The 288,358-nt window shown below is 30.2% G+C and overlaps 6 protein-coding genes across 9 annotated transcripts in view; 1 reads left to right on the top strand and 5 right to left on the bottom strand.

Moving 5' to 3' along the window:
• LOC122507401 overlaps positions 1–2,547 on the bottom strand; it is a 10,089-nt gene extending 7,542 nt beyond the window's left edge. The window contains exons 1-2 of the mRNA XM_043620085.1: positions 2,299–2,547; positions 1,611–1,724 (exon numbers count right to left, since the gene is read on the bottom strand). Coding sequence (XP_043476020.1) covers positions 1,611–1,724; positions 2,299–2,346 — 162 coding nt within the window. The 5' untranslated portion in view covers positions 2,347–2,547. The remainder of the gene's footprint in view (positions 1–1,610; positions 1,725–2,298) is intronic.
• A 98,678-nt stretch (positions 2,548–101,225) lies between these two features.
• On the bottom strand, positions 101,226–102,395 carry LOC122507512 (uncharacterized protein F54H12.2-like). The gene has a single exon (XM_043620261.1). It carries the CDS (start codon positions 102,393–102,395, stop codon positions 101,226–101,228), a length of 1,170 nt encoding a protein of 389 aa, XP_043476196.1.
• Positions 102,396–102,634: 239 nt separating this feature from the next.
• On the bottom strand, positions 102,635–108,076 carry LOC122507511 (glutamic acid-rich protein-like). Its single transcript, XM_043620260.1, has 3 exons — positions 108,025–108,076; positions 104,566–105,152; positions 102,635–102,778 (listed from the first exon to the last, which is right to left on the bottom strand). The coding sequence occupies exons 1-3, from the start codon at positions 108,074–108,076 to the stop codon at positions 102,635–102,637; spliced, it is 783 nt and encodes a 260-aa protein (XP_043476195.1).
• Positions 108,077–140,999: 32,923 nt separating this feature from the next.
• LOC122507525 (cytosolic carboxypeptidase 2) lies at positions 141,000–156,692 on the bottom strand. The gene is made up of 15 exons (XM_043620285.1): positions 156,572–156,692; positions 154,152–154,345; positions 153,924–154,076; positions 153,567–153,832; positions 153,255–153,401; positions 150,570–150,678; positions 150,216–150,461; positions 149,713–150,045; positions 145,554–145,781; positions 145,293–145,384; positions 145,028–145,229; positions 144,825–144,945; positions 144,519–144,708; positions 142,303–142,512; positions 141,000–141,657 (listed from the first exon to the last, which is right to left on the bottom strand). Exons 1-15 carry the CDS (start codon positions 156,639–156,641, stop codon positions 141,147–141,149), a joined length of 3,072 nt encoding a protein of 1,023 aa, XP_043476220.1. The 5' UTR covers positions 156,642–156,692; the 3' UTR covers positions 141,000–141,146.
• LOC122507523 (glutamine-dependent NAD(+) synthetase) lies at positions 144,840–267,828 on the top strand. Of its 4 annotated transcripts, none has more exons than XM_043620283.1 (13): positions 144,840–144,975; positions 157,830–158,035; positions 158,670–158,925; positions 158,996–159,188; positions 159,276–159,516; positions 159,587–159,826; positions 159,892–160,007; positions 160,083–160,387; positions 160,599–160,807; positions 160,901–161,126; positions 248,178–248,354; positions 248,462–248,564; positions 266,976–267,828. In XM_043620283.1, the coding sequence occupies exons 2-13, from the start codon at positions 157,890–157,892 to the stop codon at positions 267,014–267,016; spliced, it is 2,253 nt and encodes a 750-aa protein (XP_043476218.1). In that variant the 5' UTR covers positions 144,840–144,975; positions 157,830–157,889; the 3' UTR covers positions 267,017–267,828. The 4 variants fall into 4 exon arrangements, with proteins under 4 accessions (XP_043476218.1, XP_043476216.1, XP_043476219.1 ...); XM_043620281.1 differs by having other exon boundaries at positions 157,827–158,035; XM_043620284.1 differs by lacking the exon at positions 266,976–267,828 and adding an exon at positions 248,848–248,906 and having other exon boundaries at positions 157,827–158,035.
• A 16,794-nt stretch (positions 267,829–284,622) lies between these two features.
• Positions 284,623–285,477, bottom strand: LOC122507510. Its single transcript, XM_043620258.1, has one exon. It carries the CDS (start codon positions 285,475–285,477, stop codon positions 284,623–284,625), a length of 855 nt encoding a protein of 284 aa, XP_043476193.1.
• Between the last annotated feature and the right edge of the window lie 2,881 nt (positions 285,478–288,358).

Below are 288,358 nucleotides of genomic sequence, written 5' to 3'. Positions count from 1 at the left end.
TAAAAATAATTCAAATTCTGCAATGAGTTTCACTATTTATAGAAATAATTGAATATATTGTAAAGAAATTGTTAAAAATAAAATTATAATTGAGCCCGCGCGTGCAATATCAGCAAGTGCGCTCGGGTTGTCTTTCCCAATCGCTGTTTCTACTTTAAATTGCGAGGTGGGGGACTAAATCTGGCCAATAAGGAGACTAGATTTTTTCCTCTTTTACTCCTCTCAAAGTAGATATTGCGGGTGCGGAAAGTCAGACCGAGCGCACTTGCTGTTATTGCACGCGCGGGCTCAATTACGGTGATTAACTTCCAATGATTATTTTTGAAAAATTTTAATAAAATTCTTTTAAGGAATTTAATTATTTTAAATAGAATGTAAAGAAATTTTAATTATTTTAAAAGCTTTTGATTATTTGTTTATAAAAATTCAATTATCTTGAAACAATAAAATTAGAAAATTTCAAAAATCTCATTTTGCAGAATTTTCAAAAAAAACTTTGCGAAAATTCAACTTTATTAAAAAATTTTAAGTGTATCTTTTTTTCCAACAACTAATAAAAATTTGAATTATTAATCTTCGCACAAAGAAAAATGAATACATTAGAATGTTACTCTTTATAAAATTCAATTAGTTATCGATTATTAATTTTAAATACTTTGAAAATTCGATTTGTTAAAAAGTTTTTAATGAAATTCTTTAATAAATTTAATTATTTTCAGTTGAATTCCACAAAAATTGTATTAATTAGTTATTTTTAACAATTTATTTACATACTATATTTGAATTAGCGACTGATTGTTTACTATCAAATTAATTACTTTTAACTAATTCAAATTTGGAGAACAGTATAAATACCTATAAAAATTGAAGTACATTGAAAAAAAATTAATTGATTCAAATAATCGATTAATTGACTATTATCAATTAAATATTTACTTGAATCAAATAATATTTAATGAAGTCAATTAAATGATATTTAAACCAATAATTTCAGTATTTGAAGCAAATACCATTTAATTGACTCCAATAAATATTATGTGATTCAATTAAATATTTAATTAATAATAGTCGATTAATCGGTTATTTGAATCAAATAAATTTTTTTAGTGTAAAAAGCGATTTTTTAAAAACAAATAAAAATAATAAAACATTTTTTAATTCGGCGAAAAAATCCCCGGTTCGGCATAAAATTCCTGGCTTATTCCCGTTTTTCCCGTTCAATTTAAATTCCCGGATTTCCCAGTTAGTAGGCACATTTTTGTACCCTTGGAAAAATGGAATCATAATAATAAACGCTGTAAGTCGATATTACTTTTTTTATCAATTTTGGCCATTGCCAAAAAATTTTATAATATCGATTTTTTATAAAACTGTTAACATTATAAAATATTTTTAAATGTTTTATGAGTACAAAAATCTCTTCAATCACTTACATATATTTCCTTGTAAATAAAATTATACATTTCAAAAAAATATTTAATTGAGAAAATATGATCCACAGTTATAAAGAAATAATTATTTCGGATTAATTTGAGTCTAAATATTAATGGGCAGAAGAAAATTAAAGTATAAGTGACTCTTATATTATAATCATTATAATTATAACTTACCGAGTTTCGATGTATTTTTTTATACCGATACCACGTGGAGGATGGAATCTCATTTTTTGAACCGTCTTTCACATAATTCTTGTATGTACCACATCTATTCTCGTCAGTTGGTAACTGTAATAATGTCATTAATTTTCCTAATTAAATAATCAAATATTTATGAACCCATAAAAATAGTGATTTGTTAACGAAAATGCAAGTATTCTCCATATTAGTTTATTAAAAGAAATTTATTATTTATTACTATCTCAAGTCATATAATTTAGAACGCAATTTTTTTATAAACGAAAAAGTAATATACTATCGAAAATTGCAATAAAATAAAGAGTTAATATCTTCGGGTTTTAAAAGTCACCTTTTAAACTTAATTTCAATTTTTTAGACGTTTTCACTGTAGTAAAGTTAATTTTTCTTCAGTGAAATATTTTTAAAAATAGGATGTTAGATTTTTTATCTACTTGTATTAAAAAATGAGATTTTAAATAGTATGCTGCTAATAAATGTTATATTTAAAAAATAAATAAAAAATAATAAAAATATTAGTACAGACTAAAGAAGTTTATATTAAATCCTTCTGAATGAAAGAGGTATTCGCTTTTCTAATAAGATTTATACAATTTTTTATTGATATTCCTATTAAATAAACAATTTCGTGTATATATTAGAGGTTATGTCAAATTTAACTTACCACGTGGGCCGCATTATGGCTTTCTCGGCTGTTATTGTTATCGGCCATTGTCACTAATAACTTACAAATATTTTAACCAAGATTTTCACATATAAAAAGCACTCAAACAAATTTTTTTCCGTATATTGACGCTCTATGAGAGAAGGAGAAGAAGAAGCTCTTTTCGAAAAAGAGGCTCACCGACGTAGCGGCGTAGCGAGAGCAGAAACCAGACGTAAGAATGTGTGTGTGTGTGTGCTCATATATGGAACCGCGAGAGTGGGGGTCTCTTCTCTCGTGGAGCGTCACTTTTGATTTTTCTCTTCGACGCTACTCTTTTGAATTTTGACGATTACGCGCCACAGCACGCCGCACAATGCGCAGTCTCCTTTCTCTGAGAGTCACGTGATATTTTAAAATTCATCACAATATTCTACAAGAGGCATCCATTCCCATGTGAGAGAGGCCCACGAGGTGTGTAGTGTGTTAATAAGTGATTAATTTTTAAAAATTATTACAAAATATATTTATTCAAAATGTCAGGTGCTAAGAAAAATCTAACGCACGCTTTTATACTTTGCTATACGGAAAAAAGAGAAGAAGTAACTGCTATAGTTAAAATTGCTGATATTTATGATTTTAATCCGTCAAATGAAGAGGATTTTGAAAGAGGAAGAAAATATAAATACAACAATTCTATCGATGAGATTAACCAGGACGATATCGACATCTTCATTCTTCGTTTAGGGGGTATGTTTTAATTACTATTTTGCAATAAATGTAAATTGAATAAAGATATATGCAGCATATCATAAGATTAGAAATTTCCAATTTTAAAAATTATTTTATTTCGATTGCTTTTCTGTAATTACAAAATATTTTAGAGTTGAATATTTACAAATGTTTTATTATTTTGTAACTTTGAAATTCAGTAAATTGTTAAAAAAAATAAGATATTTGTGTAAAAAGCAAATGTTCTGATATTAGCCTTGAAAAGTTACAGATTTTATTAATTCGATAAATTAGAATATGTATGGCTCAGGATATCTCAAACGGATCTCCTAAAAAAGTATTTCTACGGTAAATAATTTTATATTTATACTTTCTTTACATGTAATAATTATTTATAACAAATAGGAGTTACCTATTATTATTAAAATATTTTATACATAAATAATTGTTGATAATTAACTAATTTGTTATTGAGTGGCTTATTTTTAATCTTGAAGTCCATCATCCGATTGTCGAGAAGATTTTTCATTTATAAGTGTTAAAGATAGAATTGTTAATAACTTTAACAAAAAAATTTTTTGGTTTAAAAAATATTGGAATTTTATTATTTTAGGAATTAAAATAATGATTTAACGTTGAAAAATAATTAAATCGTGAATTTCGAGAAGGGCTTAACTCGGTTTTTTAAACTTTTACAGGAGACACAAAAAACTGTTTACTTCAATCCGTGCTATTTAAGAGTCCAGATTTTTTTCGTAATAGTATCTAGATGCAATTTTATATAATAAAATAATTGTCCTTAATAAAAGTGAGTTTGAAAAAATTGATATTATAGTTGTCAGAATTAAGCCCTTTTCGAAATTCATGAAAAAAATATATTTTTCATCATAAAAATATATTAATTAAACGTTTTACTATCGAGAAACATTAGGTTAGAAAAAACCATTCTTGGGTTAAAAGTCAAATGAAAAAACACTTTAATACCTTTTTCTCGATGAAAGTACCTCAGATGAAGTTTTTCTCTTAAGAAAACGCCAATGAATAATGTAAAAAATGGAAAAACAGTGATATTTGAAAAATGCGAGTTAAGTTTAATTCACGCTTCAATTACTTTCTTAAACTTTTAGGTTGATCTGTTTGAGAAACTCTAACCTGAATAATAAAATGTTTGTATTTTAAAAAAAACATGTTATAAGTTGAAATTGAACTAAAAAAATTTTAATTTTAATTAAAGTAATTAATTATTTAACATTTTTAGTAAGTGCCAATGACATTGAAGAACAAAACAAAAAAAAAAGAATACAATTTCCTAACAGGCGGAATATTAGTTTTACCCAAGAATCAAGACAAGGAGTTAAGGAAAAAAATCCGGTAATTATTTTGTAATTATCACGAACAAAGAAAACACAAGTTAATTGATTTTTCTTTACAGAAAAGCAGAAGACGTCTCTTTCGTGATGATGAAGATCAGGAAGATAATGAAATTCAAAAGAAGGAAGAATTACCTACTCTTGCAAAATCGTCGAAAAATTATTGAAGAATCTGATGAAGATGAAACCACTGAAGAGGATATCAGATACGAGGACAGCCTTATTGATGAAGAAGTCGATGAAGAGGAAAATACTGGAGAAGAAAATAACTCAGAAGAAATGGGTAAAATGATTTTTTTAACAATAAGTGTGAAAAATTAAAAAATTTTCTAAATTACAGAAAAAACTTTATTTTACATTGCCAAATTAATGAAATTGTGAAATAGAACAGGGTTGCCACAGGTCAGGGAAATCAGGGAAAAGTCAGGGAAAGTAAAATTGGCCAGGGAAGTCAGGGATTTTTACTAAAAGCACTGGAAAAAATTGAATTTTTAAAATTCATGAGAAAACTCTGAATTTTTTTCCTTTTTGCCTCGTAAATTATGAAATTACCTCGAATTTTAATACAAAACCTTCAATTTTTTCAATTTCTGACAATAATTTCTTTTTAAATAACTTAATTTTTCAAAAACTATCATAAAATTATGACTTACAAATTATTTTATAAATAATTTTTACAATTTTCATAAATACTAGATTGATAGAAGTATTTCAGTTAAAAATACTAAAAAAAATTGGATTTTGGAAAAGTTACAAATGATTCCAGAAATTCAATTATTTTCTAAAGTTACAAAAATTCTTCGCAAAATTTCAATTATGTTCAAAAATTAAAAAAAATTCTCGTCAAAATTTCAATTATCTTTATAAGTAATAAAATTCTTCAACGAAATTCAATTATTTTTAAACATTTTAATGAAATTCTTGTCAAAATTCCACAGGAATTCAATTATTCATTATTCAATATTTAATAAATTCCTTTGAAATAATTCAATTATTTTCATAAGTAATAAAATTTTCACAGGAATTCAATTATTTAAAATTCAAAAATTTCATAAAATTTTTCGAAAAATATCAATTATATAAAAAGATTTTTATAAAATATTTTCATAAATTCAATTATTTTTATAAATAATAAAATTCTTCACCGAAATTCAATTACTTTTATAAACTTGAATAAAATTCGTTGTAAGAATTTAATTATTTATATAAACTTGAATAAAATTCGTTGGAAGAATTAAATTATTTTCAAAATAATAAAATTCTTCGCAGAAATTCAATTATGTTCAAAAATTAAAAAAGAAATGTTGTCAAAATTTCAATTATCTTTATAAATAATAAAATTCTTTTAAAAATTTCGTAGGAATTCAATTATTCAATTTTTAATAAATCAATTCAAAATAATTCCATTATTTTCATAAGTAATAAAATTTTGACAGGAATTCAATTAGTTGAAATACAAAATTTCATAAAATTTTTCGAAAATTATCAATTATTTAAAAATATTTTTATAAAATTCGTCGCAAGAATTTAATTATTTCAAAAAATTTAACATAGTTCTTTTTAATAATTCAATTATTTTTATAAATAATAAAATTCTTCACCAAAATTCAATTATTTTTACAAACTTGAATAACATTCGTTGTACGAATTCAATTATTTATATAAATACTAAAATTTCTCTCCGACATTCAATTATTTTATGAAAATTTTAATTATTTATTTAATTATTATTTTTATGAATTATTTTTTATACAATATTTTAATCAAATTCCTCGTTAAATGTAATTATTCTTAAAAATTTTATTAAAATTTGTTAAACGAATTCAATTATTTAAAATTTTATTGATAAAATTCTTTATGAGAATTCAATTTTAACAAACATTCAAGTATTCAATAAATTATTTATTTTTAATTTAAATAATTGAATTTTTTTAAAATTTTCCAATAAAAGTTGATTTAAAAATGAATAAACGAATAATCGATTTATTATTATTTATAAAAATAATTGAATTATTGCAACGAATTTTATTACATTTTTTTAAATAATTGAATTTTTTTGTGAAATTGTACTTCTTGTAAAAATAATTGAATTCTTGCGAAGGATTTTTTTAGGATTTTTGTAAATAATTAACTTATTTAAAAAAATTTTATGGCAATTTAAATTATTACAAAACATGAAGAAGACGATCACTCCAAGTCGGAGTGATCGTCTTCTTCATGTTTTGTAATAATATTCTTATAAGTTGTTGAATTTCAAAAAGGTTTAAATTTAAATATTTTGAAGAAATTTAATTCCTACGGAAAAATAATAATGATTAAATATTTATTTAAGAAAGAAGTTATTGATGTTTTTAAATAATTTTACAATTAAAGAAGTTTGTAAATAAATGTAATAGAACATTTTTTGAGTATCTAATAATTTTTAGAGTGAATCAGAATATTCTTTAGGGTCAGGGAAAAAGTGAAATTTTTTTCTGAATATCAGGGAAAAGTCAGGGAAAAATTAAATTTAAATATTTGTGGCAACCTTGTAGAAGCAAATTTATTCAATTATTTTCTTTTAAAATGTAGTTCAAGTTCTGTTTACATTTACCCCGAGTTTTCGAATTCTCGAGGTAAATGTAAACACTTAATTTTTTATTAACTAAATTGACGAAAAGAAAAAATTAAAGTCAATTTTTGTTAGAGCATTAATAAGGAAGAATCACATATTTTTGTTTGATTTTTAAATTTATTTTTATGAAAATGCGAGACAAAATACTGAAACAGTAAAATTTTTATTTTCAATCTTTTTTGCATTAAAAGATAACTTACACTATGGCATTGCCAATTGTCAAAATAAAATATTGGCAATACTCAGAACATCTTGTAGGTGAGCTGAGGTAAAAACATTGACGTCGTACTTATTTTTTAATTTGTAAATTTAGCTGAAACATCTACTGTTTACATTTACCCCAAATAACCCTAATTGTAATTTTTAGAAATTTCAATTATTTTTCGTTATTCAGGCTTCGCACTCTTCTACTAAAAGCATACTATTTGCTACTTTTTTGAGCCTAATGCTACTAAAAGCAGCTTTTCTGAACAAATAGTCAAATTTAGATTTTTAGATTTCACATTTCCATTTAACAACAGTGTTAAAATCTAAAATCGTTAATGAAAAACGACAGTCAATAAGATATTAGGGAATAATTTTACCGACATTTACTTTATCAATAGTGACTGATTATAAATTTTGTTTAGATTTTCATGCAAATGATAACCTTTAAATTTCCTGCTTTTCCCGGCTTTGTCCTAATTTTTCCCGGTTTTATTTTCTCATCAAATTTAAATTTATTTGATTTCGAATATAAATAAATCTACAAATGGTTTCAAAAATTTGTATTAGATTTTTTATGAATAAGTAGTTAAATTGTTTTGACGAGTTTCTTTAAATTTTTTTAAAATAATTTTTTTTTAATAATTGTAATTAAAAATTTGAAAAATAATTGAATTAAACAAAGAATTTTTTCAATTTTTCAAAAATAAATCTTGTCTGTTCATAATTATAATTGAAAATTTGATTAATTCAATTTCATTAAAATTTATGAAAATAATTGAATTCTTGTAAAGAATATTTTTAAAAAATAATATTAAAAAGAATTGTAAATTTGAAAACTTTTGCTATTTATGAAAAAAATTGAAATAATTGAATTCTTTCGACAAATTTTAATCAAGTTGTTAAAAATAATTGGATTTTTCGACGAATTTAATTAAAATTGTATTAAACATAATTCTAGTTCTGCAATGAGTTTTATTATTTATGAAAGGAATTGAATTATTGCGAGGATTTTATAAAAAAAAATTTCAAATTATTGATTTAAAAAAAATCTAGATAAACTCTATTTTTAATAATTCAATTCCAATAAAATTTACATTCTTTTAGAAAATAATTGAATATTTGTGTAGAATTTTGTCAAAATTGTTTTTAAGTAATTGAATTCTTGTGGTTAATATAAATAATGAATTCTTGTTATTTATAGAAATAATTGAACTTTAACAATTAATTTTATTAAAATTCCTGAAAGTAATTTAGTTTGGTCGAAGTTTTACTATTTATGGAAATAATTGAATGTATTGTGAATAAATTTTTAAAAATAACATACGGTGACTAACTTCCTTTGATTATTTTCGAAAAATTTAAATAAAATTCTTTAAAAGAAGTAAATTATTTGTAATAGAATGTAAAGAAATTTAAAATTAAACAAAACAATTTTGATTTTAAATTAAAACGTCTAAAATTATTGTAAATACTAATCAATTTATAAAGCAAAAATACAACTTCTTAAAATCTATTTATTATTAATAAATTAATTAATTAAATTATAAATTTATAATTATAAATTATTATAAATTAATTATATTATTATTAATGACTTCAGAACAAAACGAGAGTCTTAGCAAGATGGATACAACGTTAATACATAACGACACGTTTAATAATGAAGAGCCCAAAACAAGAAAAGTTCGTCTTTTTACGCTTGGCGTTAAAAATAACACACGGCCTTCTACTTCAACTGATCCTCAATTTAACACACGGCCTTCTACTTCAACTGATCCTCAATATAACTCACGGCCTTCTACTTCAACTGATCCTCAATATAACTCACGGCCTTCTACTTCAACTGATCATCAATATAACACACGGCCTTCTACTTCAACTGATCCTCAACATAACACACAGCCTTCTACTTCAACTGATCCTCAATATAACACACGGCCTTCTACTTCAACTGATCCTCAACATAACACACGGCCTTCTGCTTCAACTGTTCCTAATACTTCACGAAGATTGGAGAGAGCTGCTCCTTCACAAGAACAACAAAGAGCAGCACAAAATGACCAGGTACAAAAATTAAATATTTTATAATAATTGTAATTATATACCTAAATATAATAGTTTTTCAATTTTAAATAATTTCCAAACAATTAAAATTTGGTAAAATCTTTTAAAAATAATGGAATTTTTGAAAAATATAAATCAAAATGATCAAATATTTTAAGAATTTTAATTATAAACAGGACCATGATCTCTCAAAAATTTTAATAACTCCAAAAAGTAAATTTTCATAAATTTTTATTTACATCGTTAGAAGATAATTAAATCTTAAAAATTTCCCACAGACATTCAATTATTGACAAGTTTTTTAATAGAATTCTTTGTAAAATTTAATTATCTTTAAAAACTTTTCACAATTCACTGATTTTCAATATCTACTATTTTTATAAAATTACCGAACAGAATTCAATTATTCAAAAAAATTTATGATAAAATTCTATAAAAAAATTCAATTATTTTCATCAATTTTTAATAAAATTCGCCGCAAGAATTTAATCATTTACCTAATCAATAAAATTCTTTAAAAGAACTAAATTATTTTTATAAATAATAAAATTCTTCGAAAGTAATTGAATTATTTTTTCAACAATTATTAATAAAATTTCTCGAGAGAATTTAATTATTTTCATAAATTGCAAAATCCTTAGAAAAAATGTAATTCTTCAAAAAATTCAATTTTTCTCAAAATTTATAAAATTTTTCAGAAAAATTCAATTATTTTCCAAATTTTTTTAAAAATTCTTCTCAAGAATTCAATTATTTTCCAAATTTAAAAAAAAATTCTTCGCAAGAATTTAATCATTTACCTAATCAATAAAATTCTTTAAAAGCATTAAATTATTTTTATAAATAATAAAATTCTTCGAAAGTAATTAAATTATTTTTTCAACAATTATTAATAAAATTTCTCTAAAGAATTCAATTATTTTCATAAATTACAAAATCCTTAGAAAAAATGTAATTCTTCAAAAAATTCAATTTTTCTCAAAATTTATAAAATTTTTCAGAAAAATTCAATTATTTTCCAAATTTTTTTAAAAATTCTTCCCAAGAATTCAATTATTATCCAAATTTTAAAAAAAATTCTTCGCAAGAATTCAATTATTTATTTATTTATTTATTTGGTAGATAAACGGGTGAAAAATACCCTTTACATAATATAATATACATATAAGTAAAATCTAGAAACTAAAAATTAAACATCGGCCAGAACAGAAAATTGTAATTAAAAATTTTCATTTAAAACAATTGCTCGTAAAGCGGCGACAAATCTCTCCATTTTAATATCAAAAAAGTCAAGGCTACTAGGACAAAGATTCGCTTGCCTACAGAGTCTAGTAATAATAGAATTCTTCCCATAATTTGTTCTATGTTTTTTAATATAAAACAAATTATAGCCTCTTAAGACTCTAACCGGAGTATAAAAATTAACCTGAGAGAGAATTCTAGGACAGTACACGATGCCGTTTATAATTTTAAACAAAAAAAGCAAGTCATTATATCGAAACCTTGTGTGCACCTTAGGAATTTTTAACTGCGAACGTAAAGCATCATAGTTATGGGAAAAAAAATCGTAACCAATACCAAGTTGCCTAGCAACAAAGCGCAAAAAACGATTTTGAACTCTTTCAAGTCTAACAATGTGAATGAGGTAAAAAGGAGACCATATCACAGAAGCAAATTCAAGGATTGATAAAACAAAGGAATAATATAGAACTTTAAGGGAAACCAAACTTCTAAAATCCGATGCATTTCGTATAATGAAACCCAATAATCGAACAGCCTTGTTTACAACAACAGTAATATGGTTAGAGAAGGTCAAATCATCACTGAAGACAACTCCCAGATCTCTCACCTGGGTCACTCGAGTTAAAGAGAAATTATCAAGCTTGTAATCATGTTTAATAGTAACTTTTTTCTTAGAAAAAGAAATCACAGAACATTTATTAATATTAAAATGAAATTTACTACTAATACACCATTGATGTAGACGATCTAAGTCAGACTGAAAATTTATAAAATCATCATGAGAACCAATAGTCATATATAATTTCAGATCATCGGCAAAAAGTAAAAAAGAACAGAATTTAAACGCAGAATTTATGTCATTAATGAATAAAAGAAATAATAAGGGACCCAGGTGAGATCCTTGGGGGACACCAGAAGTTGCCGTAAACATCTCAGAGTAAACACCATCCACACGGACACATAGGCAATTGGCAATTAAGTAGCTTCGAAACCAAGAAACAATATTAGGACCAATGCCCAGTAATTTTAGCTTTTTAAGAAGAATTTCATGATCAATCTTATCGAATGCCTTAGCAAAGTCCGCGTAGACAGCGTCAACCTGATGACCACTCTCGACTGCAGAAACCAAACTTTCATAAAAAATACCAAGATTAGTAGAAGCTGATCTACCCCTAAGAAATCCGTGCTGCTCGTCAATAATCACTCCGGAAACAGATAGATAAAGTTCATCATAGATAATGCTCTCAAAAATCTTGGGGATTGTGCTGAGAATAGTAATTGGTCTATAATTTTTAACATCATTTTTTGATTTATCTTTAAATACAGGAACGACTATTCCTATTTTCCACTGTTTTGGAAAAATGCATTCCCGCACGGACCTAGTAAAAAGTATATATAAGGGTTCGACTAGAGAAGAGCAGCACGACTTAATCAAAGCAGGAGGGATACCATCAGGACCAGCACCAACATTCACATTGCAAGACAATATTTTCTCAGCTATGTCACTTTTGTTAATATGAAAAGAATTAAGACAAACGGAATCGTGCACTTGAAAAGGAGTAGTAACAACATTACTATCATAAGCTTCGTAAACCGATTCAAAATAGGTTGCGAAAAAAGTACTTATATTATCACGATCAGTCGCAACATCACCGTCAAGTGTCATACAGTTTGGAATGCAGCGGTCGCTCTGTTTAGATTTGATAAATTTCCAAAAGTTTTTAGGACAATTAACAATAGATTGTTCGCTTTTACGAATATAAGCATTATAATAAAATGTTGAGAGAGATTTGCATTGAGTTCGTAATGTAGAAAATAACTGGTAATTTGAAAAGCTATTATTTTTCTTATAATGTAAATGAGCAATTTTTTTATCTTGTGTTAATTTCTTTAATTCACTATTAAACCAAGGTGGATAATGTGAAGTATTTGTAGCTTTAACAGGAACAAAAAGTTCAATAGCAAAATAAACATGATTATAAAAAATGTCAACTGCATTCTCAATATCACAACCCAATAAGCAAATAGACCAATCAACACTTTTTAGATATTCATTAATAGCAAAAACATTAGCGTTTAAAAAGTCATATTTAAGAGATCTTTCACGAAATTCAGGAACATCTGTAAGTTGAGGGTTATAATCAAATAATAAAGGGGGGTGAAAGATGTCAACCGGAAGTAGACTATCACTATCATTATTTCTATAAAAATAGAAAAATATTCCAAAAAAATTTAACTATTTTCTTAAATTATGAAATTCTTCAAAAAAAGTAAATCTTTCCTAAAATTGACTTTCCAAATTGTTTTCAAAATTCTTCCCAAAAATTCAATTATTTTCCAAATTTTAAAAAAAATTCTTCGCAAGAATTCAATTAATTTTCAAAAAATAGAAAAATATTCAAAAAATTTAACAATTTTCATGAATTATGAAATTCTTCAAAAAAAGTCAATTTTTCTTAAAATTTATAAAATTCTTCAGAAAATTTCAATTATTTTCAAAATTTTTTAAAAAATTCTTCGCAAGAATTCAATTATTTTAATAAATAATAAAATATTTCAAGAAAATTCAATTATTTTCATAAATAACAAAATTTGCCTAAAGAAATCAATTATTTTTGTAAATAATAAAATTCTTCTGAAAAATTCAATTATTTTTATAAATAATAACATGTTTCATTGAAAATTCAATTATTTTCAAATATTTTTTAAAATTCTTCGCAAGAATTAAATTATTTTAAATTCTTTCATGAATAATAAAATTCGTAGCATAAATTCAATTTATTAGGAGGATAAGAAAAAAGTAAATATTTTTCATAAAAATTAGGAAAAAGTCAGGAAAATAAAAAATATGGAATGGGATTTTTGTCAATTTTGTGAAGTGAATAAAACGAGATTTTTTGGTTTCTTTTTGACATTAAAAAAATGACAATAACCCACAAAAATGAATTTTCAAGAAAAACAAATGAATACAGATAATTTGCTAACGGAAAGAAACTTACGATTATTACAATGTATTATAATGTATTTTGAACTTGATTGTATTCTCCAAAATTCGTTAAAAAGAATTCTAAAATGTTATTATTTTTGTATGTATACATGGTATTACCTTAACATTACCATATAATTTTTGCTTTATCTTGTAGTGCAATTTTTTAACTTTTCAAATTAATATTTGAAATAGGTTCACATTGGAGGCAATTATTACATTTACGAGGATGTTTGGCAATTAATGTTGTATAAAAGTGATTCACGTTTTGTGCGTGAAGTGGCATTTCGTATTTTTCTGTTACTTTTTAATTCAAATCTATTATTAAATATTTATATTTTAATACTATTTCTGTCAGCTGATGATAAAATCAAATTCCTTATTTAAATATACTATAACTTATTGCTGAAGCTAAATTAAAAATTAGCTCTAAAGGTCCTCAAACAATGCTATTCATATTTATTGCTCTTTTTAAAATTTTTGAGATATTGTTAAAATAATTAAAACATTTTATAATTATAAACATCCAAATGAGAACCTTAAGAATTTAAATCCCATCATGCGGCATTTGTTATCAAAAGTCACCTTTTATTTTAATATTTCTATTCCGATATTTAAGGTACCCAAAGTATACTTATTACTTTTTGTAGTTTTCTTTTCCTTTTGAATTCAAATCTATTATTAAATATTTATATTTTAATACTATTTCTGTCAGCTGATGATAAAATCAAATTCCTGATTTAAATGTACAAATTACTTATTGCTGAAGCTAAATTAAAAATTAGCTCTAAAGGTCCCCAAACAATGCTATTCATATTTATTGCTCTTTTAAAAATTTTCAGATATTTTTAGAATAATTTAAAACATTTTATAACTATAAATTTCCAAATGAGGACCATTAGAATTTCAATCCCATCATGCGGCATTTTTTTATCAAAAGTCACCTTTATTTTTAATATTTCTATACCGATATTTGAGGTACCCAAAGTACACTTATTACATTTTGTATTTTTCTTTTCCTTTTGAATTCAATGCTTTTATTCAATAATCATTTGTTAATACTATTTCTGTCAGCTGCTGATAAAATCAAATTCCTGATTTAAATATACTATAACTTATTGCTGAAGCTAAATTAAAAATTAGCTCTAAAGGTCCTCAAAACAATGCTATTCATATTTATTGCTCTTTTTAAAATTTTCAGATATTGTTAAAATAATTTTAAACACTTTATAATTATAAATATCTAAATAAGTACCCTTAGAATTTAAATCCCATCATGCAGCATTTTTTTATCAAAAGTCACTTTAAATTTTAATATTTCTATACCGATATTTAAGGTACCCAAAGTATACTTATTACTTTTTGTAGTTTTCTTTTCCTTTAGAATTCAAATCTATTATTAAATACTCATATTTTAATACTATTTCTGTCAGCTGATGATAAAATCAAATTCCTGGTTTAAATATACTAATTACTTATTGATGAAGCTAAATTAACAATTAGATCTAAAGGTCCTCAAACAATGCTATTCATATTTATTGCTCTTTTTAAAATTTTCAGATATTTTTAGAATAATTTAAAACATTTTATAACTATAAATTTCCAAATGAGGACCCTTAGAACTTCAATCCCATCATATGGCATTTTTTTATCAAAAGTAACCTTTATTTTTAATATTTCTTTCCCGATATTTGAGGTACCCAAAGTACACTTATTACATTTTGTATTTTTCTTTTCCTTTTGAATTCAAAGCTTTTATTCAATAATCATTTGGTAATACTATTTCTGTCAGCTGATAATAAAATCAAATTCATGATTTAAATATACTAATTACTTATTGCTGAAGCTAAATTAAAAATTAGCTCTAAAGGTCCTCAAACAATGCTTTTCATATTTATTGCTCTTCTTAAAATTTTCAGAAATATTTAATATAATTTAAAACATTTTATATTTATAAATATCCAAATGTGGACCCTTAGAATTTAAATCCCATCATGCGAAATTTGTTATCATGTCACCTTTATTTTTAATGTCTCTATACCGATATTTAAAAGTACACAAAGTATTCTTACTACATTTTGTATTTTTCTTTTCCTTTTGAATTCAAATCTATTATTAAATATTCATATTTTTATACAATTCCTGTCAGTTGATGGTAAAATCAAATTCCTGATTTAAATAAACTAATTACTTATTGCTGAAGCTAAATTAAAAATTAGCTCTAAAGGTCCTCAAACAATGCTATTCATATTTATTGCTCTTTTTAAAATTTTCAGATATTGTTAAAATAATTTTAAACATTTTATAATTATAAATATCTAAATGAGTACCCTTAGAATTTGAATCCCATCATGCAGCATTTTTTATCAAAAGTCACTTTCAATTTTAATATTTCTATACCGATATTTAAGGTACCCAAAGTATACTTATTACTTTTTGTAGTTTTCTTTTCCTTTAGAATTCAAATCTATTATTCAATACTCATATTTTAATACTATTTCTGTCAGCTGATGATAAAATCAAATTCCTGATTTAAATATACTAATTACTTATTGATGAAGCTAAATTAAAAATAAGCTCTAAAGGTCCTCAAACAATGCTATTCATATTTATTGCTCTTTTTAAAATTTTCAGATATTTTTAGAATAATTTAAAACATTTTATAACTATAAATTTCCAAATGAGGACCCTTAGAATTTCAATCCCATCATGCGGCATTTTTTTATCAAAAGTAACCTTTATTTTTAATATTTCTTTCCCGATATTTGAGGTACCCAAAGTACACTTATTACATTTTGTATTTTTCTTTTCCTTTTGAATTCAAAGCTTTTATTCAATAATCATTTTGTAATACTATTTCCGTCAGCTGATAATAAAATCAAATTCATGATTTAAATATACTAATTACTTATTGCTGAAGCTAAATTAAAAATTAGCTCTAAAGGTCCTCAAACAATGCTTTTCATATTTATTGCTCTTCTTAAAATTTTCAGAAATATTTAATATAATTTAAAACATTTTATATTTATAAATATCCAAATGTGGACCCTTAGAATTTAAATCCCATCATGCGAAATTTGTTATCATGTCACCTTTATTTTTAATGTCTCTATACCGATATTTAAAAGTACACAAAGTATTCTTACTACATTTTGTATTTTTCTTTTCCTTTTGAATTCAAATCTATTATTAAATATTCATATTTTTATACAATTCCTGTCAGTTGATGGTAAAATCAAATTCCTGATTTAAATAAACTTATTACTTATTGCTGAAGCTAAATTAAAAATTAGCTCTAAAGGTCCTCAAACAATGCTATTCATATTTATTGCTCTTTTTAAAAGTTTCAGATATTTTTAAAATAATTTAGAACATTTTATAATTATAAATATCTAAATGAGTACCCTTAGAATTTAAATCCCATCATGCGGCATTTGTCATCAAAAGTCGCCTTTAATTTTAATATTTCTATACCGATATTTAAGGTACCTAAAGTATACTTACTACATTTTGTAGTTTTCTTTTTCTTTTTAATTCAAATCTATTATTAAATATTTATATTTTAATACTATTTCTGTCAGCTGATGATAAAATCAAATTCCTGATTTAAATATACTAATTACTTGTTGCTAAAGCTAAATTAAAAATTAGCTCTAAAGGTCCTCAAACAATGCTATTCATATTTATTGCTCTATTTAAAATTTTTAGATATTTTTAGAATAATTTAAAACATTTTATAATTATAAATTTCCAAATGAGGACCCTTAGAATTTCAATCCCATCATGCGGCATTTTTTTATCAAAAGTCACCTTTATTTTTAATATTTCTATACCAATATTTGAGGTACACAAAGTATACTTATTACATTTTGTAGTTTTCTTTTCCTTTTTAATTCAAATCTATTATTAAATATTTATCTTTTAATACTATTTCTGTCAGCTGATAATAAAATCAAATTCCCGATTTAAATATACTAATTACTTATTGCTGAAGCTAAATTAAAAATTAGCTCTAAAGGTCCTCAAACAATGCTATTCATATTTATTGCTCTTTTTAAAATTTTCAGATATTTTTTAAATAATTTAAAACATTTTATAATTTTAAATATCTCAATGAGTACCCTTAGAATTTAAATCCCATCATGCGGCATTTGTTATCAAAAGTCACCTTTAATTTTAATATTTCTATACCGATATTTAAGGTACCCAAAGTACACTTATTACATTTTGTAGATTTCTTTTCCTTTTGAATTTAAATCTATTATTCAATACTCATATGTTAATACTATTTCTCTCAGCTGATGATAAAATTAAATTCCTGTTTTAATTGTACTAATTACTTATTGCTGAAGCTCAATTAAAAATTAGCTCTAAAGGTCCTCAAACAATGCTATTCATATTTATTGCTCTTTTTAAAATTTTCAGATATTTTTAGAATAATTTAAAACATTTTATAATTATAAATTTCCAAATGAGGACCCTTAGAATTTCAATCCTATCATGCGGCATTTTTTTATCAAAAGTCACCTTTATTTTTAATATTTCTATACCGATATTTGAGGTACCCAAAGTACACTTATTACATTTTGTATTTCTCTTTTTCTTTTGAATTCAAAGCTTTTATTCAATAATCATTTGTTAATACTATTTTTGTCAGCTGATAATTAATTCAAATTCTTGATTTAATTATACTAATTACTTATTTCTGAAGATAAATTAAAAATTAGCTTTAAAGGTCCTCAAACAATGCTATTCATATTTATTGCTCTTTTTAAAATTTTCAGATATTTTTTAAATAATTTAAAACATTTTATAATTTTAAATATCTCAATGAGTACCCTTAGAATTTAAATCCCATCATGCGGCATTTGTTATCAAAAGTCACCTTTAATTTTAATATTTCTATACCGATATTTAAGGTACCCAAAGTATACTTATTACATTTTGTATTTTTCTTTTCCTTTTGAATTCAAAGCTTTTATTCAATAATCATTTGGTAATACTATTTCTGTCAGCTGATGATAAAATCAAATTCCTGATTTTAATATACTAATTACTTACTGCTGAAGCTAAATTAAAAATTAGCTCTACAGGTCCTCAAACAATGCTATTCATATTTATTGCTCTTTTTAAAATTTTCAGATATTTTTAGAATAATTTAAAACATTTTATAACTATAAATTTCCAAATGAGGACCCTTAGAATTTCAATCCCATCATGCGGCATTTGTCATCAAAAGTCGTCTTTAATTTTAATATTTCTATACTGATATTTAAGGTACCCAAAGTATACTTATTACATTTTGTAGTTTTCTTTTCCTTTTGAATTCTAATCTATTATTCAATACTCATATGTTAATACTATTTCTCTCAGCTGATGATAAAATCAAATTCCTGATTTAATTGTACTAATTACTTATTGCTGAAGCTCAATTAAAAATTAGCTCTAAAGGTCCTCAAACAATGCTATTCATATTTATTGCTCTTTTTAAAATTTTCAGATATTTTTTAAATAATTTAAAACATTTTATAATTTTAAATATCTCAATGAGTACCCTTAGAATTTAAATCCCATCATGCGGCATTTGTTATCAAAAGTCACCTTTAATTTTAATATTTCTATACCGATATTTAAGGTACCCAAAGTACACTTATTACATTTTGTATTTCTCTTTTTCTTTTGAATTCAAAGCTTTTATTCAATAATCATTTCTTAATACTATTTTTGTCAGCTGATAATTAATTCAAATTCTTGATTTAATTATACTAATTACTTATTTCTGAAGATAAATTAAAAATTAGCTTTAAAGGTCCTCAAACAATGCTATTCATATTTATTGCTCTTTTTAAAATTTTCAGATATTTTTTAAATAATTTAAAACATTTTATAATTTTAAATATCTTAATGAGTACCCTTAGAATTTAAATCCCATCATGCGGCATTTGTTATCAAAAGTCACCTTTAATTTTAATATTTCTATACCGATATTTAAGGTACCCAAAGTATACTTATTACATTTTGTATTTTTCTTTTCCTTTTGAATTCAAAGCTTTTATTCAATAATCATTTGGTAATACTATTTCTGTCAGCTGATGATAAAATCAAATTCCTGATTTTAATATACTAATTACTTACTGCTGAAGCTAAATTAAAAATTAGCTCTACAGGTCCTCAAACAATGCTATTCATATTTATTGCTCTTTTTAAAATTTTCAGATATTTTTAGAATAATTTAAAACATTTTATAACTATAAATTTCCAAATGAGGACCCTTAGAATTTCAATCCCATCATGCGGCATTTGTCATCAAAAGTCGTCTTTAATTTTAATATTTCTATACTGATATTTAAGGTACCCAAAGTATACTTATTACATTTTGTAGTTTTCTTTTCCTTTTGAATTCTAATCTATTATTCAATACTCATATGTTAATACTATTTCTCTCAGCTGATGATAAAATCAAATTCCTGATTTAATTGTACTAATTACTTATTGCTGAAGCTCAATTAAAAATTAGCTCTAAAGGTCCTCAAACAATGCTATTCATATTTATTGCTCTTTTTAAAATTTTCAGATATTTTTAGAATAATTTAAAACATTTTATAATTATAAATTTCCAAATGAGGACCCTTAGAATTTCATTCCCATCATGCGGCATTTTTTTTATCAAAAGTCACCTTTATTTTTAATATTTCTATACCGATATTTGAGGTACCCAAAGTACACTTATTACATTTTGTATTTTTGTCTTCCTTTTGAATTCAAAGCATTTATTCAATAATCATTTGTTAATACTATTTCTGTCAGCTGATAATTAATTCAAATTCTTGATTTAATTATACTAATTACTTATTGCTGAAGATAAATTTAAAATTAGCTCTAAAGGTTCTCAAACAATGCTATTCATATTTATTGCTCTTTTTAAAATTTTCAGATATTTTTAGAATAATTTAAAACATTTTATAACTATAAATTTCCAAATGAGGTCCCTTAGAATTACAATCCCATCATGCGGCATTTTTTTATTAAAAGTCACCTTTATTTTTAATATTTCTATACCGATATTTGAGGTACCCAAAGTACACTTATTACATTTTGTAGTTTTCTTTTCCTTTTGAATTTAAATCTATTATTCAATACTCATATGTTAATACTATTTCTCTCAGCTGATGATAAAATCAAATTCCTGATTTAAATATACTAATAACTTATTGCTGAAGCTAAATTAAAAATTAGCTGTAAAGGTCCTCAAACAATGCTAATCATATTTATTGCTCTTTTTTAAATTTTCAGAAATTTTTAAAATAATTTAAAACATTTTATAATTATAAATATCTAAATGAGGACCCTTAGAATTTAAATCCCATCATGCGGCATTTGTTATCAAAAGTAACCTTTAATTTTAATATTTCTATACCGATATTTAAGGTACCCAAAGTATACTTATTACATTTCGTATTTTTCTTTTACTTTTTAATTCAAATCTATCATTAAATATTTATATTTTAATACTATTTCTGTCAGCTGATGATAAAATTAAATTCCTGATTTAATTGTACTAATTACTTATTGCTGAAGCTCAATTAAAAATTAGCTCTAAAGGTCCTCAAACAATGCTATTCATATTTATTGCTCTTATTAAAATTTTCAGATATTTTTAGAATAATTTAAAACATTTTATAATTATAAATTTCCAAATGAGGACCCTTAGAATTTCATTCCCATCATGCGGCATTTTTTTATCAAAAGTCACCTTTATTTTTAATATTTCTATACCGATATTTGAGGTACCCAAAGTATACTTATTACATTTTGTAGTTTTCATTTCCTTTTTAATTCAAATCTATTATTAAATATTTATCTTTTAATACTATTTCTGTCAGCTGATGATAAAATCAAATTCCTGATTTAAATATACTAATTACTTATTGCTGAAGCTAAATTAAAAATTAGTTCTAAAGGTCCTCAAACAATGCTATTCATGTTTATTGCTCTTTTTAAAATTTTCAGATATTTTTAATATAATTTAAAACATTTTATATTTATAAATATCCAAATGTGGACCCTTAAAATTTAAATCCAATCATGCGAAATTTGTTATCATGTCACCTTTATTTTTAATGTCTCTATACCGATATTTGAAGTACCTAAAGTATTCTTACTACATTTTGTAGTTTTCTTTTCCTTTTGAATTCAAATCTATTATTAAATATTAATATTTTTATACAATTCCTGTCAGTTGATGGTAAAATCAAATTCCTGATTTTAATAAACTAATTACTTATTGATGAAGCTAAATTAAAAATTAGCTCTAAAGGTTCTCAAACAATGCTATTCATATTTATTGCTCTTTTTAAAAGTTTCAGATATTTTTAAAATAATTTAAAACATTTTATAATTATAAATATCTAAATGAGTACCCTTAGAATTTAAATCCCATCATGCGGCATTTGTCATCAAAAGTCGCCTTTAATTTTAATATTTCTATACCGATATTTAAGGTACCCAAAGTATACTTACTACATTTTGTAGTTTTCTTTTTCTTTTTAATTCAAATCTATTATTAAATATTTATATTTTAATACTATTTCTGTCAGCTGATGATAAAATCAAATTCCTGATTTAAATATACTAATTACTTATTGCTAAAGCTAAATTAAAAATTAGCTCTAAAGGTCCTCATACAATGCTATTCATATTTATTGCTCTTTTTAAAATTTTCAGATATTTTTAGAATAATTTAAAACATTTTATAACTATAAATTTCCAAATGAGGTCCCTTAGAATTTCAATCCCATCATGCGGCATTTTTTTATTAAAAGTCACCTTTATTTTTAATATTTCTATACCGATATTTGAGGTACCCAAAGTACACTTATTACATTTTGTAGTTTTCTTTTCCTTTTGAATTTAAATCTATTATTCAATACTCATATGTTAATACTATTTCTCTCAGCTGATGATAAAATCAAATTCCTGATTTAAATATACTAATTACTTATTGCTGAAGCTAAATTAAAAATTAGCTGTAAAGGTCCTCAAACAATGCTAATCATATTTATTGCTCTTTTTTAAATTTTCAGAAATTTTTAAAATAATTTAAAACATTTTATAATTATAAATATCTAAATGAGGACCCTTAGAATTTAAATCCCATCATGCGGCATTTGTTATTAAAAGTAACCTTTAATTTTAATATTTCTATACCGATATTTAAGGTACCCAAAGTATACTTACTACATTTTGTAGTTTTCTTTTACTTTTTAATTCAAATCTATCATTAAATATTTATATTTTAATACTATTTCTGTCAGCTGATGATAAATTTAAATTCCTGATTTAATTGTACTAATTACTTATTGCTGAAGCTCAATTAAAAATTAGCTCTAAAGGTCCTCAAACAATGCTATTCATATTTATTGCTCTTTTTAAAATTTTCAGATATTTTTAGAATAATTTAAAACATTTTATAATTATAAATTTCCAAATGAGGACCCTTAGAATTTCATTCCCATCATGCGGCATTTTTTTAACAAAAGTCACCTTTATTTTTAATATTTCTATACCGATATTTGAGGTACCCAAAGTATACTTATTACATTTTGTAGTTTTCATTTCCTTTTTAATTCAAATCTACTATTAAATATTTATCTTTTAATACTATTTCTGTCAGCTGATGATAAAATCAAATTCCTGATTTAAATATACTAATTACTTATTGCTGAAGCTAAATTAAAAATTAGTTCTAAAGGTCCTCAAACAATGCTATTCATGTTTATTGCTCTTTTTAAAATTTTCAGATATTTTTAGAATAATTTAAAACATTTTATAACTATAAATTTCCAAGTGAGGTCCCTTAGAATTTCAATCCCATCATGCGGCATTTTTTTATTAAAAGTCACCTTTATTTTTAATATTTCTATACCGATATTTGAGGTACCCAAAGTACACTTATTACATTTTGTATTTTTCTTTTCCTTTTGAATTCAAAGCTTTTATTCAATAATCATTTGGTAATACTATTTCTGTCAGCTGATGATAAAATCAAATTCCTGATTTAAATATACTAATTACTTATTGCTGAAGCTAAATTAAAAATTAGCTGTAAAGGTCCTCAAACAATGCTATTCATATTTATTGCTCTTTTTTAAATTTTCAGAAATTTTTAAAATAATTTAAAACATTTTATAATTATAAATATCTAAATGAGGACCCTTAGAATTTAAATCCCATCATGCGGCATTTGTTATCAAAAGTAACCTTTAATTTTAATATTTCTATACCGATATTTAAGGTACCCAAAGTATACATATTACATTTCGTATTTTTCTTTTACTTTTTAATTCAAATGTATTATTAAATATTTATATTTTAATACTATTTCTGTCAGCTGATGATAAAATTAAATTCCTGATTTAATTGTACTAATTACTTATTGCTGAAGCTCAATTAAAAATTAGCTCTAAAGGTCCTCAAACAATGCTATTCATATTTATTGCTCTTTTTAAAATTTTCAGATATTTTTAAAATAATTTAAAACATTTTATAATTATAAATATCTAAATGTGGGCCCTTAGAATTTCAATCCCATCATGCGGCATTTTTTTATCAAAAGTCACCTTTATTTTTAATATTTCTATACCGATATTTGAGGTACCCAAAGTACACTTATTACATTTTGTATTTTTCTTTTTCTTTTGAATTCAAAGCTTTTATTTAATAATCATTTGTTAATACTATTTTTGTCAGCTGATAATTAATTCAAATTCTTGATTTAATTATACTAATTACTTATTGCTGAAGATAAATTAAAAATTAGCTTTAAAGGTCCTCAAACAATGCTATTCATATTTATTGCTCTTTTTAAAATTTTCAGATATTTTTTAAATAATTTAAAACATTTTATAATTTTAAATATCTCAATGAGTACCCTTAGAATTTAAATCCCATCATGCGGCATTTGTCATCAAAAGTCGCCTTTAATTTTAATATTTCTATACCGATATTTAAGGTACCTAAAGTATACTTACTACATTTTGTAGTTTTCTTTTCCTTTTTAATTCAAATCTATTATTAAATATTTATATTTTAATACTATTTCTGTCAGCTGATGATAAAATCAAATTCCTGATTTAAATATACTAATTACTTATTGCTAAAGCTTAATTAAAAATTAGCTCTAAAGGTCCTCAAACAATGCTATTCATATTTATTGCTCTTTTTAAAATTTTCAGATATTTTTTAAATAATTTAAAACATTTTATAATTTTAAATATCTCAATGAGTACCCTTAGAATTTAAATCCCATCATGCGGCATTTGTTATCAAAAGTCACCTTTATTTTTAATGTCTCTATACCGATATTTGAAGTACACCTAGTATTCTTACTACATTTTGTATTTTTCTTTTCCTTTTGAATTCAAATCTATTATTAAATATTCATATTTTTATACAATTCCTGTCAGTTGATGGTAAAATCAAATTCCTGATTTAAATAAACTAATTACTTATTGCTGAAGCTAAATTAAAAATTAGCTCTAAAGGTCCTCAAACAATGCTATACATATTCATTGCTCTTTTGAAAATTTTCAGATATTTTTAAAATAATTTAAAACATTCTATAATTATAAATATCTAAATGTGGACCCTTAGAATTTAAATCCTATCATGCGGCATTTGTCATCAAAAGTCACCTTTAATTTTAATATTTCTATACCGATATTTAAGGTACCCAAAGTATACTTATTACATTTCGTATTTTTCTTTTACTTTTTAATTCAAATCTATCATTAAATATTTATATTTTAATACTATTTCTGTCAGCTGATTATAAAATCAAATTTCTGATTTAAATATACTAACTACTTATTGCTAAAGCTAATTTAAAAATTAGCTCTAAAGGTCCTCAAACAATGCTATTCATATTTATTGCTCTTTTTAAAATTTTCAGATATTGTTAAAGTAATTTTAAACATTTTATAATTATAAATATCTTGTAACGATCCAAAATCGTTTTCTTACTTTTCTTTAAATATGCCATTCTCTGATTGTTTCCCCAATTCACAACTTATCGCGCTAGGTGTTAGCCTAATAGCTACTGCGACCACCGGTCGTTAAAAGAATTATAAATTCGGGTGTCATCGGACCAAAGACGAATGGTCTTATGGTTACGATGACGATTACGTGAAAATTCTCATCAGAGAGAAGCGTGCCTTCGTACACCGAAGAGATCTACGAGATCTCTTTTTGTAAACGTAGAATAACGCGTGTATGTGTGTGTGTGTGCATATTGTGCTTCGACGCACAGTTGTAACGCGCTTTACAGTTAATTAAATATCTTCTTTTTAATTATTTTGGTATTATTGTGTTTATCCCATCATTAGGAATATTGTTTATGGGACAACCTTTGCGCTGCATCATTTGGTAAGTTCGCTCAATCTTCTCTATCTCGTCTATTGGTCTCGTCTTCCATTAATGTTGCAATTGCTCATTTAATTAATACTATTGGTAAAGTCTACTTTTGATGTGTGAAGATTTCGTTCATTAACCCTTGTGTCGACTGTCGTGAGCCGAACCCTTATCCTCATTCATTTAATTTTCAAAAATACTCAAGTCTCGCGAAGTTTCGCCACATTTTTGGCGCCCGAACAGGGACAGGTTTTTTCGTTTTGAAATTATCTGTTCCTTTATTTAAATAATTGTAATTTTATCGTAATTTAACTATTTAAAGTAAACTCACTTCAATACTAAAAATTAAAGTAAAATTTATCAATGCTTTCTTATCGAAGTTTCCATTACAACCGCATAAAAATGGCGCGTTACATGGAATTTTCCATATAGAAAAGCAATTTATTGTGTTTCTGACGTAATAAAATATTGATATGATTGCGCATTAAATTTTCTTTTCAAGATTTTTGACGAAATTTAATCAATTTTTCTACGCCAATATAAACACAAATTTTTGAACGAGATTTGCACAAGTCATATGCGACAAATTTTCAAATATTAAATTATTTTGCGCAACACGCTCTCGCTTCTCTCTCACATTACCGATTTATAAAAAGCGTCAATAATTTTTCAAAAATTTATCATTGTATTCTGTGTAATGATTCTTAAAATTCTTAATATTTTATTTTGATTTGTTAATCACCATAAGGGATTTCTAGGCCTAAATTCTAAAAATTTTCCATTCGAAAATAATATTTCAAATATTGTATATTACTTTTAAAGTGTTCTGTTGAAGCATTATCTCTTATTCAATCGTTCGATGTAAACACAGAGAACCTTTCAAAAACGTAAACACGTACTTTGTTCAATATCAGCTCGCTTACTTTTACAAATATCCAAAATTAAAAACTTTAGAAATTAAAATTATTTCAAAGTTTCTTTTTCTTTAAAATGGAACAAGCACTTGCTCAAGTAATAAATAAATTTAATGAACAAAATGAATTCTTATGGGAATTGAAAAATTCCTTAGAATCAAAAATTTTTGAAATAAATAATTCCAATCGCGAATTAATAGCAGATTTAAAGGAAAATTTTACTCATGAATTTTCAACCTTGAAAGAAGAAATTGCGCAATTAAAAATGCGAAACTTGGGAAAGGATTCCTCGAGTTGCTCGGTGAACAGCGATAGTCTTAGCCATAACACCGACAAGTTCGTACCCCTCCCTCCCACCCTTTCTTCAGATTCGGTAGCGATAACCACCTCCAATATCCCACTAAGCATAGGGACTGCTACAAACATGCACAAATCGTTTACACAGTCAACCTTAATGGTAAAAACTAAATGCAAAACGGTGAAAAATGTTAAATCAAAGAATAATAAATTGCAAAAAAGCGAAACTGATAAACTTTCAATTTACAAGCGCCAGTGCGCTTCTTTGCAACAAAAAATTGAATTGTTAGAAATACAGAATAATGGCGCGAAATTATCTGAATCTACAACCTGCGCTGATTCAGATAGCATTTTTGAGTCTTTCACTCCCAGTTTGCATTGTCGATCTAGTCAAGATCTTTCTTGCTCTCTCAGTTCTACTTCATCGCAGAAGGGGGGAGAGAGACACTAATCGTCAACGCAAACAAATCGCGAAGATGTCAATAGACAGCACCAAGACTACCGTTCTAAGCGACGAACGCCAAGTAATGGGCGTCGTAATCGTCCACGGTATCCGAGCTGTAAAGAAAGTCGGTATAAAAATAAAAAATCTGTAAATCACGAAAATTACATTTGCCCACAAAATAACAATTTTCAGCGGAATACCTGCACCAGTAAATTAAATCAAACGAAATTTAACAACTGCGCAAATTCTTATCAACAATGGCAACCAAACTATCCTCAACAAAATTATTGTTATCAAAGTTATTCGCCATATGTTCCGTCAAATTATCCGCTAGAATGTCATTCTCCATTTGTACCACAATGTTCGTACACAAATGCGCGTAACGCATCCGGCAAATATAATAACGCTCAGTTATCGAGAAAGGAGCGTAACATAAGAAAATAGTAATTTCTTTTACTATTGACAAGTCCAAAAAGTATTTTGCGAATTTCATGAAGAAACAACGTGCAACGTTGATAAACAATCCGTTTCCACTAGTGTTTCGAAAATTGAAAAAAATATCGCATTACTTTTCTCTCGCATATTTATTAACAATAAATCTTATTCGTATAAGATTATGTTTAATAAATTATATATATTAGTGCTTTAATAAGCAACACAAAGAGATTTACTTCCTTTGTATGGAAACAACGTGTTTTCATCACAACTCATGATGAATACACTAGTGTTTCTTAACTCGAAGGAAACAAACAACGTGTTTTCATTACAAGTCATGATGAATACACTAGTGTTTCCTTAACTCGCGAGGACTTTGTCAAATATTAAAAAAAAAAATTAATTAAGAGAGTAAACAAATCTCAATGACAAAAAATATTAACAATCAAGAAAATAATCGACCCATCGATAAGATTCAACGCGCCTCCCAGCTGATTCATCGACACAGTCAGAATCCCTGTGAACAATGCTAGTGTATCGTTAAATATCGGTTGTCAATTATCAAAATAATAAAAAAAAAAAAATATTGTATAGTACATTCTTAAAAAAAAAGGAAATGTAAATACCGCGCCAAAATTAATAAACGTGCAATTCTTCATGGCAATCGTTCGGACTGAAGGTGTCTTTCTCAAAATACTGTAATTCCTAATCAAACGTTTAGTTAGTAGAGATTTCACGAGTAACTCCAAAATGCGAAATATTGCTTTTGTCGAATCTGAGACGCAACACTTAGACATTAGCAGAATCTCCCCACCATCACCCCTTTGCTTATGGTAAGATCGAGTATACTTTTGCCTAGTTCATTGCCTATAGCAAAGCCGACTGCTTGCTTATCAACAACAGCTGGCGAGTCTTTACGCAAAGTCAAAATCATAGCACGATTATTACACGCGAAAATTTAAAATAAAATGAAACAAAGAATATTATAATATAAAATGACAAATTCTTGTATATTGGTTCAATACTGCACCCGCGCTTATAGTAATGCATAAGCTATCCGCATTCAGTAATTTGATATTTAGACATTGTCAAAATATCAGACTAGTACAAATATTTTGCTATCATTTATTAAATAAATAAAAGGAAAATTTGATAATAATTAAATCACAATAAATACTACAAAGAAACTATAAATGATATATTATATTTCAACGCGAAATTATTAAAAGCTGATATAAAACAAAGATACTTAATTTACTTGATTTAAAAAAATTAATAATTATTATTTAAAATATAAGAGATAACGCTTTTCATTACAATAAGACGCTTAAGAGCGCAACGTGTGATTATGACGTGATTCGACATTTAATTCTCAGCTATAGAGCTAAATTATTATTATTATATTTTATAAAAAAAAAAAAAAAAAAAAAATTAAATAATAACTCTAAAATTTTTACGTTTGCGTTAATGAAATTGTAATTAAAAAAAAAAAGAAAAACGGAAGATTCATTCAAAGCAAAAAAAAAATTGTAGATTAGTTTGCAAGAGAAACAAAACGAGAAACAGCTTCTTCTCATCTGTACCAGCGCACGCGTCATGGTTAGCAACTGCTAGCAACCATCACCACCGCTTAGAGAATATTAGCTATCTCATTTATAATGGCTATAAAATGTTATTTTTGAGATTCCTCAAGGCAAGGACATTATCCATTGGACATGTTTTCTCCGAACTTAGCTTCTTTAGAAACCTTGGTCATGCGCGTTTTTTATCACCTGGATCCAAGAGCCTACAAAAAAAAATTTATCCTCTACTTTGCATCACGATATCGCAATTTGAAGAAGATGTCCGACCAGTTACAACACTCGGCCGAAATTCATTGCTATCAGCGAAAGGAAAATTAATTTCTTATATTGATGTTTTTTTTATGCAACCCTTGCACGTGCTATCATAGTAAGCACCAGTTTATTATGTGAGACAATCCACAGTTTCTCACACTAGAAAACGAAAATAATTTTCTCAAACACATTCGAGCAAATTATCATTTCAAAGTTGTTATGATGTGTCATCATCGGTGTCATCGCCAGTCACCTGTTTTTCTTGATGTTTACAACTTTGTTTTAACTACCAAGATGCCTACCCATTGTGTACCAGAAAGTCAAACCTTCGTACTGCTGGAGCATCAGTCCAACAATACGTGATCATCAGAGAGATGGAGCTAAAGCGCATGATCTGGTTGACAAAAAGCGATTTAAATCCACGGATAAAATTCATCTGTTAAAACGCAATGGACCGTCCCGGACAACAAACCCACAACGACTTCGAATTCTCGTTTTCTCTTGTTTCGACAAATTTTTACATATTATTTATAAATTGTAAGCCAACATCGATCTTTAATTTAGAAAATTTATATACAGCGAAATTGTTTTTCAACATTTTCAAAACAATTATTTTGCGCGTGATTCGAATATTATTGCGAATATTACTTAGAATTATCACTCCAAAATGAGCAATTGCAAATTATTATTGGTTAAAAATTTTTGGTTAATAATTTATAAATTATCAATTTTTATTCTATTTCATGACACAATTAAATAATCATTTATGTTTTCTTATGCATTTAATTTAGCACAACTCTATGATTTGAGACGAGTAATCAAAGATGAGATTATAATTCAAAAACGATTGATCGAGCTTGGACAAACAATCTGTAACAGCAATTTAGAAGGGGGGAATTGTAACGATCCAAAATCGTTTTCTTACTTTTCTTTAAATATGCCATTCTCTGATTGTTTCCCCAATTCACAACTTATCGCGCTAGGTGTTAGCCTAATAGCTACTGCGACCACCGGTCGTTAAAAGAATTATAAATTCGGGTGTCATCGGACCAAAGACGAATGGTCTTATGGTTACGATGACGATTACGTGAAAATTCTCATCAGAGAGAAGCGTGCCTTCGTACACCGAAGAGATCTACGAGATCTCTTTTTGTAAACGTAGAATAACGCGTGTATGTGTGTGTGTGTGCATATTGTGCTTCGACGCACAGTTGTTACGCGCTTTACAGTTAATTAAATATCTTCTTTTTAATTATTTTGGTATTATTGTGTTTATCCCATCATTAGGAATATTATTTATGGGACAACCTTTGCGCTGCATCATTTAGTAAGTTCGCTCAATCTTCTCTATCTCGTCTATTGGTCTCGTCTTCCATTAATGTTGCAATTGCTCATTTAATTAATACTATCGGTAAAGTCTACTTTTGATGTGTGAAGATTTCGTTCATTAACCCTTGTGTCGACTGTCGTGAGCCGAACCCTTATGCTCATTCATTTAATTTTCAAAAATACTCAAGTCTCGCGAAGTTTCGTCACAATCTAAATGAGTAACCTTAGAATTTAAATTCCATCATGCGGCATTTGTTATCAAAAGTAACCTTTAATTTTAATATTTCTATACCGATATTTAAGGTACCCAAAGTATACTTATTACATTTCGTATTTTTCTTTTACTTTTTAATTCAAATCTATTATTAAATATTTATATTTTAATACTATTTCTGTAAGCTGATGATAAAATTAAATTCCTGATTTAATTGTACTAAATACTTATTGCTAAAGCTAAATTAAAAATTAGCTTTAAAGGTCCTCAAACAATGCTATTCATATTTATTGCTCTTTTTAAAATTTTCAGATATTTTTTAAATAATTTAAAACATTTTATAATTTTAAATATATCAATGAGTACCCTTAGAATTTAAATCCCATCATGCGGCATTTGTTATCAAAAGTCACCTTTAATTTTAATATTTCTATACCGATATTTAAGGTACCCAAAGTATACTTATTACATTTCGTATTTTTCTTTTACTTTTTAATTCAAATCTATTATTAAATATTTATATTTTAATACTATTTCTGTCAGCTGATGATAAAATCAAATTCCTGATTTAAATAAACTAATTACTTATTGGTAAAGCTAAATTAAAAATTAGCTGTAAAGGTCCTCATACAATGCTATTCATATTTATTGCTTTTTTTAAAATTTTCAGATATTTTTAAAATAATTTAAAACATTTTATAATTATAAATATCTAAATGAGTACCCTTAGAATTTAAATCCCATCATGCGGCATTTGTCATCAAAAGTCGCCTTTAATTTTAATATTTCTATACCGATATTTAAGGTACCTAAAGTATACTTACTAAATTTTGTAGTTTTCTTTTCCTTTTTAATTCAAATCTATTATTAAATATTTATATTTCAAAACTATTTCTGTCAGGTGATGATAAAATCAAATTCCTGATTTAAATATACTAATTACTTATTGATGAAGCTAAATTAAAAATTAGCTCTACAGTCCTCAAACAATGCTATTCATATTTATTGCTCTTTTTAAAATTTTCAGATATTTTTAGAATAATTTAAAACATTTTATAACTATAAATTTCCAAATGAGGACCCTTAGAATTTTAATCCTATCATGCGGCATTTCTTTATCAAAAGTCACCTTTATTTTTAATATTTCTATACCGATATTTGAGGTACCCAAAGTACACTTATTACATTTTGTATTTTTGTCTTCCTTTTGAATTCAAATCTATTATTAAATATTCATATTTTTATACAATTCCTGTGAGTTGATAGTAAAATCAAATTCCTGATTTAAATAAACTAATTACTTATTGCTGAAGCTAAATTAAAAATTAGCTCTAAAGGTCCTTAAACAATGCTATACATATTCATTGCTCTTTTGAAAATTTTCAGATATTTTTAGAATAATTTAAAACATTTTATAACTATAAATTTCCAAATGAGGACCCTTAGAATTTTAATCCCATCATGCGGCATTTCTTTATCAAAAGTCACCTTTATTTTTAATATTTCTATACCGATATTTGAGGTACCCAAAGTACACTTATTACATTTTGTATTTTTGTCTTCCTTTTGAATTCAAAGCATTTATTCAATAATCATTTGTTAATACTATTTCTGTCAGCTGATAATTAATTCAAATTCTTGATTTAATTATACTAATTACTTATTAATAAAGATAAATTAAAAATTAGATCTAAAGGTCCTCAAACAATGCTATTCATATTTATTGCTCTTTTTAAAATTTTAAATATTTTTTAAATAATTTAAAACATTTTATAATTTTAAATATCTCTATTAGTACCCTTAGAATTTAAATCCCATCATGCGGCATTTGATATCAAAAGTCACCTTTAATTTTAATATTTCTATACCGATATTTAAGGTACCCAAAGTATACTTATTACATTTCGTATTTTTCTTTTACTTTTTAATTCAAATCTATTATTAAATATTTATATTTTAATACTATTTCTGTCAGCTGATGATAAAATCAAATTCCTGATTTAAATATACTATAACTTATTGCTGAAGCTAAATTAAAAATTAGCTCTAAAAGTTCCTCAAACAATGCTATTCATATTTATTGCTCTTTTTAAAATTTTTGAGATATTGTTAAAATAATTAAAACATTTTATAATTATAAACATCCAAATGAGAACCTTAAGAATTTAAATCCCATCATGCGGCATTTGTTATCAAAAGTCACCTTTTATTTTAATATTTCTATACCGATATTTAAGGTACCCAAAGTATACTTATTACTTTTTGTAGTTTTCTTTTCCTTTTGAATTCAAATCTATTATTAAATATTTATATTTTAATACTATTTCTGTCAGCAGATGATAAAATCAAATTCCTGATTTAAATAAACTAATTACTTATTGCTAAAGCTAAATTAAAAATTAGCTCTAAAGGTCCTCATACAATGCTATTCATATTTATTGCTTTTTTTAAAATTTTCAGATATTTTTAAATTAATTTCAAACATTTTATAATTATAAATATCTTAATGAGTACCCTTAGAATTTAAATCCCATCATGCGGCATTTGTCATCAAAAGTCGCCTTTAATTTTAATATTTTTATACCGATATTTAAGGTACCTAAAGTATACTTACTACATTTTGTAGTTTTCTTTTCCTTTTTAATTCAAATCTATTATTAAATATTTATATTTTAATACTATTTCTGTCAGCTGATGATAAAATCAAATTCCTGATTTAAATATACTAATTACTTCTGGCTAAAGCTTAATTAAAAATTAGCTCTAAAGGTCCTCAAACAATGCTATTCATATTTATTGTTCTTTTTAAAATTTTCAGATATTTTTAGAATAATTTAAAACATTTTATAACTATAAATTTTCAAATGAGGACCCTTAGAATTTCAATCCCATCATACGGCATTTCTTTATCAAAAGTCACCTTTATTTTTAATATTTGTATACCGATATTTGAGGTACCCAAAGTACACTTATTACATTTTGTATTTTTCTTTTCCTTTTGAATTCAAATCTATTATTAAATATTCATATTTTTATACAATTCCTGTGAGTTGATAGTAAAATCAAATTCCTGATTTAAATAAACTAATTACTTATTGCTGAAGCTAAATTAAAAATTAGCTCTAAAGGTCCTTAAACAATGCTATACATATTCATTGCTCTTTTGAAAATTTTCAGATATTTTTAAAATAATTTAAAACATTTTATAATTATAAATATCTTAATGTGGACCCTTAGAATTTAAATACTATCATGCGGCATTTGTCATCAAAAGTCACCTTTAATTTTAATATTTCTATACCGATATTTAAGGTACCCAAAGTATACTCATAACATTTCGTATTTTTCTTTTACTTTTTAATTCAAATCTATCATTAAATATTTATATTTTAATACTATTTCTGTCAGCTGATGATAAAATTAAATTCCTGATTTAATTGTATTAATTACTTATTGCTGAAGGTCAATTAAAAATTAGCTCTAAAGGTCCTCAAACAATGCTATTCATATTTATTGCTCTTTTTAAAATTTTCAGATATTTTTAGAATAATTTAAAACATTTTATAACTATAAATTTCCAAATGAGGACCCTTAGAATTTCAATCCCATCATGCGGCATTTTTTTATCAAAAGTCACCTTTATTTTTAATATTTCTATACCGATATTTGAGGTACCCAAAGTACACTTATTACATTTTGTAGTTTTCTTTTCCTTTTGAATTCAAATCTATTATTAAATATTTATATTTTAATACTATTTCTGTCAGCTGATGATAAAATCAAATTCCTGATTTAAATATACTAATGTTACGATCCTAATTATTATAATTTCCCTAATGTTTCCCGATTTTATTTTAAAATTAATTAAAATAGGGACGGGGTAGTAAATAACAAGAAATTACTTTAGTTGAACAAATGTATGTGTATTTTATGAAATAAGATAAAATTGATGAAAATAAGAGATGGACACAGGCTTTCTAATGTGAGTCTTAGAGTGGTTGATTGTTTACCTTGGGACATAGTGTGATGCTAGACGTTCAGGTATAATGGCACTGGTCCTTTAATGGTTGACTAATTGGATGCAGTATTGTGTCTCGAGAAACAGGAACACTCTTTTCAAATGGCAAATTTGACTTCCAGATCAACTTTCCAAAATGCACTTTTGAAATATACGTAGAGTAAAGGACAACTACTGAAACTGGGTTTAGAGCACTGGGTCGTGAAGAACCACTTGTTATAGATAAAATTTTAAGACTGACTTGTGCAGAGCACCACTTCTCAATTTGAGACTTATAATATTGATGACTACATTTTCTTGACTGCTTTTCTAGACTGATTTCTTAGACTGAAAACTGTTTGATGGTCTGGTCCTTCTTATACCCAAATTTGCCTGTGTATTTTAGAGTTTGTTCGACTTTTCATGTATTTTTCGGTTCGTTCGAGTTTCCATGCATTTTTAGAAACCCTTTGTTGCGGGAACACTTGTGGTGACTCACCATTAGATCGCACGTGTCCATTGCTTATTATTCATACGTTATTTTATAATTTTGTTATTTTCATTAATTGTTTATAATTTGTTGTTGTTACAATTCATTATTTATAATTTGTTACAATTTGTTAATTATAATTGTTTAAATTTGTTATTTATTATTACAATTTTGTTGTTGTTGATATTTATTATTACAATTCTATTATTTAATACTTATTATTACAGTTTATTATTGTTTATTATTATTTGTTAAAGTTTGTTGTTATATTTGTTATATTTAACTATTTATTACATTTTGTTATTATTTGCTAATATTTATTATTACAATTTATTATTGTTTATGTTTATTATTACAAGTTATTATTGTTTATGATTATTATTACAATTTATTATTGTTTATTATTATTTCTTAAAGTTTGTTGTTAAGATTGTTATATTTAACTTATTTATTACAATTTATTATTGTTTATGTTTATTACTACAATTTATTATTGTTTGTTATTATTTGTTAATATTATTACAATTTATTATTGATTATTATTAATATTTATAGTTATTATTTATAATAATATGTAAATAATAATTTTGTTATTAACTTTTATTATAATTATTACTATTATTATTAATTATTATTAATTAGTATTAATATTATTAATTAATCTGATTATTATTATTAATTATTAAGATTAATTATTACTCTACATATTATTATTGAAAATAGGTTACGGTGACGTAACACCTCCCCCTTCGAAAATTTGGAAATTGGAAAATGAAATTGATCAATTTCCAAATTCAAACTTGTTTTAAAAATTTATTAGAATCGGCGGGTTATGTTACTTATTACAATGTTTTGGATTAATTTTAGAAATTACAATTAGTGAATTTAATTATTATTTATAATTTAAAATTATTTAGACATTTGATATGAGTAAAATTTTGTTGATTAATTTTTCTGAATAGAATCGACGGGTTATGTTACTTGTTACAATGTTTTGGATTAATTTTAGAAATTACAATTAGTGAATTTAACTATTATACATAATTTGAAATTAGTTAGACATTGAGATCTTCTTTTTATTATTGAAATCATATTTTTGATTTAATCGTATTAACATTATTTTCGCTAATTTTTTCTTAGTTTCTATTTTGTTTTGTAATTTCTCAATGTTAATTTCAATGTAATTTTTTTTTTTTTTTTTTTTTGACTCGACTAAGTTACTTATACAAAAATATGTTTAATTGTTTGTATTGATAGCAAGATATTGAGTTCTATATTTTATATATGTAGATATACTAGAGTTTTTATTAAACTTATAAAATGAAGGAATTGAATGTAATTTGTATATATTACATTGATGTTTTGAGATAATAGGTATTGTAAATGAGAAATATAAATTGATTTTAAAAATAAATTCTGCAATTATTGAATTTTTAAGTAAATCTGATAATAAAAATTTGTTTTTAATGCAATTTTTAAAATTTTCATGTGGTATAGATTTCAGTAATGTAGGATGCCATTGGTTATTGTTAGAATGTGTTATGATATTTATTAGAGTTTGTGTATAATAAATATATTGATATATAGGTTTTCTTAATTCTTTTATCCATAATTTTACGAATGATTCATAATTTTCTTTTAAATTGACTTGGAAAATCATAAAACAAATTTGTATATTTTTTATTGTTCCACTAATGCGAGTTATGCTAATAATTTCATTAGAGAATTCTATCGGTAAAAATATCTATATCTTTTTGTATCCAAAATGACATTGGATTCAAATAGTTTTTTTTATAATTTCTTGAAAATTTTGTTTATTTTCATCGGTATTACTGATGTTATCACGAAGGTTTTTAATTTCTATTAGTTTTTTGCAATTTAAATTCTTTACTTTTAATTTGTTCTGTAATGTGATCATTTGAGCATTTATTTGTGCACTGTGTTTTTATTTCTTTAAACAAATTTATTAATAACCTTCCAAATTCTAATATATCATTTATATTTACATAGTTAATTAGATGTTTTTTGTTAGTTAGAAAGATGATGTCTAAAATTGATTCAAAAAGAATATTGGTATTATTAGGTAGAAGTATTTGTGTATATGATTGTGATGGTTTGAGAAGTAGTGTGTAAAATATAAATATAAAAATAATAAACCTTATCCATATCATGCTGGTTTCTTGGTTATCTATAAGAAGAGAAAAAAAGAAGACAGAAAAAAAATTAACTAATACTTCTTTCTTGTAGATTGGTATGCAAATGTAAGTGGTATGGTGTTAGATCGCTATAACAGAAAAATTTATATTAGTTTTGATTCTTTAAATTATCTTTTTTTTGAATATGGTTTAAAATGAAATAAAGCTAAATTATTTCATTCTTTTTTATGGTTTTGTTGTCTAGAATAGTTTTTGTTTGTTACACTGATTCGTCTGCCAAAAAGTAATGACTATTTCTTTTTAATTCAAAAAGAATTTAATTCTTGTTGTTTTTGGATTTTTTTTTAAGTCGATTGATATATACTACTTGGTTTCTTGTTTATTTATATGTTTTATTTTATTTTAATTTTTTTTGTAAATTTACTTTTGGAAAATTATTCTCTACTGGGGGGGTGGTTCTGGAGGCGGTCGATCTATATTGCCTAATGATTGGGCCTTTTTAATTAATTGCATATATTTTTCTTTAGTGGGATATTTTGTACATCTATTACATGTAACAAATTTAAAAAATGAATTTTTATTATCTAGAGGATCTTCGTTGACTGAAACAAAATAGGCTAAATTGTCTTTGCGTATTGGTAATTGGTCTCTACAGTTTATAATATATTTTTCTTGTTTCATATTTAAATTATCGCTATCTTCTTCTTCAGATGATTCTTCATAATTGGATGTTTCGTAGCCTAGATCAATTTCTTCGTGTTTTTTCAATTTTGATTTTTGTTGAATACACTTAGGATCTGAATCAATTTCGTCAATATAAACTTTATTGTAAAATTTCTCATGTGTTTTTCCTTGTTGAATTTCTTGATTCTTCTTTTCTTGCACTTTTTGAGTCTGCCTTTCCTGTAGTCCTTGAGTCTTCTTTTCTAATGTTTCATTTTTGTTTTGTTTCTTGTTTCCTTGTATTTTTTCTTGATTCCTTTGAATAATATTGCAAGTTTCACTACTTGCACTATAATCTCTTCGTATATAATGTATATATTCTTTTTCCTCAATTTTTTCTTGCACACATTTAATTATATTTTCTTGTGTTTCTTGAATTAAATTAACTTTTTCTTCTTTTACTCCTTGTACTTTTTCTTCCATAATGTTCTTAAAAGGATTTCTGGATAAAGCGTTGACTTTGGTTTCACTTGCTTTGTTAAAATTAGTTAATGGTTCATCTTTGTTAATTACTTCTTGCGATAAATTTTGTCCTGAAGCCTCTGTTTTTAGTATAATTGGTTGGGAGAAGTCTAGTATTTTTAAAGGTTGCTCCTCACGAAGTTTGTTTACGAATGTATTAAAAGCCGTTTGCTGTTCATCAGTCCAAAAAAAGGGTACATCCTTTTTTATAGGTTCATGTAAATGGTTTGCGATGTTTGAAAATGTGCGGTTATTGTTATTATCCCATATCTTATCTTTACAATTAGTGGAAATATGTCCTAATTTTTTGCAATAATTACAAGTTATTTGAGTTCTATCTGCGAAGCTTGTTGTAGTGTTAGTTCGTGGTTCTTTAGAAAAATGTTGTTGTTGGTTTTGGAAAAAATTTTGTTGTTGATTTTGCGAAAAATTTTGATGTTGATTTTGCCTTTGATCTTGAAACGGAGTGTAGAATTGATTTTGTGGTACCTTCCTAAATTTATTTTGTCTTCAATTTTGTTGTGGATTTCTATAATAATTTTGACGTTGAAATTGATTAAACATTGGATTTTGGTAGTTGAATCGATTTTGATTTGAAAAATTTTGTTGTGGGTCTGGATAGAAAAACTTTTCTTGTCTTGATCTTGATATTTTATTAAGTTGAAAACAGTTTGTTGCAAAATGACCCTTTTTTCCACAGACTAAACAATTTATTACATTATCTTGAACAATATTAATTTTTGTTGTTTTAGCAAAATCTTTATTAGTATTATGCTCACTTTTACGTAGTTCACGGTATGATGATAATCTTCTTTCAATTTCTATTGCTTTATTAAATATCGCTTGAAAAGTATCAGCTGTTCCAATTCGTATTTCAATTGCTGGTGTAAGTCCCCGCGAAAAACAATCGATAGTTGCTTTATCTAAACTTGTTTTAAATGCTTCGTCTACTCTATTTTCATTATTAATAATATGTGCGTCTAATATTCTTTCTGATGCTTCTGCAATTCTTGATCCGTAAGAAATTACATTTTCGTGTTCCCACATATACATTGCTCCTAACTCTCCTTGTAACTGACATACAGATTTTACTGGCGCGTAAATTTGTTTTAATCTTTCTGTTAATTGTTTTATTGTATTAAAATTATTTACTATTATAATTCTTCTTGCTTCACCCGAAATTCGACTTCTAATTAATTTAACTAAATTTGTTTCTACTTGTGCAACGTCAGGAAGCATAGATTTTGCTTCTAAACAATTTTCAATAAAAATTGACAATGGTAAATTTTTTCCATCAAACATAGGTATTGTATCTACAGCATCGCGTAATGAGACTTGTTGATTATTTGGTAGAGCCATGTTATTATTTTCAGTACTGTTAAGGGAATTATTGTCAGAATTGTCGTTTGTTTGAATTTCGTTAGTCAAAGAATTATTTAAGCTTTTATTTGGATTTTGTTCAGTTAATGTTTTTTCTGTAATGGTATCTTCACTATCGCTTTTGTCACTGTCAGAAGAGTTATTGTCACTGCTAAAAAGTTAAGATTGAAAGCCTGAGTCAAATTCTTTTTGTATTTCTTCGTGATCAGGGTTTTCTTTCGAATATCTGGGCGTACTTGTATGCTGTCTTGTTTTGAAATTAGGAATTCCCGAATTTAATTCTAAATCTGGATTATTTTTTATATGAGAACGAGTTAAATGTGAATAATCGCTATTATTTTTATTCGAAGAAGACATTAAAAAATGTCATAATATTAATTTGATAATCTTGTTTTGAAAGAGAAGTTTATATTGGAAATTTGAATATTTTCTGGGAAATGATTATTAGTAATGTATATAGGGTGTGGGAAATTTATTTCTATTTGCCTTGCGTAGCACGTGTGTTTATTATTTTTAATTGAATAGGAATTATTTTGATAAAAATATCTATATCACTTTCGTTTGACAATTGGAATATGGACAGTTATAAGAATGTTTAAATATGTAAATTTGAACTTATGCAGATATGCTCAGAGTAAATATTATAATGCAGTGAATATTATAAAATTAAGTGTGACAAATTTGTGTGAGTAATAAAATAACAATTTATAATTATATATATTTTTGCTGAAATTTTATTATATTTTTGTTAATAAACCATATAAATTATTATTTATTTGATTTTTATTATTATTTGTTATTATTTTTATTATTATTAATTTTATTTGTTATTTTTATTTATTAATAATTTACTTAATTTTTATTTATTATTTTATTTAATTTAAAATTATTAAAATGTAAAAAATTATAAAATTTTTGGATTATTATTGTTTTTAATAATTTATTATTACATGAATGAATTAATTCTGTTAAAAAAAAATTTTTCCAAAAAGGGTGAAAATTTATAAAAATGTTACAAAATGTTAATATTTATTAATTTTATTTTTATTTAATTTTAAATGATTATCAGAATTAAACAATTTTTAGACAAAAAATTTCAAAATTTATAAAATATTACAAATTATTATTATTTATTTTTATTTATTTATGATTGTTTATTAATTTATTTATTTTAAATTATTATCAGAATTATATAATTTTGGATTGAAAATTTAGAATTTTATAAAAATATTGCAAATTATTATTATTTATTTATTTTTATTTTTTATTATTTTTATTAATTTATTATTACTTTAATTTTAAATTAGTATGTGAATTATTTAATTCGGTTTAAAATTTTTTAGTCTAGAAATGAAAAATTTTGAAAATGTTAAAAATTGTTATTATTATTATTATTATTATTATTAAATAATTTATTATTATTTATTTATTTTAAATTTGAATTATTTAATTCTGTTTAAAAATAAAATTTTGTCAGAAATGAAAAATTTGAAAAAATGTTTAAAAATTTGTTATTATTATTATTATTGTTAATTAATTTTATTGTTATTTATTTATTTTAATTTTTAGATTAGTATATGAATTATTTTAGTTCTGTTTTAATTTTAAGTCAAAAAAAATGAAAATTGGAAAAATGTTATAAATTTTATTGTTATTATTGTTTATTAACTTATTATTATTTATTAATTTTGTTTAATTTTTAGATTGGTGTAAAAATTCTTTAATTTGTTTAATTTTTAAGTCACGAAATGAAAATTTGAAAAAAAGGTTATAAATTTTATTATTGTTATTGTTTATTAATTTATTATTATTTATTAACTTTAATTTTTGTTTAATTTTTCAAATTAGTACATAATTTATTTAATTGGTTTAATTTTTAAGTCAAAATAAAATTTTGAAAAAGTGTTATAAATTCTTATTATTATTATTGTTTATTAATTTTTTTATTATTTATAAATTTTTATTTTTTGTTTAATTTTTATAAATTATTCAATTCTATTTAATTTTTGTATAAAAAATGTAAAAATTTCAAAATTGTTATAATTTTTATTATTATTTATGTTTATTAATTTATTATTATTTTTTGTTTATTCTTTTAATTTTCAATAACAATTTAAATTATTTAATTCTGTTTAAATTTTTAGTTAAAAATGTGAAAATTGAAAAATGATATAATTTTTTATTATTATTAATGTTTATTAATTTATTATTATTTATTTATTTAGTTTGGTTTAATTTCAAGTTATTATAGGGTTTATATAATTCTGTATCAATTTTTTAATGAAAAGTAAAATTTGTTATAATTATTATTTATTTATTATTATTGTTTATAATATTTATTATTGTTATTATATGAAAAATAAAAAAAATGTCAAATTTGTAAAATTTGCAAAAATTTGATATTATTATTGGTTTATTAATTATTATTAATTTATTTATTTGATTTTATATGAATTTTTGTTTATAAATTGTTATTAATATTATTCTTGTTTATTCACGTAAAATTCTTTCTTGTATTTACTAATTTATGACAAAAAATTAGTTGGGTGATTATTTTTTTTTAAAAAAAACTTCTTCCGTATTCATTAATTTATGACGGCTAATTAATTAAAAGTGCTCTTTAATTTTTAATTCACGACGGTTAATGCATAAAAAAAAAATAAGATATTTACTTAAACTAAATGATTCTTGAATTTACCAATTTCACGACGGTTTATTTACCAAAAATAATTATTAAATATTTATTCAAACTAAACTACTCTTGCAATTACCAATTCACGACGGTTAATGAACCAAAAATAATTACTATATTTATTCAAACTAAACTATTTCTGCATTTACTAATTCACGACGGTTTATTTACCAAAAATAATTATTAAATATTTATTCAAACTAAATGATTCTTGTATTTACTTGTTCACGACGGTTAATGCACCAAAAATAATTATTAAATATTTATTCAAACTAAATGATTCTTGTATTTACTTGTTCACGACGGCCGATGCACCAAAAATAATTACGATATGTTACGATCCTAATTATTATAATTTCCCTAATGTTTCCCGATTTTATTTTAAAATTAATTAAAATAGGGACGGGGTAGTAAATAACAAGAAATTACTTTAGTTGAACAAATGTATATGTATTTTATGAAATAAGATAAAATTGATGAAAATAAGAGATGGACACAGGCTTTCTAATGTGAGTCTTAGAGTGGTTGATTGTTTACCTTGGGACAAAGGGGCTGTACACATAATACGTCACGCGATTTTTGACCATTTTTAACCCCTCCCTCCCCCTATGTCACACTTCGTCACAAATCTTGAACCCCCCTCCCCCCTACGTCACGTCACACACGTAAATTTCACTGTAAATTTTATACATTGGACAATATATATGTATATTATATCTTACACTCTAAATTATTGAATCAGTTAAGAATATCTGATTTAGAAGCAAAAAATCAGTCACTAATTCAAATAGTAATATTTTTTTCTGACAATTAGTTGAAAATAACTGATGTTTCAATACAATTGTTTTTGATTGATTCAATTAGTCACGTTTAACTACCTACATAGCACCGAAACTTTCCTAAAAATTTACTAAAGATTTACTCGCAAGCTTCGAAATATTTAAATGCAAAGTTAAGTTAAAATTGTGTAAAGATTTAAATATCCCACTTCAATAAATGTTTAGCGGGAAACTTTTCCGAAAATTTAAGTTAAATTTTCAGGAAGATTTTCACGAAAGTATAGTCGAAAATGCAATTCAAATGTTCAGGAAAGTTTCAAGCTATATTTTTAAGAAAATTTGACGATAGACATTGATTGGAGTGAGAAATTTAAATCTTTACACAATTTTAAAATAAACTTTGCAAGTAAATTTTTTGACTTATGCAAGCAAATCTTTAATATACAATATTTAGAAAAATTTCGGTGTGTTGTGGATAATTTTTGTTATTTTTAACTGATTCAGAAGCAAAAAGTCAGTCACTGCTGATTGACAGTTAAAACCATGATTTTTAACTGATTCAAATTAAGAGAATATCCCGTGTAGAAATTTCGCTATGGTCCGGATCAGGGACTGATCGGGCCTTCCATATTAGGGAATGAAACACACGGCCCGATATGGCCCTGATCAGGAAATCCACATTTGATCGTCGCCCCGATCTGGCCCAGGTCGGGCCGTGTGTTTCATTCCCTAATATGGCCATAATAGGGATATTTCTACACGGGATATTATTTATCATATTATAAATAATATGCCAATAGATGTTAAACAGATACATAATAGATATTAAATAGTTCAAACCATTCTTAACTTGTTTTATTTAGAAAAAGTGACATTGTCACATATAATTTCTTATTATCTTTGAATTTAAAAGATCGTGACGTAACACATGAGTTCACCCCCCCCTCCCCATGTCACACTTAGTCACAATTCTCAGACCCCCTCCCTCCCCCTAGCCGCGTGACGTATTATGTGTACGGCCCCAAAGGGTGATGCTAGACGTTCAGGTATAATGGCACTGGTCCTTTAATGGTTGACTAATTGGATGCAGTATTGTGTCTCGAGAAACAGGAACACTCTTTTCAAATGGCAAATTTGACTTCCAGATCGACTTTCCAAAATACACTTTTGAAATATACGTAGAGTAAAGGACAACTACTGAAACTGGGTTTAGAGCACTGGGTCGTGAAGAACCACTTGTTATAGATAAAATTTTAAGACTGACTTGTGCAGAGCACCACTTCTCAATTTGAGACTTATAATATTGATGACTACATTTTCTTGACTGCTTTTCTAGACTGATTTCTTAGACTGATTTCTTAGACTGAAAACTGTTTGATGGTCTGGTCCTTCTTATACCCAAATTTGCCTGTGTATTTTAAAGTTTGTTCGACTTTTCATGTATTTTTCGGTTCGTTCGAGTTTCCATGCATTTTTAGAAACCCTTTGTTGCGGGAACACTTGTGGTGACTCACCATTAGATCGCACGTGTCCATTGCTTATTATTCATACGTTATTTTATAATTTTGTTATTTCCATTAATTGTTTATAATTTGTTGTTGTTACAATTCATTATTTATAATTTGTTACAATTTGTTAATTATAATTGTTTAAATTTGTTATTTATTATTACAATTTTGTTGTTGTTGATATTTATTATTACAATTCTATTATTTAATATTTATTATTACAGTTTATTATTGTTTATTATTATTTGTTAAAGTTTGTTGTTATATTTGTTATATTTAACTATTTATTACATTTTGTTATTATTTGCTAATATTTATTATTACAATTTATTATTGTTTACGTTTATTATTACAAGTTATTATTGTTTATGTTTATTATTACAATTTATTATTGTTTATTATTATTTCTTAAAGTTTGTTGTTAAGATTGTTATATTTAACTTATTTATTACAATTTATTATTGTTTATGTTTATTACTACAATTTATTATTGTTTGTTATTATTTGTTAATATTATTACAATTTATTATTAATTATTATTAATATTTATAGTTATTATTTATAATAATATGTAAATAATAATTTTGTTATTAACTTTTATTATAATTATTACTATTATTATTAATTATTATTAATTAGTATTAATATTATTAATTAATCTGCTTATTATTATTAATTATTAAGATTAATTATTACTCTACATATTATTATTGAAAATAGGTTACGGTGACGTAACACTAATTACTTATTGCTAAAGCTAAATTAAAAATTAGCTCTAAAGGTCCTCAAACAATGCTATTCATATTTATTGCTCTTTTTAAAATTTTCAGATATTTTTAGAATAATTTAAAACATTTTATAACTATAAATTTCCAAATGAGGACCCTTAGTATTTCAATCCCATCATGCGGCATTTTTTTATCAAAAGTCACCTTTATTTTTATTATTTCTATACTGATATTTGAGGTACCCAAAGTACACTTATTACATTTGTATTTTTTATTTCCTTTTGAATTCAAAGCTTTTATTCAATAATCATTTGTTAATACTATTTCTGTCAGCTGATGATAAAATCAAATTCGTGATTTAAATATACTAATTACCTATTGCTGAAGCTAAATTAAAAATTAGCTCTAAAGGTCCTTAAACAATGCTATTCATATTTATTGCTCTTTTTAAAATTTTCAGATATTTTTAATATAATTTAAAACATTTTATATTTATAAATATCCAAATGTGGACCCTTAGAATTTCAATCCCATCATGCGAAATTTGTTATCATGTCACCTTTATTTTTAATGTCTCTATACCGATATTTGAAGTACCCCAAGTATTCTTACTACATTTTGTATTTTTCTTTTCCTTTTTAATTCAAATCTATTATTAAATATTCATATTTTTATACAATTCCTGTCAGTTGATGGTAAAATCAAATTCCTGATTTAAATAAACTAATTACTTATTGCTGAAGCTAAATTAAAAATTAGCTCTAAAAGTCCTCAAACAATGATATTCATATATATTGCTCTTTTTAAATTTTCAGATATTTTTAAAATAATTTAAAACATTTTATAATTATAAATATCCAAATGAGTACACTAAGAATTTAAATCCCATCATGCGGCATTTATTATCAAAAGTCACTTTTAATTTTAATTTTTCTATACGGATATTTAAGGTACCTAAAGTATACTAACTACATATTGTAGTTTTCTTTTCCTTTTGAATTCAAATCTATTATTAAATATTTATATTTTAATACTATTTCTGTCAGCTGATGATAAAATCAAATTCCTGATTTAAATATACTATAACTTATTGCTGAAGCTAAATTAAAAATTAGCTCTAAAGGTCCTCAAAACAATGCTATTCATAATTATTGCTCTTTTTTAAATTTTCAGATATTGTTAAAATAATTTTAAACATTTTATAATTATAAATATCTAAATGAGTAACCTTAGAATTTAAATCCCATCATGCGGCATTTTTTTTTCAAAAGTCACCTTTATTTTTAATATTTCTATACCGATATTTGAGGTACCTAAGTATACTTATTACATTTTGTATTTTTCTTTTCCTTTTGAATTCAAAGCTTTTATTCAATAATCATTTGTTAATACTATTTCTGTCAACTGATGATAAAATTAAATTCCTGATTTAAATATACTAATTACTTATTGCTGAAGCTAAATTAAAAATTAGCTCTAAAGGTCCTCAAACAATGCTATTCATATTTATTGCTCTTTTTAAAATTTTCAGATATTTTTAAAATAATTTAAAACATTTTATAATTATAAATATCTAAATGTGGACCCTTAGAATTTAAATCCCATCATGCGGCATTTGTCATTAAAAGTCGCCTTTCATTTTAATATTTCTATACCGATATTTAAGGTACCCAAAGTATACTTATTAGATTTTGTAGTTTTCTTTTCCTTTTGAATTCTAATCTATTATTCAATACTCATATGTTAATACTATTTCTCTCAGCTGATGATAAAATCAAATTCCTGATTTAAATATACTAATTATTTATTGCTGAAGCTAAATTAAAAATTAGCTCTAAAGGTCCTCAAACAATGCTATTCATATTTATTGCTCTTTTTAAAATTTTCAGATATTTTTAAAATAATTTAAAACATTTTATAATTATAAATATCTAAATGTGGACCCTTAGAATTTAAATCCCATCATGCGGCATTTGTCATTAAAAGTCGCCTTTAATTTTAATATTTCTATACCGATATTTAAGGTACCCAAAGTATACTTATTAGATTTTGTAGTTTTCTTTTCCTTTTGAATTCTAATCTATTATTCAATACTCATATGTTAATACTATTTCTCTCAGATGATGATAAAATCAAATTCCTGATTTAAATATACTAATTACTTATTGCTGAAGCTAAATTAAAAATTAGCTCTAAAGGTCCTCAAACAATGCTATTCATATTTATTGCTCTTTTTAAAATTTTCAGATATTTTTGAAATAATTTAAAACATTTTATAATTATAAATATCTAAATCTGGACCCTTAGAGTTTAAATCCCATCATGCGGCATTTGTCTTTAAAAGTCGCCTTTAATTTTAATATTTCTATACCGATATTTAAGGTACCCAAATATACTTATTAGATTTTGTAGTTTTCTTTTCCTTTTGAATTCTAATGTATTATTCAATACTCATATGTTAATACTATTTTTCTCAGCTGATGATAAAATCAAATTCCTGATTTAAATATACTAATTACTTATTGATGAAGCTAAATTAAAAATTAGCTATAAAGGTCCTCAAACAATGCTATTCATATTTATTGCTCTTTTTAAAATTTTCAGATATTTTTTAAATAATTTAAAACATTTTATAATTTTAAATATCTCAATGAGTACCCTTAGAATTTAAATCCCATCATGCGGCATTTGTTATCAAAAGTCACCTTTCATTTTAATATTTCTATACCGATATTTAAGGTACCCAAAGTATACTTATTATATTTCGTATTTTTCTTTTACTTTTTAATTCAAATCTATTATTAAATATTTATATTTTAATACTATTTCTGTCAGCTGATGATAAAATCAAATTCCTGATTTAAATATACTATAACTTATTGCTGAAGCTAAATTAAAAATTAGCTCTAAAAGTTCCTCAAACAATGCTATTTATATTTATTGCTCTTTTTAAAATTTTCAGATATTTTTAGAATAATTTAAAACATTTTATAACTATAAATTTCCAAATGAGGACCCTTAGAATTTCAATCCCATCATGCGGCATTTTTTTATCAAAAGTCACCTTTATTTTTAAAATTTCTATACCGATATTTGAGGTACCTAAAGTACACTTATTACATTTTGTATTTTTTTTTTCCTTTTGAGTTCAAAGCTTTTATTCAATAATCATTTGTTAATACTATTTCTGTCAGCTGATAATTAATTCAAATTCTTGATTTAATTATACTAATTACTTATTGCTGAAGATAAATTAAAAATTAGCTCTAAAGGTCCTCAAACAATGCTATTCATATTTATTGCTCTTTTTAAAATTTTCAGATATTTTTTAAATAATTTAAAACATTTTATAATTTTAAATATCTCAATGAGTACCCTTAGAATTTAAATCCCATCATGCGGCATTTGTTATCAAAAGTCACCTTTAATTTTAATATTTCTATACCGATATTTAAGGTACCCAAAGTATACTTATTACATTTCGTATTTTTCTTTTACTTTTTAATTCAAGTCTATTATTAAATATTTATATTTTAATACTATTTCTGTCAGCTGATGATAAAATCAAATTCCTGATTTAAATATACTATAACTTATTGCTAAAGCTAAATTAAAAATTAGCTCTAAAGGTCCTCAAACAATGCTATTCATATTTATTGCTCTTTTTAAAATTTTCAGATATTTTTAGAATAATTTAAAACATTTTATAACTATAAATTTCCAAATGAGGACCCTTAGAATTTAAATCCCATCATGCGAAATATGTTATTATGTCACCTTTATTTTTAATGTCTCTATACCGATATTTGAAGTACCTAAAGTATTCTTACTACATTTTGTATTTTTCTTTTTCTTTTGAATTTAAATCTATTATTAAATATTCATATTTTTATACAATTCCTGTCAGTTGATGGTAAAATCAAATTCCTGATTTAAATAAACTAATTACCTATTGCTAAAGCTAAATTAAAAATTAGCTCTAAAGGTCCTCATACAATGCTATTCATATTTATTGCTCTTTTTAAAATTTTCAGATATTTTTAAAATAATTTAAAACATTTTATAATTATAAATATCTAAATGTGGACCCTTAGAATTTAAATCCCATCATGCGGCATTTGTCATTAAAAGTCGCCTTTAATTTTAATATTTCTATACCGATATTTAAGGTACCCAAAGTATACTTATTACATTTTGTAGTTTTCTTTTCCTTTTGAATTAAAATCTATTATTAAATACTCATATTTTAAAACTATTTCTGTCAGCTGATGATAAAATCAAATTCCTGATTTAAATATACTAATTACTTATTGCTGAAGCTAAATTAAAAATTAGCTCTAAAGGTCCTCAAACAATGCTATTCATATTTATTGCTCTTTTTAAAATTTTCAGATATTTTTGAAATAATTTAAAACATTTTATAATTATAAATATCTAAATGTGGACCCTTAGAATTTAAATCCCATCATGCGGCATTTGTTATCAAAAGTCACTTTTAATTTTAATATTTCTATACCGATATTTAAGGTACCTAAAGTATACTTACTACATTTTGTAGTTTTCTTTTCCTTTTGAATTCAAATCTATTATTAAATATTTATATTTTAATTAGAGCTGTGCAAAATTCGAACCGAATCGAGTTCAGTTCGGTTTTAGGGCGCCAAAATGTCGAATGTCGTATATTCGACATGCCAATTAGGCTGCATCATGCTTTATATTTCGTGGTTTTTTACTGAAAATACTTCGCAGAATTATTATTTCTAAAGTGTAGTTCAAAGTATTGTTTGAATAATAAATAATAATGTTCCTTTCATATTTTGATAGTTCATGGTAAGAATATTAGAGCTGTGGAAAATAATTCGAACAGAGCTGTTCGAATATTTTCTCGTAGTTCGAATGTCGAATGTTTAACATTTAATTCCTGTACTTAGAGTAATTTAAGATAAAAATATATACACTAGGAAAGAAAAGGAAATAATTTGCAGCGTAATTTTACATTTTCTTCTTCTTTTTTATTACAAATCAGAATTACTAGAAAAAAAATTTCTAGAATTATTACAAAAATTCTTGTTTACAATAAATTTTGAAACAATACCTTTTTTTAATTTCATTAAATAATTGAATTTTAGAATAACTTCCATCAAAATAATAATTAGAATTAACTTAGAAAATTTTTTAGTTGAAAACAGTTGCAATTTTCCAAATTAATTTAAATTCAGAAGGTTTTAAACTAATATTTTTGAAAATTATGCCGAAAAATATAAAACTTTAAAGTGAGAAGAAAATTTCGCTTAACAATTATTTTGACATTTTATTTTTAATATACGAATATTCATCTATAATAAAGAGAAATTTTTGTTTATATTTAAAAGTTTTTTAAATAAAAGATGAATTTTAATCTTTCTTCTTTGATTGAAATTATTCCTCTCAGTCTCACAACTGGAGACTGTGACATATATATGTCGTTAAAATAAATATAATAAAAATATAACACAAGACATATAAACAATATATGTGTGTATATATGTATATACACATATAACAAGCGCAGAAATCCTGCACGATAAAATAGTAAACTTGCGTAAAAGAGTTATCATCTACGACAATTGAAATTAAAATCGACCGTGATCTAGACTTGTGTGATAAGTGGGCGACGGTCGGTTTATTATCTGCACTCGTGGTAACTAATCGGTTGTCGCTTGCTTATCATAAACGATGATAAGTAGTGCAAGCATAAGAAAGCTCTTAATTTAGACACTAGAGTCTTAGATTTAAAATTATAAGAATGAATATATGAAAAGATGACTAATTATATAAAAATTGTAGTAAATTGTTGTAAAAAGCGAGTGTCACATTACTTAAGATCGAATAATTAACATATAAGAAAAATGATCCAACTCATACGTGTTTTATACATTTTAGCAAGGGTACGTGCTTTATACATTTTAGCAAGAGTACGTGCTTTATACATTTTAGCACGGATACGTGCCTTTTAACCGTCTCATCCCCAGTCAAGTAGACTATTATCTAGTATATAAACCCCTGTTTTCTACAGTCAAATGTCAAATACTCCGGTGTGTTTCTGCCCGAACGGTATCGTCGAGTCGGCCCTTCGATTGTAATATTGAGTTGTAGAATCAGTGTTAAACATCAAAACAATATTTGTTTTTCTGTAAGGAAATAACTTGCACTATTCTTAATTTATATAATTACTTTCGTCGTATGATAGTTCAATTTTACTATTCTCTTTCTAATTTAATAAAATTAGTGCAAGTTCTTTCCGATTACTAAGAAGACAAGTTTTCTTTTGGTATCAAGGTACAGTGTCAGAAAGAACACTTAGAGTTTGTGAAAAGAGCTATCGAAATAGTCGTTTTAGTGCTAAAAGTGCTAAAATACGAACTAAAAATTTATAACTACATACTATTTGTACTACGGTGACGCAAGCCTGGTTGCAGTCACATTATTGTAATCTCATCATCAACAAAACCTCAAAGATTGTAAGTAACTGTAATTGTTTAAACTAAACATTATAAATAAACAATCACATAAAAAGGAATATGTATACATTATTTAACCAGGACCCGTAGTTCTTTTAAAGTCAAAACGAATCCACACTAAAAATAAATGTCAGGTCTTACCAACTTGACTAATCAGCAACTTGTCTCCATTTTACTAATAAATTAGTAAACTAATCTAAACCTTAGCTCGGGTCGTAACCACAGCGCCCCTAGCGCGAACGTCGAAAGCTCCCTAAATCATGTGGTAAGAGATCAACAGTACACACTCAAGTCGAGTCAATAAACGTGAATTTGAAAGATTCAAGAGGACAGTATTGACGGTGAAAAAGCAGGATTGGCAGAATGCCTTCAATACGGTTTTCACGCGAAAACGTATTGGCAGAAACTTCTATTATGAATTTGAACTCCCATGCGAGCGTGGTATAGTGGTTAGTGTATTCGATTTCGGTGCGTTATAATGTTAGATATCGCTGGGTTAGTGGAAAAAAAGGACACCTCGAATTTTGGTTCAAAAAGAGGACACCTCGCTTTTTAGTTGAAGAAAAGGACACCTCGAAAATATTAATTTTAAATGCATTTTTGTTTGACGATAATATGTGTAAAGTAATTGATTTATGATATTTTGTGCTCAAAAAACTATGAAGATAATATGTTCTTAAATCTTCTATTTCAAAAACTCGAAAAACAATTACATTACACAAAGTATCGCCTTTTCTTCACCCACACAGCACCAAAACTTTCCTGAAAATTTATTAAAGATTTACTTGCAAACTTCGAAAAATTTACTTGCAAAGTTAAGTGGAAATTGTGTAAAGATTCAAATGTCCCACTTAAATAAATGTTTGTAGTCAAATTTTCCTAAAAATTTAACTTAAAACATTCCTGAACATTGAAATTAAATTTTCGACTTCTCTCTTATAAGCGAAAATGTAACTTAAAACTTTCCTGAAAATTTAAATTAAATTTTCGCCTATATACAGTAGGCAAAATTTTTTTTTAAATTTTCAGGAAAGTTTCACGCTAAACATTTATTGAAGTGGAACATTTAAATCTTTACAATATTTTCACTAAACTTTTCAAGTAAATACTTCGCAGTTTGCAAGTAAATCTTTAATAAATTTTTAGGAAAGTTTCGGTGCTGTGTGGGCAACTAAAATGCGAGGTGTCCTCTTTTTCAAACAAAATTCGAGGTGTCCTTTTTTCCACTAACCCATCGATATGTACTTAGGTGTAGGTTCGAATCCCTAAGCGTTAGAAATTTTAAGTTTGTGTAAATAAAATTGCGATAGGTAAATCGAAAAATATGTTAAATGTACCATAAAGTAATAATAATTAATATGTGTAACTTGTATAATTATTTCTTTTATTAACATTCACTAAATTGTCCGGACTAACTTTTGACTGTTTTGGAATAATTACGGATTCACTAGTTAAAACTAACTGATTAATTTCGGACTTCATCGGACCAACCCCGGTTTTACTAGTTTTTCACAAACTGTATAGAATTCGGATTTTTCCGAATTAATTTCGGGTGACAAAAGCCTGACCATAAACCGCATTGTTTTGGACAAATTTCGGATTAGTCCGAAATCTGTCCGGTTTTTTAACCAGGGCTACGTTACATGTCTGAAGGAAGAGCAAATGGATTTTATAAACTACAACTTTGAAAAATAAATGTCGATTAATTCAAAATGACAAATAAGTAATATTTACCAACGTATAATAATATAATGTAACATATATGTACACCTTGTAATGTTTGTATGTTAAATATATATTGGAAAAGAAAAATTACTTTAGAAAAAAAATCACAAATAAATACACATCGAGAAATTTCAAGGTAAAGTGTTAGGCGATCGATCAATAAAAACGCGCTTGCGCAATAGTCATCAACACTGGTCGCGAGAGAAAAGCGGTCCGAGAGTATATCAGTATCCCCTCCAGGTCTCACGGAGTCTTAGCTCCCGATGCCCCCACCGCCTCCTAAACAACGAACCACGGAACACTCATGATTCTCGCGCGCGTATAAAGATAGGGTCTCCGCACGGTCGAGACACATTCGTCTTCGCGGAGCTTCAGAGGTTTGACCCTGCAAGACTTGTTCTTGTGCTCTCTTCCAACGATCACGACGCAGCAACGATAACACGGCACGACATCAACGACTGAATCTCGATGAGTGGTATGACCCTCACAAAAGTGTGACTCTTGGACTCTTGTTTGTCGAGTCAACATGTCGAAGAGTGGTATGACCCTCAGAAGAGTATGACTCTTCATTCGACACAACATCAGCACAAGGAGCATCAATTATTCACGGGTCCCCTTTTTTTTATTAAAACGTTAGATCATTTCATTCGTATTCTTCCCGTTTGACCTTGGCGATTTCTGTCAATCGACATTAGCGTAAGGAAACACGTAGAATTTTCGACTTTTTGTTCAACGTACGAATATATAATTTTCCGGTTTATAATTCACGAGTATTTTTCGTTTTCTTTCGTAACGCGCCCGTGTGCCGCAATATATCGTAACTTCGTCTGTATCTCTTTTAATATTCAACGTGCGATTCTGCGTCATTTTCTTTATTTTACTTACGTTTATATTTCGTTTCATATAATTTTTGTAAATATTCGATTACCTTAATAAACCCGTTTTTCTTGTTAAATCTTGTAAAGAGTGTTATTTTAAAAACCCTGATCCGACGAGCTTAATTTCCGGCAAAATTTATTTACATTCATTACAACCTTATACTGAAATAAATAAAAATAAATAATTAATTTCTCTAATTTCAAAAATATTTATCAGGGTTTCCACAGGTCAGGGGAATCAGAGAATTCAGGGAATTTTACTAGAAGTACTAAAAACAATTAATTTTTAGAATTCATCAGAAAATTCTGAATTTTTGGTATCTTTTTTGTTCGCCTCTTAAATTATGAAACTACCACGAATTCAATACAAAACCTTTAAAATTTTTTTCTATTTCTTACAAGAATGAATTTTTTAATATTATTCAATTATTTCAAAAGTTTGAACGCAATTATCTTGATAAATAACAAAATTCTTCACAGAAATTCAATTTTTAGGAATTTTAATAAAATTCTTTGTAAAATTCAATTATTTTAAGAAATTTTAATAAAATTCTTTTCCAAAATTCAATTACACATTTTGATAAATATCAATATTCGTAACAAGAATTCAATTTTTTAAAAAGTAATAAAATACTTTGCTGAAAAGAAAATTTTTTTAAAAGTTTTTAAAAATTCTCGTCAAAAATTAAATCATCTTTATAAATAGCGAAATTCTTCTCGAGAAATTAATTATTGCAAAAATTTTTTAAACATTTTTGACGAAATTTAATAAATTTCTTCGCATGAATACAATTTTCAATTATTTTCAAAAGTTTTCAATTATTTTAAAAAATTGTTATAAAACTCTTTAATATAATAAATTTCAGTAAAATTTTAATTAAATTCCTTAAAAGAAATTAATTATTTTCAAAAGTTTTTAGTAAAATTCTTCGTAAAAATTAATTTTTAAGAAACATTCAATTATTAAATAAAATAAAATTGTTTATATTGTGGCCTTGGGTCCAAAAGATTTGAAGAAGTTGTTAAAAGTCAGCAATTATTTCTTTATTTCATCGTATGCATTTTCACTGTGAACACGTGCCCTGGTAAAAATTTCGGAATAATTTCGGGTTAAATACGGACAGATTAGTACGGATTAGTCCGAAAATTGTACGAAAAAGGTCCGAAAATGATCCGCGGTAGTCTGATATTAATCCGAACGAAAACCTGAATCCGAAAACACTCCGGAGTAATCCTGAATGTCTACGAATTCAGTCCGTAATTAGTCCGCAACAATCCGAATTTATGACCGGTGAAGAATTTTTCTAAAATAAGTACGGAATTATCAGAAATCAATATGTAAAGAATACGAAATCAGTCCGCAACAATCCGAATTTAATGTAGTTAAAAGAACTTAATCCGTAACATGTCTGAAGCAATCCGAACTCTGTAAGCAAGGAATCCGGTATTAGTCCGCAACAATTTGAAACTAAAGTGTGGCAAAATCCTATTCCAAAAGAAGTACGAAACAATCCGAAATCTGTATGCTAAGAATCCGAAAATTGTCTGCAACAATCCGGATTTAATCCAACTAAAAGGTATAATCCGAAACAAATACGAAATAATCCGAAATCAATATGTAAAGAATACGAAATCAGTCCGCAATAATCCGAATTTAATCCAGTTAAAAGATTTAATCCGAAACAAGTATGGAACAATCCGAAATCTGTATGCAAAGAATTCGCTAATAGTCAGCGTCAATCCGAATAATATCCGATCAAAACACCCCAGTCCGAAAATAAGTCATTATTATAATAATTTGTAAATATGTACAATCCACAGACAATTCAAAACAATCCATATTCAATCCAATTTAAAGACTTAATCCGGAATGATTTTGTTATAATATTGAATTGGTATATTAAAAACAATTTGTATTAAATGCGGATAAATTCAAACTATAATTATAATTTCGTATGATAAAAACCTGAACAAAACCAGATTAATTCCGGATTTAATAATTTCACATTTGCAAGTTGCGTATTATCAGACTAACTTCGGACTAGATCGGACTAATTCCGGATTCACTGGTTATACACAAACCGCATTGAGTTTGAATTTATCCGGACAAATTCCGAGCGACAAAAACTTGTCCATAAGCAGACTGTTTCGGATTAGCTGCGGATTCACTGGTTAAACCAATCGGATTATTCTGCGTTTACTAGTTGCATATTGTTTGACTAACTGCAGACTAATCCGGACTAATTAGGGTCAGAATTTCTCAATCGGATCACCTAAATCTAAAAAATTTTCTTTTTGAACCAAAATAGTTTTTTTTGACTCTTAATATCGTTAAGAAGAATCCCTAAAAATATTAGGCCAAAAAAATTTGTTTTGTAAAAGTTATTAACAATTGAATTTTTTAGTACTGCTAAATTAACACATTTTTTTCTCGAGTTCCAGTTAACGGATTTTAAAATTAAAATATGGGGTTTTTTCGTCTTGAATTGCACTATTTGAATATATTTTTTGAATTTAAATTTTTTTAATTTTTATAATTTTTTATATAATTTGTTTATAAAATGTTAATAAACAAATATGTTCTTCACGTCCTAACAAAAAAATTAAAATTGTATTCTATTCCTTAAATCCCTCTGAGTGTAAAACCGTTTCGAAAAAAATGAGACAAAGGTTGGCACAACTCATCAAAACGTAGTTTAAAAGACTTTCAGTTTCGGTTGGCCGAACTCTGGGCCACGGTTGGCCCGACGGTTGCCAAAACTCAAGAAAAGCAGTATAATTGACTTATAGTTTTTTGGTCGGCCAAACTCTGGGCCACGGTTGGCCCAACAGTTGCCAAAACTCTAGAAACGCAGTTTCATTGACTTAAACTTTCTTGGTCGTCCAAACTCTGGGCCACGGTTGGCCCGACGGTTGGCAAAACTTTGTGAAACGCAGTTTAATTGACTTACATTATTTTGGTCGGCCGAACTCTGGGCCACGGTTGGTCCAACGGTTGGCAAAACTTTGTCAAATGCAGTTTAAATGACTTAAACTTTCTTGGTTGGCCGAACTCTGGGCCACGGTTGGTCCAACTGTTGCAGCTTTAATATACATTTTGCGTTATGCACTCCCATGTGAGCGTAGCGTAGTGGTCAGTGTATAAGTCTTCGGTGCGTTAGGTTAGGGGTTCGATCCCAGCGAGCGTTAGATATTTTCGAAAATGTATGTATGAGATTGTGTTTAATAATAATAGGTAAAGGTTATATCTGATGTTCCCGCTAATAATAACCTTTTTTAATAAAAAATTATTAAAAAACTAAATTATTTAAACAATTAACATTGTTTAAATAATTTAGTTTTTTAATAATTTTTTACATTTGGCTGTTGAAGTTGGTCCAAACTTTGAAAATTGTGGTTGGCCCAACTTACGCATCTAAAGTTGTGCAAACTTTGGCGTCAGTCTTTGGACCAACCATTGAAATGTATAGTTGGCACAACATATGCATTGTAAGTTGGGCCAACTTCCTTATGAGTTGTCGGGCCAACCATCGTCGTCATTAGACGGCGAACCGTTATCATCTGTATGGTTGGCCCAACCTCTGGCACGAGAAGTTGGACCGACTTTGTAAAAGTTGGCCCAACTATGGGCCGACCAAAAAATCGCACCTGGGATGACGATAAACTCGCCCCGCGCACATTGGCATTTTTTACAATTTACTGTTTAAAATTGTCTGGAACCTACAAATTTTATCGGATTTTTATGGACTTGGTCTTAAATTAAAGGGGATAAAATTTCTAAAAGATCCCTCTTAACCAATTTTTGAATTTTAAATTGTTTATATTTTTTTTTGTTATTCAAAATTAACAATTTACAATATTTTTAGAAAAAATCATGTTCATTTTTTTTATCGCAGATAATTGGAATCAATTGAAATTAGTCCAGCATGACCACCAGACAAATAATAATGTATAATACAATTTATTTAAATTGTTGCAAACAATGTTAATTAACAAATAGACATTTTTTTTGTAAAATTTTTTTTTTTTTTTGCAGACAAATTTATGTTTATTTAAGTAATCTATGTCGATTTTGATATAAAATTATTTTGAATTTAATAATTACCATTGTTAACCACCAGACAAATAATAATGTATAATACAATTTATTTAAACTGTTGCAAATAATGTTAATTATCAAATAGATAACTATGGTTCTTTTTTATAAAAAAAAATTTTTTTTGCAGACAAATTTATGTTTTTTTAGTAATCTATGTCGATTTTAGTAAAAAATGATTTTAAATTTAAAAATTATTATTGTTATTGACAATTATTATGAACAATAATCAAGTTTCTTTGACATTTGTAAACATTTTAGGCATTTTTTAAACATAAAATGTTTATATAATATGTACACTGAAAAAAAAGTGCTGTTGAATCAAATAGCTCCATGCTATTGAATTTCCCGTTATTGATTCAATGACACATTTATTAATCGAAAAGTATATTGCTTAAAACGAAAAAATGAAACTGTTTAAATTAAAAGTACAGTACTGTAGAATTAATGATATTGTGCAAATTGTTTCTATAGTTCATCTATATATAGCAACAGAATAATTTATTGCTTCTTTGACATTATTCATTTGAAGCATCTAATAGATAAATTTGAAGAAAATGCATGTAAATTTAAATCAAATGAAAAATTGTTTGCTCCAAAGAAGCGCGCTCTGGAAAACGAAAGCATATGCTTTCGTTTCAATGAGTGGTGCTATTGCGGACTGCCTATAGCATATGCTATAAAAATAAGAACACTATGTATTTGAGACATTGACAGGTACTAAATTTATTGAAATACTAACCCACATATATTTATATGTTTATTAAATCTGTCGTTTTTGAGATTCTAATATAAAAAAGTGTTATTTATTTATTTTATTATTTATTATACATAGTTCCTGCCTTTCGGCTTTGAACGAACTTCCAGCATTCTCCTTTACCTTACATAAAAAGTGTTATTTAAATTATTTTAATTAATTAATGACTAGTTAAATATAAATTCCCTATATAAATTCCCTTATATACGCGAAAAATCTCGCGCACGGTATTTAACCACAAAGTAAGTGCCCAATGTTGAGAAGCGGATGTATTACATTGCAGCGCGGCGGTTCTCGTCTATCACGGAAGTTAAGCGTCGTTGGTCGCGGTTACTAAATGGATGGGTGACCGCTTGGGAATAGCCGCATTTTTCTGACTAAAAAAGATAAGTGTGTTTGAATGTGTATGTGTGTGTGTTTAGCCGTTGGAAAAAATGAAAAAAATAATAAAAATGTGTATGTTTGTGTGTAAAATTGAAAAAAAGATGTGTATAAGAAGTGTTGTGTTAAAGGTGTGAGAATTAATTATAGTATATAAAAAACATGTGAACAAAAATTTCCTTTTTTCAATTTATCGTTGGTATATATTTAACCACATAAAAGAATTGAATTAACAGTATGGTGTTATTCAATCGATAGCAACAACTAAAAAAATTAAGAGTACAAATTTTTGAATCATAAAAATGATGCTTTTAAATTTAAAAGTTATAGTCATTGACTCAAAAGCATATACTGTTAAATTAAAAAATTTTGTTTATTCATTCAAAAGGATTCACCTTCGAATTAACATAGTATGCTGTCAATTTGAGAAATATGCTTTTGTTTCAAAGAAAGTGATACTATCGAATCATTAGAATCGGTGCTTTCAAAACAACAGCATATACGTTAGGCAGCCCGTTATGACACTATTCAATGAATCAAACCCATATGTCATTGATTCAACAGCATTTTTTTCTCCGTGTACATTCTTTCAAAAACTTTAAAAATTTATTAGCATAAACAATTGAGGGTCCCTATCAAAGAACCGGTTATAAGTTTTTTAAGCTCGAAGTCATTGTCCTGTAAATAAAAAATTAAACTTTTTTTAATCCTAATTCTTTGAGAAACATTTGGGTAATCTTTATACCAATACAAAATGTTTTCAAGAAATTAAAATTTTAAATCCTTTTTTTATTTAGAGGTCGAGAATTTTGAGTCTCAAAAACTTATAACCGGTTCTTTGATAGGGACCCTCAATTACATTTGTTATAAACAAATTATTTACTTTTTAAACAAATAATTGGCTTATTTCTGCAAAAAGAAAAATTATTTTTCGTATTTTAACGAAATTAAAGTCATGTAAAGCTCTACTTGATTATTGATAACTAGATTATTGTTCATATAATTGTTAATAACAATGGTAATTATTAAATTCAAAATAATGTTATACCAAAATCGACATAGATTACTTAAATAAACATAAATTTGTCTGCAAAAAAAAAATATTTACAAAAAAATTTCTATTTGTTAATTACACAGGCCTGCAAATTTTGGCTTAGTTCTGTTACAGAAAAAGTGGTAGGTGATTCTTATAGCTTTTTTGACGTAGAATACGAATCCGATTTCCAAAATGGCCCATCACGTCAGGATTTCTTGTAATATTGCCTTAAATAGCCAAAAAATGGCTATTTTGGACACTTTTCGGAATTTTTTTTGGTTAACCAAAATTTTTTTTTCAATTTGCACAATTGCATCGTATAGTACTATATCTAAGCTTTAAAACCCATTTTTCAAAATTGCTTTACGATTTTTTTAAAAAAAGTTATGTAGATTTGAAATTAAATGCCATTTTGAACTTCTTTATACATACATTTTCCTAAATAAAAAAATTTCAAATCTACATAACTTTTTTTTAAAAAATCGTAAAGCAATTTTGAAAAATGGGTTTTAAAGCTTAGATATAGTACTATACGATGCAATTGTGCAAATTGAAAAAAAAATTTTGGTTAACCAAAAAAAATTCCGAAAAGTGTCCAAAATAGCCATTTTTTGGCTATTTAAGGCAATATTACAAGAAATCCTGACGTGATGGGCCATTTTGGAAATCGGATTCGTATTCTACGTCAAAAAAGCTATAAGAATCACCTACCACTTTTTCTGTAACAGAACTAAGCCAAAATTTGCAGGCCTGTGTTAACATTGTTTGCAACAATTTAAATAAATTGTATTATACATTATTATTTGTCTGGTGGTCATGCTGGACTAATTTCAATTGATTCCAATCATCTGCAATGAAAAAATAAAAAAATAAACATGATTTTTTCTAAAAATATTGTAAATTGTTAACTTTGAATAACAAAAAAAAAATATAAACAATTTAAAATTCAAAAATTGGTTTACCTAGAGGGATTTTTTAGAAATTTTATCCTCTTTAATTTAAGACCAAGTCCATGAAAATCCGATAAAATTTGTAGGTTCCAGACAATTGTAAACAGTAAATTGTAAAAAATGCCAATGTGCGCGGGCCCAGGCGAAAAAGTCGGACGAACGTCGGAGTTTACAACCGGCTGGGATCCGCGCCCGTACAGACCGCAAGTACCGACGGTCTGTACCGATTCGGATCTGAAAAAGCAACCGGCGCGGTACAGATTATGCTCCGACTGTCGGAACCGTCTTCCCACTATTGTCAGTACTGGCTCGGTACTGGGTTTCTTCCGCCGGCGGATCTTATTCTTCTGCGGCGTCGGAAGAATGACGGATATGTTGAGTTTGTACTGGCTCGGTACTGGGGCGTATCCGACTGCGGATCTCGTCATTTATTGTCACATTATAAATTAAATAATTATTACAAGTAATTGCATTATTTTAGAAAATAATTATTAATAAATGAATTTAATCAATATATTAAGTAATTATTTATTGAGACTTTTTTAAAAATTTAATAATTAAAAAAATTCGTTATTAATTAATATTATATATTATTAATTAACATTAATATTATTGAGAATTAATAATAAATTATTAATATTAATAATAATATTAATTAATAATATCTCAATAATAATTGAATAATTGTTTCTCAATATAATAATATTGAAGGTAATGATATTAATAATTTTAATTAATATCTTAATAATAATAAATTTATTGTTATTGATATATTATTAATTAATATTAATATTGATAATTTATTATTAATTCTCAATAATATTAATGTTAATTAATAATATCTTAATAATAATAAATTTATTATTATTGAGATGTTAATTAAAATTATTAATATTATTACGTTCAATATTATTATATTGAAAAACAATTATTCAATATATGTATTATATAATAATAAAAATATAACAAGTTTCTTTTTTAACGAAATATTGAAATAGTCCTAAATATACATTCAATAAAGTATTGAAAATATAGCGGTATCATTGACGCGTAGTAATTCTGCAAGTTTTATTTGAGCTAGTGACACTTGAGAGTATTTAAGATTTGAGAGTCCCATGCGAGCGTAGCATAGTGGTTAGCGTGCGAGATTTCGGTGCGTAAATATTCGGTTAGGCGTAGGTTCGTACCTCCAAGCGTTAGGATTTTTCAAATGTGTAGGGGAACATAGTCTAGGTCGGCCACCTTTTTGACTTTTGTTTATAACTTTTTTTTAAAAATGAATTTGGACAATTGAAGTATATGGTTGGAAAGTCCTGTTTAATAGGAACATTTTTTCTGTACAAAGTAAATTGACAGGTTTAAAAATGAAAAAGTTATAAAGATTTAAAAAAAAAAAAATTTGTAGTCCAGGTTGGCCATTACAGTCAAGGTCGGCCATGTTTAAAATTCAAAGGGCATTAATCGTTAAAAAATAAAATAACATGTTTGGAGTTACGGAAAATTGATTCTTTATTGTTTACAGTTTGTAACTTAATGAAATAACAAAATAATAAAAATAAACAATATAAAAAAATAAATATAAATAAAAAAAAGTTTTGCACTAAAATATTAATAAAATTAAATAAAAATATTAATAAGATGATCAATTATATTATGAGTTATACAGAATTGCAGTTTTTGCAAATGAAGTAGCTCGTCCTCAACTTTGCGCATTTTAAACACATAGTGGCCGACCTTGACAGTAAGTAACATTACCGAATTGTTGTAACCATAAAGAAATACGTTTCGGGATTCGATTTTTTACTTTGTTTTTCTTTCAACCATGAGTCCCACAAATTTTCTGCATACTTGCCTTGACGATTCAATTTGTTTTTTATCTTTTATTAATGGTTTTTCACATGATGCACAAAACTTTTTTTGAGCTTTTTTTGTACCGACGTCACAGAAAACACAATTTTCGATTTTCCGAAAATGTAATTGAACAAAAAGTTAGGTTTCACTAAGACAAGCTTCGACAAAAATGCGCGTAGGTGGCGCTAGTGAACTTGACAAAAAAACGCGAGTGGCCTACCTAGACAGTAGGCCAACCTTGACTACATTCCCCTATGTATAACAAAATTGCGTTTAAGTGTATAAAAAAATAAAAAAAATGTGTAAAGTGAACTGTCAATGAATTGTCATCAGTATTTATCTTTTGCAATTAATTATTATTTTTTTTATTGATATTTGTTGAAATTATCATTTGGATCCGATCCGGTTGTCAGTCGGTAGAATGCCAGCGCTCAGCTGGCTATTAAATGAAAAATCCGCGGTCGGTAGAGTGCCAGGTCCCAGCCGGTTGAATTATACACGGAACGGCTTCTCCCGGCCGGTCAGCGGGCGGTAGAATGCCAGTTCCGAGCCGGCTGCCAGCGCGCTCCTGGCCTAGTCACTATTCGGTAGAATGCCCGTTCACATTCGGTTGGCAGGCGGTTCCGAGCCAGTACAGTTACACCGGCGTCAGTACGGGCTAGGATCCGCGCCGGTTGGAAATTTCCGCCTGGGGGGCGAGTTTATCGTCATATAAAGCTCTACAACTGCAGTTTTTAATTAATAACTTTTTTTCTAATTGAGGCTCATTTTTTTCGAAACGGTTTTACACTCGAAGACACTTAAAGGAATAGAATACAATTTTAATTTTTTTGTTAGGACGTGAAGAACATATTTGTTTATTAACATTTTATAAACAAATTATATCAAAAATTATTAAAAATAAAAAAATTTAAAAACAAAAAATATATTTAAATAAGTAGTGTAATTCAAGACGAAAAAACCCATATTTTAATTTTAAAATCCGTCAACTGGAACTCAAGAAAAAAATTTGTTAATTAAGCAGTACTAAAAAATTCAATTGTTACCGTAAGTGAGGCTAAATTCGCTCAATTTTTCAATTCTTTTTTAAATAACTTCGGGAAACGATGAAAATAAACATTGGCACTGATAATATATAATCTTTAACCCTTTATCTTTCCTATTACTGCATAGAGAAATTAAAATTTGTTGCAGAAACTTATTTATAAGCCGTTTTTGTGAGCGACTTTACTGGGTAGATTCGCTCACCATTATTATTCTGGCAAAATATATTATAATCTGCAAAAATGAAACTAAATATTCTTTAGAATCAATAAAGAAAAAAATTAAGAACAATATACAAAGTTATTGGAATAAATATTTATTATTGTTTTATCAATAAGTAATTAGATTCAATCATTCAATCAAACGTACTCATAACCATAAAAAACAAGGTTAATATTTTCAGGGATTCTTCTTATCGATATTAAGAGTAAAAAAAAACTATTTTGGTTCAAAAAAAAAATTTTTTAGTTTTAGGTGATCCGTTTGAGAAATTCGGACCCATTATGGATTCAATAGTTATAAAAATCGGTATTGATTTCAAACTTAATTCATGGTGAAAAAACTCCACAATAAACCGCATTGTTGCGGACAAATTCCGGATTAGTCTGAAATCAGTCCCACTTTTTATTCAGGGTATTTACTTAAGGTAAATAAAATATTTAATTCTGCAGTCAGTTTGTTTGTACAAATTTACTAGTAGGTATTATTAGTTATATCTTGTTTCAATATTAAAATTAACACTGATGTGTTAGTTTCTTGTAATTTTTTTTGTGGCACTTCATAAATTCTATTATGAATTTGAACTTCCATGCGAGCGTGGTATAGTGGTTAGTGTATTCGATTTCGGTGCGTTATAATGTTAGATATGTAGGTGTAGGTTCGAATCCCCAAGCGTTAGAAATTTTAAGTTAATGTAATTAAAATTGCGATAGGTAAATCGAAAAATATGATGAATTTAGCATAAAGTAGTAACTTGTATAATTATTTTTTTTATTAACATTCACTAAATTGTCCGGACTAACTTTTGACTGTTTTGGAGTAATTCTTGATTCACTAGTTAAAATTAACTGATTAATTTCGGACTTCATCGGACCAACTCCGGTTTCACTAGTTGTTCACAAAACATATAGAATTCGGATTTTTCCAGATTAATTTCGGCTGACAAAAACCTGACCATAAACCGCATTGATTCGGACAAATTTTGGATTAGTCCGAAATCTGTCCGGTTTTTTAACCAGGGCACGCACATAAAATTTTGAATTACAATTCAATTGTGCCTCTTATTTCTCTTTTTTTCATTTAGTTTTTTAATGTTTATTTTATAAAATTATTTTGATTTGACCAGCGACACAAAAACTGAGAGACACTTTTTAGAAGATTATATCTTTTATAATTTTTACTTTTTATTTTTTTTAAGTTTGTTTATGGAATTTTTAAGATATTTTTAAATAGTTTTTAACTGTAAAGAACGTGTTTTCCAAAAAAATCTTATTTAAACAGTTAAAATACTTTTAGAAAAAGTGTAAGTGACACTTGCAAAATCATGGTATTCTGAACTTTAATAAAGAAAAACATAGAAAAAATAAACAAAATAATTTATATCAATGGTTAAACTGAGGCTGACGATTAGGCCAAATTGGCCAAATTGGTTTCACAACTTTGGAGGACAAAGTTCATCCGACCGTTGGCACAACTGAGGCTGACGGTTGGACCGATAATCAGTTCTCACAGTCGGCATTCATGGTTGGCCCGACTTTGGGAGAAACTTTCAACTAAAGTCGGGCCACCTTTGGGTGCCGAAACTTCTGCTGCTACAGTTCGCCCGACTGTGGCGGCCGACCGAAATTCGCACCTGGGTAGCACGTAGTCTTGCATCAAGCTTGCCGTGTAAGCTTCAAATGTCCCCAGCACAGGAAGCTTCCCGTGTAAGCTGGGCGCAACATTGCCTAGTAAACTTCTTAATATTGCACGGCAAGCTTTCCGCGATATTGCGGTAATGTTGCCGCAACCTTGCTGTAAGCTTACATGAAAATTTTTTATTATATAAAATTAATAATTTATCATTAGCAAAAAATACCAATTATTAATTATTAATAATATTTATAATAGTTAGTTAATAGTTCATAATGAAATAATTTAAAATTAAATCAAAAATTTCTTTTACAGTTTTTCCAGTTACATTGAATCCTATTACACCCATTATTTTTTATCCATGCTGTTTATATATTCTGCATTTTTTTCTGTTTCATTATTTCAGGTGAGCTTATGAAACTTCAATAAAAAAAATATATAAATTTATAAAATTTTAATAATAGTTTTTAATACAAATCAAATTATAAAAAAATTTTCCTCTGGAAAAAATTTTCTATTAAATTCTTTTTTACATTTAAAGAATCTTTTTTATGTGTCTTTCTTGAAATTGCAATCTAATAACACAGGCCTACAAATTTCAGACCCAGAAACGGGATAAGTCATTTCCGATGTAGTTTGTCACCCTGAATCCAAAACTGGCAGCGAAATTGCTCTATCACGTCAGGATTCTGAGATATTCTAACCTAAATGAGTAAAAAAGGCCATTTTTGGCAACATTCGACTCTCAATAAAATCTACAAAAAATTTTTTTTATCATTGGAACAAATTTTAAAAGAAAGTACAATTATTCACCTTTCAAAATATTCTACACCGGATCCGATCCGACTTTTTTTCACTAAGATACAACAATTTAAAGCTTAGGTTACACGACCTAAAAACTGAAAAAAGGAAAAAAAGAATAATTGGAAAGTACTTTAACTTAAGCATCTGATTCTTAATATTTTGGGATTGTTGATTAGAAAACCGATGTCGGATTTTCAAAATTCAAAATATCGGATCCAATATGGCGTATGTCAAAATAAAAAATTGATCGGATTCGCTTGAAACTTTTTACTCGGGGGTTTTTGAGGTCGCTAATTACGAATCCGATGTCAGATTTTCGAAATTCAAAATGGCGGATGTAATATGGCGACATATTTTTAAAAAATTTAACGGATTCGCTTGAAACTCTTCACTCGGGTGTTTTTGAGGTCGCTTATTAAGAATCTGGCGTCACATTTTCGAAATTTAAAATTATTGTGGATCTAATATAGTATTATATGTTAGTAAAATCGAAAAACGTAAAATTCGAAGTCTTTTGAGTACTTGAAAAAAAGATTTCCACACCTATAGATATCTAAATTGAGAAAAGATGTATTTACAGGTCCAGATATAAGCAATGGAGTGATTCTGTATTATATTCTAAAAACAAAACCAACTATACGAAGATCCTTTGTAGAAAAATGTGTAAAGGTTCATAAAGAAAAATAAAACTTTTAATTTTCTTTACTAAAAGAGTGTATAAATTATGCCCTAAATGTTCGAATTTTACGTTTTTCGATTTTACTAACATATAATACCATATTAGATCAACAATAATTTTAAATTTCAAAAATGTGACACCAGATTCTTAATAACCGACCTCAAAAACACCCGAGTAAAGAGTTTCAAGCAAATCCGTTAAATTTTTTAAAAATATGTCGCCATATTACATCCGCTATTTTGAATTTCGAAAATCTGACATCGGATTCGTAATTAGCGACCTCAAAAACCCCCGAGTAAAAAGTTTCAAGCGAATCCGATCAATTTTTTATTTTGACAGCCGCCATATTGGATCCGCCATTTTGAATTTTGAAAATCCGACATCGGTTTTCTAATCAACGATCACAAAATATTAAGGATCAGATGCTTAAGTTAATGTACTTTCCAATTATTCTTTTCTTCCTTTTTTCAGTTTTTAGGTCGTGTAACCTAAACTTTAAATTGTTGTATCTTAGTGAAAAAAAGTCGGATCGGATCGGATGTAGAATATTTTGAAAGGTGAATAATTGTACTTTTTTAAAAATTCGTTCCAATGATACAAAAAATTTGTTGTAGATTTTATGGAGAGTCGAATGTTGCCAAAAATGGCCTTTTTTACTCTTTTAGGTTAGAATATCTCAGAATCCTGACGTGATAGAGCAATTTCGCTGCCAGTTTTGGATTCAGGGTGACAAATTTCATCGGAAATGACTTATCCCGTTTGTGGGTCTGACAAAATTCTAAATTTTGTAGGCCTGTGTAATTAAAAACAAATTTTTTTTAGATTGTTTTAAATCTTGATCGATGGGAAATTGTGGTGAAATATGGAACATCAATTATTGCAGGATTGGGTGTTTTATTTGTAAAATGTTATTTGGCGCAAAGACTAATGGATTCTGGCACAAGTCTTAGAGATATTATGTATAAACTGCAAAAAATGTATATCGGCAATTCCACTTGACATTTCAGTCGACCTCTTAAAATCGGCCAAAAATATTTTTTTTCTATTCTGTATTGAAAAAAACAGATACGTATTTTTTTATTTTTTTTTGAGGCCAAATTTTTGAGTTATGAATTTTCAAAATTTTCGTTTTTTAAATGTAGGTATATTTTTAATGTCAGATAACTCAAAAAATATTGCTCCTTTTCATTTTTCGACAAGAAAAAAAAAGTTTTGTTTTTCTCTCTACTTTTGAATAATCATAACAAAATAGTATATTGTGCAACAAGTACAGAAAGAAGCTGTTTTCCGACGAGTGCAAAGTTTGCTACTCCGAGCGAAGCGAGGGCAGAAATTTGCACGAAGTCGGAAAATCTTCTTTCGTACGTGTTGCGCACAGTACTTTGTGCAACACCTGTTTACCGAAAGAAGTAATTTTTATACTTTTCTAATCAATAAATATAGTTTTATGTTGATTATAGTGTATATTATACTGTTTACAGAAAAGTGTGCAGGAAAGTAGACTTTCCTGCACAGTGTGCGGAAAAGTAATCAAAAGTGTGCAGGAAAGTACAATTTCCTGCACACTTTTAAATGTGCAGAAATTGACCACTTTGTGCTGCATTTATGTTAAAGAAAAGTAGCTCTTTTCCAGCAGGTGTTGCACAAAAATTTTTTTATAAACAAATTAATTTTTTTTACTTTGGGTATGATAAATTTTTAATTTTCTTTTTTCAAAACATACCTGCAAAAAATAAGAAGGTTTTGCAAAAAGTTTCAGAGTGGGCCTGACAAGTTTGATGGGTTCAAAAAAATAATTAAGCTGCCCGTGCAGGTCGCTCGCACGCAGCATAATGAGATTTTTTTACAATTTACTATTAAAAATTGTCTAGAGCCTACAAATTTTATCGGATTTTAATTATTATTGAATTTGTAGGCTCTAAACAATTTTTTAAAGTAAATTGTAAAAAAAATTCCATTGAGCCGCGTGCGTGCGACCTGCACGGGCAGCTTAATTATTTTTTTGAACCCATCAAACTTGTCAGGCCGACTCTGAAACTTTTTGCAAAACCTTCTTATCATTTCCAGGTATGTTTTGAAAAAAGAAAATCAAAAATTTATCATACCCAAAGTTAAAAAAAATTAATTTGTTTATAAAAAAATTTTATTTTTTTAATGAAAAATGAAAAAAAATTTTTTGTTATGATTATTCAAAAGAAGAAAGAAAAACAAAACTTTTGTATTCTTGTCAAAAAATGAAAAGAAGCAATATTTTTTGAGTTATCTGACATTAAAAATATATCTTTATTTAAAAAACGAAAATTTTGAAAATTCATAACTCAAAAATTTGGCCTCCAAAAAAATAATAAAAAAATACGTGTCTGTTTTTTTTCAATACAGAATAGAAAAAAATATTTTTGGCCGATTTTAAGAGGTCGACTGAAATCTCACGTGGAATTAATTGCCCATATGTTAATTCTAGAGATAAAAGTGACCACTTTTGTGTTTCAAAAATAACGTGTAAATTTTAACGCTGTCACTTTTTATTTTTAATTTATAACGAGTCAATTTGTCAAAGAAAAGTAATAAAAAAATAATAGAAATAGAAGAAAGTAATTATATGAGATAAAGTAAAAAAATAAAGAAAAGAGGAAAATAAAAGGACGAAAAAATAAAGAAAAGAAAAAATAAAAAGAGAAAAAAAATAATAATTAAAAAAGACTAAATAAGAATAAAAATCTTAAAAAAGTAAAATTGTTAAAAATTGTTTAAAAAACTCATAGATCTATATTTTTATAAATATTCCAGTCCACGATCATCTTTGAGTATGTAGAAAAATATAGGGGAGAGGGCCCCAAGATGGACATTTCCTATAAAATTTTTGTTTAAAGTGACAGCATCTTCTCAATTTTTTTATTTTTGTTGTTTGTATAGACGAAGATTTTTATGCATATTTGAAAAATAAAACCAGTTTTTTTTCTACTGCGCATATCACCTGAATTTTTTGTCAAAAAAAGTTTTATTTCCGATTTTTCTCAAGTCGATAAAGTTATTTAAATTTTTGATTTTAGTTAGGTATTTATCGTTATAATATTATTTATTTATCATATAATAATATTCTAAAATGATTTTATTAATATTTTGTTTGTATACAATTTTTTTCTGGGTTTCAAAAAATGGTGTCATTTACCCTAAGATGGACACCACATTTCAATGTATTTATTTTCATGCTTTCGATTACCCATTTTTTTAATAATTTTTTAAGCCTCGTAATTGAGATTTTTTATTTTTACCGTCATGGAATGTAGAGCTATCGATAGAGAATTCGATATATCGATATATTTAAACTTGTCAAATTAAAGTTAAATATGTTATTTTTTTTATTCTCAAGTTATAAAATTAAGATTTTTAATAATGTTATTCCTGGTAAATAGAATAAAATGATTAAACATTAGTTTAAAAATTAATACAAGGATGTTTATCTTTAATTTACCACACTTTAAAGTGATTTCTAAGAAGGTGTCCATCTTGGGGCCACTTTTTTTTTTTGGTCAAAAATTTTAACAATTAGAAAAAATGCTATAAAAAATGTTTAAGTTCAAAATAAAATTTTATCTCAGTGGCCATAAGTTACCTAATAAATTGTACTTTCATTTAATATAAAACATTTTAACATATCTTATTCGGTTTGGATTTTAGAGCCATCAATCGAAGAGGTGTCCATCTTGGGGCCCTCTCCCCTAATAAATTCTGAAGAGGGAACTGGATCCAGTTCCAAAACGTCAAATAGAGAAATTTTCAATTGATATGTCCTTTTGGAGATCGTTTTTCCAACATTCTAAATGTTTAAAAAAACATTTAGAAGCGTTTATAATTTTTTTAAATCAGAACTTTTTTCTACATTAAAAAAATTTATTTTCATGATTTCTTTAGATACGATAGCAATTGGTATGAAAAGCCAGTGAGAATAAGAAAAAATTTATTAGTTATTATGATGAGAAGCGGAAGTGCATGTAAATTGTCAGCTGGAAAAATAAGAGATTTAAATCTTATGAATATTTCATTGGTAAGAAATAGAAAAATAAAAAGAAAATGTAATAAGCAAATTTTCTGTTTCCAATGTAAATTTTTACAAATTTTTGAAAACAGAATAAAAGTGAGTAAGTGCGTCGCTCTCTGAAGAAAGGCGCAAAAATTTTTAAATGTTATAGGTTATGTTTTTTTGTCAAAAAACTTTTCAATTTATTTAAATTAAAAATAACTTTTATTTAAGCCCGAATAATTTGGATGTAATAAAAAGTGAAATAAAAATAATTAAAAAGAAATCCTTAATTATAAAACTGCGTCATAAACATAAACTCTATAGTATTTTTTAGTTCTTTTTCTTCAGGAGCGTTCTCTTTGCGTCACGTTTTCTGGAATTAAACTTTTCAAAAATGTGAAAGGAAAATGTAAAAAAAATTTAATAAGGGAGAGTTTAAAAAAAGGAAGTAATAAATATTAGGAGAGAGTAAAAAAGAAGAAAAAAATAGAATAGAGAGTAAAAAAAGAAAAAATAGAATAGAGAGTAAAAGAGAAATAAAAATAACTAAAGTTTTATAAATAGAAGAATAAAATATAAAGAAAATATAAAATTTTAACTATAACTTAATTTTTTATTCAAGATTGCTGCAAGCCAGTTTTTCATATTTCACTCTGCTATTATCATCGACAAATTAAATGATATTAACATCTGCAAAAATTACTCCCGATTTTTTTAACTATAAACGAATTTTCAATAAACAACGTTTTCTAAAATAGTAAATTAATACTGTAAATTAAATATTAATTACTTTGAAAATGAATGTTTATTTGTATTTTAAAAATGAAATTAATAAATAAATATCAATACCTAGTAAATATAAATTTATAAAATTGATATCAATAAATAATTATTATTTCAATAAAATTTCTTCCTATAATACTATTTTTTCAGATGCTGCAAAGTATTTATTTTCATTTTTTTTTATTTATTTTATAAATTTATAAGTAAAAACTGTTTATTTTATTTTTAAAAAATCTTCACTTGCGTAACATGTCATGAAGAAAGGGAGCTATTGGCGATTAAAACTGCTAATATATACACGACTCCCTGCATGGTGTTCAATGTAAATATCAACGTTTTTATAGTTTTTCAGTTTTATTTTCACTATTAAATCAAGTTTTTTTTTAATTGTTCTACTTGTTTAAATATTTATTAAATATATTATAATAATTTTGAAAGAGCATCGTTACTCGCGGATAGAAAGAAAAGAAAAAACGGGAACGAAACAAATGTTATTCGCTCTGAATTGAAAAAAAAAACAGAAAATCTTTATCAGCTTTCAAAAAATGTTGTAAGACGTAAACAGTAGGCTATTGCATTTAAAACAGGAAAAAAATTAACCGACAAAATGAAAGTTTGCAGTACAAATTTTAAATCTAAAGATTACATATCAACTAGAAAGAACATTTTTTGGTTATGTTTTTATATGTTTGACAAAAATTCTAATTTTATATTACTTCTAATTATATATTATTAATTTAATCTCTATAGACATTAAATTAATAATATAAAATTAGAATTTTAGATTATTAGAAATATAATATTATTAATATTAGAATTATTTAATTATTAGAATTAGAGCGGAACATAATAATTGTTTCGATCCCGTTTTTTCTTTTCTTCTGTTCATGAGTAACGATGCTCTTATCCATATTTATTATAATTTATTTAATAAATATTTAAATAAGGTTAACAATTTAGAAAAAAAATTGATTTAATATAATGAAAATAAAACTGAAAAACTTTAAAAATGTTGATATTTACATTGAACACCATGCAGGGAGTCGTGTATATATTAGTTTAAACTCGGCCACCAGATGCGCTAGTTTAGCTGTTTGAATCGCCAATAAGAAGGGAAAATATTGGTTATATTTTAAAAGAAAAATGCATAAATTAACGACGCGTTTTATCTTTTTTTTAAATACATTGTTTATATTTAAAAAACAAGACTTTTTTATTTATCGATAATTTTATTCTTGTAAACTGATAAAAATAAATAAAAATTTTTACAATTTGAATAAATGCAAATTATTTTTACCACTTTTGCTTATAAAATTACAGTTTCCCTTCTTTGAATATAATTAATAAAGTAGATTGTTTAAGAAGATAAGACAAGTATAACTTACAAGGTCAAGTTTATTTTTTCCCCTTTTTGTATGTACTTCTCACGGTGGAGGTGAATTTTTTCTCGTATTTAAATACCGGAAGTGACGAAGAGTGCCACCGGCCGGCTGGGAATTCAACATGGCCGCTGAGTCTGGCTCACTAGTAGTTGTCAGTCTCTGCTCTTGAATCGAGTGGAGAAGGTCATATTCATTTCTCTCTTTTCATTTATCATTTTTTTTCTTTAGTTTAATTGGAAAACTGTTGAATCGAAATTTATTTTTAATTACTTAAAATTTTGAAAATTATATTGAAAATTGTCAGTTGAAGTGTATTTTGTATTTTTTATGTCATTGCAATTTTATACTAAGAATTACAGGTATGTATTTTTATTTTCACTGTGATCAGTTTATAAGTTATTTTACTTGATATGTAGTGAATTTTTTCATTTGAAAGATTTTAATTTTACCATTTTCCTTTATATTGTCAAATCCATAAATTTTTACTGTAAAGTTAATTTTTAATATTTAGGTTATGTTTTGATAGAGAAATTTTCTAATTTACTTTTTTTGACATTTCAGATTATACACGTAGGCGAGCACGTAGGTTCATTAATTTGTCTTTGTGTTTTTAGTTTAACGAAAATTGTTTAAATTAATTATTCGTTTTTTATTGCTTATTATATTTATTTTTTATTTTCAATTGTAATGTAACATTTTCTCTCTATTTAAAGAGAGAAATTTTTATTTACCATCAAGTTCTTTGTATTTATTATTTTTTTAAATCTTAAGCCTTTGTAAATTGTAATTTTGTGGTCTTTTGTCTTTTTCTCCAAAACTATTCACTTTCAGCAAGAAAAAAATGTATAGAACGTAAAATGTGCATTTTAAGAAAATTAGAAATTTTTTATTAAAGCAATTTTAAAAAAAGGAAAATTGTTAAAAATAATGCAAAGTTTCATTAAAATCGGAAGTAGTTGTTTTCGAAACTACAGACTTCGATTTTAAATTCGTTTTTTAATTCATTAACTTTTTTTTAAAATATTTTTTTGTTAGTTCTTGTTCTTCAATGTACCATTCTTGACGTCTCCCTAATAAAGAAATCACTTATAATCATTTTATAACATTGAAGCAAATTTTTATTAAGAAACACTTGTCAGAATGTATTCATTTTATGGGTGATTCTCCGCGTAGTGCACAATTCAATGTCCCTCGTATTTTTTAAGAAATTAGTTGCACATATTGCAATGAATTCAAGAAGAAAAACTAATTTCTGTATTTACAAACAAAAGCCAATAGTCGTTTACATTTAAAAATTTATAATATAGCTTTAAAAGCTGTTTTAAGGTGCTAAAACGTCATGGTATGGCCTGTCCCCAGTACGATGTATATAAAAAAATTTTTATTTTTAATAAAATACAGTAATTAATCTAAAAACTATTCATAGTTTCGTATTGTTTATGTTCGTAGAATTGTGAAAAACAAAAAACTTGCGAAAAAATTTATTAAAAAATTTTTTTTTGATGTTAATTCTTGTCCCTTGTTTTCGCGTCATGGTCTGGCCTTTTTATAAAATTGTATTATTTACATAAAAATCAAATCGAAATTTTACTCAATATTAGTAAAACGCATGAACAAAAAGTTTTGAAGGTTCAAATGAACGAAATATTTTTTGTTAAAAATAGTTTCATTGATTATTGATTACAATTCAAATTAAAAACTCAAATTTTACATTTAGAAACATTATAATTAATTTGCTTAATAGTGACGCAAAATTATAGTAATAAAAATTTAATTTGAAGAAGAAATAAATAAATTTCGTTCATTTGAACGTTTAAAACTTTAACCTCCTTAAAACGCAACAACAAACTCTTCTAAGTAAATTAATAAGAGACAAACTAATTTGAGAATTAATTGTTTTGTTTTTAGACATTAAAAGCACTAAACTTGCATAGGGAATCACAGAATCGTCATGGTCTGGCCTTCACATACTTCCCAATAAAATTAATAATTATTTATATTTTACGTCAATTAAAGTGTAGTAGTATTAGATCAGTGAATATAAATGACGTAAATATGAAACAGAATGAAAATCGCTAATAAATTGTTTAAAAAATCATTTTTTCTTTAGCGTCATGGTCTGGCCTTCTTGTCATGGTACGGCTTTTCTGTATTGAACAGCGTGTAATAACAGAATGAAGCAATAATTGTTAAACAATTGTAATTTGTAAAATAACATACAGATAATTATTATTTAATTTGCCTGTAAATATAACAGGTGCTTTCATTTTATCATGGCTGGATAGTATTGCCACAAAGTATATACAGATATATAAAAATTATTTGTTTAAAAAATAGAAAAATTATAAATATTTTGTCCGGCCCACCACTGATATTTTATTTATAAACACTAAATTTGAAGATTCTATATTGACTTTTACTCAATTTGAAAAAAAATCAGTAATAGTAATAACTAAATCATGCGCTACGTGGAGAATCACCCTTATATTTTATTTCCTTTTTTTAAAATTTTATTTACTTTTCATTCAACAATAGAATAAAGTATAGCAGAAAGAATTGGAAACGTTTAAAGAAAATAAATTCTAATTTTCTAAATTTACTGAATCAAATGTAGATACTAAATTAAAAGTAAATAAAATCCCTTGCGGAATGGTTTTACAAAATGTCTCCCCACGTGAGTATACATTTGGGAAATATTTGGTAAATGGCTTTATAATTTTGTTAAATGACAGAATTTGATGAAAAAAACGATTGGAAATTGAAAAGGAACATTTAGAGAATGAAATTATCCAAAGATTTTTACAAAGAAAGCTTTGAATAATTAATATTTAAATAAAATGTGCATAGATTTCATTGAGATTTTATAGCAAGGTTATTTTTCATAATTACTTATGAAAACGATGTAAATAAAGGAAAAAATAATTTACATTGGTAAAAGAATGTAAAAATATTAATTATGTATATAAGTACCCAGTAAAAAAAGAAGTATTGAGTGGAGCGTTTAGGAATTGAGTGAAGCTCTGAGCCAATACGGATTCGAGTAAAAACCGTATTGGGACGTTTGACTCAATCTTTTTTTTAACGGCCAAATACGGTCTTATTTTAGCATTAAAATTAAAATCACATGAGCAGAGTACACATTATAAATTGAAAGCACAATTGTCATGGAATGTAAAAATGCCGATTTAGATAAGAAACAGTGAATATTTTTTATTTTTTTGTTAAAAATTGGTAAAAGCAAAGTTTGATAAGCGCAACTGAATTTACCATGTGAATAAATGAAGTGGTAAGTTTAAATGGACTAAAAGAAATCTACTGTTACCGACAGAAAGTTCCTAGAGAATTGTAAAACAATGAAATTTCATTGTTTTGTTCAAGATTTGTTGAATTTACCACAATTCTCTAGGAACTTTCTGTCGGTGGAAGTAGATTTCTTTTAGTTCATTTCGTCCATTTAAACTTCCCACTTCATTTATTCACATGGTAAATTCAGTCGCGCTTGTCAAACTTTGCTTTTACCAATTTTTAACAAATATTCACTGTTTCTCATCGAAATCGGCATTTTTACATTCGAGGACAATTGTGCTTTCAATTTATAATGTGTACTCTGCTCATGTAATTTTAATTTTAATGCTAAATTAAGACCGTATTCGGCGGATGAAAAAAAGATTGAGTCAAACGTCCCAATACGGTTTTACTCGAATCCGTATTGGCTCAGAGCTTCACTCAATTCCTAAACGCTCCACTCAATACTTCTTTTTTTACTGGGTAAGACTAATTAGACAATAAAACTTGTAATTTAATTAAATGCAAATGGTAAAGTGATATTAAAGTAATATCTACTTTACCAACAACTTATTCTATTTCAGCATTAGAAAAGACACTAGAAACAATCAAAAGTCTCTAACGGCAGATATCCCCGTGCGGCGTTTGGTTAGACGCAATATTCTACAGGGTGTTCTTTTTTCAATGATAGCAGAGAAATGCTACTTTTATATTAAAGTAACTTAAGGTTATTATTTCTAATTGTAAAATAATTACCGTTAAAATTTTTTAATTATAGTCACCATCAATATTTTCTAAAAATTAAATATTCTCACCTTTTTTCCAGGGCATGTTCCGAATAGAAAAATTGCGTTTAGTAAAAAGGAGTTTAAATCTTATTTTTATTGGCCAAAAGTCTCCTTTTTCTCTTTAGAAGTTAAAATAAAACGTTATGTTTTTTAAAAATTATAAATATTCTTACAATTTTTTTCAATGGAGCAACGAATAAAAACATTGCTTTTTGTAAATAGGAGGAGGAAATATTCAATTTTTATAAAATAAAACATAATCTCAACCCCAAAAGAAAAAATTGATGCTTAGACAAATAAAAATAAGAAAAAATAGAAGTCTATTTTTTGTAAAGGGTTGAGCTTAAATTTTATATATTCGCTTCATATTTTGTTCAACTGAAGCAACAAATAGAAAAATTTCTTTCTTTATGTAGGAGGAGTTTGATTAATATTTTCATTGGTGTGAAGCATCCATTTTTTCTTTAGGGTTGGGATTATATGTTTTATTTTTAAAATATTATTCTTTTCTCCATTTTGTTTAACTTACCCAACAAATAGAAAAATTGTTTTTGAAAAAAGGAGGAGTTTTTTTTTATTTTTATTGGTCTAAAGCGTCCATTTTTTCTTTGGGGGTTGAGGTTATATATTTTATTTTTTTAATAATAATTTTTTCTCCATTTTGTTTAACTTAATCAACAAATAGAAAAATTGATTTTGAAAATAGGAGGCGTTTGTTTATTATTTTGATTGGTCTAAAGCAACCATTTTTTCTTTAGAGGTTGAGGTTATATGTTTTATTTTTCAAATATTAATTTTTTTCTCTATTTTTTTTAACTTAACCAACAAATAGAAAAATTGATTTTAAAAATAAGAGGAGTTTGTTTATTTTTATTCGTCTAAGCATCAATTTTTTCTTTTGGTGTTAGGATTATGTTTTATTTTTTAAAAATTAAATATTTTCTCCTCCTATTTACAAAAAGCAATATTTTTATTCGTTGCTCCATTGAAAAAAATTGTAAGAATATTTATAATTTTTAAAAAACATAACGTTTTATTTTAACTTCTAAAGAGAAAAAGGAGACTTTTGGCCAATAAAAATAAGATTTAAACTCCTTTTTACTAAACGCAATTTTTCTATTCGGAACATGCCCTGGAAAAAAGGTGAGAATATTTAATTTTTAGAAAATATTGATGGTGACTATAATTAAAAAATTTTAACGGTAATTATTTTACAATTAGAAATAATAACCTTAAGTTACTTTAAGGGACTTTTGATTGTTGGCCGGATCCATCTCAAATCATGCATGCAGTCCGATTATATATTGCGAATTATTTTCACAATGAGATATGTTATTCTACTCGAAAAATAAAGAAATACGTATTTTTTAATTTTGTTATAGGAATTTATTTGCACTTTTTACGAATATTTTAAAATTTTAGCAAAAAAATGACTTTTTTTGCATTTTTTCTATTAAATTGCGTAACTTTCGTAATTTCCAACATTTTTGTTGCTATTGGGCTTATTTTTTTCATTTTTTTATTCTCTTTCATAAAAAATTACGCAAAATGAAAAATAATTAAAAACAAGAATAAAAATTCAATTTTTCGAAAAAAAAAAAAATTTTCTCAAAAAAGCCATCTTTTTTTTCTCCGAATTTTCAGGAATTATTGGTACTCGTGTGTACTATTTACCATTAAAATATTATTTGGTATTTTTTTGTTTATTAAGAGAAAAAAATTATTTTCAATTTTTTACTAATAATTCTAAAATTTCGCAACTTTTCAGGTTTCTATACTTAAACCTTCACTTATTTTTTAATTTTAACATCATTTTAAAAAATCTTGTCAAAAATAAAGAATATAGATAATTAACATGATTATTAAACTTGTTTTTTTAAACGAAAAAAACAAATTGTTTCCAAAAGAAATTTTTTTTTCCAAATTTTTTTTTAACTTGTATACATTACTTTAATTTATTATTTGTTCAGTTTTTTAATTCAATTATTTCCAATTTACAAAAACAAATTATTTTTAAATAAAAGATTTTAATTAAACTTATCAAAACAACAGTTTTTTATCATAAGATATATAGAAGGACAAAGTTACTAATCTTTTAAAAATTACCTTATTTTTTCCTGGTAATTTTTGCTTTCTTATTTTTCTGACTTTTACTCTCATTTTTTATTTTTTCATTTTTATTTCTTGTATTGGAACTTGTACAAGAAAATGTACAAGAAAATGTACAGACTTGTACAAGGAAAGAAACTAGTACAAGAAAATGTATATGATCTTGTACGGGTTCATGTACAAGTACTTGTACATATGAACACGTTCATGTTCTTGTACATTTTCTGTACACATTATTTTTAAGTTGTAAAAATTATAAACATTAAAGGCTGCGCAGTAGTTTTTATAAGCCTTTAGAGCTGCGCAATAGTTTTTAGCTTGCCTAAAGTGAAGAGTCCTAACGATTATACGTTATTAAAATGCCAATTTAAAAAAAAAATTATTTATAAATTTACTTATTCCAATTTTCTACAAAAAAATTTATTTATAAATTTACTTGTACAAGAACATGAACGTGTTCATATGTACAAGTACTTGTACATGAACCCGTACAAGATCATATACATTTTCTTGTACTAGTTTCTTTTCTTGTACAAGTCTGTACATTTTCTTGTACATTTTCTTGTACAAGTTTCAATACAAGAACTTGTTTCAAATCCGTATACAAGAAATTGTACATTTTCTTGTACAAGTTCAGCTGCTGAACGTGTGCATTTTCTTGTGCAAGATCTTATACAGGGATTTTCAGTAGGGTTCCGTTTTCCACATATGACACTTTTGGATTCCCTTACATTCCCTTGCATTATTCCACTCTGTCACCTTTGTTTTGCGAAAGCTAGTTATATCTTCCTCTTGTAACAGTATTAATTCTATCGATGAGGTGTACTTTTTGACTTGAGTTACAAAAGCTTGTGCATTTTGTATACATTCAGTTTCAGGACTCCGTAAATTATGAACCGTGGCATAATGTTTGACAAGGCCACCCACACCATCTACAGGTCCTTTTCCATGGCCTGTTGCAGAAAACATCCATTTCTTATTGCAGTTGGAATGACCAATTTCAAACAGTTGATAACGATTTTTAAAATGCCCAGCAGCTCCATCAGATATAATCGAAACTTCTTCAACTGAATAGTCAGGAGACACGCTCTTCAAATACTCTTGAATTCGAATAATTGCTAAAGAAGCGTGTGCAGAATCATGTTTCAGATCATCGCTAATTACAGCAAAACATTTTTTCAGACTTCCTTGATAACAAACTGCTGTGAAAATAGAATTGCTAAAGAAGCGTGTGCAGAATCATGTTTCAGATCATCGCTAATTACAGCAAAACATTTTTTCAGACTTCCTTGATAACAAACTGCTGTGAAAATAGAAACTTGCCTATTGATCCAATGATTACCTTGGATTGCTTTCTTTAAAATTACCGTCCAATTTTCCGCAAAGTCAACTTGTATAAAAAGATGTTTTGCATTAGATTTAGCATTCATTTTCTCTGCTATTATTGCTTCGCGTTGAATATCTTTAATATGCTTATGGAGGCTGACTTTCATAGTCCATGTTGCAAATTCGTCAACAAATTCTGCTATGTTTATCGTTCTTTTCTGAAGATCTCCTTTTTCCCATGTAGCAAAAGTAATTTCGTCAGAATCATCAAAATTGTCTAATTTAAGCAATTCCGGGGTGATATTTTTTATACCTGGGCAGGACTTACACTCTTGAAATAAACATAACTCTCACGCCAAAGGACACATTGTTGCAGACAGAACAGACATACGAATCTTTTCCATTTCCGAAGGATTTTCTTGTAAAAAGTTTTTGAGACCAATTATATACAAATCGAAATTTGCACAGTACACGCAAAGGCAAACTTCCTTTGGAGAGGTAATTACAACGTATTTTGGACGTAACGAGTAAAACTTAGACCTGTTAATTTTTATCTCTGGGTGTTCTTTCCGAAATAATTCATACACGGAAAAAATTTTGGGTGACGAGCCGTTCCAAGTAGACCGAAAATTTACGAATGCGATACGACTTTAGTTTGGAGGAGCTGCATTTCCAACTCGGGCGTGCTGAGCGCCCAAGATGCGGCTATTGCAGTCTCAAGGTTTGGGTCTCAAATTTTGGGTGTTCAGCGCCACCGACATGGGAACGTAGATTTCCCGAATTGAGAACGCAGCACATCCAAACTATAGTTCCTCCACTTTCCGACGATTGGGATTGCACGGTACTCAACATTTTTTCAGTGTAGCATTCTTTTATACTTCGTGTTAGAAATCGCTTTATTTTTTTTACTTTTATGACATTTTCTACAACAGTTATCACATCGTTTTTATTTGGGCTCTGCTGAGAACAGTTAAAATCGTCATTCAAAAAATATTCTACTACTAATTCCTTAACACTTTCGCTTAAAGGGTGGCCCAGATAGACATCAGGTTTTGAATAAATGCCTTTGTCTTCGGTTTTTACCAAATGTCTTGCTTTGTCAATCATGTAGGGTGATGTGGGATGATGTGAAACATGGGGGGATGTGCAACACCGCCGATTTCTGATCTACAGTTCGATATTGAACGGAGCCAAGTATTGCCATTTGTTTGTGTCCTCAATAGCTTGTTTTTGATATAAAACTCACGAGACAGCTCGCAGCTAGGTTTGCTGTACGTAAATTGACTTAAATTTTTCGAGAAGGAAATATTTCTCGCGCTTTACATTTCTAGTCGTTTCGTAAAGGTTTTTAATTTATTTTATAGATAAGAATGTGTTTATTGTTGGTTTTTTAAGTGTTTTTAAATATCTGTTTATCTTTTGTGTTTCCATTGCATTGTATAGCGTACAAATCTTTTTTCGCAAAATATCATATTTGGGGTGATGTGCAACACTTTTTTTTTGGGTGGACGTAACTACTTTTTACGTGACATTACTGCGATTCACATGATGAATAGAAAATGCTTAGTTATTTTCCTTTAATTATATTCCTTATTCAGGTATGAATAAATAAAAAATTTAATAAAAAAAATTTTTTTTTCTTTGATGAAATCTTCACTTTTTAGAGGTCAACTTACCTTAATAAATTTTTTTTTGGTAGATTTCGATTATTTTGCATTGAAAAAGCCTAAAATTAATAATTAAAGAGATTTTCATCGATATTTATGCATTACATACCTGAATTTTACTGGTGTTGAACATCACCCCAACTTTTTTGGAAAATGCAAAAACAGACGTTTTTGAAAAGACGAAAAATTTGTAGGAAAAATTTAAAATTCTGAAAATCTAATAATGCAGGAATATTCTATTATAATGCCTCTAAGTCATTCAATTTTGAAATATTTAAAAATTTAATTATTTGACATGTTTTTCGTCCAAAGGAAAAAAAAGTTGCACATTACCCCACATCACCCTACGTTGTAACTTCGGGAAAATTCGATAGAATAGTGGATTTCGAAAGCCCTTCAGGTAAAGTGTTAAAATGCGAATTTTTTCAGCACACTTTTTGGAAATTCGCAATCCAATCTTTGCAATTACAGGTAGATACTTCAAGATTCGCTTCTTCTGACCAGTTAACTTAATATGCTTTACTTAATTTCGAACTAATTGCATTAGAAAATGATGAAACTATTTCTCTTTTTTTCCTTAAAGCGTAAGATTCTAGTAGATTTTTTTTTATATAACCCTTTTGACGTAAAGGAGACATATTACCTGGACAGCTAGATATTTCATCGTTTAATTCATTAATTTGTTCCCTTGTATCTAGTTCGAAATTTGGATCTTTATTTTCAAAATCGAATTTTAAATTTTCTTCGATTGATTCAGTTTCTTCTAAAAAAACTTCACTATTTAATACATCTTCATCAGTATATTTTTTAAATTGAAGATCAAAGCGTTTGTAACAATTAAAACAGACAGAATCAGAACTTTTTATTTCTCTAGTCGGATATTGAATCTGTAAAAACTCTGATAATACATCTAACTGTACGAATTTTAAATTATCTACTTTATACACTCTTTTTTTATGCATTTCAGCGTAATCTGGACAAATAACCCTTTTACTTGAAAAAATACTGTTTCCCGACAAGATAGATTATTACGGACAAGATGAAATGACATAAATAAAAGCTACTCCGAAAATGTCATTTAACCTGGTTAGGTCATTCAAGACGTTCAAATTTTTTGTAAATAAACCTGAACATACTTCATTATGAGAGAATATCGTTGCCTGATTTAATCGATTAATTAAAAGAAAATTTGAACTATGAGTAGAAGTTTTATTCTCTTTTATACTCAGATATTGTCTTTGGAATAAATATATAATAAAATAATTCTTATGAATTCAAACAATCTAATATTGTAAACAATAATAAGCAGAGGAACTATAATTTTGAAAATTTTGTTCCTCTGCTTATTATTGTTTACAATATTAGATATATACAATATACTTTAATTTTTAGTTATTTTTTTTATCAAATGATTTTAATATATTTTTTTAATTGTTTATTTTAAATCTACCAATTACCGATAAATGTTGCAAGTATTGTTTTAATATTTGTGTACAGAACCCGCCATTGCAGTGCGAGTACAACTCGCACTTATCCAATTTTTATTATCAATCTACATGTTTTGACAAGACGAATCATGCGGTTTTCATTAATTTATCGATAATTTAACTATTTGATTTCATTGGTTCTTTAGAAAAATGAAAAGGCCCATTTTGTCGGTCATTTGCAAAAGTAATCAGTATTTTAAAAATGTAGGTGTGGAAAAATTTAAAACCTATTAATATTTCATCTTTAAGGTGTCCTGGACTGTAAACAATTCTTATCTGAATAACTTACCAGAAGAACCAGCGATATTGATGTTAGAGTCTTTTTTTTCGTAATTGTCGAAATGAAAATTTGGATATTGCGTCAATTTTTTCATAATAGAGATTTTCAAAAAATTTTAAATAAGTTTAATGTCTATTCTTTTTCTTCAAATGACACAATAAAATTGTACCTAATCATTAATCTTGTAAAAAATAGTTTTTTAATAGAAAAACTGTCCTTTTTAGAAAAGGGCCCATATTGTCGGTTTTTCGAATTTTCAAAATTAAGAGGGGGGGGGGTAGTTTTAAAAATTTAAAACCTATTGGTTTTTAATCTTTTAGGTACCCTGGACAGTAAAAAATTCTTATCCGAATAACTTCCCAGAAGAACCAGAGATATTTATGTTAGAGTCTTTTTTCGTAATTGTCGAAATAAAAATTTGGATATTGCGTCAATTTTTTCATAATAGAGACTATCAAAAAATTTAAAATAAGTTTAATATGTATGTAAAGTTGGCCCCCCACTTTCAAAAAAATTATATTTTTTTAGAGTTCTGACTTTCTCTACAATAGTTCTAGAGTTCCTGATAGTTTTTAGAAATAGTTCCGGCGATTAAATGGTAAAAAATAGGTTTTTTAATAATGGGGGGCTAACTTCACGCAGCCCCCCACTATTGAAAAAATGGATTTATTATTAGAGTTCTGAGTAGCTATAAAAGAGTTCTAGAGTTCCCTACAGTTTATTTCAATAGTTCTCATAATCCAAAATCATAAAAAAATAATTGAAAATTCCAGAATTTTTCAAAAAAATTAAAATGTTACGAAAAAAGAGTTCTGATCACAGTTCTGTTAGCCCCCCATAGTGTTCGACAAAAAACCTTAATAACAATTTTTACAAAACCCAAAAACTACTAAACTACAAGACTTTGAATTTTCAAAAAAAATTTTATCTTTTATATTTTGAGAGTTCCATGATTTCTTAGCAGAGTTCTGCTAGCCCCCGATAGTATTGGACAAAAAACCTTCTATACAAATTTTTTCAAAACCCAAAAACCACTAAACTACAAGACTTTGAATTGTCAAAAAATAATTTGATCATTTATATATTGAGAGTTCCATGAGTTCTGATCAGAGTTCTGTTAGCCCCCGATAGTGTTCAACAAAAAACCTTAATAACAATTTTTACAAAACCCAAAAAGTACTAAACTACAAGACTTTGAATTTTCAAAAAAAAATTTGATCTTTTATATTTTAACCCCTTCACTGTCAGTGGGCTCTATAGAGCCATAAAAATGTCGTGCCCTGTATGTCCATGGGCTCTATAGGGCCATCGGAAAAAAAGACATTTAAATGTTAACGAATCTGGCTAAAAATCTTTACTCGGGGGTTTTCGGGGTCGTTGAATCCAAATCCGTTGTCAAAAATTCAAAATTCAAAATGGCGGCTTCAAAATGGCGCTTAAAAAAATTTTTAAGTTTACGAATTTTTTTTAAAATGCCTTAAAATTCCTACTCGGGGGTTTTCGAGGTCGCTGATTCCAAATCCGTGGTCAAAAATTCAAAATTTTAAATTGCAACTTTAAAAAGGCGACAAAAAAAAATTTTTAAATTAACGAATTCGTTAACTTTTTAATTTTTTTGGTCGATATTTTGAAGCCGCCATTTTGAATTTTGACTTTTCGACCACGGATTTTGAATCAGTGACCTCAAGAACATAAAATATGACAATATAATGATTTTTTTAAAAAAAAAATTGTTTTGAACACTTATGGCACAAAAACTTTTAGGCCAGTCGGTGAGTGCAAAAAGTGCACAAAAGTGCAACTGGAAAAGTCTCAATAGTTTCTTGTAGTTTGGGGGCCCCATATAACAGCCCCATGGTTTGCTCTCGATTTCCGGTTGCAAAAAATAGTGTAAACAATCGTCAAAGTTCGAGAAACGTAGTTTTTCGATGACCCTTGCTTCCGGTTAAATTTTAGAGGAAAAAGTTGTTATTGAAAGTTGTAGAGCCTAAAAATACCTTTCAAATGATTGGTCATACGTTGAAAAAGGTTAATTAGTTTAGTTGCAAATGAATTTAAACCATTAAAAATAGCACTTTTTTAATTGTTTAATAACTTTGTTAATAATTATTGAATTTGTTTACAACTCACCAGGAATATTCTCCTTGCGAAGCTGAATAAATTTAAAAAAAAGTCAACTCGATCGGACAAATAGTTTATGTTTTATTCCATTTGTTAACTAAAAACATGAAATTTTTCAACAGAATTTCCCCACTTTTGGACCTGCGAATTTCGTTTTTTTTCTTCGAGAGTACAGTTTAGGAGTCAAACTTTGATTCCATTTAAATGGGAAATTGATTTTTCTTATCTAAGTGCATAATAATAGACGTTAAAAAAGGGTATGTTTTTTTGACATAAACAAATGGAATAACTCAGTCAATTTTCACTTTATCGATTTGGTGTAAAGGGATTTTAATTTCATTCGTTTTCACAAAACTTTTCCAAAAAAAATCCGACCTAGCTTCAAGGAGGGGGGAGTTAGTTTATTTTTTTCAAAAAATTCCTGACTAGATAATAATTAATATTTTTAATTGAAAATTGTGCCACTTATAGTTCAATACATGTATTTTACGAAAAAAAATTGAACATAAGGTTTTGTGCATTTATTTTTCATTTACATCAAGTAAAAGTAAATATATCCTTTTTTCAACCTCTAAACGTCGGAGTGGGGGTACTCGGAGGAGCGTGATTCTCGCCGCCACAACTCAATTCAGCCGTTCAAATTTGCAAAAATTGTCATAACTTCGTTAATTATTTACCGATTTTAATCATTGTTTTTTTAATTTGATGTATTTTTTACGCTGAATCCAAAAATGATTTTATATTTTTCAAAATACAATATTTTTAAAAATAAAAGAGAAAATTTTTTTAATAAAAAATTTTTAATTATTATTTATAACATTTGACAAAAAATTCTTTTCGTACATATAATTCCATTGAATTCAAAATAATATTATGACATAAAAAAATTCAAATTATTTTTATATAAGTGTGTAGCATTAGGTTGACATATGCACGCCTGTTCAACTATCAATACAACGATGCTACACACTTATATAAAAATAATTTGAATTTTTTTATGTCATAATATTATTTTGAATTCAATGGAATTATATGTACGAAAAGAATTTTTTGTCAAATGTTATAAATAATGATTAAAAATTTTTTGTTAAAAAGATTTTCTCTTTTATTTTTAAAAATATTGTATTTTGAAAAAATATAAAATCATTTTTGGATTCAGCGTAAAAAAATACATCAAATTAAAAAAACAATGATTAAAATCGGTAAATAATTAACGAAGTTATGACAATTTTTGCAAATTTGAACGGCTGAATTGAGTTGTGGCGGCGAGAATCACGCTCCTCCGAGTACCCCCACTCCGACGTTTAGAGGTTGAAAAAAGGATATATTTACTTTTACTTGATGTAAATGAAAAATAAATGCACAAAACCTTATGTTCAATTTTTTTTCGTAAAATACATGTATTGAACTATAAGTGGCACAATTTTCAATTAAAAATATTAATTATTATCTAGTCAGGAATTTTTTGAAAAAAATAAACTAACTCCCCCCTCCTTGAAGCTAGGTCGGATTTTTTTTTTGGAAAAGTTTTGTGAAAACGAATGAAATTAAAATCCCTTTACACCAAATCGATAAAGTGAAAATTGACTGAGTTATTCCATTTGTTTATGTCAAAAAAACATACCCTTTTTTAACGTCTATTATTATGCACTTAGATAAGAAAAATCAATTTCCCATTTAAATGGAATCAAAGTTTGACCCCTAAACTGTACTCTCGAAGAAAAAAAACGAAATTCGCAGGTCCAAAAGTGGGGAAATTCTGTTGAAAAATTTCATGTTTTTAGTTAACAAATGGAATAAAACATAAACTATTTGTCCGATCGAGTTGACTTTTTTTTTAATTTATTCAGCTTCGCAAGGAGAATATTCCTGGTGAGTTGTAAACAAATTCAATAATTATTAACAAAGTTATTAAACAATTAAAAAAGTGCTATTTTTAATGGTTTAAATTCATTTGCAACTAAACTAATTAACCTTTTTCAACGTATGACCAATCATTTGAAAGGTATTTTTAGGCTCTACAACTTTCAATAACAACTTTTTCCCCTAAAATTTAACCGGAAGCAAGGGTCATCGAAAAACTACGTTTCTCGAACTTTGACGATTGTTTACACTATTTTTTGCAACCGGAAATCGAGAGCAAACCATGGGGCTCTTATATGGGGCCCCCAAACTACAAGAAACTATTGAGACTTTTCCAGTTGCACTTTTGTGCACTTTTTGCACTCACCGACTGGCCTATTTATTTTCACTCGACTGTGAAGGGGTTAAGAGTTCCATGAGATCTTAGCAGAGTTCTGCTAGCCCCCGATAGTGTTCAACAAAAAACCTTAATAACAATTTTTACAAAACCCGAAAACTACTAAACTACAAGACTTTGAATTTTCAAAAAAAAATTTGATCTTTTATATTTTGAGAGTTCCATGATTTCTTAGCAGAGTTCTAAAAATTTCTTTGGAGAAAATAAAACATTACTTATTCCCGTTTCTTAATATTTTTGTAGAAAATTCTCAATTTTTATAAATTTTATAAATTCTATTCTTCAATTGCAAATTTTAATTGAAAAAGAAATTATTGGAAATTCTTAATTTTTTAAAAAAGAAAGGAACAATTTCCATGTACCTTCAAATTATTAAAAAAAATTAAATTAAATTTTTTCAAAGAAATTTTAATTCTTCAAAATTACGGGTTAAAAATATTTATGAAAATAATTTGCAAATATTTGAGTTCAATTTTATTAATAAATTGAATTCTTTTAGGAAATTTATTAAAATAGTACCTACTTTTGAAAATCATTTAAATCAGGAAAATTTTTTAAATAATTGAATTTTGGAGGAGAATTTTGTTATTTATAAAGGTGATTGTGATTTTGATGAGAATTTTTTTTAACTTTTGAAAATAATTGAACTTTTATAAAACGAATTTTGTTACTTTTGAAAGTATTAAATTTCTGCAATCATTTATAACAAATTTATATTTTATTTTTATGAAAAAAATTTGAATTTAAAATTTCTAAATTCAATTTTTTTTAAATGGCTAATTTTATTAAAAAAAGTATGTAAGAAATTAGGCGTTAAGCAGTATAATATTAATGTAGTAAATCTATAACCTTAAATATCATGTACATTTATTCAAATACAAAATTTTTTATTAATAAAAAGAATTTACATATTTTATTTTTTAAAGAAAAAAATGCAGATTCATAAATAGTTTTGTTTAAATTTGCTTTTATTTACATTTAATATATTATCCGTAATGACTTTTGAAATTATTCTTACAAATTATTAAATCCCCTCAATTATAAACTAAAGGAATTTAGCAAAATTAATGTAGATTAAAATACAATATTTTCTATTTTATAGAAAATTTATTTCATAAATAAAAATTCTTTATATTGTTTTCTTGTCAGGGTTTTTACAAGTCCCAATCTCTTTTTCTATGTAATGTTACACAGCCAAAAAAGTGTGGTTGTGATTCAGTAGTTTTTTGGTTTTGAAAAAATTGTAATAATGGTTTTTTACCGACTTTAATAAGGGGCTAACAGAACTCTGCTCAGAACTCATGGAACTCTCAATTTCTAATAAATTTAATTTTTTAAAATTCAAAGTCTTGTAGTTTAGTAGTTTTTGGGTTTTGTAAAAATTGTTATTAAGGTTTTTTGTTGAACACTATCGGGGGCTAACAGAACTCTGATCAGAACTCATGGAACTCTCAATATATAAAAGATCAACTTTTTTTGATAATTCAAAGTCTTGTAGTTTAGTAGTTTTTGGGTTTTAAAAAATTGTTATTAAGGTTTTTTGTCGAACACTATCGGGGGCTAACAGAACTCTGATCAGAACTCATGGAACTCTCAATATATAAAAGATCAAATTTTTTTTGATAATTCAAAGTCTCGTAGTTCAGTAGTTTTTGGTTTATGAAAAAATTTGTATAAAAGGTTTTTTGTCCAATACTATCGGGGGCTAGCAGAACTCTGCTAAGAAATCATGGAACTCTCAAAATATAAAAGATCAAATTTTTACATTCTCATCAAAAATGAGAAAGTCTTGGATTTGTGCGATTTTGAGCAATGTCTAATTTTGCTAAATCTTTACGTTTCATGACCCCCTGATTCCAAAAAAATGGTTTTTAGAAAAGTGTCTGTCCGTCTGTCTGTCTGTCGTCTGTCTGTAGAAAAATTTGTCGCCACGATAACTCGAATAAATTTTTATGAATCGTCTTGCAATTTGGCACACTTTTTTAGTCCATAAAAATGAAGCCTGAGTTCGTTGGGCAGCCCATTTCGTCAAAAAAGAACAAAAATACAAAATTTTGAAATTTTCAAAATTTTGTATTTTTTACAATTTTCAAAAAAATATTTTTTTAAAATTTTTTCCTTAAATTTGGTGCAAAAACAAACAACTTTTCCTTTAGACACTTTTCAGTACAACAAAAAACAAAAAAATTATGAATTTTTTAATTTTTTAAAAATTTGCTATTTATTGCTTTTTTTGGACTTTTTGTCACCCTTCTCTTCAGTAGAAAATTTGTCATATTGGGGCCGTGTTAATAAAAATTAGTTCACATTATGCTAATACACCTTTCTTAACATTAGAATCGACAATTGCATCTTTTACACAAATTAAAAAAATTTTTTTCCAAAAAAGTGCAAAAAATTGTGATTTATAGTGAGTGAAGCATTAGCCGAAACATGAGAAAACATTAAAAACATATCGAAACCTTCCTTTTTTTCTTTTAGATGCCAAATTTAGGTAGAAATACAAAATTAGGAACAAGAAAGAACTCAAAAGTTTCAAAAATTCTGCCTTTTTTTTGATTTTTTCCATAAAATTTGTTTTTACATTCTCATCAAAAATGAGAAAGTCTTGGATTTGTGCGATTTTGAGCAATGTCTAATTTTGCTAAATCTTTACGTTTCATGACCCCCTGATTCCAAAAAATGGTTTTTAGAAAAGTGTCTGTCCGTCTGTCTGTCTGTCGTCTGTCTGTAGAAAAATTTGTCGCCACGATAACTCGAATAAATTTTTATGAATCGTCTTGCAATTTGGCACACTTTTTTAGTCCATAAAAATGAAGCCTGAGTTCGTTGGGCAGCCCATTTCGTCAAAAAAGAACAAAAATACAAAATTTTGAAATTTTCAAAATTTTGTATTTTTTACAATTTTCAAAAAAATATTTTTTTAAAATTTTTTCCTTAAATTTGGTGCAAAAACAAACAACTTTTCCTTTAGACACTTTTCAGTACAACAAAAAACAAAAAAATTATGAATTTTTTTTTTTTTTTTTTTAAGTTCTTGGGCCAGGTATATTTTTTAAGTTTTTGGGCCAGATTTAGCCAAACGGTTTATCTAGAATTAAAAAATTTTATTTTTATATCAAAATATTTTTTTTTGTCTCTCAACATTGTTTAGAAATATTGCTTTACATATTACTCAGAAATTTTTTTTTTAAAGTTATTAAAAATTTAATTTTTTAGTATTTCTAAATAAAATAAATTTTTTTTGAGTTCTGGTTAACCGATATAAAATTCGAAATATGATTTTTTCATTTTCAATTGCACTATTTGAATATATTTTTTGTTTTTAATCATTTTTACATTATTATCACATGAGAAAGTATTAGTTTTGGTCGAAAATTGACTTTCGCTAATTTCTTGAAATCTCGACGTTTTGGGGTCCCCTGAGTCTGTTAAACATGGTCTAGAAAAAGTGTCTGTCTGTATGTCTGTCTTCGTGTCTGTCTGTAGACACAATGGTGTCCCTACGATAACTCTTGAAAAACTTATTGCATCAACTTGCAACTTTGCATGCACAAAGTTACTGTTAAAATACAGATCGAGTTCGTTAGCCAGCCATTTTCGTCGAAAACTACACAAACTACAGTAGTTTCAAAATTTTGAAAATTCAATTTTTTCAAATTTCAATATTTTTAATTTTATATTACTTTCGATTAGAAAAATACAAACAACTTTTCTCTACAACATTTTTTCATAGAAACTTAATTTTTTTTTAAGTTTTTGGGTCAGGCGAGGTCAACTGGGTTAAAAAAATTTTATTGGTTTTCTAAAATGTTATAACTAAAATATATTCATAAAAGATATAACATTTTAGAAAATCAATGAAATTTTTTTAATACAGTTGCGCTGGTGTGACCCCTTTTTACATTTCAATTTTTAGTCCTATCTTGTTGGAAATGGTTTTTTACATTCTCATCACATATGAGAAAGTAATATACCAAAGTAACTTTTCTAAGAGATAAACACTTAATTAAAACAAAAATGTCTGAGTAAATAAACAAAGAGTGAAAAGTTAGTCATTACGTTCCGGTCTACACTACACAAAAAATTTGATACTAATTCTTTAAAAATATTTTAGCTGCTTCTGCAAATCATGTTTTTACTAAGAGAGTTAGTATAATTAAAAATAACTTTACAATTTTAATCATCAAGACCAAAAATATACATTTAAATTCACTTAATATCGCAATCATCAGCAAACTAAAACATGTGATGAGAATGTAATCCTTAAAGTCGTAGTAACTTTAAGAAAAAAAAACTGTTTTATGAAACATATAATAGGAAACAAGAACATAAATAATGCACAACAATTGTTGACCCCGGCGAGCCATTTGCGCGCGAAGCGCGCAACAACACACGGAGCGCGAAGCGCGACGTGCGAAATAATCGCCGGAGCGCGAAGCGCGACGATCAATAATCGCGCGCCCCGAGGCGCGCTGAAACTTGCGAGCGAAGCGAGCCCCCGCGCGAAGCGCGGATGAGAATGTGTCCGCGCTTGCGCGGACAGATTTTTTTTTGAAAATTCAAAGTCTTGTAGTTTAGTAGTTTTTGGGTATTGTAAAAATTGTTATTAAGGTTTTTTGTTGAACACTATCGGGGGCTAACAGAACTCTGATCAGAACTCATGGAACTCTCAATATATAAATGATCAAATTATTTTTTGAAAATTCAAAGTCTTGTAGTTTAGTGGTTTTTGGGTTTTAAAAAAATTGTTATTAAGGTTTTTTGTTAAACACTATCGGGGGCTAGCAGAACTCTGCTAAGATCTCATGGAACTCTCAATATATAAAAGAACAAATTTTTTTTTGATATTTCAAAGTCTTGTAGTTTAGTAGTTTTTGGGTTCTGTAAAAATTGTTATTAAGGTTTTTTGTCGAAGACTATGGGGGGCTAACAGAACTCTGCTCAGAACTCATGGAACTCCCAATTTATAATAAATTTTTTTTTGATAATTCAAAGTCTCGTAGTTCAATAGTTTTTGGGTTATGAAAAAATTTGTTTAGAAGGTTTTTTGTCCAATACTATCGGGGGCTAGCAGAACTCTGCTAAGAAATCATGGAACTCTCAAAATATAAAAGATCAAATTTTTTTTTGAAAATTCAAAGTCTTGTAGTTTAGTACTTTTTGGGTTTTGTAAAAATTGTTATTAAGGTTTTTTGTTGAACACTATCGGGGGCTAACAGAACTCTGATCAGAACTCATGGAACTCTCAATATATAAATGATCAAATTATTTTTTGAATATTCAAAGTCTTGTAGTTTAGTGGTTTTTGGGTTTTGAAAAAATTGTTATTAAGGTTTTTTGTTGAACACTATCGGGGGCTAGCAGAACTCTGCTAAGATCTCATGGAACTCTCAATATATAAAAGAACAAATTTTTTTTTGATATTTCAAAGTCTTGTAGTTTAGTAGTTTTTGGGTTTTGTAAAAATTGTTATTAAGGTTTTTTGTCGAAGACTATGGGGGGCTAACAGAACTCTGCTCAGAACTCATGGAACTCCCAATTTATAATAAATTTTTTTTTGATAATTCAAAGTCTCGTAGTTCAATAGTTTTTGGGTTATGAAAAAATTTGTTTAGAAGGTTTTTTGTCCAATACTATCGGGGGCTAGCAGAACTCTGCTAAGAAATCATGGAACTCTCAAAATATAAAAGATCAAATTTTTTTTTGAAAATTCAGTCTTGTAGTTTAGTACTTTTTGGGTTTTGTAAAAATTGTTATTAAGGTTTTTTGTTGAACACTATCGGGGGCTAACAGAACTCTGATCAGAACTCATGGAACTCTCAATATATAAATGATCAAATTATTTTTTGACAATTCAAAGTCTTGTAGTTTAGTGGTTTTTGGGTTTTGAAAAAATTTGTATAGAAGGTTTTTTGTCCAATACTATCGGGGGCTAGTAGAACTCTGCTAAGAAATCATGGAACTCTCAAAATATAAAAGATCAAATTTTTTTTGAAAATTCAAAGTCTTGTAGTTTAGTAGTTTTTGGGTTTTGTAAAAATTGTTATTAAGGTTTTTTGTCGAACACTATGGGGGGCTAACAGAACTGTGATCAGAACTCTTTTTTCGTAACATTTTAATTTTTTTGAAAAATTCTGGAATTTTCAATTATTTTTTTATGATTTTGGATTATGAGAACTATTGAAATAAACTGTAGGGAACTCTAGAACTCTTTTATAGCTACTCAGAACTCTAATAATAAATCCATTTTTTCAATAGTGGGGGGCTGCGTGAAGTTAGCCCCCCATTATGAAAAAACCTATTTTTTACCATTTAATCGCCGGAACTATTTCTAAAAACTATCAGGAACTCTAGAACTATTGTAGAGGAAGTCAGAACTCTAAAAAAATATAATTTTTTTGAAAGTGGGGGGCCAACTTTACATACATAAGTTTAATATCTATTCTTTTTCTTCAAATGACACAATAAAATTGTACCTAATCATTAATCTTTTAAAAAAATGTTTTTTTAATAGAAAAAACTGTCCTTTTTAGAAAAGGGCCCATATTGTCGGTTTTTCGTATTTTCAAAATTAAGAGGGGGGGGGTGGTTTTAAAAATTTAAAACCTGTTGGTTTTTTATCTTCAAGGTGCTCTGAACTGGAAACAATTCTTAACTGAATAACTTCCAAGAAGAACCGGAGATACAACAATTAGTTGGTACACGGAGAGAAATTTCTGTTTATATTTACCGTGCTGCCACCTGAAACTGTGTTCAAAGTGCATTCTGACAGTTTTTACCGTGCTGCCTCTACAATCTGTAATGCAAAATTATAGAGGCAGCACGGTAAAAACTGCCAGAATGTACTTTGCACACAGTTTCAGGTGGCAGCACGGTAAATATTAACCCTTTGCCGTTGATATATTACGAAATGTCGTCTAGAGTCCTTTTTGGAGGAACAGCCAATGAGAAGAGGCGTTTATGCTTGTGTTGATAAGTTAGTTATGTGTGAGTATGTAAGTGTCTAAACTTGCAGGATCGTACCTTCTTAAAATTGGAACCCATTTATATTTTACAATAAATTATATTTAATTATACTAATTGATCACTAAAAATATGATTTTTTGTGTAAAGTGCAAATGTATATTTGCAATTTATTACAATTTAAAAATAGTAAATTTGATTGTTAAAGACTTTTATCAAACATAAATATCCTATGTAAACATTACCTCAAAATCAAACTAACATCCAGCCCTGATATTGTCCACGTGATTCAACTGTCAAACTGCTTGTTTCTGAGGTGGGGAAAACTTATTTACGGCAAAGAGTTAACAGAAATTTCTCTCCGTGTATCGCAATCTTTAATTCCGTTTTTCAAAAAATAAGGTTTTTGGCGTTCTAAACTTTGAAATTCCGTAACTCAGCGAATTTTTAACCAAAAAAGTTCTAAGACCACTCAAAATTTTCCAAATTTTGTCAAGAATACGCCCATATATAGATAACTCCAATAGTGCCAAGATGGGCCCTTTTCATGTGGACGTCTACATATAATGCTTTAAGGCGGTGTCAAAGTCGATGCGATTTTTCCATTGAAGCTCAATGCAAAAATCCAATCGACTTTGACACCGCCTTAAGAGATGATTCTTTTTTTATATTTTGGTAAATATATTATTGTTCTTCATAAAAAAATTTGTTTAGTTAAAAAAAATTAATTTTTAATAAATATTTACAGTAATGAAGACATCTTTTTTTTAACATGTGGGTATTTTCGCGGCTTCTATCATAACCCTGGAAAGTAAAGTTAGCAGTATGTCTCTAAAGATTAAAACGTTGAAATTATAGCCGATATTATTTTTGCTTGTTTTAATTTATATTTTATTAAAAAATACTTTGTATATGGGGCATTCCAGGCCAAATCGGAAATTATTTTGCTTTTACATCTCAAATTTTTTTTAAACATTTTTTTTCTTTTAGTACTCTTTGAAATGAGCTACCTTGATTTTTTTCAAATTTTTTCATAAAGCGGTTCAGGAGATACAGATTTTTGTATGTATCGATCAATAATTTTCAAAATTTTTTGTAAGAAACTAGCACTAAATTAACAATTTTTAAGCCTTGTCCGATCGTGGGCAAACGATGGGATCTATTAATTTTGAAATTTTTAATTTTTATATACGCAGTGGTGGCCAAATGACTAACTTGCCATTTGACAAAATCACACAAATTTTTCACAGAAAATGTGTTTTCAGACCGAGTCTCACCAAACTTAACCTTCTTTCTGTGTAAAATTGTGATTTGGTCAAATGACAAGTTAGGCCTACCTTTTTCACTGTGTATATAAAAATTAAAAAATGTTAAATAAATAGATCACATCGTTTGCCCACGATCGGACAAGGCTTAAAAATTGTTAATTTAGTGCTAGTTTCTTACAAAAAATTTTGAAAAAATTGATCGATATACATACATTGTTAAAAATGAAATTTTATTTAAAAATTTTTAAAATATTATCGTAAATTATTTTAAAGTTTTTAAAAATATTTTTATTGAAAACTAAGCGTAAAAACAAAACTTTTCATTATAAAAACGTCCAATTTGATCAATTTTGGACCGAGTTATAAGCATTTAAAAAAAATATGCGTAAAAAATGTCATTTTTTAAAAATCTGTATCTCCTGAACCGCCTTATGAAAAAATTTGAAAAAAATCAAGGTATCTCATTTCAAAGAGTACTAAAAGAAAAAAAATGTTCAAAAAAAATTTGAGATGCAAAAGCAAAATAATTTTCGATTTGGCATGGCATGCCCCATATATATAAAAAAAATTAATTTTCAACTAAATAAATGTTGAATTAACATTGTTTTTCCATTTTGCACAGTAACTGTTAGTAGAGTGGCTCAGCAATGGTTCACGAATCTGATTGGTTAAGGGGCGTGGCTTATTTATAGTTCTCCAATCTGATTGGTTAAGGGGGCGTGGCTTATTTATAGTTCACGAATCTGGTTGGTCGAGAGGGTGTGGCTAAGGGGTGGGGATGGGCGTATGTGCAGGAATAGTTCAGAGCTGTGATTGGTTGGTTTATGGTTCATGGATCTGATTGGATGTGGGTGTGTCTTGGAAAATAAAAAGTAGTGGGTCCAAGATGGAGTCGGAAAAGTGGAGGTGAAAATTAAAGTGTACATGGGCCTAAGTTTAATGAGGTGATAGTTTTAATAGTGAATCATGGGAAATTGATAAAAAAAGCAGAAAAGAAATTGTGGAAGGTTTATTTGAATAGGTAAGTAGGTTAACGAAATAAAATACTTCAATTTCAAAAAGGTAAGTTTATTGTACTACTAATTAAAACTATATTACATATTAAGAGAATAAAATTATAAAGTGTATTTTATTAATTATGGGTAATACAGTATGTTGTACATGATTGAATACAATTATGTGTATGTGAGTGTGATGTAGAAGTATGGTTACAATTATGTTTAATTTTTAATGTTTTTTGAAAATTAGAAGCTATATAATCATTTTTTAATAAATTATTTGTAAAAAGTAAGTTAAAGTCGAGAAGAGAATAGTTAAAAGACATATAATAAAGAAACATAATACAAAATTGTCCACAAACAGTCGAAGAGGTACTTTGATATTGTGTTGTGTTCCATTTGAAAAACGCGCAGTTTCTTCGTAAACAATCCAGATGTTGAGGAACAAAAGGCAAGAGACCATAGCTGTCGAAGTACGTTCCTCGGCCGTCCTTGCTGATGTGTATAGCGACCCAGTGGGTACCAGGTTTAGTGGGGTCATCGGTATTAACAACAATTGCAGACGGTCTTGTCAAAAAATGAGGTATTTTATCAGCAGGATAAACTCTAACGGAATGGTTGTTTATGAGACGTAGACACTGTAGTATTTGTAGACTGTTCATTCTTTGATGTATCAATATCCTCGTAATTGGCGTAAGTAGGAGTTGCAGTAGTTATAGTCGACACTGGTAAGATTTGAAATGAGGTTTCTTGACTATTTTTTACAACCTCTGGAATATAAGGAAGAGGTGGTGTTGAGGATACTTCGTTGATAATTTTTAATTTTTTAGAACTGTTATTACAAATAGCTCTATCTTTTCTGTATTTTTCAATCCAACGTTTAAGCTTAGTAGCGTTATTAAGAGCACAAATAAAATATTCTTCTTTCTTTACACCGTGGTGAAAACAGTAGGCACGACTATCTGGTAGTTCCTTGAAGGAAGGACAAGATAAATTTTCGACGTTAATAACTTGTCTGCTTATAATTTGTTGTAAAACTTTAATCTTGTCTCGTCCTCTTGTGTAAATGTTTCTGGATGTTCTTGCTACTTCACGTAAATTGGCATAAATATGTTTCATAGGTACATCACCATCGAACCATTCAATACCATGATAAAAACACGAAAGCCAATTATTTTGTTGTTTAATGCTGGATGGTAGATCCGAAAATAAGTGTGGTGGTGCAACAATCCAATGTCCAAAAAATTTACGATCCAATGCAATAACAGCTACTTCTTTGATCATAAAATTATCCTCTATATCACGAAATCCTTGTATGTCTATAACGTAGTCGACCATTTTAAAAATGATCACGAATTTGTATTTTTGTAAAAACTTTTTTCACTTTTGTACCCGACTAGTATTGTGTGTTCTTTAAAAAGAAAAAGTATACTGAGTTCTTCCTTATATAGGTTCTGATATAACTGTATTCCCTTTCTCTTCACATTTCCAAAATGTCGTCTTAAGCTCCAAAATCTGTTATAACCTGTCTAGATGCATCAATTTCTAGAACGTTGTCGTATTCGGCATATACAATACAATTAATAGTTTCTTGTAGCATTTCTTCAAAACGTAGTTCTATTCTTAAAGCTCCATGTTTTATAAGATTCTAATGAGAGAAACAATGAGCAGAGAGATCAGGTGTAAGATCAAAGGCAAAAAGGCAGTATCCATTTGCATAGTCGAAACGATTAATATTATTTCCTTCGTTAAGAAAATGAATACCAGTCCCAGTAAATAAAGTTTGGTAAGCTTCAACATAAAGTTTATCTTTTGAGAAGTCTGTTAATAGTGGTTTAGAAGGTATTTGCATTCCGTCTACGTAGAGTGAAAAGTGGTTGATTTGATAATGTTTAAAGTTGAATGGGTTTTTATTTCGAGCACCGTTAAAAGCTGTATTATCGACGAATCCTATAATAATTCTTTTAGGTAGTTGACCAAGTATAACATTATCAAGAGTTTCACTGTGAATACCAGCGTGAAGTGACAAGGCTTTTACCTCTACTCTAGTAATAGGATATTTAGCGGTACCACTAGAGAGAGCCTTGGCATGACCAATTAAAACCCCAGGACTAATTTTTGCTCTACGTACAAGTAAAGAAGCTTCTTCGATGTGTAAGGAAGATACTCCTGTAGGGTCTATTAAGCAAAAGGCATCTTTTGAGCGAACAAGTCGTAGTCGTAATTCCACACCGTTAAGTAAAAATTTATCTTGATTAAAAACATCACAATGTAAATGTCCGACCATGTCAATTCTTCTAGAATCACTTAGATATTTTCGACGTTCAACTAAACCTTTATTTTCATCACCAAATTCTTCCATTTTACCAGCAGTATCGTTAGACCATAACGAAGATGTAAGATGAGTGGTTTTTGCTACGTTATTGTAGTTGAGTAAAGTTTCAATGTAGGCTCTATAAGCATAAGCGTTATTTTGTGGTGAGACAAGTTTTTGGTTAAAGTAGACATCAATCTGGTTGAACATAGAATGTAATAAATTATTTACTGGGCCTATTTTACTTATGTTGTCGGCATTTTCTGCAGTTCTTGCTGGTACAATTAAACGAACTTTGAGACTGATCATAGTATGAGGAAGATCGATATATTCATCTCCGTGACCAGGAACGACGAATTCTATCGGTGAGTCATCTGTGAGGGATAAAACAGGTTTGTAGTGCACCCATTGTGAACTTTCTATAGCTGTTTGAGTTGGTGGTAAAGTAAAAAGATCCAATTCTGATTTTAAACATTCACAAGAATGAGAATGTAAGAAAGACATTTTATTGAAAAGTACTTAAACTTTACCAAAAATATTAACTTTTGTTCTTCTTTTTGTTTTATATTTTTTTAAATTTTTTGGCTTCTTTTTATTTTTTCTGGTTTTTTTCCCTTTCTTCTTTTGTTTTTTAAGAATTTTCTTTTTATGATTCAGATTTTATTTTCAACGTCGTCAATCACATTGAGCCCTGTATTAAATACTTCTCTACCAACAGCTCTTGCTCCACGCGCTAAGAGTGGTTAAACACGTCGAAATAATCCACCAAGGAAACTACCAATTCCGTGACCTCTTTGATAAGCTGATCCAACATATACTTGCGATACACCACCTCTGCCGACTTGTGAAGTGTAATAATTTTCGTAAATAGACATTTTTCGGAGTTCCTGTTTAGTTGATTTTTTTAAAATGAAGTGTCACAGTCAATGAAATAGATTCAAATGGTATAGAAAGTCCCAAGTTGTCTCTTATATCGATTTCTATTGTCCTGAATGTTGTGTTTAAAACAGGTATGTAATTAGGAGTTGAAAATTGAGTCACTTGAGTTGACCCAAAAATAAAGTTTTTGGTGTCTACAGGTACAACTCGTAATAAAGGTGCTTTAACATCACCCGTAATTCTTGGTTCACATACGTCACAATAAACGAATAACTGTTGAGGTATTCCATATGAAAGGCTTGGAGGTTGACACGCTCTCTATGTATGTAGAGGTATGAGTTCTAAAGGTTCAAAGCCCAATATTTTTGAAATTTTTCTGCTGATTACTAGAAAATGACGTCCAGGTATGACACATTTCTCAGTACAGGTTTTTTTTAGTAGTACATAACTATTATTGTTATTATCATATACAAATTGAAAGTGTTCCTTAAGAGAAGGTGTATTGTTTATAGCATATAGAAGACTTTGAATATCTTTGTAAATACCTGGAGGAAAAAAAGATACTATAGGTTTTAACCATTCTCCATGAAGTATTTCGTAACCAGTGTTGACATTATTATTGATAGAGTGGCACTTATCAAATGTAAAACTCTTTTTTGGAATTTTTAATGGTAGAGAGTATTTTTCTAAAACTGATAAGCCATTAAATTCCTTATTATCGGATAAATTGAAAAACTTATATTTTTCTTTTGGTTTATCTAATTTACCTTTTTGGATTGATAAAAGCACAATTCTATTTTCTAGTTGAGATTCAGTACGTACATGAAGAAATGATCGTGGGAATTGAATTTCAGTGGTGGCTACAACCTATTTTCCTTGTAAACGTATTTCTTTTGGTAGCTGCGTAGTGAAATTTGTAATGGTGTTATTAGGAAAATATTTCATACTACTATAACTAGGTAGTAGAATATAAAACTGGTCATTTTTCATTCTAAAGATTTTATGTCAGAAAACGGAATCCAAGAATTAAATTTAGCCGGATAACCAGCCCACTTTACATAAGCTTCTTTTCTTAAACCTCTTCCGCGGGTATGTATTATTTTTTCAACAATAAACTCGTCATTGTTTAAGTCTTTATTTTTAACATCAGCTAATTCTTGTTCGTAGAAAACACCATCAATTTTTTCTCTAGATAGATCCTCTAGTTCATAAACAGTGGGTGAACCGACAGATTGGCTCAGTCGGATAGATGCCTGGCGTTGGTGGTCGTTTAAGGACCTAGGGTATAAGTACCCTTGGTTCGCGCCCACTTGGCTTGGTATTTTTCCGGCTTGTGAGACAATCTGAGCGGGAGGTTTGACGTCGAGGTATAATGATGTGCACCGTCGATTATTGTCCGGTACACACCATTAGAACTCGACTGTCGATAAACCGGTTGTACTCAGAGAGGTTTTCTACAGTTTCCCTCTTCTCTGGCGAGAAAACCCATTGACGGGTGGTCCAGGCGTAATGCGAGTACTCCTAATAAAGTCGGCTGTAGACGCAAATTAGGTTAATATATAGAAAATTTCTAAGTAGAATGGTTATGCTTAATCCAAAAAAGTATTTCTCGGGGACTCTTGTCGAAGTGCGTAAGGCCAATAGGGCAGGAGTATAAACAATATAAAAAAATAAATAAATAAACAGTGGGTGAATATTCTCTCCAATTTATAACACGCGTGATAACAAATAATTCTTCTGTCCATCCAGCTTCATAACCTTTTGCAAAGGTTCCTCTAGCGCGACTGACACGTACCAAATCGCCAACGCTGTATTTACATCTTTTTTTAGCATATCTCTGTATCGGGAAGCGTTTTCGAATATTTTCACGCGCTATTGACGAGTTGTCTCTGGGGATATCTCTACTGCCTCCAGCTTGGTTGTAGTATTGAGGCTCCATAACCTCATCTGGTTGTTCATTTTCCTGCATTACTTCTTCATTTACTACTTCCTCGATTACTTCTTCTTCCTCGTTTATTTCTTCTTCTTCTTCATCATCTTCGCTATCATCATCATCTTTATTCACCTCTGTGTGCTCGCTTTCCGATGTTAAAATTGAATACGACGTTTCAAATCCTGAATCCGTCGTAATACTGGAATCTTGAACACTCGAAGCGTCATCACTTGAATTTTCATCACTTGAATCCTCAAGTAATAAACGTCTATTACGTTCTTCTTCGTCATCAATATTGGCATCTGATTCTTCTCTATTTTCATTATCAAACCATTCCTCTCCATTATATGGTATTGTAGAGGCATTTGATTGCACATCCTCATTGTCATTCAGTTCCATCGGTTCGATTGCATCCTCGTCACCAACTGCATTATTTACAGTTATAAAATCTAAAAAAAAATACATTTTATAAACCACTTTAAGAAATTCAATATTTTTCATAAAAACACTAAAAATGTTGAAAATTAACACTTTAAAAAATTTGTAATTTAAATTATTTTATAAACAACTAAATTTAATTAGAAAAATTATAAAATCTAAAAAATCATGTTTTATAAATCACTTCAAGAAATTCAATTTTATTTTCATATAAACACTGAACAATCTAAAAATTAAAAATTTGTAATTCAAATTATTTTATAAAAACTAAATTTAATTAGAAAAAATTTATAAAGTTTCACACACCTATATGTCTTTCAATTAAAACTTTGAAATTGTCCGTTGAATTTTCTAATCTACTTTGGATACAACGAATTAAATTAATATCACTTAATTCGAGAGCTACTTGTAACAATTCCGCATCATCACAATTATCCAAAATTAAATGAAAAATTTTTAAACTCTTTTCCTCGTCGAAATTTAAAATTTCTAAAACAGTGGTCAAGTCACCCAGTGTTACCATGGTGAAGACTTCGTAAAAACTGAATCTTTTACTCTGAAAAGGACTTTTTAAACATTATTTTTGTTTCTATGTTAAGTTTTTACTCGAATCCTATTGGCTACTAATACATATACCTTTTGAAACACACAAATATCATTTTTGGAAAATAATAGAACAGCCACTATGCGACACGAACCCTTGAGTGTCTCCATGGTCCTGGTGAAATTTTCCGCTCTTTATTTACGTGGCGCCGTCTGTATTACTCTTTCGGGTTGTAGACAGGTACCTCACTTTAAGCCTTTTTCCTCCTTAGCTAAAAATCACGCTATCGTAAATTTCACTTTTTATGATTTTCCAATGCAGTCGTCTTGACAATGAAACGTTCTGATCTCTATAGTTTCATTTTTACTTTTTGTAATTTTAACAACCATGAAAAAAGAACAATGTTGCATCCTTCTCATATTATTGATATCTAGTTCTCTGCCGACTGTTTTTAATTGTTAAGTTTAACTATTGGGCGGTCTTTTTTAACTACTTGCCGCTTTTTTTCAATGATTTTCTTTGAAACATTAACCTTAATTTATAATTTTCCCATTTCTAAAAGATTAAATATTACATATATTTCAAAAATCAATTATTTTTAATTAAATTTTGGAAACAATATTTTATATTTTTATGGTTATTTTATTACCGTTACACAAAAAAAACTTTTTTCTGAGAATTTGAAAACAGTTATTTGCTTTTTAATAGTATTAAAAGTAGTCTAAATAGTACATTGTGCAACGAGGACGCAAAGCGCAAGTTTGTCGTCCGAGCTTGATTTTGTAGTACGAGGCGAAGCCGAGTACAAGTAACAAGCGAGGACGAGAAATGCGTGCGTCCGAGGTGCACACGACATTTTATACAAAACGAGAATGTAATCCGCGGTTACTCGGTGCGTTTTGAGAGGGAAAGCATGGCTTTGCTTCAAGTAGTAGTTTTACGGTCCTAGGACGAGAAAGTGGTCTTTACCGTCCTAGGACCGTAAGACTGCTGCTTGAAGTAAAGGCATACTTTGCGTCTCAAAAACGCGCCGAGAAAGCGGGGATTACATACTTGTTTTGAATAAAATCGGTTTGTTACACATTATTTTTAAAACAGATGCCGATCTTGAAAATATATTTAAATTAGAAATTTTAAAAACGTGTTTTTACCGTTTTTAAATTTTTATCCCTACCAATCAATTTTTCGGTCTACATAAGAGGGAAAAAAAATATTTTCATTCAGTCACTGTACAGACATCAAAGTATTAACCATGTCTCAAATTGATACACAAGATTTTACTGATTCTCAGTCGAATAAAGAAAATATACCTCTCATATCATCACCCAAAAAAAAATCACACGGTTTGTTGCAAAACGTTTGTTTATGACACGTGACATTACAACACACAGAAAAAATTTACATCTATTATTACCAACTATTTATCCATTAAATAGTTCATTTTCAAAAAAAAGTGATTGTGGGAATTGAACTACAAGAAAATTGTACACCTTTACCTGTTATTCGACTTTTAAACCATTATTCACAAGGAATTACATTTGATTCAAAAACATGGACAGCTCTACAACAAAAAATTGAATTAATTGATACCTATTTTGACGAATCAAACTTATCATCACCTCTATATTCACAAGGTGCTGTTTTAGGAAAATAGCGTCTTCTATTTTCTAGTGCATACGGATCAAAAGCTATTATTTTCGACGCTATTGTGGATGAAGAAGATGAAAATGTATGTGGTGAATCAAAAAAGAAAAAAATCTACACTCCTTCCATTGTAATGCAAAAAAGTTCTTTCCAAGGACTCAAAAATATTATTGTGTGTCGATGAACGTTTTCGTAGACTAGAGCGTTTATTAAAAAATGTTGAAGTTTGTACACAAGCACTAATTCAAAGTGTTTCGAATTATATTTTAACTGAAAAAATTATTTTTTTACAATTTAGATTTTATAAAACAACTTTTACTCGCTAAATTTGATTTGTTTAAAAGACAAGTTCAAACAAAATTGGAAAACACATTTATTACACTACATTTTGATATTGTATTTCTTGAACTCATTTATGTTTAAAATGATTTCATTGCACACGGTGTTGTCAAGTCTATTAGCGATCAATTGTAATAATTCTATTACACATATTTAAAACAATACATACACAATCTATTATTAAATAATCATGAAAAATACTACTTTATTACATATAATTAATTAAACAAGTTACATAATTTTAACTACTTCAATTGTACTAAGTATTTTAATATTATAATAAAACTTACCTATCATTTAAAATACTGTGTATTTCATTTTCTTAACCCGCTCAAATACCTTTTCACGCAACTTACCTTTTCTATAACTATGCCTTGCGGGTGGTCTACCTGCTGTACACCTGCACATCTTACCTTGTACTTCCAAAAACTATACTCATAAACTGTGACACTTTATTATCGTAGCAAAACGTCGCCTTTATTTTCACTGCTCACTTGTCCGTTTTCACGTAGTACATTTTCCACCATTTTCCTACTCCATCTTGGGCCCATTACTTCCAGTTTTCCAAGACCCACCCATAACCAATCACAAACATGAACCATAATCTAACCAATCACAGCTCTGAACTATTCCTACACATACGCCCATCCCCGCCCCTTAGCCACACCCTCTCGACCAACCAGATTCGTGAATTATAAATAAGCCACGCCCCCTTAACCAATCAGATTCGTGAACTATAAATAAGCCACGCCCCTTAACCAATCAGATTCGTGAACCATTGCTGAGCCACTCTACTACTGTACTGTACTGTTCTGTTACTGTTACTGTTACTGTTACTGTTACTGTTACTGTTACTGTTACTGTTACTGTTACTGTTACTGTTACTGTTACTGTTACTGTTACTGTTACTGTTACTGTTACTGTTACTGTTACTGTTACTGTTACTGTTACTGTACTACTACTGTTAAACACATTTAGACACAACAAAAATCTCGTTTATTTGAACGTTCAGAATTTTAGTAAATCTTATATTAGTTACAAAATACAAGCAAGAAAATAAAGAGTAATGAGAGGGATCAAAAAATTAAAGTAAGTGAAATCTGTATATTTAAGGAAAACATTTTTAACCCTTAAACTGCACCCTGGGTGTGCGACACCCATATTCTAGCTTTTTACTCTAATATTTCGTTTAAAGTCGTAAAAATTGAACATATGTCGCTATTGAATAACACATTTTGTACTTAACTTTATGTTCCGTGAGGGACATTAGTCTCCCAAGTGTCTTTGTGTATTTGATAACTTTATGAAATTAACAGCGAAAAATTTCTGGGTGGCTGATACCCAGTTTTCGGTTTAAGGTGATTTCAATAGTTTTAAAAAACAATTTTTTAATTATTAAGATTAAATAAATCATTATGAAACTCATTTTCCTTCAAAATAGATGTACTGAGCTACATAAGAGAATTTTTCTGAACCATAATATCCTTTTCCAGCTTGAAAAACACACTTTAAAGTCCCCGGGTGTCGCACACCCAGTGTGCGGTTTAAGGATGGATTCGGAAGTGTGCGGTTTAAGGGTTAATAGCTGTAGAAAAGGAGCAAAAGTGTCAAATGAGAATTGACTATACGTTAGAAATATTTGATAATAATTGCTTTAGAATATTTTATTAGAGTATTATTTTATATTATGAGACTAATTAAATTATTATAATAAAACCAAGTATCTTTCTTCTTGTGATACTAGTTTACTATTGAATTCGTCTATTTATTATAATGCATAAAATTTTTTTAATTCAAGTTCTTGCGATATTTATATTTATATTTTTAAAAACTATTATTATTCCTTTTAATTTTTTACATTTACTACATTTTAATTAAGTAACTATTACAAAAATCCAAAAAGCAATAAATAAATTATCCGCGAAATTTACCGCGCGATAATACACTCACTAACGATATTTGCCACGCAAACATACCCTCAAGTCATACTCAGTCCCGCCAGATTACAAGCATTTGAGTCTTCTATTTAATTATTGATTTAAATATTAAAACTATTTTCTACAACATTAGCAATTTTTTTAAAGAAAAAAAGCTTAAATATTCATTTAAAATAAAAAACAAAACCATATACAGTAGAACCCGGTTAATACGATTCTGTAGGGACCGCGCTAAGAATGCGTCTTATGCGGGAAAACGTATTAAGCGGGAAATAAAATGTATGTCTTTAATTGCAGGGACCACTATAAATGAGCGTTTTAAGCGGGAAATCGTATTAAACGGGAGCGTATTAACCGGGTTCTACTGTATATTCATTTATTATTTTTAAACCACTTGGAGGTATAACTTATACAAAATTCCTCGATAATACTCACATTAACCCTAATTATATTCTCTAAATGTTCCTTTTCAATTTCCAATCGTATATTGTATCATCCATTTTGAATTTTTAAAAACTGATTTCAGTTTCGTAATCAGCAACCCTGAAAATCCCCGAGTATTCAGTTTCAAGTCAATCTGATCAATTTTTTATTTTGTCGACCGCCATATTGGATCCGCCATTTTGAATTTTGGAAAACTAATGTCAGATTTGAAATCAGCTACCTCAAAAACCCTAAAGTATTCAGTTTCAAGTCAATCCAATAAATTTTTTATTTTTTTGTCCGCCATATTGGATCCGCCATTTTCAATTTGGAAAAACTAATGTCAGATTCGTAATCAGCGACCCCAAAAACCCCCGAGTATTACGTTTTTAGTCAACCCAATCAATTTTTTATTTTGTCGTCTGCCATATTGAATCCGCCATTTTGAACTTTGGAAAACGAATGTCATATTCGTAATCAGCGACCTCGAAAACTTCCGAGTAACCGGTTTCAGGAATATTTAAGAAGTTTTTAATCACCTTTTTTAAGTTGCGCATATATGCGTCATGAACACTTTTGACCAGTCTTAGTTTTGCGCATATATGCGTCAGCGACAATCAACGGGTTAAATGTAAAATATCATAGTGTTATTAGCAATCACTTAACAAATTTAGAAAATGATTCTATTCCACATTTTATAAAATGGGAGAAATTTTTTTTCATAAAAAAGGTGGGAAATAATAGTTTAAATAAAGTAACTGACTTAGATAATTTTGATAGTTCATACGAAATGATTTTAAATTACTTCCATTAATAAATTAATACTGTGATTGCTCATTTTGCCTACTCTTTATTTCTTATTTGTTTTTGTCTTTATTTAAAAATTGATGTACAGAATCGATAGTGTTTGGAGTTCAGTTTTAATTTATTTAAGTATATATTTTTAACATTTCTGTGGTGTGTTTTTATACATAAAAACACACCACAGAGGTGGGCAGGTTATTCTACAATGCACCGCTACAAACTTGGTGGGGAGTTGTTCCAAATGACTTCCAGTTTCCAATTTTTCAATCCGATAAATCGTACCTGATCCTCTTTTCGAATGATCTCTTATACAGATAGTCGGAATAAATAAAAATAAATAATAATAAATAAAAAATGACATTTTCTTTCACGGTAAAACAATCACGTGCCGCGCTCTCGCGCGCTGATAATTAATAATAAAAGGTAAATAATAATGAATAATTAAATAATAAATATTAGAATAGATATTAAATGTCAATTCAGTAAAAATGTCTAGATAATTCAGAAAAATCTGAAAATTAAAGAATTTTGTTACAATTTCGATACATTTTACTAGAAATCCTGACGGATGGGTGAACTACGAAAATACGACGAATTCGTCGTTACTTCGTCGTCACTTCGTATTTCGTTAGAAAATTTCGATAATTAGGTAAAAACAGTTAAAGAAAACTATTGAAATTAATAAAGGAATATCCCAGGATTAAATTTATCTATTTTTTAGGATAAATTAACGTTAAATTATTGAGAAATTAATGTTTAAAGTAGGAAATGTATAAATCTAAATGTAATGTATCTAAATGTATGTATCTTTAATTTTAGTGTAGGATGTATGTGTGTGTAAGATCGATATTAGAATAAAATATTGATGTGTCGCCGCGCATTTTGCGCGACAGATGGCGGAGGTGACATTTGTCCATGTCTTCAAACTACATGCTTTATTACAGAAAAATAAAAAAAGGAAACATAATTTTTATTCTGTGAAATATAACAATATAATTCTATAAATTGTATATTGAAATTAACCTTTTTTTAATTTAATCAATTACAAACACAATTATTAGTATATTTAATAGAATATAAAAAATAAAAAAGCAGAATGTTGTGAAAAAATGTTTTATATATATATATATATATATATATATATATATATATATATATATATATATATATATATATATATATATATATATATATATATATATATATATATATATATATATATATATATATATATATATATATATATATATATATATATATATATATATATATCCCTATTAATATAAAATCATATCGCCGCCGCCGCTGTTTCAGAAAGTTTTAAGGGACCCTTATAGTAGGGGGAACATAGTCAAGGTTGGCCCACTGTCAAGGTAGGTCCATCGTCAGAAACAAGTTATATTTGACCTAAATTCAGGTCAATTTAAGGGCAGTTTTAACCTACAGGTCAAAATTACTCAAAATTTAGGTCAATTTTAATGGCAGATTCAACCTACAGGTAAAAAACTAACAAACTAACCCCTCTGCCCTCAAAATTTAAGTCAATTTTAAGAGTAGTTATGACTTAAAGTTAAAAATTGACAAACTTATCGCTCTGCTTTCAAAATTTAGTTCAATTTTAGGGCAGTTTTGACCTAAGCGTTAAAAATTGCGTTTTACTCTGCCCGTAAAATTGATGTCAATTTTAAGGGCGGATTTAACCTACAGGTAAAAAATTGACAAACAATTCCCTCTGCCCTCAAAATGTAGGTCAATTTTAAGGGCAGTTTTGACCTAAACGTCAAAAATTCACAAATAATTCCCTCTGACCTTAAAATGTAGGTCAATTTTAAGGGCAGTTTTAATCTACAGGTCAAAAATTAACAAACAATTCCCTCTGCTCTCAAAATTTAGGTTAATTTGAAGGGCAGTTTTAACCTACAGGTAAAAAATTGACAAACAATTCCCTTTACCTTCAAAATGTAGGTCAATTTTAAGGGCAGTTTTGACCTTAACGGAAAAAATTGACGAACAATTCCCTCTGCCCTCAAAAATTAGGTCATTTTTAAGGTCAGTTTTCATCTACACCGCAAAAATTGTCGAAAAAACTTTCTCTGACCTGACCTTTCCTTAAAATTTAGGTCAAATTTGACATTTTTTAGCCTATACATGAAAAAAGCAAATTAATTAGGATTTTTTAAAAAGTCGTACCCTTATATTAAAGTTTGACGGAATTTTCGACCTATTGGTTAAAAGAAGTTTGACCTAAATTTCAATATTAAGTTTCAATCAATAAAAGATGTTATAAATTGACATATTTTTCTTTAAAATTCTATTAAAATTATTTTTCTGTCCTCAAAATGTACTTTAATTTTAATGGCAGTTTTTTCCTACAAGTTAAAATTTGACCAGAAATCTCCCTTTGATCTGATATTTTCTTAAAATTTAGGTCAATTTTAAGGTCAGTTTTGACCTACACGTCAAAAATTGACAAGAAAATACCTTCTGACCTACTGTTTCCTCAAAATTTAGGTCAATTTTAAGGTCAGTTTTGACCTACGGGTAAAAATGAAGCACACAAACGTCTATTATTTTACGTCGAAATCTTTAGTCCGTCCATAAATTACGCAAGACATTTAGGGGGGAGGGGGGTCAGCAAGATCTTGCGAACAATAGGAAAAATGGCGCTAATGTATGTAAAATATCTTACGAGGAAGGAAGGGGGTCAAATTTACCCAAAAAATGACTTACGTAATTTATGGACAGCCCCTAATGGCCCTTACATTACGTCAACATTTATGTCAACTGCAGGTAAAAAGGGGCCCAATAATACTTTTGACACTGAGAAAAAAGAATTATCAAATTTACTATGAGGAGTGTCAAACTTGAAAAAGTTGACACTATAATCACTTCCGTAAAGTAGAATTCTCTATTAGTTATCTTTTTTAATATCTCCTGTTATAATTTACTCTAACTCATTACTATGCCATCATATTAAGATACCATGATTTTAAAAATTAAATAGTTAGGGGGTTGGCGCGCGAAGCGCGCAGGGGGGCGAAGCCCCCCTAGTATATATATATATATAATTTAAGAATTTTATTGATTGTGATAGAATTAAAACTAAAGGTTAAAAATTTTCCTGTAAAAGCTTTTACTTCTTTAATGAGTTTTTTTAAACTTACTTATCAATACCGTCAAGAGAAAAATATAATAATTGTTAAAGTATTATCCAGATGTCTTTATTTTATATTATATTTATTTTACCATTTTCCAAAAAAAAAAAAATTTTCTTGTTAACTCAAGTTCATTTATTTGAAAAAAATTAATACGAAGAATTCGAACGATAATTAACAACGCAGTAGAATAGAATTTTTATTATAAATCAAAGTTCATCCTCTGCTTTCGTCCTCCTTCCCAATCCTTCAAATTGTTAAATGCTGTTGCAATCAGGCCTAGAACGCTTTCTTCATTTAAACTGAATTTATCCATCAATACAGCTGAAAAAATAATGAAATTTTAAAATCCTAATCTTCCGTAACAATGTAATTTTTAATGTTTAAATTATTTTTTCTTTTACTTGTAATGCTCGAGCAAGTTTTGTAATTTTTGAACAGTTCCTTATCTTTTACTTTTTTCACTGTAGTGAACTGCATGGCGACATCTCGACATAAATATTTTTTTAAAATATTTGTTGCTGTCTTCTGTCCACAATTTTTTTTGTCAAAGCAAAAGATTATTCTTTTGCTTTGACAAAAAAAATTTCTGTAAAATATAAACATTTAATGAGATATTATTTTGAAATAAAGTAATAATTTTTTAAGTATTTGTTCATTATATATATATAATATATATATATATAATATATATATTATTGTTATTACACTACAATATACTATTATTATTATCATTTTTATTATTATTATTTTTATTCTTATTATTTTTATTATTAATAAAATTTATTAATTTAGTTATATATTTCTACTTTATTAAATTTAAAACTTACAAAATGTTGACAAAAGGTTTCATCGGTTAATAATTTTTTATCAAAGTCCTGAAATTCTTGTAGTGTTTTAAAAGGTAAATTTAAATTATGTGTTTGAGCAAAAGATTTTTTTTCTGCACATTTAGTATTAATATAAGACTCAAAAGCTGAATTCATAGTTTCTTGTTTTATAGTGATTTCTTTAATGTCTGCTCGAAGGCCTCTAACTTCTTTAATTAACATCAATACTAAATTTTTTAGAAAATTTGTTAAAATATTAAAATTACGTTTATTATATTTATATATAGGGGAGAGTAGGCTACATTGAACCAGCGTCAACAGTGAACCATTTCAATTTTCTGAGAAATGACTGAGTGAAATTTTTTCATATTTAATATATAAGTTAGTTTTACTGAAACAAACTATGTCCAAAAATTTCGGGCACGTAGGTTTATTATTTACAAAGAAAAACTAAAAAAACTGTTTTTCACGTACAAAACAAAAAATTTGGTGGAATTATAATGACGTTTTTTTATTGAAATAGGAAGTTTTAAAAATTAGTAAACTTGCGATTTATTTCGCTTAGGGTGTCAACTTCAATATTCCGATGTGATAAAGAACTTTAAATCTTACACAAATTTATTATAAACAATTTTTGTTGTGAATGTCATGTGAATACAGTGAGTGCGGCATCATTGAACCACCCGAAAAAGCAAAGAATTTTCAATTTTAAGAGTTGTAAAATTGTCTGCTCTACTAATTAGTAAGAAAAATACTGGAAGACATGCTTTCATCACAATTGTGAACGAGATAAACTCAAACTGTCACTTTACCTACCTAACCTGACATTAAAATACATTAATCTCCTATATTAACAAGTAATAACAATTAAATAACAATTTTCTATTTTTTTGAGTGGAAAATAAGATTTTTTACAATGTGTAAGTGGAAATATTATTTTTGAAGTAAATTGTAGTGTTTTATTAGAGGTGGTTCAATGTAGACACACATCCTTCAAAATAAGAAAAGTGTGACTTGTTAGAAAAAAATTAAATTTAATTATTTAATCATAATAATTTGTGTTTGTAACGTGTGTATTAACTAAAGGAGTACTTCAGCTTAATTTTGATACAAAAACCTGATCGAAATTAGTAAAATTTTATTAGTTCTTGGACTTTATAAAATACCCGGTTCAATGTAGCCTACCCTCCCCTATATAATTTTATCTTACACGTTTCCTTCGTACTATCGACACAATTTAAAGATTTCTTGTTACTGGAAATGACAGCACGTTTTTTACTTAATGCTAAAAATATGAAAAAATAAACTGTTGTAAATGTACAATAAATTTCATACCTAAATATAAACAAATTATGATAAAATAAAAAAATGCAAGAAATTAAAAAAACTGTACTTGACGTAGTCTGAGTTTTTTCTTTTCGTTTCTTTGTGGGACTTTTCTGTTTAGGATTGTGTTTTCTGAAAAAGTAATCAGAAAATTTCACAAAAATATTACTAATATTACAAAAAGCATGTATTATACATGCAGGGTGGCCACATGTCAGTAAAGTCAGTAAAGTCAGGGAAATGTGAGAAAAAAAAATTTTTGTCAGTAATGTCAGGGAAATGTCAGGAAAATTTTTTTTGTTAGGGCAATTAAAGAAATTAAGACGGTCATGCAATACATTTTTTGCTCTAAACAAAAAAAATTTTGTCGGGGAAATTCGTTGTTACGTCAATAAAATGTCAGGGAAATTAATAAAGTCAATCTTGTGGCCACCCTGGTATAACTTTTAATTTCCATCATTCATTGTTTCTTAAAATTGTATAATAACTAACAAAAATTAACATAAAAACAATCTTTAATAAATATGCAAAAGAACAAATATTACGTTCATTTGAAGAACTAGACTCATACGTGTTTTCATTTAAATGTTGTTCAGGTTTGTTGATGAAGTGAAAAGTTGAAAGATTAGATGCCTCTACACCAGTTAATTTTATGGTTGAATAATCTAAAAGAGATTTTTCTATCATGAATTCTTAAAAATAATTTTACTTATTATTTGGTTTATAAATATATCTAGTTACATATCTATACCATATGTAATTAAACTATAACGAGTTACTAGAAAATAATATACATACCCAAAACTGGCACAAAAGTTTGTTCTTCATGGATAGAGGATTGTACAAGTACATTACTTATACTGCTGTCAGTCCCAATCTTAAAACTTGATGAAGGTTCTAAATTGTCATCAATGTTTTCAATGATTTCAAAATTTTGAGGAGCTATTTCTACAAGAAAAAATGTTTTTAATGAAATACTTTTTTAAATAATATTTATATCAAAAGTGACAAAAAAGGTTACATGAATTAAATTCTAAAGAAGAATTATTTTCCGCATGCTCATGGGGCATTCTCCATGAAATTTTCACTCACAATTTTTTTTTGATTGAAACAATTTTTTCGAATTCTATATTATTATATATTCTATATTATTTGATCAAAATCATGAAAGTTATGGTTTTTTAGATTTAACGCTTTCAGATGCAGAGGACTTTTGAAACACTTTTTTCTCTGTTATACCAAAAGATAAAAAATTATATAATATATGGAAATTATTTATTTTTTCATGAATATTTTAAATATGTAATAAAAAATAACATTAATGAAGCGAAAACATTAAATAAATTAAAATTTCGTCTAAAATGTAACTTCTCTCAAAAGCGAATTAATTGATTTTCGATTTTTTTCTTTCATTACAACCACTGACAAATAAATAAATGTTTTCCACTTATGCCAAAGTGGTGTTTTTTAGGGTTCAAATTATATTTAAAAATATGTCAGTCGTTGCACAGACTTTTATTCGACTTTTACACATTTTAAAAAATTAATCTTCAAATACAAAAGAAAACGAATGTTTTGTGGTTAATTTTTTTATTTCCTTTTCTAAAATCTGTGCAACAATTCGAAAAAATTGTTTCAATAAAAAAAATTTTGAGTGAAAATTTCACGGCGAATGCCCCTTATATAAAATTGTAAAAGATTTTGTAACTTTTCTGAATTTTTTATACTCCTTTTGTTTGAATTTAAAAAATACCTATTGTATCTTCATTTTCTGTCTCTGTATTTGGTAGAATTGTAACTTTCAAGTTTGGTACAGGTTGAATGGTCTTTATAGTGGGTAATTCCTTTTCTCCTTTAACAAAAGGAAAATTGTTATAAAAAAATACGAAAGATTTTGTCTTCTTTTGTAAAATTTATTTAATGTGTTTCTTTAAATTTGGAAATTACTTTTGGATTTTTTATTTTTTTTTGAAACTGTCAAATCTGGAACCTCAAAAATAGAGTCCAGACTGGTTAATCCTCGAGCTTCTTTAATTGAATTTGATACAGCTTTTGCTTTTTGTTCAGAAGTCATGTCAGACTCACTAGAGTAAGCAAATTTTTTCTCGTTCAAAATCTTCAATTTTTCCTCGGCTTCTTCATAAGTTTCTGTAAAAAATAATTGAAAATAAATAAATATTAAAACAATTCTTTTTGTCAGATAACTTAAATTTAATAATAAATTTAATTTCTACGAATTTTGATTGAAATTTGTGTATCGTTTTAATACATATTTTCAATAAAAATTGGTCCAAATTGCAAATTAATTTTTTTTATTATAAAAACAATAAAAAAATAATAATAAAATAAATAAAATATTAAATAGTAATAAAAAATAATTAACACGGAGAATGTCTATTATGTTACAAACCAGAATTTATTTATTGTTTAAAAAAATTGAGCTTTTGAGATGGCTCTAAATTCTAATTTGGGGAGGCACCAAGCTGCCAAGGTCTGAAGGACCTTGTTTAATTTGCGGGAACGTTATCCTACATTTAAAAGAAACCTGCGAAGCTTCGTTTGATTTATAAATTTAATTCTTTGACTTTAATTAGTTCAGGAGTTTTAAAGAAAGTAAATCAGATTTAGTATTTTACATGACAACATTTATTTAAGCATTATTTCAGAACAGAATGCAAAGGAGTTAACAAAACTTGCTAATGTTTGTGTTGGAGGATATAAAATTTTGTATAAAGATTCGACATTGGAACAATACAGAATTACTTACGTATATTTTCTTAATCCTACCGACAGGGCATAATTCCTTTTAGACGGCGCAGGCGCTACGCGCACGGACTGGCCGGTTGAGGAACAGAGATCCTCCGTCGGGCAAAACACAGTTGAAAAGGTTGGAAATTGAGTCGTCTATGCGACTAATTTTCTTTTTCACGAACTCACGAATTTTGTAAAGAAGAGAGTTTTCTTTAGTTTTGTGGGACCACTGAATTGAGACGGCGCAGGTACTACACGTACGGACTGGCCGGTTAAAAAAAACAAGATTTTCAAATTGTTTAATATTTAATTAACTGAAACCTCACTCAACACAGCTCGCACTGGACTCCGTCGGTTAGAAGATTCTATTTTATTTTTTCGTCCGCCTTTCGTATTATACCAGATATTTCGCTGGTTCTACACGGGGGTCCGACGCGCAGACGGGCTTTGTCTCGGCATTTCCTACTTTCTTGCGATCAACAGATCTGCCAGGCCGTAGCCGGGACAGGTGTTGATCGCTTGAAGAGGAAAATTGTACAGCGGCGATATAAATTTTGCGACAAGCCTCTACTCCTTGTCCTGATGTCAAAGTGGGATAAATTTGTCAACTAAGGATTTTTAGAATTAGAAGTAGGGAAATTCTTCAGGTCCATTGGACTTTGCACTATGCTGACGTTTCTGATTGCATGCAGTTTTCGTGAGAACAGAAACGGCGTTGTTAATTTGATACTTATCAGAAACAATTTTTTATAACTAAATATATAAATTATAATTATATTGTAAAGAAAGAATTTTTTTATTTATAATTATAATTTATTTATAGTTATAAGTGTTTAATATAAGTTGTATAAATAACGTTATATTGGTCCTACATTTTATAAGTTACTAGTATATGTATTTTGCATTCATAATTATACATATACATATATACATGCAACTTACAGTCCTCCGGCATTTTATTGTTAACAATAAGTTACAATAAAATGTTTAGCTATTATCAAATTATTTTCTGTAAATTTGGAATAGTGCATAAAACGAATAAAATATATACGCTTCACAAAGCGTTGAGTCAGCCTCCAAATGCATGTGCATTTGTTATGATATTCTAGTCCCTAAGTATATAGGCCCAAAGGGGAAAAGGAAGGAGAGACAAGGAAAGTTTTCAAAAGGAAAAGCATTTATTTTATTTAAGTTACAACCCTTTGCGATGACATCATCGGCTACGTGAATTGTACAATGTATGTTCATGACGTGCATTTTTTTATATAAAAGTCCTGCGCTTAAAAAAAAACTTTTGAGATATGCCTTTGCTTGACCATGGAACATTTTAATTAGTTTATTATTGCATAAAATTCGACACGCCGTGTGTAATAATAAAAAAATTTTTGAAAAAGTCGACCTGTAAAATATTTTTTAAAACTATCGGCCCACAATATAAAAGAACAAAACGAAGTTCTGTTGCTTTCCATTTTCGAAGACATTTTAAAGACCTGGTTTTGCGTTGAAATTCGGTAGGAATAAATTTTCTAATTTGAATTAGTCTTCTGGATACTTCATTCATTGCTTTCCTATCAACTTTTGCACGTCCACGAATGTAAAACCATCTAAACAGAAGCCTTTTCATTACTCCGCAACAAAACAAATGCATAAAATCTAATACAAACAAAAATATCATATTTAAAAACAGTTTAATTTTTAGTAGAGGAGATATTCCTTTGTGATGTTGCGGTTGTGTTCTCTTTCTGAAAGACTTGTCTGTTCTTTCCTCACATGTCAAATTGTGATACTAAGTGACATTGTTTTTTCTACTGCCTCTTACTGTACATCTCTCGCATGCATAAAACCCGGTGTGTCCTTTAGTACATTTTAAAAATGCTCGAGCAGGAGTGTCGCAAATAAAGCAATGAACACGAACGTTGAATCGTTTATTTGAAATAGTAATACCGTTAATATTCAGATAATTGATTTCCTTTATGAAGTCTGATAAATACTCATCAATATTAGCTGGCTTAGAATTTCCACAATATATAGCCACTGGAAATGGTTTGTAAATATCTGGTTTAAAGAAAACTTTCGCTGAAATGACCCAGAATCCCTTTTCTCCGGATTTAGTTAAATCCATTCCGTCAACATTATATTGCAGAAAAATTGTCGATTTAGAGTGTACGTCAATGTCTATACATTCGTGGAGACCTTTAGATATACCAAAGTAAGTATATTCTCCCTCAGATCCATCGAAGTCTAGCATTGTTTTTATTTCATAATTTGCGCCTTTTGTTCCTAAAAAGGTTTTTGATGATTTCGGTAAATCAGGAATCAATTTTGGGCGCAGTATATTCATCAATTCTTCTAGGGAATTTTGATTAATCTTTCTCAAAACTGCCCATTTTTGCAGTTGCTTATACTCATTTAAATCTTCCTCTAAGTCCAGTATGCCTTCTTTATAATTGCTATCACTTTCATCATCGTTGTCAACTTCGCTATCATCATTGCTATCGTCACTGTTATAATTATCGCTTTCATCATCGTTTTCGTCTGCACTTTCTTCAGTAAATTCAGTAACACCTGAATGAAACATAAAGAAAAAAAGATTGCAGAACGATTCCTGTAAAGATTCTTAATTCACTAACTGTTAAATCGAAAAAAATGAAGGAAACAATAAATAAAAGCAAATAAATATATGTAAATATATAAATAAATGAAAAAATTAAACAACAAATAAATAAATTGAAACAAATAAAAATAAATAAAACAACCAATAAATGAAAGTAAATAAATAAATTGAAACAAATAAATAAAATCAAATAAATAAATATGAAAATGTATTTTTAGTATTTTTTGAGACAAACTAGATCTGAAATTCTATAAAAAATTGAAAATTTTATGTATATTTTACTTACTTTCATTGGCGTTAAGGTTTAATTTTTGGAGCCGTTTTATAACACGATATTTCCTAACACGTTTTGTACTGTTATTTTTTCTCATCTTTAAAGCGTGAAAACGGACTGACATCTGTTAATAATAATAATTGAATGCAGTTGGAAATAAAAGAAATAATAAATATTCCGCATTTTAAAAATGACATCTGCAATATGGGTCCCTATCAGGCCCCGAAAACTCCCAGATCAGACTATAATCAGGCAGTCCTCATCGGGGCCACTTGACAAACAGGATTTAAATAGGTCAATTTCTACACGGGTATAATTGGTAAACGAATTCGCACTATTTCATTAGTAGAAAACTACAAATTCAGATTTAGAGAGTAATTTAAAATAATTAATTATGAAAAATAATTGCATATTTGATATAAATAAATATTTAAATAAACAAAAACAAATAAGTTAAAATACAACCGAACGAGGGTTTATAGAAATTAATTATTTAAAAATGATTATTTTTGCCATAAAAAATAAACATTATTTAAAAAATAGAAAATTTAGTTATTTTGCTCCCTTATAAAAAAATCACCCGGATTATCCTAAACACCTTTTCAGCGCTGTTTGTAGATATAATGCTTCACATGTTTAAATTGATGTAATTATAATTAAATTTTGTTACATTTTTATATTTTATTAGTACTAAAGTGTTAAAATAATAAAAGTTTAATAGAATTACCACTTGAAAATTATGATTATATAATTTTTTTCCTTTCTATTCATATAAGAGGCATTATTCCTGAACTGCCCCAAAAATTAAAAAAAGTTCTTGGATTTCCTTTATACTTTGGAAATATGTTACCCTAGTAGGTACAAGTTACTACACCAATTTACAGGTCCAACCCCCCACCCCAATCAAAAGGGTGGGGGGTTGAAATTTCAGCTTCAACTCGAACATGCATTCTTTAAACATTTGTAGTTTCTACTTAAATTATTCAATTAAAAAAAGTAAGTAGTGTTTTAGAAATGTTTTTTGTGTACTTTTAAAATATTTTATTTATATAATAAAAAAAAATTTTTTTTTGCAAAAATTTTTTAAAATAAATAGTTTTTTGCAATTTTGTGCAAGTTCGGTAGTTTTTATTTTCTTTTTAATAATCTCAAATGAAAGCTTGGGAATTTCCCTAAAAGAAGATATAAGTCTGAAAATGGGCCGAAACAATTTGCCAAAGATATAGTGTAATAAGTAAAATTTGTCCGTCCGCTCGCGCACTCCAGCGCGATGAACAGTGGGATTTTTTTTCAACTTACTATTGAAAATTGTCTAGAAACTACAAATTTTATCGGATGTTGATGTTCTTAATTTAAAATTACTAAGAGATCCATCAAAGTCGATTTTTGAATTTTTAATTGTTTATTTTTTTCTTGTTACTCAAAAATTTGACAAATTACAATATTTTTAGAAAAAATCATGTTAGTTTTTTTATTTTTCCATTACACATGATCGAAATCAATTTAAATTAGTCTAGTATGACCACCGGACAATTAATAAAACATAATACAATTTATTTAAATTGTTGCAAACAATGTTAATTAACAAATAGATTACTTCGGACCTTCTTCATAAAAAAAATTGGTTTTTTTGCAGACAAGTTTAAATTTATGTCTAATTTAGTAAAAAACTATTTTACAGTTAAAAATTATCATTAATATTAACAATTATATAAACAATAATTAACTTCCTTTGGTATTTGTAAACATTTTCGTCATTTTTTAAACTTTAAATATTTATATCATATGTACATTCTTTCAAAAACTTAAAAAATTTATTTGCTTAAACAATTACATTTGTTATAAAAAAATTTTTCATTTTTAAACAAATAATTATCTTTTTTCATCAAACAAAATTTTTTCCTTTTTTATATTTACTATCATAAAAAAGAACTCCTTAATGAAATGGGAATACTATAAATTATTCATTTAATTTTAATAAACATTATAAGTTAACAAATATTTATATTTTTAATGAAGTAAACCATTATTCAGTTAAAACAGTTTACATTTAAATGCATATAAATAAATATATTTTTTCTGTGAAAAAAGAACAAAGTTAAATATTTGTTAACTTATAATGTTTATTAAAATTAAATGAATAATTTATAGTATTCCCATTTCATTAAGGAGTTCTTTTTTATGATAGTAAATATAAAAAAGGAAAAAATTTTGTTTGATGAAAAAAGATAATTATTTGTTTAAAAATGAAAAATTTGTTTATAACAAATGTAATTGTTTAAGCAAATAAATTTTTTAAGTTTTTGAAAGAATGTACATATGATATAAATATTTAAAGTTTAAAAAATGACGAAAATGTTTACCAATACCAAAGGAAGTTAATTATTGTTTATATAATTGTTAATATTAATGATAATTTTTAACTGTAAAATAGTTTTTTACTAAGTTAGACATAAATTTAAACTTGTCTGCAAAAAAACCAATTTTTTCTATGAAGAAGGTCCGAAGTAATCTATTTGTTAATTAACATTGTTTGCAACAATTTAAATAAATTGTATTATGTTTTATTAATTGTCCGGTGGTCATACTAGACTAATTTAAATTGATTTCGATCATGTGTAATGGAAAAATAAAAAAACTAACATGATTTTTTCTAAAAATATTGTAATTTGTCAAATTTTTGAGTAACAAGAAAAAAATAAACAATTAAAAATTCAAAAATCGACTTTGATGGATCTCTTAGTAATTTTAAATCAAGAACATCAACATCCGATAAAATTTGTAGTTTCTAGACAATTTTCAATAGTAAGTTGAAAAAAAATCCCACTGTTCATCGCGCTGGAGTGCGCGAGCGGACGGACAAATTTTACTTATTACACTATATCTTTGGCAAATTGTTTCGGCCCATTTTCAGACTTATATCTTCTTTTAGGGGAATTCCCAAGCTTTCATTTGAGATTATTAAAAAGAAAATAAAAACTACCGAACTTGCACAAAATTGCAAAAAACTATTTATTTTAAAAAATTTTTGCAAAAAAAAATTTTTTTTTATTATATAAATAAAATATTTTAAAAGTACACAAAAAACATTTCTAAAACACTACTTACTTTTTTTAATTGAATAATTTAAGTAGAAACTACAAATGTTTAAAGAATGCATGTTCGAGTTGAAGCTGAAATTTCAACCCCCCACCCTTTTGATTGGGGTGGGGGGTTGGACCTGTAAATTGGTGTAGTAACCTGTACCTACTAGGGTAACATATTTCCAAAGTATAAAGGAAATCCAAGAACTTTTTTTATTTTTGGGGCAGTTCAGGAATAATGCCTCAGAAATAAACAATGCCATATTTTCCAAAATAACGTACTTCGTGCGCAAAAATGTTCAAAGTGGATTTATTTGAAAATCTATCCACAGATTATTTTAGTTTTTTGATTTTTTTTATCTATGAACATTGTAAATTCAGAAACTCTACTAATTTTTTAGGTGTAAGACCTTTTTATTTAATTTTAGTTAAAGCGCACCGTGCATATTTAACTGAAATTTTCAGTGAAAATTGTTCTTTACACAACTTTCAATAAACATTGAAATTACATATTCCGAACATTAGAAGTAAATATTTAATAAATTTTTAGGAAAATTTCGGTGCTGTGGGGGTATGTATATAATAAAACATCATTAATTATTATTAATTTAATATATTAAATATAATATTGCAACTAAAATAAATATTATTTAAGGTAAGTATTGAAATACGATTTATTATTATAATAAATGCATAACAAACAAATATATAAATGTAACTTTATTTTAATCACAAACACACATATACACATGGTACAATTATTATTTATTAAAAATTGTAATTTTTATTATTTTTATTATAAGAGAAAAACACTTGTACGCACAATAAAAACACTTGTACATTATTCAAGAGCTAAATAAAAACCACAAATGACGCGAATCACATGTAAGCACTGTTGTAAAAAAGGTTGGGTCTATAGGGATGGGTAGTTACACGTAACTTGAAATATTAATAATAAATGTAATAATAATAATAATAATACTAACAGAAATAATAATTGTATATTTATGAACTAGAAGTAATTAAGAAGTTTAATCACTATTTGAAAAACAAACAAATTTAGTATATTTAGTTTGCTGTTGTTATAGCAAAAATCGATAGAAATATTAGGTTAAGTCCACAATAGATAAATATAAAAAAATAAAAAGAAATCAAAAAATATAAATTCGCACAAAATTAATACCTCCTCATGTGATTAGATTGTAATTAAAATGTAGTTTTCTAAAAATAAATCGAAAAGTTTAGGGTTCAGTGAAAATGACCGAAAAATGTCAATATCGCCTTCCATTTACATACCTCATTGTAAAGGTCTTTCTGCAATAGCTTGAAAATACATTTATTTCTTCCGATTCAAAGTAAGGGTGGAGTCCCATGACAGCGTTTTGCGTTGCGTCGTAATGGGAAAGAAAAAGACGCAAATATACGTTTGCTGCATTCTCTCTCATTACAACGCAACGCAAAACGCTGCCATGGGACTGCGGCCTAATTGCAAATAACCGACAGATTAGCTCAGTCGGATAGATGCCTCGCTTGGCAGTCGTTTAAGGACCGAGGGTATAAGTACCCTTGGTTCGCGCCCATTTGGCTTGGTATTTTTCCGGCACGTGAGATAATCTGAGCGGGAGGTTTGACGTCGAGGTATAATGATGTGCACCGTCGGTTATTGTTTCAAGAGCTCTGAGGTCTCTTGGTTTTATTATGCGGCGTGCATCAGTATTTCATAACCTGAATACACTCAGAACTCTTTACTTTTCATTGGTTAGATCTATATTTGAATACGCTTCAATTATATGGTTTCCATTTTATACTTACAATATTATTCGACTTGAGCGTATTCAGAATAGATTCTTACGATTTGCTGCACGTCAACTAAATGTACCTTTTGACAGACACACTCATGACTACAGTAATTTACGTATTACATTTAACATTCCCTTGGTCACGTCTAGGTTCCTTTTCTCTGACATTTTGTTTTTTTACAAGGTTCTAAATGGATTTATTCAATGTCCGCATTTATTGTCATTAATTAATTTAAATGTTCCTGTGAGATCAAGTAGATACTATTCTGTTTTTGTTGTACCGTATCATAGAACGAATTATGGTTATATGTCTCTAATAAGTAGACTTAGTAGAGAGGCAAATTCGATTTCCGATAATATAAATTTTTTTGAAATTAATATTGCCAGTTTCACTGCATCTTTGCGAGCATTATTGTATAATTGAATTGTTGTTGTACTATGTGTGATTTTTGCTTTTGATTAATTTTAGTTATTACTTACCAGCCACCTAGCTTTATTGTATTTTTATTGTTTATTGTTAAAACAAATAGGTATTGGTTGTTTATTCGCCTTAGATTGTAAGAGTACGAATGTACAAAAGGGTTTGATTCCGTTTATTATTAATAAATAAATAAATATAAATTGCTGCAATTAAACTTACTTTAAATCATTAACTCCAAAGCAAATTATAGTAAATTATATATGCAGAATATGCGATTACTTAGCTTTAGACAAAACAAATGTATTTTTAAGATAATATAGAAAAACATTTACAGTTTTGTGTAAAAGCAATTTTGACAGATTTTTGGTAATTTTTTTTTCTACCAACAGTCGTGTAAATGCACTTTTATGCACTCTACAAATAACAACAAGTTGTTCATTTCATGATCATTAAGCTTCCTCAATATAATATATACCAATTGTTTAATTTTTTATTTTAGAATAATTATTTTAAAGTGTTAAGATAAAATTTCAAAAAATACAAAATTTCAATTTTTTGTGAAAAATTAAAATATTTATTAATTCTATAAATTTTGATAAAATATATACTTTATATACATGAATCGATTCGTTTTTATGTCAGGAATGCAATTTTGACAAGAATTAATAAAAATTTTAATATAGAAAAAAGTTATTTCAAAAAATCCAAAAATTAATTTTTTCAAAAATTAAAAAATTGTTGAAAAAAATTTTTTTTTTAGATATTTTTGAAAATCCTTCTGTCTGATTTTTGGTGTTCGTGACCGTAATACACCTACAAAATTTTATCAAAATCCGTCAAGACGTGTAAGAGAAAATTTGTCCACAAGAATCGGTGACATACATACACACACACACACACATACATACACACATACATCCGGACATTTGTTCCTCTCGACGAATTATATATACTACACTTGAAAATTTGTAAAAATAATTGATTTTAAAAAATTCGGAAATCGACATCACTATAAGGCTTCCTTTATGAGGAAGCAAAAACAATTAATAATGAATGTATGCATTCATAATGAATTTAAATATACAATATACAATTTTTCTATTCTTAAAAATTTTAACATTTTAAAATTCTATCTTTTAAACTCGATTTTCTATGACTTTTTAGAATTTAAAAAGTCAGAAAGCCTTAATGTTCAAATAGCAAAAATTTAGATTGTTTATTTGTTCGAATTGTTAAAGGTTCAAATAGCCAAAAGTTCGAATGTTTATTATTTAGAATTTCTAAAAGTTGACATTATTAAAAGTTCGAATGTTTATATTTGTGTCCCTTTCTAAACTGAGAAAAATGGATATTAAAAATCTTAATATACTAGATATTAAAAGAAGATGCTAATGTATATCATCTAGATGTTATTGTTTAATATCTCAGATGTTAAAAGTATAATCTGTAAATAGTGTTTAAGGTCTAAGCACAATTTTAAGGTTACAAGGCCCATATCCAGCATTCGTCTCCCGTCTGGTTCAAAGTTATTGCATATTCTGCATATAAGATTACCATGATTTGTTTTTAATAGGTATGTTTTCGTTGCCTGCACTTCTTACACTTTAACACCTAACCTGCACTATGCTGTTCTCTTTGCCGGATGTGACGTAATTTTACCATACATTTCGCTACACTTTCTGCATTGTGCTTGTGTAAGGGAGCATTTACACCTTCGGTAAAAATATTCAGAACGGAAAATTTTTTATTGGAGTAAGAGAGACAGACTGTGTATCTGACTCTCTTACTCCAATGCAAATTTTCCTTTCTGCACAATTTTTACAGAAGGTGTAAATGCTCCCTAAGTGTCATACCATTTAATCAGAAAGCATAAAACTGAAAGAATAATTTCATGAGTGTGAAAAAGATAGTAATATCGACTGTCGCTCTTTTACTCATAGAATTTTGCTTTCTAATTTATGATGCATTTATAGGACTGTCATTGGAAACAAAATTTTATTAAAAAATGTCAAAATCGACTTCACACCAAGCTGTAAAGATATTTCTGCAATATTTTAAAAAAATCATTTGTTTTGTTTAATTCAAAGTAGTTGTACATTCTATATATAAATTTAGGTACACTTTAAATTATTAAATTAAAAACAAATCATGGTAATCTTATATGCAGAATATGCAATAACTTTGAACCAGACGGGAGACGAATGCTGGATATGGGCCTTGTAACCTTAAAATTGTGCTTAGACCTTAAACACTATTTACAGATTATACTTTTTAACATCTGAGATATTAAAAAATAACATCTAGATGATATACATTACCCTATTGAAAATCCCCATATGGGAAACCACATAGGAAACCACATGGGATCCTATGTCAAAAACCATGTACACTGGAATCTAGATCGGTGAGACTAATCGAGGATGGCTTCTCACCGATCTAGCGGATTAGTTGAGACTGAGAAGCAACACAAACAGGGCCGTACGAAGTATTTTTTGTTTGCACCATTCTTTTAAAAAATAATTCATGTTAGAAAATTAATATAAATAACAAAATATTATAAAACATTATACAAAAATAAAATGTATTTATATTAAAAAGAAACAAAAGTAAATAATGATGAAGTTATCCCCAAGTGAAAAACAGTATCATTTATTTATAATTATTTTCCCATGTCAAATCCTAAACCAAATCCCATGTGAAAAACATTATCCGCCTTATTGAATATCCCTACATGGGAATCCACTTGGAATTTTACAAGGGATTTCACATAGGATTTTATATGGGAATTGACATAGTATTTCATGCAAGATTTCACCTAGGATTTAATATGAGATATCACATAGTATTTTATTAAAGATCCAATGAAGAAATTTTCAAAGGATTAAAAATTATTTAATAAAAAATTAAATAATAAATAGTATTAGTGTTACAAGTCATCAAAAAAGTAAAAAAACGATCATTTGAAACACGTCCTCTCTGCTACAGGTTCTCAGCTTTTATATACTTCCAGAGTCGTCTCAACAGCGAGAGAAGTCACTTTCGCCACCTAGCGGTGAAAGTATAGGAGCGACAGTAATCTTTATCATTACTAAGGAAACCATGTGGAATACCACGTAGGATTCCATGTGGTTTCCTACGTGGGGATTTACATGGGATTTTACTTAGGAATTCATTTGGGAATTTATTTGTACTTAAATTCCTAAGTAAAATCCCATGTAAATCCCCACGTAGGAAACCACATGGAATCCTACGTGGTATTCCACATGGTTTCCTTAGTAATGATAAAGATTACTGTCGCTCCTATACTTTCACCGCTAGGTGGCGAAAGTGACTTCTCTCGCTGTTGAGACGACTCTGGAAGTATATAAAAGCTGAGAACCTGTAGCAGAGAGGACGTGTTTCAAATGATCGTTTTTTTACTTTTTTGATGACTTGTAACACTAATACTATTTATTATTTAATTTTTTATTAAATAATTTTTAATCCTTTGAAAATTTCTTCATTGGATCTTTAATAAAATACTATGTGATATCTCATATTAAATCCTAGGTGAAATCTTGCATGAAATACTATGTCAATTCCCATATAAAATCCTATGTGAAATCCCTTGTAAAATTCCAAGTGGATTCCCATGTAGGGATATTCAATAAGGCGGATAATGTTTTTCACATGGGATTTGGTTTAGGATTTGACATGGGAAAATAATTATAAATAAATGATACTGTTTTTCACTTGGGGATTGACTTGGGAAAATAATTATAAATAAATGATACTGTTTTTCACATGGGATTCGGTTTAGGATTTGACTGGGAAAAACATGTGGGATTTGATATGGTTTTATGCATAGATGAACTGTTCAAATTTCCCATGTCTATTCCTAACTAAAATCCTGTCTCAATTTCCCATATGGTTTGACATGGTAAACCACGTGGTTCCCTTCATGGAAGTAGGGTTTTACATGGTTTTTGACATAGGATCCATTGGAACTTTTAATAAAGACCTTTACAATAAGGTATGTAAACGGAAGGCGATATTGACATTTTTCGGTAATTTTCACTGAACGCTAAACTTTTCGATTTATTTTCAGAAAACTACATTTTAATTACAATCTAATCACATGAGGAGGTATTAATTTTTTGCGAATTTATATTTTTTGATTTATTTTGATTTTTTTTATATTTATCTATTGTAGACTTAACCTAATATTTCTATCGATTTTTGCTATAAGAACAACAAACTAAATATACTAAATTTGTTTGTTTTTAAAATAGTGATTAAACTTCTTAATTACATCTAGTTCATAAATATACTATTATTATTTCTGTTAGTATTATTATTATTATTATTACATTTATTATTAATATTTCAAGTTACGTGTAACTACCCATCCCTATAGACCCAACCTTTTTTATAACAGTGCTTACATGTGATTCGCGTCATTTGTGGTTTTTATTTAGCTGTTGAAAAATGTACAAGTGTTTTTATTATGCGTACAAGTGTTTTTTCTCTTATAATAAAAATAATAAAAATTACAATTTTTAATAAATAATTGTACCATTTGTATATGTGTCTTTGTGATTAAAATAAAGTGACATTTATATATTTGTTTGTTATGCATTTATTATAAGAATAAATCGTATTTTAATACTTACCTTAAACAATATTTATTTTAGTTGCAATATTATATTTAATATATTAAATTAATAATAATTAATGATGTTTAATTATATATATACCCCCACAGCACCGAAATTTTCCTAAAAATTTATTAAATATTTACTTGCAATGTTCGGAATATGTAATTGCAATGTTTATTGAAAGTTGTGTAAGGAACAATTTTCACTAAACATTTCAGTTAAATATGCCGAATATTACAAGTAAATTTTCAATAAATTTTTAGGAAAGTTTCGGTGCTGTGGGGGTATATATATATATTTTTTTTTTAAAAATGGTATTCATATATGACCGTAAATACGACCCTAAATACGGGCTTAAATACGGCTGTATTTGCTGTTTCAATTACACTACCCTTCTAAGGCCCGTATTTAGGGTCGTATTCACAGTCATATTTACGCTCGTATTTACAGTCGTTCTTTTTCAGTACACGGAGAAACTTTTTCTTCTAATATTGAATATATTTGGTTATCTTTATTCTAAAAGTACGTTAGAATGTGAGGATTTTTCGTGCGTTGTGCTAATAATTTCAACATTAATACGAAAATATGATAAGTTCGTTATATATTAAGCAACCTTCGGTGTACAAAAATTACTATCTGCATTAGAAATTGTCTTATTTTTCTTTAGAAAAGAATAAAATGCTAGTTTTTGTTTGTGAAATAATACGGTAATTCTAACCTTTTTTCCACATATAGATAGAATATATAACAGACATTCTAACGTAACATACCAATTTTGGAAGGACTGCGGGCGGACTTAACCGATTTCGCCCGAGCATCACCGAGTCCATCACCTGACGTCGCGAACTAACCCTAATGTTTTCGAAGTTGAAATTCACACGTGTATGAAAGAAAAAAACCTTTTATTAATAAACGTGAATGTCTCCTCATGCCAAATTAAATTCAAGAACTGTTCCTCAATATATGTAACATAATTTTTTTCACGACTTTTACTTATTTACATAATTTGATTAGTAAGTTATTTTAAAAAATGCTCTCTCTCGAAGGCACATATTTTTCCACTCGTTTAATATATAAGGACGATTCAGCTGTGTACTTCTAACGAATCGTGCGATCTTTCGGTTTCCCGTTTCCGTGACCAATCGTCGTGTCTTTACTTGCGTGTGCGTGTGTGCGTTATTAATATAGGTTAGATTCTTACGTCGTGTTAAATATATTTACCTACAGTTACAGTGACATACACTAATGCCATCTACCATCAGATCCAAGTATCACTATCGTCTCTATGAGTATCTATAGACAATTAATTTGTTGTGTTTCTTTTTAATTCATGGCTTTCCCAACTTTGCAAAAATTATTATTTTCTTTCTAAAACAACATACTAATTTTCGTTAGTTTCCTTATGAAGAACTGTAAAATATATACTGAATGAGTGTTTTTGATAGTCTCAATAGCAATTTCTATAACCTATGTCGTTTTTCCCTTGAATCTAACCTACCATACTAAAATGTCTCACCAGTTTTAAGAATTAGTGGTATTAAAAGTTTCTCCGTGTAGGGGAATCATGCATTTTTCATTAATTTATTGATACTCTTTAAGTATTATTAGTAATTCATTTTTTTGTCTAAGAAGAAAATTAAATACTTAAAGAGTATTAATAAATTAATGAAAAATGCATGATTCGACGTGTGTGACCCTGTATAGATTTAGAAAAAAGAATAAAAAAGTTTCGATTTTTTTTTTCAAAATTATTAAATTGCGATTATCTCCGAATCTAGAACCGACAAAGTGGTCCCTTTTCATGCGGACGTCCACATATATAAATGATGCTCTTTTTAGATGCGAAATTCTCGCTTAGTTATAAAATTGTTAACTAAAAATTATATATATTTATGCATATATATAGCACTGTAACATGTGACAGACGTGTTCAAATTGAAAAAATCCAAAAGTTTCTTGAAGAAGAGACAATTCGAAACCATAATTATCTATAAAATGTTTGTCCAAAAAATTTTTAAGAACGAAAAGTCAGTTGTCATCTGAGTCAAAGCTTTCACATTAAGATAATAAAATTTTCAAGTTTCCGACTATCTGTATAAGAGATCATTCGAGAAGAGGATCAGGTACCTGGTTAAAAAACCGGACAGATTTCGGACTAATCCGAAATTTGTCCGAAACAATGCGGTTTATGGTCAGGTTTTTGTCACCCGAAATTAATCCGGATAAATCCGAACTCTATACGGTTTGTGAACAACTAGAAAATCCGGAGTTGGTCAGATGAAGCCCGAAATTAATCAGTTAATTTTAACTAGTGAATCCGGAATTAGTCCGAAACAGTCAAAAATTAGACCGGACAATTTAGTAAATGTTAATAAAAAAATAAGTACTATTACACATATTAATTATCATTACTTTATGGTACATTCAACACATTTTTCGATATACCTATCGCAATTTTATTTACATTAACTTAAAATTTCTAACGCTTGGGGATTCGAACCTACACCTATCTAACATTATAACGCACTGAAATCGAATACACTAACTACTATACCACGCTCGCATAGGATTTCAAATTCATAATAGAATTTATGAAGTGCCACGAAAAGAAATTACAAAAAAACTAACACATCAGTGTTAATTATAATATTAAAAAAAGATAACTAATAATACTAGTAAATTTGTAAAAACAAATTGACTGCAGAAGTAAATATTTTATCTATCATAAGTAAATACCTCGAACAAAAAGTCGGACCGATTTCGGAATAATCCGGAATTTGTCCGCAAGAGTACGGTTTACTGTGGAGTTTTTTCACCCTGAATACAGTTTTTTATAACTATTGAATCCGTAATTAGTCCGATTTAGTCGAAAGTTAGTCAGATCATATGCAACTAGTAAATGGAGAAGTAATCCGATTGGTTTAACCAGTGAATCCGCAGCTAATCCGAAACAGTCTGCTTATGGTCAGATTTTTGTCACTCAGAATTAGCCCGGATAAATCCAAACTCAATACGGTTTTTGTATAACCATCAGTGAATCCGGAATTAGTCCAATCTAGTCCGAAGTTAAGGCCTAAGCACAACTACTTTGCGAATGTCGTTCGCGAACGCAATGCATGGGTTAGAAAAGAACAAAGATATATTTGTGTCCTTTTCTAACGCATGTTTTACATTCGCGAACGACGTTCGCGAAGCAGTTGTGCGTTGGCCTTTAGTCTGATAAGGGGTCGTCCATAAATTACGTAAGACATTTTTGGGGAAGGGGTGGCTCTTGTAAATCTTACGAGCCGTAGAAAAAATGGCGCTAATGTATGTAAAAAATCTTACGAAAAGGGGTGGGTGGTCAAATTTTCCAAAAAAGTGACTTACGTAATTTATGGACGGCCCCTAATATGCAACTTGCAAATGTGAAATTAGTCCGATTAAGTCCGGAATTAATCTCGTTATGGTCAGGTTTATGTCATACGAAAATAAATTTAGGGAAGAGTCTCCAGTTGTGAGACGGGTTTCATTTTTGACCCGTAAATTGTAAACGGGTAAACAAAATTGTTAATAAAATACACCGTTCGAAAGGTAACAGAAATACGCAACTTTTATTAAAAGAAAGTATAGTGTTTCGATGAACACAAAAAATTTTACGATACGTTTTCCGAGCACATCGCTTTTTTCAAAAAAAAAAAAATGTCTCCAGTTGTGAAACACTCATTAAAAATTGCTAAAATTTAATAAGTTTGACATAAAACGTTATGTTTAGTAGAAATAATTAAATATATTAATAATATATATTATTATATACTAAATAATAATATTTATTCGCCAAAATATGACTATCAAATAAACACAATTTAATAGCTTGAACAAGAGCATTAAAATTGATTTCTTCTGAATCAATTGACCTTTTCCAATTAATTAACTTGGAAAAAAAGTACTTTGCATTTATTGAAAAAACACTTTTTAGTCGATTATCACACACAGTGTTGGTATTTAACAAACACAGTTTATATATCCGCTTCGGCGTACAAGAAAAAGTTGGCTCATATAAAAAGAAATGTTTTTATATAAACCAATCGGCTTTTTAATATTGCATGTTAAAAAAAATTTACTGTCTCACAACTGGAGGTGTCTCACAACTGGAGACTCTCCCCTACAGTTTAAATTTATCTGAATTTAATAAAAATTGTTTTTAATATACAAATTCAATATTATACAAAAATCTTTGCATACAGATTTTGGATTGTTCCATACATGTTTCGGATTAAATCTTTCAACTGGATTACTTTCGGATTATTGCCGACTGATTTTGTATTCTTTACATATTGATTTCGCATTATTCCGTATTTATTTTAGATGAATTTTTTAACGGACATAATTTCGAATTGTTGCGTAATAATTACGTACTTAATTTATAGACATTCATATTACTCCAGACTGATTTAGGATTCATAATTTCGCTCGGATTAACATTAGATTAATGCGTATTATTTTCGGATATTTTTCGTAAAATTATCGCCCTAATCCACAATAATATGTCCGGATTTAATCCAGATTAGTCCGAAATTTTTGCCAGAGATATAATATGATTCGGGTGTCTGACTATTTCCGGATTCTTATCATACATATTTCGGATTGTTTCGTATTTGTTTTGGAATAGGATTTTACCACACTAATTCCAAATTGAAGCGGACTAATGTCGAATTATTTGCGTACAGATTTCGGATTATTTCGTATTTGTTTCGGATTATGCCTTTTAATTGAATTAAATCCGGATTATTTCAGCCAATTTTTGGATTCTTAGCATACAGATTTCGGATTGTTTCTGATTATGTCTTTCAATTGGATTAAATCCCAATTGTTGCAGACAATTTCCGGATTAGTTGCATACAGTTTTCGGATTGTTTCGTACTTGTTTCGGAATAGGATTTTGCAACACTTAATTTCAAATTGTTGCGGAATAATATCGGATTTCTTGCTTACAGAGTTCGGATTGCTTCGGACATTTTACGGATTAAGTTTTTTTAACTAGATTAAATTCGTATTGTTGCGGACTGATTCCGTATTCTTTACACATTGATTTCGGATAATTCCGTACTTATTTTAGAAGAATTCTTCACCGGTCATAAATTCAGATTGTTGCAGACTAATTACGGACTAAATTCGTAGACATTCAGGATTACTCCGGAGTGTTTTCGGATTCAGGTTTTCATTCGGATTAATATCAGACTAACGCGGATCATTTTTAGACCTGTTTCGTACAATTTTCGGAGTAATCCGTAATAATCTGTCCGTATTTAATCCGGAATTAGTCCGAAATTTTTACCAGGGGTACGATTTATCGGTTTGAAAAATTGGAATCTGGAAGTCATTTGGAACAACTCCCCACCAAGTTTGTAGCGGTACATTTTAGAATAACCTGCCCACCTCTGAGGAGACCTGTGTATAACTCAATAATGTGTGTCATCATAATGTCCATGTTTATTAATTATTAGTGTTAATTTATTTAACTATGATTTTAATATTATTGGTATCAATTAATGTTTATTTATTTATTACAAAATTAGAATTCTGATCTTTTATGTGTATGTTAATCTCAATTTAATTTATTTATTTTTTTAATTTTAAATTTAATAATTTATTTTAATTTATTCATTGAAAAAAAAAATTTTTATTTATAATTTCGATTATCATTTATTTTAGTTATGACTCCAAACTTTATGTTTTCTCTGGCGCTCGCTAGGGTATCCAAGTTTCTGGCCGTGTGTTGTATACAATTTTTCTGTATCCCCAGCCGAAAGTACGTTAAATAATTATTGTTTGAATAATAAAATAGCTCAATAAGTTGCCCGCCCGACTTTTGCAAAGTCGAGGCGAAGCCGAGACTTAGCTGGTCGGGGCGGGCATGAAAAAAAAATTATAAGTAAAAAATAATTGTAAGTAAAATTTAAAAAATAGTAAACAAGAAATTTTCTTTTACAAATAAATATTTAATAATTAAAAAATAATAAAAGAAAATAAGAAATTTCATGCATTATTTTGATGACTGTCAGTTGTTTTCAAAACGTGAGCTCTGTAAGTAACGTGTTTGTGTGGTTGCTATGCTAACATGTACGTGTGTTGAAATTCTTGTAACCAATCAGAGCGCTCGTTGGGTCTGTCGAGCCGGCCACAAAAGTCGCTATTCCCGGAGCCAAATCAGACCGGGAAGACAGTACTTTCGGCAAAGGGATACAGAAATGTTTATTTATTCATTTTTTGGGTAAGATATTATTATACCTTTATTTATTTATTATTTATGAATGAAGGTTAGACCGATTTATTTGAAATTTATATATTTTTCATATTTTATAGACTCCCTGAAAAGGAAATCGGTTACATTTCAAAACGTTGAAGTATAATAATTTTTAAAAACAATTTGTCCAAATGTTTTCGTTTATTTTCCTTCACTGTAATTTAAGAAAGGAAATATTAAAAAATAAAACGAATACATTCTGACAACTCGTTTTTAATAAAAATTTTACTAATAAATTAGTAGAAATTACTATTTATTAGTAGGGGAAGTGCGCCGGTTGTGGGCACCCTCCGGTTGTGGGCACCCCTACGTAAACTTCGACGGCAAGCAGACTTTACTGATCTAAGTATTGCAAGTCGTGTTCGTTGACAATACGGACTTTTCGTATTGATAACGAAACAAATATATGCATTTGTGTAATAGATGTGAGCATAATAAAGAAAATTTGCATTAAATAAATAAAAATGTAATTTTGTATTGTTTTCGAAGAGCAACATATGGGTGTAGATTCGTTCAGAAAAGAAGGGTTTAATTTTTTTTTTGCAGTGTTGTCATTATATTTTGTGATTTACCTTCGTGTTTAACCAAAATCCTGCATCACAAAATGTGTTGGTCTTTTTAAAAAATGACTGTCATTCCCGGTTGTGGGCACCATGAGGACTACTGTCTCATCTATCTAAACTTTCTGCCAAGGAAAGTGACAGCCGCAAACTCCATTAAATGCGATGAATATAGTCGTTCAGTGCATTAGAAGTGCGTTATGGTATGCGTACTAGCTACTTCACATGCAAGCATTATGCTTTTGTTAGCGATGAGCATAGTGTGAAAACGTGTCATCATTTTTGTTCTTTATCCCGGCAAATTCTCTTAAAATAAAGAAACTTTTATTTCTTCTTTATTTGTGTTGGTTTCCTTTAATATTTTTCCGTTTTTAGCGGATTTTTCAAGGGTGCCCACAACCGGGTACAAAATTTTTTTTGTCAAAAAATTCCCATTTCACTAAATTTCTAATAAAACTTTTTTATTTAAAGGAATCAATTTAATTCCTTCACTGACAGTCACCTTAGACCTCTAGCTTTAAATTCGTACACATATATTTGTATAATATGCACATGGACAAATGTTATGAGGCAAAAACAAAAGGGTGCCCACAACCGGAACACTTCCCTTAAAATTTATTAATTCAAAAGCAAAAAATCAGTTACTAATTCAAATTTAGAGTATTATACTATATTAATTACACAGATACACAAAAAAAAAGTTCTGATCTGGGGGTCTCACTATGTAGACTTTATGTTTTTTGGATCGCTGAATCCGAATCCGTGGTCCATTTAACCCCATCAGATCAGGATTTTGACATAACCTCAAAAAACCAATATGGCGGACACGTTTTTGAAAAGTTCATCGGATTCGCTTGAAATTCGTTACTCGGGGGTTTTTGGGGTCGCTGATTACGAATTTGAAGTCTAATTTCAAAAATTCAAAATGGCGGATCCAATATGGCGGACACGTTTTTGAAAAATTCATCGGATTCGCTTGAAACTCGTTACTCGGGGGTTTTTTGGGTCGCTGATTACGAATTTGAAGTCAATTTCAAAAATTCAAAATGGTGCATCCAATGAATATGTTCTTTTAAGGAATTAAGAACTTGAGTGATCCAATTCACACGGAATTACTCTATATCTTACGTGTGCCTGCATCCAGGGCACCTCCACACTGAAAAACTGTTGATATAACAGTTCCGCTATTCACTGTTGGGCAGCGCTACGTGACGTTAAAACTCACAGCTCAATTAAAATTGGGCGAGTTGCTTTCTTAAACTAGACTACCAATGGCGTTAATTGAGCGGGTGCTTGACAAATAGTTCGACAGTTCTACCAAAAAGGAGAGTTACTCTCCCAAAACTAAAGTGAGCTGTGCGTTTCTTTTTAACGCAACACTTCAGCGCATTGGGCGAACAGTTCTGCCAACAGTTTTTCAGTGCACGTGGTGACGGTGGGCAACGGAGTTTGTCCGCTATCCGGCTAAGTCCCTGGATAATAGCTTTGCTGCCGTCAAGTCGGTTCTACAATGAGCACGGTTGTTCGTGTTCGCTGTCGTGAACGTGTACGCGTTCCATATAGTTTAGCGTGGAGCACGTACACGTTCACGATAGCGAACACGAACAACCGTGCTCATTGTAGAACCGACTTCAAGTAGAGAACACATTCCATGGTACGCGAACGTGAACGTGTACGCGAACGTATGACGTCATCCATGCTATTCAAATGGGTGACGTCAGCACGGCAACGTTCGCGTTCATCCAATGTAGACTCTACTTCATGGCAGACACACGTAGAAAACGTGCTACGATGCAGGGACTCGGAACCCCAGTATCGGCGGTTGAGGGTTATAAAGCAGGCTCTCAGGCGTCGTCATTCAACAACTTAGCCGGATAGCGGACAAAATCCGTTGCCCACCGTCACCACGTGGAGGTGTCCTGGATGCAGGCACACGTAAGGTATAGAGTAATTCCGGGTGAATTGGATCACTCAAATTCTTAATTTCTTAAAAGAACATATTCATTGGATGCACCATTTTGAATTTTTGAAATTGATTTCAAATTCGTAATCAGCGACCCAAAAAACCCCCGAGTAACGAGTTTCAAGCGAATCCGATGAAGTTTTCAAAAACATATCTGCCATATTGGATCCGCCATTTTGAATTTTTGAAATTTGACTTCAAATTCGTAATCGCGACCCCAAAAACCCTCGAGTAACGAATTTCAAGCGAATCCGATAAACTTTTCAGAAACGTGTCCGCCATTGGTTTTTTGAGGTTATGTCAAAATCCTGATCTGATGGGGTTAAATGGACCTCGGATTCGGATTCAGCGACCCAAAAAACATAAAGTCTACATAGTGAGACCCCCAGATCAGAACTTTTTTTTGTGTGGCTGTGTTATATTATTGAATATTATAAAAATTATAAAAAATAATCGACAATAGAAATAGTGTGTGATCTTTTTTATTCCTAAGAAGTTATATTGGAAAATATCAGAGTATATATATACAATTTTAAAATAATTATATTTACAGGTCAAATTCAATTTCCCCAAAGGCAGCCAAATAGCAAGGCAGGATTTAAAAAAAATGACGCCTTAATTTCTCTTTGTATCGGAAACAAAAGAACGCTTCTTTCCCGTTGTACTTTTCTTTTTCTTTAGAATTTTTGTTCTCACAATTGGAGTGTCCTCTGAACTGGACGAAGAATCCCCATAAGAATCAATAATTGGTTTTGTTTTTCTTTTAATTACTACTGCCCCAGTTGTATTCATTCCACTTTTTCGTGGTTTCTTTCTCGTTTCACTTTTTTGCTTTATTTGTTGAGATTTTTGATTCTTAGTTATAGTAAACAATTTTAATGGATCATCTCTAAATCTTGATGAGACATTTTGTATCACTTCCGTATGGGAGGTACTTGTATTTACATTATTTTGTCTCTTTAAACGTGATCGACGTTTCTTTGATGATTTCAATAGTGATTCGTCATCTGGTGGTTCATCAATACGAATATTTATTTGCGTTGTTTTCTTCGTAGCCTTCTTCTTTAATTTTTTTGCTTCCGTTTTTGGAATGTAATTCAAGGCCTCGAGTTTTTTTGAGCAGGACCTAGAAATCAAGTTTTTCAAAAATATAATTCAATAATTGAAGAGCTGGCTGCAATAAGGGGACGAACGCGAGACTTGGAAAGGATACTACCAGTCGGGTAGCAGTGACAAGCCTTGAGCCGCTCGCTGCTACCTGACTGATATTATCCCTTTCAACTACGCGTTCGTTCCCTTATTGCAGCCAGCCCTTCAATTAATGCGAAAGCTTATGGAACTTTAAAAAAATTACTATCACAAAAAAGACCGGAAAATTAAAAAGGGCTTATCAAAAGGAATCTGAAGACAAATATTTCATTTTGGAAGAAGAATTTTATGACCCAGGAATTGCTGATTAATTAGTAAGTTAAAAAAATTTGAATTATAATAAATTAAAAATTATTTTTGGACCAGAAAGTAAAATCTAACATTGAAATACTTTCTTAGTGTAAAATCTTTTTCTTAAACTGTTGAGTCACTGTTTTTAAAAATTACTTTAAAAAATATATTTATTTACTTTGTTTCAGATGTCTCGTTAAACAAAAAAAAATTGAAAATCCGTTCGATTTTGATACGTTCAGGATGGCGTAACCTCTTAATTATCAGCAAGATAATTTTCATTTTCTGAATAATAAAATAATAAGAACTTAATTATTATTAACACAATTACTTGAGCAATGCTTCGCTATCAGTTTGATATCCACGATGAGCCATATTTGATATTCCCCAACTGAGAGGACTTCTGGGATATGAAATTCCATTTCTGTCTTTATTTGTATTTTCAAAATTGACTCCAGTCCAAATTTGTTGCCTCAACGTTGTTAATTTGAATGACATGTCCGGACGTCTTGGTAAAATTGGAGATAAATTTTTCAAATTACTGTAAATTTGTAAGATTTGTAAAAAAAGTTTCCTAATTGTATAAAATCCAAAGGAGGAGGGTCATTAAGGCCTGTTTTTGGCTCCCCTTAAAATTTCTATTTAAATGATTAAAATACATTTTTCACCAAAGAAAAATGATAATTTTGATGATTGAAGGTTAAATAATAAAGGTTTTTTGTAGGGTCATTTGGGGTAAATGTAAACAGTAGATGTTTCAGCTAAATTTACAAATTAAAAAATAAGTACGACGTCAATATTTTTACCTCAGCTCACCTACAAGATGTTCTGAGTATTGCCAATATTTTATTTTGACAATTGTCAATGCCATCAATCTTTTTTGCATTAAAGCAAAAAAGATTGAAAATCAAAGTTTTACTGTTTCAGTATTTTGTCTCGCATTTGCTTAAAAATAAATTTAAAAATCAAACAAAAATATGTAATTCTTCCTTATTAATGCCCTAACAAAAATTGACTTTGATTTTTGATTTTCGTCAATTTAGTTAATAAATAATCAAGTGTTTACATTTACCCCGAGAATTCGAAAACTCGGGGTAAATGTAAACAGAACTTCAACTACATTTTAAAAGAAAATAATTGAATAAATTTGCTTCTATTTCACAATTTAATTAATTTGGCAATGTAATATTACATAGAAAAGGAAATTATGTCCTCTTTGAAAAAAAATTTGATAACAAAAAAAAAATTTTTTTAATTTGATCAATTTTTAAAAATATTTTTAGGTTCATCCGCCATTTTGAAAATTAAAAATTTGACTTTAAATTCGTATTCAGCGTCCTCAAAAACCCCCGAATAGCCAGATTCAAGCAAATTTGATCAATTTTTAACAATATTTTATGTTTGACCGCGATATTGGATCCACCATTTTGAAATTTAAAAATTCGATTTTAGATTCTTATTCAGCAAAATAAAAAAAAACTTCTTTTTACCAAGTTGAATAAAAATCTATTAAAATTTGTTCAAGTTATTCAAGTTTTTAAATTACTAATTTTTTGTAATGGTTGATTGTTTATTTTATATGATACATTATCAGTCAACTGGTTGATTTACTATACATCTACGAAGAATTTTTATCAGTTTTTCCATCCCTTAAAACAGTAGTATACTTGAAATAACTTGTTTCTTAAACCTCGCTTAACTACAGTGGTAGTTAAGGGGTACATTTTTTTTTTTTTTTTGTTGGTTACATGGCTTGTTGCATAGCAGGTAGCCAAAACACGACATTTATTTACCCCGAATTTTAGGAAAATTTCAAAATCTCGGGGTAAATGTAAACAGTCAGTTTTAGGCGATTCAGGTGCATCAATATTTTTTTGTACCTCATCAAATTTTTCTAGGGAACTCTAGTAACAAGTTCATGCAAAAGAAATCCGTCCGTTTTACCTTTTAACAAAAAAAACTAATGTTTTTCGTGAAAAATAGATATTCCGTTTACATTTACCCCAATTGACCCTATATAAAATGTTTAAAAAATAAGGGTAAGGGTGCGATCCCATGTGAGCAGAATACGTCGACCGAAAGCAGAAAATCATGAGAGTGAAAAGAACAACAATATCTACTTATCTCTTTTGCACTCATGATTTTCTGCTTTCGGTCGACGTATTCTGCTCACATGGGATCGCACCCTAAAAACAATTTTCAATTATGAATTAATTGGTTTGAAAATCGTAACTCGGGGGTTTTTGGGGTCGCTAATTTCGAATCTGATGTTAGTTTTTCAAAATTTAAAATGGCGGATCCAATAGGGCGGACAAAAATTAAAAGTTGTTCAGATTTGCTTGAAACTCATTTCAATTTTTAAATTTAATTAATTTCTAAAATCTGATGCCAAATTCGTAATCAGCGACCACAAAAATCTCCGAGTAACAAATTTCAAATAAATTCAAGTGATTTTCAAATTTTGTCCGACATATTGGATCCTTACTTGAATTTTTCAATTAGGAGTTCTTTTACTATTCTGGAAAGTAGAAATAAAATTAATACTACCGTGATAGCGTTTGACGTGCATAAAATCTTCTCTCATGAAAAAACGATGTATTCATGAGTTCTTCACCTAATGATAAACTACGTTGACGAATTATTGTTGGCAGAGATAATAATTCAATTTGTTCTCGTGGCACATCACGTTCGAGAAATTTGGTTTTTTTCTTAAAACACTTGAGGCTTTTCGAAAATTCTGCAATTGTGACAAAAAAATGCTGTGCTCAACATTATAAAAAAATTATAAAATTAATAAATTATGCTAATAGATAATAATTATAATTAAAATTAATAAGTGTGGAAATAATTTGCCTTTTTCTTTTTCAGTTCTTAATGTCAGAGACTGAAGATAATTTTCGTCAGCAGAATCCGTGAGATCACAGAGGTCACTACCGGGATCGGTGGTTGGCAAATCCATGGCAGTTTTGTTTAACTGAAAATTTCAGCAAATAAGAAGAAATTGGTAATATTTTACTAATGTTTATTTGTAGATTTTTTGCTTTTTTGTGGGGTACCGTTTTCTTTTGTCGCATGCGAGTATTTCTTTGATTATTTTTTCTTGATTTTCTCAATCTTCGGGCAAAATTCAGTCTATCGTCAAGTGGCGATGGTGGTGGCACTGATAAAAATTGGCAATTGTCGTCACTTTCTATTTGAGTTAAGTCCATTTTTTCCATTATTTCCTCAGACGAACTTTCTGATGTGTCACCCTCGGCACTGTTGTAAAAATTAATTTTTTTCAAATTGTCTAACAATTTTTGCAAATTGCAGAAAGCGTACCTGGAATAATCAGTGAGATTAATATTAGTCGGCTCGTCAGCACTCGAACCCTCTTTCAAAAGTCTAGCAATAATTTTGTTTCTAAGTTTTTCCTAGATTCCTATAAAAGAAAATGAAAAATTAACATTCGGAAAAAGTTTTTTGCTGATTAATTTTGTAAATCTTACCCAGGACAGGAAGGCAGTTAAAAAGAAGTAGCAAAATTTAATTAAAAACAATTTTTGAAATTGTAGAATAATTTTGATATTTGATTGAATTTACCTTGCTTGGATCATCATCGGAAAAGTCTAGCAGAGTTTCACAAAATGCTTTTCCAATTTGTTCATAGTCTTGAGATGAAAAATGTGTACCAGCTCGAGAACCAATTTCCGAACCTCCCATTGATGCCTCCATTGTGTAACTATTTGGCACTCCCATTAACCAAACGACAACCCTTCCAGTTCCCTCTTTTCCTTTCTCAATATGAAATTTGCAATTCTCGAAAGAGAACTAAAAATTCGAAAATTAAAAATTTCAAAGTAAAACAAATCAACTTTTATTAAAATTGACATTGTATTAAAAAAGACTTTTTATAAATTTCAGTTACTAACTCCAAAATGATACATTCCATTTTTTGGACTAAAATTTTTCGACATGTAATGTAAAAAACATTTTTTATTTTTTTAATGGTAAGATATTATTAATTTTATTTTTATTTTGTTTTTTTCGCCTTATTTATTTGATTCATTCTAATATTGTATTAATTCTAATTCTGTTCTTATAATTCATATTATTTTTATTGTTTGTATTTTATTTTATTTTTTATTTATTGTTTTATTTGTTTTATTTATTTTTCTTTATTGTTGTTCCTAAATATTATTTAACGTCTTTGTGTATTCAATTTGTATTGTTTAATGTTTCTAAATTTTTATTTATTTTCTTAGTAATTCTATTTTGTATTTTTAATTTTATATTTTGTTTTTCTGTATTATTTTATAGACTCTCTGAAGAGGAAATCGTATTGATTTCGAAACGTTGGAGTAATTTTTGTATTAAAAACCACTTGTCCGAATGTATTCGTGTAAAAAGTTTATTTTACCTATTAATTGAGAAAACAAATCAATATATTTGTTTTGCTTCGTCATGGAGGAAGCTTTGTAAGTCGTTTAATTTACAAAATTTTTAAAAATCCTTTAAACAAATTTTCTTCTATATAGGACTATGTTATATAAGACCCTGAACAATTGTCCGGATGTATGTGTGTGTGTGTTTGGATCCCGTTTTTTGTGAACACGATAACTCGAAGAGGTTTTAACGAATTTGGATAAAATTTGCCAGGTATATTTATCATAAAAATATCTGGAAATGGATTGATAGACTTTGAAAAATTCTTAAAAAAAATTTTTTTTGACATTTTTCTATAAAAATTTTTTTTTAAGTTGGCTATTGAAGTTAATATACAATAAAATCTTATTCTTTGCATCAAGACGAATCGATTGGTCTATACAAAGTATAAATTGTATAAGAATTTATAAAGTTAATCACAATTAAGGAGGTTGTTTACAGGTATGCAGACCTTCAGAAAAAATATTGAATTGACATTAAAGAATTTTTTAATATTATTGTTATTCGTATCTCCTGGAAGAACAAATATCAGTTTTCAAGAAAAAAATTTGAAACTTACAAAAATTGTTTATTTAGTCATTTTGCATATGATCAAAGTATTCTTTATATAAAAAGGTTAAACTTTTTCAAAACTGATTCGATTTAAGTCTATGATGGCTTATATTCTTCAGAAAATGATTTTCTATAACTTTACCGCTTAGATTTATAAACAAATACACCGTTTTCAAAATATGCTTGTTTGTTTAAAAAAATTTTTTTTAATTAAATCACTTTTTTTAAACAAATAAGCATATTTTGAAAACGGTGTATTTGTTTATAAATCTGAGCGGTCAAGTTATAGAGAATCATTTTCTGAAGAATATAAGCCATCATAGACTTAAATCGAATCAGTTTTGAAAAAGTTTAACCTTTTAGTATGAAGAAAACTTTGATCATATGGGCAATTCTCTGGAACCTTTAACTTTTGACTTGAAAAAAAAGATTTACAAGCACATTAATAAAAATTTGTATATAGATTAAAATTAGCATTTAGAATTTATTTTTGCAGTTAAAAATGTAATATTTCGAAGGTCTCATATATTTTTATTCTTTTTTAATAAGACGATTTTTTACAGGTTAAAATCTATTGTTTTCGATTGTTTTGGATTTAAATATTTTGGTTGTCTTTACTTTTTTATAATATTTATTATTTATTTTTTAATGTTCTCTATTAGAGTTATATTAAATTTAAATTAAATTGGTCAAATTTAAATATTTTAATAAAAATTAGTGAATTTAATTATTATTTATTTATTTAATTAAATTTATCTTAATTGTAATATTTTTTCTAGATAACCTTAATAATTTCCTTCTCTGATGCAAGTTTTTCAAATTGTATTCTGCTTCTTTTTCCCTTTTTTCCTTCTTTTTTCCCTCATTTGTTCTGCTTTTTATTCTAAATTTCTTTCATTGACCTCATTATTTTTAACTTTACGAATTACATATTTCTATTCTGAACTTTAAAAACAAAACGGTCAATAGTGAAGTTATCAATTTATCACACTGACAACCTTGAAATCCTAATTTATTGCGACAAAAAATTAGTTTTTTACGGTCCTGACAATTTCGGTCCTGACATTTTCACGTGTACCTCCTTGTATCTCGATAATTATTGAAAATTTTAAGGCGTGCTTTTACACACAAGTAAAAAATATAATTGTGCGAATGTGCGTACAGGTTTTGATAAATTTTTATAGTTTTGTTTAATTGTGCCGAATCATTTACGGTCCTGACATAACCAGGTTCTCTGTCGAATTCAAGAACAATATTCTTCAATAATTTCAATATAAATTATTGCACATAAAAATTTCAACTGGCCACAGTTTTAGTAAGTTTTAAGCTTTCATTCTATGTATTGTTGAATTCATTTTATTAAGGCACACTTGAAATATCTGCAAGTACGTTTGCAGTTACGGTCCTGACACGAAAATAAGGGAAATTTTTCGAAATTAAATATCTTTACTTTCCAAATGCGTATAATCTTCTAATTACTTTTAAAATAATCCTTAGATATTCATTTACATTTATGTATTCGTCGTTTTATTCTATGTTGATGTGCCAACTTATAAAATTAGTTTATGTTTCTGAAAGTACCTAAAGGGACTCTCGTGATTTGCTTAATTTTCCACATTAAAAAATACCCTCACAGCACCGGGATATTCAAGATATCCCAGAGACGTCCTGGGGATATCGATTTGTTTTCGGAAGTTTGGATATCTCTGGGATATCCTATGGACGTCCATGGATATCCAGAGGATATTCCAGGGATATCCAAACTTCCGAAAACAAATCGATATCCCCAGGACGTCTCTGGAATATCCTGAATATCCCGATGCTGTGAGGGTATATATTAATTTCTAAACATAATTTAATAATTTTTAAACTAACATATTTTAATATTATTAAACATTCTTTACATGGAACAATAATTCTTTTTATAAAACATTTGATATATCTTGAGTAATTGCATAATAAATATAAGACACCTAAAGGTTAAAGGTTCCAGAGAATTGCCCATATGCAAAATGAATAAATAAATAATTTTTGTAAGTTTCAAATTTCTTTTTTGAAAATTGATATTTGTTCTTCCAGAAGATACGAATAACAATAATATAAAAAAATTCTTTAATGTCAATTCAATATTTTTTCTGAAGGTATCCATACCTGTAAACAACCTCCTTAAAGCTGTTATCAAAAAATGAGATCTTTCCGCAAAACTATGTTGCTGTATAAGAAAATCTTACTCATTTATTTATAAAATCTTATTCTTTGCACCAAGACGAATCGATTGGTATATATAAAGTATATATTGTATTTAAATTTATAGAATTAAAACCAATTATAGACAAAAACTTGCACTTTTAATAAAAATTCATTTTTTCTTAAAAATAATGTTGCTGTACAATAATAATTTATTGAAAAATAAATCAAAAATCTTATTCTTTGCATCAAGACGAATCGATTGATGTATATAAAGTATATATTATATTGAAAATTATAGAATTTATTACAATTAAAGTTGAAAAATTCGCTTTTTTACTAAAAAAAATTTGTTTGTTTATTTAGATTTATATTACTGTATAAGAAAATTTTATTCTTTCTGTTAAGACGAATGAACTTTATTTTATGAATGTTAAATTGTATTAAAAATTATTTAAAAATTAAATATACTTGTCGTTAATGCTTCCTCTACGAGGAAGCAAACTTTTTTTGCTGATCGTAAAGAGGAAGCAAAATGTTTATGTAATGAACATCTGGATTTACAACTTGCTTTTACCTTATCTGCGGCATTCTTGTGTAGCATCAAGGGAAAAACTTGTTCAGTCAATTTTCCATAACATCCAGCTCGTTTACTTTCACAGCCGTAAATGAATATATTGTGTTTTCGCGAATGAGAATGAAGATCACAATACATTGCTATTCCACATTCCTCCATTAATCTACGTATCATTAACTTTGTGTGCCATACTGATGGATAACTCTCGCGCATCACTGTTCGATATTGACGATTTAAATCCTTCCCCGATAATGAACATCTATTGTTGCCGACAATTACTCCATCAGGATTCAACATTGGGACTAATTTAAAAATAAATCTCTCCCGCAGTTCCTGTAATTTATGGACTTTACATGGGAGTATTTTTGTTTATTTTTTTAAAAAATGATTTGTTAGGAAACTTGAAAAGATAATCTTTCTGACAAAATAAGAGAGAGGATTTTAAATTGAAATAAAAATTTACAATTATGAAAATAACAAAAAGAGTAGATTGACATAGAAACCTTGGCTTGAGTGGAGTCACCAGTTAAAAAGTCAATGATTCCTTTCATCATCCAACTTGATGGGGTTTCCCCGGGATGAACACGAGCGGTAATAACAACTCCCTTTTTCTTTTTTGATTCCTCATTAAATGCAGGTGCGGTAATTGTCAGGTAATAAACTCCATTTCCTGCCAGAGTTCGACACAGGAGACGTAGTTTCGTGTATCTAGTTTTTGCCGGATTTGAAGCTATTCCGGATAAATACTCCTAAAAATTATTTCGAAATTTTCAAATAAATTTTTTTAATATTTATTAAATGCTTATTAAAATTAAAATAAAAATTTTTGCTCTTTGAAATTCCATTAATAAACATACCTGTAAATCAGAATAAGTATAAGGATAACAATGTGCTAAATATACAGTATCTTTGTCGTGGGGAAAGTAAATATTGAAAGTAAGTGTATGTCGATCCTTCTCTTCATCTCTAAAAATTACGATCAATTTTTCAAAGTCCAATAATAAATGTCTTTACAGGCTTGCCACAGGTCAGAAAAATCAGGAAATTAAGGAAAAGTAGATTTGATCTGGGAAATCAGAGAAAAATCAGGGATTTTTATTAAAAGTACTGGAAAAAATTTAATATTTAGAATTCATAAGAAAATTCTGAATTTTTGGTGTCATTTTTGTTTGCCTCACAAACTATGAAACTACTATTAATATTCTAATTCAAAACCTTCAACAAATTTTTCTATTTCTGACAAGAATGAATTTGTTAATATTATTTAATTATTTTAAAAGTTTTAAAAGTTCTTGATAAATAACAAAATTCTTCACAGAAATTCAATTATTTTGAGGAATTTTATAATAAAATTCTTTGCAAAATGCAATTAGTTTCATAAATAACAATATTCATCACAAGAATTCAATTATTTTCAAAAGTAATAAAATTCTACGAAGAAATTCAATTATTTTTAAAAATTTTAACGAATATCTCGTCAAGAATTCAATTATCTTTACAAATAGCAAAATTTTTCGCCAAAAATTCAATGATTTTCGCAAAAATTTTAATAAAATTATTTGCAAAATTTCTATTATTTTTCAAAAGTTTTTTGCAATTCAATAATTTTCAATATTTATTATTTTTATAAAATTTATCAAAAAATTTAATTATGGACAAAATTTTTTGATAGAATTCTATGAAAACATTCAATCACTTTCATAAATAATAAAATTTCAGTTAGAAATTAATCTTAAAACTTTTATTAAAACTTGAGGAAAGAATTCAATTTTAAGAAACATTCAATTTTTCAATAAAATAATAGAATTCGTTGTAATAATTCAAATATTTTCATAAATAACATTTAATTCGTCGTAGAAAATCAATTATTTGCAAAAAATTTTAAGTAATTCTGCAAAAGAATTCAATTAGCTTGACTCTAAAGAATTTTAATAACATTCTTTTGCAAAATTCAATTATTTTGATAAATATCAATAAGAATTCAATTCTTTTGAAAAGTAATGAAATACTTTGCAGAAATTAAATTATTTTCAAAATTTTTCAAAAATTCTCGTCAAGAATAAAATTATTGTCAAAAATTTTAATAAATTTCTTTCCAAAATTTCAATTATTTAAACAAAATTTAATAAAATTCTTCTTATGAATTCAATTGTTTTCAAACATTATTATTTAAATTCTTCTCAGGAATTCAATTATTTTTTAAAATTTTAATAAAATTCTTCAAAAAGTTTTCAAATATTTTCAAAAATTATTATAAAATTCTTTAATATAATAAACTTCATTAAAATTTTAATTAAATTCCTTAAAAGAAATTAAATATTTTCAAAAGTTGTTAATATAATTCTTCGTAAAAATTAAGTTTTAAGAAACATTCAATTATTAAATAAATAATTTATTTTTGTATTTAAATAATTGAATTCTCGTAGGATTCAATTATTATTTTTCGTATTTTTAACTACCAATTCTGTAGAACTAATTTTTTTGAAAAAGTTTAAATGAATAATAATAATTAAAGTAATTGATTTAAAGAAAAATTTTAGAATTTTATTTGAAAATTGTAGAAAATAATAATTGAATTGAAATGATGGAAATAATTTTTAAGATATTACAGTAACAATATTCTTATAGTAATAAAATAATGTTTTTGTCACTCGGTCATTTTTAGGGTTTCGTGGCCAAGGGCAAACCCTTATAGCGAGACTTCGGTGTCCGTCCGTAGTTCTTACGTCTTAAGTTTTAAGTCTTATGTATTAAATCTTAAGTCTTAAGACAACATAAAAACCGTTGCCATGGCAACCGTTAAGTCTTATGTCTTAAGTTTTAAGTCTTATGTATTAAGTCTTAAGTCTTAAGACAACATAACAACTGTTGCCATGGCAACTGTTGCTATGTTAATGGTTGACATAACAACCGTTTTCATGACAACCGTTGCTATGTTAATGGTTGCCATAACAACCGTTGCCGTGGCAACCGTTGATATACTAATGGTTGCCATGGCAACCGTTACTATGGTAATAAAAAAAATTTCAATTTTAAATACAAAAAAAAATTCTAAATAAATTATTATTTTTTTTTTGTCATTTTAGGCCACGAAACCTTATGATGTAGGCGCATTGCGCCTGCTTCTCTGACTGATTTTTAATTATTATTAAACATAAAGAAATGGAGCACTCCGAGTCGAAGACTCGGAGGGATCGATTTCTTTATGTTTTATAATAATATTCTTATGAGTTGTTCAATTTGAAAAGGTTTGAATTTGAAATTTTTGAACATCTTAATTCCAATCAAAATAAATAATGATTAAATATTTATTTTAAATAAAACTATTGATGTTTTCTAATAATTTTACAATTAAAGAAATCCTTAAATTAATGTATTAGAACATTTTTCTCAGTATCTAATAATTTTTAGAGTGAATCAGAATATTCTTTATGGTAAGGGAAAAAGTAAAAGTTCTGTCTGGAAATCAGGGACAAGTCAGGGAAAAATGAAGTTAAATTTTTGTGGCAACCCTGCTTTAGTAAAAAAATTCAAATACGTACGATGAATCATTTTTATAATAGGTAATGTTATCCCCACATCTTCTCCATCCAATGGAATGCAAATTTGCATCTTTTGTTGAATATATCAAAGGTTTAAGCCCTTCGTTATAAAGACTAGCCTCTTTGCAAAAATTTACAATCGACAATCTGTGAAATCGAAAATTATAAATGTTTAAAATTCAAATAATTAAAATTTTTTTCGACATTGTCAATTTTTTCCACATTATTTGCAATTATTTCTAAAGTAATTTTTTCATTGTTTTTATTTTGTCCTGATGGGAAAAAAATATTGAATTCAAACTTCTTCTCTACCTGTACATTGTTCCACTTTTTGTGTTTGAAATTCGAAAATAAAACCATTGCATATGTCGTTGAGTGTAAAGATCCCTTCTCAAATGTAATTGATAATAAGTGTCAGTGATTTTAATAACTTTTGCCAAATTTCCGGACTCGAATCTCGATTCAAAATTTAAATCTGTACTAATCGCTTCTTCCTTTTCCTCAAGTTCCAGAGGATTTAAAATTGAGTCCAAAGAATGAGAGAGAACTGTGCTACCCCCGAAGCATGATCTACTGAACTATTAATTTTATTTTCGTTTTAAATTCAAGAAATAAAATATTTAAATACATTTTTAATTTTTCTAATTAAAAGAATTTTTATTCACTCACGTAATTTGTTGCACTTGTGGGAGAATATCGAAAAATAACTGTTCCACTTTCTTCTCCTATTAATTTTGGTTTTGGTTCCTTGCCTGTAGGTACGTAATAAGGTTCTGGGGTTGCAGGTGTGAATTCTATATGACGCACTCGTTCTGGAATCACCTGTAAGAATTAATTTTTTGTTTGAAATTTTTTTTAAGTAGTGAATATTGTTTAATTAATGAAAATTTTCACGACCTGACATTCAGTGGGCCATCGTGCCTCTTGATTGATTCCATCGACGTTGATCAGACTCGTATCGATAATTGATTGAAACGTTTCTTTTGTTTCGCGAAATCTGACTATTCCTGGTGTTAACGAAAGTACCGAATCGATGTCCCTTCGATAATTTCCAAACTGATTTTGTAGACATTGATTCGTTAAAATGCTGCCTGAAATCATAAAATTTTACTATTAATTCTAATTACAATTGAATATACAATACAATTTTCATGTTAATTTACACAATAAGAAGTTCTTATTTAACGATTCAAAAAATCAATTTTACTGATGAAAAGTGAGAAATATTTCTGTTTGCTTCCAGTGCTTTTTAATATCTAACTAATTGATAGATTAATCTTTTGATTACCATTAAAATTAATTGATAACTAGTCAATAATAAGTGAATTAAATAATAATCAATAGTGCCAATTCCTGTGAATTGATAAATATATTTTATGAATGTCGTGTGCTGAGTGAATGAATAGTTTCTATATTAAAAAAATTATTATTTTCTTTATACTCGATTGTCCCATTTTTATCCTTTTAATGGGAGGTTAAGTTGAATAACGGATCAATAAAAAAATTCTTATTATTTCACGATAGAGCGAAAGACAATTTTATTTTGATATAATTTTTAAAATGAAATTTCCAAATTTGTGAATTTTTTTTGAAGACTTCATTCTTTATTTCGATTTAACACAATATACGAATGATATATATGAGTTAGAATGACAATGCAATACTAATGAAAATTATTTTCTAGATTCTAGAGAACAATGAGCCTGGTGAGTGCACTAATCGATTGAGGCTCAAGGTGAATTTTCATTCAGGTCTCGTGAAAGTTGAAAGCTTTCATTGATTAAAAGACGAAAGAATATGGAACACTTGGAAATAATATGAGATTTTAATCTTGTCATTTCAAAAAGCAATTATTTTCCTTTTGACTAATGTACGAATAAATTTCTTTCAATGTTCCTTGTGACATCGAATTTACTTTTTTTTATTTTTTTAAAAAGAGCATTTTCTTGAAAAATTAAAGACACTTTACAATTTTATGGAATTAGAAAAAAATTCAATACGAAAATCTGAAATTTTCAGAAATTAAAATTATAAATGGAAAAATTTCGTGTTTCAGAAATATCTAATAAAATTATAATTTTGAAAACTGTTTTAAACCAGTTCAGAAAATCGAATGTTATTCTTTTATATATTATTTAAATGATCGTTACATTTTTATTTTATAAAAAGTCTAAATTCAGATAAATTTTGAACTTTTGTTATATTTAATTAATAACTTTATTAAATTTGGAATTAAGAGAGTTAAAATTAATTATTATTAATTCAAATTTATGAATTCGATGAAAAAATTAAGATTTCAAATTCCACAAGTTTCCTCGAGATCTTCCACTTGATTAGCTTCGCAAAATATTTTACGAAAGTTTCTTTTAATAAAATTTTCACGTACATAATTTTTTAAAAGAAAAAATTAATTTTAAATTAAATTACGAAGCTATTCATCTGGATGTGACAAATTAGTGTCTTTCCTTCTATAATAATATTCACCAAGTCTGGGAGATTGTTCAGATTCATCCTGGCAAAACTCTGGAGTTTTTATCTTGAGATTCTTCGTTTCATTGCTAGATAATTCTGAAAAATATGCTCAGCATTTCTACAATGTTGCTTGTGTTTTAAATAAATATAAGTTTTTAAAAAAGAAAAAATGAATAAAATTGAAATTAAATAAATACAATTAGGTATAAAAATAAATATTTGCTTATTAGGTATATTTGTAGCAAGATAAATTTTTTCCCATATAGAAGTAATAAAAATATTATAACAAAAAAATAAAATTTTTCTCATTTTTGCATTTATTTGGATAAAAGTGGAATATCTCAAGTTGAAAAAATGACAAATGAAAGTATCCTTTTCATATGAAAATTCTAATTGCTAATTAAAATCGTGATGATAAAGTTGTTTGAAACTTCTGTGGGGGAAATGTTCAAAACTTAAAAGTTTCGAAAAGAATAATGAATACGTGATGATTAATCGATAGTTTTAAGTCGCTGAGTACAACGGCCGAGGGTTAATTTATCAAACTTATTTATTTAATTAAAATCAAATAAAATTTTTCCCACTGACTCATAGTTATTTTTTCAAATTATAAACATTTTACTTCAATTTTAAATAATTTCTAACCTTGATAAAAAAATTATTGAAACTGTTTTTTTAGAATTGATAAAAAATTTACCTAATTTGTTTAAATATTTCCGAGAAGTTGCAGAAGTAAAAAATTGTTATACTTAATAAAATAGATAACATTTTTTTGTAAGAAAATATCAAAGGAAGGAAAGAAAATTTTTTAATTCTTAAAAATTTCGAAAATTTAATTGTCTTACCGGAAATTGGTTGAATAGGAAATAGGACAGCTTGCAATTCTCGGACTCGGCTGCTCGTGACAAAATCCATTTTTCGTCGCTAGATTGCCAAACAATTGGGACAACCTTGTCTGCATCGTACTTTCTCCAACTGGTACCTTTTTCAGTATTTCTCTTTTTCTAATTTCTTTAAATTATTAAAAATTGACAAATAATTCCCCAAAATTGCGAATTTTAGAAAAATTCCTCGATATTTCATTACTTCTGTTTTGTGCTTGAATTTATTTGATTTTTCAAAATTGTTAAAATTAGTTTTAATATTTTAAATTTAATTTTTAGTTTCTTTCATTTGATTAATTTATTGAAGCAATTTATTTTGTAAATATTTATATTTTTTTAAAATGTTTAGTTTTTATTTTAGTTTTTAATTATTTTTTATTGTTTAATTTGTATATTTTTATTTTAAATTATTAAATTAAATTTTGTTATTCTTTTGCTTTCTTCTTAATTTTCTTTTAGTTTTCCTGTTCTCTCACTTCTTATATTTAATTATTTCTCCTAAGTAATTATAATTGAAGGTTGTAAAATTTTTCGATGAGAGACTGAAGGATTTTAAAGACTTTTCTTGACTCCTCGACTGGATTCGTTCGTTAAACTGTGTGCTTGCCGTTTGCCTGACAACGAAAGATGGGGGCGGAGACTTTTGGTTGATCATTATTTATCGATATTTTAAATACACATATTTTATTGAAATTTTCGAAAGAAAATATTAAAACTTACAGAAAGAAAAAATACAAAAATTTAAAAAAAATCTTTTTTTGAAAATTTTTTGTACCTTAAAATACTTTGTAAAATTTTCTTCCAGTATGGATTTTCGAATTATGTTTTTAAAATTAGAAGTAAAAAATTATTTTCCGAGAACAATTTTCTAATTACTTAATATTTTTAGTCATATTTTATAAATCTTACATTGCATACTTTCCAAAAATTTGTAAATTTTTTTGAGAATATGACGCAGATATTAGAAATGTAATTTTAAAATATGACTAATTTTTTTATTGTACAAATCAATAAAAAATATAGTTTCGATAAAATTCTTTTACATGTTGATTCCAATATTTTCTACGGAAGTCAATTAGATAAGTTCTGAATAGTTGCCTTGGCCGCTTAGGAAATATTGATCAATCAACAAATTTCCCAGAATGTGAAATTTGTGTGAGAAATCCGCTATTTTTAAATTTTACTTCTAGCAGTTAACACAATTTTTTTATTTCAGAAGATACGCTGGAAAATAATCGATATTAAAAAATAGTGCCAAAGAGAAATTGAAAAATTAAAAATGGGCAGAACTGCGACTATTGCCGTTTGTACATTAAATCAGTGGGCCATGGATTTCGAGGGGAATTCCCGAAGAATTTTACAAAGTATCCAAAGTGCCAAGGAAGCTGGAGCAACGTACAGAAGTGGACCAGAACTTGAGATATGGTGAGACATTTTTTTTATTTTTTAAATTAAAAAAGCTAAATATTGTTTTACTTTGCAATTTTTTGTATCAATTTTCAATTAATAGAAAATCGTTTCAAAAATAATTAAGAAAACTTATTTTTTTTTTTTTTGGAAAATATTTTTTGAAATTTAAAAATAATTAATATTTATAATCTTAAACTGATTTGCATGGATTTTTTATGAAGAAAGTTATTTTTCTTCTGACTAATTTATAAATTACATTTTTTTACTAGGATATTTTTATTTTTTTTAAAAGTTGTTTCTTTGAAAAATTGAAAAGACAAATTTTGGCATGCACAAAACAGCAAGATACACATTTTTGACAATTGAGAAAATTTCTTTTTGAAAAGCTAGAAATTTCAAAAATTTTTGAACTATTGAATAATTCAAATATTGTTTGGTTCGCAAAAAAATAATTAATAATAGTAATAAAAATAATGACAGTAATAATAATAAAAATAATAATTATAATATTAAAAAATATTAGTATAGAGTTGTCATTGTTATATATTAATCTAAGATTGAAAAGAAGTTATTAATTAAAATTCCTATTAAAAAATAATTTTTTTGAGTTTTGAATAGTAAATTAAAATTTAGTTTTTAATTTTCTCAGTGGATACAGTTGCGAGGACCATTTTTATGAATCCGACACTTTGCTCCATAGTTGGGAAGTGATGGCGACTTTCTTAAATTCTCCCATCTGTACAGATATTTTGGTTGACGTTGGAATGCCCGTTATGCATAAAAATGTCACATACAATTGTCGTGTTGCATTTTTAAATAAACGAATATTATTAATTAGACCAAAAATGCTTCTTTGCGAGGATGGAAATTATCGAGAGACCCGATGGTTTTCTCCTTGGACAAAGGTAATTTTTCAAAATTACTTTATTTGTTATTTTGTATTTTTAAATTACGAAATCATCTTTTACTCCTCAGGAGAGAACAGTAGAGGATTATTTTTTACCTCGAATGATCTCGCAAATTACTGGTCAAAGTGTGGTACCATTTGGCGATGCGGTAATTTCCACCAGGGATACGTGTGTGGGTTTTGAAATTTGCGAGGAACTTTGGAATCCTTCGAGTAATCATATTCCAATGTCGATGGATGGGGTTGAAATTATCGCAAATGGTAAGAAACGATTTTTTTAAAATAAAATTCGAGAGTTAGTGAAGAATTAACAATTTAAAAATGGTTTGTAAAATTGTGTCTTTTTAGGAAGTGGATCTTATTTTGAGCTTCGCAAAGCCTATGTTACAGTTGATTTGGTAAAATCGGCGACATTTAAATCAGGCGGTTGTTATATGTTTAGCAATTTGAGAGGTTGCGATGGGGGTCGAATATATTTTAGTGGTGGTTCCAGTATAACACTAAATGGACAAATTCTCAATCGTGGAAAACAATTTTCATTGGAGGAAGTCGAAGTAATTGTCGCGACCATCGACTTGGAGGATATACGGTACTTTTCAAAGTTCAATTTGAAGAAAATACTTTCTTGCAATTCTTTTTTGAATTTTGTTTCTGTTCAGGAGTTACAGGAACAATATTCGCTCGAGATCGCATTGTGCCGCGAGAGCAAATCCTTATCCTCGTGTAAAAATTGATTTTGCTCTTACTTCCGAGAGTCTTCTTTCCGATCCACCGGATCAGCCATTGGACACGAATTATTTACCCGAAGAGGAGGAGGATCGTTTTGATAAAGTTAAATATCATACACCAGAGGAAGAAATTTCTCTTGCACCCGCTTGTTGGTTGTGGGATTATCTTAGGTATTTTTAGCACAATAAATTAATTCAATTGTCAAAAGTGGAAAGTTTAAACATTATTTTTCTAGACGTTCCTGTCAGGGAGGATTCTTTATTCCATTAAGTGGCGGTGTTGATTCCTCATCAACTGCATGTTTGGTTTACTCAATGTGTGATTTAATTGTGACTGCGGTTAAAAAAGGAGGTAGGGTCGTAAAATCATATAATTAAATTCAATCATATAATTGAAATTTTTTTCGTAATTTAATTAATATTCAAGATGCTCAAGTTCTGTCGGACATCAGAAAAATTGTTGGCGATTTTGAATACGTTCCACAGGACGCAAAGCAACTTTGCAACACTCTCCTTGTCACTTGTTACATGGGAACGGAGAATTCATCCACAGAAACAAAAATCAAAGCCTCTGATCTCGCCAGTGAAATTGGTTCCTATCATCATTCGATTGTCATTGATGTCGCAATTTCTGCAATTTTAGGTATATTTCAACAGGTCACTAAACTCACGCCACGTTTTAAGGTTCAAGGCGGATCACCTAGGGAGAATTTGGCTCTACAAAATATTCAGGTTTTTCTAATGTTCCTTAAATAGTCCTAAATAATTGAATTAGCGAAGAAATTAATTTATTCAGGGTTACCACGCAACCTGGAAATGTCGGGATTTTATAAATCTTGAAAACACCTGGAAAAGTAAGGGAATTTGAAATGAGCAAAAGCGTGGCAACCCTGCTTTTATTTTTCTTTTTACTTCTTGGCTTTAAGAAAAATTTTACTTTTAGGCACGACTACGAATGGTTATTGCTTATCTATTTGCGCAATTAATGCTATGGGTTCGTGGACGACCAGGAGGTCTTCTTGTTTTAGGAACAAGTAACGTGGACGAAGCATTGAGAGGATATTTCACAAAATACGATTGTAGCAGCGCTGACATTAATCCTATTGGAGGAATCGCGAAAAATGATTTGAAGAAATTTCTCCAATTTTTTGGGTATATTTTAGTATTCAAATTTGGTTACTCTAAAAATAGTACTCCTGTACTTTTCTTGTTCCCTGGTCGATTTTACTTATTTTTATTTTGTAGAAAGAAGCATGGAATTAAAAGTTTAACCGGAATTCTTGAAGCTCAACCAACAGCGGAATTGGAACCATTACAAGATGGTCATTACGCTCAATTAGATGAGGTCGACATGGGAATGACTTATGTTGAGTTGGGAATTTTCGGTAGACTAAGAAAGCAAAATTGTGCTGGACCATTTTCCATGTTTTGCAAATTGGTTCACACTTGGGATAATTGCGCGCCAAAAGAGGTGATAATTCATAAAATAATGATAATTTTCTAAATATTCTAATATTTGAATTCTGCTTTAAATATAAAATGACAAAACATTTAATAAGGATGGTGTAGGGCTCGAACCAGTGAACATTTTACTTAAAACAATAAATTAAATTTTTTTATAACTACACTACCGGTCAAAATTGAAAGACCACCCATTTTCAGGCGAATGAAGAACGTTTTAAAACATAAAATGTATTGAAGCTAAAATTTTTTTGTTTATTTTTTGAAAAATGATAAAATTTTGAAAAGAACAAGATATTTTAGAAGTCGTTTGGCCAATTTATTTAGATATTTTTAAAAAAATCGTCATTTTCAATGTTTGACAAACATTTGAATAATTTCTAAAATAATGAACGCTTTTTAATGATTTTAGGCTCATTTTAAAGGTTATTTGCTACACTATAAGAATTACCTATAGGCATTAACGTGTAATTTTTTTCTTAGAAAATGCAGGCCGTCAAACTAGGACCAAAAAAATTCAAAAAATTTGAAACAATCTTATTAACAGAAAAATAATTTTTAAAATTCAAACGGGGCGCATGACGATTCCCGACAAAAATCCTGTATAATATTCGATAGACCTTATTTCATTTGTCAAAACTTCTTTTTCATGTAATTTTCTTTTATAAGAATAAGAATGTGTTGCAAATTGTTTATAAACACAATGTTTTTTCAATTAATGCTAATGAATGAAAATAATAATTAATATGAAGATGTAAATAAGAGAATGTTTAAAAAATTGATTTCATAATATATAAATTTTTATTAAACCGAAATAATTTTGAAAAGAAACTTTGTTTTGATAAATTTTTGTTAAATAGAAATATAGTTTAGCAAATATTTTAGGTAATAAATAGTTTATAATGGAAAGTTTACATTTATTAAAACTTGCATATTTCAAAACTTAAATTGCAACAAAATGTCATTTTTCAGAATTTATGTTTAAGCAGCATGAAAATTGAATGCAAATAATTAAACAGAAAAATTTATAATTAACTAAATGTTTAGTAAAATGAATTATTAAATGTTAATATTTTATTACAACAAAATTTTCTTTCATGTTATAGTTATTAAATAGATATTAAATTCAGTTGATTGTTTATTTAGACAAATTTCTTTAATTTTTCAATTAATATATAAACGAATTTTCATATTACAAATTTTTTAAATAATTTAAATGTTATGTGACGGAGTTTACATTAGATCGAATTTTAATTTATTGACATTTTTATTTGCTGGAATATCTATTAAACGAAATGTTCATTTAAACGAATTTTCAGTAAACAAAAAATTCTATAATGAATTCCTTCTTAACGTAATTATTATTTCATTCAAATATTATTTCACGGAAAGTTAATTTAATCGATATTTTATGTTTCAGATTCGTTGTCTAATAGAAATTCAATGAACGGAATCTTTGTTTAGTGGAATTTTCATTTTTCTGAATGTTCAAATGCTATGAATTTCATTTGTAGAATTTTATGTGACCGAATTGTCATAAATATTAATTTCTACATTACCGACATTTAAACACACGAAACTTAAGGTAGTACGCTCGCGATCGCACTTTTCTATAGAATTCCCTGAAATTTAAAATATGAATAGTTAATAACAAGATCTACAAACTTGCACAATTTTAAAACAATTGACCGTTTCTAAAACAAGATATTTAAGTTAAAAGTTTGTTATTTAACATGGTTAACCTATAAAGAGTGCATATAAACGGTACATTATTTCCATGGAGTAGTATAAGGAGACCGAACGCCACTCACGCAAAGTGGCCGCACTTTTCATTACCGTGTTTCCTCTGGGCTCACTTACATCGATAGAAGCGCCCCCAACGGGGAAAAATGTCACTAATAATCGTCTGCTAATTGTTATTGTACAGTGCAGTTGGTATTTTTATAGGTTAGTGTTGTTTGGAAATAGTTGACAATTATCATTAATAATTATCTTATAATTATAATATATTATTATTTCTATTATGTTTATTTACTCTCCCTGCCTCACGCAGGGTTCGAGACTCCCTAATACATAATCATCTACTTAACCTAATCAATACAAAATTCCTTAAAACTATAACGCAACGCTTAATCTAACTTATTCTAATTATCAAAATTACAAAATAAGCAATCCGCCAAGAGCACCGGGTTTCCGTTTCCAGTTCCATAAGCCCTTTTTGGCTTCGTCAAAAAATAAAAACTACAACCCCAAATCTCAAAAATTAATCCAAAAATTAAATAATACTCCCCTTTTCCCTCCCCTTAATTTCTCTTAACATACATCCTCACTCCTCATTCTCTCCAATTCACACATCCATCTTTCACTCTTCCCATTCTCATTCAATATCCACATCATTCTATCCCCTAACCCTCCTTGTACCCCTCCCACCTCAATTTCCCCTACACATCTCGCCAACACATGCTCCCAATCCTCCACCTCAAAACCACATATTCTACACATTTTCTCTTGCTCATCCGTCCAATACTTACACGCTCTCACTCCCTCACCCATTCTAAATCTGCATACCCTATTCCATCTATCAAACTTTCTCATTCTCACCAAATACAAAGGCACCCCCTCACCCCTTACCATCCTATACCAACTATTATACTTAGACCCCGTTATCCTATCCCACCTTTCCTGCTCATCCTTTTTCTTCCATCCTCGCATTACCTCCCTACCATCCCCACTCCACTTTTTCCCCTCTTCCATCGCGTCTCTCCTTTCCTTTTCCCATTTCGATAACCCCCCTCTTCTCTTCGAATCCCTCTGCTTCACCAATCTCAGGCACTCCCTCGCTATATCGCTCCCTCTACCTTGATCCAGCTTAGCTTCCAACCCCATCGCTCTCTTTCTCTGCCTCAGCACTATCTTCTCTCTTCCCACCTCTTCCCTTATCATATACCCCGGACAATTCCGATCTACCCCCATAGTCCATCTCAAAAACCTTTCATGCAAACTTTCAATCTTCCCAATCTCACTCCAACCCCATACTTCCACCCCATAACTTATCACGGCCCACACTAAAGCATCGAACAACCACACACGCTTCTTCCAATCATTCCTAAATCTCCTCTCTCCAATCCCCCAAACCTTCCCCATCATCTTTCCCCCTTTTTCCATACGTCTCTCAATATTCAATTCCTGCCCCCCATCCCAATTAAACCAATATCCCAGATAGCAAAACTCACTCACTTCCTCCACTCTCCTCTCATTCAACTTCCATACCACCTCTTCCATCGCTCCTCTTCTTCCAAATCTTAATACCTTTGTCTTTTCCACATTCACACTCAAATCTTTATCCCTTACGTACCTCTCAAATTCCCCCATTAATAGTTTCATTCCACATTCATCCTCCGCCATTAAGACCACATCATCCGCGTATGCCAACGTGTATACCCTACCCTTTCCCAAAATCACCCCCCCTTTTCCTTTCTTTCCCATTCTCTCTTCCAAATCAGCCATCAACACATTAAACAATATTGGACTAAGGGGGCAGCCCTGCCTCAACCCTCTACCCAACCAAAACTCTTCTCCCAATTCCCTTCCAATTTTTACCCTTTCCCTTGTATCCGCATATAGTTCCTTTACCCTCTCAATTAAACACTGCCCTATTCCCATATTCCTCATCGTCTTCCATAGTACACCCCTATTTACCGAAGGGAACGCTGCTTTAAAGTCAACGAATACCGCTACTAATTTCCCTTTTTCCCTCTTTAAACTACTGTTGACTAAAAAATTTAATACAAAAATGTTGTCCATCGTCCCCATCCCCACCCTAAAACCCGTTTGATTATGTGGAATCATTCCCCCCCTTTCCACTTCTTCCTCCAGTCTTTTTCTTAACACCTCTGCATATATCTTGTACCCTACCGGCATGAGCGTGACTCCCCTATAATCTTCCACTTTCTCCCCCTCCCCCTTCTTTAGAATTGGTACTATTAACCCCGTTTTCCATTCTTCCGGCCAACCCTCTCCCCTCCATACCATATTCACAATCCTCAGTATCTCTTCTCTCACCACTTCACCACCATACTTTAAACATTCCCCTTCCATCCCATCCCCCCCTGCCGCTTTATTTCTCTTAACCCTTTCTATTGCCCCATCTATCTCCTCCCTAGTGACCTGTCCATCCTCACTTCCTATTTCCATTTTCCTACCCTCCCCCCTAATTCTAGAACCAACCCCACCACTTAAACCCTTAAAATACTCCGTCCACTCTCTCATCTCAATTTCCCTGTTCACTCCCTTCCACCTTTTTCTTTCTTTGTTCACCACTTCCCATTCCCTACCCTCATTTATTGCTGCCTCCACTTCTTGCAAATACCTTTTATTACCCTCTTCTCTTTTCTTTCTCACTAATTTTCCATGCAACCTGTGTGCCTTATTATATTGCACCCTTTCTATTCTACCCATTCTCCAACCCTTTACCCAATTTCTTAGCCCTGCCCTACTTTTGTCACACTCTTCATCCCACCAGCCCTTTTTTTCCTTCCCACATCCCCTCTCCTTTTCCTCCAACTCCTTTCTCACTTCCTCCAATGTTCTCCTTAACCTTTCCACCCTTACATCTATCCCTCCTCCTTCTTTAAAGATTGCCGCCTTCTCCTGGACCCTTTTCGCAAATTCTAACAAGCTCCCTCTCTTCCAATTTCCCATTTTTATTCTTCTCTTCGTCTCTTCCCTCTTATATCCCCTCCTCTTTTCCCCCCTTTCATTCTTCTCTTCCATTTCCACTATCAGCGGAAAATGCCCCGAATCACTCTCATCCCCCACTCTCATCCAGTTTATTGACTTCTTCGTCCCCTCATCCGTTATGACATAATCAATAACTGTCTCCCCCCTCCCTATAAACGTGAATTCCCCTTCCCTATCCCCCTTTATGTTCCCATTGCAAATTCCCCACCCCGTTTCCTCTAAAATGCTTAACAATCTCTTGCCGTCCTTATCCACCCCTTTGTGTTTCGACGCCCTTTTATACTTCTCCTCCTCCTCACACCATTCACCTCCCCCCAATTCCCCTGTCCACGCATTAAAGTCCCCCCCTATTATAATCTTTCCCCCTTTCTCCCTCTCTATCCACTCTTCTAGTTGTCTCCACCCCCTTCTTTCTCCTCTTCTTCTATAAATACCAACCACTGTCAATTTCTCACTTCCCCATTTTATACCCCTCACCATACAACCCTCTTCATTTCTGCACTTCATCCCCCCCTCTTTTATATTTAATCCCATTTTAACCCCTGAGATCATTCCCCCCGCACTCCTACCCTTAATTTTTTCCTTTTTAGACCCTTGAAACTCCCAAATAAAACCTTTCGGTAATCTGCTTTTTACCCCTTCCCAATCTTTTGTTTCCACCCACGTTTCACTCAACATTACCACGTCCCATTTACTAATAGCCTTATAAAAACCCTCTTCCTTATTCTTCATTCCGGACACATTCCAAAACACTACTTTTATTCCCCTCCTTCCCTTTCTACTACCAAACCCTTCCCTCCTTTGTCCCCAAACCCCTTTTCCCTTTCATCCTTTCTTAACTCCCCCGTCTCCCAATTCACCCCCCACCTTTCCCCGTTAACCCACACACAGTCTCTACCCCTTCTTACCATGTTACCCTTATTTCTCTCTTCCCACATTTTCCTATTAATCCTCCAATTCACTCTTCTTTCCTCCCACGTTCTGTCCTCCTCTATCCACACTTCCTTTCCCTTTAGTCTACCTTTAACTCTTAACACCTCCCTCTTCTGCTCCTCGCTCTCCAATTCTACCACCCATAGACCCATTCTACCTTCTTCAACCCCACCCACACCTCTCACCCCTTTCACCCCGACCCTTACCCCCAAATCCCGCAACAACTCTTCCACTTTCCCTTGCCTAATATATTATTATTTATTCAATATTAATTTTGAAAGTGCTCGGTTGGAAGTGAAAAGAGATAAATAAGTAAGTATATGTGAGAATTGTTGCGATTAATATTGTTTATATACATAACTTAATTGTTACTAAAATTCCCTCTATAATTAAGAGAGAAGAATTGCAATTTTTCACTACACAGACAGCAGCAGGCATTTTCACTCACAATTTATTTTTTACATGCTTCATTGAACTAACAATCACTTTTATAAACAAAATTAGAGGTTATGTCATGTCTTATTTTGTTTTTAAATATAATGATCTTCTCCTCCGCGAGAGGCTCTTCTATCGATGTAAGTGAGCCTAGAGGAATCACTGTTATGAAAAATGCGGCCACGTTTGACGCGGATTCATCACGGGCGTTCGGTCTCCTTAAGGTGCTTCTATACCTCCGGTGGATTGGTCAAGCAATCGGCTCGATGAATTTTCACGGTCGGAAAATGTACTTTCATGGCGGGTATTTTTGAATAAGTAAATGTTGAAAAGGTTTTTCTTGAAAATTTATTTAAAAAAATGATTTTATCATAGAAATTCTTTTCAAATTTATGTTAATAAACATGTTTTATTTTAAAAGTTGTCAAATTTTAATTCAAAATGTTTTAATTTTCCAAAGAAGTGTAAAAAGCCTAATGTTTTTGAAATGCTAGTACAGACGATACAGACTGTTTGTTATGAATGTACATAACCTAGCGTTGTGTTGTCGTGCTTGTGATATTATTATATTCTAAATTTAATGATTTAATTATTATTATATTAAATAATAATGAACTGACAACACAACGCTAGGTTATGTACATTCATAACCAACAGTCTGTACTAGCATTTCAAAAACATTAGGCTTTTTACACTTCTTTGGAAAATTAAAACATTTTGAATTAAAATTTGATAACTTTTAAAATAAAACATGTTTTTTAAAATAAATTTCAAAAGAATTTCTATGATAAAATCATTTTTTTAAATAAATTTTCAAGTAAAAACCTTTTCAACATTTATTTATTCAAAAATACCCGCCATGAAAGTACATTTTCCGACCGTGAAAATTCATCGAGCCGATTGCTTGACCAATCCACCGGAGGTATAGAAGCACCTTTATACTACTCCATGATTATTTCTTCTAATAACTTCGAAAATTTTCTATAGATTGTTTTGAAAAACTAATATATTATAAATGAATATTTGAAAAATTTAGAACAAAAAGATTTAACAATAGGGTAAGAATTCCTGAAGTGGGCCCCTATTTTTCATTGGGTCGGTGGATTTTTCTCATTCTTATATGTTTCGATAGCCTATGATGGCATAATAAAAACTTGTAAATAGTTTTCCGAAATTCGAATATTTGCCAAAGTTATTCAAGGTCAAAGTTATTTGTAGCGTTTTAGTAAATAGCTAATTACTCGCGATCGGATGAACCGATTTTAATAAAAATTGGAGGAGAGTTTACCTAAAGAATTGTACTTTAGATAAATGATCAAAATTTTAATTAAAAAATATAATTTGTTTAAATAAATTAACTTTTTAATTTTTGGGGTTAAAAAAAAATTTGTTCTCCATCTTTTTTTTGGATTTTTTTTTAATAATCAAATAGAGAATACTTTTAAGATTTTATTTCAACAATAAAAAAGTGGGATTCTCTATCACTTTAGAAAATATAATATTTTTAGTTACAAAGTTTTTTGAAAAGTTAAAGAAATTTGAAGCAAAACAAATGAATGAACTAAACTTGGTTGGTTAAAATTGTCGAGTTTAGTTCATTCATTTGTTTTGCTTCAAATTTCTTTAACTTTTCAAAAAAATTTGTAACTAAAAATATTATATTTTCTAAAGTGATAGAGAATCCCACTTTTTTATTGTTAAAATAAAATCTTAAAAGTATTCTCTATTTGATTATTAAAAAAAAATCCAAAAAAAAGATGGAGAACAAATTTTTTTTTAACCCCAAAAATTGAAAAGTTAATTTATTTAAACAAATTTTATTTTTTAATTAAAATTTTGATCATTTATCTAAAGTACAATTCTTCAGGTAAACTCTTCTCCAATTTTTATTAAAATCGGTTTATCCAATCGCGAGTAATTAGCTATTTACTAAAACGCTACAAATTACTTTGACCTTGAATAACTTTGGTAAATATTCGAATTTCGGAAAACTATTTACAGGTTTTTATTATACCATCATAGGCTATCGAAACATATAAGAATGAGAAAAATCCACCGACCCAATGAAAAATAGGGGCCCACTTCAGGAATTATTACCCAATATTAACCGTTTCAGTTAAAAGATATAATATAATATAATATTCTAACCTAACTAGTATACTTGTGTGTGAGTGTGTCTGTACATAGGACCATGGAGTAGTATAAAGGCCTTTCTCCAATAGGTTTTAAAAAGTGTGCGAATGACTGCGTCTGCGTCGGTTGCTATAGCAACACATGCTAAAATCAACGCAACGCAGTCATTCGCACACTTTTTAAAACCTATTGGAGAAAGGCCTTAAAGGCCTTTCTCCAATAGGTTTTAAAAAGTGTGCGAATGACTGTGTCTGCGTCGGTTGCTAAAGGCCTTTCTCCAATAGGATCCAAAAATTCTGCGTTTGTCTGCGAATGACTGCGATGCGTTGATTTTAGCATGTGTTGCTATAGCAACCGACGCAGACGCAGAGTTTTTAACACCTATTGGAGAAAGGCCTTATAGCAACACATGCTAAAATCAACGCAACGCAGTCATTCGCACACTTTTTAAAACCTATTGGAGAAAGGCCTTAAGGAGACCGAACGCCCGTAATGAATCCGCGTCAAACGTGGCCGCATTTTTCATAACAGTGATTCCTCTAGGCTCACTTACATCGATAGAAGAGCCTGTCGCGGAGGAGAAGATCATTATATTTAAAAACAAAATAAGACATGACATAACCTCTAATTTTGTTTATAAAAGTGATTGTTAGTTCAATGAAGCATGTAAAAAATAAATTGTGAGTGAAAATGCCTGCTGCTGTCTGTGTAGTGAAAAATTGCAATTCTTCTCTCTTAATTATAGAGGGAATTTTAGTAACAATTAAGTTATGTATATAAACAATATTAATCGCAACAATTCTCACATATACTTACTTATTTATCTCTTTTCACTTCCAACCGAGCACTTTCAAAATTAATATTGAATAAATAATAATATATTATAATTATAAGATAATTATTAATGATAATTGTCAACTATTTCCAAACAACACTAACCTATAAAAATACCAACTGCACTGTACAATAACAATTAGCAGACGATTATTAGTGACATTTTTCCCCGTTGGGGGCGCTTCTATCGATGTAAGTGAGCCCAGAGGAAACACGGTAATGAAAAGTGCGGCCACTTTGCGTGAGTGGCGTTCGGTCTCCTTATACTACTCCATGCATAGGACTATGTATTCAGTACAGTCCAAGCAAAAAAGTGCTACAGTAACTGCACTATACTATAGCATTTTATTAAAATTTACTTTTGAGAGTGACTGTCGCGAGCGTACTACCTTAATATCGCCGAAACTCAATTTGTCCTACCTTTTTCTATTGTTGTCCTTGTCTTACTAATGGACAAGACAAGGACAACAATAGAAAAAGGTAGGACAAATTGAGTTTGGGCGATATTAAGTTTCGTGTGTTTAAATGTCGGTAATGTAGAAATTAATATTTATGACAATTCGGTCACATAAAATTCTACAAATGAAATTCATAGCATTTGAACATTCAGAAAAATGAAAATTCCACTAAACAAAGATTCCGTTCATTGAATTTCTATTAGACAACGAATCTGAAACATAAAATATCGATTAAATTAACTTTCCGTGAAATAATATTTGAATGAAATAATAATTACGTTAAGAAGGAATTCATTATAGAATTTTTTGTTTACTGAAAATTCGTTTAAATGAACATTTCGTTTAATAGATATTCCAGCAAATAAAAATGTCAATAAATTAAAATTCGATCTAATGTAAACTCCGTCACATAACATTTAAATTATTTAAAAAATTTGTAATATGAAAATTCGTTTATATATTAATTGAAAAATTAAAGAAATTTGTCTAAATAAACAATCAACTGAATTTAATATCTATTTAATAACTATAACATGAAAGAAAATTTTGTTGTAATAAAATATTAACATTTAATAATTCATTTTACTAAACATTTAGTTAATTATAAATTTTTCTGTTTAATTATTTGCATTCAATTTTCATGCTGCTTAAACATAAATTCTGAAAAATGACATTTTGTTGCAATTTAAGTTTTGAAATATGCAAGTTTTAATAAATGTAAACTTTCCATTATAAACTATTTATTACCTAAAATATTTGCTAAACTATATTTCTATTTAACAAAAATTTATCAAAACAAAGTTTCTTTTCAAAATTATTTCGGTTTAATAAAAATTTATATATTATGAAATCAATTTTTTAAACATTCTCTTATTTACATCTTCATATTAATTATTATTTTCATTCATTAGCATTAATTGAAAAAACATTGTGTTTATAAACAATTTGCAACACATTCTTATTCTTATAAAAGAAAATTACATGAAAAAGAAGTTTTGACAAATGAAATAAGGTCTATCGAATATTATACAGGATTTTTGTCGGGAATCGTCATGCGTCCCATTCAAACGTATTTTTTTCATTAAATTTTCTTGAAAAGTCTACACCATATGATGTTTTATATATTTTCTAGAATAGTTTTTAGTACAGAAAAATTGTTCCAAATTTTTTGAATTTTTTTGGTCCAAGTTTGACGGCCTGCATTTTTTAAGAAAAAAATTACACGTTAGTGCCTATAAGTAATTCTTATAGTGTAGCAAATGACTTTTAAAATAAGCCTAAGATCATTAAAAAGCTTTCATTATTTTAGAAGTTAGAAGACTTGGGGTTATCAACTTCTTGATGTTTTATAATAATTAAATTTGGCAAATTAATAAAATCATTATTTCATATTATAAGAATATTGTAGGGTAGGGTGGGGCATTACTATTCTTGTTTAGATTTTTGAGTCTAAAAAATGCATTAAAAAAATAAAAAAATGAGTAGAACCGTTTGAAAACTTGACTTCTTAGCTACAATTTTGTTGTAACTCGATTCTGTTCCGAGCTACAGCGATTTTACGATTTTTTTTATGTCGAAAAAAACGAGGGGCGAAACTATTCTTGCAGCTATTAATGATATAATACTAAAAAAATTAATTTGTTAATTGGAGGAGTTTTTCTGGTTTTTCTCTTCCAATTTCTTACCATTCTAACCTTAAAACAAACACACACAAAAAATACAATGTTTCGTAGTTTTCGCTGTTATCTGTGGGCGAATAGTTTCGCCCCAACCGCACATTTTTTGAAAAATCACTTGTTTTTGAGTGAAAACAAGTAAGCCAGTATATCAAAATCACATTTGAGTTCCTAACTCCTATGATAGATGGCGCCAGAAGCTCAAATGTGGCGTACAATGTTCATTTCACATGACAAGTATACAGTGTAAAAGGGACTTCAATTGGATTAATAGTTTTCTCTCCAGGACTAAAGAATAGTTTCGCCCCGCGAATAGTAATGCCCCACCATACCCTACTTCTTAAAAATTATTTTCATTATTTCAATTCAATTATTATTTTTAAGAATTTTTAACTAAAATTCTTCTTTAAATCAATTAATTTTCGAAAAACTTCTTTGACAGTTTTTAAATCCATTTATTTACAATATTCAATTTTACGAATTTAAATTATTCGTAAATTATTCAATTAAATATATATTAGAAAATAAAAACTTCAAATAATATAAAAAAAATCCAATTAAACTTTTTCAAAAAAATTAATTTAAAAATTCAATTATTTCTAAAAATGCACACTTTATTGCTTTTAATATTCAATTATTATCTGAAATTTTAACTGAAATTCATTTTTAAATCAATTTTTATTTGATAATTCTACGAGAATTCAATTATTTAAATACAAAAATAAATAATTTATTAAATAATTAAATTCTCATAAAGAATTTAATCAACAAGTTTTTAAGCAATTAAATTCTTTCGACAAATTATTATGTAAAATTTTAACTAAAATTCATTTTTAAATCAATTTTTATTAAAAAATTCTACAAGAATTCAATTATTTAACTACAAAAATAAATAATGTATTAATTGAATGTTTCTTAAAATTAAATGCTCGTAAAGAATTTTATCAAATAGGGTAAGTGTGGGTATTTCTGCGAATTTTTAGTGTAGGTTAACTTTGCGAAGCTCGTCTAAGTTTACGAAAAAATGAAATGCAGTTTTTTCAATTACAAATTAAAGTTCAATTATTATATTTTCCAAATCATTAAACTCAATCAAATTTCGTTAATTATTTGTATTTAAAAAAGTAAATTAAAAACCAATTGTCAACACATGTATTATTGTTGACGCGCGAGTATTAGGGTACAGTCCCATGTTGAGCAGAAAACACAATGCAAAGCAGAATTTCGTGAGAGTGGAAACCCTGGCGGGTTTGGTGAACCGAACTCTGACCAAGTTTGGTCGGAGTTTGGTTTGAGGCAAAATAATGCAAATATTTAGTGAAATATGATGTAAAAATAATAAATAATGTCAAAATAGGCATTATTTAATTGATTCGGGTGAAAATTATGTTTAATGAAACAGTAATTATGGAATAATTAAGATTTAAAATATTTTGTGTTAATCTGTCAGTTGAAATAGTGTGCAAAATTCACAAATTGTCGATGAAAATTAGTTTAAAACGTTAAGAAAAAGAGCGAATATATATTCTTTAATATTTAAAGTAATTGATTTATTATATAGTTTTGTTAATTACTGCATATTAACAAGAAAAACGTAAATTAAAGTAATAATTTTGTATTCTATTATAAAGTGAAAGTGTATAGTGTCGATAACAGAGGTGTTCGGAAAAATTGCCGCGCTTAAAACACGGTAGGTGGCACTAGTAACAATTTCTCAATACTTAAAGTAGTTGTAATTTAATTATTAAATTTCATTAAAATAGAATATACTGTGAAATAAACTAAAGTTTCAACTATTGAATATATTTATTTAATATTCGTGATTAACATTTATCTGCAATTTATTATAAAACAAATTAAAACAATCAAAATTCTCTGTATATGCACTGACATCAATGCTTTCCGGATAGTCAATATACAGTGGCAATAGCAGAATTGATTTCCGAAAAATAAATTCATCCTATCTTTGTTTGTCATTTTTCTTGAATAATTAAATAAATAATAATAATAATAACAATTATTATTATTATTATTATTATTATTATTATTATTATTAATATTATTATTATTATTATTTAATTTTTTTTTTGCTTAGGGAATTTTGGGAAATCTGCCTACAGATACCTTGGATTCCGCGCTCCAAGGTTATGTGGGGTTGGTATGATAAAACAAAAGGAAATAAAAAAAAGAAAAATAAATCTATAAAAAATTAAATTTAATACACTGGCGACCTACTACCAGCCCGACCCACTATAACCCGTAACCCTTCTTCTGGAGCCCTTTACCCTCCCTCGGAACTGTCGTAAGACTTTAGCCTTCGAGGGTGGCGCTCCAACTCTGTCGCTAATGCGACCTTCTTCTTCTCACTGCGGTTTTCCTGCGTCCGTAGTTAAAAAGATGATTAAAACTATTTCATGGTCTAAGCGGAATTTACAGCAGGACAATAAAAAAACAAAATTTTTTAAGAAGTTTAAAAAGTCAAAAGATAAAATTACAAACGGATATATAAAAAAAAGAAAAAATAAACGCGTATAAAATATTGAAAACATAAAACTGTACAAAGATGAATAAAAAACACAAACAATTAAAAAATGTTTAAGGACAAATAAATCACAAAATAAATTAATAAAAAACAAACGTATAAAATTAAAAGCTGTTTAAATTACGCTTTTTGGCGGCCGTCGAGATCCTTCCTCGACATAACCGAGATTATGAAGTTCTCGACTTGCCGCCAATTGTCTTCTGACTGGGTCATCAGCGATACCATGTTCTCCGGTGTAACTTGACTGTTTACACCTTCAAACATGGCCCGCCTCTCCAAGTCCCATTTCTTGCATGAGAAGAGGGTGTGCTCCGCGTTGTCCTCAGGGAACTGGCAATATGCACACACCTCGTCCTCGCGTAATTTAAAGCGACACAGGTACGAGTTAAAACATCCGTGACCTGTGAGCGCCTGAGTCATATAATAGGAAACCTGACCGTGTTTCCTATTTATCCAGGTAGCGAGTGCCGGGATAAGGCGATAAGTCCATCGACCTTTTTCCTCACCATCCCATCTTTCTTGCCATCTTTCTATGAGCCTGTGCCTCGCTTCTTTGCGGATGAGGCCCTTGCTTGGTCTTATTTCCTCATCCAAGGAACTGCTTTCTTAAGAAAAGAGAAACATTTCTTCCCTTTTCCTGGCCAAAAGATCTGCTGGCGGGACGCTTGCAAGGACCTGCACAGCACTCGTAGATACCGTCTTATATGCAGAGATGATACGCGTTGTTATCGATCTCTGCGCCGACAGTATCTTTTCACAGATGGTAACACATCTTTTACTCCTCAGGGATGGGGCCCACGCTGGTGCTGCGTAGAGCATTTTAGCATGGGCGACACTCGCCACCAGTCTTCTTTTTTGTTCACGGGGTCCGCCTACATTTGGCATTAACCGTGAAAGATTAGCCGCACACTCGATCGCCTTATTTGACGCCGTAGCCACGTGGTGGTGGAAGTTTAACCTTTTATCCAACTCCACACCAAGGTATTTAATTTGTTTACTCCACTTGACCTCGAATCCGTCTATCACAATTCGTGGGAGCTCATAACCACGTCTGTCTGTGACCAGCAGTGCCTCGGTCTTTTCCAGGGCCATTTCAAGACCTCTGGTATCCAGCCAGCTTTTTGCTAGTCGCAGACATTCGTTCACCAATGTCCCAAGAGCCTCCTCACTTTCGGCAGTGCACACGAACAACGCGTCGTCCACAAAGCCGATGATCACCGCACCTTCGGGTAGATCCATTCGCAGAAAATCATCGTAAGATACATTCCATACAAATGGACCCACCCTCGAGCCTTGAGGAGCCCCACGCTGCATCTCTTCCTTGAGAGTGCAGGTGTCTCCCTCATATATAACCCACCTGTCGCTAAGATAATTATCCATTATCCGCAACAAGTAGGGCGGCATGTTTTTCTTTTCCATCGACTCGATGAGATCTTTCTATCTTGCGGAATTAAACGCGTTGCGTATGTCAATTGCTACCAACGCGCAGAAGCTCTTCTTTTTTCCGGGTTCCAACTTGTTTTTTCCTGCTTTGGCTATGTCCACAACTGCCTGGATGGCATCAACTGTGGACTTGCCTTTACGGAAACCAAATTGGTGATCCGATAGACTATTCTCTCCGGTCAAGTGGCTTTGCATTCTCTGCAGAACCATATCCTCTAGAAGTTTACCCATCGTATCTAGCAGGCATATAGGCCTGTATGATGAGACTTTATCTAGAGGTTTTTCACCTTTCCTCAGGAGGACTAACCTCTGTCGCTTCCAGTCGCGGAAGAACTCTCCTTTCTCAAGGCAAAGATTGAAGCATCGAAGCAGAATCTGGGGTGAAGTGTCGATTACCAACTTTAGGATCTCGTTACTTATCCCATCGATTCCAGGCGCCTTTCCTGTTTTCAATCTTTTGCCTGCTGTTTGCAGTTCACTAAGGCTGGAGTCCCATGGTAGCGTTTTGCGTTGCGTTTTGTAACTAGGCCATGAGTGCAAATAGAGCAAACATATATCTCTATCTCTCTCTCACTCATGGCCTAGTTACAAAACGCAACGCAAAACGCTATCATGGGACTCCACCCTAAGTGTGAAGAGTTCTTTCTCTTCGACTTTGCAAAAACTCCAGTCCCTTCTAAGGTATGGCTCTGCAGGAGGAAACAAAGAATTTATTATCTTTCTGACCCAATCGGGATTGTCCAGGCCGGGGGTCTTTTGCCTCGTCACTAATTTCTTAGTAACGAGTTTAAAAGCCAGACCCCATGGGTCCTTATCGACTTCCTCGATTAGGTCCTTCCAGCTACGGCGCACAGTGGGCAAAAATGCTGTATTCTGTAGGAATTATTCTTTTGTTTCCCGTTCGATTTATTAAAATTGATCACTTCTATCAAAAGTTCTTTGATTTTGACACAAAAAAGAGCATTTTTGCCCACTGTGCGGCGTCGCGACTTGCGGATCTCTTTCTTGAGGTTCTTTTTTGCCTCCTTGAAAGCCTCTTTCAGCAAGGGATCTCCCTTAGATCGGGTATATGTCCTTCTTGCTTTAAGGCATTCCTTCCTCAAGGAGGCTAGCTCCTCTGACCACCAGTGCAAGGATTTTCTTACGGGAATAGCGCCTTTGCGTGGCATTGACGCATTGCAAGCGGTGACTATTATGTTCCTCACCGCTCGCACCTCCCTATCCAGACTGCTCGGCCTCTTCACCCAGCCCAAGTCCTCAATTAAAAGGGCTTCTCTTAGGGACCGGCCAAACTTTTCCTTGTCGAGTCTCTTCATATTCCACGAGGAGGTTTTGCGACTAGGAACATCCTGTCTTTTTCCTTCTCGTGTGTCTCCCATCGAGACTGAGAACTCAATGTACTGGTGGTCACTTGCGGTATATTCCTCAGAGACCCGCCAGTCGCTTATGCGGCTAAATAGTTTAGACGATGCGATCGTTAGATCTATAATTGATCCGATCGCACCTCGTCTAAAAGTCCATGTATTGCCTCGGTTTACAGCCAATAAGTCGTTTCTGGAGATCATTTCTCCAATACGAATTCCTCTCTTGTCGAGTCTCATCTCACCCCACTCTGGCGACTTTGCGTTAAAATCGCCAGTGATGATGACATCCAGCCTGGATTCTGTGAGGCTCGCTTCTAGGTCTTCGATATTGGCTTCGAAGTTTGTCAGTGGATCGATTGGTGAGAAGTAGCAGCTATACATACGTATATTAGCTACTTCTATCCACACGAACCCGCTGCTCGTCTCCAGAAACTTGTCAACCCGCAATTCTGGGTTGCGCAGCTTTATGGCGGCTCTCTTCGCCTTATCCTGATACCAAGGGGCGAGGTCGCTTCCTTGATACTGCTCACTGCAGAACAGGATATCGACCTTATTTTCCCTTGCTGTTTGCATTAGGAGCAACTGTGCATCCTTACTTGTATGCAGGTTGACCTGCAAAAATTTTAAGGATTTGCCTTTTTAATCTTTTGCAGTTCTTCCCTGTAAACCGGGCAGGCTCTCTTTCCGGACTCATGATCCGTTTCTGGCTTCCCCAGGTCCAAGCAAGTAAGGCACTTCGGCTTAACTTTACAGCTCTTCGCGAGGTGTCCCTCTCCGCCGCATCTCCGACAGTTTTTGCTTCTGTCGGGGCCTTTGCAGGTTCGGGTAGAGTGTCCGTAGGCTAAGCACTTTTGGCACCTAGCTACTTCAACATGCTCGCGAATTGGAGCATTTATCCACTCCCGTCTTATTTGGGACTCTTAAACCACCTGCGGAACTACCGTCAGGCCTTAAACTTCGCAAGTGGGGTCCCCTTACCGTGCTCCTTAACTTTCCATTAACCCACTCAAGCCATGTGGGAGCGCGGGTGGGAGGAAAACTAAGTGATTTCCTCCCCCCCACGCTCACACACAGCTGAGCACTGGATTCCTCCGGTCAACCTCGTCTTCCGTCACTATCTTTTTCTTTCATTACTTTAATATTGAAGGATTCAATATGCCTCCACGAGTCCACGTTCTGAACCATGGTAGACACCATGTTATCGGCGTTGATTTCAAAGCCAACTTCCGTAAACATGGCCATTCTATTACGGCTCCAGTGACCGCAATAAAAGAGAGTATGCTCCGCGTCATCTACTGCAGCGTCACAGTAGGCGCATTTTGCTACTCTCTTAATCTTAAACCTATGAAGATACTGTCGGAAACATCCGTGACCTGACAACACTTGTGTCAGGTAGTAGCCAACTTCACCGTGCTTTCTTCCTAGCCAAGTGGCGAGGTTGGGGATCAGGCGATATGTCCACCTTCCTTTAAGATCCCCATCCCATCTCTCTTGCCATTGTTCAATGAGTCTACATCTCGCCTCTTTGCGGATAGCCGCTTTGGCGAAATTTCTACTCTGCTCTTGCGAGGTAACTAGATCTTTGTTACGCTGAAAGACTTCCTGTCTTTCCCTCGCCAGTAAGTCCACTGGCGGGAGACTCGCAAGAACTAGAGCAGCGCTCGTTGAAACCGTTCTGTAGGCTGAAACTACTCTCCGCGCACAACCACCCTGTGCGGAGAGTAGGTCGTCAGAGATGCCGCGGTTCTTCAGGGACTCAGCCCATAATAAATAAGTCTAGTATTTTCCAAGAGCTCAAAAATAATGAAGCTAAATACTATCAAAGAGAAGAAAAACTGTTGAATTTTAAAAAAATCGGTTTTTTGAATTTTTGATAAATTTTGATAATTTTAGATTTTTTACCAAAGAGTCGAGACTATATATTAAGTAAAGTATTTTCTAAAAGCACAAAAATAATGAAGCTAAATCCCATAAAAGAGAGGAAAAAATGTTGAATTTTAAGAAATTCGGATTTTTGAATTTTTGATATTTTTAGATTTTTTACCAAAGGGTGGAGACTATTTAATAAGTAAAGTATTTTCTAAAAGCACAAAAATAATTAAGCTAAATCCCATAAAAGAGAGGAAAAAATGTTGAATTTTAAGAAATTCGGATTTTTGAATTTTTGATATTTTTAGATTTTTTACCAAAAGGTGGAGACTATTTAATAAGTAAAGTATTTTCCAAGAGCCGAAAAATAATGGAGCTAAATCCCATAAAAGAGAGGAAAAAATGTTGAATTTTAAAAAAATCGGTTTTTCGAATTTTTGATAATTTTAGAATTTTTACCAAAGGGTGGAGACTATTAAATAAGTAAAGTGTTTTCAAAGAGCCCAAAAATATTGAAATTAGATTTAAAATTCCACTGGAACTTTGTAAAAATTTGACCTGGAAATCATGGAAAAGGTATGGAATTTTAATTTCGGATTTCTGTAGGAATCCTGTAATAATTGTTCAATTAAGAAAATTTGTAAATAAAAGTAATATTGGATTTTTTTGTGTGTACCTATTTAATAATTTTTAGAGTGAATCAGAATATTCTTTATGATTAGGAAAAAAGTCAAAATTCTTTCTAGAAATCAGAGAAAGACAAAATTAAATATTTGTGGCAACCCAGTTTTAACAAGTATTGAAAAATTCAAAATTATTTAAAAATGAAAAATCTTTTATTTTTATTCGCAAAAATTTTGAAATTTTATTAAGTAGAAATTTGTTTATACAATGCAACCGAAATAATATACCTCTTGGGGTAGTATTCTAGTCTGTTTTTCCGAGTAGGATAAAAAAGAAAGTGTAACACTTTTAGTATTTAGTTTTGTTGCAAATTGTTTATTAATGTTTAAAGAATACAGAAAAAAATTAGGAAAAAAAATTAAAATTTTTTTAAAGTTATAAACTGGTGAAGTGGGGACTGAAAAAAAGAAAGTGCGAACTAATTGACACTGTGGAGACTTTTGTAATGCTTTAAAACAAAAAACCCAAAAAAATTGTGGCGACTTTCTTGAGATTTAAAATTTATTTTTAATATTAATAAAACACGTGGGTAGGACTCGAGAATGAAGCACACAATACGAGAAAAATTTCCACCAGTTACCAGCAATGTTGAGACGGGCGGCTGAGCAAGCAGTTGCAAGTGAAGACGAACTAGGTTGATAACAATGGTGAACTTACCGGTGTTGATTCCACGTTGGATCACACGAATTCGAGTTCAGGTCAGCCACGTCTCAGAAGAATGCAATTTGGTGTTGTACACAATAAAACTTCAAAATAACACTTAATATAATATATTTTAAGAAAATGAAACTTGGTTATATACAATGGTTATAATTTCGTGTCACAGCACGACTTGAGTCGAAGACCTCGCAAATCTTTCTTAGTCTCTCTCGTCGTAGTTCGGCGGCACGCGGTATTTTTCTGTCGTCTGCTAGAGGAAGCATAGACGACACCTATATTTCAAACGCGGGAATAATTTGAAATAGTAATTAGTAAATTAAAGAGTTGACGAATAGAAACCACGTGTTAACTAAATAAATGGAGATTGATCGCGTAACGATTTAGTTCGTTACACTCCCTCCTTCTAAATCGCGGTTGCTACTCGTCATTCTCAAGTTCAACCAATTGTTTATCATCTGTTCGTCCATAAAATAAAGAATGATTGTTATTAAATTTTATTAACATAAATCAATATGTAGAACTGAAATAAATATTTTTTTTCTTTTTTTTTTTATAAGTTATTGTTATGACAACTTGCAACTGCTTTAGTGAGGATAAAAATAGCTATTTAATAAATTATACGCACATATTCATCCATACATTTGCTTTTATTATCAAAATAATTGAGTTTTTATTACATATATGGAATGCTAATTGTATAAGCTAAATTTTATTAACTAAAGATTTGGAGAACACTTTTGGTTCAAAAAAGAAAATTGTTATTATTATGTATTATTTTAGTAAACACTTTGGTTTAAAGAAAAGAGAATTATTTTTGTAAGGCGAACATAGTTATGATGAACGCGTAAATAAAAAATAATGTCTGTAACCATTTTGGTTTAATACTTGTGAAACAAAAAAAATATATATATGTATATTTTTTGAGGTAGTTAATAGCACGTGAGATATTGCGTCGGAGAATTGTAACGCTAACATGTCATCGAACAACGCGGTACCTAAAGATTCGGTGGGGGGCTGTTGTTTTCCTCAGCAGCTTCTGGTGGTGCAGTTGCAGTTCCTTTTTCTTCATTTGTGTCGGGCTGGTTGCCAATAGCAAGAGGGGCACTTTGGGAGGATACTGAGATTGCGTCATCTTCAGAAGAACTGCTTGGTGTCGGTACAGCTTCCACTGTTGGTCCAGGTGATCTCATGGTACGAATTCCGGAGAGTCCAGGTTGTCGTACCGAGCAAATTACAGACGGTGCTGATGGTCGTACCTGGTTTGGTACAAATCGATTACGGTTGCGCTCAGCTTCGATTTCCGTAGCCACCTTTCTCCTGGTTGCAATAGCTTTTTCTATCAGTTGTTGACGGCAAAGTGAGCAGTGAGGATCTGGCATGTTTCGTGGAGATCTGCACCTTTTGCACTTGAGATGGTCGGGCAAGCTTGGTTTTGCATTGGCGAAGTGCGGCCAGGGGCAATCACGTGTAAAAAAATCGGTGCAGGAGCACTCCTGGCAAAATTTTCCATTATATTCTTGTGGGCACGCAAATTGACAGTGTCCCATGGCGCCGCAATTGAGACAGCCGGGAGGTGGTTTGGGTCTCAATGCCGGTTCACGCAGTTGAGCCTGAGCGTGGTAAACCTCGCTTAACTTCTGAGCAAAATATTCCTTATAACGTTTGCTCAGTTTAGCCAGTGGTTTAATTTTCTCGTGGTCTGCAAGTAAGCTGTCCCAGTCGTAGTTGAATGCTGTGAGCTCTGCTTGGAGTTCTTCAACCTTCTTCTGAGATTCTTGTAATTTTATTTGAGTAGCTTCCATTTTTTCGTAAGTATTTTGGCGCTCTCTGGATTGTTCAAGAAGGGCTTGTACTAGTCCTTCATTGGAAGCGTTTTTACCAGTGGATGTTGACGCTAACAATTCATACTTCTTCTGAAGATCGTCCACGTGTTGGACAGCTTCCTTAAGCCGTGTATTGGTGGTCTCAAGGGAGGAGAGAATCCCCTCTAGCTCCTCTCTACGAAGAAGGACAAGTCCAGAAGTCTCTTCTAAGGGAGTTGGAATTGGTTCACCGGGGCTGATTCCGGTTGACGTCAGTTGGAAGCGTAGTATTTTGATTTCCGCAGTAGTTGGAAGTGGTAACGCGTTATTCGATTCCATGACAGTATCTGAAAAATTTTTACACAATAGTACGCGATCGAAGATTTTTTCTAGCAACTTTTAAATCATTGACATGATATTTGCCAATTTTTTTGCCATTTTGATCGCCGATAACGACTACCATGGGAGATAATTTTTCGATTATTACTGCTGGTCCTTTATAACGCGGTGCCAGTTTGGAGCTGAAAGCGCGAGCTGCATTGGACAAAGTATTGTTCGGATAGAACACGTAATCTCCGAGCTCAAAATTTATATTTTCTTGTTTCGTTTTATTATAAATTTTACTCTGTTTCTTGCTAGCTTTTGCCATCAATTTTTCAACTTTTTCACGAAGTACGTTTACGCGTTTTACGCGTTCTAACCAGTCAGGGGTATTCGTGTCAATTATTGAATTTGTTTTTGTGTCATTTACTTGTTCACCAACGCGTCTTGGTTCACGAGCAAAGTTCAAATAAGCGGGGGAGACTCCTAGTGAAGTGTGTACCGTAGTGTTATATGCGAATTGAATTTCTTCTAAAAACATGTCCCATTCGCGATGATTGTCACCAAGGAGGCTTGCAATCATTGTTTTTAGGTTACGGTTAACGCGTTCAACCGGGTTTGATTGCGGATGATATACGGGTGTAGTTCGTTGGACAGATCCGATTTCTAATAAAAATTTCGAGATCGTACGGTTTACGAACTCCGTTCCGTTATCCGTAATGAACGTTTTCGGTGTTCCCCATTTATTTATTAATGTATTTAAGGATTTTACAATTTTAGGGCCATCGGCTTTCGATAGTGGAAAACATTCTAAGTAACGCGTGTATATGTCTTCGCATACTAAAATATATGATTTCCCTGTTTTTGACCGAGGTAATGGGCCTACAATGTCTAACGAAACAACATCCCAAGGTTCAGAAAATTTACGAGGATACATTAAACCCTGTTGTGGATAATTTTTTGATTTGCATTTTAAACAAATTTCGCACTCGTTAATGTGTCTTTTTATGTCCTCACGCATACCAGGCCAATAATAATGCTTGAGAATTAATAAATATGCTTTATTAATTCCTTGATGCGCTGATTGGGGGGTATCGTGATATTTCTTAATTATTGGAATTATTTCTGTTTCGCGTAAGACCTTTTTCCATGCGTTGTTATCACCTATGCATTCTTTAAGATGATTCGGCTTGTAATAGTATAACGCGTTATCGCTGTCGAGTCTGTATTTGTTGTGACGCGAGGGATTACTTTGAACACGTGCTACCATCTCATCGTACCATGACATATTACGAGTAAGTAGTAGCTGTGAGGGGGGCGTGTCTTCCGAAAAGTCTTCGTAGAGGCGTGACAAAGTGTCCGGTGCCTCGTTCATAGTACCTTTACGGTGCTCGATTTTCACGCGGTTCGCGGATAATTCTAAAGCCCAACGAGCGAGCCTGACACGAGGGTCCTTGATACCTTGAAGCCAAATCAAACTCGAATGGTCAGTTATGACAGTAAACTCGGTGGCTTCAAGATAACAACGAAGTTTCTTGATAGCAAAAATTACGGCTAAGCATTCCTTCTCAGTAGTGGTGTAGTTCAATTCTGCACCTCTGAGTGGTCTGCTCACGCACGTAATTAAGTATTCGCGATCTTCGCCCTTTTGTGTAAGGATCGCTCCAATCCCTGTGTCACTCGCGTCCGTGTATAAAAAGAAGGGTAAATTCGGGCGCGGTGCGTTTAAGGTTAGAGCATTTTTTAATGCATTTTTAACTTCTTGATACGCGTTTTCATGTTCGTCTGTCCATTCCCATGGGACCTTGGGGCTTGCTAATTTATTTAGCGGCCCTTGAACACGTGCGATATTGCGTAAATGTCTGTGGTACCAATTTACGGATCCGTTGAATCGACGTAATTCTTTACGGTTTCGCGGGGTTGGACGCTCGAGAATCGGTTCTATGCGCTTTGGATTCGGTTTGAGACCATCTGTGTCGAGGAGAAGACCGAGATACTCAACGGAAGATTTCGCGAAATGAGATTTTTCTCTATTTATCGACAAACCTGCATCTTGAAGGATTGTGAAAATGATGTCTAACAACAAGATATGCTCTTTAAACGTCCTTGAGATGATTATCCAGTCATCTAGATACGCGTGAACCTGATCTATATAACGTTCTGGAAAATTATGTTTTCTGATATACTCTACGAATTTTTCTTTTAATCGGTCGGTTAAGGCTTGAAATGTGGCCGGCGCGTTTGTCAAACCGAAGGGCATTCGGACCCATTCAAATTGTCCCTTTCCCGGAATAGTGAAAGCTGTATATTCACGTGATTTGGGATCGATAGGAATGTGGTGGAAGGCGTCGGTGAGGTCTATGGTGCTAATGATATTAGCTTCTGATAACGCGTCTAGTATTGCATCCATACGTGGCAAAGGATAAGCCGACTTTTTCGTATTTTTATTTAATTTACGGTAGTCCATGCAGACTCTTGGCCTGCCGTCCTTACGGTATGTCAACACTACAGGGCTAGCAAAGCGACCGTTACTTCGTACTATAAATTTTTTTTCTAAATATTTGTCTACCTGGGCATCGATTATTTTATTAGCTTCCATACTACGTCGATATGGTTTAATTTTAAAAGGAGTCGGGTCTGTTAACTCGATAACGTGTGTAGTCAAATTTGTGACACCTGTTCCCGCGGTAAATTTAGACAATTTTTCGTCTAGAAATTCATTAAGAGTTTTTCTCTGATCTGTTGTCAATTCGATCAATTAAATTGAATTTAGGGAGTTACGCGAATTATTTACTGAACTCAAAGGGTTTTGTATTTTTGAGCCTTTTATGGACCAATAACACCTAGTGGCGTCAATTATGACTTTCCACGTGGTTAAAAAATCCATACCTAAAATGATGGGGGTGGTAAGTCCATCAAGGACTGCAAACCAAACTTCACCATAACAGTCGTTTATTTGAATTTCGAATTTTACTGAGTAACGGGGCGCGGCCACGTGGTCGCGGTGAGCGAGTTGTACGCCAGCGCGGGTTATCTCGTCATGAACGGGTTTACCTTTTAAAAATTGTTTTATTTTATCGAATGATTCTCCTGACATGTACGTGCGATCACTGCCGGTATCGAGGAGAGCGGGGAATTTATTTTCACCTATCATTACCGTAGTTGAGATAATCTGACGTTCTTGAGACGGTGAGGGCGATGCTGGCCCTTTGAACACTTTATTTTTGAATTTATTTTCTAACGCGAATAAGTGGTTTGGAAAATTATTCGAAGGCAATGACGATAGTGAGGAAATGCTCGAACTAGGTAATCGCGTAGGATTGGTGGGGGGAGGTTCCTTATCAGAGTCAGAGGCCGGGTATTCAGTTTCGGATTCCGAGTAGTGACAGTCGTCATAGTCGCTTTCGGAATCGCTAGTGAAATTCCCACCGGCATGCGCATTGTGTAGCGCTAATGCATTTCGGGGAAGACACGTGGATTCGTCAGCATTATTATGACAGCTGGTTGTCGGGATTTGTTTGTCTCCGTCAATAATCGATTTTGCAGGGTTTTGTTTACTTTCTGTTTTGTAAAAAGGTTCGCCAGGGAGATTTATTCTCTCCTGGCGTCCTTCTCGTTTTTTTGGTTGCAATGATTTTGAGAATTATGGCCGAAATTTTCAGGATAATTACGGTTGGTATTCCCGTACCAAGACTGCATCGGGTGCGGCGGAGGTGCATTCGGCGGAAAATTTGGCTGAGATGCTTGCGCGTTACACTGACAGTTCGGCTGGCAATGTGGGGGAAAATTGGAACCGTGTTGATAATAATCGTGATTCTGATAACCGTGATTATTATAATATCCACGTTGATAACCGCGTCCGCGATTATTATTGCCACCACGATGACCGTTACCACGACCGCTGTGCTTTTGTGATTTTTTATTGTTATCACTGTCTCTACGCGAAGACGATCGACGTCTTTCCCCCTCCTTCTGCGACGAAGCAGAGCTGGAGGAGTATGAAGATCGAGAAGAAGATCGGCGACGCGATTTACTTTTATCGGAGGTTGGTTTTTTTGATTTACTATCGGGGGCTAATTTTGGATTTTCGGTTTTGGAATTTTCGCCATACAACTTTTGTTCAAGTTTGTTAAGTTGGCGTTTATAAATTTCGGTTTTATTCGAATCTTGTTTATTTTCGCTTTTGTTTTGCTTTTTTGTATTTTTTGCTGCTTTTTGCTTCGTTTCATTTTTTGTTTCTGTAGTGGGGGTGGTTGGTAAATTTTCAACGGTAGGGGGCGAAGTTGTTTCGACCGCGTTGAGTTGATTTTTACCACGTGTGTTACGAGATTTTTTTGAATCAATTTCCCTTAATTTTGTTGTTAATTGCATTGTTGCAATTTTTTCTTCATATTTCCGGATTTTGTCAATTAAACCGTCGTATGTTAAAAAACTATCGCGATCGAATTGCAAAATTAATTCGGAATGGAGCGCAGAGTAAATTTTATCCAACTGATTTTTTTCAGGGACTTTTTCTTGGAGTTTGTTGAAAAGAGATCCTATCCGAATGACGAATTCGATACCGGTTTCGGTTTCGAGTTGTACCGCGCGTTGTATTTTGTTTGTGATTCTTTGATCATCGTTAGAATCACCAAATGTTTTCCTAAATTTTAAAGAAAATTCAGCCCACGTTTGCCATGTGTTTCTGAATGTAGAGAACCATGTGTAAGCTGTGTCGGAAAATACTTGTGACATTATCGCGAGCGCGTCGTCAGGATTAATGGCTGATACGTTTAATTTACGTTCAAACTCGTCAAGAAATTCGTCCGCGTCTAGTTTGTCGGGGAATTTTAAATCCCATGATTTTATAATTTTATGTAAATTTGTAACATTGTTACGTGTTTGTTGTGTTGGTGATTCAACTTGTAGTGGGGGAATCACTGGTGGTTGGGGAATTAAAGGTTGTGGAAGATTCTGCGGGGGGTTGGATTAAGGAAATTTGGTAAATCAGTAAATCTAAGAGTGCGATTTGGAAGAGGGGCTCTTATCGAAGGTGTCAAAAAGGATAGTGGGGGTACAGTTGTGTGTGAAGCTTTTGCCGTACTCTGTGATGTTTGAGTGGTGGTAAACGTGGTGGTAACCGTGACAGTAGTACACGTAGGGGGGAGCGACGTTGGTATGACAACGTGCTCGCCGCTGACGTCATACTCCCAGCGCGAGTCATGCCAAGGCGACTGCACTAGTTTCGCTTGCAACTGAGACACTTTTTGAGTAAGGGCCTCTATCGCTTTTGATGTTTCTTTTCGCAATGCGTTTATTTCGTGATGGTTTTCATCATGCAACGATTGCATTTGTTCGCGTGATTGTTTTAGGTGTTGAGTAAATGTGGTGTACATTTGCTCTTTAAAATCGCGATTTTGTTCTTGCAGATTCGCTGCGGTTAACTCGATTTGCGAAAAAAATTGTTTGAGTTGGATTGACGTTATGGGTGTTTTTGGATTTTTGCTTTTTCTTCCGCGTTTTGTGTTGAATGTTTTTGATATAGCGCCTAAACCTGGGAGATCAGAACGTGTTTCAGAATTATCGTTTTGTTCGTTGTGTGTGTTACCGGTTTCCGCAATGTTGTTGGGGTCATCGGTGGGGGGTGATTCAGATTGTTGGGTACCGTTGGGTGGTGTTCGCAACATGTTGTTTTCGTTTAGGAGCGCGTTAGTTTTACTTCTTGTTAATATCCCGCTATTTGTGTTTTTATTTTTTCTTGTCATTTTATTTAGTCCATTTTGAATTTTTGGCAAGAATTTGAGAAAAATAATTTTAGTCAATTTAGCTAATTTCAAAAAATTATTAAATTTTGTATTAGTTAATTTAATGAATTTTTGGTTGGATATCTTATTTGTGATTTGAATTTAATTTATTTGGGAAATTTTATTTTGAATTTAATTTGAGAGAATAAAATTTGGGAATTTAATTAGTAAATGACTAAGCGAGCAAGAAGCTGAGCTGAGCTGTGATTCAAAACACAGCTGTGTTTATATTCCGTTGTGTGGCTCTCCTTGAGATTACGTGTTTTGTGTGGTTTCTATGACCACTACACGTTTTTTTTTTTTTGCAAAGAGAGGTTAATTAATTATCTCCTATGGCAATTAATTTGTTGATACACAGAAAAAAAATAATTATATATATTTTGGCAAAGCGAAGCGAAGAAAATAATTTTATGAATCCAAAAAAAATTCAAATAATTATCTATGATTTTTAAGCTAACAAATAATGAAAGTAAAGAAAATAATTATCAATTTTCTTTGCTATTGTTTTTATAAGCGAAGTAATAATCAATTTATTTTTTCATACAAGCAAAGCAGACATTCAAGCATACTAAAAGCAATTAGCATTTTAAATAATAAAAAGCATTTTTATTAATAATAATGAGAAAGAAATGCGAGCAGTTTCATTTAAAGAATTTTTGTGACTGGTGAAAACTTTACTTTGTGAGTTTATTTTAACGCGTTATAATTAAGATTGGATTATTTATTAAGAAAAAGAAAGGCAATCTTTTTCCTATAAATGGAAATTATTTTTAGCGTTAGAATAACAAAAAAATGCGTTTTTCTCAAGGAAAATATCTGTATGGCGTGCTATTGAGAGACGCCATTGTGGAAAATTCCAGAGAAAATGCGGTTTGATATTTAATTTTTACCTGAAAAATTATTAAAGAACGTTGGGCGCCATAAATGTGGCGACTTTCTTGAGATTTAAAATTTATTTTTAATATTAATAAAACACGTGGGTAGGACTCGAGAATGAAGCACACAATACGAGAAAAATTTCCACCAGTTACCAGCAATGTTGAGACGGGCGGCTGAGCAAGCAGTTGCAAGTGAAGACGAACTAGGTTGATAACAATGGTGAACTTACCGGTGTTGATTCCACGTTGGATCACACGAATTCGAGTTCAGGTCAGCCACGTCTCAGAAGAATGCAATTTGGTGTTGTACACAATAAAACTTCAAAATAACACTTAATATAATATATTTTAAGAAAATGAAACTTGGTTATATACAATGGTTATAATTTCGTGTCACAGCACGACTTGAGTCGAAGACCTCGCAAATCTTTCTTAGTCTCTCTCGTCGTAGTTCGGCGGCACGCGGTATTTTTCTGTCGTCTGCTAGAGGAAGCATAGACGACACCTATATTTCAAACGCGGGAATAATTTGAAATAGTAATTAGTAAATTAAAGAGTTGACGAATAGAAACCACGTGTTAACTAAATAAATGGAGATTGATCGCGTAACGATTTAGTTCGTTACAAATTCTTGATTATTACAGGCTTCGCTATGATCGGTACATTGAAAAAGAGAAAATTTTTTTTTAGCAAAATGGCGACGATTTAGAAAAAAGTTGTGTTTTTTGACATTTTTGAATTTTTTAAAAATAAAATAAAATATATTTTTCAAAATCCAAAGTTCCGATCGTAAAGGGATATACGAAGAACATTTCTGCAAAATTTGAAGTAAATCGGTTGAGTAGATTTTGAATTATCGTGTCAACCAGAATTTTTTCAGTTACAAACTTCAACAGTTTATAACTTTATAAAATTTTGTATTATTTTTTTCTGTATTCTTTAAATATAATTAAACAATTTGGAAAAAAATTAATATTAAAATTATTAAACTTTCTTTTTTATCCTAATTTTTCAAAAAAATTAGCATAAAAAATTATTACTAGTCATCAGGCTAAAATTAAAACATTTACTTTCTGAATTCTGATTCATGTTCACATCAGAATTAAAGTCATGTTATTTAATATGATATATTTTTCCATAATAAAATATATCGGATACGTGAATAACATATCTTTAATGGTTTAATACACATATCGTAATAAGTTTTTCATTGTGAAATAGGAAATATGATATGCGCGCAAAGTTTGCTAGTTCATGGAAATAAAAGACGGGCGAAATAAGAAAACTAAAAAAAGATAGTATTATTTCTGATTATTCCGTCCGTCAATAACTTTTAATAGGACTGGTGGAATAAAAGAACTAAATTATTTCGCCTGTCATATAATGAGTATATTTTACGTTAATGTAGGAAATTATTTGCTGATTAAGAATTTTAATTAAGGAAGATTTCGACTATATCAGCAATTAGTGACATCTATTAGACGTCAATTGAACTCTTTGGTTTAGAGTTAGGTGTTATTCTTAAGATAATTATTCCGATATGGTTGTCGGTAAATAATTATATTTTTGAATTTAATTTTTGATCTGAAAAAATAAGCTGCGTGAACGACTGCACTGTGCATCTGTGAGGACTCGAACCCCAGTTAATAGCTGCCTTTCGCGGGACTAACGCCTACCAATGCACCATGCCAACACAGCCTGGACGTTCACGTTTCTTATAATCTCAGATCAAGCCCATACACTAGTCGAAGAGCTGTATAGTTAATGTAGGAAATTATTTGCTGATTAAGAATTTTAATTAAGGAAGATTTCGACTATATCAGCAATTAGTGACATCTATTAGACGTCAATTGAACTCTTTGGTTTAGAGTTAGGTGTTATTCTTAAGATAATTATTCCGATATGGTTGTCGGTAAATAATTATATTTTTGAATTTAATTTTTGATCTGAAAAAATAAGCTGCGTGAACGACTGCACTGTGCATCTGTGAGGACTCGAACCCCAGTTAATAGCTGCCTTTCGCGGGACTAACGCCTACCAATGCACCATGCCAACACAGCCTGGACGTTCACGTTTCTTATAATCTCAGATCAAGCCCATACACTAGTCGAAGAGCTGTATAGTTAATGTAGGAAATTATTTGCTGATTAAGAATTTTAATTAAGGAAGATTTCGACTATATCAGCAATTAGTGACATCTATTAGACGTCAATTGAACTCTTTGGTTTAGAGTTAGGTGTTATTCTTAAGATAATTATTCCGATATGGTTGTCGGTAAATAATTATATTTTTGAATTTAATTTTTGATCTGAAAAAATAAGCTGCGTGAACGACTGCACTGTGCATCTGTGAGGACTCGAACCCCAGTTAATAGCTGCCTTTCGCGGGACTAACGCCTACCAATGCACCATGCCAACACAGCCTGGACGTTCACGTTTCTTATAATCTCAGATCAAGCCCATACACTAGTCGAAGAGCTGTATAGTTAATGTAGGAAATTATGAGTATATTTTACTTTTATTAATATTTTGGTTAAGTTAATATTTTATTATTTGAAAAATATAAATAAATAAAAATATACTCTTTCTACAGGTGCGTCATCTGCTTCTTGTGAAATAAATTAAAAAATTTTCCCAATCAAAATATTTATTTATTTTTCATTTTAAATTTTTTTCATCTATTAGAAAATATTAAAGAAAACACATAATTTACTATAAAAATGTAAAAAAATTATAAGAATTTATTAAGAATGAATTGTTTTATTATTATAAATTGATAGAAACAATTATTAATAAGAAATATTAAATAAAAAAGGATTTTAAAGTTCACCTGCCAAATAACCTAATTTTGCAAATTTCATTCACTAAATGTGAGAAAGAGAAATCATTAAATTGAATAAAAGTAAAATATACTCATTATATGACAGGCGAAATAATTTAGTTCTTTTATTCCACCAGTCCTATTAAAAGTTATTGACGGACGGAATAATCAGAAATAATACTATCTTTTTTTAGTTTTCTTATTTCGCCCGTCTTTTATTTCCATGAACTAGCAAACTTTGCGCGCATATCATATTTCTTATTTCACAATGAAAAACTTATTACGATATGTGTATTAAACCATTAAAGATATGTTATTCACGTATCCGATATATTTTATTATGGAAAAATATATCACATTAAATAACATGACTTTAATTCTGATGTGAACATGAATCAGAATTCAGAAAGTAAATGTTTTAATTTTAGCCTGATGACTAGTAATAATTTTTTATGCTAATTTTTTTGAAAAATTAGGATAAAAAAGAAAGTTTAATAATTTTAATATTAATTTTTTTCCAAATTGTTTAATTATATTTAAAGAATACAGAAAAAAATAATACAAAATTTTATAAAGTTATAAACTGTTGAAGTTTGTAACTGAAAAAATTCTGGTTGACACGATAATTCAAAATCTACTCAACCGATTTACTTCAAATTTTGCAGAAATGTTCTTTGCATATCCCTTTACGATCGGAACTTTGGATTTTGAAAAATATATTTTATTTTATTTTTAAAAAATTCAAAAATGTCAAAAAACACAACTTTTTTCTAAATCGTCGCCATTTTGCTAAAAAAAAAATTTTCTCTCTTTCTTGAATTAAACAAAGAATTTTTTCAAGTTTTTAAAAATAATCTTGTCTCTTTATAATTATAATTGAAAATTGGATTTTTTAATTTTATTAAAATTACATTGATAATAATTGAACTTCTGCAAAGAATTTTACTACACGGAGAAACTTTTAATACCACTAATTCTTAAAACTGGTGAGACATTTTAGTATGTTAGGTTAGATTCAAGGGAAAAACGACATAGGTTATAGAAATTGCTATTGAGACTATCAAAAACACTCATTCAGTATATATTTTACAGTTCTTCATAAGGAAACTAACGAAAATTAGTATGTTGTTTTAGAAAGAAAATAATAATTTTTGCAAAGTTGGGAAAGCCATGAATTAAAAAGAAACACAACAAATTAATTGTCTATAGATACTCATAGAGACGATAGTGATACTTGGATCTGATGGTAGATGGCATTAGTGTATGTCACTGTAACAGTAGGTAAATATATTTAACACGACGTAAGAACCTAACCTATATTATTAACGCACACACGCACACGCAAGTAAAGACACGACGATTGGTCACGGAAACCGAAAGATCGCACGATTCGTTAGAAGTACACAGCTGAATCGTCCTTATATATATTAAACGAGTGGAAAAATATGTGCCTTCGAGAGAGAGCATTTTTTAAAATAACTTACTAATCAAATTATGTAAATAAGTAAAAGTCGTGAAAAAAATTATGTTATATTGAGGAACAGTTCTTGAATTTAATTTGGCATGAGGAGACATTCACGTTTATTAATAAAAGTTTTTTTTCTTTCATACACGTGTGAATTTCAACTTCGAAAACATTAGGGTTAGTTCGCGACGTCAGGTGATGGACTCGGTGATGCTCGGGCGAAATCGGTTAAGTCCGCCCGCAGTCCTTCCAAAATTGGTATGTTACGTTAGAATGTCTGTTATATATTCTATCTATATGTGGGAAAAAGGTTAGAATTACCGTATTATTTCACAAACAAAAACTAGCATTTTATTCTTTTCTAAAGAAAAATAAGACTATTTCTAATGCAGATAGTAATCTTTGTACACCGAAGGTTGCTTAATATATAACGAACTTATCATATTTTCGTATTAATGTTGAAATTATTAGCACAACGCACGAAAAATCCTCACATTCTAACGTACTTTTAGAATAAAGATAACCAAATATATTCAATATTAGAAGAAAAAGTTTCTCCGTGTATTTATAAAAATAATTGAATCCTTCCAAAGAATGCTATTATTTATGAAAATAATTTAATTTTTGTGAAGAATTTTATTAAAATTTTTAAAAATAATAAGCAGCAATAATTAATTATTTATACTTAATATGTAATAAACATTTAATTTGCTCAAGGAATAAATAAATATCATTTATTTGAACATTCAGAAATTTAAAATGATAAAAATTTAAGAGAAGTTCAATAATTATAATTATTAAATAATAATAGAATAGTATAATTTTTAGAAGCAAAAAATTGATTTAAAACTGTAAGAGGGACTTAAAATTTTAAAAATAAAATTATAATTATGGTCACTAACTTCCCTTGATTATTTTCGAAAAATTTAAATAAAATTCTTTAAAAAAATTCAATTATTTTTCAAAAAAAGTAAAAAAATTTCAATGATTTGTTTAGAAAAATTTAATTATCTTGAAACAATAGAATTGAAAAATTACAACAATTTTATTTCTTAGATTTAAAAAAAATTTTGCGAAAGTTCAATAAATTTCATTAAACAATTTTAAGTATGTATATTTTTTTAAATTAACTAATAAAAATTTTAATTATTAATCTTCGCAGTAAGAAACATGAATACATTAGAATTTTACTCTTTATAATATTCAATTATTAATCAATTATTAAATTAAAATACTTTGAAAATTCTATTTGTTAAAAAGTTTCTAATGAATTTCTTTAACAAATTTAATTACATATTTTCAGTCGAATTTCACAATATTTCTATTAACTCCATAATTTTTTTAAAATTTATTTACATAATATATTTGAATTGGTAACTGATTTTTTACCATCAAATTATAGTATATTAAGCAACAAGAGGAGAAAGGCAGCCATTTCTTTACGGTGATTTTTGTGACACGAGTGGAGGTCGAGGGCGCCGTAGGCGCCCCGAGACCTCCACTCGTGTCACAAAAATCATCGTAAAGAAATTGGCTGCCTTTATTCTCGTGTTACTTACGATATTTTTTATTCCTAATGCACAAAAGCGGCGATTTCAGATAGCAGACGACAGGGAGTAAAAGTCATTCACTTGTTCGATTTGTATGAAAATGGCAGCCGATTTCTCCCTTGGGCAAGAAAAATGCATGTGAACAGCTAATTTTCTTGCCCTTTGGAGAACACGGCCGCCATTTTCATACGGCCGAAGAAATGAATGACTTTCCTCCCTGTCGACTGCTATCAGAAAGCGCCGTTTTTGTGCATGTGGGATAAAAATTATTTTTAAGTAACTTAAATTTAGAGAACAGTATAAATATCTATAAAAATTGAAATAAAAATTGATTTTTTAAAAACAAATTAAAATAATAAAACTTTTTTAATTTTTGTGAAAAAATTCCCGGTTCGGTATAAAATTCCCGGCTAATTCCCGGTTTTTCCCGGTCAAATAAAATTCCCGGTTTTCCCGGAATTCCCGGTTAGTAGACACCCTGGTCATAGCGAAGCCTGTAATAATCAAGAATTTTTTTGGGTTTTTTTTTAGAGCATTACAAAAGTCTCCACAGTGTCAACCAGTTCGCACTTTCTTTTTTTCAGTCCCCACTTCACCAGTTTATAACTTTAAAAAAATTTTAATTTTTTTTCCTAATTTTTTTCTGTATTCTTTAAACATTAATAAACAATTTGCAACGAAACTAAATACTAAAAGTGTTACACTTTCTTTTTTATCCTACTCGGAAAAACAGACTAGAATACTACCCCAAGAGGTATATTATTTCGGTTGCATTGTATAAACAAATTTCTACTTAATAAAATTTCAAAATTTTTGCGAATAAAAATAAAAGATTTTTCATTTTTAAATAATTTTGAATTTTTCAATACTTGCTAAAACTGGGTTGCCACAAATATTTAATTTTCTTTCTCTGATTTCTAGAAAGAATTTTTGACTTTTTTCCTGATCATAAAGAATATTCTGATTCACTCTAAAAATTATTAAATAGGTACACACAAAAAAATCCAATATTACTTTTATTTACAAATTTTCTTAATTGAAAAATTATTACAGGATTCCTACAGAAATCCGAAATTAAAATTCCATACCTTTTCCATGATTTCCAGGTCAAATTTTTACAAAGTTCCAGTGGAATTTTAAATCTAATTTCAATATTTTTGGGCTCTTTAAAAACACTTTACTTATTTAATAGTCTCCACCCTTTGGTAAAAATTCTAAAATTATCAAAATTTATCAAAAATTCGAAAAACCGATTTTTTTAAAATTCAACATTTTTTCCACTCTTTTATGGGATTAGGTTCATTATTTTTCGGCTCTTGGAAATTACTTTACTTATTAAATAGTCTCCACCCTTTGGTAAAAAATCTAAAAATATCAAAAATTCAAAAATCCGAATTTCTTAAAATTCAACATTTTTTCCTCTCTTTTCTGGGATTTAGCTTCATTATTTTTGTGCTTTTAGAAAATACTTTTCTTATTAAATAGTCTTCTCCCTTTGGTAAAAAATCTAAAAATATCAAAAATTCAAAAATCCGAATTTCTTAAAATTCAACATTTTTTCCTCTCTTTTATGGGATTTAGCTTCATTATTTTTGTGCTTTTGAAAAATACTTTACTTATTTAATAGTCTCGACTCTTTGGTAAAAAATCTAAAATTATAGAAAATTATCAAAAATTCAAAAATCCGAATTTCTTAAAATTAAAAATTTTTTCTCCTATTTTATGGGATTTACACTCGACTCTCGGATCTTTTGCATTCAGATCTTTTACACTCTCGAGTCTTTTGCAATTTTTCTCCCGCACCTTTTACCTTTTACATTAAATAAATAAATGACTATCAGAGTGTCAAAATATTTATTTCTCGATAACTTAGGTTATCTAAAGTGAATTATAGCAGCTGCTCCATTATGTGATTAAAATTACATTAAAATTTCAATTACTATAAATGTAAATATTAAAACTAAAACATAAATAATGTCATTAATTTATATATTTGGTTATACATATTGTTTTGTTTTGCGTTACCATGGCATTTGTTTTGGTAAAAGATATGAGAGGATTTGGTCCCATAAGTGCAAAAGATCCAAAAGTCGAGTGTAGCTTCATTATTTTTGTGCTTTTGTAAAATACTTTACTTATTTAATAGTCTCCACCCTTTGGTTAATTAAAAATTATTATTATTATTATTATTATTATTATTTTTTTTTTTTGCTTAGGGACTTTTGGGAAATCTGCTTACAGATACCTTGGATTCCGCACTCCAAGGTTATGTGGGGTTGGTGTGATAAAACAAAAGGAGATAAAAAAAAGAAAAATAAATATATAACATAGTAAATTTAATAAACTGGCGACCTACTGCCAGCCCGACCCACTAAAACCCGTAACCCTTCTTCTGGAGCCCTTTACCCTCCCTCGGAACTGTCGTAAGACTTTAGCCTTCGAGGGTGGCGCTCCAACTCTGTCGCTAATGCGACTTTCTGCTTTTCTCTGCGGTTATCCTGCGTTAATAGTTAAAAATTTAAAACTATTTCAATATAAAAGCGGAATTAACAGCACAACAATAATAAAACAAATGTTTAATTAAGTGTAAACAGTCAAAAGATAAAATTGCAAACAGATATATAAAAAAAAAAGAAAAAATAAACGCGTATAAAATATTGAAAACATAAAACTGTACAAAGATGAATAAAAAAAACACAAATAATTAAAAAAAAATGTATAAGGACAAATAAATCACAAAATAAATTAATAGAAAACAAACGATCAAAATTAAAAGCTGTTTAAATTACGCTTTTTGGCGGCCGTCGAGATCCTTCCTCGACATAACCGAGATTATGAAGTTCTCGACTTGCCGCCAATTCTCTTCCGACTGGGTCATCAGCGATACCATGTTCTCCGGTGTAACTTGACTGTTTACACCTTCGAACATGGCCCGCCTCTCCAAGTCCCATTTCTTGCATGAGAAGAGGGTGTGCTCCGCGTTGTCCTCAGGGAACTGGCAATATGCACACACCTCGTTCTCGCGTAATTTAAAGCGACACAGGTACGAGTTAAAACACCCGTGACCTGTGAACGCCTGAGTCAAGTAATAGGAAACCTGACCGTGTTTCCTATTTATCCAGGTGGCGAGTGCCGGGATAAGGCGATAAGTCCATCGACCTTTTTCCTCACCATCCCATCTTTCTTGCCATCTTTCTATGAGCCTGTGCCTCGCTTCTTTGCGGATCAGGCCCTTGCTTGGTCTTAATTCCTCATTCAAGGAACTGCTTTCTTTAGAAAAGAGAAACATTTCTTCCCTTTCCCTCGCCAAAAGATCTGCTGGCGGGACACTTGCAAGGACCTGCACAGCACTCGTAGATACCGTCTTATATGCAGAGATGATACGCGTTGTTATCGATCTCTGCGCAGACAGTATCTTTTCACAGATGGTCACACATCTTTTACTCCTCAGGGATGGGGCCCACGCTGGTGCTGCATAGAGCATTTTAGCGTGGGCGACACTCGCCACCAGTCTTCTTTTTTGTTCACGGGGTCCGCCAACATTTGGCATTAGCCGTGAAAGATTAGCCGCACACTCGATCGCCTTATTTGACGCCGTAGCCATGTGGTGGTGAAAGTTTAACCTTCCATCTAACTCCACACCAAGATATTTAATTTGCTTACTCCACTTGACCTCGAATCCGTCTATCACGATTCGTGGGAGCTCATAACCACGTCTGTCTGTGACCAGCAGTGCCTCGGTCTTTTCCAGGGCCATTTCAAGACCTCTGGTATCCAGCCAGCTTTTAGCTAGTCGCAGACATTCGTTCACCAATGTCCCAAGAGCCTCCTCATTTTCGGCAGTGCACACGAATAATGCGTCGTCCGCAAAGCCGATGATCACCGCACCTTCGGGCAGATTTATTCGCAGAAAATCATCGTAAGATACATTCCATACAAATGGACCCACCCTCGAGCCTTGAGGAGCCCCACGCTGCATCTCTTCCTTGAGAGTGCAGGTGTCTCCCTCATATATAACCCACCTGTCGCTAAGATAATTATCCATTATCCGCAACAAGTAGGGCGGCATGTTTTTCTTTTCCATCGACTCGATGAGATCTTTCCATCTTGCGGAATTAAACGCGTTGCGTATGTCAATTGCTACCAACGCGCAGAAGCTCTTCTTTTTCCCAGGTCCCAATTTGTTTTTTCCTGCTTTGGCTATGTCCACAACTGCCTGGATGGCATCAACCGTAGACTTGCCTTTACGGAAACCAAATTGGTGATCGGATAGACGACTCTCTTCGGTCAAGTGGCTTTGCATTCTCTGCAGAACCATATCCTCTAGAAGTTTACCCATCGTATCTAGCAGGCATATAGGCCTGTACGATGAAACCTTATCTAGAGGTTTTTCACCTTTCCTTAGGAGGACTAACCTCTGTCGCTTCCAGTCGCGGAAGAACTCTCCTCTCTCAAGGCAAAGATTGAAGCATCGAAGCAGAATCTGGGGTGAAGTGTCGATTACCAACTTTAGGATCTCGTTACTTATCCCATCGATTCCAGGCGCCTTGCCTGTTTTCAATCTTTTGCCTGCTTTTTGCAGTTCACTAAGTGTGAAAAGTTCTTCCTCTTCGACTTTGCAAAAACTCCAGTCCCTTCTAAGGTATGGTTCCGCAGGAGGAAACAAAGAATTTATTATCTTTCTGACCCAATCGGGATTGTCCAGGCCGGGGGTCTTTTGCCTCGTCACTAATTTCTTAGTAACGATTTTAAAAGCCAGACCCCATGGGTCCTTATCGACTTCCTCGATTAGGTCCTTCCAGCTACGGCGTCGCGACTTGCGGATCTCTTTCTTGAGGTTCTTTTTCGCCTCCTTGAAAGCCTCTTTCAGCAAGGGATCTCCCTTAGATCTGGTATATGTCCTTCTTGCTTTGAGGCATTCCTTCCTCAAGGAGGCTAGCTCCTCTGACCACCAGTGCAAGGATTTTCTTACGGGAATGGCGCCTTTGCGTGGCATTGACGCATTGCAAGCGGTGACACCTTCGAACATGGCCCGCCTCTCCAAGTCCCATTTCTTGCATGAGAAGAGGGTGTGCTCCGCGTTGTCCTCAGGGAACTGGCAATATGCACACACCTCGTCCTCGCGTAATTTAAAGCGACACAGGTACGAGTTAAAACACCCGTGACCTGTGAGCGCCTGAGTCAAATAATAGGAGACTTCTCCATGTTTTCGGTTTATCCAGGTGGTGAGTGTTGGAATCAGACGATAGGTCCATCTACCCTTTTCCTCCCTATCCCATCTGTCCTGCCATGTCTCGATAAGTCTGTTTCTCGCGTATTTGCGGATGTAGTCCTTGCTAGGTCTTTTCTCTTCTGGGTACTCGGGATTATTTCTTCTTTTAAAAAGAAGAAATACTTCCTCCCTTTCCCTTGCCATAAGATCTGCCGGCGGGACACTTGCAAGGACTTGCACAGCGCTCGTCGAGACCGTCTTATACGCAGAAACGATACGGGTAGTAACACATCTCTGCGCAGACAGCATATTATCGCAAATGGTTTTGCTTCTTGTTTTAAGTGAGGGAGCCCACGCTGCTGCTGCGTAAAACAGCTTAGCGTGGGCAACACTAACCACCAGTCTCCTTTTCCTTTCACGTGGTCCGCGAACGTTTGGCATAAGTCGTGCCAAGTCTGACGCACACTTTATCGCCTTATTCAAGGCCGTCGCTATATGGTAATGGAAGTTTAACCTTCCATCGAGCTCCACTCCTAAATACTTAATATGTTTACTCCACTTGACCTCGAATTCGTCTATCACGATTCGTGGGAAACTATAACCACGTCTGTCTGTGACGAGCAGAGCTTCGGTTTTTTCCAAGGCCATTTGAAGACCTCTGGCATCCAACCAGCTTTTAACTCGCCGCAGACATTCGTTCACCAATGTCCCAAGGGCTTCCTCGCTTTCGGCTGAGCACACGACCAACGCATCGTCCGCAAAGCCGATGATGACCGCGCCTTCAGGTAGACCCATTCGCAGGAAGTTATCATAGGATACATTCCACACGAATGGTCCCACCCTCGAGCCTTGGGGGGCACCACTTTGCATCTCTTCCTTCAGAGTCCAGTTGTCCCCCTCATAGATTACCCACCTGTCGCTAAGATAATCATTCATTATCCGCAACAAGTAGGGCGGTATTCTCTTCTCCATCATCGACTGGATGAGATCTTTCCATCGTGCGGAGTTAAACGCGTTACGTATGTCAATAGCCACCAATGCGCAGAAGCCCTTCTTCTTCTTTGGTCCCAATTTGTTTTTTCCCGCTTTGGCTATGTCCACAACTGCCTGAATGGCATCAACCGTGGACCTGCCTTTGCGGAAACCAAATTGGTAATCGGATAGACTATTCTCTCCGGTCAAATGGGTTTGCATTCTCTGCAGAACCATATCCTCTAGAAGTTTACCCATCGTATCTAACAGGCAAATAGGCCTGTACGACGAGACTTTATCCAGAGGTTTTTCGACTTTTCTTAGGAGGACTAGCCTCTGTTGCTTCCAGTCGCGGAAGAACTCTCCTTTCTCAAGGCAAAGATTGAAACATCGGAGCAGAATCTGGGGTGAAGTGTCGATAACCAATTTTAGGATCTCGTTACTTATCCCATCGATTCCAGGCGCCTTGCCTGTTTTCAATCTTCTACCTGCATTTCTCAATTCTGTAAGAGTGAAGAGTTCCTCCTCACCGACTTCGCAGGTACTCCAGTCCTTCCTAACCCACGGTTCTGCAGGGGGAAATAGAGCTTTTATAATCCTTCTGACCCAATCGGGATTGTCCAGGCCGGGGGTCTTTTGCCTCGTTCCTAATTTCTTAGTAACGATTTTAAAAGCCAGACCCCATGGGTCCTTCTCGACATCATCAATTAGGTCTTTCCAGCAACGGCGTTGTGACGCTTGAATCTCTTTTTTCAGGCTTTTCTTGGCCTCCTTAAATACTTCCTTTAGCAAAGGATCTCCCTTAGAACGGGTATAATTCCTTCTAGCTTTGAAGCACGCTTTCCGCAAGGAGGCCAGAGCATCCGACCACCAGTGCACCGAGCTTTTTCGTGAAGCGGTACACCTGCGACGCGGCATAGATAAATCGCAGGCAGCGGTGATGGTTTTCTTCACCGCTCGTACCTCTGCATCCAGGGTATTTGGCCTCTGCACCCAACCCAATTCCTCAATGAGGCGGGATTCTTCCAGGGATCAGACAAATTTTTCCTTATCGATTTTCTTCACATTCCAGGAGAGGCGTTTTCGACACGGTGCTTCCTGTCTTCCACCATTTCCTGTGTCTCCCACTGAGACTGAAAACTCGATGTACTGGTGGTCACTTGCGGTATACTCCTCAGAGACTCGCCATTCGTTAATGCGTCTGAATAGAGGAGATGATGCAATCGTAAGATCAATGATCGATCCAATTGCACCCCTCCTAAACGTCCATGTCCTTCCCCGGTTCACAATCGTTAAATTGCTCCTGGAGACCATTTCTCCGATCACTCTGCCTCTTTTATCGAGCCTTGACTCGCCCCACTCCGGCGACTTAGCATTAAAATCCCCGGTGACGAGTACATCCAGCTTGGATTCTCTAAGGCTCGACTCGAGTTCCTGAATGTCATCTTCGAAGTCCGTCAGTGCATCGTTTGGCGAGAAGTAGCAGCTGTACATACGTATGCCCGCAGCCTCTACCCAAACGAATCCACTGCTCGTCTCCAGATACCTTGCAACCCGCAGCTCAGGATTGCACACTTGAACAGCGGCCCTACCTGATTTATCCTGGTACCAGGGAGCGAGATCGTTTTTCCTGTGTTGCTCGCTGCAGAACAGGATGTCGATCCCTTTTTCCTTGACCGTCTGCATCAGGAGGGCCTGCGCCGTCCTGCAGGTGTGCAGGTTGACCTGCAGAAACTTTAAGGGTTTGCCTTTTTATGCCTCTGCAGCAATTCCCTGTAAACCGGACAAGAGCTTTTCCCGGATATATGGACAATATCTGTCTTTCCTAAATCTGTGCATGTTAAACACTTAGGTTGTTCGACGGAACAGTTCTTTGCCATGTGACCCTCACCGCCGCATCTCCGACAGTTTTTAGTTCTGTCGGGGCCTTTGCATGATCGGGTCACGTGTCCATATGTAAGGCACTTTAGGCACCTCACAACTTCCAGATGCTCTCGGACTCGGACGTTTAACCATCCTATTCTTACCTTGCCGATCTTCAGCAGAGTCTGACTATCAGTCTCTGCCAGGCGGACCAACGCAACCTTTGTGCCACTAAAACGTGGCAGAAGTCTGCACACTATGTCCGTGTCAGGCTTCCCCAATTTCTCCCTCAAAACCGAAACCACATCCTCCTCGGTCGTAGTTTCATCGAGGCCGTTCAATTCCAGACACCTCTTGTTTACAAGAGCCGTAACCTCGGCCCTATCATGCGAGGCCGAGGCCAGAGCCCTCGCAAATTTTAAGGTGTCACCTCCCTTTTTCACGACCAGGAGAACATCTTTATTAAGTGCCCTCCTGATCCTGAGAACCTCTATATTTGACTCTTCAGGCTTCACAGTGCGTTTCATTTCAGTCACGATCTCAGCGATAGCCTTTGGGTTTTTCGCTGAGATCCTTACTGCCTCTGTATTTCTCGGCTTTGAAGGATACTTTTGGAGCTCCTTCTCTTGTTTCTTTTTTAAGGCCTTCTTTTTGGCCTTTGCCTTTTTATCGATGACAGCGGCAAAGCCGTCGCCATCTACTTTGTCATCCTTTGAGACCACTGAAGCGTGAGTCTCTTTGACTATTTTCTCGGCTGCTCCTCCACTACCTGGCTCCAACGGAAGGGTTTGCGTAGGTACTTCCTCGCACTTCCTCTTCTCAGACTGGCCATCAGGATGTGGACTCGCATCCGGACTATTCCCGTTTCTTGGGCGCTTCTTATCATTAAATGCACCGCTCTGACCCGCCGCAGCACGCTTGTGTGATGGTGTTACACAGTTCGCGTTTGTTGGCTCTGGGATTATAAAGGGCTCGGGGATAAATCGCATGTTCTTGCGAATTATCTCGTGCACCTTTCCCAACGCCAACATTCCGTCCTGGACGTCCTTGCTAATGTTTTTCTGCTTTTTGCAGGCCCGCCACATACCGTCGAGTATTTTAGGCATTAGTTCGACCTGCTCTACAACATTTTTTTGGAAACTGTTAAGTCCCTTCTCCGCAGAATTTTCGTTTTGGCCCCCCCCAAAATCCGTGGGGCCTGCGACGGTCTTTAAAAGATCGACGGGAGTATTGTCCCCTTGCGGGGTTCCTCCTTGGGGTAATTCATTTAAACTTTGACTCATCTTCATTAGTATTTTGGTTTTTATGTCAGGGAACCACCCTGTTGGTTGTCCTTTAGTGAAAAGCCCCGCCACCACGGCAAGGTCTACCGAACATATCCAAGATGCCAGTCGTGTCTGGCAGCGGACCCACTTCTCCCAGTACATCAAAGAAGTCAATGACATTTGGCAGTGGATCCGCTTCTCCAAGCACGTCAAAGACATCTATGATGTTCGGTAGTGGACAACCCGGCGGGGATTATTATTATTATTATTATTATTATTATTTTTTTTTTTTTGCTTAGGGAATTTTGGGAAATCTGTTTACAGATACCTTGGATTCCGCACTCCAAGGTTATGTGGGGTTGGTAAAATAAAAAAAAGGGAATTTAAAAAAAAGGATAAATAAATAAATGTTATAATAAATTTAATAAACTGGCGACCTACTACCAGCCCGACCCACTAAAACCCGTAACCCTTCTTTTGGAGCCCTTTACGCTCCCTCGGAACTGTCGTAAGACTTTAGCCTTCGAGGGAGGCGCTCCAACTCTATCGCTGCTGCGACTTTGTTCTGTGTCTGCGGTTCTCCTGCGTCAATAGTTAAAAAATTTAAAACTATTTCAATATAAAAGCGGAATTAACAGCACAACAACAATAAAAAACAAAAATTTTAAGAAGTTTAAAAAGTCAAAAGATAAAATTATAAACGGATATATAAAAAAAATAAAAATAAACGCGTATAAATATTGAAAACATAAAATTGTACAAAGATGAATAAAAAAAACAAAACAAATTAAAAAAAATGTATAGGGACAAATAAATCATAAAATAAATTAATAAAAACAAACAAACAAATTAAAAGCTGTTTAAATTACGCTTTTTGGCGGCCGTCGAGATCCTTCCTCGACATAACCGAGATTATGAAGTTCTCGACTTGCCGCCAATTCTCTTCCGACTGGGTCATCAGCGATACCATATTCTCCGGTGTAACTTGACTGTTTACACCTTCGAACATGGCCCGCCTCTCCAAGTCCCATTTTTTGCATGAGAAGAGGGTGTGCTCCGCGTTGTCCTCAGGGAACTGGCAATATGCACACACCTCGTTCTCGCGTAATTTAAAGCGACACAGGTACGAGTTAAAACACCCGTGACCTGTGAGCGCCTGAGTCAAATAATAGGAAACCTGACCGTGTTTCCTATTTATCCAGGTGGCGAGTGCCGGGATAAGGCGATAGGTCCATCGACCTTTTCCCTCACCATCCCATCTTTCCTGCCATCTTTCTATGAGCCTGTGCCTCGCTTCTTTGCGGATCAGGCCCTTGCTTGGTCTTAATTCCTCATCCCAGGAACTGCTTTCTTTAGAAAAGAGAAACATTTCTTCCCTTTCCCTCGCCAAGAGATCTGCTGGCGGGACACTTGCAAGGACCTGCACAGCACTCGTAGATACCGTCTTATATGCAGAGATGATACGCGTTGTTATCGATCTCTGCGCCGACAGTATCTTTTCACAGATGGTAACACATCTTTTACTCCTCAGGGATGGGGCCCACGCTGGTGCTGCATAGAGCATTTTAGCGTGGGCGACACTCGCCACCAGTCTTCTTTTTTGTTCACGGGGTCCGCCAACATTTGGCATTAACCGTGAAAGATTAGCCGCACACTCGATCGCCTTATTCGACGCCGTAGCCATGTGGTGGTGGAAGTTTAACCTTCCATCCAACTCCACACCAAGGTATTTAATTTGTTTACTCCACTTGACCTCGAATCCGTCTATCACGATTCGTGGGAGCTCATAACCACGTCTGTCTGTGACTAGCAGTGCCTCGGTCTTTTCCAGGGCCATTTCAAGACCTCTGGTATCCAGCCAGCTTTTTGCCAGTCGCAGACATTCGTTCACCAATGTCCCAAGAGCCTCCTCACTCTCGGCAGTGCACACGAACAACGCGTCGTCCGCAAAGCCGATGATCATCGCACCTTCGGGCAGATCCATTCGCAGAAAATCATCGTAAGATACATTCCATACAAATGGACCTACCCTCGAGCCTTGAGGAGCCCCACGCTGCATCTCTTCCCTGAGAGTGCAGGTGTCTCCCTCATATATAACCCACCTGTCGCTAAGATAATTATCCATTATCCGCAACAAGTAGGGCGGCATGTTTTTCTTTTCCATCGACTCGATGAGATCTTTCCATCTTGCGGAATTAAACGCGTTGCGTATGTCAATTGCTACCAACGCGCAGAAGCTCTTCTTTTTCCCAGGTCCCAATTTGTTTTTTCCTGCTTTGGCTATGTCCACAACTGCCTGGATGGCATCAACTGTGGACTTGCCTTTACGGAAACCAAATTGGTAATCGGATAGACGATTCTCTTCGGTCAAGTGGCCCTGCATTCTCTGGAAACCCATATCCTCTAGAAGTTTACCCATCGTATCTAGCAGGCATATAGGCCTGTACGATGAAACCTTATCTAGAGGTTTTTCACCTTTCCTTAGGAGGACTAACCTCTGTCGCTTCCAGTCGCGGAAGAACTCTCCTCTCTCAAGGCAAAGATTGAAGCATCGAAGCAGAATCTGGGGTGAAGTGTCGATTACTAACTTTAGGATCTCGTTACTTATCCCATCGATTCCAGGCGCCTTGCCTGTTTTTAATCTTTTGCCTGCTTTTTTCAGTTCACTAAGTGTGAAGAGTTCTTCCTCTTCGACTTTGCAAAAACTCCAGTTCCTTCTAAGGTATGGTTCTGCAGGAGGAAACAAAGAACTTATTATCTTTCTGACCCAATCGGGATTGTCCAGGCCGGGGGTCTTTTGCCTCGTCACTAATTTCTTAGTTACGATTTTAAAAGCCAGACCCCATGGGTCCTTATCGATCTCCTCGATTAGGTCCTTCCAGCTACGGCGTCGCGACTTGCGGATCTCTTTCTTGAGGTCCTTTTTCGCCTCCTTGAAGGCCTCTTTCAGCAAGGGATCTCCCTTAGAACGGGTATATGTCCTTCTTGCTTTGAGGCATTCCTTTCTCAAGGAGGACAGTTTTTCTGACCACCAGTGCAAGGATTTTTTCCTTGGAAAGGCGCCTTTTCGACGTATTATTATTATTATTATTATTATTATTATTATTATTATTATTATTATTATTATTATTATTATTATTATTATTATTATTATTATTATTATTATTATTATTATTATTATTATTATTATTATTATTATTATTATTATTATTATTATTATTATTATTATTATTTTTTTTTTTTTTTTTTTTTTTTTTTTTTTTTTTTTTTTTTGCTTAGGGAATTTTGGGAAATCTGTTTACAGATACCTTGGATTCCGCACTCCAAGGTTATGTGGGGTTGGTAAAATAAAAAAAAGGGAATTTAAAAAAAGGATAAATAAATAAATGTTATAATAAATTTAATAAACTGGCGACCCACTACCAGCCCGACCCACTAAAACCCGTAACCCTTCTTTTGGAGCCCTTTACCCTCCCTCGGAACTGTCGTAAGACTTTAGCCTTCGAGGGAGGCGCTCCAACTCTATCGCTGCTGCGACTTTGTTCTGTGTCTGCGGTTCTCCTGCGTCAATAGTTAAAAAATTTAAAACTATTTCAATATAAAAGCGGAATTAACAGCACAACAACAATAAAAAACAAAAATTTTAAGAAGTTTAAAAAGTCAAAAGATAAAATTATAAACGGATATATAAAAAAAAATAAAAATAAACGCGTATAAAATATTGAAAACATAAAATTGTACAAAGATGAATAAAAAAAAAAAAAAACAAATTAAAAAAAATGTATAGGGACAAATAAATCACAAAATAAATTAATAAAAAACAAACAAACAAACTAAAAGCTGTTTAAATTACGCTTTTTGGCGGCCGTCGAGATCCTTCCTCGACATAACCGAGATTATGAAGTTCTCGACTTGCCGCCAATTCTCTTCCGACTGGGTCATCAGCGATACCATATTCTCCGGTGTAACTTGACTGTTTACACCTTCGAACATGGCCCGCCTCTCCAAGTCCCATTTTTTGCATGAGAAGAGGGTGTGCTCCGCGTTGTCCTCAGGGAACTGGCAATATGCACACACCTCGTTCTCGCGTAATTTAAAGCGACACAGGTACGAGTTAAAACACCCGTGACCTGTGAGCGCCTGAGTCAAATAATAGGAAACCTGACCGTGTTTCCTATTTATCCAGGTGGCGAGTGCCGGGATAAGGCGATAGGTCCATCGACCTTTTCCCTCACCATCCCATCTTTCCTGCCATCTTTCTATGAGCCTGTGCCTCGCTTCTTTGCGGATCAGGCCCTTGCTTGGTCTTAATTCCTCATCCCAGGAACTGCTTTCTTTAGAAAAGAGAAACATTTCTTCCCTTTCCCTCGCCAAGAGATCTGCTGGCGGGACACTTGCAAGGACCTGCACAGCACTCGTAGATACCGTCTTATATGCAGAGATGATACGCGTTGTTATCGATCTCTGCGCCGACAGTATCTTTTCACAGATGGTAACACATCTTTTACTCCTCAGGGATGGGGCCCACGCTGGTGCTGCATAGAGCATTTTAGCGTGGGCGACACTCGCCACCAGTCTTCTTTTTTGTTCACGGGGTCCGCCAACATTTGGCATTAACCGTGAAAGATTAGCCGCACACTCGATCGCCTTATTCGACGCCGTAGCCATGTGGTGGTGGAAGTTTAACCTTCCATCCAACTCTACACCAAGGTATTTAATTTGTTTACTCCACTTGACCTCGAATCCGTCTATCACAATTCGTGGGAGCTCATAACCACGTCTGTCTGTGACTAGCAGTGCCTCGGTCTTTTCCAGGGCCATTTCAAGACCTCTGGTATCCAGCCAGCTTTTTGCTAGTCGCAGACATTCGTTCACCAATGTCCCAAGAGCCTCCTCACTCTCGGCAGTGCACACGAACAACGCGTCGTCCGCAAAGCCGATGATCATCGCACCTTCGGGCAGATCCATTCGCAGAAAATCATCGTAAGATACATTCCATACAAATGGACCCACCCTCGAGCCTTGAGGAGCCCCACGCTGCATCTCTTCCCTGAGAGTGCAGGTGTCTCCCTCATATATAACCCACCTGTCGCTAAGATAATTATCCATTATCCGCAACAAGTAGGGCGGCATGTTTTTCTTTTCCATCGACTCGATGAGATCTTTCCATCTTGCGGAATTAAACGCGTTGCGTATGTCAATTGCTACCAACGCGCAGAAGCTCTTCTTTTTCCCAGGTCCCAATTTGTTTTTTCCTGCTTTGGCTATGTCCACAACTGCCTGGATGGCATCAACTGTGGACTTGCCTTTACGGAAACCAAATTGGTAATCGGATAGACGATTCTCTTCGGTCAAGTGGCCCTGCATTCTCTGGAGAACCATATCCTCTAGAAGTTTACCCATCGTATCTAGCAGGCATATAGGCCTGTACGATGAAACCTTATCTAGAGGTTTTTCACCTTTCCTTAGGAGGACTAACCTCTGTCGCTTCCAGTCGCGGAAGAACTCTCCTCTCTCAAGGCAAAGATTGAAGCATCGAAGCAGAATCTGGGGTGAAGTGTCGATTACCAACTTTAGGATCTCGTTACTTATCCCATCGATTCCAGGCGCCTTGCCTGTTTTTAATCTTTTGCCTGCTTTTTTCAGTTCACTAAGTGTGAAGAGTTCTTCCTCTTCGACTTTGCAAAAACTCCAGTCCCTTCTAAGGTATGGTTCTGCAGGAGGAAACAAAGAACTTATTATCTTTCTGACCCAATCGGGATTGTCCAGGCCGGGGGTCTTTTGCCTCGTCACTAATTTCTTAGTTACGATTTTAAAAGCCAGACCCCATGGGTCCTTATCGACCTCCTCGATTAGGTCCTTCCAGCTACGGCGTCGCGACTTGCGGATCTCTTTCTTGAGGTCCTTTTTCGCCTCCTTGAAAGCCTCTTTCAGCAAGGGATCTCCCTTAGAACGGGTATATGTCCTTCTTGCTTTGAGGCATTCCTTTCTCAAGGAGGACAGTTTTTCTGACCACCAGTGCAAGGATTTTTTCCTTGGAAAGGCGCCTTTGCGACGTGGCATCGACGCATTGCAAGCGGTGACGATTATATTTCGCACCGCTCGCACCTCTCCATTTAGACTTTTCGGCCTCCTCACCCAACCAGAATCCTCAATTAAGATAGATTCTTTTAGGGACCGGCTGAACTTCTCCTTGTCGAGTTTCTTAATGTTCCACGAGAAGGTTTTGCGACTAGGAGCTTCCTGTCTCTTTCCTCCTCGTGTGTCTCCCATTGAGACTGATTATTATTATTATTATTATTATTATTATTATTATTATTATTATTATTATTATTATTATTATTATTATTATTATTATTATTATTATTATTATTATTATTATTATTATTATTATTATTATTATTATTATTATTATTATTATTATTATTATTTTTTTTTTTTTTTTTTTTTTTTTTTTTTTTTTTTTTTGCTTAGGGAATTTTGGGAAATCTGTTTACAGATACCTTGGATTCCGCACTCCAAGGTTATGTGGGGTTGGTAAAATAAAAAAAAGGGAATTTAAAAAAAAGGATAAATAAATAAATGTTATAATAAATTTAATAAACTGGCGACCTACTACCAGCCCGACCCACTAAAACCCGTAACCCTTCTTTTGGAGCCCTTTACCCTCCCTCGGAACTGTCGTAAGACTTTAGCCTTCGAGGGAGGCGCTCCAACTCTATCGCTGCTGCGACTTTGTTCTGTGTCTGCGGTTCTCCTGCGTCAATAGTTAAAAAATTTAAAACTATTTCAATATAAAAGCGGAATTAACAGCACAACAACAATAAAAAACAAAAATTTTAAGAAGTTTAAAAAGTCAAAAGATAAAATTATAAACGGATATATAAAAAAAAATAAAAATAAACGCGTATAAAATATTGAAAACACAAAATTGTACAAAGATGAATAAAAAAAACAAAACAAATTAAAAAAATGTATAGGGACAAATAAATCACAAAATAAATTAATAAAAAACAAACAAACAAATTAAAAGCTGTTTAAATTACGCTTTTTGGCGGCCGTCGAGATCCTTCCTCGACATAACCGAGATTATGAAGTTCTCGACTTGCCGCCAATTCTCTTCCGACTGGGTCATCAGCGATACCATGTTCTCCGGTGTAACTTGACTGTTTACACCTTCGAACATGGCCCGCCTCTCCAAGTCCCAATTCTTGCATGAGAAGAGGGTGTGCTCCGCGTTGTCCTCAGGGAACTGGCAATATGCACACACCTTGTCCTCGCGTAATTTAAAGCGACACAGGTACGAGTTAAAACACCCGTGACCTGTGAGCGCCTGAGTCATATAATAGGAAACCTGACCGTGTTTCCTATTTATCCAGGTGGCGAGTGCCGGGATAAGGCGATAAGTCCATCGACCTTTTTCCTCACCATCCCATCTTTCTTGCCATCTTTCTATGAGCCTGTGCCTCGCTTCTTTGCGGATCAGGCCCTTGCTTGGTCTTAATTCCTCATTCAAGGAACTGCTTTCTTTAGAAAAGAGAAACATTTCTTCCCTTTCCCTCGCCAAAAGATCTGCTGGCGGGACACTTGCTAGGACCTGCACAGCACTCGTAGATACCGTCTTATATGCAGAGATGATACGCGTTGTTATCGATCTCTGCGCAGACAGTATCTTTTCACAGATGGTCACACATCTTTTACTCCTCAGGGATGGGGCCCACGCTGGTGCTGCATAGAGCATTTTAGCGTGGGCGACACTCGCCACCAGTCTTCTTTTTTGTTCACGGGGTCCGCCAACATTTGGCATTAGCCGTGAAAGATTAGCCGCACACTCGATCGCCTTATTTGACGCCGTAGCCATGTGGTGGTGGAAGTGTAACCTTCCATCTAACTCCACACCAAGATATTTAATTTGCTTACTCCACTTGACCTCGAATCCGTCTATCACGATTCGTGGGAGCTCATAACCACGTCTGTCTGTGACCAGCAGGGCCTCGGTCTTTTCCAGGGCCATTTCAAGACCTCTGGTATCCAGCCAGCTTTTAGCTAGTCGCAGACATTCGTTGACCAATGTCCCAAGAGCCTCCTCACTTTCGGCAGTGCACACGAATAACGCGTCGTCCGCAAAGCCGATGATCACCGCACCTTCGGGCAGATCCATTCGCAGAAAATCATCGTAAGATACATTCCATACAAATGGACCCACCCTCGAGCCTTGAGGAGCCTCACGCTGCATCTCTTCCTTGAGAGTGCAGGTGTCTCCCTCATATATAACCCACCTGTCGCTAAGATAATTATCCATTATCCGCAACAAGTAGGGCGGCATGTTTTTCTTTTCCATCGACTCGATGAGATCTTTCCATCTTGCGGAATTAAACGCGTTGCGTATGTCAATTGCTACCAACGCGCAGAAGCTCTTCTTTTTCCCAGGTCCCAATTTGTTTTTTCCTGCTTTGGCTATGTCCACAACTGCCTGGATGGCATCAACCGTGGACTTGCCTTTACGGAAACCAAATTGGTGATCGGATAGACGATTCTCTTCGGTCAAGTGGCTTTGCATTCTCTGCAGAACCATATCCTCTAGAAGTTTACCCATCGTATCTAGCAGGCATATAGGCCTGTACGATGAAACCTTATCTAGAGGTTTTTCACCTTTCCTTAGGAGGACTAACCTCTGTCGCTTCCAGTCGCGGAAGAACTCTCCTCTTTCAAGGCAAAGATTGAAGCATCGAAGCAGAATCTGGGGTGAAGTGTCGATTACCAACTTTAGGATCTCGTTACTTATCCCATCGATTCCAGGCGCCTTGCCTGTTTTCAATCTTTTGCCTGCTTTTTGCAGTTCACTAAGTGTGAAGAGTTCCTCCTCTTCGACTTTGCAAAAACTCCAGTCCCTTCTAAGGTATGGTTCCGCAGGAGGAAACAAAGAATTTATTATCTTTCTGACCCAATCGGGATTGTCCAGGCCGGGGGTCTTTTGCCTCGTCGCTAATTTCTTAGTAACGATTTTAAAAGCCAGACCCCATGGGTCCTTATCGACTTCCTCGATTAGGTCCTTCCAGCTACGGCGTCGCGACTTGCGGATCTCTTTCTTGAGGTTCTTTTTTGCCTCCTTGAAAGCCTCTTTTAGCAAGGGATCTCCCTTAGATCGGGTATATGTCCTTCTTGCTTTGAGGCATTCCTTCCTCAAGGAGGCTAGCTCCTCTGACCACCAGTGCAAGGATTTTCTTACGGGAATGGCGCCTTTGCGTATTATTATTATTATTATTATTATTATTATTATTATTATTATTATTATTTTTTTTTTTTTTTTTTTTTTTTTGCTTAGGGAATTTTGGGAAATCTGTTTACAGATACCTTGGATTCCGCACTCCAAGGTTATGTGGGGTTGGTAAAATAAAAAAAAGGGAATTTAAAAAAAGGGTAAATAAATAAATGTTATAATAAATTTAATAAACTGGCGACCTACTACCAGCCCGACCCACTAAAACCCGTAACCCTTCTTTTGGAGCCCTTTACCCTCCCTCGGAACTGTCGTAAGACTTTAGCCTTCGAGGGAGGCGCTCCAACTCTATCGCTGCTGCGACTTTGTTCTGTGTCTGCGGTTCTCCTGCGTCAATAGTTAAAAAATTTAAAACTATTTCAATATAAAAGCGGAATTAACAGCATAACAACAATAAAAAACAAAAATTTTAAGAAGTTTAAAAAGTCAAAAGATAAAATTATAAACGGATATATAAAAAAAAAATAAAAATAAACGCGTATAAAATATTGAAAACATAAAATTGTACAAAGATGAATAAAAAAACAAAACAAATTAAAAAAAATGTATAGGGACAAATAAATCACAAAATAAATTAATAAAAAACAAACAAACAAATTAAAAGCTGTTTAAATTACGCTTTTTGGCGGCCGTCGAGATCCTTCCTCGACATAACCGAGATTATGAAGTTCTCGACTTGCCGCCAATTCTCTTCCGACTGGGTCATCAGCGATACCATATTCTCCGGTGTAACTTGACTGTTTACACCTTCGAACATGGCCCGCCTCTCCAAGTCCCATTTTTTGCATGAGAAGAGGGTGTGCTCCGCGTTGTCCTCAGGGAACTGGCAATATGCACACACCTCGTTCTCGCGTAATTTAAAGCGACACAGGTACGAGTTAAAACACCCGTGACCTGTGAGCGCCTGAGTCAAATAATAGGAAACCTGACCGTGTTTCCTATTTATCCAGGTGGCGAGTGCCGGGATAAGGCGATAGGTCCATCGACCTTTTCCCTCACCATCCCATCTTTCCTGCCATCTTTCTATGAGCCTGTGCCTCGCTTCTTTGCGGATCAGGCCCTTGCTTGGTCTTAATTCCTCATCCCAGGAACTGCTTTCTTTAGAAAAGAGAAACATTTCTTCCCTTTCCCTCGCCAAGAGATCTGCTGGCGGGACACTTGCAAGGACCTGCACAGCACTCGTAGATACCGTCTTATATGCAGAGATGATACGCGTTGTTATCGATCTCTGCGCCGACAGTATCTTTTCACAGATGGTAACACATCTTTTACTCCTCAGGGATAAGGCCCACGCTGGTGCTGCATAGAGCATTTTAGCGTGGGCGACACTCGCCACCAGTCTTCTTTTTTGTTCACGGGGTCCGCCAACATTTGGCATTAACCGTGAAAGATTAGCCGCACACTCGATCGCCTTATTCGACGCCGTAGCCATGTGGTGGTGGAAGTTTAACCTTCCATCCAACTCCACACCAAGGTATTTAATTTGTTTACTCCACTTGACCTCGAATCCGTCTATCACGATTCGTGGGAGCTCATAACCACGTCTGTCTGTGACTAGCAGTGCCTCGGTCTTTTCCAGGGCCATTTCAAGACCTCTGGTATCCAGCCAGCTTTTTGCTAGTCGCAGACATTCGTTTACCAATGTCCCAAGAGCCTCCTCACTCTCGGCAGTGCACACGAACAACGCGTCGTCCGCAAAGCCGATGATCATCGCACCTTCGGGCAGATCCATTCGCAGAAAATCATCGTAAGATACATTCCATACAAATGGACCCACCCTCGAGCCTTGAGGAGCCCCACGCTGCATCTCTTCCCTGAGAGTGCAGGTGTCTCCCTCATATATAACCCACCTGTCGCTAAGATAATTATCCATTATCCGCAACAAGTAGGGCGGCATGTTTTTCTTTTCCATCGACTCGATGAGATCTTTCCATCTTGCGGAATTAAACGCGTTGCGTATGTCAATTGCTACCAACGCGCAGAAGCTCTTCTTTTTCCCAGGTCCCAATTTGTTTTTTCCTGCTTTGGCTATGTCCACAACTGCCTGGATGGCATCAACTGTGGACTTGCCTTTACGGAAACCAAATTGGTAATCGGATAGACGATTCTCTTCGGTCAAGTGGCCCTGCATTCTCTGGAGAACCATATCCTCTAGAAGTTTACCCATCGTATCTAGCAGGCATATAGGCCTGTACGATGAAACCTTATCTAGAGGTTTTTCACCTTTCCTTAGGAGGACTAACCTCTGTCGCTTCCAGTCGCGGAAGAACTCTCCTCTCTCAAGGCAAAGATTGAAGCATCGAAGCAGAATCTGGGGTGAAGTGTCAATTACCAACTTTAGGATCTCGTTACTTATCCCATCGATTCCAGGCGCCTTGCCTGTTTTCAATCTTTTGCCTGCTTTTTTCAGTTCACTAAGTGTAAAGAGTTCTTCCTCTTCGACTTTGCAAAAACTCCAGTCCCTTCTAAGGTATGGTTCTGCAGGAGGAAACAAAGAACTTATTATCTTTCTGACCCAATCGGGATTGTCCAGGCCGGGGGTCTTTTGCCTCGTCACTAATTTCTTAGTTACGATTTTAAAAGCCAGACCCCATGGGTCCTTATCGACCTCCTCGATTAGGTCCTTCCAGCTACGGCGTCGCGACTTGCGGATCTCTTTCTTGAGGTCCTTTTTCGCCTCCTTGAAAGCCTCTTTCAGCAAGGGATCTCCCTTAGAACGGGTATATGTCCTTCTTGCTTTGAGGCATTCCTTTCTCAAGGAGGACAGTTTTTCTGACCACCAGTGCAAGGATTTTTTCCTTGGAAAGGCGCCTTTGCGACGTGGCATCGACGCATTGCAAGCGGTGACGATTATATTTCGCACCGCTCGCACCTCTCCATTTAGACTTTTCGGCCTCCTCACCCAACCAGAATCCTCAATTAAGATAGATTCTTTTAGGGACCGGCTGAACTTCTCCTTGTCGAGATTATTATTATTATTATTATTATTATTATTATTATTATTATTATTATTATTATTATTATTATTATTATTATTTTTTTTTTTTTTTTTTTTTTTTTTTTTTGTAGTCGGAAGTGGAAAATCTGCGAATTCAGATACCTGGTTACTGAATTCCAGGTTATGTGGGGGTGACCGCTCTTGTTCTGGTCTACCCACTAAAAACCACTCCCGTCTTAATTTGGGACACTTCATCCACCTGCGGAACTACCGTCAGGCCTTCAACTTCGCAAGTGGGGTCCCCTTACTGTGTTCCTTAACGTGCTTTTAATCCGCTCATACAATGTGGGAGCGTGGGTGGGAGGAAAACTAAGTGATTTCCTCCCCCCCACGCTCACACACAGCTGAGCACTGGATTCCTTCGGTCAACCTCGTCTTCCGTCTCTATCTTTTTCTTTCATTACTTTAATAATGAAGGATTCAATATGCCTCCACGAGTCCACGTTCTGAACCATGGTAGACACCATGTTATCGGCGTTGATTTCAAAGCCAACTGCCGTAAACATGGCCATTCTATCATGGCTCCAGTGCCCGCAATAAAAGAGAGTATGCTCCGCGTCATCTACTGCAGCGTCACAGTAGGCGCATTTTGCTACTCTCTTAATCTTAAACCTATGAAGGTACTGTCGGAAACATCCGTGACCTGACAACACTCGTGTCAGGTAGTAGCCAACTTCACCGTGCTTTCTTCCTAGCCAAGTGGCGAGGTTGGGGATCAGGCGATATGTCCACCTTCCTTTAAGATCACCATCCTATCTCTCTTGCCATTGTTCAAGGAGTCTACATCTCGCCTCTTTGCGGATAGCCGCTTTGGCGAGATTTCTACTCTGCTCTTGCGAGGTAACTAGATCTTTGTTACGCTGAAAGACTTCCTGTCTTTCCCTCGCCAGTAAGTCCACTGGCGGGAGACTCGCAAGAACTAAAGCAGCGCTCGTTGAAACTGTTCTGTAGGCTGAAACCACTCTCCGCGCACAACCACCCTGTGCGGAGAGTAGCTCGTCAGAGATGCCGCGGTTCTTTAGGGACTCAGCCCATGCAGGGGCAGCATAGAGCTGCTTTGCTTGAACCACGGTCGCCACTAATCGGCGTTTCTTTTCCCTGGGGCCACCGACATTGGGCATCATCCTAGAAAGGTTTCCCATGCAGTCGGCGGCATTCAGTGACGTGATCTTAGAATGTTGGTCGAACTTTAATTTTCGATCCAACGTCACTCCCAGGTACTTTAAACTGTTTCCCCAGGAGACTTCAGTCTGTCCTATTCGAATCTTCGGGACCTCAAAGGATCTTTTACCTGTGACAAGCAAAGCTTCTGTCTTCTCTGTAGCCATTTGTAGGCCGTTGAGATCTAACCAGAGCTTTGCTCGTCTCAAGCTTTCGTTGACCCTTATTTCTAAAATCCGAGAAGTCCGCGCGCCACACACTATAATGACGTCATCCGCAAAACCGACCATTATCGTATCTTCAGGTAACTCAATTCTAAGGAAGTCATCGTACATGACGTTCCATATGAATGGACCTACCTTTGATCCTTGGGGAGCTCCGCATGTCATTTCATGTTTGAGATGACATGCATCGCTCTTGTATTCAACCCATCTGTCGCTGAGATAGTTGTCTATCATTCGCAACAGATAGGTTGGTACCCCTTTACGACGCATCGCCTTGATGCAATTGTCCCACTTTGCGGAGTTAAATGCATTACGTATGTCGATGGAAATAAGCGCGCAGAATCCCTTCTTCTTGTCCTCTTTGACTTTCCTCGCATGGTTTACAACAGTGAGTATTGCGTCAACTGTTGACCGGCCTTTACGAAAGCCAAATTGATTCTCCGATAGGCTATTTTCGCCTATCAGGATTTCCTGAAGTCTCTGCAGAACCATTCCCTCTAGAAATTTGCCCATCGTATCCAATAAACAAATTGGTCTGAACGATGTGACCTTATCCAGAGGTTTATCGCCTTTCCTGAGAAGGACCAACCTCTGCGTTTTCCAGTCACCGAAGAACTCTCCATCTGTCAAGCACGTATTAAAGACGTCAAGAAGCAACTCAGGATCCACTGCGACAATCTCTTTTAAGATTTCGCTCGGTATCCCATCATTGCCCGGCGCTTTGCCGTTTCTTAACGTCTTTGCCACCTTTTTTAATTCCTCAATCGTGAAGAGCTCCTCGTCTCGTACTACGCAGTGAGTGTAGTCCTCTCTGGGGCTAGGTTCCGCATAGGGAAACAGTGCCTTTATGATTTTCAGGACCCAAATCGGATCATCCAAACCAGGGGTTTTATGCCTTGTCACTAATTTCTTAGCGACAATCTTAAAGGCCAAACCCCACGGATCCTTCTCGGAATCTCCGATTAGGTCCCTCCAGCAACGGCGTTGGCTACTTTTCACGGCCTGCTTAAAAGTACGTCTGGCTTTATGCCATGTTTCCCGCAGCTGGAGGTTTCCCTTCGAGTGGGTAAAATGCCTCCTTGCTGCGTGACACTCTCTCTTAAGACAGGCCAGTTCTTCATTCCACCAGTACATAGATCCCCTTCCCGTTTTTCTTTTTTGCCGGCGAGGCATAGAGTGATTGCAAGCTTGAACAATCACCCGCCTCGCCTCTCGCACTATACCCTTTAAAGAAGCTGGTTTCCTTACCCAGTTTGATTTGCGAATAAGTCGCGACTCTTCTAGGGATTCCGCCAGCTTCTCCCTGTTTAGTCGCCTGAGGTTCCAAGAGGCCCCCTTGCTACCATTTTTTGGTGCGGTACGTCCTCGAAGTTTTTCCTCAGAGACTAAAAACTCTATGTACTGGTGGTCACTCAATGTTTCCTCATCCAGTACCCTCCATTCTCTTATTCTGCGGGCTAGGCGGGGAGATGCGATTGTTAAATCAAGGATAGATCCCGATTCTCCCCTCCTGAACGTGAACTCGTGGCCCCGGTTTAACACCACCAGCCCATTCGTCGCCAGCATGTCGGAAACCAAAATTCCTCTCCTGTCCTGACGAGTCTCTCCCCATTCCGGCGACTTACTATTGAAGTCTCCCGCAATGAGGACATCCCCGTCAAAAGCTCTCAGACTTTCTTCAAGATAACGAATCTCAGTAGCGAATTTTCCGAATGGGTCGTTGGGCGAGAAATAGCAGCTATATATACGAATACCTGCCACGTCCGCCCAAACAAACCCCTTGTCTGTACCCAAGAATGAACCGGTGGTGATACCCGGATTGCATATCTGTATTGCCGATCTACCTGATGAGTCTTGAAACCAATTCGAGAATCCTTGCTTCTTATACTGCTCACTAATAAGCAGTATATCCACACCTCTCTCTCTGGCAGACTGCATCAGGAGATTTTGGGCAATACTTCCTTTTCTGAGGTTGACCTGAAGAAATCTTACCTCTTCTGATTATTATTATTATTATTATTATTATTATTATTATTATTATTATTATTATTATTATTATTATTATTATTATTATTATTATTATTATTATTATTATTATTATTATTATTATTATTATTATTATTATTATTATTATTATTATTATTATTATTATTATTATTATTATTTAATTATTCAAGAAAAATGACAAACAAAGATAGGATGAATTTATTTTTCGGAAATCAATTCTGGTATTGCCACTGTATATTGACTATCCGGAAAGCATTGATGTCAGTGCATATACAGAGAATTTTGATTGTTTTAATTTGTTTTATAACAAATTGCAGATAAATCTTAATCACGTATATTAAATAAATATATTCAATAGTTGAAACTTTAGTTTATTTCACAGTATATTCTATTTTAATGAAATTTAATAATTAATTTACAACTACTCTAAGTATTGAGAAATTGTTACTAGTGCCACCTACCGTGTTTTGAGCGCGGCTATTTTTCTGCACACCTTTGTTATCGACACTATACACTTTCACTTTATAATAGAATACAAAATTATTACTTTAATTTTCGTTTTTCTTGTTAATATGCAGTAATTAACAAAACTATATAATAAATCAATTACTTTAAATATTAAAGAATATATATTCGCTCTTTTTCTTGACGTTTTAATCTAATTTTTATCGACAATTTGTGAATTTTGCACACTATTTCAACTGACAGATTAACACAAAATATTTTAAATCTTAATTATTCCATAATTACTGTTTCGTTAAACATAATTTTCACCCGAATCAATTAAATAATGCCTATTTTGACATTATTTATTATTTTTACATCATATTTCACTAAATATTTGCATTATTTTGCCTCAAACCAAACTCCGACCAAACTTGGTCAGAGTTCGGTTTACCAAACCCGCCAGGGAAGGATAGTGATATTTGACTATCTCTCTTGCACTCACGAAATTCTGCTTTGCATTCTGTTTTCTGCTCAGCATGAGACTGCACCCTTAGGGTGCGATCCCATGAATGCAGAATACGTGGACCGAAAGCAGAAAATCATGAGAGTGAAAAGAACAACAATATCTATCTATCTCTTTCGCACTCATGATTTTCTGTTTTCGGTCGACGTATTCTGCTGTAATGGGATTGCACCCTTATTGTGTGACTTTTTTGAAGGAAATACCAATTATTGTGCAAGTATTATTGCAGAAAATCAGGTGTCGTATACCGCGCTGGTTGTCAAAAAAGAGGTTATGTTTAGTATGCGTTGCGCAGTAAACGTATTTAAAAATCGCAATAATACCAACATCATGGAGTAGTATTAAGGCCTTTCTCCAATAGGATCCAAAAACCCTGCGTTTGTCTGCGAATGACTGCGTTGCGTTGATTTTAGCATGTGTTGCTATAGCAACCGACGCAGACACAGAGTTTTGGGAACCTATTGGAGAAAGACCTTAAGGAGACCGAACGCCACTCACGCAAAGTGGCCGCACTTTTCATTACCGTGTTTCCTCTGGGCTCACTTACATCGATAGAAGCGCCCCCAACGGGGAAAAATGTCACTAATAATCGTCTGCTAATTGTTATTGTACAGTGCAGTTGGTATTTTTATAGGTTAGTGTTGTTTGGAAATAGTTGACAATTGAGGAGCTGGATCGAAGAACCGGCTCTTCGCTCGAACTCAAGAAGAAGATAGTCCCTTCGTCAGTTATGTCATGAAAATTTAAAACTCAAAAAAAAAAATATTTAAAAATTATGACGTTGTAGAGGAGAAAAAAATACATCTTTTTTCTATTTACAATTTTTTTCTAGAATGCAAGTTATTAATACTAAAAAATAAAAAATTTTTTTCTGAAAAATTAATTACCTTTTGATAAATATATCGTCATTTCTCAGTCAAATATTAATGAAATGAACCGATTTTTTTTAGGCTTGCACAATATACCTTACCGAAGCCCACAGGCCAAAGTAAAGTCCAAAAAAACAAATTGTTTATTAATTATTAATTTTGAAAGTTGTTATTTACAACAACAGGAATTTCAATTTTCAACGAGAAAAAGTATGCGACGAAATTTCACATTATGAAAACTTCTCGCGAGAAAGTTTTTCCTTTATTATTCAGGAAGTTTTTCCAAAAAGAATTAAACCGATTCGATGAGAAATAAAGAAAATAAAAGAAAAATAGCGAAACAGTATTTTCGTTCGCAGCGAAAACCCTGTTCGGCAGCCATGTTTGTCATATGACTTGTAACGTACGCACGCACACATTTCTATTTTACACAGCAGCGTGAGTGTGTGAGCGTGCGTAAGCTACGAGTCATATGACAAACATGGCTGCCGAACAGGGTTTTCGCTGCGAACGAAAATACTGTTTCGCTATTTTTCTTTTACTAGCGCAGTCGACGGCCGCAAGCGGCCGTCTCCTTCGCTCTTATGCTATTGCTCAATTCAGTTCACTGCCTGATTTTCAATTATAATTTCTTTTTCTCAATTTAATTCGCTGCTAGATTTTCAATCATAATTTTTTATGATATTTTATTTGTATGTTTCTGTTATGTTCAATGTAAAGACATAAAAGAGCTTATTGTGGACATAGCCTAAGGGCGCTTGCACACTTCCAAAATTTTGGGCGAGCAGCGAATTTTCATGGCCTTGAAACTCATATTACTAAATATGATTAGCTCTACAAAAAGCTGCGTGAAAATGTACTTTGTCAGAGCCAATCATATTTAATAATATGAGTTTCAAGGCCATGAAAAGTCGCTGCTAGCCCAAAATTTTGGAAGTGTGCAAGCGCCTTTAGAGACTCGATAACAGCAAGAATAAATAGCGCCAGCGAACCAGGCTCGTTTACCATATAAATACAAAGCGTAAAGGCGCTTGCACAGCTCTATTGCCTGCTTGCAGGTTGTCATTGTCCAAATAAGAGTAAGAGAGTCAGAAAATTCAAGTAAAATGTTTTTCTCTCTTGCTCTCATTGCGCCTGCCTGAGCAGGCAGTAGAGCTGTGCGAACGCCTTTAAACAGAAAGCTGAATTACATGAGAGTGAAAAATATAATTCTGTCGACACTCTCTTTTACTCACAAAATTCTTCTTTCGGTTTTACGCTTTCTGCTTAGGGTGCATTTATTTGTCAGATTCTAAGTAATTGCACATTCTGCTTATAAATTTAAATACTTTGAATTAGTCAAAATTCGTTATTTTTTCATTTGTATATTAAATTTATACTCTATTTGAGCACTGTCAGAATCAACGTGACAATGATTAAAGTAATCAAATATCACGTCATTCTCATCATTCAGTGCTTAAGAAATAAAAAGGACAGTCTGGTAAAGGCTATTATTCTTCGTAAAAGACAAATTCAGTTTTAGGACAATTAGTCAATCGTACCATTTAATTTTTTATTAAAAAATTTTTATTTCTAGAAGGCTGAAGCTAAATTAATCATAGATTTCTTTAAAAACAAAATTTTTAACAATATTTGATTGCCGTTGATCTCCTAAGTATATTCTTACTGAGTCCCATGAACGAACACGTGATAACGCAACATAAAATTGACCATGATTAAAAACGTCTCGTCTGAGATCTATTCCAATTTTTTCAAAAGTTTGACCCTGAGATTTGTTGATTGTCATTGCGAAAGCTATTTTTATTGGAAATTGTCTGCGTCCAAACTGGAAAGGGTACCGATCATCACTGTATAAAGTTATTCGATTTATGAAAACAATTTTACCAAATTTATCTCCGTCAGTTAAAATTTTACATTTTAATAAATGATTTTGTAATTCTAAAATTTGGAGTCGTGTTCCATTACATAATCCTTCATTAATTGAAAGATTTCTAATTAACATGACAACTGTATTAACTCTTAATCTTAATTCATGTGATGGTAAATTTGTTGGATTCAACGTTTCTAAGTATTCTGGTAAGAGAGCTTCCCTAATTTCATCATTATCACAGTCTTTTACAGTATTAACACTGGTATAAATTTTTTCACTTGAAGCATCTAATAGCTCAACGACTGATTTGTTTATATCATCAACGTCAACATTTCTAGCAGATAGTATTGCCATTTTTGCCAATTTATCAAATTCTTTGTTTTTAATTATGTTTCCATAAACGTCTTCTGCAATATTGGTATTAGGAGGAGCAATACAATCCATTGGTAATTCTAAATCATTATCATTGAGGTTAGCTACTCCATCTCCAACCTCTAATAAAAACTTTGAAAATTCTTTTTCATGTAGCAAGGCACGCATGTTTTCTGTTAAAGAAAATTGAGAAAAGGATGACCACAAACTGCTAAATTTAATACAAAGATTCACTAACTCACTGCGAATTGCATTTTGTTTAACTGGTAATAATTGTCGAAAATCGCCTCCAAGTATCATTATCTTCCCTCCGAAAGGCTTATTACTATTCATTATGTCTTTCAAATTTCGATCGACCAGTTTTAGAGCATGTCTTGGAGCCATGGGTGCTTCATCCCAAAAAAAGACATCGATACTTCTTAAATAATCTGCATCTTTGGATTGTACCTTAATAGTTGGAGATGAGTCTCTGTAAATTGCAATTGGTAGCTTAAAAGTTTTGTGTACAGTTTTACCTTGAGGAAGTAACTACCTTATTACCTTATTAGTAAATGCCATAGTACAAACTTTTTTCTTTGACTTTGGAGTAAGTAGTATAAAGTTGTGTAAACAAATGTTTTTCCAGATCCTCCAGGCCCATCAATGAAAAAACATCGACATTTATTATCATCTGTTTGTTCATTATCTATTGTGTCTAAAACAATATCGACAATTTCTTTCTGTTTTTCATTAAGTTTTTCATATTGTTGAGTCCCAACAGCTTGATATTGTTGAAACATCATTTCAGATTCAATATCTTCTTCAGTTTCTGATATTTGTGGCATTGTAGGAAAATTTGTAATACTTGAATTCTCGGCAGCAAGCAATGTATTTATATGAATATATGCATTTCTTTGCGCAAAACTTTCAGGCATTGTTCTTAAATAATCATGAGATAATGCTTCTTTAAATTCTTCCCATAATTCTTCAGGATGTATAGGTTGGCAGTGTATTAAAATACGCACAAATAATGAATAACTTTAATATTCAATTTTTTTAGATAAAAAAATATTCAATTTTTTTTTAGATAAAAAATACAATATTTAATTATTCTTTACCATTATAATAAATTATATTCTTGACCATTATTTATTTGACTGAAAATTAATAAATAAATATAATTTGAATTTTAGTAGTTTGAATAATATTCCATTTTCTATATATTTAATTAATTATTCTTTTTTTATTAATATTATTCTTTTTTTATTAATATTAATTAATTATTCTTTTTTTATTAATAATCGTTTTGAGTAGATGTTAACATTTTGATGCCTTATAGTTATCGTGTGCCGCCTGGAAATATTGATTTATTTTCTCTCTCACTTAAAAAAAAAGAAAGATACAGTTTAAATTCGAAAGTTAGCGCCAAAAAAAATTGTCCAACCGCAGTGCCATCTACAACATGACTTTTTTCTTGCTAACATGACTTTTTTCTTGCTATAGCATGCGTTTCTCATGTTTATGTTCAATGCTTTTCAATTCGAGTGTCATCGATTGTTTCGATATTCGATACTCTCCATGACTTCATGCTTTTTTTTTAGTAGGATTTTCTTTATTTCTCATCGAATCGGTTTAATTCTTTTTGGAAAAACTTCCTGAATAATAAAGGAAAAACTTTCTCGCGAGAAGTTTTCATAATGTGAAATTTCGTCGCATACTTTTTCTCGTTGAAAATTGAAATTCCTGTTGTTGTAAATAACAACTTTCAAAATTAATAATTAATAAACAATTTGTTTTTTTGGACTTTACTTTGGCCTGTGGGCTTCGGTAAGGTATATTGTGCAAGCCTAAAAAAAATCGGTTCATTTCATTAATATTTGACTGAGAAATGACGATATATTTATCAAAAGGTAATTAATTTTTCAGAAAAAAATTTTTTAGTTTTTATTTTTTAGTATTAATAACTTGCATTCTAGAAAAAATTGTAAATAGAAAAAAGATGTATTTTTTTCTCCTCTACAACGTCATAATTTTTAAATATTTTTTTTTTGAGTTTTAAATTTTCATGACATAACTGACGAAGGGACTATCTTCTTCGTGAGTTCGAGCGAAGAGCCGGTTCTTCGATCCAGCTCCTCAATTATCATTAATAATTATCTTATAATTATAATATATTATTATTTATTCAATATCAATTTTGAAAGTGCTCGGTTGGAAGTGAAAAGAGATAAATAAGTAAGTATATGTGAGAATTGTTGCGATTAATATTGTTTATATACATAACTTGATTGTTACTAAAATTCCCTCTATAATTAAGAGAGAAGAATTGCAATTTTTCACTACACAGACAGCAGCAGGCATTTTCACTCACAATTTATTTTTTACATGCTTCATTGAACTAACAATCACTTTTATAAACAAAATTAGAGGTTATGTCATGTCTTATTTTGTTTTTAAATATAATGATCTTCTCCTCCGCGAGAGGCTCTTCTATCGATGTAAGTGAGCCTAGAGGAATCACTGTTATGAAAAATGCGGCCACGTTTGACGCGGATTCATCACGGGCGTTCGGTCTCCTTATACTACTCCATGACTAACATGCAGTAAAAATTCTGCTACTAATATAGTTTTAAGTATTATTAATTGAAAATCAATTAAAGATGGGTAAATTAATATATTTTTCAAATAATAAAGTGTATTTTTTTCATTAGTAACACTGAAACATGTATACTATAGTGAATATTGGAAATATCAACGGCTTTTAATATGCATTTCATGACTGACATATTTGATAATTTCACAGAATTCTGTCATAATATATTTCAAATTTAAATAAATAAATTAATAATTGTCGGAATGTACATTTTTATGAGCTATTCTATGATATAGTATTTTAGAAGTCATTAAAATTTTTGTAAAACATTGAAAATTATCATTTTTTAAAAATGTCTAAATAAAATATTGATTAAATGACTTGAAAAATTATGTACAAACTCCAAGGATTAATTTAAAAAGAGAAAAATCAGTAACCTTCTATATTATAGAAATTGTGTAGATTTTTCTGCCAAAATACAGGCGAAATTTTTTTTAAATTACTTGGAGTTTTGCACATCAATACAGGGTAATTTAATTTTCTCAAAATATTGAGAACATTCTTGAATTTGCAATTGTTTTAAAGAATTGTTAATAACAATTTTAAAATTTCATTTTTTAACAATCCCTTTATTTTATCATTAAAGTATAGACTTTAAGCTTTATTAAAAAAAATTACTTAATTATTACTTCCTCATAGAGGAAAAAAAAACCAAAATTACCAAAATTCTTCGAGTTCGATTTTTTGATATATCTTTATGTTATTTGACCTCAGGAGTTGCGGACATAAAGTGAGCGTACTTTGTGATAGATTAATAAAGTTTAACTAAATTTTTTTTGGATTTTTAATTTTCCAAAAACACGTTTTTTTGCCCATAACTTTAAAAAAATGTTAGGACACCTATAAATGTTTTTCCATAATTTTGTAGAGTTTTTTAAACGCATCTTTTGAGTTCTAATTGAACATTTTTCGTCCATATTAATGGAGATATTAAACTTTTAAAAATCATAAATTTTGGAAAAAAATATTTTTTTGAAAATTTTGTTAAAAAATGTAGAAGTAATCTTAAAATTATCGTTACCAACTTGTAGAGCATTATAAAACGATTCGATTGACCTATATTTGAACCTAATTCGATAATAAATTTCGAAATTATTGGTATTTTAAAAACCAAAAATTGTGGAAAATGACATTTTCTCAACTTTTCGGTTTGAAAATTTTTGTTAAACTATTAAACTATTATAACTATATTGTAGAGTATTTAAAAATACATTGATTGACCAAAGATTCAATCACTTTTACCATATTTATAAAAAGTTATTCATATATTTTCCTATTATTATTATTATCTCTATGAGGAAGCAAAGTGTTCATGAAATGAGCGCACCAAAATTATAAAAAATATTCAACTTGGCAGCGGTTTCTTTATTTGTTTCAAAGTAATAATAACATGAAAATAAAATGATCTAAAACTTTAACACCAAATTACTTTAACAATACAATGTTTTTTAAAAAAGTTTCCCTTATTGGGAAAAAAATTTTTTTTCCTTATTGGGTCAAAACCCATTATATTAAAACATCAAAGATTTTTTTTGTTGGGATTAAATTATTCTCTAATTAATGATTTATTACCATTTATTAAATCAATTTTAATTAATTGTTCACTATCTGCAAAAATTATGTAAATGCTACATTTTAGTGCTATAAATAATTTTTTCATTTTGCAAAATGTATTAATTAACATTTTTCCCGTCTAAGACACTAAAACTCAATATAAGTATTCAAAAATTTATTTATCCTTTTTTTTAAATTCCCTTTTTTTTTTATTTTACCAACCCCACATAACCTTGGAGTGCGGAATCCAAGGTATCTGTAAACAGATTTCCCAAAATTCCCTAAGCAAAAAAAAAAAAAAAAAAAAAAGTATTCAAAAATTAAACTTAAAAGTAAAATTTAATTAACTTTCCAAAATCATTAAAAAATTTCTTGACTTTGTCTTGTTTAATAAAATTAATATAATTTTGGAAATACTTTACATGTTTTAATGTTCTTTGGATAATGCTGAAATAAGCATTCAGTTTATTTTAATACAATTAATGTTAATAGTATTAATTTATGCTAATAGTATTTAACATTAAAATCTACAAGTAAATATGTAAATAAAAAAGCCAAACATGACAGAATTTTATGTATTATCCTAACTTCAATGCTTGGCCATTTCTAGTTAAAAAAGTATCAAGCTAAAACAAAAATTGTCTGTTTCAAAACATTTACAATATAAAATGTTTCTTGCCGTTTTTCGCGAATTTTTTTTTTAAAGTAAGAATTTTTTGAATGAAATAAAACATTTCCACTATGTTGTTCATATATTTAACTGTAACTTATATTTTTTATAAGCGTTTATATCAAAAATCTTCCAAATTGGGAGCTATTGCATATAGAGCTGCTCCGCCGGAGTTCATGACTGCCGTGCAGTCCTGAGCCCACAAATTTTGTCCGAAAGCAAAAAATCAAGTTTATTTATATTTTATAAATATTTTATTATTAAGTGAACTAACTTTTAAGTGAAAATATTAAAAATTGACACTACTTTAAAAGAAAAAATTTGATTTTTTGCCTACTTTTTTGCAACTTTTTTATTTTAAAAAAGGTACTAAAAATTTTTTTTTTCTTTTCAAGTTTAGTTCACTTAATAATAAATTTAATAACAAAAAATTTCCAATTTTTCATTTTAAAATCGGTCAATAACTTTTTGAGCTACACTGCACGGCAATTTTAATAATCCTGTTTTGAGAAAAACACATTTAAAAAAATAGTATCAAAAATTGATATTTAGGGAAGAGTCTCCAGTTGTGAGACACCTCCAGTTGTGAGACAGTCAATTTTTTTTAACATGCAATATTAAAAAGCCGATTGGTTTATATAAAAACATTTCTTTTTATATGAGCCAACTTTTTCGTGTACGCCGAAGCGGATATATAAACTGTTTTTGTTAAATACCAACACTGTGTGTGATAATCGACTAAAAAGAGTTTTTTTAATAAATGCAAAGTACTTTTTTTTCCAAGTTAATTAATTGGAAAAAGTAAATGTAATGCATTTTCTTTTAGTGTTTTCCTTATATTTTGTGATGCAATATTGCATTGTTCCAATCTACGGTTGAAAATAATTTAATTTTCCTTTTTCAAAATAGCGCCAATTTCTGGGTGTGAGACACAGCATATCACCAGTTGTGAGACGGTGTCAACACCCATCTGGGCAGCATAAAAAATACGACTTTGCAGGCATACTGTTTAAATGTTGTTTTTATTTTTTTTCTAGTATTTTTGGGCATGTCAAGTGTAAAAAAGTCAATTGATTTAGAAGAAATCAATTTTAATGCTCTTGTTAAAGCTATTAAATTGTGTTTATTTGATAGTCATATTTTGGCGAATAAATATTATTATTTAGTATATAATAATATATATTATTAATATATTTTATTATTTATACTAAACATAACGCTTTATGTCAAACTTATTAAATTTTAGCAATTTTTAATGAGTGTCTCACAACTGGAGACATTTTTTTATTTGACAAAAGCGATGTGCTCGGAAAATGTATCGTAAAATTTTTTGAGTTCATCGAAACACCATACTTTCTTTAAATAAAAGTTGCGTATTTCTGTTACCTTTCGAACGGTGTATTTTATTTACAATTTCGTTTACCCGTTTAAAATTTACGGGTCAAAAATAAAACCCGTCTCACAACTGGAGATTTTCCCCTATACAAAAAATTTTTTTTAAAGTGATTACACTTTAATCGGCTATTCCAACACTATATATGAGGCATTTTACGTGAAATGTGCTAAGTTGAAATTTCAACTTCTTGAAAAAAATTAAAACTCGAGGAATTTGTTGTTCTATCAAGAAGAAATGTGACCTAAAAAATATTTTTGATTTTTTCGAAAAATTGGAGGGGGTAGAGGGGGGTCAATTTGACCAATTTTGCTAACACCGGCTACTTTGTGAATTTTTTCTGAACATACTTGTAATGGGAAAAATTTTTTAGAATATGTTTCTGAAAGGTTTTTTCGTCCTCTTTCCAATGGTGTATTTTATTTTTTAATATTTTAAAAATTTACCCTAATTTTTGATAATTAATAATTAATTTTCAATTTCTCAAAAATCGGTCCGTTTTTTTTTAATAAATTATTGTAAACGAAAACTGAGGTTTTTTCCTATCGGCATGTAAATTTTCAGTATGCCCTTTTTTTGTTTATGAGTTATTAAATTTCAAAGAATAAATTCGGCGCGCTGCGTCGCGGTTGCACTGAGCCGCGTGGTAACCGGCGTGAGAGGAGGCGCCCGGGACGCAATTTATTTTTTGAAATTTAATAACTCAAAAACAAAAAAAGGGCATTCTGAAAATTTACATGCCGATAGGAAAAAACCTCAGCTTTCGTTTGCAATAATTTATTTAAAAAAAACGGACCGATTTTTGGGAAATTGAAAATTAATGATTAATTATCAAAAATTAGGGTAAATTTTTAAAATATTAAAAAATAAATTATACCATTGGAAAGAGGACGAAAAAACCTATCAGAAACATTTTCTAAAGTAGCCGGTGTTGGCAAAATTGGTCAAATTTACCCCCCTCTACCCCCTCCAATTTTTCGAAAAAATCAAAAATATTTTTTTGGTCACATTTCTACTTGATAGAACAACAAATTCCTCGAGTTTCAACTTTTTTCAAGAAGTTGAAATTTCAACTTAGGACATTTTACGTAAAATGCTTTATATATCCTTTCATTTGCTTCATAAGTAGCATGTAAGTCTAATAATTCCTCTTTTCGTGACTTTCTGCTCTCCTTAGTCTCAAAAGTGCTACGCTTATTCTACTAATCTACGGTAACCTGGAGCGCGGTCCGTTCATTGCTAGTACAGCGAGGACTTCAAATTTTGCTCTAAAAACTTTGTTAGCCTATTTTTGAATACCTTAACTAACAATTTATGCAAAAAAGAAAAAATCCATTTTTTCAGACGCCTAATGTGGTTTCCCCCCTTAAGTAATTTTTAGTTTTATTCAAGTATTTTAACATTAAATACTATTATAAAAATACTTTGAAATTAACAGTACAGATGGTCACTCTAAGCTATAAATTTTTACCAATTTTTAAGAATTTGAAGTTAAAAATCACTAATCAAAATTACTTTTAAAATAAGTCAAAAACATGATTCTGAAACTGGCACCTTATTATTATGGCACCTGTTTATTACCTTCAAGACTCTAATTTTAAACTGAAATAAAAAGTATTCTTTTTTTGTTTAAGACAACATAAACTTTTTTATAATAAAAAACTGGGTACTGGTTTAAGATTTATTAAAAAAATATTAAACCATGTAAAGTATTTTTGAAATTATATTAATTTTTTAATAAAACAAGGCAAACTCAAGGACGAGATCAAGAATTTTTAAAATGATTCTATAAAGTTATTTAAATTTCTTTACAAGTTTAATTGTTGAAAAAGTAGATAATGTTAGTGACTTAGACGGGAAAGTGTTAATTTATTACTTGCATTTCTTAATTACAAAAAAGAAAAATCATTTTATATCACTAAAAAGTAGTATTTTACACAATTTTTAAAAACTTACCTCCTTATCCTTATTTTTAATCACAAAAATTTTTTTCGTCTTTTAATTTTGAAAAGAGAAAAAAAGTGTTCTTCACATTGCACTTTTATTTTTCTGTATTATATAATGCGAAAATCTATTAATAAACTGTAACTACACTGTAAAAAAAGAGAGTTAAATTTTAACTTCCCAGGATATTCTATAAAAGTGGCACCCATTGTTGAGTTAATGCCAGGGGAGTTAAATAAAGAGAGTTAAAACTTCACACCCAAATGCTAACTCCCCAATGAAAAAATAACTCGCGCGGGTGTTGAATGAAGGGAGTTAGAAATTAACTCTCTTTTGGAGTTGATTTTCAACTCCAAAAATTTCACTCCAAACTCCCGAGTCCGTTAACTCCCTAAATTTTTTACAGTGTATATATGTATATACTCAAGTATAAAATAGACTACCAATGCAACTCTCTCTCTCTCTCTCTGCTCACTGGTCACTCAATAGACTGCCTACTGGTTGAAAGAAACCCTTTAGACAATAGGCCAGGTACTCGAGCAGACCTTTCGTCCCTGTTTATAACGCAGAAAATCTAACGCTATTGCTTTCTTCCTCTTTCCAAATAGAAATAACATAAATCGGTCTCTGTTTATAACGCAGAAAATCTAACGCTATTGCTTTCTTCCTCTTTCCAAATAGAAATAACATAATTCGGTCTCTGTTTATAACGCAGAAAATCTAACGCTATTGCTTTCTTTCTCTTTCGAGGATAAGTAACATTAGACTGTCTCTCTTTACCTAATTTGCATATCTACTCGTTTCATATTAAGGATTTTGAAAAAATTAGGCGTATATTTCAAAATGAAAATAATAATTTTTTGAAAAGCGCAATAATTGTGTCACTCGCAGGAATACCCACACTTACCCTAAACTTTCAAATAAGTAAATTCTTTCGACGAATTTTCTTTTACAAAATTTTTAAAAATAATGACATTTTTCAAAAAATTTGTTTAAAATTTGTATTATAAATAATAATTGAAATTCTGCGATGAGTTTTATTATTTGTGAAAACAATTGAATCCCTGTTAAAAATTTGATTATTTATAAAAATAATTAAATTTCTGCGAAGAATTTTATTACTCTTGAAAATAATTGAATTTCTGTAAAAATTTGTAACTTCTCCAAAATTATATATTTTTCAGTTTTTTTAAGTAAAATTCTTCTATAAATCAATTATATGTATAATAATTTTTGAAAAAGTTCTTTGGGAATTTTCAAATTTATTTGTTTACAATTCAATTTTACAAAATTTCAATTATTAGGAAATTCTTCACTTAAATATATACAGGCAAACCTCGCTACGGCGAACTTCTATACGGCGGAAACTCGCCAGGTAGAAGTAGAAGGGATTATATCAGTGAGAGTTGTGACTGTGTGAGTGCCATAAAATTCAGGGCCGAAAAGTTTCGAATTTTATTTTTTATACGGATGGTTTTTTATTTTAATTATTTAATTTATATTTGATTAATAATTTTTGTTTATTTTGTGATATATTTTATATATTATAAAAAATAAACATGAAAAATAATAAAATAAATAGAATAACAAATCAAAGTAATTTAAAAAAAATAATTATGTTTAAAATTCATCGCAAAAATTAAATTATTTTTTACACCGAAAAAAATGCCTAGCACCCGTATACCAGGAATTGACTAGGTTTCCTAGTTACGAGAGGAGCCAACTATAGAATCCTAGTCAAAGTAATAAAATTCAAGCATAGTTAAAGTGACCAGGAAAATTAGTAGATGCAATCAGGAAAAAATAGTCAAATTGACTAGGATAATAATATTATATTTACACTGTGTATCATAATTATTTGAAATTCTTAATCAAATTCTTATTATCCAATAAAAGAGAAAAAGTAAATATAATTAAAAAAATAATTATTTTCTTAAACATATTTATATATTACTTTGCATTTATATACCTTGGAATTAATTTAAACTTATGAAATAAATATTTGACGCAGGGGGGACGCGAACACCTGAACCTAACGAATACGCACTTTGAAACCCGGAACGATAACCACTACACTAAACACGACTTGGTATTTTAATTTTTAATAGACACTACACGGAGAGAAATCTGCTGCTAATATTACTCGAAAGAGCACATTACATACAACACAATCTTACCTGTGTATACGCACATATAACTCACACACACATATATTTCTCTGGACAGTTTTGTCGTCCTGTAAAACATTATATATTCCCTATTGAAAATCCCCATATGGGAAACCACATGGGAAACCACATGGGATCCTATGTCAAAAACCATGTAAAACCCTACTTCCATGAAGGAAACCACGTGGTTTACCATGTGGTTTCCCATGTCAAACCATATGGGAAATTGAGACAGGATTTTAGTTAGGAATAGACATGGGAAATTTGAACAGTTCATCTATGCATAAAACCATATCAAATCCCACATGTTTTTCCCAGTCAAATCCTAAACCGAATCCCATGTGAAAAACAGTATCATTTATTTATAATTATTTTCTCAAGTCAATCCCCAAGTGAAAAAAGTATCATTTATTTATAATTATTTTCCCATGTCAAATCCTAAACCAAATCCCATGTGAAAAACATTATCCGCCTTATTGAATATCCCTACATGGGAATCCACTTGGAATTTTACAAGGGATTTCACATAGGATTTTATATGGGAATTGACATAGGATTTCATGCAAGATTTCACCTAGGATTTAATATGAGATATCACATAGTATTTTATTAAAGATCCAATGAAGAAATTTTCAAAGGATTAAAAATTATTTAATAAATATTAAATAATAAATAGTATTAGTGTTACAAGTCATCAAAAAAGTAAAAAAACGATCATTTGAAACACGTCCTCTCTGCTACAGGTTCTCAGCTTTTATATACTTCCAGAGTCGTCTCAACAGCGAGAGAAGTCACTTTCGCCACCTAGCGGTGAAAGTATAGGAATTAAGTATCATTACTAAGGAAACCATGTGGAATACCACGTAGGATTCCATGTAGTTTCCTACGTGGGGATTTACATGGGATTTTACTTAGGAATTTAAGTAGAAATAAATTCCCAAATGAATTCCTAAGTAAAATCCCATGTAAATCCCCACGTAGGAAACCACATGGAATCCTACGTGGTATTCCACATGGTTTCCTTAGTAATGTTAAAGATTACTGTCGCTCCTATACTTTCACCGCTAGGTGGCGAAAGTGACTTCTCTCGCTGTTGAGACGATTCTGGAAGTATATAAAAGCTGAGAACCTGTAGGAGAGAGGACGTGTTTCAAATGATAGTTTTTTTACTTTTTTGATGACTTGTAACACTAATACTATTTATTATTTAATTTTTTATTAAATAATTTTTAATCCTTTGAAAATTTCTTCATTGGATCTTTAATAAAATACTATGTGATATCTCACTAAATCCTAGGTGAAATCTTGCATGAAATCCTATGTCAATTTCCATATAAAATCCTATGTGAAATCCCTTGTAAAATTCCAAGTGGATTCCCATGTAGGGATATTCAATAAGGCGGATAATGTTTTTCACATGGGATTTGGTTTAGGATTTGACATGGGAAAATAATTATAAATAAATGATACTGTTTTTCACTTGGGGATTGACTTGGGAAAATAATTATAAATAAATGATACTGTTTTTCACATGAGATTCGGTTTAGGATTTGACTGGGAAAAACATGTGGGATTTGATATGGTTTTATGTATAGATGAACTGTTTAAATTTCCCATGTCTATTCCTAACTAAAATCCTGTCTCAATTTCCCATATGGTTTGACATGGGAAACCACATGGTAAACCACGTGGTTTCCTTCATGGAAGTAGGGTTTTACATGGTTTTTGACATAGGATCCAATGTGGTTTCCCATGTGGTTTCCCATATGGGGATTTTCAATAGGGTTATATGTAGTATTTAATACTTGTTGCTGTTATAAAAAGATAATATTTATTTAATAGTAAGTATATTAGTTAAAAATTATTGCATTTTTATTCGTGTTTGAATGTATAAGCAACATGTGAAAATAGTTAGGTTATGTTATTGCAAACGTCACCGCGTTTTACTCGTTCCGTTCCTCAAAATCATCCAGAAAAATATATGTGTGTGTGAGTTATATGTGCGTATACGCAGGTAAGATTGTGTTGTATAAAGTCCGCCTGAAAATCAGTCGGAGTTCGAGCGATTCTTCCCACATAGCACAACTTTTCACTGTAAGGTTACCTGAGACGACATCTGTAGGGCTTGTAAGGTTATCAAGTAAGAGTGTGGTAAACACGATGAAGTCTAAAAACTTCCGCCTTACTGTAGCCTTACACATGAAAGTCACTGTAAGCTTACACAGTAAAGTCACTGTAAGCTTACACGGTAAGGTCATTGTAAGCTTACACAGTAAAGTTACTGTAGGGTTACACGGTAAGGCCACTGTAAGCTTACACGTAAGGTTATGGTAAGGTTATACTGTAAGGCTGTGGTAAGGTTATTATTAAGTTGTAATGTTGAGGTAAGGTTGTGGTAAGTTTACAAATTATAGAAAATATTAACAAAATAATTAATAATCTAATTAAAAAATAAATATTAAAAAAAAATTAAGTTTGTTGCTTTTCTAAATTTTGGAAACCTAACATGAAACAGAAAATTTTGGAAACAAATTTGGGGGCACTAGGACTCGAACCCGGGATCGACGCGCATAAACCTAACACTCTAACTAACTGAGATAAGTGGGGAACTGAGGAAGAGAAAATCAATTTTGCTTTTAAGGAGTTAGCTCTCTTCTTAGTGCACCTTAAAAGCAAAATTGATTTTCTCTTCCTCAGTTCCCCACTTAGCTCAGTTAGTTAGAGTGTTAGGTTTATGCGCGTCGATCCCGGGTTCGAGTCCTAGTGCCCCCAAATTTGTTTCCAAAATTTTCTGTTTCATGTTAGGTTTCCAAAATTTAGAAAAGCAACAAACTTAATTTTTTTTAATATTTATTTTTTAATTAGATTATTAATTATTTTGTTAATATTTTCTATAATTTGTAAACTTACCACAACCTTACCTCAACATTACAACTTAATAATAACCTTACCACAGCCTTACAGTATAACCTTACCATAACCTTACGTGTAAGCTTACAGTGGCCTTACCGTGTAACCCTACAGTAACTTTACTGTGTAAGCTTACAATGACCTTACCGTGTAAGCTTACAGTGACTTTACTGTGTAAGCTTACAGTGACTTTCATGTGTAAGGCTACAGTAAGGCGGAAGTTTTTAGACTTCATCGTGTTTACCACACTCTTACTTGATAACCTTACAAGCCCTACAGATGTCGTCTCAGGTAACCTTACAGTGAAAAGTTGTGCTATGTGGGTTATAAGAAGAATCTAATACTTTTATAGCACGTTCTCTTTATATTTATAATAAAGATTTCGTGCAAAATTAGCAGCTGCTTTTTGTTTTTATTGCATCGAACTCTCCATTACATTAAATAGATGATTTCGTATATAAATTATTATAACCTCAAGCTAAAATTCTATTCAGCAGTGACTAATAAAATTTGTAAAGATTCTGCAAGCAATAATAGCAACAGATTTCTCTACGTGTAGATTTTCGAGTCAAAATACAATACTTACAAGGAGTTTACACCGTAAGCCTTAAATATAAGCCTCCGCGAGCATAAACGGATATGCCTCCATGAGGATATACTTGCGTCTGCGCAAAGTGTTTGCCTGCAGCTGTGTTGTGAAAGAGTTTGCCTTGACCACGTGTTCGCGCAGGCGCAAATATATGCTCCTGGAGGTATATCCGTTTATGCGCGCGGAGGCTTATATTTAAGGCTTACGGTGTAAACTCCTTCATAATCAGATGATGTTTTATACATTTCGAGTACACAATTTTATACACTTGTCAAAAACTATTTATTTTTAATTATTTATGACATTCAAATGAAAATAAATTTAAATACACAACCCAGTAAAAAAAAACTAATTCAAATGAATTGAAACGAATTAACATTTTTGGTAGGCTCCAATTCGTATTTGTCACAAAGCGGGATTCACTCAAGCTCTTTGTATATTCAATTGAATTTAATTCAATATGTACCAATTTGTCCAAACGAATTCGCATTCGAAAGAAATGGCCAAGGAATGCATTGAATTCGTGCTAACGAATTGAAAAAAATTAAAGGCTCAAAACTTCTCCAGTGAATTGGTACGGATAGAAGGTTCGGAAGTTCAATACAGTTTCACGAATTCAGGAAAATTGCATCATGGCTCCAATTCGTATTTGTCACAAAGCGGGATTCACGAAAGCTCTTTGTGAATTCTTTTTAATTCATTTCAATTAGTTTTCGTTTACTGGGAAATTATTGCAAAGGTAAATTTTCAAACACACTGCGCGATTGAAATAGTAAAAATGTTGTCACCACGTGCGTAAAAATTTCGACGATTTATATTGAAACCTAACCAAAAAAGTCTGAAAGAATTGACTAATATAATTAAATAGTTTACTTTCTAAAACATGGACTATCTATATTTCCAGAGGTTCCGAGAAACCAGCAATTTTGATGTATGTAAGAACTCCATTTTATGTACAAAAAATAGACGCGAGTAATGATAAAAAATCGTTTTAGGAAATTACGATAAATGACGCGAAAGATATAGAGGTAAACACTGTCAGAACAGAAGCAGACGCGTGCGCATTATGGAAATAGGCAAAATTACTAAAATCCTAGTCAATTTGACTAGGATTTGCAGGGTTGTTTTTGTCAGGCTTGAATTTGTTGAATCAACCTAGCGATCCTAACCATAATGATTAGGAATCCTTATTACTTTTACTAGATTAAGATTAACTATAAGGTCATAGTTAATAATACCATCGAGATTTTTTTCGGTGTATAAATAATAAAATTCTCCTGAGGAATTCAATTATTTTCAATACAATTTTAATAAACTTTAAAAATCAAATATTAAAAATTACCTATTAACAGACACGATTATTTTAAAAAGTTAAAAACATTCTTTGTATAATTCAATTACTTTAAAAATTTTCAATTATAACTATTAAAGAAACTCCATTATTTTAAAAAAGTTTAAAGATATTCTTCAAAAGAATTTAATTAAGATTTTTATAAATTTCAATTAAATATTTTGCGAGAATTCGATTATTTTCATAAATAATAAAATTCTGCGAAGGAATTCAATTATTCTCAAATTTTTTGACAAAATTCTTTGCAATAATTCAATGATTTTTAATACATATTTTTAAATAAGGTTATTAATAAATTATCATAACTTCTATTTCATATTTAAAGATCATATGATTTAAAATGGTTGATACATCCCTGAACGTTCACTCACTAATAGCATTTTAACGAACCTCTCTACGGGGAATCGTCTAATTGCTTTCCGCCGTAGCGAGGTTTGCCTGTATTAGAAAATAGAATTTTTTTAAAATCTGCAATTAAACTTTTTAAAAAAAATTAATTCCACAGAATTGTTAGTTAAAAATATGATCAATTCAGATTTCCAAAGATTTTAATTTAAAACCTTTTTAAAATTCAATTTTTTCTAAAAATTCACACTATAATGCTTTTAACCTTTAAAGGAAATGTCACGAGGACCCTACGAGAACCTCAGAAGAAAACTGATTTTTTTTTGTTTAATAATATAAGGTTATGTAATGTAAACGAATTTATTTTTCGGTTGTCAAATTATAGTATTATTAGTATTTAATTAAGGTTATTTGCTTTTAAATAATATCATTTATTTATTGTAGAAAATTATATGATTACTTATAAATATGCTTCGTAGTTTTTAAATATATTACTCTAAAAATAAAAAAAAAACCTGCTTTTTAGATTATAAAACATAATTAAAATTTTTATAAAAACTGTTTATTCAAATTTTGTTTCCTCATAAAGTTTTATAATACACGGAGAAACTTTTTCTTCTAATATTGAATATATTTGGTTATCTTTATTCTAAAAGTACGTTAGAATGTGAGGATTTTTCGTGCGTTGTGCTAATAATTTCAACATTAATACGAAAATATGATAAGTTCGTTATATATTAAGCAACCTTCGGTGTACAAAAATTACTATCTGCATTAGAAATAGTCTTATTTTTCTTTAGAAAAGAATAAAATGCTAGTTTTTGTTTGTGAAATAATACGGTAATTCTAACCTTTTTCCCACATATAGATAGAATATATAACAGACATTCTAACGTAACATACCAATTTTGGAAGGACTGCGGGCGGACTTAACCGATTTCGCCCGAGCATCACCGAGTCCATCACCTGACGTCGCGAACTAACCCTAATGTTTTCGAAGTTGAAATTCACACGTGTATGAAAGAAAAAAAACTTTTATTAATAAACGTGAATGTCTCCTCATGCCAAATTAAATTCAAGAACTGTTCCTCAATATAACATAATTTTTTTCACGACTTTTACTTATTTACATAATTTGATTAGTAAGTTATTTTAAAAAATGCTCTCTCTCGAAGGCACATATTTTTCCACTCGTTTAATATATAAGGACGATTCAGCTGTGTACTTCTAACGAATCGTGCGATCTTTCGGTTTCCCGTTTCCGTGACCAATCGTCGTGTCTTTACTTACGTGTGCGTGTGTGCGTTAATAATATAGGTTAGGTTCTTACGTCGTGTTAAATATATTTACCTACAGTTACAGTGACATACACTAATGCCATCTACCATCAGATCCAAGTATCACTATCGTCTCTATGAGTATCTAGTGTTCTTAAATTCTCGAGAATTTAAGTTGGGGTAATTTCCCTGAGGAAATTACGGTAATTTAATTTTTTAAAGAGAATATAAGAGAATTTAAAAGAATATTGAGAATTTAAGTTTATTTATTTAAATAATGTATATTTATTATTTTTATTAATATAAATACATATAATTCAGCACAATTGCGATGATTACTTTTATCTAAAAAAATTCTTCAAGTTATATATGTAAATAAAAAAAAGTAAAACCACAAATTTTTTAAGTTATAAATTTAATGTCATTTGCATTTATAAGGTTTATAAAATATGCGTAACTTAATACGAATAAAAGTTTAGATACTTTTGAATATAGATAAATAAAGAATAAGGATTATATTTAACATTATATACAATGAATTAAAAAATTTTTTAAATAAATATTTTGAAATTATTTGTGAATAAAGGCTTTCTGTCAGCTCTGCTGCGAGAGTAAGAGAGAAAAACCATTTAATTTGAATTTTCTGACTCTCTTGCTCTTATGTGTTACCATGACAACCTGCAGTCAGTAGAGCTGTGCAAGTACCTTTAATATATAGCATTTGTGGCATATTCTTGTTTACAAAATTTACAGAAGAATTTAATTGTTTTTGTATTCATTGCTTTTAAAATATTTCCATTTTACACTCTTTGGTTTTGTCATTTTTTAAATCTTTAAAAATATAGCCACTTTAATTAACAAAATAACAACTACTAAATAAAAACACAACGTCGGACAATCGAATTTACCACAGTGTAACGACAAAAGTGAGGTTATGTCACATTCTCTTAAATTCTCAGAGAATTTAATCGTCGGTTATATTCTCGGTAATATTCTCGTTCTCGGTAATATTCTCTGGGTAATATAACCGACTTAGAACACTATGAGTATCTATAGACAATTTATTTGTTGTGTTTCTTTTTAATTCATGGCTTTCCCAACTTTGCAAAAATTATTATTTTCTTTCTAAAACAACATACTAATTTTCGTTAGTTTCTTTATGAAGAACTGTAAAATATATACTGAATGAGTGTTTTTGATAGTCTCAATAGCAATTTCTATAACCTATGTCGTTTTTCCCTTGAATCTAACCTAACATACTAAAATGTCTCACCAGTTTTAAGAATTAGTGGTATTAAAAGTTTCTCCGTGTAATAATTACAATAATAATAATTATTATTACAATATTATAACCATATTATTATATGTGGACGTCCACATGAAAAGGGCCCATATTGTCGGTTCTAGTTTTCGAGATAATTGCAATTTAGTAATTTTGGAGCAAAATCTTAATTTTTTTTTATTTTTTATTATCAATCTACATGTTTTGACAAGTCAAATCATGCGGTTTTCATTAATTTATCGATAATTTAACTGTTTGATTTCATTGGTTCTTTAGAAAAATGAAAAGGGCCCATTTTGTCGGTCATTTGCAAAAGTAATCCGAATTTTAAAAATGGAGGTGTGGAAAAATTTAAAACCTCTTGATTTTTCATCTTTAGGGTGTCCTGGATTGTAAACAATTCTTATCTGAATAACTTCCCAGAAGAACCAGAGTTATGGATGTTAGAGTCTTTTTTTCGTTATTATTGTCGAAATGAAAATTTGGATATTGCGTCAATTTTTTCATAATAGAGACTGTCAAAAAATTTTAAATAAGTTTAATATCTATTCTTTTTTTTCAAATGTCACAATAAAATTGTACCAAATCATTAATCTTGTAAAAGAATGGTTTTTTAATAGAAAAACTGTCCTTTTTAGAAAAGGGCCCATATTGTCGATTTTTCGTATTTTCAAAATTAAGAGGGGGGGGGATGGTTTTAAAAATTAAAAACCTATTGGTTTTTAATCTTTTAGGTGCCCTGGACTGTAAACAATTCTTATCTGAATAACTTACCAGAATAACCAGAGATATTGAAGTTAGATTCTTTTTTTTCGTAATTGTCGAAATGAAAATTTAAATATTGCGTCAATTTTTTCATAATAGAGACTGTCAAAAAATTTTAAATAAGTTTAATATCTATTCTTTTTCTTCAAATGTCACAATAAAATTGTACCTAATCATTAATCTTGTAAAAGAATGGTTTTTTAATAGAAAAACTGTCCTTTTTAGAAAAGGGCCCATATTGTCGATTTTTCGTATTTTCAAAATTAAGAGGGGGTGGGGTGGTTTTAAAAATTTTAAACCTGTTGGTTTTTTATCTTCAAGGTGCCCTGAACTGGAAACAATTCTTATCTGAATAACTTCCAAGAAGAAGCAATTATAAGAACAATTAGTTGGTATCGCAATCTTTAATTCCGTTTTTCTCAAAATGAGGTTTTTGGCGTTCTAAACTTTGAAATTCTGTAACTCAGCGAATTTTTAACCAAAAAATTTTTAAGACCACTCACAATTTTCCAAATTTTGCCAGGAATACGCCCATATAGTTAACTCCAATAGTGCCAAAATGGGCCCTATTCATGTGGACGTCCACATATAATTATTACTATTAAAAGTTAAATTTTTAAAAAAATTAAAATTATTACAATGATTACAATTTTATTATACAATATTAATTATTACAATAATGCAATTAATAACGAAATATGATCCAGAAGAATTATTCAAACTTCAAATGTTAACGTTTATTTGGGTAATATGAAACATGTATTGCAGATTTTTGAAAATTTGTTCTTTCAAGAACTATCATAACAATTTTAAATTTTTTAAAATCACAAAATTTTTTGACTGAAAATTAATGAAATAAAAAAAATAAATAATCCACTGTTTTAATATTACATTTTTAAGACAAAAAAATTACGCTAAAAACTTTTTGTATTTCCAAATTCACCCGTGTAGAAAAATTGTTGGGTTCTAGTGTGGTGCCAGAAAGACAGTCTATTCTCTAACTGGGCGCTGAAAAGACTGTCTGACCATGGGCTAATCAGACCAGTGACGATCGAACCACGCGTTGGTCCAGACTGGACGAGCTAATCAGGGCTAATGAGCAGTACTAATATTTCAAATTTTAGGTTCGATTTCAATATTTCAGTTTTTTAATTTTAAATAATTTACCCAAATTTACTCGGTTCTCACGTTTATTCAATGTAATGTGAAAATATGAATTATTAATAATAAATAAATATTATTGTTATTCATATATATGTGTGTATATGTATTTAATGACAATAACTTATTATTATAATAATTATATTATTTTCAAATAAATAATATACTGCACTAGCAGTAAATATTATTTAAAAGAGTAATATTGAAAGATAATTTTAATAAAAAAACAATTTGCGTTAATTGGTACATTTTTTAAATTCATTCTTTAACAGGCCTTTAACATTATTTACAAACATGTTTACAATTTTAATTTATAACACTTATACAGATTAAATACAGTAATTTTATTATTTTATATAACACTTACAATGAAAAATATCCGCTCGCATGTGGGATCGAACTCACGCCCCCCACCCTTAACGACCCGACTCGAAGCATTTAAACCGCACGGCCACTGAAGTCTGGGTGTGAACTCTCCTAATTTACTATATCAATGCCAGTGTCATATATTCTGTTGCTTATAAGGACGAAGTGAAAACTATGACTAAAATTATTACACATAATAATTCCGAATTATTTTAATTATTATATATGAATATTTAAATAAATAATTCTTACTACAATTATAATCATTAACCATTTTTTAATGAATTACTTTCAGTTTTATCAAAAATTTTTTAAATAATTGAATTCTTATGGCGAATTTCAATAGAATTCTTAAGTATAATTATACACTTTTCGAAGAATTCGATTAAAATTGTATTAAAAATAATTAAGAAATTCTGAGATTAACTAAGAAATTTTGAATAATAAAAAAATTTTGAGAATTTTATTATTTATAAAAATAATTGAATTATTGAGAAGAAACTTATAAAAAATTTGTAAATCCTTATTGAATTTTTGTGAAAGATTTTTTATTTATGAAAGTAATTAAATTTTTGCTTACATTTTATTTTGCCAAGAATCTTGTTAAAAATTTGGAAAATAATTGAATTTCAGAGAACGATTTTATTATTTATAAAGATAATTGAAATTTTGATGAGAATTTAAACAAATTTTTGAACATAATTGAATTTCTGTGTAGAATTTTGTTACTTTTGAAAATAATTAAATTTCTACAATAATCTGTAACTTCTCCAACACTCAATTGTTTATAGTGTTTTTAACTAAAATTCTTCTACAGATAAATTATTTTTAATAATTAATCAAATACAATATGTTAAAAAATTTATCTAATTTCAGGAGAATTTGAATTATTAGGCATTTTTCAAAAATCTAAGATCTTTAGAATTTTTAATTAAACTCATTGAAAATTTTATTTATAATAATTCATATAAACCTACAATATTTATTTTTGAACGATTCTTTAGATACTAAATTATTCCATTGAATTTTGAAGTGACAATCCATGTATAAATTCAAAGAAGACAGACAAATCGGGCACTAAAGTCTTGATTGTAGGGGAGCGTGGGGGAATTGGAGCCCCTTAAGGAAAATTAGTAAAAAAAACCAACTTATCTTTATAATAATACATTGTTTTTGTCATTTCCTACTCATTTCGTTATTTATCCTTAATTATGTTTAATAAGAAACTTAAAAAGAGAAAATAAATTGGAAAAAAAAAAATTTCCAAAAAAAAATACATTTTTTGCGATCACCCAATTTGTGGGGTAATGGGAGCTTTCACTTGAAATTTAAAAAATGTCTATATTTTAGGAATATTTTTTGTTTTCTAATAGAAAAAAGTGTTAATACTTACAATGAAGCCAAAACTTTAGACTTAGAATAAATTTTTTCCTAAATTATAATTGAATAAAAAATTTTTGAAAAAAAAATTAAATTTTTCATTTTTCCCACCAAAAATTATTTTTTAATTAAAAGTTTTTTCATAAGGTGATATATTTTACAATTTTCAAAGAAATAACGAAAGACGCAACATAGTAACGAAAATTCTTTGGTCTGACACTAATTCTCCCATTACCCCACAGAATTCTTACAGGACAAAATTTAAATAAAAAAATAAAAACATTAACAAATTTTATTATTATTTCGATTTTTATACAAGTATACATATCTACACATATTCACCTATAATATAATGAAAAAACAGAACTAAATAATACGATTTTCACTACTTATGGTGATGTTTAGAAATATTTTGCATTTTACAACGAAAACTCAAAAAATACATTTTCCCTTGTCTTTACTAAAAATTTGTCAAGAATGTGATCGTTTGTTTTGGAATGATATAAACAAAGGTTGTAGAAGATTTTCTAGACATTACAGCGAATTTGAAGGCTTTTAAGTACGTGAAATTTAAAAGCTCCCATTACCCCACGCTCCCCTACTTTAATTTGTACTTTAAAAATTTTGAATTCTAGTGATGCCAATGAAGTCCCATATAGCATACAGTTAGACAGTCTAAATTAGACAGTCCAGAAAAATCCCATATAGCATACAGTTAGAAAGTCTAAATTAGACCGTCCAGAAAAATCCCATGTAGCATACAGTTAGAAAGTCTAAATTAGACCGTCCAGAAAAATCCCATATAGCACACAGTTAGACCGTCCAGATGCGTCTAGTTGGGGCAATCTCTGGACTCCAGACTGCCCCGAAATTTTTCTACACGGGCAGCGCCCCCAAAATCGTGGCACCCGGGGCAAGCGCCCCCTTGCCCCCTCTAAAAACGGCTCTGTCTATATTAATTTGTTAAAAAATATTTAACAATTGAGGGCGTGGATCGGATAACTGCCTGTAGCGCATGGCCGAAAGGGACTATAACAGTCAGACAACAGTGAGCGCCTCTAGGCCTCTCACTGCTGTCCGACTGGTATAGTCCCTTTCGGCCATGCGCTACGGGCAGTTATCCGATCCACGCCCTCAATTATAATCTAACATTTAAACTGAAATTCATTTTTAAATCAATTTTTATTAGAAAATTCTACTAGAATTCAATTATTATTGAAATACAAAAAAATCATTTATTGAATAATTGAATGTTTCTTTAAATTCAACTTTCATAACGAATTGTATCAAAAATTTTTAATTTTATTTAAAAAATTAAAATTTTTAAATAATTGAATTCTTTTAACAAATTTTAATAAAATTTTTAAGAAAAATTACATTTTTTGAGGAATTTGATTAAAATTGTATATTAAAAATAATTGAAATTCTGCAATGAGTTTTATTATTTATGAAAATAATTGAATTCCTAAAAAGATTTTTATTATTTACGAAAGTTATTGAATCCCTGTAAAATTGTTATTATTTATGAAAATAATTGAATTATTGCGATGAAATTTCTTGACAATTTGTAAATAATTGAATTCCTGTGAAATGTTTATTACTTTATAAAAATAATTAAATTTTTGCCAAGAATTTTATTAAAATGTTTGAAAATTTTATTATTTCTGAAGATAATTGAAATTTTAAAGAGAATTTTTTTTAATTTTTGAACATAGTTGAATTTACAGACCTATTTCGTGTCCTATTGGTGGGTATTCTAAATAACTTAGAATATTTGAAATAACAAGAATTAATTTTATGGAAAATTATTCTTTCCTCTAGATTGCAGACAAAGTGAAACATTTCTATCGATGCTACGCAATTAATCGTCATAAAATGACGATTTTGACACCATCATGTCACGCGGAAACTTACAGTCCCGACGATAATAGATTCGATCATCGGCCTTTTCTTTATAATCACACTTGGAAATGGCAATTTAACGCCATCGATTATCAGGCAAGTTACGTTATCTAATTTTATACAAAATTAGATAAGATTTTTAGAAATAAAAATATTAATATCCTAAAGTTGACAAAAAGAAGTAAAAACAAATTTTTTTTCAGGTGCAACAATTGAATAGTGATGAGAAATCGCCGAGAAGACGTAAAAATCCACCTCAAGTACCTCCAAAAACAAGACAGTTACCAATGACCACTGTCATTAGTAGTGAGTAGATTATAGAACTTTTAGAAAAGTAAATTAAAACCGTTTATTATTAATAATCAGTAATTAATTATATTTAATCTATAATTAAATTAAAAGGACGAAAGAAAGTAAAAACTGTATTTTTAAAATATGTAAGTACACTTTAAAAAAATCTACTATAAATATTTGAAAATTCAGTAAAGAGTTGTAGATTTAGAAAAATTGAATATCAAAAATTTTATGTTCGTTTCAATTTTTATTCAACATTTGAAAGAAAAATAAAAGAACATTTATTTTGTTGCAGATAAGAAACATCCGGGAATTATTGTTTAAATTAAAAATTGTTTATTTTTCGACCTGAACTTTATTTTTTAAACAGAACAAAAAGGGAATTTTTTGTTTCTTTTGGAAAAAAAAATTTTTGTAAATACTCTTTATGTATTTTGTATTTTTCACTGAATAAAATAGTATTATTATTGTATTAATAGTTTTTGATTTATTACATGGAAAGTATCTGAAATTGCTGGTGAAAATTATAATTAACTATAATAATCTTCGTATTTAATTCTTTCATTATGTCTGTCGATACTTTGAAGTTAGTTTTTGTGTATGCTTTTGTTTGTTTTTTTTTTGTTTAAAAAATATTGTTTGACAAATCGAAAATATGCACGTATTTTATTCATGATTAAGGGGTAAGGCCACTATAAACGCCAAAAAAAACACCAGTTTTCAAGAATTTTTTTTTGTTGGAAGAAAAGCGTATACAATTATAATAATGTAGTATGTTATTAGTCGTATATTGAACTAAAACAATGTAAATTTTCAACAACAAAAAATACGGAGTTACGGACATTTTAATAAGATGCTTTTTTTAAGAGGCGTTTCTCATAAAAAAGTCAAAAAATGAACATTTTTGTTTTTTGAAATTTTTTTTCCATTTTTAAAAATAATAATCTAAATCTTTTTACATATTAAAATTGATGTATTTTTACAACAACAAAAAATATTTTTACATCTAAGTTATTGAATTAAGCGTTTGTCACAGTGTGGTGAAGTTGACTCTGAAAAAATAAAGCGTTTTGCGGTAGACACAATTCCGCCATTTTGAATCACCGGAAATCTTTTAGATTTGGTTTTTAACCAAAAAGAATCTTAAAATATACATACGTGGTGAGTCTGTAAACTATGGGTTTTATTTAAAACTAAAAAATAAAAAAGGCAGTCGCCAAAAAACGTCGTTTTTCGAATTTTAATTCAATGGAAAAAAATTTCAAAAAAACAAAAATGTTCATTTTCCGACTTTTTTTTGAGAATCCCCCCTTAAAGAGCTCTGAGGCACGCAGCACATAGAGTGCAAAATTTAATCTGGAGCAAAATAAAAAAAATTTTCTTTATCTACATGACAATAGCTGGAGAATGACGTAGGGAATTTAAAAAATATTGATTTTCGTGAAATTGTCAAGCATTTGAAAAAAAGATTCAATTCTCGACCAAAAAGAACGGCACTAAATTGTTCATAACAACTATCCTCTATTATATTAAGTTGAAGAACGACCGACCGACCCTAGCCGTATATATATGTATATATCTTTTAAAAACAATATTAACACATGTATACATATTCACAAATCACGTATGCGCAGTAGTGTTCTATCAATGTCAGGCATGCGCAGTAGTGTTGTGTCAATGTTACGCATGCGCAGTAGTGTCCTGTCAATGTTATACATGCGCAGTAGTGTTCTATCAATGTTAGGTATGCGCAGTAGTGTTCTATCAATGTTACGCATGCGCAGTAGTGTTCTGTCAATGTCACGCATGCGCAGTTGTGTTCTATCAATGTCAGGCATGCGCAGTAGTGTTCTATCAATGTCAGGCATGCGCAGTAGTGTTCTGTCAATGTTACGCATGCGCAGTAATGTTCTATCAATGTCAGGCATGCGCAGTAGTGTTCTACCAATGTCAGGCATGCGCAGTAGTGTTCTGTCAATGTTACGCATGCGCAGTAATGTTCTATCAATGTCAGGCATGCGCAGTAGTATTCTGTCAATGTTACGCATGCGCAGTAGTGTTCTATCAATATTAGGCATACGCAGTAGTGTTTTATCAATGTTACGCATGCACAATAGTGTTCTATCAAATCACGCATGCGCAGTAGTGTTCTATCAATCCATTCTTCCACTCTATGATATTCAGTTGAAGAACGACCGACCGACATTACACAAAGTTATTTATTTTAAGTTCTAGTAAGGATAGAAAGTTAGTTAAGATCTTATTTCAAAGCTAATATTTTCTACTTTCATAATATCAAAATAATAAATTTGAAAAAAACATATTCTTCATTATTGTTTAAATGCAATTACAGGGTGTCTAGCGATTCGTCAATTTAAAATTCCCGGGTTTTTCCTGGTTTTTTCCCGGGTTCTTGAATAATTTTCCCGGATATTCACAAAGGATTTAAAAACATAATTATTTAAATGTTTATCAATAACATTATTTACGTAATTAAATGTTGTTTTATTAAATTACAATGATTAAAGTTATACAATAATTTCTAAAAACTTGACATAGAATATCAAAATTTCCCTTATAAAAATTTCTCAACTTTATAATATAATTGTCAATTCAGGGGAATTTAAGAAATTTGTTAAATTTTACAAAGATGTTAGAGGTTGAAGTGTGGAAAAATTTGAAAAAAAATTCCGCTCGGTACATACATTATACCCTTTGAAATACTTGTAAAATTTAATTAATTTCTCAAACCATGAATTGCTCATTATAATGTTTACATAGAATTAAACTAGAATATTTAAGCTTTATTTTGACATAAGTTTTAAAAAAATCGGATTTTAATATTTAAGCTTTATTTTGACATAAGTTTTAAAAAAATCGGATGCGACGTGTTTTGAGATATTCAAAAAGGTTATCTTTCAAACTTAATTTTTTTCATAAATTCTATTATTTAAAAAAAAATTTTCTACCATTATAAAGTTGAGAAATTTTTGTTTTAAAACCACTAATAGTAAATAAAGTTTGGCTTCAATAAATATAAGAAATAATGATTTAAAAATTGCCTTACAATGTCAATTGTTTATAAGGAGGATCGTTTTGAAATGGAATGCCCCATATTTAGTTTTAAAAAGTAAAATCTTTGCCTTTCCTATATCACAGAAGATTCTTAATTTCTTCTTATAAAATTTGTTACGTATTATATACCTATAAATTGTTATATAAAAATAATAATAGTAAAAATCCTTTAACTTTTATAATATAACGTGTACTAAAGTTAGTTTTAAATAAAATTTAAGTTATTATTTTTACTACTGCTTCATACTATCAATTTACCCTTGACGATTTGAGCTGTGACCGTGTTATTATATTACGCTTTGAAAAAAATTTTAATTTTTTGTATGTCATAATTCAAAAAATACCCTATAAATAGAAAATTCCCGGGTTTTTTCCGGTTTTTTGAGGTCGAATCAAATTCCCGGGTTTTTCCCGGTTTTTCCCGATTTCCCGGTTCGCTAGACACCCTGTAATTACCAATAAACAATTTTTTTAAATGTATGATAATTTAAAAACATTTTTTTCTCATGTTTGTACGTCATGTAAATCTCAGGGACCGATTCTAAAACAAAACTAAATTAAAAATTTACGTTTAATTTAGTTTCATGTCAACTAAAAATAAATTATAATTCTATTGAAGTCTCCTCATACTACTGTATATCTTTATTAAAGTTATAATTCTATTATTTCTTTAAATATTTTATTGTTAGCTGTGGTTTTTTAATTAGAACTAGGTAATTGAGTTTCTCAGATATTTTTTTTGATCTGTACTAAAATAAATTCAAGTGTTTAAAAATCTAATTTATTTTTTTTTAGTTTAGTTTGCAGTCGACATGAAACTAAATCTAATTTGTTAATTTAGTTTCGGGTCGACACGAAACTAAACCAACAAACTGAATTTAGTTTCGATTCAACACGAAACTAAACTCAGTTTGTTAATTTAATAGTTTTGTGCCAACTCAAACTAATTAGGATAAAACACATTTATGCAGCATAATTTGTTAATAACAATTTTATAAACAAAATACGACCTGGAGAAGAAAATAACACATACAAAACTTTCTTAATTTTCTACACAGAATCGATTTACGTTAAGAATTATCGATAATTTTTAAATTTTTATTAATTGGTTTAAACAATATTATTGTTAAATAATTGTAAATTAACAAAAACAGGTACATTTTTTTCAATTTTTTACTCAAAATGCATTTGTTTATGCTTGGGATAAAACATCCTATACTCAGCATAATTTGTTTATTTTTAATTTGTTTAAACAATTGGAAATTATAAACAAAAAACAGGTCTATCTTTTTTTCAATTTTCTTATGAATCCAATTGTTACTTTTTAAATAAAACGTCTGGTTTCTTCATGGGACTTAATGGGTATTAAATTAAATTTTATATTTGTTACAATTCTATATTAAAACTTTAGTTCTAAATTTTACTTGGTAAACTTTTATTTCACTAATTGTTTGGACATTTGCAAAAACTTTTACTTTTCGGATCTTTTTACATCAAAGATGTTTTTATTGGGATCAAAATACTTTTTGCATCATTAATAAAATTTTAGGGTATTTATGGTCATGTTATTCAGTGGTCACGTGTTCCCATAGTAAAGTATATGGGGCACGTGACCACTGAATAACATGACCTTATGAAACTGTTTAGTACTTCAGGCTCTACGTTTTGTCTAAATGTCAAAGAATCCAATTTTGTTTAGAAAAAATTCAAATATTTCAAAAAATACTTAATGTATTGGAATTTCCTGGAACATATATCGAGATTTAACCCAATTTATTAAATTCTAGAGTATTCAACAGCATGTGATTGTTAGGCTCTCAATGGTAATTTTTCCAACCACTTTTCTCTTCAAATATTTATAAATTGAGCTGAAATTTTGTACAAAAGTCTAAAATACAATAAAGAAGGTCAGTAATGTGCAAAAGTATTACTATTTTTAAAATCAATTATTACAAATTACTTTAAAATTATCAGTTGTCACGGTCACTTCTAATCAATTTCTCGTCTTTACCGATTTCAAAGTGTTTTATTATAATTTATTTTTTAATTATTAAAACTTTTGCACATTACTGCCCTTCTTTATTATATTTTTGACTTTCTTACAAAATTATATACAAAAATACGAAATGTTTTAAAATTGCCTGTAAATAATATATATCGAGATTTTAAACCAATTAATAATATTCTAAAATATTTACAAATCCGTTTAGAAGTTTAGTTTTCTTTGCTTCAGTTCTATAAAAGTATCCAAAATATTGAATAACCTTATCGTAATTCTTTCTTTTATCATTTTTTATCCAACAAAAAAATTGAGCAAAATCAGTGAAGATTTACTCGAGTTATTCAATTTTATCGATAAACAGTTGATATTTACACAAATAAATTTCTAATTCGTTAAAAAAATTTACAAAAAAAAGTAAGAATCCGACAGTAGTCGGCCACTTAAGGCAATCTTTTTAATTAACAATGTTTTAAAAGTGCCTTTTCATATTTTTTTCGAATTCTTTTATGTAATGTTGTTCCTTACGATCACACAAAACTATTAAAACAATCATGTTTATAAAAAATAAATTTTTATTCGTTAACAAAATTAGTAAATAAACAAGTAAGAATCTGACAGTGATCGGCCACTTAAAAAAGCTTTCAAAAACCGTACAAAATTTTTTTTTCAATTACAAAAGCTTAGATTTGTTTATAATCACCTTAGAAATGATTATCAACAAACAAAATATTTTTATCTCATACGGTTTTATAGCTATTCAAAATTGAAAAGTGGCCGACTACAGTCTGGTTTACCCTATACACGGTTTTTAATTTTTACTTAGCGGCAATTCTCTACCACGAATCTTAATATAATTTTCTAAATAGTTTTTTATTAGGGGAGAGTCTCCAGTTGTGAGACAGTCAATTTTTTTAACATGCAATATTAAAAAGCCGATTGGTTTATATAAAAACATTTCTTTTTAAATGAGCCAACTTTTTCGTGTACGCCGAAGCGGATATATAAACTGTTTTTGTTAAATACCAACACTGTGTGTGATAATCGACTAAAAAGCGTTTTTTCAATAAATGCAAAGTACTTTTTTTCCAAGTTAATTAATTAGAAAAGGTAAATGTAATGCATTTTCTTTTAGTGTTTTCCTTATATTTTGTGATGCAATATTGCATTGTTCCAATCTACGGTTGAAAATAATTTAATTTTCCTTTTTCAAAATAGCGCCAATTTCTGGGTGTGAGACACAGCATATCACCAGTTGTGAGACGGTGTCAACACCCATCTGGGCAGCATAAAAATACGACTTTGCAAGCATGTCAAGTGGAAAAAAGTCAATTGATTCAGAAGAAATCAATTTTAATGCTCTTGTTGAAGCTATTTAATTGTGTTTATTTGATAGTCATATTTTGGCGAATAAATATTATTATTTAGTATATAATAATATATATTATTAATATATTTAATTATTTTTACTAAACATAACGTTTTATGTCAAACTTATTAAATTTTAGCAATTTTTAATGAGTGTCTCACAACTGGAGACATTTTTTTTGACAAAAGCGATGTGCTCGGAAAATGTATCGTAACATTTTTTGAGTTCATCGAAACACTACACTTTCTTTTATTAAAAGTTGCGTATTTCTGTTACCTTTCGAACGATGTATTTTATTTACAATTTCGTTTACCCGTTTACAATTTACGGGTCAAAAATAAAACCCGTCTCACAACTGGAGACTCTCTCCTATTTTTAAAATTCTTTTACTATGGAAATGGAAAAAAATTCATTTCTTTAACCCTTTAACGCCCAAATGTGCTGATTTTTAACTTCGGTTTCAAGCTTATAATATTAAAAGAAAAAAATTATTAAAAATTCTACAAGGACATGTCCATATGTTTTTGGGGTCGCTCTTTCGAATGGCATGGTCAAAATTTCCAAAAAGTGACGTTTAACCATTATTATTTTCAAAAATACTCAAAAAATATAAAATTTTGGGAAGTATTTTTTAAATCCAATTTTAGTTGTGATACCGATACAATTTTTCAAAGTTCTTGAAATCGCTTGAAATCTGTTACTTGAGGATTTTCGAGGTCGCTGATTACGAATCTGAAGTCAGATTTTAAAAATTCAAAATGGCGAATCCAATATGGCGGACAATAAAATTAAAAATGCATAGTATTCGCTTGAAATTTGATACTCGGGTGTTTTCGGGGTCGCTGATTACGAACCTGAAATTAGATTTAAAAAATTTAAAATGGCGGATCCAATATGGCAGACTAAAAAATTAAAAATGCATCGCCTTCGTTTAAAATTTGTAACTTGGGGGTTTTCGGGGTCGCTGATTACGAATCTGAAGTCAGATTTAAAAAATTCAAAATGTCGGATCCAATATGGCGGACGACAATATTAAAACTTCATGTATTGACTTCAAATTTGTTACTCGGAGGTTTTCGGAGTCGCTGATTACGAATTTGAAGTCAGATTTAAAAAATTCAAATTGGCAGATTCAATATGGCGGACCACAAAATTAAAAATGCATCGTATTAACTGCTCATGCCCTGTTAAATATTCTAACATACGATAACGTCTTTGTAGCCAATAGGATAAAGTTTTAATTTTATCATCCAGCTATATTGAATCCGTCATTTTGAATTTTTAAAATCTGATTTCAGATTCGTAATCAGCGACCTCGAAAACCCCCAAGTAACAAATTTGAAGCGAATACTATGCATTTTTAATTTTATTGTCCGCCATATTGTATCCACCATTTTGAATTTTTTAAATCTGACTTCAGATTCGTAATCAGTCACTTTTTTTGACCATGCCATTTGAAAAAGCGACCCTAAAAACGTAGGGATATGTTCTTGTAGAATTTTAAATAATTTTGTTCTTTCAATATTATGAGCTTGAAACTGAAGTTAAAAATCAGCACATTTGGGCGTTAAAGGGTTAATACAAATTGAGATTTATTTGAATCTAACACTGCTTTGTTTTGATGCAAATAAATTGAGTATTTGGACTATATTTAAAGCAATTAAAAGTATATTAGTCTGAATTAACATAATAAATTATGAAGAATAATTGCATATTTGATACAAATAAGTATTTAGTTATTTTAAAATCAATATTTTATTGATGCAAATAAATATTTATTTGAGTTAAAATATTTATATCCAGTAAATATTTACTTAGCACAAATAAATAAAAACAAAGAAATAAGTAAAAACAAATAAGTTTAATTACAACCGAACGAGCGTTAGCGAGTGAGGTATATGCAGCTAGTATAAATTAAGTTATTGAAAATCCCGTACGTCATTCTCTTTGAAATGTTATTATAAAGAAGTAAGAAAAAATCCGATTAAAAATATTGGAAATTGTTTGAGTTATGCTGCGTGCCAATTTCAAAAAACGTGTTTTGAGAAATACGCGTTTAAAGTTTTGAGATATATACAACATACCTATGAAAAAATGAAAAATTTTACTCTTAAAAATTTTTTACCATTAATCTGTAATTAAAGCATCATATAGACATCCTTCTGTATTTGTATCATCATCATCTGAGCAGTTTCTGCCCAAACAGGTAGCCATCAGACGCAGGTAGTCGTTGCGGAACGGTCCGGCGCGCTCGGTAAAAGGGCTCGAAATTTCAATTAAATCGATTTCAGACACGTATAAAACCTTTTGCTCCATATTCTACAAAGTTCAAAGAATTTTTTCAGATAATAAAAAAAAAATTTACATATGTTTTGAAAATTCTACAGTGGCCTTACCCCTTAAATAAAATAATATTTAAAATTTAAGAATTAGAAAAAAAATTACGATTAACAATGTTTATTATATGCTTATTTCTATAACAAATTTCGTTTGACTGATCTAAATTATGAAAATCTTTCTCTTTTTTATTTATAAAAATATTAGGGGAGAGTGCACGGAGAGAAATGGATAGTTAAAAGTAGATAGTTAAAAAACATAAAATCAACTTTATTATCTGTATAGTTAAAAATATTATCTTTCTGAAATATTATATATTCCCGTTTAGTATATCTAGATAATCAAATTTATTATCCTGGATAGTCAACTTGCCGTGCGCTTGCGCAGAAGTTTGATTACCGATTACTGATTACAACCGTTTTCGAACGAGTTTTTCTCTGCACACAGGCACTTTTTACAAAATCTGACAACGTACATTTGTCACAAATGTTTTTAATTGTCTGAATTCAAAAGATTTTGTTAATTGGAAATAAAAAAGTAATGTAATGGCAGGCCACAAGACGTATGTTACAGCAATTTTGACAGTAGAGGCAGGCTTCGAAGTGACACACTTTTCCACTTTTTTGACACTTTTTTTGGTCAAGCCTACTTTTTGTTACTTATTTTGTCAAAAAGCTACTAAATGCTACTTTTTCCCAAAAAAGGTAAAAAAAATTGACAGAATTCAAGAATTTTAGTTTTTTTGTGAATTTCGTATTCTCTAAATCTGAATATGTGAAAATTCACATATTTGTACGTTATAAGTCGTCTTCTCGATCAATAAGTGCATATGCACTTATAATAAGTGAAATTTCACTCAGAATAAGTGAAAAATTCACTTATTTATAAGTGTATATGCACTTATTGATCGAGAGGACGACTTATAACGTACAATAAGTGAAATTTCACATATTCAGATTTAGAGAGTAGATTTTAAAAAGCCCGCCAAGTGAATCAAATTTATTATTGGACGCGTGATTATAATATATTATAATAATTACTAATAGTGGATGTTTATTAAATTACAACTTTTGAACTTTTCGAATTTTTCGTATCTATAATTTTATTATTCTTTAAGCTTCTTAAAAAAATTAAAAACTATATTTTTCATTTCTCACCATATAATTTATAATAGTAATACCTTTTTTGACTTTATAAAGTTTCATCAAATATAGAAAAAATCAATTAAGGGCATCCGGGAAAAAATAATGGTTTCGTGATAGACGTCTCATTTAAAAAGAAAAGATTTTGAGTCGGGATTTTTGGGTAAATATAGAGAAATGCTCTGGGATCAGCGGTCCTCACGGAATTTAGAGAAATTTTGATAAACAATTATTGAAAAAAGTTGTTTAAATATACAGAAAAAAGGTGTATTGAACGGTTCAGTATAGACGTCTCATTTTGAGAGGATAAAATATTTCGGGTTCATATTTGGAGGGGTGATAGAGGTCGCTCAAAGCGCTCAAAGTTTTCCATTTAAAATGCATGGGGAAAAACACTTTTTCTCAGAATTGGTACACGGAGAGAAAAAAAAGTGAGCCGTTTGATTTGGCAAGAGAGCGCTGTTTTCCCTTTATAAAGCGCAGCAGTTGCGCCGCAAACGTCGAACGGTTATACTTTTTGAGGAGTATCGGTTCTCTTCTCCACACAAATAGAGCCGCTTACTTTCCAAAAAGTTTACCCGCTTTCCCCAAAAAGGAGAACCGTTCTCCCCTCGAGAGTAAGCAGCGTGCTTAACCTCAAGTTGAACGGCTGTTTCGCATTTAACGCAACCGCTCTACCGACAGGTAGAGCCGCTTACTTTTTTTTCTCTCCGTGTATAGAATCCTTGAAAATCAATATTTTTCATTCAGCAAACTCTGTTTCTCTTCAGAAGACTTCAAAGAATAGTGCTAAATTGTTTATTTAATTATTTTTTTAAATTAACTATTTTTTATAGTGCCCCAAACAAACCCCATAAATTTCAAAATTATAAAAAAAATCGTTAAAAAATATTTTTTACTAATTTTATCAAAGTTTTTTCCTAGATTATGAATAAATAACACAAATATTGATTTTTAAACATTATTCCATGTAATTGCTAATTTGTTTAATCAAATTATTATTGTTTATTTACATGTTTTTATCTAATTGAGCTAAAGAGTTGCGATTTTTTCTCAATTTTGCAACTTTTCAGGCCGAATGTAACCAGTCACTATCAAAGATTATTAATTTTACTAATTGTTTAAACAAATTTCTATTGTTTAACTTCCACTTTTTATCAGAATGTGCTACAGAGTTGCAACTTTTTCTTATAACTGTACATTTTATTTTTTTTTGTGAGGTAATATTTAATGTAAGACTTATTTATCTATAGTAAAAATTGTGAACAATAAATTTATTATTTTAAAAATGTTAAGTACAAAAATTGTTATTTACATCATTGAAATTAGTACACGGAGAGAAATCTGCTGCTAATATTACTCGAAAGAGCACATTACTTAAATTGCTTAACGTTTCTCTTATATTTTTAGCATGGATTCATATACTTATTGTAAAAATACTTTCAATGCAATAAGCATAAGAAACAGTAGCTAATTTTGCACGAAATCTTTATTATAAATACAAAGAGAACGTGCTATAAAAGTATTAGATTCTTCTTATAAGAATCGCTCGAACTCCGACTGATTTTCAGGCGGACTTTATACAACACAATCTTACCTGCGTATACGCACATATAACTCACACACACATATATTTCTCTGGACAGTTTTGTCGTCCTGTAAAACATTATATATTATATGTAGTATTTAATACTTGTTGCTGTTATAAAAAGATAATATTTATTTAATAGTAAGTATATTAGTTAAAAATTATTGCATTTTTATTCGTGTTTGAATGTATAAGCAACATGTGAAAATAGTTAGGTTATGTTATTGCAAACGTCACCGCGTTTTACTCGTTCCGTTCCTCAAAATCATCCAGAAAAATATATGTGTGTGTGAGTTATATGTGCGTATACGCAGGTAAGATTGTGTTGTATAAAGTCCGCCTGAAAATCAGTCGGAGTTCGAGCGATTCTTATAAGAAGAATCTAATACTTTTATAGCACGTTCTCTTTATATTTATAATAAAGATTTCGTGCAAAATTAGCAGCTGCTTTTTGTTTTTATTGCATCGAACTCTCCATTACATTAAATAGATGATTTCGTATATAAATTATTATAACCTCAAGCTAAAATTCTATTCAGCAGTGACTAATAAAATTTGTAAAGATTCTGCAAGCAATAATAGCAACAGATTTCTCTCCGTGTACTGCGATAGTTTCAAATTTAAAATAACAATTTGTTTAAACAACGGGTAAAATTGTAATTCTTAGATTGTTCCCAAGTAGCACGTAATATTGGGAACATTCCAGCAATATGCCACAACATTGAGGCAATATTGGTAATGTTAAGGCAATGTTCCCAATATCGCTGTAATATTACGTGCTACTGGGGTTGTTAGTCACTAGTTACATAAATGCAAAATTGAGAAAAAAATTGCGACTCTGCAGCTCAATTTGATAAAAAGTGGAAGTTAAACAATAGTAATTTGTTTAAATAATTGGTAAAATTAATATTCTTAGTTAGTTGATAGTGACTGGTTACATTCGGCCTGAAAAGTTGCAAAATTGAGAAAAAATCGCAACTCTTTAGCTTAATTAGATAAAAACATGTAAATCAACAATAATAATTTGATTAAACAAATTAGCAATTACATGGAATAATGTTTAAAAATCAATATTTGTGTTATTTATTCATAATCTAGGAAAAAACTTTGATAAAATTAGTAAAAAATATTTTTAACGATTTTTTTGTAATTTTGAAATTTATGGGGTTTGTTTGGGGCACTTTAAAAAAAGTTCATTTAAAAAAATGATTAAATAAACAATTTAGCACTATTCTTTGAAGTCTTCTGAAGAGAAACAGGGTTTGCTGAATGAAATATATTGATTTTCAAGGATTTTATACCAATTCTGAGAAAAAGTGTTTTTCCCCATGCATTTTACATGGGAAACTTTAAGCTCTTTGAGCGACCTCTAAATATTTTTTTATTTTCAAAAAAAAAATAGGGGTATTTTTTTTCTCCATATAGAACAATCCTAGGGGTGAGAGCATTAAAACACTGATCTCTATATACCTCTGGATTGGAAATGCTGTGAGCAGAACTTTTACCACGGCGGCCATCTTTCATTTTAGTAAAAGTACAAAATTATGGCGCGAAAGCCTTGTTTCATATTACAAAGTAAATTTCTTTTTTATTGTAAGTAGATGTATGAATAAACAACTCATGTATAGAATATAAAATGTTAAAATTGATAATTATTATTATCATTATTATTATTATTACTTAAAATACAAGGCTTTCGCGCCATAATTTTGTACTTTTACTACAATGAAAGATGGCCGCCGTGGTAAAAGTTCTGCTCATAGCATTTCCAATCCAGAGGTATATAGAGATCAGTGCATTAAAATACTGATTTTATTTTTTTCCCACACGGAGAGACTTTTAGTTAGAAAAATTACTTTATCGTATTTCAATATTTCTAATAAAACGTAAGAATTTAGGGATAATCGAGGTATAGTTATAAGAATTCTAATAAAGATTATGAAAAGACATAGTCAACGTCACTTTTGGTAATAAGTCTCAAAGTTTTTTGAATCTTTTCTAAAGCTTTATACTAAAAGTGAAGATCAGGTGACGCTACATATATATAGCATATATAGGGTAGGGGTATACAAAATGCGTTACTAGGCACGTGTATACGTATATAATACATATAATGTATATAAATATATACATGATTTATTATAATATTATTACACAATTCAATTGTTTAATCACTAATAACTCTTGAAACGTTTTTAACAAAATACTTTCAAGACAATGATGACGCTTGGTTGTTTGCTGAGTGTTCGCCTAACATTAACTGGTCTTCGGTTGTGGACGGAACTGTTCGGAAACCTTCGTGAAAATATACTAATAAAATTTTGTAAAAATTCAAACTGCTTACCATTTCAGAGCGTGTTAGTATTGAAAATAATACAGTATCTAAAATTTTTTTACATTTAATAGTATTCAAAATAGTGGGTTTACAAATAAAAATATCAGAATGTATTATAAATAAGTTCCATATTCTCGTATTTGCAATTGTCTTAACATCAAATGATATTCTTTCTAAACTTTTATACTAACTTCTGTTCCCTAAAAATTACAATAATAGATAAAAAAAATAACACTACTTATTATTATAATAAGAACTATCATCGTACCTCGATTATCCCTAAATTCTTACGTAGTTTTATTAGAAATATCGAAATACAACAAAGTAATTTTTGTAACTAAAAGTCTCTCCGTGCATGTATTTTTGGACCACCCTAGTGCTCACCGCCATATTGTCTCTCACTTTCGCCAAAAATCCAACTTTTGTAATTCCTTTTTCAATATTTATTTCAAAAATTACTTGCAATTTTCGAGAATATTCTTTATCATCATGAATTCCCCTAATTATCATGATAAATCCGAACTAAATATCTCTAATTATTTAGGAGTGAGACGACACGCAGGAAAACACTTTTTGGGCTCGATTTTTTCCGGATGCCCTTAATTAAGAATAAAAACTTAATTCTTTTGGTTATATAAATTGTTTGATTAAAAATCCAAAATAATATTTATTTATAACGTGACTATTTATTATATGTTTATAAACTTTTTGTCAAATTTAAAAATATTAATTGTATTTTCAATAATACAGTGTTTTAAGTCGGTTATTGTTCAATAATAAAAACATTTATAAAGATTTAAGATTAATCTAGAAAAAAAATTATAATTTTTTTATTGGAATTAAATGACTCATAATTTATTATTGTACAAAATTATGGCTATGTGGATTCTAAAATTTAAAAAATTTATATGACTAAAAACAATACATTTTTTCCATTTTGATATTTTTTATTAGTAAATTACTAAAAAATGTTTACGTTTCATTCTTAAAAATTAGATGGCTAATAAAAAGTTATTGATAGTTTTTTAAAAAATAATGAGAAAGAAGGTGTCAATTTTACTTCTCAAAATTATGAGCCTGTTATTAAAAAACAAATTCTTATGAAAGATCTCCTTTAAGTATTATTAACAATTACATTTCATTATGTGCAAAATGTTATACTAGACTACGAAGCCTGTAGAGGGCAGAAGCATGCAGCGTGCGTAAAGGATCAGCTGTCAAAATGAATCGCATTACATTGCTATGGTAATTCCAATCCTGCAACCGCGTTTCTACAGGAATTGACAAAATCTTTTGTAATTTTAGAAAAATGGGAAAAAATTGCATATTTTATCTTTCCTACTATAATTATTTATTTTCTGCTTTTTTATTTTTTATATTCTATTAAATATACTAATAATTGTCATTGAAATTGATTAAATTAAAAAAAGGTTAATTTCAATATACAATTTTTAGAATTGCTTTAAATAAAATTCATCTTGAAAGTTGGTTTTCCTATTTCTTGTTTTGAATGTGGATAAAACAGAGGAGTTCGAATGTCAGTCCCGCCATCTGTCGTGACAAATGCGCGGCGATATATCAAGTAGTATATTATCATCGCTTTACACACACACACGCATACATCTCACGGTAGAACTGACATCTCCAACTTTAAACATTAATTATTCAATAAGTAAACATTAATTTGCCCTAAATATGTAATAAATAAATGCTTTAATGATTACTTTTGTTAAATTAAATATGTTTTCCTAATTTTTTCTTTTCATTATTTACTAAATATGCTATTTAAAACCCACTATATTCACTGGAAACTACTTTAATCTACACTGAAAAACTGTTGGTAGAGCAGTTCCGCTATTGACTGTTGTGCAGCGCTACTTAACTTTAAACTCACAGCTCTATCAAAATTAGGCGAGTTGCTCTCCTAAACTTGACTACCAATGGCGTTGGCGAGCGGCTGCTTGACAAAAAGGTCAGCAGCTCTATCAAAAAGGAGAGTTGCTCGCCCAAAAAGGAGAGTAACTCGCCCAAAAATAAAGTGAGCTGTGCGTTAAGCGTTTCTTTTTAACGCAGCAGTTCACCGCATTGGGCGAACAGCTCTACCAACAGTTTTTCAGTGTATATTTAAATATTTACCAATATTCTTTTACCTTAACTCAAAATATATAATTTCCACACTGAGAAAACTGGAGTATTGGACTAAACATCTGGAGGGACAAATGTTGATATTTGAGAGTTAGCTATTGGATAACAATCTAAATGTTCAAATACACCATTGACAGATATTCGTGCCATTTCTCTTGGAGGGAAAATGAGTTTATAACAGAGGGACAAATTAACCATCTTGAGAAATCCCTTCCTTATCCGGCGCGAAATGAATAAATATGGCAGCCTAACCCCTAAATTAAATACATAAAATGTCAGAAAAATAATTTCGCGCGCATCAGATCGTACACATTTTCTGCGCAACTTTTAACCCTCAGATATAATGGGAGAGAATATACAAGTAGATTTCCATTATCAATTCAAAATTTATTTTAGAAGGACTATTTAACTCTCTTCATAAGCAAAGGAAACATACACTTTTTGAACCTCCGAATTTGACACTCCACTTTTCTCAGTGCATATTTGATATTTTAATTTAAATACAACATACGGGCAATTTCACGTGAGATTTAAGTCGACCTCTTAAAATCGGTTAAAAATATTTTTTTTCTATTCTGTATCGAAAAAAAACAGATACGTATTTTTTTATTTATGTTTAATTGTCCAAATTTTCAAGTTATGAATTTTCGAAAATTTGGACTTTTAATTGTAGACCTATATTCAGTAGCTTATAAGTCAGAAAATATTGAGTTTAGGAAACAGTTGTCAAAGAATGAAAGTTTTAGTTTTCTTTCGACTTTTAAGAAATGTAAACAAAAAATTTTTTTTATAAACAAATTAATTTTTTTTAACTTTAGGCCGGATTTTTTTTTATTTTTTTGTACCTTATAATATAGAGAAGATTTTCCAAAAAGTCCCGAAATGGGCCTGATGTGTTAAATGAGTTTTAAAATATTTTCAAAAATCAATTGCAATTTGGACTTTTTGGAAAATCTTCTCTATATTATAAGGTACAAGAAAATATAAAAAAAAATAAAAAAAAATCCGGCCCAAAGTTAAAAAAAATTAATTTGTTTATAAAAAAAATTTTTTTTTTAATAAAAAATTAAAAAAAAAAATTTTTTGTTTACATTTCTTAAAAGTCGAAAGAAAACTAAAACTTTCATTTTTTGACAACTTTTTTCTAAACTCAATATTTTCGGACTTATAAGCTACTGAATATAGGTCTACAATTAAAAGTCCAAATTTTCGAAAATTCATAACTCGAAAATTTGGACAATTAAACATAAATAAAAAAATACGCATTTGTTTTTTTTCGATACAGAATAGAAAAAAAATATTTTTGGCCGATTTTAAGAGGTCGACTTAAATCTCACGTGGAATTGCCCATACATACTGATAATTGTTAAAATAAAAATGTCTTTGAAAGTCTGTTCACGGTTACGGTAATTACTAAAGTGTTGTTAAATGACTATAAAGATTTTACTTTTTATTAAAAATTTAACACAAAATTAAAGAAAAAACATGACACTTCTCAAATCTTTATTGGAAAAGCAAACAAACCGTATATTTATTTTATACGAACCTAAAAACGTTAAAAAACACAGCGTATTTTTATTAGTATCAATTACCGTAACTCATGATAATTTTCATATTTTAACAAAAATAATCGCCAACTACCGGTCAAAAGTTAAAGAACAGATTTATAAACATACATACAAACCCAATATTTAATTGCTTTTGTGTAAAATTTTTAGTACGATGTTTTGTACAATTTTCAATTACCGTAACATCAATTACCGTAACACAGAGATTTAGTATAGCAGGTGTTTAACCAAAAAGTTGAATCAGTGACTGGAAAAATTGTTTAAATTAACATTAAAATTGAATTTTTGAGAATATTTTATTTATTCGCTTGTTTAAAAAATTAAAAAATCAATTGAAATTGTTTTATTAATAATAAATATGATAACAAAAAACCATGCAGAGCCCTGAAATGTTACACGCCTGAATCGTAATAGAGGTTAAAAGTTTGACAGCTAAATCAGAAGTTTGTTTGCATTTAATTATTATTCTATATGATACTTAACCATTAAAAGTTGTAATTAAATAATGAAATCTAGAAAAGAAGAACTTATAAAAAAAGAAAAAAGAGCAAAAGCGCAGAGAGAAAGGCGGAAGAGAATTAAAGAAAATCCATTTGAAAAAGCCAAAGCTAAAATTCAAGATCATTTGAGGTTAAGATTTTAATTTTTACTTTAAACTTTGAAGCTATTTATATTAACAAACAAGTAATTTATTGTGTGAATGAAATAGATAAGTCAATTAAAAATAAGAACCTGGATGGCAGAACCATCTTAGCGTTAGGATAAATAAATAATAAATAAATGTAGAGTGCTAAGACTGTTTTGCGATCCAAATATTCAATACTTTCTATCATATTCTTTATTAATATATTTTTTTGAAAATTAGGTATGAAAAAGCTGAGGAAAACGGAAGAGTGTTGTTCGTGAAGGATTTAAATAAAAAAGAGTCAGCGGATCGGAGGAAAAAGTCAAGAGCAAATTACAAGCTACGTCAACAAAAAAGATTAAATCAGACAAATAATGCAGAAACTTCGTCAAACTTTGATCAAGAAAATTTAATAAATCTTGATTCTATGTGTTCGAATCAAAATAACAAAACAAGTTTAGAGTCAATTAAAAATTTTGAAGAATTTACAACTAAAGAAAGTAAACAAAAAAAGGTGGGCAGAAAAAAAGTTGTACGTGGTAGAAGTAAAACAGTCAGAGATTTAGAGAAAGCGAAAATAGAAATTAAAAGTTTAAATAAAGAAAATCAGAAATATAACCCAGCAAACACGTTATATAAGTATTCTATAACAGTGAGGTTACAGTGTTATAGAACATTTGTTCCTAACTAGTTATAGATCTGTGATAGAACCTGATTGTAACAGAGTTCTAGAACATAGTTACAAGTTAGTTACAGAATAGTTCTGTATTATGCTTATGTCACAGTTCTATCACAATGTGATGTAAGAGTTACATAACTTTAATGTCGCAAATTTTCTGTAACTGTTGTTCCAACCTTGTTCTATAACTGTGTATGAACATTGTTGTGTAATTGGTCTAAACATCTGTTGCAATGCAGTTCTGTAATATACAGTTTAACATTGTCCGAACAATGTTAAACTCTTCTAACAAATTTGGTGTAGTTCATATTATTTTTAATATAATATAATATAATTCGTAATAATTTATAAAAAATACCTATATGGGTGATTCTTCATTAAGTGGTCACTTTTGCTTCCCCTCCGTTTCCTATTTAATAACTTAAAAAATTGTTATCTAACCCTTAAACCGCACCCTGGGTGTGCGACACCCATATTCTAGCTTTTTACTCTAATATTTCGGTTAAATTCGTAAAAATTGAACATGTGTCGTTATTGGACAATACATTTTGTACTTAAGTTTATGTTCCGTGAGGGACATTAGTCTCCCAAGTGTCTTTGTGTATTTGATAACTTTATGAAGTTGTCGGCGAAAAATTTCTGCTTGTTTGACACCCAGTTTTTGGTTTAGGGTAATTTCAGTAGTTTTAAAAAACTCTTTTTTAATTATTAAAATTAAATAAATCATTATGAAACTTATTTTCCTTCAAAATAGATGTACTGAGCTATATAAGATAATTTTTCCAAAAGATAATATCCTATTCCAGCTTGGAGAACACACTTAAAAGTCCCCGGGTGTCGCACACCCAGTGTGCGGTTTAAGGATGGATTCGGCAGTGTGCGGTTTAAGGGCTAATCTACTTCAAACTTTTGCATAATTAATCTTCAATATGTTTTTTAGTAATATCATAATCGAAAAAATTTTTTTAATTAAAACAAAAGTTGTAATTCAATTGCAAATGTTCAAAAAATGCACATTTGTCGTTTCTCCACACATGAATCATGAAGTTTAATATGTTTTATTTTGCACAAACTTTATTTTAAACGTTTTTTTATTTATTCTATTCGAAAGTTCATCTCAAAAACTAAGTTTTAGTGTGTCGTTTTCTAATTTCCATTAAAAAATCTGTGTAAAAATATTTTTTTAATATTTTCCCCAATCTTTTTTTATTTAGAACTGGAGTTTACAATTTCATTGATTTTCATTAATTTTATTCCCTTTTTTAGTGCGATTTTATTTGCCATTAATATTATTAAGTTAATAAGTTGTATTTATGTTAAATTTGCAAAAAGAAATATAATTTTTAGATTTAAAACTACAAAAGTTACTATTATTTTATAGCGTATTTTAATGGTATGTAACTCCATACCCGACAAAATTGCCGAATTCTAAATGTATAAAAAAAAATAAAAATAATAGTGATTTAGAGTAAGCAAATCTCTTTAATAATCTGCAAAAATTGTTTATTTTTATGAATTTTTACGGTTTCAATGAATTCCTAATTTCGTTTCGCGTAATGGAAGTGTTTTGTTTTCTTGAATAAATATTATTAACCTCGATTAACCTGTATCAAAACAAGTAATTTCAATAACAGGTATGAGTAAAAATATTATTTATTTATTTATTAAAGCAGTTTAAAGTAATTATTTGCTTATTTACACTATTTATAATTATTCACAGTCGAAAATTAACTTTTTCAAATAAATTATTTAACCTTTAAATTACAAATTTTTAAATTGTTTGTATATAAAACTAAAGAAAGAATTAAACTCAAATATCTATAAAATAATCATTTTCAAGCTTTATTAAAAAGATCTAAATAAAAAATTTCCAAAAAATTTAATTAAAAAGAAAATTTTAACATATTCAAAAGTTACCACTTTGTGGAGAATCACTCATATAGTAATTATTGACAACAAATTGCTTTCTTATTTCTTTTATACTACTATGAGTAGCATTTTTTACTCTATCTTTAAATTTTCTTCAGTTTTATTATTCTTCTAGTGACTATTTAAACAATATTATTATGTATAAAAGTCTCATAAATGTTTTAAAGGTGCATGTAATGTAATCGAGAATGTAATTATTCGTTAATTGTTTGACATTATTATTATTCGTAATAGCAAATTTTTTTGATAAATTAATTTCACAAAGAATTTTGTAAAATCTATTTATATTTAAATGAAAAATTATAGAATATAAATTTGTTATAAAAATGTAGAAATTTCATTAATTAAGCTTAAATTTATTGCTTTAATCTTTCATTTAAAAAGTAATTTTTAAGCCTTTCCTTATGTTTGTAACTTTGAAAATTTACATTTTTCAATTAACATTATTAAATATGATGTATATTATACATAACATAATTATACTATTGTTGCAAATACAGTATCCTTTTTCAAGTTACAAAGCACATTTTCATAGTTCCTTCGTTATATATGTAAATTCTAAACTTCCTTTCATGAGCCTCCGTGACGCAGTTGGTAGAGCGTTTGATTTATAATCCACTCCTAGCTGCGTCTTGCGTTCGAGACCTCGTGGTTGTAAATATTTAAATAAATAGCAAAACAAATTTTCTTCGACATGTATAAATATTCCGGGTATGTATGACATGCGAGAACAGCGTGGAATATTTTTTTAATTTTAATTAAAATATTTTTTAATGACAGATATTGTTATGTTTGAATTCGATTGTTTATAATTTAATTATTATTAATTTAAAAGATTTTATAATTTTATCGAATTCGGACTTAACTGTATTAAAAAGAATTTTTAATAGTTTTAAATCAATAAAACGCTCAGTATTTTATAGTAAGAAAAATGGATGTTAAATTAACTTCAAATAAATACTGTAATTAAAAATTTAGGATCCCCCCTTTAAGTACGTTATCAGTTCAACGTCTCCGATTAGACGGTATTTAAGGTTTATGAAAGAATATTAAAAGATGGGTGGAAATAGGTTATAAGACACAAATAATTACTCTAAAATATTAATGACATAATCTAGGTTATTTTATTTAAAACATAAGAATAAAGTAGCAATAACAAGAAAAATACAGTAATAGTTACAATAAAATTATCCCTTGAAAATAATGTATATATATATATATATATATATATATATATTCAGTATTAAGAATTATTAAAATTGCCCCCTTTAAGAATACAATAAACGATGTAAATTCTTTAACTTTCGTAACATGAACACTTTTATTAAACAAAGAAAATTACTATATTAACATTAATTTCACCTTGTATGTGTGTGTGTGTATGTGTCATGAAAATTTATAAATGTGGAATTATTATATAGTTTACTCACCAATTGTAATTTACAATGAATTAATTTCTTTTTAGTACGAGAAAAATATTTTTCTCCTTTTTTATTATATAGGGTAATATCGACACTTATGGATGATATCCCGTTTTTAATTTCAATTATGCTCTTATCAATATTTTATACTTTTTACTCTTTATAAAAACGTAATTTCGTTTTCTTTATTTTTTTAAAATTAAATTTGTACTCTCTGATTGGTCTAAATCTGAGACAATATTCAAAAATAATATTTGTAATGCTTAAAATTCGGGATCACCGTATTTAAACATTTATCTTATTTTCTGAATAAATTCCAGAATTTAAAGAGACTGAGAGTAAAAGGTCTTAGATCTCAAATACAAGGCTTGAATTTCAATATCTTGTATTCGTTTTTTTTAATATATTATGACATTAACTGAACTTCACTTTGAGATTTTAATTAAATCACTCAGAAAAACACTATAGCTTATAGCTAAATGAATTTTACTTTCTTATTATTTTCTTTTATTTTAAAATCACTCTTTTAAATATTCACTTTTTTAATATTTTACTTCTTTACTTGTTTTTTTTTTGTATATTTTAATATATTCTTTTTTATTTGATTCCTTTTCTTTAAATAATCTTGTTAAATAACAATATCAGAATTCTATAAATCTATCTTTTTAAGAAAACACTCACTTCAATATTTTAATTTCAACCCTTGTCTTTGGGGATAAGAAAAATAATCTACTTCCGCCTTTTGCGGGAAAAGAAAAAATAAGGATATAGTAAACGTCCGCTCTGCGGGAAATACTCAATATAAACTAAATCAAACGTCCGTCTTGCGGGAAATGATTATTAGGACTCTCCGATTAATCCAAAAAGGAAATCGTTCACACCTTAGAATTTGACTCAATTTTTGTAGGTGGGAGAAACTTATGCACACGGCCCGCCAATGCTTTATTGTTACTAAGGAAGCTTTTTGCAAGCTTGCAAATTCCTTGGTAAATGGCGTGATACAGTTCGTTGTTCTCTATTGGATTTTGCACGTGTGTATATGTATTCTCCTTTATTAGTAATTTTTTATAAGTACTTTAAAGAGTCTTGGTGTAAGTGGCTACTTTTGCAGAATTGACGAATTCCCGAGACGGTCGCTACATTTCCTTAAATGATTTCTTTTCATATTCTTTTTATCGAGACGATAATTTAGTAATTTTAAATACTAAAAGAAAATTTAAAATAACTATTTCTTTTTTATGGATTTTCTCTATGGTTTGTAATAACAAATTGATGAGTAATATATATATATATATATTAATCCTTAGCATTTATTTTATGCTTGTTTAGTGTAAGGTGTACTTAATTTTAATTAACAAGTTTACCATTTTAGATTCTATATAATCTTAATAAAATTTAAAAAAAATTAAAATAGTTACGTTTCGAACGTAACAGATATGAGTAACAGAAATTTGTAACTGTTCTAGAACTGTGACAAGTATCTTCGTCACCATGTTACAGATCTGTTACTTAACTGTGACAACCTTCTGACTACGACATTTTGCGTACCCAGTGAGTTCCCTGTGAGTCACCAGTTACATCACAGGTTCTTCAATTATTTGTCACAGTTCTGTAACAGATCTGTAACAGTGTTTGCTGGGAAGCGTTTAGTTTGAAAATTATCTAAAAGAGTCACAAGAATAAAAGATAAAATACCACTTTCTCCGAAGTCAAAGGTTAGAAGGGATTTAAAAAATAAAAAAATTGACAAAAATGTACCCACACAGCACATGATATTTCCTAAATATTTCCTGAATATTTCACTGAAAGATTGAAATATTTCAGTGCAAGGTCCTTGAAATATTTCTGAAAACAGGAAAATGTCCGCCTATGTGGAAACATTGACGCAAAAGTTGAGAATATATTTCATTGAAATATTTTGGAAATATTCAACTGAAATGATGCGCACTGGTCGAACTCGCAGTTTCTATGGCCTGTAGAGCTGCGCAGTAGTTTTTGGCTTACTATATCCTATGGGTTTTAAAATATTTCAGAAAATTCCTATTGGTTTCAGGTGTTTAACAAATGTTTTAATTTTTCACAATATTGCAGAATCTTTATGTGTAATATTGCAGGAATATTTCAATGAAATATTTTCTCAACTTTCGCGTCAATATTGCCACAGAAGCGGACATTTTCCTGTTTGCAGAAATATTTCAAGAACCTTGCACTGAAATATTTCAATCTTTCAGTGAAATATTTAGGAAATATCATGTGCTGTGTGGGTAGAGAGAAAACTTGTGTTTCATGAGGTTCTGCAAAATCAATTGAAAGAAAGTATAACAAATGTACAAGACTTAAAAACAAAGAAAATCTTATATAATACACTTTCCGGAAAAGTTCTTAAAAAGTATAAAATGTTAAAAGATTGTAAATCTTTTTTGAGTGTAAACAATTACGTAACTATTCTGCTAATGTAAAAAAGAATCAAGCTATCATTAGTCACAAAAACTTGGTTCTTCGTTCTGTAAAACTATTTTTTATTCGAGATGACGATAGTATTTGTTGTCCTGAAAAGAAAGATTTCGTAACTCGAAATAAAGTCAAGATGCAAAAAAGATATTTGACAGATTCATTAAAAACCTACATCAAAAGTATTTAGATTCTTCCAACTTTCTCATCAGTTATTCTGCTTTTTGCATAAACAAAATTTTATTTTATTTTTACTTATTAAGGAATTCAACACAAAACAAGTATTAAGTTCTTTGTGTTGTGATATTCAAAATGAAAACTGTTTGTTAAGAAAATGTGAAATCTGTAAAGATACATCGATCGAATCCATTCCTCATGAGAATGATAGAATAATCTACTGAAAACAATGAATGACAGAAAAAGAACAGAGAATAAGTGGCAAGATAAAACAAAATATATCAGTACAACGTACTTTTAAAAAATCCTTAAATGGTTCTGTTTACGACTTAAAAATTATTTTTCAACAAAATCTACCGAAATTCATGGGACATGTAGCAAGAATTGTACATCAATATAAAATTTGCGATCATCTTAAAAAAATCTATCTGAAACAGATATTTTATTGCATATTGATTTTTCACAAAACTTCTTAACTAAATACGCAGAAGAACCGCAGTCAGTTCACTTTGGAGCTTCAAGAGAACAAATCACCTTACATACAGGTGTCTTGTACGGAAAGACGTTTTCGAAGTCATTTTGCACTATTTCTGATTCTTTGAGACATGATCCTTCGGTAATTATAGCTCACATCACACCTATTCTCAAAATTTATCTTCAACGTTTTCCCAAAATAACGCACCTACATTTCGTTAGTGATGGACCAACCACACAATATCGAAATAAACACATGTTTTTTCTGTTAGTAACACATCTCCCAAGTCAATTTAAACAAATAAGTGCTGTGACATATAATTTTTCAGAGGCAGGGCATGGGAAAAGTGCTGCAGATGGTGTAGGTGCTGTAGTGAAAAGAGCAGCTGATCAAGTTATTGCCTATGGGCACGATATTTTCAATTTGACCAGCTTAGTTAAAGTTCTACAACAAAACGTTAAAAAGGTTTTAATTGCAATTGTTGAGCTGAAAAGTATTGAGGAAATCGATAAACATTTGCCACAAAATTTGAAAACCTTCAATGGCACAATGAAGGTACATCAATGGGTTTGGGGAAAAGAAAAAAGTAATATTATTTTCTTTAACGAAATGAGTTGCTACAACTGTCCTCGAAATAACCCATGTGCGCATTACAGTTTAGACAAATTATATGAAATCCAGCAGCAAACAAAAAAAGCGAAGATTTTGTCTGAACCGCCAGTTCTAAAAAGACCAAAGAGAAAATGCCGAAAAAGGAAATTTGATAAATAATATGTTAACTCATAAAGCTCGTAATCAAAAATATTTATTTAAAGAAGTTAAATATTTTTAAGTATAAAAATGTGTTCGATTGTTAACTTAGTAATAAAAGAAATATATTTTATTTCTTAAGTTAAAAATAATCTAAAGGTTAAAAAAAAATTAAATGTACGAGATATTTATTTTTCAGTTTTAAAATTGTGTTGAGTTGTTACTTAAAAATTGATTATATTTTGCTTATAAAAGATTTCAGTTTTTATAAAAGCTTAAAACAGTTTTATAATAAATCTGGGTTCGGTTGAATCATTAAAAATAATAATTATTTAATTGTTGCTCAATCCCTGTGCAAAAGTACGTCCATTTCGAGGCCCATTGCTGCTGAAGTGGCAAATAGGTTTCCCAGAGTCTTTAAAATCATCTTGTAGCGTGAAAACTTTAAATATAACTATTATTTATAAAAACAAACATATTTTGACGAAAAAAATCTAATTTTAAATTACTTTTAAAAATTTTTTTTACCTATTTAAAAGTGCCCTGTTTTTAGAGAATCACCCATATATAGTTTTGTCTTATTTCAAAAAGATTTAATTAAATTTATTCTGAAATGTTAAGAATTCACTTAGGGTAAAGCCCTGTTGAAAGTAGAAAGATAGAAGTAGATAAAAACTGATGGATAAAAATGGATAAAAGTTTTCTATCCTCACTAAGTATATACTTTGCATCTTTTAACAATTATCTTTTTGTATCTAGAATTTTCTATCTATTTAAATCCATCCCAAAGAAACATTTCTATCAATATATAGATCTATGCTGAAATTCTTTCTTATCCATTTCTACCCAAAAAAGGTTTCTTATTTTATCAAACTAAAAGGATAAAGTTACTAGATTATCACTAGACCGCCATTTCAATACCTGCACATATCCTATAAAGCAAATCAAAGTTTAATTTTTTGCATTTTTTATTTATTTATTTGTAATATTCTTGGCGTTTCATGCTATGCATGACAGAATAATTCACTTTTAAAAGTGAATATAACATATAAAATAAGATAGAAATAATCTATCTTTATTAATCTTTTGGATTAAAAAACATTAAATTGGATAGAATTTGTATCCACCCTGGTTAAAAAACCGGACAGATTTCGGACTAATCCGAAATTTGTCCGAAACAATGCGGTTTATGGTCAGGTTTTTGTCACCCGCAATTAATCCGGAAAAATCCGAATTCTATACGGTTTTTGAACAACTAGTGAAACCGGAGTTGGTCCGATGAAGTCCGAAATTAATCAGTTAATTTTAACTAGTGAATCCGGAATTAGTCCGAAACAGTCAAAAGTTAGTCCGGACAATTTAGTGAATGTTAATAAAAAAATAATTATACAAGTTTTACATATTAATTCTTATTACTTTATGCTACATTCATCATATTTTTCGATTTACCTATCGCAATTTTATTTACATTAACTTAAAATTTCTAACGCTTGGGGTTTCGGACCTACACGTATCTAACATAATATCGCACCGAAATCGAATACACTAACCACTATACCACGCTCGCATGGAAGTTCAAATTCATAATAGAATTTATGAAGTGCCGCGAAAAGAAATGACAAGAAACTAACACATCAGTGTTAATTTTAATATTGAAACAACACTGAGAAAAATGGAGTTTGAAAAACTGGGAGTCAATATTAAAAAAACAGGACTCAGTCCAGTAAAAGTACATTAATTCATTTCCATCAAGCATCTTAGGGTATTGCGTATAGTGTATAGAGGGCCTTAGTTCCAGATGTTACTGTAAAGAGCATTGAAACACAGGCGAAGATTATAAGGCGCGCTGCAGTGTGCATAGTAGAGAAACTGGACTCAGTCCACTACTTCGAAATTTTCACAATAAAGGAACGCAGGCGCGGAACCTGTCAAAATAAATGGCTGACGCGACGCGAAACGAGTTCCTTTTATTCACTTCGTCAATTTTATATAAAAAAAACAATAACCAATCATTAAAAAAAAAGAAAAATATGTTAAATGCACTCTTTATATATTCATATTTATTAATTCACAAGTTTCATTCTTCCCACACCTTCATACTATTACAATTAACAACTAAATGCATCGGAAAATCTTACAATCATACGGGATTGAACACCTACCTAACCATACAACTAAATATACGCACACGGAGGAAAAGGAATAGTTGACACATCCAGATACATGGATATCACAGCCATATTATATTGAAAAATACGGGATATCCATAGTTAAGGTTGCTGCATCCATATTCTATGGCTGGCTGTATATTGTTGGAGCAGCAAAAGATCTATGGTTGGGTGATCCATAGTAATGGAAATGGAAAACAAAAAAATTAGAATCACTCAATTAATTAAATTCTATGTCACTTGAGATATTTTATACACATTTTTGTTAATTAATACACACCACTTATTGAATAACCGCATATTTACGAAATAAATTATTAACCGATGGGGGAGACACGAACCCTAGACCTAACGCATACTAGACACTAACGCTATCCACTACACTATACACACAACTACAATATCTGAGCATATAATATTCCTTATATACTATACACATATTTCATGAAAATGAATTTACATAAACACTAATAGACAAGAACGATAATAAATAATGAACAATTATAACACTATTTATACACAATAAACTCACAACGTGATTATATAGACGTGACAGGAAACCGACGCGACGGACAAATTGAGAAGACCATTTTTAAATGGATGCCATGATAATGAATTGCGCGCAACATGTATCGAAATTTTGAACTAACTATGGATCTCCCAACCAAAGATTATATGGATGAGGCAGCCATATGTGAAAATCCATAGCATAAATTGTAAGCCCAACCATGCCTATGGATGTCACATCCATATTTGATTCAACAATATAATATGGCTCCCTCATCCATTGAATATGGAATGTGCTTCCATTCTGAAAGTTGTCTCTTCCATTGAATTGGATAACACAACAATATTCTGCTCAACAATATTTTTATGGATATCTCTTCCAGACCTTTTCTTTCCGTGCATAATTATAAATCGCACGCTTTTACATTAAGCCTCTCGGCTACGCAATCGATGGGGAAAATTTCCTATTTAAGAAACATCCCTTACCAATGAAATAAATTACATCATGCGTGGATTTTACTTTGTAATTAATGTAAGTATGGATGTCAACAATATTCATAATATTGAATAAATAATATTGTCAACTAGTTTAAATTTGATACGGTTATTAGAATTTAATAATAAATAAATAAAAAATTGGACAAGTGCGAGTTGTACTCGCACTGCAATGGCGGGTTCCGCACACAAATATTAAAACAATACTTGCAACATTGATCGGTAATTGGTAGAATTAAAATAAACAAGTATAAAAATATATTAAAATCATTTGATAAAAAAAAATAACTAAAAAAAATTAAAGTATTGTATATATCTAATATTGTAAACAATAATAAGCAGAGGAACAAAATTTTCAAAATTTATTATAGTTCCTCTGCTTATTATTGTTTACAATATTAGATATACAATACTTTAATTTTTTTTAGTTATTTTTTTTTATCAAATGATTTTAATATATTTTTATAATTATTTATTTTAATTCTACCAATTACCGATCAATGTTGCAAGTATTGTTTTAATATTTGTGTGCGGAACCCGCCATTGCAGTGCGAGTACAACTCGCACTTGTCCAATTTTTTTTTATTTTTAGTTAAGAAATTAAAGTCAGAAAACAACCTCTCATTTATTCTCTTAAAATTTAACTCTCTTCCTTAAAATATTTAATGCCACGTGTTTAAACTAAAAAAAATTTTAAAAAAATTTTTTTTTTTGAAAAAAAAAATTAAAAAAAAAATTTTTTTTTAAAAGTTTCTTAAATAAATTTTTTGTCGTCAGACTGTAATAATACACCAGGATACCAATTTCCAGCTCATTAGGTCAAATAATGTAAAAGTTAGGGAAAACAAATTTTTTTTTTAATTTTTTAGTTTTTCCTTGACAACGCTATGGCCATCATTACATATCAAGTTCTCTATATTTTTCCTGTAATCTACGTGTGAAAATACATAACTGTACCAAATTTGAGCTCTTTAGGTCAAATAGTTTAGCCGCTAGGGGGGGGACACGATTTGGCTACGGACAACAGAGTCTCACCAATAGGGTTCCGCCGATACACCGTAGGTGTACGGAACCCTAAAAACATTAATTTTTTCTTAACCTTTTTCAAGTTTGACACTCCTCATGGTAAATTTTATTATTCTTTTTTTTCGTGTACAAAATAGTGAATTGATCTTGAATGAAATGTATAATTAATTATTCTCACAGCAATATTTAATAATTTAATGATCTTAACTGCACTGCATAATAGTTGAGAGTAGTAAGAGTAAGTGAAACGGTAAGATAGGTAAACGACCATTAGTGTGAGAGAGAGAATAACTTGTGGTTTTCGAGTAGGTATCTACTTTATGTGCACGGCGTTCATTTTTCGAAAGAACTGGACTGAGTACAAGTTGTTCAATATTCACTTCTATTATTGACTTGTGTTTTGTATACTGACACGTTTTTTTAACAATTACATGAGAAAGTAATTTCTCATTCCAATTTTTTATACTCTTATTCCCTCTTAGACTATATATATAAAGTCTTGTTTAAGCTGATGAATGGGATAACTTGTTTTGAGTCCCAAAGTGTTCAGCTATGAAACTTCTAATACTATAGTGTGTACCTGTCACATATTATTCTATAAAGGACTACTACACTGACTGCATAAATCATTTTTCCATTTTTCTCCGTGAAGATAACTAATAATACCTACTAGTAAATTTGTAAAAACAAACTGACTGCAGAATTAAATATTTTATTTACCGTAAGTAAATACCCTGAATAAAAAGTGGGACCGATTTCAGACTAATCCGGAATTTGTCCGCAACAATGCGGTTTATTGTGGAGTTTTTTCACCATGAATTAAGTTTGAAATCAATACCGTTTTTTATAACTATGGAATCCGTAACCCGTGTGGAAAAATTTTAGGGCGCTGACCAAGCGCTTAATAGACTGTCTAACGTCTTTCTAGACCCAGGGCAGACGGTCTTGTCGAGCGGCTGTTCAGAATTGAAACGAAACTTCCACGCTATCATCTAGAATAGACCAGCGTTTCTGGTCTGATCAGCAGTGCTAGTAAATTCTAATCTACGTCTATTCAAAATTTCTCATTATATGTTATGACAACTATTCTTAGAATAATAAAACTTAATTATATTTGAAATAATTTTAATGACTTTTTTTTTATATAAAAAGTATTAAAAAATATTTTAACTTTCTGTATTTTTCACTTCAACTTTCTTTAAGCGTAAGGCTTTGTGTCCCTCCCAATCTTTGGCATTGGAGATAGTAGTCTTTTTGTAAAATAAAATTTACTGCAAATCAAAACAGCCGGATGAAACTATCAGTCGTACTCAGCACCAATCTTTAGGCGTCAACCACTAATTAATGAAATTAATAAATAAAAACTTACTAAATTTGCTATTTAGTGTACAATTTATTCTCAAATAACAATATTCGATGGTTTTTTAAATCATTAAGTATTACTAAATTTGAAGGAGAGGCATATTTGTAGATGACGCCTAAACATTGATGCTGAGTACGACTGCTAGCTTCAGCCGACTAATCAAAACACATAGAAACACATCAAAACCTATTTTTTTCAGTGCACATTTAAAATTACATTATACAGAAAACAACAACAACATAGCACATTATTATTCACGTAAAACAGAAACCACAACAAATACTATAATTCACAAACAAAATGCATCACACACTGACTGATCTAACGACGCCAAACGACGCGACGCCATTAGGCGCCATGTTACTTAACAGCTGGGCATTCATCGACGCATGCGCATATAACATCCTAGACCAAATCTAGACGGTCTTAATAACACCGTACTAGACGGACATATTTGACTTAGATTTTTTCTAATAAGCCAATCTGTTAAGTCACTGATTCGGGACTTGATGGACCGTCTAGAATTAGACGGACTTGATGATTGCTAATCGGGAAATCATTGGACTCTAGACTGCCACAATATTTTTCCACACGGGAATTAGTTCGGTTTAGTCTGCAGTTAGTTAGATCATATGCAACTAGTAAACGCAGAATAATCCGGTTGGTTTAACCAGTGAATCCGCAGCTAATCCGAAACAGTCTGCTTATGGACAGGTTTTTGTCGCTCGGAATTTGTCCGGATAAATTCAAACTCAATGTGGTTTGTGTATAACCAGAGAATTTGGAATTAGTCCGATTTAGTCTAAAGTTAGTCTGATAATACGCAATTTGCAAATGTGAAATTATTAAATCCGGAATTAATCTGGTTTTGGTCAGCTTTTTGTCATACGAAATTATAATTAAAGTTTTAATTTATCTGCATTTAATACAAATTGTTTTTAATATACCAAATCAATATTATAACAAAATCATTCCGGATTAAGTCTTTGAATTGGATTGAATATGGATTGTTTTGAACTGTCTGTGGATTGTACATATTTACAAATTCTTATAATAATAAGACTTATTTTCGGACTGGGGTGTTTTGATCGGATATTATTCGGATTGACGCTGACTATTACCGAATTCTTTGCATACAGATTTCGGATTGTTCCATACTTGTTTCGGATTAAATCTTTTACCCAGGCGCGAGCTGACAGTGTGTTCAGGCTTTACGAAGCTTGATTGAGGCTTGGTCAGTATTGGTTGAAGCTTGGTGGGACAGCGAAAGCAAGGCTGCTTCAGTCCGGAATAGTAACATCGATGTAAACCTAACGCTCAGTCTTTGTTGAAGACTGGCGTTCAATCTTCAATCAATGCTGCGGAAGTCAAAAGCAGGACTGAACAAGACTGTTTCCACTGTTCCAAATTTTACACGCTTCTCACGCGTTCATTCAATATAACTTGAATATATTAATTATTATTATTAATAATAAACAGTATTGTTATTAATATATATATGTGTATTTACATATTTAATGACAATAAGTTATTATTATAATAATTATATTATTTTCATATAAATATTATATTACTAACAATAAATGTCATTTAATATAATAATATTCAAAAATAATTTTATCAAAAAAAGACAATTTGTGATAACTTGTACATTTTTTAACTTCATTTTTAACAGACTTTTAATATTATTTACAAGCAAGTTCACAAGTTTTTATTCACAACACTTATTAATTATACAGATTAAATAGTAATTTTATTATTTTATGTAACGCTTATAATAAAAAATCCGCTCGCATGTGGGATCGAACTCACGTCTCCCCGCCCCAGACGCATTCCGGAAGTCCTTGACGCAACTACTTAAACCGCACGGCCACTGAGTCTCGATGAGAACTCGGGCTAATCTAATATATTAATTCAAGTGCCGTATATTTTGTTACTTATAAGGGCAAAGTGAAAACTATGACTAAAAATTTTACACATACTAATCCTAAATTATTTTAATTATTAAAAACGAATATAAAATAATTCATAATAAAATTATAATCATTACACAATAATTACAAAATTCAACTTTTAAAACATTTTACAATTAAAAATATTTAATGCATAATTTAATAAATATCGATAAATAATAATTGATATTTTCTATTATTCAGTAACAAAATTATTAACATTTATTATTAGATATATTAATAATATATTATTTAAATAAATATAATTTGGAATAATAATGAATTATAATGTTAAATATTATAATTATTATTAATTATAATAATATTTATTAATTGAATGATAATTATTAATAATTATAATAATAAATAAATAATAATTAATTAAATTAATATTAAAAATTAACATAATTAATAAAATTATTAAATATGATGCAGTGTCAGGAATATTTATTGCACATTTTAATAATTATTTATTAATTATGTATAATAATTTTGAAAACATTTATAAAAAAAAATTTCCATTTAACTTTCTTTAAATATGAATGTTATAATTAATAATAATATATATATATATATATATATATATATATATATATATATATATATACTTAATAAATATAAATATTTATTTATCAATTGATAACTTAATGTGATTTATTATTATTTTTTGAAACAATTATTATAATTATAATTATAATTATTATTTAATCTAATCTAACAACCGAGATCGAGCTAGATTTTCCTAAAAAGGGGAAACTAAGTACACAGGAAAAAAAAGTCTGACTCCGTTTACACCTTAAATTCAGCCCATGTATTTCACATAAGTCTGTCCTTGTTTAACGGGGCTGACTCCGTTTACACCTTAAATTCAGCCTCAAAAAGAGGCTGAAAGTAAAACCAGGGTGTCTAGCGAACCGGGAAATCGGGAAAAACCGGGAAAAACCCGGGAATTTGATTCGACCTCAAAAAACCGGGAAAAACCCGGGAATTTTCTATTTATAGGGTATTTTTTGAATTATGACATACAAAAAATTAAAATTTTTTTCAAAGCGTAATATAATAACACGGTCACAGCTCAAATCGTCAAGGGTAAATTGATAGTATGAAGCAGTAGTAAAAATAATAACTTAAATTTGATTTAAAACTAACTTTAGTACACGTTATATTATAAAAGTTAAAGGATTTTTACTATTATTATTTTTATATAACAATTTATAGGTATATAATACGTAACAAATTTTATAAGAAGAAATTAAGAATCTTCTGTGATATAGGAAAGGCAAAGATTTTACTTTTTAAAACTAAATATGGGGCATTCCATTTCAAAACGATCCTCCTTATAAACAATTGACATTGTAAGGCAATTTTTAAATCATTATTTCTTATATTTATTGAAGCCAAACTTTATTTACTATTAGTGGTTTTAAAACAAAAATTTCTCAACTTTATAATGGTAGAAAATTTTTTTTTAAATAATAGAATTTATGAAAAAAATTAAGTTTGAAAGATAACCTTTTTGAATATCTCAAAACACGTCGCATCCGATTTTTTTAAAACTTATGTCAAAATAAAGCTTAAATATTAAAATCCGATTTTTTTAAAACTTATGTCAAAATAAAGCTTAAATATTCTAGTTTAATTCTATGTAAACATTATAATGAGCAATTCATGGTTTGAGAAATTAATTAAATTTTACAAGTATTTCAAAGGGTATAATGTATGTACCGAGCGGAATTTTTTTTCAAATTTTTCCACACTTCAACCTCTAACATCTTTGTAAAATTTAACAAATTTCTTAAATTCCCCTGAATTGACAATTATATTATAAAGTTGAGAAATTTTTATAAGGGAAATTTTGATATTCTATGTCAAGTTTTTAGAAATTATTGTATAACTTTAATCATTGTAATTTAATAAAACAACATTTAATTACGTAAATAATGTTATTGATAAACATTTAAATAATTATGTTTTTAAATCCTTTGTGAATATCCGGGAAAATTATTCAAGAACCCGGGAATTTTAAATTGACGAATCGCTAGACACCCTGAAAACTTTTTTTTTAGTGTGTACCTAGATTAGAAAACCCATTGTAGCCAGCTCGCTCGTTTATAACAACCCCTTTAAAGTCCTGTTCTTCTCCAGAAGTCCAGTATCTCTTCTATCGATAGGTTGCTCACCAGCATAGGGTCAATAATTGCTTGACCCCAGCTAGATAGCCTGGTCCTAGCTAACGCTGGGCATTCTGATAATATGTGAGTCGAAGTTTCGTTACTCTCCCCACACTGTCTGCACATAGGTGAAACTTGTCTGCCTATTTTATGCTGTTGGTAATTCAATAGTCCATGACCCGTAAGTAGACGAACTACGGTTCTAGCTCTGATCTTATCGAGTTTTAGGAGATCGCTCGCTCGCCTCTTGTTAAGTGCTAGCCCCAACAGAGTTTTCGCTTGCCTTCCCACCCCAACGTTCGCCCAATACTTCTCTTTTGACCCTATCTTTCTATGGCTCCCTTAACCAAGCACAGCATTATTGCCACTGCTGGTTCAGGACCTATGAATACCGTCTCGGAACCGATTTTCGTCAAGACGTCTACTCTTTCATTACCCTTGATTCCCGAGTGACCCGGTTCCCAAATCAATGAAAGTTTATTTGCTGAACCCAACTCATCTAGTACGCTGCAGCATTCCCAGACGAGTTTTGATTCTATTGTGGGATTTTTCAGAGCCCCTAAGGCCGCCTGACTATCCACATAAATACTAACCCTCTTGCCCTTTGTTCTATTTCGAATGGATATTTGGGCGCAAGTTAAAATCGCACAGACCTCTGTCTGCCAGACCGTGGCATATTGTCCTAGTGACTCAGCCACTTTAATGCAGCCAGTTTTTCGATAAATTCCGAAGCCTGCACCGCAGTCCATCTTGAAGCCGTCTGTATACCAGACTTCGTCCCCAAGTGGAAATCCTTTCTTCGAGTCCATTCTGGAAGGTGTAATGATCTTAAAGCGGGGTTTAAATTTCACCCTCTTAATCATTCTATCTTGCACGATACTTAATTCTGGTATTGATAGAATTGAGCGTGGAAGCTTGGTGTGTATACCACCAAACTTCCACCTTCCCTGCGCGGTTAACCTGCTCATAGTAAGAGCCGCCTTTTTCACCGCGGCAATATGCAGAGGTACTTCGGCTAGCATGAATCCCAACGCAGCTGTTGGCGTGGTCCTCATAGCCCCTGTAATACCCCTGAAAATCATTGCTTGCAGTTGGTCCAGTTTCTCTTTAACCGTTATCAGTTGAGTCCTAGACCACCAAACAACCACCGCGTGAAGAAACCTGGGTTTTAAGATCATCTGATAGAGCCAGTTGACCAGTTCGAATTGCTCTGGACATTTTGCGGATTAAGTTTTTTTAACTAGATTAAGGGGGAGTGACACCTTTGAGGCCTCTTTTGAACCTGCTTTTCATGAATTTTTTTAAGACACGGGAATAAAGTAAACAAAATTTGGTTTTGAGGGATTTATTTGTTAACTTTTTAAGTTTACAAAAATATATTTATACGAAAAAAAAGTTAAAATTTGTTGCCTATAGAGGGCACCGAAGTTGGTCTCCTTTCTCTGTAGAGCAAATCGGTGGGCAAGATTCCGGTTAGACCGTTTAATCTAAATCAAAATTTCAAAGTTTTTCTGAATCTGAGATAGATTTAGCTTTCGAGTACGTAGGATATTTTAAAAATATTAATTTTGGTGTATTTGGCAGTTGTTTGAAGTAAAAAGTCGATTTTTAGGGCGAAAATTTGTCAAAAAATCTGATGCCAAAAAAAACAAAGAAACCAAAAAAAAATCCGCTACGTATTCGAAAGCATTTGTAAATGACGATCAAAAAAAATTCGTCCGAAGTCAATCCGATCAAAACTGTTCTAGCTAGACTGCCCACCGTTTTGAAAAACGTCATTTCGAGAAAAACGCGTTTAAAGTTTTTAAAGCACTTGAAGCGTTTTGACACCTTTTGCAGATTTTGATTTTTTTCACATAAAATAACTTCGAAATCATCTCTAATGATATAATTTCTATTCTACACATTATAAAGTATCGTTTAAGCAAAAAAAAAATTCGATTTTTTTTCGGGTCAAAGGTGTCACTCCCCCTTAAACTCGGATTGTTGCGGACTGATTCCGTATTCTTTACATATTGATATCGGATAATTCCGTACTTATTTTAGAAGAATTCTTCACCGGTCATAAATTTGGATTGTTGCGGACTAATTACGGACTGAATTCGTAGACATTCAGGATTACTCCGGAGTGTTTTGTGTTTTCGGATTCAGGTTTTCGTTCGGATTGATATCAGACTAGCGCGGACCTTTTTCGTACAATTTTCGGACTAATCCGTACTAATCTGTCCGTATTTAATCCGAAATTAGTCCGAAATTTTTACCAGGGCATATACTTGCAACAGGGAGCCGCTCACTTAGATTTAAATTAAAAATTTAGAATAAAATAATTTCACGTATTATATTTCAACAATAATAAAATTTTATACTTGTTAAAACCAAAATTGTAACTAGATTTCACTTTCTCTTAATAAAAGATAATATTATATAAATCCATAGTTGTAAATCATGAAACCTATATTCATTATTTATTAAACCAATTTGATGTTTATAGAATTGTTTATAGAACTCATAGTTTATCAATAATAAATCATACTTAAGACGGGAATAAGACGAATTTTAATATTTAAAAAATAAAACTGTTCCGTCTTGAAAAGATAACGCCCTACTGAAAAGAAACGACCGTAAATATAGCTGTGAATACGACCCTACCCGGTAAGAAGCGTAGAATAGAAAAGAATTAAATTTCCAGAAAATATGCTTGAAAACGAGAATTTTGAATTATTCTGAATACGCGAATTTACCTCGGAGCTCTATTCCTTGGGAACCATCAAAATTTCAGAAAAATCAATTCTTCTCTATTACTTGCGTCGATCGGGAGATAGAAAAGAATTCAAATTTTCTATTTTTCCTAATGCGCAAAGTTTTATGGTATTGAAAGTTCTTGAAGAAAATATGAAGTTCTATTCTTTTGAATTGACTGCTAACGATTCTAGGTAGTCAATTCAAAAGAAATAAAAAGAATAGAATGTTCGACGAGTAAATTCTGAAATGTTTATTCTTTTCAATTGACTGTATCGAATTTCAGAAGCGCATTAAAAGGCATAGAATTTTTGACAAACAATTTGAAAAAGCCTAATTTTTTTAATTGTTTGTAAGAGCTCCTCTAGTTATTGTCTTAAAATAAAACGCAGTGACAATTATGTTTTGCGTCGTGTGAATTTCATTGTAATTTCAGTGCTGAACAGCTGAACTATTAAAATTAAATATTAAAACTAGTGAAAAAATATGGTTAAAAGACGCAATGTGGTTACGATAAAATATAAAATGATCTTATTAAAAGAAATTTTCAAGTGTTCAATGTTTAAATAAAGTTTTGAAACCTAACCTCACTTTCTAGTGGAATCTTGAGTGGTAGTGAGTTAATTCTAGTGGAATCTTGAGTGGTAGTGAGTTATTTGAGCGGAATAGAAATTTCTAATGATCCCACAAAGCACAGTATTTTTCTGCAAGTTTTCCATGCAAAGTTCGCAAGTTTGCATCCAAGTTTGCATACAAATAAAAATGTCACCCTCTTGGCAAGTTTGCAATGAAAACTTAAGGAAAATTTGCAGCAAACTTTCTAAAATACCTAAAATATTTTTAAAAAAAATTTTTTTTCAAATTGCATATATTTTGATGAACGATGCCTTCCCTGTAGCGAAGGTGACTAAAATATAGTGCGCAGCTCTAGATGGCATAGTAAACTACTGCGCATACATTTAAGTTTTTGCTATTTGGCCCAAGTTTGCTGCAAACCTGCAATGCAAACTTGCGAAATTTGCATGGAAAACTTGCAGCAAACTAGCAGAAAATGTCTGTGCTTTGTGGGATTTGATGTACACCCTGATGCTTTAATGCCTTCCTTCCGGTTTTGACGGCGTTTTAAAAAGTCGTGACATATCTATCAAAATGTTGTTAGTTCATGACGTATGAACGAACTTATATGTCACTAACAACATTTTGATAGATATGTCACGACTTTTTAAAACGCCGTCAAAACCGGAAGGAAGGCATTAGGTATGTTTTCGTTGCCAGCACTTCTTACACTTTGACACCTAACCTGCACTATCCCGTGTAGAA

Source organism: Leptopilina heterotoma, unplaced genomic scaffold (assembly GCF_015476425.1).
Source record: "Leptopilina heterotoma isolate Lh14 unplaced genomic scaffold, ASM1547642v1 Lhet_47, whole genome shotgun sequence".
NCBI classification, from domain to species: Eukaryota; Metazoa; Arthropoda; class Insecta; order Hymenoptera; family Figitidae; genus Leptopilina; species Leptopilina heterotoma.
The sequence above is the reverse complement of the archived record's forward strand: the minus strand, read 5'-3'. Positions and strand labels throughout refer to the sequence as shown.

Excerpts from the sequence above, each read along its gene's own strand:
- LOC122507512 (XM_043620261.1), bottom strand. The coding sequence starts at position 102,395 with ATGTCTTTCTTACATTCTCATTCTTGTGAATGTTTAAAATCAGAATTG.
- LOC122507525 (XM_043620285.1), bottom strand. The coding sequence starts at position 156,641 with ATGGATTTTGTCACGAGCAGCCGAGTCCGAGAATTGCAAGCTGTCCTA. Across the intron at positions 154,346-156,571 it reads TCCTATTCAACCAATTTCCG|GCAGCATTTTAACGAATCAA; the intron begins GTAAGACAATTA and ends TTATGATTTCAG. Across the intron at positions 145,782-149,712 it reads ACAAGAATGCCGCAGATAAG|TTCTCTTTCGAGAATTGCAA; the intron begins GTAAAAGCAAGT and ends TCGAATTTTTAG.
- LOC122507511 (XM_043620260.1), bottom strand. The coding sequence starts at position 108,076 with ATGTGCAGGTGTACAGCAGGTAGACCACCCGCAAGGCATAGTTATAGA. Across the intron at positions 105,153-108,024 it reads AAGGCATAGTTATAGAAAAG|ATTTTATAACTGTAAATAAT; the intron begins GTAAGTTGCGTG and ends ATTTTTTTTTAG. Across the intron at positions 102,779-104,565 it reads AATACAGCGTTGGCGATTTG|GAACTCCGAAAAATGTCTAT; the intron begins GTACGTGTCAGT and ends TCAACTAAACAG.
- LOC122507510 (XM_043620258.1), bottom strand. The coding sequence starts at position 285,477 with ATGATCTTAAAACCCAGGTTTCTTCACGCGGTGGTTGTTTGGTGGTCT.
- LOC122507523 (XM_043620283.1), top strand. The coding sequence starts at position 157,890 with ATGGGCAGAACTGCGACTATTGCCGTTTGTACATTAAATCAGTGGGCC. Across the intron at positions 159,189-159,275 it reads GGTTGAAATTATCGCAAATG|GAAGTGGATCTTATTTTGAG; the intron begins GTAAGAAACGAT and ends GTGTCTTTTTAG. Across the intron at positions 248,565-266,975 it reads AATGACCACTGTCATTAGTA|GTATGAAAAAGCTGAGGAAA; the intron begins GTGAGTAGATTA and ends TTTGAAAATTAG.